The sequence below is a fragment of the Hibiscus syriacus genome, unplaced genomic scaffold (genome assembly GCF_006381635.1).
Source record: "Hibiscus syriacus cultivar Baekdansim isolate YM2019G1 unplaced genomic scaffold, ASM638163v2 tig00113725_pilon, whole genome shotgun sequence".
Lineage (NCBI taxonomy): Eukaryota > Viridiplantae > Streptophyta > Magnoliopsida > Malvales > Malvaceae > Hibiscus > Hibiscus syriacus.
In genome coordinates, this window is record NW_024063471.1 from 11,187,492 (window position 1) to 11,475,849 (window position 288,358).

Below are 288,358 nucleotides of genomic sequence, written 5' to 3' on the forward strand. Positions count from 1 at the left end.
TTTGAAGGGACTTGAACGAATAGGTACATGTTGGTTCAGCCAGCCCTTGTATCTTTCTAAAATGACATGATTTTTAATGAAAAAACAGGACTTTAATGAAAATACATGCTCTTGGCCGAATGGTTATGTGTTAGTTCGGCCCTAAGGATAATTTGAATGCTTTTGGCCGAATAGGAAGCATCCCTTTGTGTTTTGGTGCCAATTTGATGTCACATGGAGTGCACATGCTTGAATGATACACATGGCAGCCTACATGAATGCACATGGGTCTTCTTGTTATGCTTTGATGTGGTTGCAACCATAGGATGATGTCTTGAAGTCCATGGAATGAAGATAGACAACAACTAGGCGTGAATTAGCTTCCAACATATATCTAGATGACATGGCATCCACTGGGCAGCCTAGAGATGAACTGGCTTCAAGGTAGGCTAGATGAGTGTCTTGGTAGCTAACTAGGTGACTTATAGCTTGATGAACTCAAGCTAGTTAGCTTTGGTCTTCTCAGCTCCTCAGCTACTCTCCCAGCTACTTCTAGCTACCTCTAGTCTACTTTTCAGCAATTTGGTCCAAAGCTCTCCTCCAGCTAAGTTCAGCTACATGCTAGCTCCTCCAGCTAAGTTTAAGCTCCTTATGTGATGAAATGAGCTGCCATAATGTTCATGATGTTATGCTTGTCCTTTTAGCTAACCAAGCTACCATAATATGCATCACACTCCAATGTACCTATATGTGCAAGGAAACAAGGTAAGTCCATGATATTGAGCTGTTATGAGCTAAATACCTTGCTGTCATGCATGAATATGGTAATGTGAGCTATTATTGAAGGTCATGAGCTAAATATATCATCTTATAATATGTATTAACTAATGCATAAAGCCTAAGTGCTAAAATGAATGCATAGAAGCTGATAAAATGAATGATAATTATGATGCCTTGATGTATATGTGATAATCATGCTTAAATGAATGCAAGACTAATATAGCATACTTAATATGCTTGAAATAACATTGTGGATATATGTTGTATGCATGAATATCATTTAACATGGTATTCATAATAAATGATAAATGGAAACATGTAATAATAATATCCTAAGAAATGATATGTAATCATAGCATATATTTGAATGATATGAAGGACATGATTAAATAAGCATAGGATGGAAATAATAATATGATAATTTATACTAACATGTGAATGCATGGTTATGATAGAATATAATGTATAAATGATATAAGATAAGATAAGGTAAGGAAGAACTCCCTTAGAAGAAGCTTTGAATAACATCCATGGTGTGTTCAAGTCATGGAGAAAGTTGGAGGTAGTTTGGATCGTATCATCCTCCCCTTCTGATACAGTTCAACCTAGCCTCACTTGGATGGATATTGAAGTCAAGGTTTTACCTTTGATTGTTTCGATCTAGGAAAGCAACAAGTATCCTGCACAAACAAGAAAGCTAAAAAAATGGTTAAATGGAAGTAATAAAATGGAAAGATAAATATGGCAGTGGAAAATATATATAAGTTGGTGATATGTTTAAAGGAAATAATGAAGTATGGTAATGGAAGTAGAATGAAGGTGATGGAGATGAATATGAAAAGTAGTATCTCAAAGAAGACTCAAAGAAGAACCAATGTTAAAGAACAAAGACCCAGACTTTATATTGCTTCTTTAAGGGATGGTAAACAAGGACTTTGACCCACTATCTATAAAGAGATAGGAACCAGAAGTATCAGGGTGACATAGATATGGGTGACTCCACAAGCATAAGCTTGATAAGTCGATTTAGTTCACTTAAGAACTAAAGAGAGAAACTCTCACAAATATTTGATTAAACAAAGTGAATTTTGCCCCTTTTACAAATGAATGGAAAGCTATTTATAGGCCTAAGAGTGCATGGTGTGAATACAAAACACTTAATGAGTGAACCTTCATGGATGAGTGTTCATACTTTAAGTAGATACAAAGCATGGCTTAGGTGAATGAATTTTGATGAATGGATGTTAATCTTTTAATGGAACACATCCTTTGGCCGAATTCATCCCACCTTGTGTGAACTTGTTAATTTGTCTTCTATGGATGAATGTTCATGAATATATCTTGGCTGAAATTCTTCCCCCTTGTGTGAACATGACTATTTGGCTTCTTGCATGAATATGCATGAATGAATGAATGAATTTAAAATCCTTTGAATGAATCCTTGCACCTCCTCACAAATGTTCTAATTCATTTTAATATTATTTTCTCATCCATGCATGTCTTCATTAATTCCTCCCATGCATAAGTCCTTTGAAGGAGATGAATGGTTGCAAATCCCGTAATAATCTCCAGCCTGCACTGTCTTCAGTAATCTGGGCATATCTCAAACTCCCGATATCAGATTGATGTGATTCAAAATGCATTGGAAAGATAAGAGATAGGGGATTAAATGTTAATAGACTTAATCACCGAAATATGTTTGGAACATGTTCAACAATTGATATCAATCTGACTGACGTGAACTGTCCAACCAACTCTTCAATTGCCTTTAGTCTTCTTAGCATCCAATGTACATAGACAAAGTTTTAAACAAATAATTAGATAGGAATTGAGCTATGATAATTATGAATGCATGCTTCTACCTATGTTAATAATGCAAATGAGCTAACTATGAATGCATATGCATTGAATGAGTTATATAAAGATGTGAATTAATAAGTCATGCATGAATATCATATATTATACATATAAATGACAGCATATAATATTCAAGCAAAAATTAAGAATAAGATAAACATATTCACGTGACATGTAATGCATAAATGAGTAAATAAATAATAAAATAAGGTAAGACTCCCTTAGAATCAACAAGCCAGAACGTCCATGAAGTGATCATGTGTTGAAGAAGTCATTTGGGTGCCAAAATGGAGAGGAATAAGTCTTTGGCCGAATAGGAAGCATCCCTTGGTGTTTTGGCGCCTATTTAATGTCACATGGAGTGCACATGCTTGAATGATGCACATGGCAGCCTACTTGAACGCACATAGGTCTTCTTGCAAGGCTTTGGTGAGGTTGCAACCATAGGATAATGTCTTAAGTCCATGGAATGAAGATGGCAGCAACTAGGCGTGACTTGGCTTCCAACATGCATCTAGGTGTCATGGTCTTCAATGGACAACAACTTGTCATGAAAGGTCACATTTGTGGAAGGTAACCTTTCATTATTTGAGCTACTTCCCATGTGTATGAGCTGAATATGAGCTGGTCATAGGTGAATTACATGAAGGTGAGTCTTTGGCCATCTCCTTGTGAAAAGACACCTCTTGGAATGGCAACTCTTCGCGAAAAGGTATGAATCCACAAAAATTGACTTAGAGCATATTTGAAGTACTCTGTGTGGTGGTGATGATGGTGCAACTCTCCAGCTGAAATGAGGTCTCTAGCTAGCTCAAAAGTCCAGCGTAAGTGAGCTATGATCTCGGGGGTCAGCTGATAACTTTTCATCATTTGTTCTTCATGATCTCCTGAGTCATCCTATGTAAGTTTTCCTAGCTCCTTATCCTTAGTTAAGCTAAAATTTAGCTCCCATCATGTGGCTAAATATGCACCTACAAAAGAAAACATAATATAAGCTAAGTATTTAAAGTAAATAACTTATATTATAAAGATGTGGACTATAGGTTTTAATAATAACTCATGCATCATATGATAACGAATGAATATTATTATTATAACTATATACTATATGCTTGAATATCAATCAATGATGCAAACCATATAATGAATGAATACACATGTTATGATAATTCAAGTATATTCTAATTTGTAAATGTATGCTCATAATAATATATGGTGCATAAATAATTAAATATAAGATAAAGTGATGTAAGGTAATTCTACCTTCTCGTTTGATTGTGAATCTAGGAAGGAAGCAAAACAAACTGCAAAGTTTATGGCTCAAAAATAGAATGGGTAAGGGTGGTAAACGTATGGTTTAATAGGTAGGCTGTTTAATAAATGAGAGATGGAAGCGGAAGATGATTGAGATGGTTATGGTTATGGCGATGAAACAAAAGAATGGTTATGAGGATAGTATCTTGAAGAACACTCAAAGAAGAACTAATTCTATAGAGAGCAAAGACCCAATCTTTATATTGTTTCTTCAAGGGGTGGTGATAAGTACTTTGACCCACTAGTTATATGAACTAGGAACCAGAAGTATCAAGATGAAAGAAGAGGGTTGATGCCACAAGTATAAAATACTTGCTAAGTCGATAAAAAGTCACCAGGACTTAAGGAAGAGAATAATCTCACTTTGATTAATATAAAAGGTCTGATTACAAATGAATTGTGATTTCCTATTTATAGGAAATGGAGGGGCATGGCCGAATGGATACATGGTGGTTTGGCCAGCCCTTGTGCCTCTATAAAATGACATAATTAAATGCTAAATGACAAAATGTTTTGGTCCTTTATGGAGGGAAAAAATCCTTGGCCGAATAGTCCTTGTGTCCCCTCAAGTTGGTGCCAAGTTGAATGGGAAATGATGCTTGGTCGAATAGGGAGAGAGCTCTTCATCTTGGCGCCTAAATAAACCACATGCAAGGCACATGGGGTTGTTCACATGCAAAACACATGGCTTGGCCGAATAGGGAGAGAACTCTTCATCTTGGCACCTAAATGATCCTCATGCAAGGCATATGGGGGCTGGTCATATGCAAGGCACATGGGTGTTCTAGGAAACCTTATGGTGCAGCCTTGTGCATGGAATGATGGCTGGTCATGTGCTTTCTCTCTTGGGCGTGCATGTGTCTTCTTCAAGCTAGCCTGAGTTGTGAAGCTAGCTAGCAAACATGGGCTATTTGTGAACAAACTTCCTAGCTAAGTCCTTGTGAGCTCCTCAATATTATGTTCAGCTACATTCAGCTACCTTTGACATCACTTTTGGCAACTCAGCTCCAAATAGTCCAACTAGCTAAGTTTAGCTAGCCTTAAGCTCCTCCAGCTGAACCGAGCTTCCCTTAGTGTTCCATGAGCTGCCTTGTACTTTGTAAGCTGATTATGAGCTGCATATGAAGTCCAAATTATTCACCAAGCTATCTCAACGTTTATTATGCTCCAATGTACCTACATGTGCAAGGAAACAAGGTAAGTCCATGGCATTGAGCTGATATGAGCTAAATACCTTACTGCCATGCATGAATATGGTAATGTAAGCTAATTTTGAATGTCATGAGCTAATTATATCATCTCCTAATATGTGTAAGGTAAGGTATAAAGCTTAAGAGCTAATATGAATGCAAATGAAGTAATGAAATGCATTATAAGTATGCTGCCTTGATGTATAAATAATAATCATGCTTAATATGATTATAAAGCTATCCTAACATGCTTAACATAACAAAATAACAATGTGCAAGATGTATTCATACTAAGTTATTCTTTATCTATTAAAACATTATATAACTTAACATATGAGGGCATTAAGTTATCAATTGAATCAAAAGCTTCTAAACACTTAGTTAAGAGAACTTCCCTGAATTGTTTGGCTCTTGATCTAGTAATGGGACCATGTGGCATGACTTCCGGATCTGGTGTAGGTGTGATTATATCATCCCCCTTCTTTTAAGCGATTTGTCCCCAAATCGTGTCCATCCTCAAAGGGAGATAAGTCGGTGATGTTGAATGAAGCGCTAACGCCACCAAACTCACTTGGCAATTCAAGTTTATAGGCATTGTCGTTGATCTTTTCTACAATCTGAAATAGGCCATCTCCTCGGGGTAGTAGTTTAGACTTCCTTTGGTTTGGGAATCTTTCCTTCCTAAAGTGTACCCAAACCCAATCTCCCACGTCAAAAGTTACGTTCTTCCTTCCTTTGTTTGCTTGCTGTTCATATTGTCTCGTTCTTCTCTCAATATTTTCCTTAACTTGTTGATGGAATCTTTTAACAAATACTGCTTTTTCCTTTCCATCTTTGTTCACTAATTGATCATAAGGTAAAGGAAGTAAGTCCAAAGGAGTTAAAGGATTGAAACCATACACTACCTCAAATGGAGAAAATTTGGTTACCGAATGAATGGTTCGATTGTATGCAAACTCCACGTGTGGTAGGCATTCTTCCCACATCTTGATGTTTTTCTTGATGATGGATCGTAGTAGTGTTGATAAAACTCTATTAACTACTTCAGTTTGACCATCCGTTTGAGGATGACATGTAGTAGAGAATAGTAGTTTTGTGCCGATTTTACTCCACAAAGTCCTCCAAAAGTGACTTAAGAACTTAACGTCTCTATCTGACACAATGGTTCGAGGAAGTCCATGTAATCTTACCACTTCTTGAAAAAATAAGTTAGCAACATGAATAGCATCATCGGTCTTGTGGCATGGAATAAAGTGAGCCATCTTGGAGAATCGATCAACCACCACAAATATTGAATCTTTTCCACTCTTTGTTTTTGGTAAGCCCAAAACAAAGTCCATTGAGATATCTATCCATGGCATGGTCGGTATTGGCAAAGGCATATATAATCCATGAGGCATGACTCTTGATTTTGCCCTTTTACATACTAAACACCTCTCACATACCTTTTCAACATACCTTTTCATCTTTGGCCAAAAGAGGTATTCCTTCAAAATGCTAAGAGTCTTTTCAACTCCAAAGTGTCCCATGAGTCTTCCTTCATGCACTTCTTTGGTTAGTACTTTTCTTATGGAACCTTGTGGAATACATAGTCATCCTTCTTTGAAAAGATATCCATCATGCTGATAATATTTATCATGAGCATCTGTTTCACATAACTTATACCTTTCTCCAAAGTCCAAATCAGTAGCATAATGTTCCTTAATGAACGAAAAACCAAGAAGTTTGGAATCCAAAGTGTTAAGTAAGACATACCTGCGTGAAAGAGCATCTGCCATGACATTATCCTTTCCTCTCTTATAGTGGATGACATAGGGAAAAGACTCGAGAAATTCAACCCATTTGGCATGTCTCTTGTTGAGTTTGTGTTGTCCTTTGATATGCTTTAATGCTTCATGGTCAGTGTGTATCACGAATTCTTTTGGCAATAAGTAGTGCTGCCAAGTCTCCAATGCTCGAATGAGTGCATACATTTCTTTGTCATATGTTGGATAGTTCAAAGTTGCACCATTTAGTTTTTCACTAAAGTAGGCAATGGGCTTTCCCTCTTGACTTAAAACAACACCAATTCCAATTCCGGAGGCATCACATTCAACTTCAAATGTTTTCTCAAAGTTTGGCAAGACTAGTAGTGGAGACTTTGTCAAACAACCCTTGAGTTCGTTGAATGCTTCTTCTTGTTCTTTGCCCCAAGAGAAGTTTGAATTCTTCTTAATAATCCCTGTTAAGGGGAGGCAATAGAACTGAAATTTGGTACGAACCTTCTATAAAAACTGGCTAATCCATGGAAACTCCGGACTTGTCTTACATTGATAGGCTTTGGCCACTCTTGTATTGCCTTAATCTTTTCTGGATCCACTGATAACCCCTGTGAACTTACAATGAAGCCTAAGAAAGTAACTTGATTAGTACAAAAATCACACTTCTTGAGATTAGCATATAAGTGTTCTTCTCTCAAAGTGCTAAGAATGGAACGTAAATGTTCAACATGATCTGCTAGTGACTTGCTGTATACCAAGATATCATCAAAGTAAACAACACAAAACTTACCGATGTAGGGCCGTAGAACATGATTCATGAGTCGCATAAAGGTACTAGGAGCATTAGTCAAACCAAAAGGCATGACTAACCATTCATACAAACCTTGTTTGGTCTTGAATGCAGTTTTCCACTCGTCACCTTCCTTCATTCTTATTTGATGATAGCCACTTTTCAAATTAATTTTGGAGAAGATGTTAGCTCCACTAAGTTCATCGAGCATATCATCCAACCGAGGTATAGGGTGCCTATATTTGATAGTGATTTGATTCACTGCCCTACAATCCACACACATTCTCCAAGCTCCATTTTTCTTTGGTACCAACAAAACGGGTACAACACAAGGACTTAAACTTTCCCAAATGTAGCCTTTGTCGAGGAGTTCTTTGACTTGTCTTTGTAATTCCTTTGTTTCCTCAGGATTGCTCCTATATGCTGGTCTATTGGGAATGGTGGCTCCAGGAATGAAATCAATTTGATGTTCAATTCCTCTAACTGGTGGCAATCCATCGGGAATTTCTTCGGGAAACATATCCTCAAATTCCTGCAAAAGATTAGAAATAGAAGAAGGCAAGCCTTCAAGAGGGTTAGTAAGAAGAAAATTTTCCTTATACATAAGTATAAGTAAAGCCTTCTTAGTTGATAAATATTTCCGGATATCTCCTCTGCTGGCATAAATATTCATCTTTGGAGTATGAATTTCTTTGGCCTTCTTTTCTTTCTCCCAGTCTTCTATGCGTGACTTGAGGGTCACTTGGCATTCATGAACTTGGCTTGGTAATAAGGGTGCCAATATAATTTTCTTTCCTTGATGCTGGAAAGAGTATTTATTAGAAAATCCGTCATGGGTAGCTTTCTTATCATACTGCCAAGGACGTCCTAGTATAAGGTGGCTTGCACTCATGGGCACCACGTCACAAAGAACTTCATTATTGTATCTTCCAATTGAAAAAGGTACAACAACTTGCTTGGTTACCTTGGCTTCTCCCACATCGTTGAGCCACTAAAGTTTGTAAGGATGAGGATGCTTAGAAGTATTGAGACCCAACTTTTCAACCATATGAGTACTTGCGACGTTTGTGCAACTTCCTCCATCAATGATAATCACACAAACTTTGTATCCCACATGACATTTGGTATGGAAGATGTTCTCTCTTTTTTCATCCTCTTGACTTTGAATGCTCAAAGTCCTTTTGACTACAAGAATATTGGATGGAAGAGACATGTTAACAAATAAGGAAAAATTTGAAATGTGTATAGGACCTTACCAGAGTATACTCTCACAAAGCCTCACGGGTCACTCCAAGAAAATTTGATGTCACTCAATCCGCTCGTGTTTGCACTCTAGGACTTTAATGGATTTTACTTGTCCTCTTCTGATCTCACACACGCTCCAGCCTTTTTCCTCTCGATTTTCTTGTCTTAGGTTCTAGAAAACTTTTACTCAAGGCTATATCGAGTAAATTTTACTTGTTTGGCGTCGGTTGCAAAAAGGTTAGTAGGAAGGAAAGCAAAATATAATGAAAGGTGGCTTAGAAATAGAAAGAAAAGAACAAAGGGGGTTACTTACACAAGTCACTTTACAACCTTCTATCACCACAATCAAATTTAAAGGCTTACTTGAATGGCTTGGTGATGAGAATTGTTGATGAGTGCTTCCAACTTTTCTTTCTTTCTTTTTCTTTTTTTCAAGTGCTTTCAATTTCTTCTTTTGAGTGCTTTGATTTTCTTTGCTGGATTTTTTTTCTTTCACTTTTGCACTTCTTTTTGTATTTTTTTCTTCTTTGTTGTTGTTGCACGTTGCTTTCTTCCACCAAAGCTCTGATTACCACTTGATGTAAGGTAATTCTACCTTCTCGTTTGATTGTGGATCTAGGAAGGAAGTAAAACAACCTGCAAAGTTAATGGCTCAAAAATAGAATGGGTAAGGGTGGTAAACATATGGTTTAATAGGTAGGCTATTTAATAAAGGAGAGATGGAAGCGGAAGATGATTGAAATGGTTATGGTTATGGCGATGAAACAAAAGGATGGTTGTGAGGATAGTATCTTGAAGAACGCTCAAAGAAGAACCAATGCTATAGAGAGCAAAGACCCAATCTTTATATTGTTTCTTTAAGGGGTGGTGATAAGTACTTTGACCCACTAGTAATATGAACTAGGAACCAGAAGTATCAAGATGAAAGAAGAGGGTTGACGCCAAAAGTATAAAATACTTGATAATTCGATAAAAAGTCACCAGGACTTAAGGAAGAGAATAATCTCACTTTGATTAATATAAAAGGTCTGATTACAAATGAATTGTGATTTCCTATTTATAGGAAATGGAGGGGCATGGCTGAATGGATACATGGTGGTTCGGCCAGCCCTTGTGCCTCTATAAAATGACGTAATTAAATGCTAAATGACATAATGTTTTGGTCCTTTATGGAGGGAAATAATCCTTGGTCGAATAGTCCTTGTGTCCCCTCAAGTTGGCGCCAAATTGAATGGGAAATGATGCTTGGCCGAATAGGGAGAGAGCTCTTCATCTTGGCACCTAAATAAACCACATGCAAGGCACATGGGGCTGTTCACATACAAAACACATGGCTTGGCCGAATAGGGAGAGAACTCTTCATCTTGGCGCCTAAATGATCCTCATGCAAGGCACATGGGGGCTGGTCATATGCAAGGCACATGGGTATTCTAGGAAACCTTGTGGTGCAGCCTTGTGCATGGAATGATGGCTGGTCATGTGCTTTCTCTCTTGGGCGTGCATGTGTCTTCTTCAAGCTAGCTTGAGTTGTGAAGCTAGCTAGCAAACATGGGCTGTTTGTGAACAAACTTCCTAGCTAAGTCCTTGTGAGCTCCTCAATATTATGTTCAGCTACATTCAACTACCTTTGACATCACTTTTGGCAACTCAGCTCCAAATAGTCCAACTAGCTAAGTTTAGCTAGCCTTAAGCTCCTCCAGCTGAACCGAGCTTCCCTTAGTGTTCCATGAGCTGCCTTGTACTTTGTAAGCTGATTGTGAGCTGCATATGAAGTCCAAATTATTCACCAAGCTATCTCAACGTTTATTATGCTCCAATGTACCTACATGTGCAAGAAAACAAGGTAAGTCCATGGCATTGAGCTGATATGAGCTAAATACCTTGCTGCCATGCATGAATATGGTAATGTAAGCTAAGTTTGAATGTCATGAGCTAATTATATCATCTCCTAATATGTGTAAGGTAAGGTATAAAGCTTAAGAGCTAATATGAATGCAAATGAACTAATGAAATGTATTATAAGTATGCTGCCTTGATGTATAAATAATAATCATGCTTAATATGATTATAAAGCTATCCTAACATGCTTAACATAACAAAATAACAATGTGCAAGATGTATTCATACTAAGTTATTCTTTATCTATTAAAACATTATATAACTTAACATAGGAGGGCGTTAAGTTATCAATTGAATCAAAAGCTTCTAAACACTTAGTTAAGAGAACTTCCCTTTATTGTTTGGCTCTTGATCTAGTAATGGGACCATGTGGCATAACTTCCGGATCTGGTGTAGGTGTGATTATATCATAAAGTATGGAAGAACTCCCTTAGAACCAGCTTTGAATAACATCCATGGTGTTATCAAGTCATGGAGAAAATTGGAGCTAGATAGGATCACATCAGAAGGGGAATTGTTAAAAGCCAAAATCATATTCCCGAGAGTAAACACGAGTGTTGAGTGGAGTGATCTTATCTTTTCTTTTGACTAAAATTTGTGAGGCTTTAAGAGTGTGTTGGTAAGGTTTACTTTGGTTTATTTGTTTACTAACCATGTCTCAAGTTTCAGGAAGAGATCCATGACTATTCGGCCACACCCCTGATACGATCCAAACTAGCTCCAATTTTCTCCATGACTTTATCACACCATGGATGTTATTCAGAGTTGTTTCTAAGGGAGTTCTTCCATACCCTATCTTATATTATATCATTCATACATTCTATTCTATCATAAGCATGCATTCATATGTTAGTATAAATTATCATAATAATTCCATCCTATGCCTAGTTGATCATGTCCTTCATATCATTCAAATATAAGCTATGATTACATATCATTTCTTAGGATATTATTATTACATGTTTCCATTTATCATTTATTATGAATACCATGTTAAATGATATTCATGCATATAACATATATCCACAATGTTATTTCAAGCATTTTAAGTATGCTATATTAGTCTTGCATTCATTTAAGCATGATTATCACATATACATCAAGGCAACATAATTATCATTCATTTTATCAGCTCCTATGCATTCATTTTTAGCACTTAGGCTTTATGCATTAGTTCATACATATTATAAGATGATATATTTAGCTCATGACCTTCAATCATAGCTCACATTACCATATTCATGCATGGCAGCAATGTATTTAGCTCATATCAGCTCAATGCCATGGACTTACCTTGTTTCCTTACAAATGTAGGTACATTGGATCATGGCACACGTTGGGGTAGCTTGGTGGATTATTTGGACATCAAAAGCATCTCAGAAGGAACATGGCAGCTCATGGAACACTAAGGAAAGCTCAATTCAGTTGGAGGATCTCAAGGCTAGCTAAACTCGGCTAGTTGGACTATTTGGAGCTGAGTTGTCAAAAATGATATCAATGGTAGCTGAATGTAGCTGAACATGCTGTTATGGAGCTCACAAGGACTCAGTTAGGAAGCTTGTTCACAAACAGCCCCATGCTTGCTAAGCTAACTCCACATTCAAGCTAGCTAGGAGGAGACACATGCATGCCCAAGATGGAGCACATGACCAGCCATCATCCCATGCACAAGGCTGCACCACAAGGCTCCCTAGATCACCCATGTGTATTCAAGTAGGCTGCCATGTGCATCATTCAAGCATGTGCGCTCATGTGGCATCAAATTGGTGCCAAAACACTAAGGGATGCTTCCTATTCGTCCAAACACTCTTTCCTCTTCATTTTAGCACCAGAATAACTTCCAAATGCATTCAAATCTTCCTTAGGGCCGAACCAGCACATAACCATTCAGCCAAGAGCATGTATCTTCATTTAAATCATGTATTTTCATAAAAAATCATGTATTTTCAAAGGGGTTTCAAACTTGGCCGAACCATCAAGTGTTTATTCGGCCTAAACCCTTTGAAAACTATAAATAGGCCATCATATTTCATTTGTAATCAGACCTTTTTTATTAATATAAGTGAGATTATTCTCTTCCTTAAGTCCTGGTGACTTTTATCGACTTATCAAGTATTTTATACTTGTGACGTCAACCCCCTTTTCACATTGATACTTCTGGTTCCTAGTTCCTATAACTAGTGGGTCAAAGTACTTAATACCACCCCTTGAAAAAGCTATATAAAGTTTGGGTCTTTGCTCTCTATAGCATTGGTTCTTCTTTGAGTCTTCTTTGAGATACTATCCTCACAACCATCCCTTTGTTTCATCAGCCATAACCCATAGCCATATCAATCATCTTTCGCTTCCAACTCTCATTTAAACAGCCCATCTATTCACCCTAACATCTACCACCCTTAACCATCTCTTTTTTGAGCCATTCACTTGTGCAGGTTGTTTTGCTTCCTTCCTGGATCCATAATCAATTGTTAAGGTACAAGTGCCTTACATCAACCCCCATGCCTTGCACATGTGAGATTTGGTGCCAATTTGAGGAGGCGTATCACCATTCGGCCAAGGGAGATGTTCCCTCATCATTGCCGAAACATCAAGTTCCTTTATAAAGGGTTAGCCGAACCAACACCAAGCTTATAGACATATTCTTTCATTTTGAAGCATTATGTATTTTCCTAAAGTCATGTATCTAGCCCAAACACTATGTAACCATTCGGCCAAGCCCTCTCAATTCCTATAAATTGAGAGGCTTGTCTTCATTTGTACTCATCTCATCTCATATATAAAAATTACTCTTGTGAGTTAATTTCTCTTCAAAGTTCTTTGTGAACTTTATCAATTAAACAAGTATAATTCATATACTTGTGGCGTCATTCCTTCTATCCTGATTCCAAAATTCCTAGATTAATATCTAGTGGGTTAAAGACACTATCACCACCCCTCAAGCAAGTTTGTGAAGACCGAGATTGTTCTCTTTAGCATTGTTTCATCTTTGGCGTGCTTGAGATACAAAAACTCCACCAACTCCATTTCATCATCAACATCATCAACTTCATCCATCAAGACCATCAATTACGGAGCCATCTCTATCCCTATTCTTTCATTTCATCATTTATATTATTATTCTATTCATTATTCCAGTATTAATCTTATTACTTTCTTATCTTATTTGCAGCCCAAGCTTATAATTCAAGGACATTAGTAATTGTCAATCCTAGATCGGGACACAATAAGGCTATCTACTCTCTTCTCCCAAAGCATGTAGATCACCTTACATCAAGCGGTAATGAGCATAGTTGGATTGACAACAAAAGTGTCATTAGCGTGCAAAGCAAAAGAAAAAGACTCCTTCAACAAAATTGGAGTGCAAAAAGAAAAGAAAAGACAAAAAAGAAAAATTTAGAAAAGAAGAAAAAAAAGAAAAAGAAAATCAAAAAGAGAAAGCAAGCAAAGGAAAGTGCTCTACCATTGCAAAGTACATCAAAGAGGCCAAACTACCTAAGAGAAGATAACCTTATTGTTTCTTGAGAAAGGTTGCAGTAAGTGTTGTTTCTTGAATTGTAAGTCACCTATTCATTTTCTTTCCTTTCATTTTCCTTGTCTTCAACCATTTCATTCCTTTTAATACCTTTAATTCCTTTCTTCTAGCTTTTCATTTCTTCTATTTCTTTCTACCCTAACCTTAATTGCAGCCGACGCACATAAGGAAATAATTAACTTGTTATAATCTTGAGTAAGTTCCTCAAAGGACTTAGCAAGATAAATTGAGTGGAAAAAGGATATTGAGAGAGTGAGATCAGAAGGGGAATTATTAAAAGCCAAAATATATTCCTGAGAGTAAACACGAGTATTGAGTGGAGTGATCTTATTATTTCTTTGGAGTGTATTTTGAGAGGCTTTGTGAGTGTGCTAGTAAGGTTTATTTTCGTTTTTATTTACTAACAATGTCTCAAGTTTCAGGACAAATTTTTGTAGTAAAAAGAGCCTTGAATATTTAGTCCATGGAGGATAACCAAAGAGAGAACATTTTTCACACTAGATGTCATGTAAACAACAAAGTTTGTTTCATGATTATCGATGGGGGAAGTTGTATCAATGTTGCAAGCACCTTAATGGTGGCTAAACTTTGACTCTAGACCATTAAACATCCTACACCATACAAGCTACAATGGCTAAATGAGGGGAGAGAAGTTAAAGTCACCAAACAAGTCAACATTTCCTTTTCAATTTGGAAATATCAAGACCAAGTCCTTAGTGATGTCATTCCAATGAATGCATGCCATATACTCCTAGGGAGACCTTGGCAATTTGATAAGAAGGCTATCCATGATGGTTTCACAAATTGGTACTATTTCTATCACAATGAAAAGAAATTCATTTTTGACTCATCTTTCACCAAATCAAGTTTCTGAAGATCAAGATGCTTTGAAGAAAAGCATTGAAGTTTTCAAATCTATCAAGGAGGAAGAACCAACGAAGATAAACATATATGCTGGAGGAAAAGACATTAGGAAACATTTGTTATCCTACAAAGCTTTAATTGTTGATGTAAGGCGAAACTACACGCTTTGATGGAAGAGAGTAGATAGCCTTATTGTGTCCCGATCTAGGATTGACAAGTACTGATGTCCTTGAATTTATAAGTTTGGGCTGCAAAATAAAATAAGAAAAATAATGATTAATAATGGAATTTAATAAAGGGGATAATAATATAAGTAATGAAAATAAAGAATGAAATGAAATAAATAAAAAGATAGAGATGGCTGCGGAATTGATGGAAGTGATGGATGATGTTGATGATGAAATGGCAATGGTGGTGATGTTGTATCTCAAACACGCCAAAGAGGAAACTATGCTATGAAGCACAATCCCGGTCTTCACAAACTTGCTTGAGGGGTGGTGATAGTGTCTTCACCCACTAGATAACAATCTAGGAATTTAGGAATCAAAATGGAAGGAATGACGCCACAAGTATAGGAACTACACTTGTTTAATCGATAAAGTTCACAAAGAACTTTGAAGAGAAATAACTCACAAGAGTATATTTTATATAAGAGATGAGATGAGTCAATGATGGCAAGCCACTCTATTTATAGGAAATGAGAGGGCTTGGCCGAATGATTACAAGTTGTTTTCGGCTAGATACATGTCTCTAGGAAAATACATAATGCTTGAGATGAATGAATAAGTCCTTTGGGTTGTGATGGTTCGGCTAACTCTTCATGAAAGGCCTTAATGATTCGGCTAAGGATGGGAAGACATCTCCCTTGGCCGAATATGTATGTTGGTTCATCTTGGCGCCATTTTCTCCCTTTGGCCGAATGGTGGTGTGTCTCTTCATGCTTGGCGCCAAAAAGGCTCTCATGTGTATGGCATGTGATGTGGCCGAATAGGCATGGAGCCTCTAGCTCATGTTTCTTGATGATTTAGCATCCAATAGGCGTGATCTCTTCACCGATGTGTTCCTTGTTGAAAAGGCATTTTCATGGGTAGCATCATTCATGAAAGGTCACAATGTTTGAAAGGTAACCCTTCATGTTTGAGCTACTTCGGGTGTGAATGCTGGTTGTGAGCTGACCTTAGATGACTTGTAACATGATGAAGTTTGGGCAGCTCCTTGTGAAAAGGTACCTCTTGAGATGGCAACTATTCGCGAAAAGGTACGATTTCACAAATTTTGATGTAGGACATATTGAAGTGTCTTAAGTGGTGATGATGATGGTGCAACTCCCCAGCTGAAATGAGTTCATCTTGTAGCTCAAATCTTCAGCTCAATCCAGCTATGAGCTCGCAGCTCAAAACAACTTTTCATCGATGAATCCTTATGATCTCTTAAGCATCCCTATGTGAGTTTCCTTGCTGTTTCATGCTCCATTTAGCTCTAATGCAGCTCCCAAGTCTTGGCCGAATGTGCCTACACGCATAATATAAAGAAATAAACTAAGTAAATGAACTTATACAATGTATTATATAATAATGTGGACTATAGTATATAATAACTTATATCTCATATATTAATGATTAAGTTATTATAATAACCATAGATATTATATGTATGAAAATAATTATGAAATAAACATATATGTATGTAAAGTTAGAAAGTTTCTTCCCTTGTAAGGGTGGAATAGCCATGATAATCATGATGCTGATTGGATCACATCATCCTCCCCTTCTTTTAATCGATTTGTCCTCAAATCGAAAGATCCTTTCCTTGAGTCATTCCATTTGATAAGTACCTTTATAAAAAGATTCATATCTTTTGAAAGAATGCCTTGTAAGTTCTTGATCTGGAAAGAAATAAAACTTTCATTAGTATGAATGTGATCAACAAAATTAAAGTTAAGAAATACTTCCTGAAAGATGTAGATTCAAAGTTCATGTCTATTGAAGACATTTGGCTTTGAATGTTGATGTCCTTTTGTATTCCAAAATTCATGCCCCTTTCCATAGATAGTTGCATTAATTCATGAAAGGTGATGACTCTTGGAATGGTGATGTCCTCATAAGTCATGCCCTTTGGATGAAAATCATTTCCCTTTGGTTTTCAATAGGCATGTTTTTTGATTCTTGATGGGTCACGTCCTTTGGAAGAGTTACCATTCTTTGCTCTTCAATAGTCGCAACTTTTGGTTCTTGAAAGATCACATCGTTTAGTTTACCAAATTGATGGATTGTGTTGCTTGGTCATCCTGCAAATCAAAGGAAACTTTGTTTGGTTAAGGTTAGAAAAATCAGCATCAACTTTGCATCTTGTTAATAGGCATCTTTGTGACAAGCACTTAGAGGTATAAGCACTTGTTTTGGAATGTTTTCTTCCTGGTTTAACTTTGATTTTCCTTTCCTCATGGCCTCAACACTTGTTTCATCTTGATTTGATCAACTTGGACTTGTTTAGGCGTCAAAGGTGTTAGGATGATCTTCTTCCCTCCATGGTTGAATGAATACTGATTAGTAAAACAATCATGAATGGTCCTCCTATCATATTGCCATGGTCTTCCAAGGAGTAAATGACTAGCATGCATAGGAACAACATCGCACATAACCTCGTCCTTGTACTTGCCAATAGAGAAAGGAACCATCACCTGTTTGTTGACATTAAGTTCTCCTCGTTCATTTAACCATTGTAATTTGTAGGGATTTGGATGTTTCAACGTTTGCAATCCCAATTTCTCCACCATGATGGTACTGGCAACATTAGTACAACTTCCACCGTCTATGATCATGAAACACACCTTTTCTTTCACATGGCAGCGGGTATGAAAGATGTTTTCCCTTTGTGCATCGTCTTCTACTATTTGAGCACTTAGACTTCTCTTGACTACTAGGGCTTCACCTTCTACTGGAGCACCAATTTCGGTTTCTTCCTCAACTTCTGTTGGTGTCGGTGCAGCTTCTTCTTCTTCATGGTCAGATTCAATCTCACCATTTCCAAGTAATAACATGGTGTTTCGGTTGGGACATTGTGTGGATATATGTCCCCTCCCAAGACACTTAAAGCAACGTATGTCTCTTGTTCGTTCAGGGATCTCTTTTCCTCAATTCTCTTTATTAATTTGGGAAGCATTTGATGATTCAGCCTTCTCTTTGGTAGGAATAGGGGTAGACTTCCTCAAACTATTGTTTGGACTCCATCTTGAAGATGTAGCCACTGAAGTACGAGAAATAGGTCTTCTCCGAAGTTGCCTTTCTATTTTCATAGCCATTTGCACCATTTCATCAAGTTCGATGTAATGATACAATTCTAGTGTGTTGGCAATCTCAGGATTGAGTCCAGCAAGAAATCTAGCCATGGTTGCTTCGCGATCCTCCTCAATATTGACTCGGATCATTGCCACTTCCATTCCTTATAGTAATCCTCTACACTTTGGCCTTGCTTTAGGTTCTGCAATTTTGAAACATCCCGATGATAATGAGTATGAATGAAACATTTACGCATGATACCTTTCATTTCGAGCCATGTTGAAATTGGTCTCTCTCCATTCCTCCTCCGAGTAATAGTAAGTTGATCCCACCATATCAAAGCATAATCAACAAATTCCATAGCTGCCAATCTTACTTTCTTGAGTTCGGAATAGTTATGGCAACTAAACACATGTTCCACCTTGCTTTCCCATTCAAGATAGGCTTCTGGATCAGTCTTTCCTTGGAATTGAGGAATTTTGATTTTGATGTTGCTCATATTATCATCAACATTGGCACGCCTAGGTCCTTGTATCAATGCTGGTTCTTCTTCATCATAAGGATTTGGGACATCATCTTCTAGAAGAGGTTGTTGCCTCCGAGGAGTATCATTGTTTCTGGTTTGTGGTTGATCTCGTCTTTGGTCTAGTTTCTCATGGAGAGCATCAAATTCTGTTCGAAACATCCTTATCATTTCTCCAATCAGTGCTTGCATTTGCAAGTTGGGTTGACCTGCATTTCCTTTAGGACTTTGAGACATGGTTAGTAAATAAAACAAAAATAAACCTTACCAGCACACTCACAAAGTCTCACAAGTCCACTCCAAAGAAAAGATAAGATCACTCCACTCAACACTCGTATTTACTCTCGGGAATATATATATTTGGCTTTTAACAATTCCCCTTCTGATCTCACTATCTCAATAGCCTTTTTCCACTCAAATTTCTCTTGCTCAAATTTGATGTAGTTTCGCCTTACGCCAAAGAGGAACAAGTGGTATCAGAGCATAGTTTCCTCTTTGGCGTAAGGCGAAACAATAAGTTCACTATGCTCTGATACCACTTGATGTAAGGCGAAACTACACGCTTTGATGGAAGAGAGTAGATAGCCTTATTGTGTCCCGATCTAGGATTGACAAGTACTGATGTCCTTGAATTTATAAGTTTGGGCTGCAAAATAAAATAAGAAAAATAATGATTAATAATGGAATTTAATAAAGGGGATAATAATATAAGTAATGAAAATAAAGAATGAAATGAAATAAATAAAAAGATAGAGATGGCTGCAGAATTGATGGAAGTGATGGATGATGTTGATGATGAAATGGCAATGGTGGTGATGTTGTATCTCAAACACGCCAAAGAGGAAACTATGCTATGAAGCACAATCCCGGTCTTCACAAACTTGCTTGAGGGGTGGTGATAGTGTCTTCAACCCACTAGATAACAATCTAGGAATTTAGGAATCAAATGGAAGGAATGACCACAAGTATAGGAACTACACTTGTAACGATAAAGTTCACAAAGAACTTTGAAGAGAAATAACTCACAAGAGTATATTTTATATAAGAGATGAGATGAGTATAAATGATGGCAAGCCACTCTATTTATAGGAAATGAGAGGGCTTGGCCGAATGATTACAAGTTGTTTCGGCTAGATACATGTCTCTAGGAAAATACATAATGCTTGAGATGAATGAATAAGTCCTTTTGGGCTTGTGATGGTTCGGCTAACTCTTCATGAAAGGCCTTAATGATTCGGCTAAGGATGGGAAGACATCTCCTTGGCCGAATATGTATGTTGGTTCATCTTGGCGCCATTTTCTCCCTTTGGCCGAATGGTGGTGTGTCTCTTCATGCTTGGCGCCAAAAAGGCTCTCATGTGTATGGCTGTGATGTGGCCGAATAGGCATGGAGCCTCTAGCTCATGTTTCTTGATGATTTAAGCATCAATAGGCGTGATCTCTTCACCGATGTGTTCCTTGTTGAAAAGGCATCTTCATGGGTAGCATCATTCATGAAAGGTCACAATGTTTGAGAAAGGTAACCCTTCATGTTTGAGCTACTTCGGGTGTGAATGAGCTGGTTGTGAGCTGACCTTAGATGACTTGTAACATGATGAACGTTTGGGCAGCTCCTTGTGAAAAGGTACCTCTTGAGATGGCAACTATTCGCGAAAAGGTACGATTTCACAAATTTTGATGTAGGACATATTTGAAGTGTCTTAAGTGGTGATGATGATGGTGCAACTCCCCAGCTGAAATGAGTTCATCTTGTAGCTCAAATCTTCAGCTCAATCCAGCTATGAGCTCGCAGCCTCAAAACAACTTTTCATCGATGAATCCTTATGATCTCTTAAGCATCCCTATGTGAGTTTCCTTGCTGTTTCATGCTCCATTTAGCTCTAATGCAGCTCCCAAGTCTTGGCCGAATGTGCCTACACGCATAATATAAAGAAATAAACTAAGTAAATGAACTTATACAATGTATTATATAATAATGTGGACTATAGTATATAATAACTTATATCTCATATTAATGATAAGTTATTAATAACCATAGATATTATGTATGAAAATAATTATGAAATAAACATATATGTATGTAAAGTTAGAAAGTTTCTTCCCTTGTAAGGGTGGAATAGCCATGATAATCATGATGCTGAATTGGATCACATCAATTGTACTTAGGTACAAGGAAAGCTTAATTTTGACAAACATTCCAGAAGGCTTTCCTTCTTCTATTTCATCTTTATTGTAGGAATTTGAAGAGTTATTTCCAGAAGATATCCCTAGTGGATTGCCACCTATTAGAGGGATCGAGCATCAAATTAACTTCTTACAAGGTGCATCCATTCCAAACCGTCCAGAATATAGAAGTAACCCTGAAGAAACTAAGGAGCTTCAGAAACAAGTTGATGAATTGATGGACAAAGGATACATACGAGAGAGTTTGAGTCCATGTGCTATTTCGGTGTTACTTGTGCCCAAAAAGGATGGTTCATGGAGAATGTGTGTAGACTGTCATGCTATCAATCAAATTACCATCAAGTACCGACATCCTATACCAAGACTTGATGATATGTTAGATGAATTGAGTGGAGCCACTATGTTCTCTAAAATTGATTTAAAGAGTGGATATCATTAAATCAGAATGCGAGAAGGATACGAGTGGAAGACCGCATTCAAAACAAAACAAGGATTGTTAGAATGGATGGTGATGCCTTTCGGTTTAACAAATGCTCCAAGTGCCTTCATGAGGTTAATGAATCATGTACTCAGCCCATTCATCGGTAAGTTTTGTGTGGTTTATTTTGATGATATTTTGATTTATAGTCATGACTTGGAATCACATGCGCAACACTTTGAGGTATGTTCTTGAAACCCTTCAAAAGGAAAATCTTTATGCAAATATGAAGAAATGTGTCTTTTTCACTAACAGTTTAACCTTCTTATGCTTTATTGTAAGTTCACTGGGACTTGAAGTTGATCCTGAAAAGATCAAAGTCATTCAAGAATGGCCTAAGCCTACTTCAATAAGTCAAGTCTGAAGTTTTTTCATGGTCTTACAAGTTTTTATAGAAGGTTTGTGCCTAATTTTAGTTCTATTGCTGCCCCCTTAACAGGGATCATTAAAAAGAATTTTATCTTTTCATGGGGCAAAGAACAAGAAGATGCCTTCAATGAAATAAAGGAATGTTTAATCAAGGAACCTTTACTTGCATTACCTAACTTTGATAAGACTTTTGAAGTGGAATGTGATGCTTCTGGAATCGGAATTGGGGCAATTTTGACTCAAGAAGGACGGCCCATTGCGTATTTTAGTGAAAAGTTGAATGGTGCCTTGCTAAACTATCCAACTTATGACAAATAGATGCATTCTCTCATAAGGGCACTTGAAGTTTGGCAGTATTATCTTCTACCAAAGGAATTCTTCATACACACCGACCATGAAGCCTTAAAGCATATAAAAGGCCAACATAAGTTGAACAAGCAACATGCCAAATGGGTGGACTTTTTGGAGTCATTCCCTTACGTCATTCATTACAAGAAAGATAAAGAAAACATTGTAGCCGATGCTCTCTCTCGAAGGTATCTTCTCCTTAATACTCTAGATTCAAAGTTAATTGGGTTTTCATATATTAAAGATTGCTATGCTACTGACCATGACTTTGAAGAAAAGTATAAGGCTTGTGAGAAAGGTGCATATGAAAAGTTTTATAGGCACGAAGGGTATTTATTCAAAGAAGGGCATCTATGCATTCCTCAAGGATCCCTTCGAGAAGTTCTTGTTCGAGAAGCACATGAAGGAGGTCTCATGGGTCATTTTGGAGTAAGAAAACATTGGAGATTCTGAAACAACACCTCTATTGGCCTAAGATGAAGAGAGACGTTGAAAGGGTATGTGAAAGATGTGCCACTTGCAAAAGGGCAAAATCAAAGGTTATGCCCTCATGGACTTTACATGCCTTTACCTATTCCTCAAGCACCATAGGTTGACATATCAATGAACTTTGTGATGGGACTACCAAGGACCAAGAATGGATGAGATTAAATATTTGTTGTAGTAGATTGTTTTTCCAAGATGGCACATTTCATACCATGCCATAAGATAGACGATGCAACACATGTGGCCAACTTGTTCTTCAAAGAAATTATGAGATTATATTGCGTTCTAAGAACCATAGTTTTCGATAGAGATGTCAAATTTCTTACCCATTTCTGGAGGACGTTATGGTGTAAGATTGGAACAATGTTGCTATTCTCCATAACATGTCACCCTTAAACAGATGGGCAAACTGAAGTGGTGAATTGAGTACTATCAACATTGTTGAGATCTATCATAAAAAGAACATCAAATCTTGGGAGGAATGCTTGCCACACATTGAATTTGCATACAATCGGGCAGTCCATTCAACGACCAAGATGTCACTATTTGAGGTAGTATATGGATTTAACCCCTTAACACCTCTAGATCTTCTTCCTTTGCCTCAGGAACACATGGTCAACAAAGATGGCAAGAGAAAGGATGAGTTCGTTAAAAAACTTCATTAGCAAGTTCGAGACATTATAGAAAAATGGACAAGGCAATATGAACAACAAGCAAATAAGGGACCCAAGCCACTAAAATTAGAGGAAGGTGATTGGGTGTGGGTGCATTTTAGAGAAGAATGTTTCCCTTCCCAAAGGAAATCCAAGTTGTTACCAAGAGGAGATGGACCATTCCAAATCATCAAGAAGATCAATGATAATGCATACAAATTGGATCTACCTGGTGAATACAATATAAGTGCAACTTTTAATATTTCAGATCTTTCTCCATTTGAAGACAACGACGATTTGAGGACAAATCGCTCAAAAAAAGGGGAGGATGATGTGATCACAACTACACAAATGGATCATGAAGTTATGCCCAAAGGACCTATCACTCGTGCAAAGGCAAAACAATTCAGGGAAGTACTTTCTCATAAGTGCCTTAATGCTTTCAAATCTTTTAATGAGAAAGAACCAATAGATAATATGTTGTTTAATATATTACATATTGAATATTAAATAACCTATAGTTCACATTCTATATTATACATTATATAAGTTTATATACTTAGTTATTTATTTATGTATGCATGTAGGCATTCGGCCAATACTTGGGAGCTACACTGGAGCTAAATCGAGCAGCAACAGCAAGGAAACTTACATGGGGACGTTTAGGAGAGCATAAGGACTCATTGATGAAAAGTTGTTCGGAGGCCCGTGAGCTCATAGCTGGATTGAGCTGAAGATTTGAGCTACAAGATGACTTCATTTTAGTTGGGGAGCTGCACCATCATCATCACCACTTAGGACACTTCAAATATGTCCTAAGTCAAAATTGTGAAATCGTACCTTTTCACGAATAGTTGCCACCTCAAGAGATACCTTTTCACAAGGAGCTTCCATAACGTTCACCATACTACAAGTCACCTATGGCCAGCTCAGCTCCAGCTCATTCACACTAGAAGTAGCTCAAACATGAAGGGTTACTTTCCCAAACATTGTGACCTTTCATGAATGATGTTGTCCATGAAGATGCCTTTTCATCCAAGAGCACGGTGAAGAAATTGCAAACATTGGAGGCTTAAATCACCAAGAGACATGATATAGAGATCTATGACTATTTGGCCACACCTCATGCCTTGCACATATGAGATTTGGCACCAATTTGAGGAGGCATGTCACCATTCGGCTAAGGGAGATGTTCCCTCATCATTTTTGAAACATCAAGTTCCTTATGAAGGGTTAGCCGAGCCAACACCAAGCCTATAGACATATTCTATCATTTTAAAGCATTATGTATTTTCCTAAAGTCATGTATCTAGCCGAAACACTATATAACCATTCGGCCAAGCCTTCTCATTTTCTATAAATTGAGAGGCTTGCCTTCATTTGTACTCATCTTGATGTAAGGCGAATCTACACACTTTGGTGAGAAGAGTAGATAGCCTTATTGTGTCCCGATCTAGGATTGACAAGTACTGATGTCCTTGAATTAATAAGCTTGGGCTGCAAAATAATAAGACAGAAATATGATTAATAATGGGTTTAAGAAATGAATAATAATATAAGTAATGGAATGAAAGAATAAGAATAGAGATGGCTGCGGAATTGATGGATTGATGGGTGTTGTTGATGATGGAAATGACGAAATGGAGATGGTGGTGATAGTATCCCAAACACGCCAAAGAGGAAACTATGCTATGAAGCACAATCCGGTCACAAACTTGCTTGAGGGGTGGTGATCGTGTCTTCAACCCACTAGATAACAATCTAGGAATTTAGGAATCAAAATGGAAGGAATGACGCCACAAGTATAGGAACTACACTTGTTTAATCGATAAAGTTCACAAAGAACTTTGAAGAGAAATAACTCACAAGAGTATGTTTTATCTAAGAGATGAGATATCAGTTACAAATGAAATGGAAAGCTATTTATAGGCCTAAGAGATGTCTAGGATGCACATACAAGATTAATGATTGAACATTCATGGATGAATGTTCATCCTTAAGTAGATACAATGTACGTCCCCTATGCAAGTTCATGGACTAATAAAATAAATGAATGTTCATCCATTTAAGTGAATATCTTCATAGCCGAATTCATCCTCTCTTGATGTTAACATGTTGGTTCATTTCCTTGCATGAATTTGGAGGAATGTTTCATTGGTTCGGTCCCTTTGGAATGCATGTACCAAGTGTGAACGTGACTCATAGGCTCCCTTCATGCACTTGGATTTGATGAATGAGTTTGAAATAATGCACCATCTCCCTTGAATGTGAACAAGTCCTTTAGCCTCATTGTATGATTGTACACGCCATAAATGGATTCATGAAGGTGGAAATGCATCAGGTGTGAACATGGCTCTTCATTTGGTTGTAAATCCCGTACTTATTTCCAGCCTGCACTGTCTTAATTAATCTGGGCATATCTTGGGCTCCCAATATCAGATTGATACGATTCAAAGTGCGTTAGAAAGATAAAGAGGATAGGGCATTCAATGTTAAGAGACTTCATCAACCAAAGATTCTTGGAACATGTTCAAAAATGACGATCAATTACTGACGTGAACTGTCCATCCAACTCTTCAATTGCCTTTCTATTTAGCATCCAATGTACCTAGACAAGTATGTAAACAAATAATTAGATAGGAATTGAGCTATTATAAATATGAGTGCATTCTTCCACCAATGTTAGAATGCAAATATGTTAGAATGCAAATGAGCTAACTATGAATGCATAGGATTGAATGAGTTATATAAAGATGTGAATTAATGAGTCATGCATGAATATCATATTATACATATAAATGACAGCATAATATTCAAGCAAAAATTAAGAATAAGATAAACATATTCGGACATGTAATGCATAAATGAGTAAATAAATAAATAAGGCAAGACTCCCTTAGAATCATCTTGGAAGAACTTCAAAGTTGTTAGCAGTTTTGTTTGAACTTGGTGGTCGGTAGGATCACATCATCCCCCCCTTCTTTAAGGCGATTTGTCCCCAAATCGATGCTTGGTACATAAGGGAACAACTTTGATGTTCGTTTGAACGGAAATTCTTCTTCTCATCTTGCATCGTTTTTTTGCTCAAAATGCTTCACATGTTCAAGTCTTTGCTTTTGAATCAACAATCTGAAAATAGAAGTAGATAATTTAGAATCAAAGGAAAGGAAAGGATTAAATTCATGAATGAATGAGTTTGGACTCTTAATGTTCTCCATGGTTAGGTCATTGAATCTTCCCTTCTATAAGGTTCATTCGATCTTGAGTATGAGGTGAATGTACTTTGAAGGTTAATGAACATGTTCTTTATAATTTCAAGTGACATATCTTTTGGAATTTCAAAAGAAAATGCTTGAATCATCTGAATGTCCCTTGGAATAACCTGCAAATTCAAAGAATGAATAGAAGAAAAAATTGATTAGTATAAAGAAAAACTTCATTCTCCTTGCATTCGTTCCTTTCATGCTCATATTTTTCAACACTCATCTTCACTCTCATTTTCAACTCCAAATGTCTTGGTTTTTCACAATGTTCTTCTTTGATTGTGCATGTTCAAACTCCATCATATCTTTTAACCACAACCTCACTTGTAATCTTTTCATTTTCTCTTCCACACGTACTTCCCCCTTTGCTCCCAAATTCAATCTTTTCAACTTTCTCATTTTCGACTCCAACGTTCTCACATCAATTTTCTCATTTTCATTTTGATCTCCCTCCACTGTTATTTGTTTCTCGTGAAACTTCTCTTTCAACTTTCTTCATGGCTTTAGTTTTTTCCATTCTCTATACGTGATTTGACGATAACTTGGCATTCATGGACTTGATTTGGGCACATTGGAACCAACAAGATCTTTCTCCCTTGGTGTTTGAATGAATATTTGTTGGAGAACCCATCATAGAATGCTCGTTATCGAACTGCCAAGGACGTCCAAGGAGTAGATGGCTTGAATTCATAGAAACAACATCACACAAGACTTCATCTTCATATCTCCCAATTGAAAATGACACAAGTACTTGCTCTATGACTTCTAACTCTTCATCTTCATTTTAATCTTGCAAAATTGGACTGGGATGTTTGAATGTTAGAACCCAACTTCTCAACCATGTATGTGCTTGCAAGATTTGCACAACTACCACCATCAATGGCTACAAGGCATACTTTATCATTCACATGGAAAACGAGTATGAAATGGATTCCTCCTTTGCTGTCCGTAATCCATTCGAAAGATGGGAGAATTGTTAGTGAAAAATTAATAGCTGAATAAGATGAAAGGACCTTACCAATAATCACTCACAAATCCTCACGATCACTCCAAAAAAATGATGATGTTCCACTCAACGCTCGTGTTTGCACTCGGAAATATAAATTGGCTTTTTCAATTCCCCTTCTGATCTCACTCTTTCAATTAGCCTTTTTCCACTCCAATTTCTCTTGCTAAGTCCTTTAAAGAACTTACTCAAGATTAGAACAAGTTAATTCTTTCCTTGTGTGCGTCGGCTGCAAATAGGTTAGGGTAGAAAGGAATAGAAATGGTAGAAGAAAGGATTCAAAGGTATTAAAAGATAAAAATGGTTGAAGACAGGAAAATGAAGGATAGAAAAGGAAGAGGTGACTTACAATTCAAGAAACAACACTTACTGCAAACCTTTCTCAAGAAACAATAGGTTATCTTCTCTTAGTGTAGATAGGCCTCTTTGTACTTTGCTATGGTAGAGCTTTCCTTGGCCTGCTTTCTTTTTGAACTTTCTTCTTCTTTTCTTTTTCTTTTTTTCTGATTTTTCTCTCTTTTTGCACTCCAATTTGTTGAAGGAGTCAGTCTTTTTCTCTTTTGTTTTTGCTTTGTGCAATGACACTTTTGTTGTCAATCCAACTAGCTCTGATTACGCTTGATGTAAGGCGAATACTACACTTTGGTGAGAAGAGTAGATAGCTATGTGTCCGATCTAGGATTGACAAGTACTGATGTCCTTGAATTAATAAGCTTGGGCTGCAAAATAATAAGACAGAAATATGATTAATAATGGGTTTAAGAATAATAATATAAGTAATGGAATGAAGAATAAGAATAGAGATGGCTGCGGAATTGATGGATTGATGGGTGTGTTGATGATGGAAAAGACGAATGGAGATGGTGGTGATAGTATCCCAAACACGCCAAAGAGGAAACTATGCTATGAAGCACAATCCCGGTCTTCACAAACTTGCTTGAGGGGTGGTGATCGTGTCTTCAACCCACTAGATAACAATCTAGGAATTTAGGAATCAAAATGGAAGGAAGGAACGCCACAAGTATAGGAACTACACTTGTTTAATCGATAAAGTTCACAAAGACTTTGAAGAGAAATAACTCACAAGAGTATGTTTATCTAAGAGATGAGATATCAGTTACAAATGAATGGAAAGCTTATAGGCCTAAGAGATGTCTAGGATGCATACAAGATTTAATGATTGAACATTCATGGATGAATGTTCATCCTTAAGTAGATACAATGTACGTCCCCTATGCAAGTTCATGGACTAATAAAATAAATGAATGTTCATCCATTAAGTGAATACATCTTCATAGCCGAATTCATCCTCTCTTGATGTTAATGTGGTTCATTTCCTTGCATGAATTTGGAGGAATGTTTCATTGTATGTCGGTCCCTTTGGAATGCTGTACCAAGTGTGAACGTGACTCATAGGCTCCCTTCATGCACTTGGATTGTGATGAGTTTGAAAATAATGCACATCTCCCTTGAATGTGAACAAGTCCTTTAGCCTCATTGTATGATTGTACACGCCATAAATGGATCATGAAGGTGGAAATGCATCAGGTGTGAACAGGCTCTTTTGTTGTAAATCCCGTACTTATTTCCAGCCTGCACTGTCTTAATTATCTGGGCATATCTTGGGCTCCCAATATCAGATTGATACGATTCAAAGTGCGTTAGAAAGATAAGAGATAGGGCATTCAATGTTAAGAAGACTTCATCAACCAAAGATTCTTGGAACATGTTCAAAAATGACGATCAATCTTACTGACGTGAACTGTCCATCCAACTCTTCAATTGCCTTAGTCTATTTAGCATCCAATGTACCTAGACAAGTATGTAAACAAATAATTAGATAGGAATTGAGCTATTATAATATGAGTGCATTCTTCCACCAAGAATGCAAATCTGTTAGAATGCAAATGAGCTACTATGATGTATATTGAAAAGTTATATAAGATGTGAATTAATGAGTCATGCATGAATATCTATAATTATACATATAAATTATAGCATATAATATTCAAGCAAAAATTAAGAATAAGATAAACATATTCACGTGACATGTAATGCATAAATGAGTAAATAAAATAATAAAATAAGGCAAGACTCCTTAGAATCATCTTGGAAGAACTTCAAAGTTGTTAGCATGTTTTGTTTGAACTTGGTGGTTAGGATCACATCACATCTCATCATATATAAAAAATTTCTTGTGAGTTTCTCTTCAAAGTTTTTGTGAACTTTATCGATTAAATAAGTATAATTCATACTTGTGGCATCATTCCTTCCATCCTGATTCCAAAATTCCTAGATTAATATCTAGAGGGTTGAACACTCACCACCTCTCAAGCAAGTTTATGAAGACCGGGTTATGCTCTTTAGCATTGTTTCATCTTTGGCGTGCTTGAGATATAATAACACCACCATCTCATTTCATCATCAACTTCATCCATCAAGACCATCAATTCCGCGCCCCTCTATATCCCTATTCTTTCATTTCATCATTTATATTATTATTCTATTCATTATTCCAATATTAATCTTTTCTTTCTTATCTTATTTGCAGCCCAAAGCTAATAATTCAAAGACATCAGTAATTGTCAATCCTAGACGGGACACAATAAGGCTATCTACTCTTCTCCCAAAAGCGTGTAGATCACCTTACATCCTCCTGTTCATTACCCAATTGAAGATAGAATTCTTCTTTATAATCCCGGTTAAGGGTGCGGTAATGGTATTGAAGTAGGTACGAACCGATGACAATTAGCTAAACCATGAAAAGATTAAACTGACTTATCCACGTTGGTCAAGGCCATTCCTGAATTACCTTCACCTTTTCAGGATCAACTTCTACACCCTGGGCACTAACCACTAACAATGAACCAAGAAAGTATGCTTGTTAGTACACAAATACACATTTCGGTAATTACCGACAACCTTTCTTTTCTAAATGGCCAAGAACATTTCTCAAAGCTCCTAATGTTCCTGCAACGACTTACTGTAGATAAGAATGCATTAAAATACACAACGTAGTACTTTCCAATATAAGGTCGCAAAACATGATTCATTAGCCGCATGAACGTACTAGGTGCATTAGTTAAACCAAAAGGCATTACTAACCATTCATACAAACCTAATTTCATTTTGAAGGTTGTCTTCCATTCATCACCTTCTCGCATTCGAATATGATGATACCCACTCTTTAAATCCACCTTGGAGAAGATACTCGCACCATATAATTCATCAAGCATATCATCAAGGTGAGGAATAGGCTATCGATACTTGATAGTAATCTGATTCACAGCTCAACAATCGACACACATTCTCCACGTTCCATCCTTCTTTGGCACCAACAACACTGGTACAACACACAGACTCAAGCTCTCTCGAATGTAACCCTTCTCCATCAACTCAGTGATTTGCTTATGAACTTCTTTCATTTTTTCGAGATTACTTCAATATGTTGGCCTATTTGGAATAGTGGCACTCAGAATAAAGTCAATCTGATGCTGAATGCCCCGAATAGGTGGTAATCCACTCGGTGTCTCATCCGAAAACACGTCTTCAAATTCCTGCAAAGAGATGCAATAGACACAGGTAAATTAATGGGAATTTCACCCAATAAACAACGCTCATTATACATTAAAATAAGTAAAGACTGCTGAGAGGAAAGACATTTCCTGATTTCTTTTCTGCTTGCATACACGTTCATCTTTTTCTTCTCTTTTGCTTCTTCACTATTCATTTTCAAACGAACTTTATCTTCTTGCACTGGACTTAGTGTCAAAGGTGCTAAGGTGATTTTCTTACCTGCATTCATAAAAGAATATTTATTTGTGAAACCATCATCATGCATCACCTTTTTATCAAATTACCACGGACGTCCCAACAACAAATGAGTGGCATCCATTGACACAATCACACAACTCTTCATCCTTGTACTTTCCAATGAAAAATGGCACAAGAACTTGTTTAGTGACCTTTAACTCTCCAGCATCATTCAATCACTGTAGCTTGTAGGATTGGGATGCTTTTTCATTTTCATCCCTAACTTGTCAACCAAATACTTGCAACGTTAGTACAACTACCACTATCAATAATCACAACACATACCTTATCATTTATAAGACATCTTGTATGAAAGATGTTCTCTCACTGCTGCTCATCTTGAATCGGTTGTGCATTCAAACTTCTCTTAACCACAAGTGCTTCACCTGTTTCACAAGTCTATAATTGGTCATCATCTTCATCATCATCCACTAAAGGGGTGTCTTGCTCATCATCTTCAGATTCGGACTCTATATCCCCATTCACACGCATCAACATTGTCTTTCGGTTAGGGCACTGACTTACAACATGCCCTCTACCAAGGCATTTGAAGCATTTGATGTCTCTTGTGTGTTCTGGTTGAATATGTTGCTTTCCACGTCAAACTTCAACAACGGGAGGGTTTGGATTACTCGATTCTGTTCTTTCCTTAATCTTAAGTGGTGCTTGCTTCCTGGCATTGTTAGGAGTGAATAATGGATTAGATAAAATTTTAGATGGAGTATTACCTCAGTAAGAAGATTTTCTACGTTGCTGCCTTTCTATTTGATCGCCATATGCACTATGTCATCAAACTCGACATAATGCTACAACTCAATAACGTTAGCAACTTCAAAATTCAAACTTGCAAGAAAACATGCCATAGTTTCTTCTCTATCTTCCTCGATATTTGCACGCATCATGGCCATTTCCATCTCCTTGAAGTTATCTTCAACACTTTGATTACCCTGTTTCAAGTTTTATAACTTTTGAAATAAATCACGATGATAATGAGATGAAACAAACCATTTTCTCATGACTCGCTTCATTTCTGCCCACGTGTTCACTGGACTCTCACCGGTTCTTCGTCTACTGATCAACAATTGATCCCACCAAATGAGAGCATAATCAACAAACTCCATTGCTGCCAAACGAACCTTCTTTTGTTCTAAGTAATTATAGCACTAAAAAATGTGATCAACTTTACTCTCCCACGCCAAATATGCATCAGGACTTGTTCGCCCCTGAAAAGATTGAATTACAACTTTTATGTTAGCCAAATTATCATCAAATGCATGCCCATGTCGCTGATTCAGCTTTAGAGGCTAATCAATTTCGTTTTCATCATTATCTTCATTATGATGAGATTGTAATCCTCCATCGATTTTATCAATTCTAGATTGTAAAGCCTCAAGTTTAGCCCTTAACATCGTCTGTATCTCACGGGTAATGGCTTGCATTTGCAAGTTTGGTGGTTGGTCACCCGAGTTGCTATCATTAGAACCTGTCATAATAGTAAAAAAACAAGACAACACAAAAAAAAATAATGTATATAAGACCTCACAACACACACACAAAGATTCTCACAATTTTACTCCAAAGAAATCAGAATTGGCACTGAATCACTCAACACTCGTGTTTCACTTGGGAGAAACTTTTTAATGGCTCTTTTCTATTTCCCCTTCTGATCTCCCCTTCCGATCTTTCAGAATCTGTTAAATGTGTCGGCTAAAGGAAACAACAAAGGTTAATGGAAATTGGAAAATAAAAGGAAAGTGATGTAACCTTATTTGGCTTCTGATGCCACTTAATGTAAGGAACTTGTACCTTATCAATTGATTGTGGATCTAAGAAGGAAGCAAAACAACCTGCATTAAGTGAATGCTTCAAAAGAGATGGTTAAGGGTGGTAAACGTAGGTGAATAGGTAGGTTGTTTAATAAATGAGATGGAAGTGGAAGATAATTGATATGGCTATGGGTTTGGTTAATGTAATAATGGGATGGTTGTGAGGATAGTATCTTAAAGAAGACTCAAAGAAGAACCAATGCTATAGAGAGCAAAGACCCAAACTTTATATTGCTTCTTTAAGGGGTGGTATAAAGGACTTTAACCCACAAGTTATAAGAACTAGGAACCAGAAGTATCAAGGAGAAAGGGGTTGACGCCACAAGTATTAAAATACTTGATAAGTCGATAAAAGTCACCAGGACTTAAGAAAGAGAATAATCTCACTTATATTAATAAAAAAGGTCTGTTTACAAATGAATATGCTTTCCTATTTATAGGAAATGGAGAGGCATGGCCGAATGGTTACAAGGGGATTCGGCCAGCTTTGTGCCTTCCTATAGAGACATAATTTAAATTCAAAATAGAGATGATGGTTCAATTTAATGGAGGGTAATAACCCTTGGCCGAATAGCTCTTGTGTCCCTTCATGTTGGCACCAAATTGGATGGGAGATGATGCTTGGCCGAATAGGGAGAGGGCTCTTCATCTTGGCGCCTAAATGATATCACACGCAAGGCACATGGGGGCTGGTCATATGGCACGCACATGGGTGTTCTAGGGAACCTTGTGGTGCAGCCTTGTGCATGGAATGATGGCTGGTCATGTGCTCCAACTTGGGCGTGCATGTATCTCCTTCCAAGCTAACTTTAGTGTGGAGCTAGCTAGCAATCATGGGTTGTTTGTGAACAAGCTTCCAAGTCGAGTCCTTGTGAGCTCCATAACAACATGTTCAGCTACATTCAGCTACCATTGATATCACGTTTGGCAACTCAGCTCCAAATAGTCCAACTAGGTGAGTTTATGTAACAACCCGATTTTTTTACAAAAATAATATTTAATTGAAATTGAAGGTTAATTGTAAAAATTGGCGAAAATTGGGAACTAAATTGAAATATTTAAAATTTGGAGCTTGTGTTAGAGTTAAAGAAAATTCAGGGACTAAGCCTTGAATTTACCCAATAAAATTAGGTGAATTTTGGTTATATATGTATATGCGTGGGTGGTTTTCTGATTCAAACAGAAAACCACCACCCCAAATTTCCTTTCCCCTACGTTCATTTTCGACCCATATCTAGACGTCGTCCGAATTCCGATCGTCGTTTTGAAACCACCGTTGAGTTCATCATCGAGCGAGGAACAAACCCTTCAATTTAATTGAAGCGAAACGCGGGCAAACGTCGGGAATTTCCAGTCAAAGTATCGACATTTTTTTTAGCTCTATCACCGGGAAAATCTTAAATTCACCGCCGATCGTTGCTCCGTTTACGACACCTCCTGCACCATCGTGTTCCTTGTGCTGTTTCGAGTCCACCGATGTCAACCTTGTTTGTCGTCGACGGAGGTACGTGAGGAGGTGGAACAGTCAAAGATTTGGCCGAGTTGAAATTTGAGCTCTCCGTCGTTCAAAAATTTGAACCGATTGTTATAAGTATCTCGAAATCGCTCAAAATAATTTTTAGGAATTTTTCCGGGAATTTTTCGACACCGTAGCCTTGTTCACGCGCCACCGCAGGGAGAGTGAGCTGCTGGAAAACCGGTTTGACCAGTTTTGAACCGGTTTGACCAGTCTGAACCGGTTTGACCGGTTTGACCCGACTGTTGACCCGACCCGACTGTTGACCCGACACGAATGTTGACCCGACCCGACCGTTGACCGTTGACTGGACCGTTGACCGTTGACTTTCTTTGACCAAAACTTAAAATGGCTTTGACCGACGCTTAAACGACCGTAAATCTTTTCCGAGTATACCTATCCTGATAGTTTTCGACGTGCCGAATCCATTTTCGCAGTCTGTTTCACCAAATTCGAACCTGAAGGTCTCCAAATTAATGGTCAAAGTGGTTGACTTTGACCAAGAATTTGAATTTTCGAAAAGTCATACTTTATGTTTTTCGACGTCCTGATTCCGATTCCGCAATTCGTTTAGCCAAATTCAGACTCTAAATCCTCCAAATTGATAGTCAAACCTGAAAAATGCTTATATACTTAAGAATTTTAGCTTTGAACAATTAAGTAAGATTTGGGGCTGATAAATTATTATTATTTGAAGGTACACGAGACTCTCCAGATCGTTCGACAGCTCGACCCAACTCTTCTAGATCAGTTAAACCACGTATGCCAGTATTCACCCGTAAGACCCGTAAATTTTATGATTTTAGAGATTTATTTATTACCCATAAGTAATAGTGTTACTACAAAATAGGTTCGAAAACTATAGCAGAGCGTGGTGAAACCAGCAATCAGTAGATCTACTATTTGGAACTATTATCGAGGTGTGTTCCCTATTTATTACTGAACTGTTTTATTTGTTTTAATATGTGGTACACTGAATTCTTTGGTTATCGTATTGTTGATGCACCGATTTAATGTAATTATTTATGGATTATGACTGTTATCTGATATTTTTTTGAAATGGTATATGATTACCATGTTTATGGATTTATGGAATTTATAACACGGTGCAATTGAATTTTGGAATACGAATTTATAAAGTACAGCTCTGATCAAGCTGGAAAATTTTACGGACCTAATGTGACTCTTAGGTAGGCTCTGCGGCCCTGAGATCATTCTCGGGTAGGCCCTGCGGCCCTAAGATGTGTTCTTAGGTAGGCCCCGGCCCCAAATATATCTTGGGTAGGCTCCCAGGCCCTAAGATGTTCCCTTAGGGTAACGCTTTGTAAAGAGATTTACTGTAGTATAATTTTATGGGACTTAATGGACTATGATTTGTTTAGTGTACCTATTGTAATTTATGGTAATGTTGGGACACACTGAGCCTAGCTCACTTTTCGAAAATGTTTTCCCCCTTTCAGATACTGTTGGTTAGATACCCTGGATTGAGCACTTGGAGGATCAACATATCTCTTGAAGTATATTTGATTGTAATGTTTTTACCTTGCAAGTTGACTTTATTTTGTTAACATGGACCTTATTTTTAAGTATGGGATTTTAATATGATGACACTTTTGCTATTACTATTCGGTTATCGTGATTTGATTTTTAAGATATGTTTTAAATTAATTTATTACTTATTGGTATTATATTTACAAGTTGGGTTTTGATAGTATGATTTATTATAATTTCATGTCATTTATAATGTGATTTTACATTGATTGAATAACGGTTTCAGAAAAATGTCTTAAAGAATCATAATGTGATCCACTAGACTTAGTCAAAACGCATAGGTCGGGCCTAGGGGGTTACATTAATTGGTATCAGAGCTTTTGGTTTTTAAACCTCGGACTGTGTATGAGTCCACATTGAAATTACGATTTTGAAATATTTACAAAACAAGTTACTAAGGCCATGTCACAAAGTTATTAAGATTTTAATTGTGTTTAGAGACTCCAAGTGCTTGTCTAACCATAAGTTTTATCTTCTGTAGTAAACTAGAGATCCACCAAAATGAGTGCTAGACGTGGTCGTCGAACTAGCCGTGGAAGAGGTCGAGTGGCTAGATTTGCAGATCCGATCGATGAGATATGAGTAGATCCCCACCTCCGATAGGTGATCCTGCTCTTTCGACCCCAACGAATCTACCTCCTACCGATGGTATTGGCATGACTACACCGATCATAGGAGCGACCGATATTGAGCCAGAATCTACCGGAGTTGCTTTGGATGAGACTTTTGGTAGACAATTTCTACAGTTGATACAGGGAGTAGTCAGAGCTGCTGGTGTGTATCTGAGGTTCCTATTTCGCAGACTCTAATTGCTAATGGGGTTAGGACTTTTGGAGGACAGCTTGGAGGAATTCCTACTGAAGCAGAAGATTGGCTACAGGATACAGAAAGACGCATGGATCAGTTGGGTTTGGACTCAACTAAGAGATATTTAGGGGCAGTAGCGATGTTAGATGGCAATGCCCACACATGGTGGGAGTCAGTGACCGGTAGTGTTCCTACCGATCGTTTGACATGGGATTTCTTCAAGGAGAACTTTCGGAGCCGATTCTTGGGTGAGCACTACTTAGTCCAGAGACGACAGTAGTTTCAGGACTTGGTTCAGGGTGACATGACTGTTTCAGAGTATGGGATAGAGTTCTTGAAATTGTTAAAGTATGGAATCAGTCTGGTGCCTACCGAGAGAGATCGATGCCGTAAATTTACCCTCAGACTCAGTTACGAGCTACGTAGGCAGGTGGTAGCCCTTCAAGATGAGATTTTTGATGTCCTGGTAAGTAGAGCCAAGGATGCTGAAGAGATGGAGGCGTTAGCTTCTGGTAGAGAGCGTGTTGATCATGAGCGATCTAGGAAATCTTTTGGCCCTACTGAATCATCCGCACAGTCCGGTAAGAGGACTCGTACTTCAGCCCCTCAGAGGAGCAATACACGCTTCAGGCCTACAACATCATCACCTTCAGCTATTAGTAGAGGTGGTTCTTCGGTTTCGGTTCTAGTGCCTCAGTGTGACTTTTGTGGGAAACGGCACAAAGGAGAGTGTTATAGGAAGACCGGAGCATGTTTTCATTGTGGATCTAGTGGACATTTTCGGAGGGATTGTCCTCAGCTAGCTTCGTCTGAGCGGACCGCTACCCAGACTCCTGTGCGTTCTCAGACTAAAATACAGACTCCAAATAGAGATCGTAGCCAAGTAAAGGCTCGTGGTTCAGCGTCCAGGACAGACAGTAGAGCCCGACCTCAGCAAAATAGAGGGCCAACAGTTTCTGTGGCTAGACAACCAGCCTTGGTTTATGCCACTAGACGTCGTGATGACAGAGATGAGCCTGAGGTTATTGCAGGTACATTTACTATTTATTCCATTCCATACTTTGTACTATTGGACAATGGCTCCACCCACTCCTATGTATCGAGCTCAGTATCTCGAAACCTTCATATTCCGATCGAGAACACTGAAAATACTGTTACAGTTACAAGTCCAGTAGGACAAGCGGTATTAGTGAATAAAGTATTTCGGCGTTGTCCTTTGGAGGTGCAGGGAGAAATTTTTCTCGCTGATCTTATGGAGCTTCCTCTAGAGGAGTTTGATCTAATTCTTGGGATGGATTGGTTGAATAAACACAAGGTAAATCTGGATTGCGAGTACAAACGGGCTACCCTGAAGACTTCAGATGGTTGGACTGTTGTGTTAATTGGTGAACGGCGTGGCTATCTCTCCAATATAGTTTCGGCGATGGAAATTGATCGTATGATCCGAAAGGGATATGAGACGTTCATTGCCTGTATTTTGAACACTAAAGGTGCATTGTCCACAATCGAGGAGATTCGTACAGTTAGCGAGTTTCCTGATGTTTTTCCTGAGGAGTTGCCTGGGTTACCTCCTGATAGAGAGGTAGAGTTCGAGATTGAGACTTATCCGGGATCTTCACCTATTTCTATGGCACCTTATCGTATGGCTCCAAAGGAACTTAAGGAGTTGAAAGTCCAATTACAAGAATTATTCGATCGAGGATTTATCCGACATAGTACTTCACCATGGGGACCTCCAGTTCTGTTCGTGAAAAAGAAGGATGGGTCGCTAAGATTATGTATTGACTATCAGAAATTGAACAAGATGACGGTCAAGAATAAATACCCACTACCCAGGATTGATGACTTATTTGATCAATTGCGAGGAGCTACTGTATTCTCTAAGATTGATCTTCGTTCGGGGTATTATCAATTGAAAGTTAAAGGATCTGATGTTGCAAAAACGACCATTCACACTAGATATGGTCATTATGAATTTTTAGTGATGCCTTTTGGTTTGACGAACGCTCCTGCAGCTTTCATGGATTTGATGAATCGGGTGTTCCGACCATATTTGGATCAATTTGTGGTGGTCTTCATTGACGATATTCTGATCTATTCTCGTACTGAGGCAGAGCATGACGAGCATTTGAAGATCGTTCTGCGGACTTTAAGAGAGCATCGTCTATATGTCAAACTAAGCAAGTGTGAGTTTTGGCTTCAAGAAGTGTCGTTTCTGGGGCATATTATTTCTGCGCGAGGTGTTCAGGTCGATCCCAGCAAGATATAGGCTATTATGAATTGGAAATGACCTAAGAACGTATCTGAGATCCGCAGTTTCTTGGGCTTGGCTGGTTATTATCGACGTTTTGTTGAGGGCTTCTCGATCATTGCTTCTCCTTTGACAAAGTTGTTAAGGAAGAATGTGTCGTTTGACTGGGGCGAAGCACAACAAGAGAGCTTTGAGAAATTAAAGGCGGTTTTGACTCAAGCACCGGTGTTGATTCAACCACAGTCCGGGAAGGATTTTACAGTGTATAGTGATGTTTCACATTCAGGACTTGGTTGTGTTTTAATGCAGGAAAGTAAGGTGGTGGCTTATGCAGTCAGCTGCTACCACATGTGTAATTATCCTACTCATGATTTGGAGTTAGCAGCAGTGATTTTTGCCTTGAAGATTTGGAGACACTATCTTTATGGAGAGAAGTGTTACATTTTCACGGATCATAAGAGTTTAAAGTATCTTTTGACCCAGAAGGAGCTTAATTTGAGACAGTGTCGCTGGCTAGAGCTTCTAAAGGATTATGATTGCGTGATTGATTATCACCCTAGTAAAGCTAACATTGTAGCGGATGCTTTGAGTCGAAAGGCGGTATCGGAGTTGAGATCTTTAATGGCCAGGATGAATTTATATGACGATGGCACTTTGTTAGTAGAACTGTAAGTTAAGCCGACCTTGGTTGAAGAGATCAAGGCTAAGCAGCCCCTTGATAGCTTCTTGCTTTCCATCTTTGAGCAAGTAGAGCAGGGGACAAACTCATATTACGCAATTGATCAGGATGAAGTTTTATGCTTTAAAGGTAGATATTGTGTGCGTGATGATGCTGAGTTGAGGCAGACTAGCCTTACTGAGGCTCATAGTAGTCCATATGCTATGCACCCCGGAGGAGATAAGATGTACCGGAATTTGAGAGAGAGGTATCATTGGATTGGGATGAAGAAAGACATATCTGATTTTGTGGCTAGGTGTTTGACTTGTCAACAAGTTAAGGCAGAACATCAACATCCATCAGGTTTGTTACAGCCTATCAAGATTCCTGAATGGAAATGGGAGCGTATTACTATGGATTTTGTTACTGGCTTGCCTATGACTCCTTCGAAAAAAGATTCAGTTTGGGTGATTGTTGACAGACTTACAAAGGTAGCTCACTTCATTCCTGTGCGAGTAAATTATACTTTGGACAAGCTGGCAAGATTGTATATTTCAGAGATTGTCAGATTGCATGGTGTTCCATTGTCTATTATTTCTGATCGAGATCCGAGATTTACTTCGAGATTTTGGAAGGCGTTACATACGACTTTGGGAACAAGATTGGATTATAGTACATCCTTTCATCCACAAACTGATGGTCAATCTGAGAGAGTAATTCAGATTCTGGAGGATATGTTGCGGGGTTGTGTAATCGATTTTCATGGTAATTGGGAGAACTTTTTGCCGTTGGCTGAATTTGCTTACAATAACAGTTATCAGACCAGCATTCGTATGGCACCCTATGAAGCACTCTATGGGCGTAAATGTCGCACTCCAATTTGTTGGACTGAGTTGCATGATAGGATAACGTTGGGACCTGAGTTAGTGCGTGAGACAGAGGACACAGTCAGATTAATCTGTGACCGTCTGAAAGAGGCATTTGATAGGCAGAAATCTTATGCAGATCAAATGAGGAAGGATATACAGTTTGAGGTTGGAGATCAGGTCTTTTTAAAAGTTTCACCCTGGAAGAAAGTATTGAGATTTGGACGTAAGGGTAAACTGAGTCCGCGATTTATTAGGTCGTATCGTATTTTAAAGAAAGTTGGACCTGTTGCTTATCAGCTCGAGTTGCCTTCCCATCTTAGTCGTATTCATGATGTTTTTCATGTGTCTATGTTAAGGCGATACCGTCCAGATCCAAGTCACATCATTCAGGCTGAGGAAGTAGAGCTGAGACCTGATTTGTCATATGAGGAAGAGCCCATTCATATCTTAGAAAGAAATAGAGAGTTCTTCGGAATAGGCGCATTCCAATGGTCAAAGTTCAATGGAGTAATCGAGGCCCCTCAGAAGCTACTTGGGAGACATTGGAGTCAATGGAGGCTCAGTTTCCTCAACTATTCTCATAAGGTAAATTTCGAGGACGAAATTTCTTGTAGAGGGGGAGAATTGTAACAACCCGATTTTTTTTACAAAAATAATATTTAATTGAAATTGAAGGTTAATTGTAAAAATTGGCAAAAATTAGAGACTAAATTGAAAGATTTTAAAATTTGGAGCTTGTGTTAGAGTTAAAGAAAATTCAGGGACTAAGCCCTGAATTAACCCAATAAAATTAGGTGAATTTTGGTTATATATGTTATATGCGTGGGTGGTTTTCTGATTCAAAACAGAAAACCACCACCCCAAATTTCCTTTCCCCTACGTTCATTTCCGACCCAGATCCAGACGTCGTCCGAATTCCGATCGTCGTTTTGAAACCACCGTTGTGTTCATCATCGAGCGAGGAACAAACCCTTCAATTTAATTGAAGCGAAACGCGGCCAAACGTCGAGAATTTCCAGTCAAAGTATCGACATTTTTTTTAGCTCTATCGCCGGGAAAATCTTAAATTCACCACCGATCGTTGCTCCGTTTACGACACCTCCTGCACCATCGTGTTCCTTGTGCTGTTTTGAGTCCACCAGTGTCAACCTTGTTTGCCGTCGACGGAGGCGCGTGAGGAGGTGGAACAGTTAAAGATTCGGCCGAGTTGAAATTCGAGCTCTCCGCCATTCAAAAATTTGAACCGATTGTTGTAAGTATCTCGAAATCGCTCAAAATATTTTTTAGGAATTTTTCCGGGAATTTTCCGACACCGTAGCACTGTTCACACGCCGCACGCGCCGGCGCAGGGAGAGTGAGCTGCTGGAAAACCGGTTTGACCAGTTTTGAACCGGTTTGACCGGTCTGAACCGGTTTGACCGGTCTGAACCGGGTTGACCCGACCCGACTGTTGACCCGACCCGACCGTTGACCGTTGACTGGACCGTTGACCATTGACTTTCTTTGACCAAAACTTAAAATGGCTTTGACCGACCCTTAAACGACCGTAAATCTTTTCCGAGTATACCTATCCTGATAGTTTTCGACGTGCCGAATCCATTTCCGCAGTCCGTTTCACTAAATTCGAACCCGAAGGTCTCCAAATTGATGGTCAAAGTGGTTGACTTTGACTTTGACCAAGAATTTGAATTTTCGAAAAGTTATACTTTATGTTTTTCGACGTCCTGATTCCGATTCTGCAATCTGTTTGGCCAAATTCAGACTCTAAATCCTCCAAAGTGATAGTCAAACCCGGAAAATGCTTATATACTTAAAATTTTAGCTTTGAACAATTAAGTAAGAATTGGGGCTGATAAATTATTATTATTTGAAGGTACACGAGACTCTCCAGATCGTTCGACAGCTCGACCCAGCTCTTCTAGATCAGTTAAACCACGTATGCCAGTATTCACCCGTAAGACCCGTAAATTTTATGATTTTAGAGATTATTTATGTTACCCATAAGTAATATAGTGTTACTACAAAATAGGTTCGAAAACTATAGCAGAGCGTGGTGAAACCAGCAATCAGTAGATCTACTATTTGAAACTATTATCGAGGTGTGTTCCCTATTTATTACTGAACTGTTTTATTTGTTTTAATATGTGGTACACTGAATTCTTTGGTTACCGTATTGTTGATGCACCGATTTAATGTGATTATTTATGGATTATGACTGTTATCTGATATTTGTTTTGAAATGGTATATGATTACCATGTTTATGGATTTATGGAATTTATAACACGGTGCAATTGAATTTTTGGAATACGAATTTATAAAGTACAGCTCTGATCAAGCTGGAAAATTTTACGGACCTAATGTGACTCTTAGGTAGGCTCTGCGACCCTGAGATCATTCTCGGGTAGGCCCTGCGGCCCTAAGATGTGTTCTTAGATAGGCCCCACAGCCCCGAAATCTATCTTGGGTAGGCTCTCAGGCCCTAAGATGTTCCCTTAGGGTAACGCTTTGTAAAGAGATTTACTGCAGTATAATTTTATGGGACTTAATGGACTATGATTTGTTTAGTGTACCTATTGTAATTTTATGGTAATGTTGGGACACACTGAGCCTAGCTCACTTTTCGAAAATGTTTTCCCCCTTTCAGATCCTGTTGGTTAGATACCCTGGATTGAGCACTTGGAGGATCAACATATCTCTTGAAGTATATTTGATTGTAATGTTTTTACCTTGCAAGTTGACTTTATTTTGTTAACATGGACCTTATTTTAAAGTATGGGATTTTAATATGATGACACTTTTGCTATTACTATTCGGTTTATCGTGATTTGATTTTTAAGATATGTTTTAAATTAATTTATTACTTATTGGTATTATATTTACAAGTTGGGTTTTGATAGTATGATTTATTATAATTTCATGTCATTTATAATGTGATTTTACATTGATTGAATAACGGTTTCAGAAAAAATGTCTTAAAGAATCATAATGTGATCCACTAGACTTAGTCAAAACGCATAGGCCGGGCCTAGGGGGTTACAGTTTAGCTAGCCTTAAGCTCCTTCAGCTGAATCGAGCTTTCCTTAGTGTTTCATGAGCTAACATGTACTTTGTGATCTGTTTGTGAGCTGCATATGTCGTCCAAATCATTCACCAAGCTACCTCAACGTGCATCATGATCCAATGTACCTATATGTGCAAGAAAACAAGGTAAGTCGAGATGAGCTAAATACCTTGCTGCCATGTATGAATATGGTAATATGAGCTATGATTGAAGGTCATGAGCTAAATATATCATCTTATAATATGTATGAACTAATGCATAAAGCCTAAGTACTAAAATGAATGCATAGGAGCTGATAAAATGAATGATAATTATGCTGCCTTGATGTTTATGTGATAATATTGCTTAAATGAATGCAAGACTAATATAGCATACTTAACATGCTTGAAATAACATTGTGGATATATGTTGTATGCATGAATATCATTTAACATGGTATTCATAATAAATGATAAATGGAAACATGTAATAATAATATCCTAAGAAATGATATGTAATCATAGCATATATTTGAATGATAAGAATGACATTATCAACTAGGCTTATGTAAGGTGAATCTAAACACTTTGATGAAAAGAGTATATAGCCTTATTGTGTCCCAATCTAGGATTGACAAGTACTGATGTCCTTGAATTTATAAGTTTAGGCTGCAAAATAAGATAAGAAAATAATGATTAATAATGGAATTAATAAAGGGGATAATAATATAAGTAATGAAAATAAAGAATAAGAATGAAATGAAATAAAGAAAGGATAGAGAAGACTGCGGAATTGATGGAAGAGATGGATGATGGTGATGATGAAACGACAATGGTGGTGTTGTTGTATCTCAAACACGCCAAAGAGGAAACTATGCTATGAATCATAATCCCGGTCTTCACAAACTTGCTTGAGGGGTGGTGATAGTGTCTTCAACCCACTAGATATCAATCTAGGAATTTAGGAATCAAGATGGAAGGAATGACGCCACAAGTATAGGAACTATACTTGTTTAATCGATAAAGTTCACAAAGAACTTTGAAGAGAAATAACTCACAAGAGTATGTTTTATATAAGAGATGAGATGATTACAAATGAAATGCACTAGCCTATTTATAGTTTTTGAAAGGGTTTAGGCATAATAGACACATGATGGTTCGGCCAAGGTTGAAACCCCTTTGAAAATACATGATTTTGATGAAAATACATGATTTTAATGAAGATACATGCTCTTGGCCGAATGGTTATGTGTTGGTTCGGCCCTAAGGATGATTTGAATGAATTTGGAAGTTATTTGGGCGCCAAAATAGAGAGGAAGGAGCCTTTGGCCGAATAGAAAGCATCCCTTGGTGTTTTGGCGCCTATTTGATGTTACATGGAGTGCACATGCTTGAATGATGCACATGGCAGCCTACTTGAACGCACATGGGTCTTCTTGCAAGGCTTTGGTGAGGTTGCAACTATAGGATGATGTCTTGAAGTCCATGGGCAGCCTAAAGATGAACTAGCTTCAAGGTAAGCTAGGTGAGTGTCTTAGTAGCTAACTAGGTGAGTTATAGCTTGATGAACTCAAGCTAGTTAGCTTTGGTCTTCTCATCTCCTCAGCTACTCCCAGCTATCTTTAGTCCACTTTTCAACAATTTAGTCCAAAGCTCTCCTTCAACTAGGTTCAGCTACATGCTAGCTCCTCCAGCTAAGTTGAAGCTCTTTAAGTGATGAAATGAGCTTCCATAACGTTCCTGAGCTAGTGTGAGCTGCTATGCTTATCCTTTTAGCTAACCAAGCTATCATAATATGCCTTGCTTTGTGTTTCACCTATAGGAATTAACAAACAAACCAAGTAAGCAATGTGTGAGCTCATTTAAGGTAAAATGCATGATGTCGTGAGGTGTTTGAGTGATATGAGCTATGAATGATCATCTAGAAGCTAAGATAACATGTATATAAGCTAGATAAAAGGCATAGGACGTTCATGAGCTTTAAGAAAACATATATGAGCTAGAAAATAGATGCATGCCTACAAATGAGCTAAAAAAACATGGATTTAAAACTAGCGAGCTAATGTAAACATAACATGAGCTAGAATAAATGACATAAGTTAATGAATGAATGAATAAATGCTTCCATGATATCTAAATGATATGCAAACATAATAAATGAATCTAAAACATATGTAAACATAATATAAAGCTAAGTAAAGATGTGAAAACATATGTTATGCATGAAAATCATATAGTTGCAAGTGAATGATAATATATGATTATTCAAGCATAGTTTAAGATGCAAAAGTATGCTCATAATATATAGTGCATAAATGAGTAAATATAATATAAAGTAAGGTATAACTCCCTTATATTGAGCATGATGAATCTTCAATGATGTGAGTGTGTCATGAAGAAAGTTGGTGCTAGACATGATCACATCATCATCCCCTTCTTTTAGGCGATTTGTCCTCAAATCGTAAGGCGACTTCTCCTTAGTATATTTCCATTCAAATTTTGCTGATTTGACTTCAAAATGTATCCATTCAATAGCAAATTATTCAAGACATTTCCTTTTGAAAAGATCTAAGAAAGGATCCTTGTGAAAGGTCATGAATCTTGAATAAGTACTTTGAACCTCCTTGTCCTGAAAAGAAAGAAGACTTTTATAAGTAAGGGAAATATTAATCATTAGAAAGTTAAAGGTATACTCCCTGTTCACATCTTTTGGATGGCCAAAAGTGATGTCTTTTGAATCACAAGATATGTTGCTTTGAACTATCATGATGTAAGGTTAACCAGGCTTTTTCAATAATGGAGAAGATGACAACCTTGTTATTTCCCGATCTAGGAGAGACACCAAATGCTACACCTTGAATTGAAAAGTAATCTGCACAAAGAAGAATGATTGGTTAAGTAAATGAGTAATTAAGAAAGGAAATGGATAGAATAGTTATCAAAGAAGGGCTGCGAAGTGTTGTAGAATGATCCTTCAAGTGATGATGGATTCGGCCTCCAATGGTGGTGATGGACGAATGCCTATTGAGGATAAAGGATAATTCAAAGATGAAGTTGATGATATAGGCATGATAATGGTGATGTACAGATTGTATCTTATAAAACTAAGAAGGAACCAATGCCATAAAGAAGCAAAGACCTGTTTCTTATAAGTCTTATAAGGGATGGTAGTAAGGACTTTGACCCTTTAGTTATAAGAACTAGGAACCAGAAGTATCAAGGGAAGGGGTTTGACGCCACAAACTATGAAAGTTTGCTTAATCGATATAGTTCTAAAAAGAACTTGAAGAGAGAAATATCTCACAAAGAGTTTTTAATTGATCAAAGGGTTGTGTTACAAATGAAATGCAATAGACTATTTATAGTTTTCAAAGGGTTTAGGCCAAATAGATACTTGATGGTTCGGCCAAGGTTGAAACCCCTTTGAAAATACATGATTTTGATGAAAATACATGATTTAAATGAAGATACATGCTCTTGGCCGAATGGTTATGTGTTGGTTCGGCCCTAAGGTTTATTTGAATGCATTTGGAATTTATTTGGGCGCCAAAATGAAGAGGAAAGAGTCTTTGGCCGAATAGGAAGCATCCCTTGGTGTTTTGGTGCCAATTTGATGTCACATGGAGTGCACATGCTTGAATGATGCACATGGCAGCCTACTTGAACGCACATGGCTCTTCTTGCAAGGCTTTGGTGATGTTACAACCATAGAATGGTGTCTTGAAGTCCATGGAATGAATATGGCAACAACTAGGCGTGACTTGGCTTCCAACATGCATCTAGGTGTCATGGCCTTCAATGGGCAGCAACTTGTCATGAAAGGTCACATTATGTGGAAGGTAACCTTTCATCATTTGAGCTACTTTACAAGTGTTTGAACTGAAGATGAGCTGGCCATAGATGAATTACATGAAGATGAGTCATAGGTCAGCTCCTTGTGAAAAGGCACCTTTTGGAATGACAACTTGATGTAAGGCGGATCTACACACTTTGGTGAGAAGAGTAGATAGCCTTATTGTGTCCCGATCTAGGATTGACAAGTACTGATGTCCTTGAATTAATAAGCTTGGGCTGCAAAATAATAAGAAAGAAATATGATTAATAATGGGTTTAAGAAATGAATAATAATATAAGTAATGGAATGAAAGAATAAGAATAGAGATGGCTGCGGAATTATGGGATTGATGATGGTCTTGATGAAGGATGTTGATGATGTTGATGATGAAATGAAGATGGTGGTGATGTTGTATCTCAAACTCGCCAAAGAGGAAACAATGCTAACGAGCACAATCCCGGTCTTCACAAACTAGTTTGAGGGGTGGTGATAGTGTCTTCAACCCACTAGATAATAATCTAGGAATTTAGGAATCAAGTTGGAAAGAATGACGCCACAAGTATATAAATTATACTTGCTTAATCGATAAAGTTCACAAAGAACTTTGAAGAGAAATTAACTCACAAGAGTATGTTTTATATAAGAGATGAGATATCAGTTACAAATGAAATGGAAAGCTATTTATAGGCCTAAGAGATGTCTAGGATGCACATACAAGATTTAATGATTGAACATTCATGGATGAATGTTCATCCTTAAGTAGATACAATGTACGTCCCCTATGCAAGTTCATGGACTAATAAAATAAATGAATGTTCATCCATTTAAGTGAATACATCTTCATAGCCGAATTCATCCTCTCTTGATGTTAACATGTTGGTTCATTTCCTTGCATGAATTTGGAGGAATGTTTCATTGTATGTTCGGTCCCTTTGGAATGCATGTACCAAGTGTGAACGTGACTCATAGGCTCCCTTCATGCACTTGGATTTGATGAATGAGTTTGAAAATAATGCACCATCTCCCTTGAATGTGAACAAGTCCTTTAGCCTCATTGTATGATTGTACACGCCATAAATGGATTCATGAAGGTGGAAATGCATCAGGTGTGAACATGGCTCTTCATTTGGTTGTAAATCCCGTACTTATTTCCAGCCTGCACTGTCTTAATTAATCTGGGCATATCTTGGGCTCCCAATATCAGATTGATACGATTCAAAGTGCGTTAGAAAGATAAGAGATAGGGCATTCAATGTTAAGAAGACTTCATCAACCAAAGATTCTTGGAACATGTTCAAAAATGACGATCAATCTTACTGACGTGAACTGTCCATCCAACTCTTCAATTGCCTTTAGTCTATTTAGCATCCAATGTACCTAGACAAAGTATGTAAACAAATAATTAGATAGGAATTGAGCTATTATAAATATGAGTGCATTCTTCCACCAATGTTAGAATGCAAATATGTTAGAATGCAAATGAGCTAACTATGAATGCATATGGATTGAATGAGTTATATAAAGATGTGAATTAATGAGTCATGCATGAATATCATATATTATACATATAAATGACAGCATATAATATTCAAGCAAAAATTAAGAATAAGATAAACATATTCACGTGACATGTAATGCATAAATGAGTAAATAAATAATAAAATAAGGCAAGACTCCCTTAGAATCATCTTGGAAGAACTTCAAAGTTGTTAGCATGTTTTGTTTGAACTTGGTGGTCGGTAGGATCACATCATCCCCCCCTTCTTTAAGGCGATTTGTCCCCAAATCGATGCTTGGTACATAAGGGAACAACTTTGATGTTCGTTTGAACGGAAATTCTTTCATTCTCATCTTGCATCGTTTTCTTTGCTCAAAATGCTTCACATGTTCAAGTCTTTGCTTTTGAATCAACAATCTGAAAATAGAAGTAGATAATTTAGAATCAAAGGAAAGGAAAGGATTAAATTCATGAATGAATGAGTTTGGACTCTTAATGTTCTCCATGGTTAGGTTCATTGAATCTTCCCTTCTATAAGGTTCATTCGATCTTGAGTATGAGGTGAATGTACTTTGAAGGTTAATGAACATGTTCTTTATAATTTCAAGTGACACATCTTTTGGAATTTCAAAAGAAATGATGCTTGAATCATCTTGAATGTCCCTTGGAATAACCTGCAAATTCAAAGAATAAATAGAAGAAAAAAATTGATTAGTATAAAGAAAACTTCATTCTCCTTGCATTCGTTCCTTTCATGCTCATATTTTCAACACACTCATCTTCACTCTCATTTTCAACTCCAAATGTCTTGGTTTTCTCACAATGTTCTTCTTTGATTTGTGCATGTTCAACTCCATCATATCTTTTAACCACAACCTCACTTGTAATCTTTTCATTTTCTCTTCCACACGTACTTCCCCCTTTGCTCCCAAATTCAATCTTTTCAACTTTCTCATTTTCGACTCCAACGTTTCTCACATCAATTTTCTCATTTTCATTTTGATCTCCCTCCACTGTTATTTGTTTCTCTCGTGAAACTTCTCTTTCAACTTTCTTCATGGCTTTAGTTTTCTTCCATTCCTCTATACGTGATTTGACGATAACTTGGCATTCATGGACTTGATTTGGGCACATTGGAACCAACAAGATCTTTCTCCCTTGGTGTTTGAATGAATATTTGTTGGAGAACCCATCATAGAATGCTCGTTTATCGAACTGCCAAGGACGTCCAAGGAGTATATGGCTTGAATTCATAGAAACAACATCACACAAGACTTCATCTTCATATCTCCCAATTGAAAATGACACAAGTACTTGCTCTATGACTTCTAACTCTTCATCTTCATTTAATCCTTGCAAAACATATGGACTGGGATGTTTGAATGTTATAAGACCCAACTTCTCAACCATGTATGTGCTTGCAAGATTTGCACAACTACCACCATCAATGGCTACAAGGCATACTTTATCATTCACATGAAAACGAGTATGAAATGGATTCCTCCTTTGCTGTCCGTAATCCATTCGAAAGATGGGAGAATTGTTAGTGAAAAATTAATAGCTGAATAAGATGAAAGGACCTTACCAATAATCACTCACAAATCCTCACGATCACTCCAAAAAAATGATGATGTTCCACTCAACGCTCGTGTTTGCACTCGGAAATATAAATTGGCTTTTTCAATTCCCCTTCTGATCTCACTCTTTCAATTAGCCTTTTTCCACTCCAATTTCTCTTGCTAAGTCCTTTAAAGAACTTACTCAAGATTAGAACAAGTTAATTCTTTCCTTGTGTGCGTCGGCTGCAAATAGGTTAGGGTAGAAAGGAATAGAAATGGAAAGGTAGAAGAAAGGATTCAAAGGTATTAAAAGATAAAAATGGTTGAAGACAAGGAAAATGAAAGGATAGAAAAGGAAGAGGTGACTTACAATTCAAGAAACAACACTTACTGCAACCTTTCTCAAGAAACAATAAGGTTATCTTCTCTTAGTGTAGATAGGCCTCTTTGATGTACTTTGCTATGGTAGAGCACTTTCCTTGGCCTGCTTTATCTTTTTGAACTTCTCTTTTTCTTTTCTTTTCTTTTCTTCTTTTCTGATTTTTCTCTTCTTTTTGCACTCCAATTTGTTGAAGGAGTCTTTTTCTCTTTTGAATTTCTTTTTGCTTTGTACGCCAATGACACTTTTGTTGTCAATCCAACTATGCTCTGATTACCGCTTGATGTAAGGCGAATCTACACACTTTGGTGAGAAGAGTAGATAGCCTTATTGTGTCCCGATCTAGGATTGACAAGTACTGATGTCCTTGAATTAATAAGCTTGGGCTGCAAAATAATAAGACAGAAATATGATTAATAATGGGTTTAAGAAATGAATAATAATATAAGTAATGGAATGAAAGAATAAGAATAGAGATGGCTGCGGAATTGATGGATTGATGGGTGTTGTTGATGATGGAAATGACGAAATGGAGATGGTGGTGATAGTATCCCAAACACGCCAAAGAGGAAACTATGCTATGAAGCACAATCCCGGTCTTCACAAACTTGCTTGAGGGGTGGTGATCGTGTCTTCAACCCACTAGATAACAATCTAGGAATTTAGGAATCAAAATGGAAGGAATGACGCCACAAGTATAGGAACTACACTTGTTTAATCGATAAAGTTCACAAAGAACTTTGAAGAGAAATAACTCACAAGAGTATGTTTTATCTAAGAGATGAGATATCAGTTACAAATGAAATGGAAAGCTATTTATAGGCCTAAGAGATGTCTAGGATGCACATACAAGATTTAATGATTGAACATTCATGGATGAATGTTCATCCTTAAGTAGATACAATGTACGTCCCCTATGCAAGTTCATGGACTAATAAAATAAATGAATGTTCATCCATTTAAGTGAATACATCTTCATAGCCGAATTCATCCTCTCTTGATGTTAACATGTTGGTTCATTTCCTTGCATGAATTTGGAGGAATGTTTCATTGTATGTTCGGTCCCTTTGGAATGCATGTACCAAGTGTGAACGTGACTCATAGGCTCCCTTCATGCACTTGGATTTGATGAATGAGTTTGAAAATAATGCACCATCTCCCTTGAATGTGAACAAGTCCTTTAGCCTCATTGTATGATTGTACACGCCATAAATGGATTCATGAAGGTGGAAATGCATCAGGTGTGAACATGGCTCTTCATTTGGTTGTAAATCCCGTACTTATTTCCAGCCTGCACTGTCTTAATTAATCTGGGCATATCTTGGGCTCCCAATATCAGATTGATACGATTCAAAGTGCGTTAGAAAGATAAGAGATAGGGCATTCAATGTTAAGAAGACTTCATCAACCAAAGATTCTTGGAACATGTTCAAAAATGACGATCAATCTTACTGACGTGAACTGTCCATCCAACTCTTCAATTGCCTTTAGTCTATTTAGCATCCAATGTACCTAGACAAAGTATGTAAACAAATAATTAGATAGGAATTGAGCTATTATAAATATGAGTGCATTCTTCCACCAATGTTAGAATGCAAATATGTTAGAATGCAAATGAGCTAACTATGAATGCATATGGATTGAATGAGTTATATAAAGATGTGAATTAATGAGTCATGCATGAATATCATATATTATACATATAAATGATAGCATATAATATTCAAGCAAAAATTAAGAATAAGATAAACATATTCACGTGACATGTAATGCATAAATGAGTAAATAAATAATAAAATAAGGCAAGACTCCCTTAGAATCATCTTGGAAGAACTTCAAAGTTGTTAGCATGTTTTGTTTGAACTTGGTGGTCGGTAGGATCACATCACATCTCATCTCATATATAAAAATTACTCTTGTGAGTTAATTTCTCTTCAAAGTTTTTTGTGAACTTTATCGATTAAATAAGTATAATTCATATACTTGTGGCATCATTCCTTCCATCCTGATTCCAAAATTCCTAGATTAATATCTAGAGGGTTGAACACTATCACCACCTCTCAAGCAAGTTTATGAAGACCGGGATTATGCTCTTTAGCATTGTTTCATCTTTGGCGTGCTTGAGATATAATAACACCACCATCTCCATTTCATCATCAACTTCATCCATCAAGACCATCAATTCCGCAGCCCTCTATATCCCTATTCTTTCATTTCATCATTTATATTATTATTCTATTCATTATTCCAATATTAATCTTATTTCTTTCTTATCTTATTTGCAGCCCAAGCTAATAATTCAAAGACATCAGTAATTGTCAATCCTAGATCGGGACACAATAAGGCTATCTACTCTCTTCTCCCAAAGCGTGTAGATCACCTTACATCACTCCTGTTCATTACCCCAATTGAAGATAGAATTCTTCTTTATAATCCCGGTTAAGGGTGCGGTAATGGTATTGAAGTTAGGTACGAACCGATGATAAAAATTAGCTAAACCATGAAAAGATCTAAACTGACTTATCCACGTTGGTCAAGGCCATTCCTGAATTACCTTCACCTTTTCAGGATCAACTTCTACACCCTGGGCACTAACCACTAACAATGAAACCAAGAAAGGTATGCTTGTTAGTACAAAATACACATTTCGGTAAATTACCGAACAACCTTTCTTTTCTAAATGGCCAAGAACATTTCTCAAATGCTCCTAATGTTCCTGCAACGACTTACTGTAGATAAGAATGCATTAAAATACACAACGTAGTACTTTCCAATATAAGGTCGCAAAACATGATTCATTAGCCGCATGAACGTACTAGGTGCATTAGTTAAACCAAAAGGCATTACTAACCATTCATACAAACCTAATTTCATTTTGAAGGTTGTCTTCCATTCATCACCTTCTCGCATTCGAATATGATGATACCCACTCTTTAAATCCACCTTGGAGAAGATACTCGCACCATATAATTCATCAAGCATATCATCAAGGTGAGGAATAGGCTATCGATACTTGATAGTAATCTGATTCACAGCTCAACAATCGACACACATTCTCCACGTTCCATCCTTCTTTGGCACCAACAACACTGGTACAACACACAGACTCAAGCTCTCTCGAATGTAACCCTTCTCCATCAACTCAGTGATTTGCTTATGAACTTCTTTCATTTTTTCGAGATTACTTCAATATGTTGGCCTATTTGGAATAGTGGCACTCAGAATAAAGTCAATCTGATGCTGAATGCCCCGAATAGGTGGTAATCCACTCGGTGTCTCATCCGAAAACACGTCTTCAAATTCCTGCAAAAGAGATGCAATAGACACAGGTAAATTAATGGGAATTTCACCCAATAAACAACGCTCATTATACATTAAAATAAGTAAAGACTGCTGAGAGGAAAGACATTTCCTGATTTCTTTTCTGCTTGCATACACGTTCATCTTTTTCTTCTCTTTTGCTTCTTCACTATTCATTTTCAAACGAACTTTATCTTCTTGCACTGGACTTAGTGTCAAAGGTGCTAAGGTGATTTTCTTACCTGCATTCATAAAAGAATATTTATTTGTGAAACCATCATCATGCATCACCTTTTTATCAAATTACCACGGACGTCCCAACAACAAATGAGTGGCATCCATTGACACAACATCACACAACTCTTCATCCTTGTACTTTCCAATGAAAAATGGCACAAGAACTTGTTTAGTGACCTTTAACTCTCCAGCATCATTCAATCACTGTAGCTTGTATGGATTGGGATGCTTTTTCATTTTCATCCCTAACTTGTCAACCAATAATACTTGCAACGTTAGTACAACTACCACTATCAATAATCACAACACATACCTTATCATTTATAAGACATCTTGTATGAAAGATGTTCTCTCACTGCTGCTCATCTTGAATCGGTTGTGCATTCAAACTTCTCTTAACCACAAGTGCTTCACCTGTTTCACAAGTCTATAATTGGTCATCATCTTCATCATCATCCACTAAAGGGGTGTCTTGCTCATCATCTTCAGATTCGGACTCTATATCCCCATTCACACGCATCAACATTGTCTTTCGGTTAGGGCACTGACTTACAACATGCCCTCTACCAAGGCATTTGAAGCATTTGATGTCTCTTGTGTGTTCTGGTTGAATATGTTGCTTTCCACGTCAAACTTCAACAACGGGAGGGTTTGGATTACTCGATTCTGTTCTTTCCTTAATCTTAAGTGGTGCTTGCTTCCTGGCATTGTTAGGAGTGAATAATGGATTAGATAAAATTTTAGATGGAGTATTACCTCAGTAAGAAGATTTTCTACGTTGCTGCCTTTCTATTTTGATCGCCATATGCACTATGTCATCAAACTCGACATAATGCTACAACTCAATAACGTTAGCAACTTCAAAATTCAAACTTGCAAGAAAACATGCCATAGTTTCTTCTCTATCTTCCTCGATATTTGCACGCATCATGGCCATTTCCATCTCCTTGAAGTTATCTTCAACACTTTGATTACCCTGTTTCAAGTTTTATAACTTTTGAAATAAATCACGATGATAATGAGATGAAACAAACCATTTTCTCATGACTCGCTTCATTTCTGCCCACGTGTTCACTGGACTCTCACCGGTTCTTCGTCTACTGATCAACAATTGATCCCACCAAATGAGAGCATAATCAACAAACTCCATTGCTGCCAAACGAACCTTCTTTTGTTCTAAGTAATTATAGCACTAAAAAATGTGATCAACTTTACTCTCCCACGCCAAATATGCATCAGGACTTGTTCGCCCCTGAAAAGATTGAATTACAACTTTTATGTTAGCCAAATTATCATCAAATGCATGCCCATGTCGCTGATTCAGCTTTAGAGGCTAATCAATTTCGTTTTCATCATTAATCTCTTCATTATGATGAGATTGTAATCCTCCATCGATTTTATCAATTCTAGATTGTAAAGCCTCAAGTTTAGCCCTTAACATCGTCTGTATCTCACGGGTAATGGCTTGCATTTGCAAGTTTGGTGGTTGGTCACCCGAGTTGCTATCATTAGAACCTGTCATAATAGTAAAAAAACAAGACAACACAAAAAAAAATAATGTATATAAGACCTCACAACACACACACAAAGATTCTCACAATTTTACTCCAAAGAAATCAGAATTGGCACTGAATCACTCAACACTCGTGTTTCACTTGGGAGAAACTTTTTAATGGCTCTTTTCTATTTCCCCTTCTGATCTCCCCTTCCGATCTTTCAGAATCTGTTAAATGTGTCGGCTAAAGGAAACAACAAAGGTTAATGGAAATTGGAAAATAATGAAAGGAAAGTGATGTAACCTTATTTGGCTTCTGATGCCACTTAATGTAAGGAACTTGTACCTTATCAATTGATTGTGGATCTAAGAAGGAAGCAAAACAACCTGCATTAAGTGAATGCTTCAAAAGAGATGGTTAAGGGTGGTAAACGTATAGGTGAATAGGTAGGTTGTTTAATAAATGAGAGATGGAAGTGGAAGATAATTGATATGGCTATGGGTTTGGTTAATGTAATAATGGGATGGTTGTGAGGATAGTATCTTAAAGAAGACTCAAAGAAGAACCAATGCTATAGAGAGCAAAGACCCAAACTTTATATTGCTTCTTTAAGGGGTGGTATAAAGGACTTTAACCCACAAGTTATAAGAACTAGGAACCAGAAGTATCAAGGAGAAAGGGGTTGACGCCACAAGTATTAAAATACTTGATAAGTCGATAAAAGTCACCAGGACTTAAGAAAGAGAATAATCTCACTTATATTAATAAAAAAGGTCTGTTTACAAATGAAATATGCTTTCCTATTTATAGGAAATGGAGAGGCATGGCCGAATGGTTACAAGGGGATTCGGCCAGCTTTGTGCCTTCCTATAGAGACATAATTTAAATTCAAAATAGAGATGATGGTTCAATTTAATGGAGGGTAATAACCCTTGGCCGAATAGCTCTTGTGTCCCTTCATGTTGGCACCAAATTGGATGGGAGATGATGCTTGGCCGAATAGGGAGAGGGCTCTTCATCTTGGCGCCTAAATGATATCACACGCAAGGCACATGGGGGCTGGTCATATGGCACGCACATGGGTGTTCTAGGGAACCTTGTGGTGCAGCCTTGTGCATGGAATGATGGCTGGTCATGTGCTCCAACTTGGGCGTGCATGTATCTCCTTCCAAGCTAACTTTAGTGTGGAGCTAGCTAGCAATCATGGGTTGTTTGTGAACAAGCTTCCAAGTCGAGTCCTTGTGAGCTCCATAACAACATGTTCAGCTACATTCAGCTACCATTGATATCACGTTTGGCAACTCAGCTCCAAATAGTCCAACTAGGTGAGTTTATGTAACAACCCGATTTTTTTTACAAAAATAATATTTAATTGAAATTGAAGGTTAATTGTAAAAATTGGCGAAAATTGGGAACTAAATTGAAATATTTTAAAATTTGGAGCTTGTGTTAGAGTTAAAGAAAATTCAGGGACTAAGCCTTGAATTTACCCAATAAAATTAGGTGAATTTTGGTTATATATGTTATATGCGTGGGTGGTTTTCTGATTCAAAACAGAAAACCACCACCCCAAATTTCCTTTCCCCTACGTTCATTTTCGACCCATATCTAGACGTCGTCCGAATTCCGATCGTCATTTTGAAACCACCGTTGAGTTCATCATCGAGCGAGGAACAAACCCTTCAATTTAATTGAAGCGAAACGCGGGCAAACGTCGGGAATTTCCAGTCAAAGTATCGACATTTTTTTTAGCTCTATCACCGGGAAAATCTTAAATTCACCGCCGATCGTTGCTCCGTTTACGACACCTCCTGCACCATCGTGTTCCTTGTGCTGTTTCGAGTCCACCGATGTCAACCTTGTTTGTCGTCGACGGAGGTACGTGAGGAGGTGGAACAGTCAAAGATTTGGCCGAGTTGAAATTTGAGCTCTCCGTCGTTCAAAAATTTGAACCGATTGTTATAAGTATCTCGAAATCGCTCAAAATAATTTTTAGGAATTTTTCCGGGAATTTTTCGACACCGTAGCACTGTTCACGCGCCACCGCAGGGAGAGTGAGCTGCTGGAAAACCGGTTTGACCAGTTTTGAACCGGTTTGACCAGTCTGAACCGGTTTGACCGGTTTGACCCGACTGTTGACCCGACCCGACTGTTGACCCGACACGAATGTTGACCCGACCCGACCGTTGACCGTTGACTGGACCGTTGACCGTTGACTTTCTTTGACCAAAACTTAAAATGGCTTTGACCGACGCTTAAACGACCGTAAATCTTTTCCGAGTATACCTATCCTGATAGTTTTCGACGTGCCGAATCCATTTTCGCAGTCTGTTTCACCAAATTCGAACCTGAAGGTCTCCAAATTAATGGTCAAAGTGGTTGACTTTGACCAAGAATTTGAATTTTCGAAAAGTCATACTTTATGTTTTTCGACGTCCTGATTCCGATTCCGCAATTCGTTTAGCCAAATTCAGACTCTAAATCCTCCAAATTGATAGTCAAACCTGAAAAATGCTTATATACTTAAGAATTTTAGCTTTGAACAATTAAGTAAGATTTGGGGCTGATAAATTATTATTATTTGAAGGTACACGAGACTCTCCAGATCGTTCGACAGCTCGACCCAACTCTTCTAGATCAGTTAAACCACGTATGCCAGTATTCACCCGTAAGACCCGTAAATTTTATGATTTTAGAGATTTATTTATGTTACCCATAAGTAATATAGTGTTACTACAAAATAGGTTCGAAAACTATAGCAGAGCGTGGTGAAACCAGCAATCAGTAGATCTACTATTTGGAACTATTATCGAGGTGTGTTCCCTATTTATTACTGAACTGTTTTATTTGTTTTAATATGTGGTACACTGAATTCTTTGGTTATCGTATTGTTGATGCACCGATTTAATGTAATTATTTATGGATTATGACTGTTATCTGATATTTGTTTTGAAATGGTATATGATTACCATGTTTATGGATTTATGGAATTTATAACACGGTGCAATTGAATTTTTGGAATACGAATTTATAAAGTACAGCTCTGATCAAGCTGGAAAATTTTACGGACCTAATGTGACTCTTAGGTAGGCTCTGCGGCCCTGAGATCATTCTCGGGTAGGCCCTGCGGCCCTAAGATGTGTTCTTAGGTAGGCCCCACGGCCCCAAAATCTATCTTGGGTAGGCTCCCAGGCCCTAAGATGTTCCCTTAGGGTAACGCTTTGTAAAGAGATTTACTGCAGTATAATTTTATGGGACTTAATGGACTATGATTTGTTTAGTGTACCTATTGTAATTTATGGTAATGTTGGGACACACTGAGCCTAGCTCACTTTTCGAAAATGTTTTCCCCCTTTCAGATACTGTTGGTTAGATACCCTGGATTGAGCACTTGGAGGATCAACATATCTCTTGAAGTATATTTGATTGTAATGTTTTTACCTTGCAAGTTGACTTTATTTTGTTAACATGGACCTTATTTTTAAGTATGGGATTTTAATATGATGACACTTTTGCTATTACTATTCGGTTTATCGTGATTTGATTTTTAAGATATGTTTTAAATTAATTTATTACTTATTGGTATTATATTTACAAGTTGGGTTTTGATAGTATGATTTATTATAATTTCATGTCATTTATAATGTGATTTTACATTGATTGAATAACGGTTTCAGAAAAATGTCTTAAAGAATCATAATGTGATCCACTAGACTTAGTCAAAACGCATAGGTCGGGCCTAGGGGGTTACATTAATTGGTATCAGAGCTTTTGGTTTTTAAACCTCGGACTGTGTATGAGTCCACATTGAAATTACGATTTTGAAATATTTACAAAACAAGTTACTAAGGCCATGTCACAAAGTTATTAAGATTTTAATTGTGTTTAGAGACTCCAAGTGCTTGTCTAACCATAAGTTTTATCTTCTGTAGTAAACTAGAGATCCACCAAAAATGAGTGCTAGACGTGGTCGTCGAACTAGCCGTGGAAGAGGTCGAGTGGCTAGATTTGCAGATCCGATCGATGAGATACGAGTAGATCCCCCACCTCCGATAGGTGATCCTGCTCTTTCGACCCCAACGAATCTACCTCCTACCGATGGTATTGGCATGACTACACCGATCATAGGAGCGACCGATATTGAGCCAGAATCTACCGGAGTTGCTTTGGATGAGACTTTTGGTAGACAATTTCTACAGTTGATACAGGGAGTAGTCAGAGCTGCTGGTGTTGTATCTGAGGTTCCTATTTCGCAGACTCTAATTGCTAATGGGGTTAGGACTTTTGGAGGACAGCTTGGAGGAATTCCTACTGAAGCAGAAGATTGGCTACAGGATACAGAAAGACGCATGGATCAGTTGGGTTTGGACTCAACTAAGAGATATTTAGGGGCAGTAGCGATGTTAGATGGCAATGCCCACACATGGTGGGAGTCAGTGACCGGTAGTGTTCCTACCGATCGTTTGACATGGGATTTCTTCAAGGAGAACTTTCGGAGCCGATTCTTGGGTGAGCACTACTTAGTCCAGAGACGACAGTAGTTTCAGGACTTGGTTCAGGGTGACATGACTGTTTCAGAGTATGGGATAGAGTTCTTGAAATTGTTAAAGTATGGAATCAGTCTGGTGCCTACCGAGAGAGATCGATGCCGTAAATTTACCCTCAGACTCAGTTACGAGCTACGTAGGCAGGTGGTAGCCCTTCAAGATGAGATTTTTGATGTCCTGGTAAGTAGAGCCAAGGATGCTGAAGAGATGGAGGCGTTAGCTTCTGGTAGAGAGCGTGTTGATCATGAGCGATCTAGGAAATCTTTTGGCCCTACTGAATCATCCGCACAGTCCGGTAAGAGGACTCGTACTTCAGCCCCTCAGAGGAGCAATACACGCTTCAGGCCTACAACATCATCACCTTCAGCTATTAGTAGAGGTGGTTCTTCGGTTTCGGTTCTAGTGCCTCAGTGTGACTTTTGTGGGAAACGGCACAAAGGAGAGTGTTATAGGAAGACCGGAGCATGTTTTCATTGTGGATCTAGTGGACATTTTCGGAGGGATTTTCCTCAGCTAGCTTCGTCTGAGCGGACCGCTACCCAGACTCCTGTGCGTTCTCAGACTAAAATACAGACTCCAAATAGAGATCGTAGCCAAGTAAAGGCTCGTGGTTCAGCGTCCAGGACAGACAGTAGAGCCCGACCTCAGCAAAATAGAGGGCCAACAGTTTCTGTGGCTAGACAACCAGCCTTGGTTTATGCCACTAGACGTCGTGATGACAGAGATGAGCCTGAGGTTATTGCAGGTACATTTACTATTTATTCCATTCCATACTTTGTACTATTGGACAATGGCTCCACCCACTCCTATGTATCGAGCTCAGTATCTCGAAACCTTCATATTCCGATCGAGAACACTGAAAATACTGTTACAGTTACAAGTCCAGTAGGACAAGCGGTATTAGTGAATAAAGTATTTCGGCGTTGTCCTTTGGAGGTGCAGGGAGAAATTTTTCTCGCTGATCTTATGGAGCTTCCTCTAGAGGAGTTTGATCTAATTCTTGGGATGGATTGGTTGAATAAACACAAGGTAAATCTGGATTGCGAGTACAAGCGGGCTACCCTGAAGACTTCAGATGGTTGGACTGTTGTGTTAATTGGTGAACGGCGTGGCTATCTCTCCAATATAGTTTCGGCGATGGAAATTGATCGTATGATCCGAAAGGGATATGAGACGTTCATTGCCTGTATTTTGAACACTAAAGGTGCATTGTCCACAATCGAGGAGATTCGTACAGTTAGCGAGTTTCCTGATGTTTTTCCTGAGGAGTTGCCTGGGTTACCTCCTGATAGAGAGGTAGAGTTCGAGATTGAGACTTATCCGGGATCTTCACCTATTTCTATGGCACCTTATCGTATGGCTCCAAAGGAACTTAAGGAGTTGAAAGTCCAATTGCAAGAATTATTCGATCGAGGATTTATCCGACATAGTACTTCACCATGGGGACCTCCAGTTCTGTTCGTGAAAAAGAAGGATGGGTCGCTAAGATTATGTATTGACTATCAGAAATTGAACAAGATGACGGTCAAGAATAAATACCCACTACCCAGGATTGATGACTTATTTGATCAATTGCGAGGAGCTACTGTATTCTCTAAGATTGATCTTCGTTCGGGGTATTATCAATTGAAAGTTAAAGGATCTGATGTTGCAAAAACGACCATTCACACTAGATATGGTCATTATGAATTTTTAGTGATGCCTTTTGGTTTGACGAACGCTCCTGCAGCTTTCATGGATTTGATGAATCGGGTGTTCCGACCATATTTGGATCAATTTGTGGTGGTCTTCATTGACGATATTCTGATCTATTCTCGTACTGAGGCAGAGCATGACGAGCATTTGAAGATCGTTCTGCGGACTTTAAGAGAGCATCGTCTATATGTCAAACTAAGCAAGTGTGAGTTTTGGCTTCAAGAAGTGTCGTTTCTGGGGCATATTATTTCTGCGCGAGGTGTTCAGGTCGATCCCAGCAAGATATAGGCTATTATGAATTGGAAATGACCTAAGAACGTATCTGAGATCCGCAGTTTCTTGGGCTTGGCTGGTTATTATCGACGTTTTGTTGAGGGCTTCTCGATCATTGCTTCTCCTTTGACAAAGTTGTTAAGGAAGAATGTGTCGTTTGACTGGGGCGAAGCACAACAAGAGAGCTTTGAGAAATTAAAGGCGGTTTTGACTCAAGCACCGGTGTTGATTCAACCACAGTCCGGGAAGGATTTTACAGTGTATAGTGATGCTTCACATTCAGGACTTGGTTGTGTTTTAATGCAGGAAAGTAAGGTGGTGGCTTATGCATCCCGTCAGCTGCTACCACATGAGTGTAATTATCCTACTCATGATTTGGAGTTAGCAGCAGTGATTTTTGCCTTGAAGATTTGGAGACACTATCTTTATGGAGAGAAGTGTTACATTTTCACGGATCATAAGAGTTTAAAGTATCTTTTGACCCAGAAGGAGCTTAATTTGAGACAGTGTCGCTGGCTAGAGCTTCTAAAGGATTATGATTGCGTGATTGATTATCACCCTAGTAAAGCTAACATTGTAGCGGATGCTTTGAGTCGAAAGGCGGTATCGGAGTTGAGATCTTTAATGGCCAGGATGAATTTATATGACGATGGCACTTTGTTAGTAGAACTGTAAGTTAAGCCGACCTTGGTTGAAGAGATCAAGGCTAAGCAGCCCCTTGATAGCTTCTTGCTTTCCATCTTTGAGCAAGTAGAGCAGGGGACAAACTCATATTACGCAATTGATCAGGATGAAGTTTTATGCTTTAAAGGTAGATATTGTGTGCGTGATGATGCTGAGTTGAGGCAGACTAGCCTTACTGAGGCTCATAGTAGTCCATATGCTATGCACCCCGGAGGAGATAAGATGTACCGGAATTTGAGAGAGAGGTATCATTGGATTGGGATGAAGAAAGACATATCTGATTTTGTGGCTAGGTGTTTGACTTGTCAACAAGTTAAGGCAGAACATCAACATCCATCAGGTTTGTTACAGCCTATCAAGATTCCTGAATGGAAATGGGAGCGTATTACTATGGATTTTGTTACTGGCTTGCCTATGACTCCTTCGAAAAAAGATTCAGTTTGGGTGATTGTTGACAGACTTACAAAGGTAGCTCACTTCATTCCTGTGCGAGTAAATTATACTTTGGACAAGCTGGCAAGATTGTATATTTCAGAGATTGTCAGATTGCATGGTGTTCCATTGTCTATTATTTCTGATCGAGATCCGAGATTTACTTCGAGATTTTGGAAGGCGTTACATACGACTTTGGGAACAAGATTGGATTATAGTACATCCTTTCATCCACAAACTGATGGTCAATCTGAGAGAGTAATTCAGATTCTGGAGGATATGTTGCGGGGTTGTGTAATCGATTTTCATGGTAATTGGGAGAACTTTTTGCCGTTGGCTGAATTTGCTTACAATAACAGTTATCAGACCAGCATTCGTATGGCACCCTATGAAGCACTCTATGGGCGTAAATGTCGCACTCCAATTTGTTGGACTGAGTTGCATGATAGGATAACGTTGGGACCTAAGTTAGTGCGTGAGACAGAGGACACAGTCAGATTAATCTGTGACCGTCTGAAAGAGGCATTTGATAGGCAGAAATCTTATGCAGATCAAATGAGGAAGGATATACAGTTTGAGGTTGGAGATCAGGTCTTTTTAAAAGTTTCACCCTGGAAGAAAGTATTGAGATTTGGACGTAAGGGTAAACTGAGTCCGCGATTTATTAGGTCGTATCGTATTTTAAAGAAAGTTGGACCTGTTGCTTATCAGCTCGAGTTGCCTTCCCATCTTAGTCGTATTCATGATGTTTTTCATGTGTCTATGTTAAGGCGATACCGTCCAGATCCAAGTCACATCATTCAGGATGAGGAAGTAGAGCTGAGACCTGATTTGTCATATGAGGAAGAGCCCATTCATATCTTAGAAAGAAATAGAGAGTTCTTCGGAATAGGCGCATTCCAATGGTCAAAGTTCAATGGAGTAATCGAGGCCCCTCAGAAGCTACTTGGGAGACATTGGAGTCAATGGAGGCTCAGTTTCCTCAACTATTCTCATAAGGTAAATTTCGAGGACGAAATTTCTTGTAGAGGGGGAGAATTGTAACAACCCGATTTTTTTTACAAAAATAATATTTAATTGAAATTGAAGGTTAATTGTAAAAATTGGCAAAAATTAGAGACTAAATTGAAAGATTTTAAAATTTGGAGCTTGTGTTAGAGTTAAAGAAAATTCAGGGACTAAGCCCTGAATTAACCCAATAAAATTAGGTGAATTTTGGTTATATATGTTATATGCGTGGGTGGTTTTCTGATTCAAAACAGAAAACCACCACCCCAAATTTCCTTTCCCCTACGTTCATTTCCGACCCAGATCCAGACGTCGTCCGAATTCCGATCGTCGTTTTGAAACCACCGTTGTGTTCATCATCGAGCGAGAAACAAACCCTTCAATTTAATTGAAGCGAAACGCGGCCAAACGTCGAGAATTTCCAGTCAAAGTATCGACATTTTTTTTAGCTCTATCGCCGGGAAAATCTTAAATTCACCACCGATCGTTGCTCCGTTTACGACACCTCCTGCACCATCGTGTTCCTTGTGCTGTTTTGAGTCCACCAGTGTCAACCTTGTTCGCCGTCGACGGAGGCGCGTGAGGAGGTGGAACAGTTAAAGATTCGGCCGAGTTAAAATTCGAGCTCTCCGCCATTCAAAAATTTGAACCGATTGTTGTAAGTATCTCGAAATCGTTCAAAATATTTTTTAGGAATTTTTCCGGGAATTTTCCGACACCGTAGCACTGTTCACGCGCCGCACGCGCCGGCGCAGGGAGAGTGAGCTGCTGGAAAACCGGTTTGACCAGTTTTGAACCGGTTTGACCGGTCTGAACCGGTTTGACCGGTCTGAACCGGGTTGACCCGACCCGACTGTTGACCCGACCCGACCGTTGACCGTTGACTGGACCGTTGACCATTGACTTTCTTTGACCAAAACTTAAAATGGCTTTGACCGACCCTTAAACGACCGTAAATCTTTTCCGAGTATACCTATCCTGATAGTTTTCGACGTGCCGAATCCATTTCCGCAGTCCGTTTCACTAAATTCGAACCCGAAGGTCTCCAAATTGATGGTCAAAGTGGTTGACTTTGACTTTGACCAAGAATTTGAATTTTCGAAAAGTTATACTTTATGTTTTTCGACGTCCTGATTCCGATTCTGCAATCTGTTTGGCCAAATTCAGACTCTAAATCCTCCAAAGTGATAGTCAAACCCGGAAAATGCTTATATACTTAAAATTTTAGCTTTGAACAATTAAGTAAGAATTGGGGCTGATAAATTATTATTATTTGAAGGTACACGAGACTCTCCAGATCGTTCGACAGCTCGACCCAGCTCTTCTAGATCAGTTAAACCACGTATGCCAGTATTCACCCGTAAGACCCGTAAATTTTATGATTTTAGAGATTATTTATGTTACCCATAAGTAATATAGTGTTACTACAAAATAGGTTCGAAAACTATAGCAGAGCGTGGTGAAACCAGCAATCAGTAGATCTACTATTTGAAACTATTATCGAGGTGTGTTCCCTATTTATTACTGAACTGTTTTATTTGTTTTAATATGTGGTACACTGAATTCTTTGGTTACCGTATTGTTGATGCACCGATTTAATGTGATTATTTATGGATTATGACTGTTATCTGATATTTGTTTTGAAATGGTATATGATTACCATGTTTATGGATTTATGGAATTTATAACACGGTGCAATTGAATTTTTGGAATACGAATTTATAAAGTACAGCTCTGATCAAGCTGGAAAATTTTACGGACCTAATGTGACTCTTAGGTAGGCTCTGCGACCCTGAGATCATTCTCGGGTAGGCCCTGCGGCCCTAAGATGTGTTCTTAGGTAGGCCCCACAGCCCCGAAATCTATCTTGGGTAGGCTCTCAGGCCCTAAGATGTTCCCTTAGGGTAACGCTTTGTAAAGAGATTTACTGCAGTATAATTTTATGGGACTTAATGGACTATGATTTGTTTAGTGTACCTATTGTAATTTTATGGTAATGTTGGGACACACTGAGCCTAGCTCACTTTTCGAAAATGTTTTCCCCCTTTCAGATCCTGTTGGTTAGATACCCTGGATTGAGCACTTGGAGGATCAACATATCTCTTGAAGTATATTTGATTGTGATGTTTTTACCTTGCAAGTTGACTTTATTTTGTTAACATGGACCTTATTTTAAAGTATGGGATTTTAATATGATGACACTTTTGCTATTACTATTCGGTTTATCGTGATTTGATTTTTAAGATATGTTTTAAATTAATTTATTACTTATTGGTATTATATTTACAAGTTGGGTTTTGATAGTATGATTTATTATAATTTCATGTCATTTATAATGTGATTTTACATTGATTGAATAACGGTTTCGGAAAAAATGTCTTAAAGAATCATAATGTGATCCACTAGACTTAGTCAAAACGCATAGGCCGGGCCTAGGGGGTTACAGTTTAGCTAGCCTTAAGCTCCTTCAGCTGAATCGAGCTTTCCTTAGTGTTTCATGAGCTAACATGTACTTTGTGATCTGTTTGTGAGCTGCATATGTCGTCCAAATCATTCACCAAGCTACCTCAACGTGCATCATGATCCAATGTACCTATATGTGCAAGAAAACAAGGTAAGTCGAGATGAGCTAAATACCTTGCTGCCATGTATGAATATGGTAATATGAGCTATGATTGAAGGTCATGAGCTAAATATATCATCTTATAATATGTATGAACTAATACATAAAGCCTAAGTACTAAAATGAATGCATAGGAGCTGATAAAATGAATGATAATTATGCTGCCTTGATGTTTATGTGATAATATTGCTTAAATGAATGCAAGACTAATATAGCATACTTAACATGCTTGAAATAACATTGTGGATATATGTTGTATGCATGAATATCATTTAACATGGTATTCATAATAAATGATAAATGGAAACATGTAATAATAATATCCTAAGAAATGATATGTAATCATAGCATATATTTGAATGATAAGAAGGACATTATCAACTAGGCTTATGTAAGGTGAATCTAAACACTTTGATGAAAAGAGTATATAGCCTTATTGTGTCCCAATCTAGGATTGACAAGTACTGATGTCCTTGAATTTATAAGTTTAGGCTGCAAAATAAGATAAGAAAATAATGATTAATAATGGAATTAATAAAGGGGATAATAATATAAGTAATGAAAATAAAGAATAAGAATGAAATGAAATAAAGAAAGGATAGAGAAGACTGCGGAATTGATGGAAGAGATGGATGATGGTGATGATGAAACGACAATGGTGGTGTTGTTGTATCTCAAACACGCCAAAGAGGAAACTATGCTATGAATCATAATCCCGGTCTTCACAAACTTGCTTGAGGGGTGGTGATAGTGTCTTCAACCCACTAGATATCAATCTAGGAATTTAGGAATCAAGATGGAAGGAATGACGCCACAAGTATAGGAACTATACTTGTTTAATCGATAAAGTTCACAAAGAACTTTGAAGAGAAATAACTCACAAGAGTATGTTTTATATAAGAGATGAGATGATTACAAATGAAATGCACTAGCCTATTTATAGTTTTTGAAAGGGTTTAGGCAGAATAGACACATGATGGTTCGGCCAAGGTTGAAACCCCTTTGAAAATACATGATTTTTGATGAAAATACATGATTTTAATGAAGATACATGCTCTTGGCCGAATGGTTATGTGTTGGTTCGGCCCTAAGGATGATTTGAATGAATTTGGAAGTTATTTGGGCGCCAAAATAGAGAGGAAGGAGCCTTTGGCCGAATAGAAAGCATCCCTTGGTGTTTTGGCGCCTATTTGATGTTACATGGAGTGCACATGCTTGAATGATGCACATGGCAGCCTACTTGAACGCACATGGGTCTTCTTGCAAGGCTTTGGTGAGGTTGCAACTATAGGATGATGTCTTGAAGTCCATGGGCAGCCTAAAGATGAACTAGCTTCAAGGTAAGCTAGGTGAGTGTCTTAGTAGCTAACTAGGTGAGTTATAGCTTGATGAACTCAAGCTAGTTAGCTTTGGTCTTCTCATCTCCTCAGCTACTCCCAGCTATCTTTAGTCCACTTTTCAACAATTTAGTCCAAAGCTCTCCTTCAACTAGGTTCAGCTACATGCTAGCTCCTCCAGCTAAGTTGAAGCTCTTTAAGTGATGAAATGAGCTTCCATAACGTTCCTGAGCTAGTGTGAGCTGCTATGCTTATCCTTTTAGCTAACCAAGCTATCATAATATGCCTTGCTTTGTGTTTCACCTATAGGAATTAACAAACAAACCAAGTAAGCAATGTGTGAGCTCATTTAAGGTAAAATGCATGATGTCGTGAGGTGTTTGAGTGATATGAGCTATGAATGATCATCTAGAAGCTAAGATAACATGTATATAAGCTAGATAAAAGGCATAGGACGTTCATGAGCTTTAAGAAAACATATATGAGCTAGAAAATAGATGCATGCCTACAAATGAGCTAAAAAAACATGGATTTAAAACTAGCGAGCTAATGTAAACATAACATGAGCTAGAATAAATGACATAAGTTAATGAATGAATGAATAAATGCTTCCATGATATCTAAATGATATGCAAACATAATAAATGAATCTAAAACATATGTAAACATAATATAAAGCTAAGTAAAGATGTGAAAACATATGTTATGCATGAAAATCATATAGTTGCAAGTGAATGATAATATATGATTATTCAAGCATAGTTTAAGATGCAAAAGTATGCTCATAATAATATATAGTGCATAAATGAGTAAATATAATATAAAGTAAGGTATAACTCCCTTATATTGAGCATGATGAATCTTCAATGATGTGAGTGTGTCATGAAGAAAGTTGGTGCTAGACATGATCACATCATCCTCCCCTTCTTTTAGGCGATTTGTCCTCAAATCGTAAGGCGACTTCTCCTTAGTATATTTCCATTCAAATTTTGCTGATTTGACTTCAAAATGTATCCATTCAATAGCAAATTATTCAAGACATTTCCTTTTGAAAAGATCTAAGAAAGGATCCTTGTGAAAGGTCATGAATCTTGAATAAGTACTTTGAACCTCCTTGTCCTGAAAAGAAAGAAGACTTTTATAAGTAAGGGAAATATTAATCATTAGAAAGTTAAAGGTATACTCCCTGTTCACATCTTTTGGATGGCCAAAAGTGATGTCTTTTGAATCACAAGATATGTTGCTTTGAACTATCATGATGTAAGGTTAACCAGGCTTTTTCAATAATGGAGAAGATGACAACCTTGTTATTTCCCGATCTAGGAGAGACACCAAATGCTACACCTTGAATTGAAAAGTAATCTGCACAAAGAAGAATGATTGGTTAAGTAAATGAGTAATTAAGAAAGGAAATGGATAGAATAGTTATCAAAGAAGGGCTGCGAAGTGTTGTAGAATGATCCTTCAAGTGATGATGGATTCGGCCTCCAATGGTGGTGATGGACGAATGCCTATTGAGGATAAAGGATAATTCAAAGATGAAGTTGATGATATAGGCATGATAATGGTGATGTACAGATTGTATCTTATAAAACTAAGAAGGAACCAATGCCATAAAGAAGCAAAGACCTGTTTCTTATAAGTCTTATAAGGGATGGTAGTAAGGACTTTGACCCTTTAGTTATAAGAACTAGGAACCAGAAGTATCAAGGGAAGGGGTTTGACGCCACAAACTATGAAAGTTTGCTTAATCGATATAGTTCTAAAAAGAACTTGAAGAGAGAAATATCTCACAAAGAGTTTTTAATTGATCAAAGGGTTGTGTTACAAATGAAATGCAATAGACTATTTATAGTTTTCAAAGGGTTTAGGCCAAATAGATACTTGATGGTTCGGCCAAGGTTGAAACCCCTTTGAAAATACATGATTTTTGATGAAAATACATGATTTAAATGAAGATACATGCTCTTGGCCGAATGGTTATGTGTTGGTTCGGCCCTAAGGTTTATTTGAATGCATTTGGAATTTATTTGGGCGCCAAAATGAAGAGGAAAGAGTCTTTGGCCGAATAGGAAGCATCCCTTGGTGTTTTGGTGCCAATTTGATGTCACATGGAGTGCACATGCTTGAATGATGCACATGGCAGCCTACTTGAACGCACATGGCTCTTCTTGCAAGGCTTTGGTGATGTTACAACCATAGAATGGTGTCTTGAAGTCCATGGAATGAATATGGTAACAACTAGGCGTGACTTGGCTTCCAACATGCATCTAGGTGTCATGGCCTTCAATGGGCAGCAACTTGTCATGAAAGGTCACATTATGTGGAAGGTAACCTTTCATCATTTGAGCTACTTTACAAGTGTTTGAACTGAAGATGAGCTGGCCATAGATGAATTACATGAAGATGAGTCATAGGTCAGCTCCTTGTGAAAAGGCACCTTTTGGAATGACAACTTGATGTAAGGCGGATCTACACACTTTAGTGAGAAGAGTAGATAGCCTTATTGTGTCCCGATCTAGGATTGACAAGTACTGATGTCCTTGAATTAATAAGCTTGGGCTGCAAAATAATAAGAAAGAAATATGATTAATAATGGGTTTAAGAAATGAATAATAATATAAGTAATGGAATGAAAGAATAAGAATAGAGATGGCTGCGGAATTATGGGATTGATGATGGTCTTGATGAAGGATGTTGATGATGTTGATGATGAAATGAAGATGGTGGTGATGTTGTATCTCAAACTCGCCAAAGAGGAAACAATGCTAACGAGCACAATCCCGGTCTTCACAAACTAGTTTGAGGGGTGGTGATAGTGTCTTCAACCCACTAGATAATAATCTAGGAATTTAGGAATCAAGTTGGAAAGAATGACGCCACAAGTATATAAATTATACTTGCTTAATCGATAAAGTTCACAAAGAACTTTGAAGAGAAATTAACTCACAAGAGTATGTTTTATATAAGAGATGAGATATCAGTTACAAATGAAATGGAAAGCTATTTATAGGCCTAAGAGATGTCTAGGATGCACATACAAGATTTAATGATTGAACATTCATGGATGAATGTTCATCCTTAAGTAGATACAATGTACGTCCCCTATGCAAGTTCATGGACTAATAAAATAAATGAATGTTCATCCATTTAAGTGAATACATCTTCATAGCTGAATTCATCCTCTCTTGATGTTAACATGTTGGTTCATTTCCTTGCATGAATTTGGAGGAATGTTTCATTGTATGTTCGGTCCCTTTGGAATGCATGTACCAAGTGTGAACGTGACTCATAGGCTCCCTTCATGCACTTGGATTTGATGAATGAGTTTGAAAATAATGCACCATCTCCCTTGAATGTGAACAAGTCCTTTAGCCTCATTGTATGATTGTACACGCCATAAATGGATTCATGAAGGTGGAAATGCATCAGGTGTGAACATGGCTCTTCATTTGGTTGTAAATCCCGTACTTATTTCCAGCCTGCACTGTCTTAATTAATCTGGGCATATCTTGGGCTCCCAATATCAGATTGATACGATTCAAAGTGCGTTAGAAAGATAAGAGATAGGGCATTCAATGTTAAGAAGACTTCATCAACCAAAGATTCTTGGAACATGTTCAAAAATGACGATCAATCTTACTGACGTGAACTGTCCATCCAACTCTTCAATTGCCTTTAGTCTATTTAGCATCCAATGTACCTAGACAAAGTATGTAAACAAATAATTAGATAGGAATTGAGCTATTATAAATATGAGTGCATTCTTCCACCAATGTTAGAATGCAAATATGTTAGAATGCAAATGAGCTAACTATGAATGCATATGGATTGAATGAGTTATATAAAGATGTGAATTAATGAGTCATGCATGAATATCATATATTATACATATAAATGACAGCATATAATATTCAAGCAAAAATTAAGAATAAGATAAACATATTCACGTGACATGTAATGCATAAATGAGTAAATAAATAATAAAATAAGGCAAGACTCCCTTAGAATCATCTTGGAAGAACTTCAAAGTTGTTAGCATGTTTTGTTTGAACTTGGTGGTCGGTAGGATCACATCATCCCCCCTTCTTTAAGGCGATTTGTCCCCAAATCGATGCTTGGTACATAAGGGAACAACTTTGATGTTCGTTTGAACGGAAATTCTTTCATTCTCATCTTGCATCGTTTTCTTTGCTCAAAATGCTTCACATGTTCAAGTCTTTGCTTTTGAATCAACAATCTGAAAATAGAAGTAGATAATTTAGAATCAAAGGAAAGGAAAGGATTAAATTCATGAATGAATGAGTTTGGACTCTTAATGTTCTCCATGGTTAGGTTCATTGAATCTTCCCTTCTATAAGGTTCATTCGATCTTGAGTATGAGGTGAATGTACTTTGAAGGTTAATGAACATGTTCTTTATAATTTCAAGTGACACATCTTTTGGAATTTCAAAAGAAATGATGCTTGAATCATCTTGAATGTCCCTTGGAATAACCTGCAAATTCAAAGAATGAATAGAAGAAAAAAATTGATTAGTATAAAGAAAAACTTCATTCTCCTTGCATTCGTTCCTTTCATGCTCATATTTTTCAACACACTCATCTTCACTCTCATTTTCAACTCCAAATGTCTTGGTTTTCTCACAATGTTCTTCTTTGATTTGTGCATGTTCAACTCCATCATATCTTTTAACCACAACCTCACTTGTAATCTTTTCATTTTCTCTTCCACACGTACTTCCCCCTTTGCTCCCAAATTCAATCTTTTCAACTTTCTCATTTTCGACTCCAACGTTTCTCACATCAATTTTCTCATTTTCATTTTGATCTCCCTCCACTGTTATTTGTTTCTCTCGTGAAACTTCTCTTTCAACTTTCTTCATGGCTTTAGTTTTCTTCCATTCCTCTATACGTGATTTGACGATAACTTGGCATTCATGGACTTGATTTGGGCACATTGGAACCAACAAGATCTTTCTCCCTTGGTGTTTGAATGAATATTTGTTGGAGAACCCATCATAGAATGCTCGTTTATCGAACTACCAAGGACGTCCAAGGAGTAGATGGCTTGAATTCATAGAAACAACATCACACAAGACTTCATCTTCATATCTCCCAATTGAAAATGACACAAGTACTTGCTCTATGACTTCTAACTCTTCATCTTCATTTAATCCTTGCAAAACATATGGACTGGGATGTTTGAATGTTATAAGACCCAACTTCTCAACCATGTATGTGCTTGCAAGATTTGCACAACTACCACCATCAATGGCTACAAGGCATACTTTATCATTCACATGAAAACGAGTATGAAATGGATTCCTCCTTTGCTGTCCGTAATCCATTCGAAAGATGGGAGAATTGTTAGTGAAAAATTAATAGCTGAATAAGATGAAAGGACCTTACCAATAATCACTCACAAATCCTCACGATCACTCCAAAAAAATGATGATGTTCCACTCAACGCTCGTGTTTGCACTCGGAAATATAAATTGGCTTTTTCAATTCCCCTTCTGATCTCACTCTTTCAATTAGCCTTTTTCCACTCCAATTTCTCTTGCTAAGTCCTTTAAAGAACTTACTCAAGATTAGAACAAGTTAATTCTTTCCTTGTGTGCGTCGGCTGCAAATAGGTTAGGGTAGAAAGGAATAGAAATGGAAAGGTAGAAGAAAGGATTCAAAGGTATTTAAAAGAAAGAAATAGTTGAAGACAAGGAAAATGACAGGATAGAAAAGGAAGAGGTGACTTACAATTCAAGAAACAACACTTACTGCAACCTTTCTCAAGAAACAATAAGGTTATCTTCTCTTAGTGTAGATAGGCCTCTTTGATGTACTTTGCAATGGTAGAGCACTTTCCTTGGCTTGCTTTATCTTTTTGAACTTCTTTTTTTTTTCTTTTCTTTTCTTTTCTTCTTTTCTGATTTTTCTCTTCTTTTTGCACTCCAATTTTGTTGAAGGAGTCTTTTTCTCTTTTGAACTTCTTTTTGCTTTGCACGCCAAATGACACTTTTGTTGTCAATCCAACTATGCTCTGATACCACTTGATGTAAGGCGGATCTACACACTTTGGTGAGAAGAGTAGATAGCCTTATTGTGTCCCGATCTAGGATTGACAAGTACTGATGTCCTTGAATTAATAAGCTTGGGCTGCAAAATAATAAGAAAGAAATATGATTAATAATGGGTTTAAGAAATGAATAATAATATAAGTAATGGAATGAAAGAATAAGAATAGAGATGGCTGCGGAATTATGGGATTGATGATGGTCTTGATGAAGGATGTTGATGATGTTGATGATGAAATGAAGATGGTGGTGATGTTGTATCTCAAACTCGCCAAAGAGGAAACAATGCTAACGAGCACAATCCCGGTCTTCACAAACTAGTTTGAGGGGTGGTGATAGTGTCTTCAACCCACTAGATAATAATCTAGGAATTTAGGAATCAAGTTGGAAAGAATGACGCCACAAGTATATAAATTATACTTGCTTAATCGATAAAGTTCACAAAGAACTTTGAAGAGAAATTAACTCACAAGAGTATGTTTTATATAAGAGATGAGATATCAGTTACAAATGAAATGGAAAGCTATTTATAGGCCTAAGAGATGTCTAGGATGCACATACAAGATTTAATGATTGAACATTCATGGATGAATGTTCATCCTTAAGTAGATACAATGTACGTCCCCTATGCAAGTTCATGGACTAATAAAATAAATGAATGTTCATCCATTTAAGTGAATACATCTTCATAGCCGAATTCATCCTCTCTTGATGTTAACATGTTGGTTCATTTCCTTGCATGAATTTGGAGGAATGTTTCATTGTATGTTCGGTCCCTTTGGAATGCATGTACCAAGTGTGAACGTGACTCATAGGCTCCCTTCATGCACTTGGATTTGATGAATGAGTTTGAAAATAATGCACCATCTCCCTTGAATGTGAACAAGTCCTTTAGCCTCATTGTATGATTGTACACGCCATAAATGGATTCATGAAGGTGGAAATGCATCAGGTGTGAACATGGCTCTTCATTTGGTTGTAAATCCCGTACTTATTTCCAGCCTGCACTGTCTTAATTAATCTGGGCATATCTTGGGCTCCCAATATCAGATTGATACGATTCAAAGTGCGTTAGAAAGATAAGAGATAGGGCATTCAATGTTAAGAAGACTTCATCAACCAAAGATTCTTGGAACATGTTCAAAAATGACGATCAATCTTACTGACGTGAACTGTCCATCCAACTCTTCAATTGCCTTTAGTCTATTTAGCATCCAATGTACCTAGACAAAGTATGTAAACAAATAATTAGATAGGAATTGAGCTATTATAAATATGAGTGCATTCTTCCACCAATGTTAGAATGCAAATATGTTAGAATGCAAATGAGCTAACTATGAATGCATATGGATTGAATGAGTTATATAAAGATGTGAATTAATGAGTCATGCATGAATATCATATTTATACATATAAATGACAGCATATAATATTCAAGCAAAAATTAAGAATAAGATAAACATATTCACGTGACATGTAATGCATAAATGAGTAAATAAATAATAAATAAGGCAAGACTCCCTTAGAATCATCTTGGAAGAACTTCAAAGTTGTTAGCATGTTTTGTTTGAACTTGGTGGTCGGTAGGATCACATCACAACTATTCGTGAAAAGGTATGAATCCACAAAATTTGACATAGACCATATTTGAAGTGTTCTGTGTGGTGAAGATGACGGTGCAACTCTCCAGCTGAAATGAGGTCTCTAGCTAGCTCAAAAGTCCAGCTCAAGTGAGCTATGAGCTCAGGGGTCAGCTGGCAACTTTGTCCCAAAATGTTTCTGAGCTGTCTCGGAGTTGTCCTAGTTAAGTTTCCATAGCTCTTGGACTCCAATGCTAGCTTTAAGTCAGCTCCCATCATATGGCCGAACATGCACCTACAAAAGAAAGCATAATATAAGCTAAGTATATAAATTATTATAAAGTAATAAGAATGTGCATATTATAAAGATGTGAACTATAGATTATAATAATAACTCATGCATCATATGATAATAAATGAATATTATTATTATAACTATAGATTATATGCATGAATATCAATCAATGATGCAAACCATAGGACATAATGAATGAATGCACATGTTATGATAATTCAAGCATAGTCTAATATGAAAATGTATGCTCATAATAATATATAGTGCATAAATGAGTAAATATAATATAAAGTAAGGTAGAACTACCTTATATTGAGCTTGATGGAATTTCAATGATGTGAGTATGTCATGCAAAAAGTTGGTGCTAGATAGGATCACATCATCCTCCCCTTCTTTTGGGCGATTTGTCCTCAAATTGAAAGGTGACTTCTCCAAATTGTACGCCCATTCATAGGTCATCTTTATGAAATGATATTTATCAAAAATCATACCCCTTGAATAAGTTCCTTGAATGTCCATGACCTGAAAAGGGAAAGGAATCTCATAATTAAGAGAATGATTAATGATAAATAAGTGAAAGAAATACTCCCTGTCTATGTTTGCTAGATGGTCAAGAGTCATGTCTTTTGAAGAAATATTGTCCTCAATGATCATATCTTTCGGTACCCTAAAAGGCATATTGTTTGATTCTTCAAAAGTCATGTTCATTGAATAAAAATTCACAATTTGAAGGATCACGTCCATTAAGCCTTTATGATTCACGTCTTTTGGCTTTTTCCTTTGAAAGATTGTGTCATTTGAATCATCCTTGCCATTACAATTTAATAAGATTGTACCATAGACACGGATCGAATTGCTGCAAAATGAATCAAAATTAGTAATTGAAAAACTATTGACAAGATGAATGGAATTATCAAACCAGGGTGGATGTTTAATGGGCGTTGGTTGCTTAATGATGTAAAACTCCATTGGTCGTTGAATTCTCTTCCATAGTCGTAATGAACTTGGAGCTTCAATAATCATAACTTTTGGCACTTCAAGTGACACATCGTTTTGAATTTCAAGTAGCATAACTGTTGGAACGTCTAAGGACGTGTCTTGTGGATCACCAACAGTAACACCTATTGGTTCTTCAAAAGACATGTTTCTTGAATCATCAACTCGAAGTGATATGTCTCTTGGATTATCCTGCAAAACAATAGGAAGAATAGATGAAAGAGTAAGGTTAATTAAAATATGTTCTTCATTCTCCTCTTTATCTCCAAATTCATCATTTTCAACTCTCTCATTTTCAACTCCAACGTCTTCTTCATCCACTCTTTGTTTCTCATCATTTTCAACGTTTTGTTTGATTTTAAAATTCATTCCATCATTCGAACTTCCTTCCAAACGTTCTTCTTCAAGTTGCTCCTTCATTGCTTCAATTCTTTTCCTCAAGGTGTTTTGATCTTCATTCACTCAGCTAAGAGATAATGGAGTCAAGATGATTTTTCTTTTATTGCGGTAGAATGAATACCGATTTGTGAATCCATTATACAATGCTCATTTATCAAACTGCCAAGGTCGGCCAAAAAGAAGATGGCTTGAATTTATGGAAGCAACTTCACAAAAGACTTCATCTTCATATCTCCCAATTGATAAGGGCACAAGTACTTGCTCTATGACTTCGAACTCTTCATCTTTATTTAATCCTTGCAAAACATATGGGCTAGGATGTTTGAATGTTGTAAGTCCCAATTTCTTGACCATGTATGTGCTTGCAATGTTTGTACAACTTCCTCCATCAATAGCTACAAGACACACTTTACCATTTACATGACAACGAGTGTGAAATGTGTTTGTTCTTTGTTGTTCATCCTCCAATGTTTTGAAAGATGGAAGATCACAAGACATTGTTAGTATAAAAAAAATTAAAACCTTACCAGTACACTCACAAAAGCCTCACTTGGTCACTCCAAAGAAAATTAAGACTTCACTCCACTCACACTCATGTTTGCACTCGGGGATATATTCTTGGTTTTTTATGATCCCCCTTCTGATCTCACCCTCTTGTTTGCCTTTTACCGCTCAATTCTCTCTTGTGGTCCTTTAAAGAACTAACTCAAGATTGAGCAAGTTTCTTAGTTTGTGCGTCGGCTTAAAACAATATGGTTAGGGTATAGAAATGGTTATGGTAAAGGTAGGATAGAAAAGGTTAAGAAAAGGATAAAGTAATGAAATAAGAAAAGATGAAAGAAAAGGAAATGAAATAGTAAGAAAGTGAAGATAACTTACAACTCAAGTTGCAACACTTACTATCTTCCTTCACAAGAAACAACAAGGATACCTCCTTCTAGTTTGATGTTGGGCAGATGGTAATATGCTTCTCTTTGAGTGTACTTTGCAACTTTGCTTCACTTTTTTCTTTTGCTTTGAATTTTCTTCTTTTCTTTTCTTTCTTTTGCACTCCAAATTTGATGTAGGAGTCTTTTTCTTTTCTTTTCTTTTTATTTTTCTTCTTTTTTTTTCTTTTTTTGTTGCTTTTGTTGTAGCACTTGATTGTCAATCCACCAAAGCTCTGATTACCGCTTGATGTAAGGCTAACCAGGCTTCTTCAATAATGGAGAAGATGACAACCTTGTTATTTCCCGATCTAGGAGAGACACCAAATGCTACACCTTGAATTGAAAAGTAATCTGCACAAAGAAGAATGATTGGTTAAGTAAATGAGTAATTAAGAAAGGAAATGGATAGAATAGTTATCAAAGAAGGGCTGCGAAGTGTTGTAGAATGATCCTTCAAGTGATGATGGATTCGGCCTCCAATGATGGTGATAGACGAATGCCTTGTTGAGGATAAAGGATAATTCAAAGATGAAGAAATGGAAATTTATAAGTTGGTAATAATATAGGCGTGATATGGTGATGGAATATAGTGATGATATAGGCGTGATAATGGTGATGGACTATGGTGATGATATAGGCGTGATAATGGTGATGGACAGATTGTATCTTATAAAACTAAGAAGGAACCAATGCTATAAAGAAGCAAAGACCCGTTTCTTATAAGTCTTATAAGGGATGGTAGTAAGGACTTTGACCCTCTAGTTATAAGAACTAGGAACCATAAGTATCAAGGGAAGGGGTTTGAAGCCACAAACTATGAAAGTTTGCTTAATCGATATAGTTCTAAAAAGAACTTGAAGAGAGAAATATCTCACAAAGAGTTTTTAATTGATCAAAGGGTTGTGTTACAAATGAAATGCAATAGCTTATTTATAGTTTTCAAAGGGTTTAGGCCGAATAGATACTTGATGGTTCGGCCAAGGTTGAAACCCCTTTGAAAATACATGATTTTTGATGAAAATACATGATTTAAATGAAGATACATGCTCTTGGCCGAATGGTTATGTGTTGGTTCGGCCCTAAGGTTTATTTGAATGCATTTGGAATTTATTTGGGCGCCAAAATGAAGAGGAAAGAGTCTTTGGCCGAATAGGAAGCATCCCTTGGTGTTTTGGCACCAATTTGATGTCACATGGAGTGCACATGCTTGAATGATGCACATGGCAGCCTACTTGAATGAACATGGGTCTTCTTGCAAGGTTTTGGTGATGTTACAACCATAGGATGGTGTATTGAAGTCCATGGAATGAATATGGCAGCAACTAACTTGGCTTCCAACATGCATCTAGGTGTCATGACCTTCAATAGGCAGCAACTTGTCATGAAAGGTCACATTATGTGGAAGGTAACCTTCCATCATTTGAGCTACTTTACAAGTGTTGGAGCTGAAGATGAGCTGGCCATAGATGAATTACATGAAGATGAGTCATATGTCAGCTCATTGTGAAAAGGCACCTTTTGGAATGACAACTATTCGCGAAAAGGTACGAATCCACAAAATTTGACACAGATCATATTTTAAGTGTTCTGTGTGGTGAAGATGACGGTGCAACTCTCCAGCTGAAATGAGGTCTCTAGCTAGCTCAAAAGTCCAGCTCAAGTGAGCTATGAGCTCAGGGGTCAGCTGGCAACTTTGTCCCAAAATGTTCTTGAGCTGTCCCAGAGTTGTCCTAGTTAAGTTTCCATAGCTCTTGGACTCCAATGCTAGCTTTAAGTCAGCTCCCATCATATGGACGAACATGCACCTACAAAAGAAAGCATAATATAAGCTAAGTATATAAATTATTATAAAGTAATAAGAATGTGCATATTATAAAGATGTGAACTATAGATTATAATAATAACTCATGCATCATATGATAATGAATGAATATTATTTTTATAACTATAGATTATATACATGAATATCAATCAATGATGCAAACCATAGGACATAATGAATGAATGCACATGTTATGATAATTCAAGCATAGTCTAATATGAAAATGTATGCTCATAATAATATATAGTGCATAAATGAGTAAATATAATATAAAGTAAGGTAGAACTCCCTTATATTGAGCTTGATGGAATTTCAATGATGTGAGTATGTCATGCAAAAAGTTGGTACTAGATAGGATCACATCATATCATGTCCCCAAAAGTCATGTTCCTTGGTCCTCCAATAGGTGTATTCATTGAATCATGAAAGGTTATAACTCTTGGAATGGAAAAGTCCTTAGAATCCTCATAAGTCACGTCCTTTGGATGATAAAATGTCTCCCTTTGCCTCACATCTCTTGGCTCTTTGAAGGTCGCGTCCCTTAGCTCCCAATTTGACAAGTTGTGTTGCTTGGAACATTCAAAAAATCAAAGAAAAAATCTGCAATTACATGGTTAGAATAATCATCCTTGATCTTTCGTTTCATCCATAGGCATTCTCGAATGACCTTGCCATCACCAAGTGATAAGGTAATACCATAGATATGAATCGAATTGCTGCAAAATAAATCAAAACATGTAAAGGAAAAACTATTGACAAGATGAAAGGAAATATCAAACCAGGGTGGATGTTTAATGGGAGTTGGTTGCGGAATTCTTTTATGGATTGGCAATGTACTTGGAATGTCAGTGAACACAACTCTTGGCACTTCAAGTGATGCTTTTTTTGGAACTTCAAATGGCAAAACCTTTGAAATATCAAGTGATGCAAGCACGTTTTCAACTATAAAGGGAGTACTCTTGAACATCCTTTTAATGCATTTACTTTATAATAACCTTATAATATATACTATTATATTACATATCATTCTAAGGATATTAGTTATGAAGTTAAAGAATAACTTAGTATGAATACATCTTACACATTGTTATTTTAATATGTTAAGCATGTTAGGATAACTATATAATTATATTATGCATGATTAACATATACATCAAGGCAGCATACTTATAATGCATTTCATTAGTTCATTTTGCATTCATATTAGCTCTTAGGCTTTATACCTTACCTTACACATATTAGGAGATGATATAATTAGCTCATGACATTCAAACTTAGCTCACATTACCATAATCAAACATGGAAGCAAGGTAATTAGCTCATATTAGCTCAATACCATGGAATTACCTTGTTTCCTTGCACATATAGGTACATTGGATCATAATAAATGTTGAGGTAGCTTGGTGAATGATTTGGACGTCATATGCAGCTCACAAACAACTTACAAAGTAAAAAGCATCTCATGGAACACTAAGGGAAGCTCGATTCAGCTGGAGGAGCTTAAGGCTAGCTAAACTTAGCTAGTTGGACTATTTGGAGCTGAGTTGCCAAAAGTGATGTCAAAGGTAGCTGAATTTAGCTGAACATAATGTTAAGGAGCTCACAAGGATTAAGCTAGGAAGTTTGTTCACAAACAGCCCATGTTTGCTAGCTAGCCCCACAACTCAAGCTAGCTTGGAGGAGACACATGCACACCCAAGAGAGAGAACATGACCAGCCATCATCCCATGCACAAGGCTGCACCACAAGGCTCCCTAGAACACCCATGTGCGTACCATATGACCAGCCCCCATGTGCCGTGCATATGATCTCATTTAGGCGCCAAGATAAAGAGCCATTTAACCATTCGACCAAGTATCATCTCCTCTCCCATTTGGTTCCAATTTGAAGGGATACAAGTGTTATTCGGCAAAAGATCATTTCCCTCCATCAAGGGCCGAACCATCATCTCTTTTAGCATTTAAATTATGTCTTTATAGGGAGATACATGGGCTGACCGAACTATTATGTCTCCATTCGGCTATGCCCCTCCATTTCCTATAAATAGGAAAGCATTCATCATTTGTAATCAGACTTTTTATTTTAATTGAAGTGAGATTTTTCTCTTTCTTAAGTCCTGGTGACTTTTTATCGACTTGTGGCGTCAACCCTATTCTTTCATCTTGATACTTCTGGTTCCTAGTTCATATAACTAGTGGGTCAAAGTACTTATCACCACCCCTTGAAGAAACAATATAAAGATTGGGTCTTTGCTCACTATAGCATTGGTTCTTCTTTGACCGTTCTTCAATATACTATCCTCACAACCATCATTTCGTTTCATCGCCATAACCATTTCAATCATCTTTCGCTTCCATCTCTCATTTATTAAATAGCCTACCTATTAAACCATACGTTTACCACCCTTATCCATTCTGTTTTGAGTCATTCACTTGTGCAGGTTGTTTTGCTTCCTTCCTAGATCCACAATCAAACGAGAAGGTAGAATTACCTTACATCAAGCGATAATCAGAGCTTTGGTGGAAGAAAGCAACGTGCAACAACAATAAAAAAAATACAAAAAGAAGTGCAAGTGAAGTGCAAAGTGAAAGAAATCAAGAACAATCTAGCAAAGAAAATCAAAGCACTCAAAAGAAGAAATTGAAAGCACTCGAAAAGAAGAAAAAGAAAGAAAGAAAAGTTGGAAGCACTCATCAACAATTCTCATCACCAAGCCATTCAAGTAAGCCTTTGATTGTGGTGATAGAAGGTTGTGAAGTGACTTGTGTAAGTAACCCTTTTTTTTCTCTTTTTTCTATTTCTAAGCCACCCTTTCAATTATATTTTGCTTTCCATTCCTACTAACCTTTTTGCAGCCGACGTCAAACAAGTAAAATTTACTTGATATAGTCTTGAGTAAAAGTTTTCTAGAACTTTATACAAGAGAATCGAGAGGAAAAAGGCTGGAGCGTGTGTGAGATTAGAAGAGGACAAGTAAAAGTCATTAAAGTCCTAGAGTGCAAACACGAGCGGATTGTGTGACATCAAGTTTCCTTGGAGTGACTCGTGAGGCTTTGTGAGAGTATATTCTGGTAAGGTCTTTTACACATCTTATTCTTTTCTTATTTCACTAACCATGTCTCAGAGTTCAGGACGATCCCCAGAAAGAGAAAACCCTAACTTGCAGACACAAGCTATTATACACGAAATGGCAAGATTGTTGAAATTAGAATTGGAGCCTTTGCAAGATCGTATGGATCAATTAGAAGTATCTTTAGGCAACCGGAGAGTAAACCACCATAGAATGGAAGAAGACTTAGAAGAGGAATAGGCTGAAGTAACATCAGTAGCAAGGAGAGATGTTCATCGAAATCAAAATGACAACTTCAGCAACATCAAAGTGACTATTCCTCCATTTCAAGGACGAACTGATCCAGAAGCCTATCTTGATTGGGTAATCAAAATTGAACACATTTTTGAATGCCAAAACTATACGGAGTAAAAGAAGGTTAGGCTTACTGCTATAGAATTCGTGGACTATGCCTTAGTTTGGTGGGACCAATTGGTGAGTACAAGAAGACGAAATGGTGAACGCCCCATCACAACATGGGATGAAATGAAGGCCATTATGAGGAAAAGGTTTGTTCCTACTCACTATCACCGAGATCTTTATCATAAATTACAAAATTTGAAACAAGGAAGCAAGAACGTTGAAGATTATTTCAAAGAAATGGAGATTGCCATGATCCGAGCCAATGTGGATGAAGATAGAGAAGCAACAATGGCAAGATTCTTATCTGGCCTAAATCTTGATATTGCTAACCTTGTTGAACTTCAACATTATGTAGAGATTGAAGAAATGGTGTGATGTGAGGCTAACCAGGCTTCTTCAATTATGGAGAAGTTGGCAACCTTGTTGTTTCCCGATCTAGGAGAGACACCAAATGCTACACCTTGGATTGAAAGTAATATGCACAAAAAGAAGAAGAATTGATTAAGTAATATGATAATTATGAAATGAAAAGTAAATAGAAATGGAAAGATTTGAAATGGAAAGAATAGTTATCAAAGATGGGCTGCGGAAGTGTTGAATAAATCTCCTTCAAGTGATGTTGACTTCGGCCTCCAATGGTGGTGATGAAGTATGCCTTGTTGATGAATGAAGGATGATTTAATGGTGATGAAATGGTAATGGAAGGATGATGTTATTGGCGTGATATGGTGATGGAATATGGTGATGATATAGGCGTGATAATGGTGATGGACAGATTGTATCTTATAAAACTAAGAAGGAACCAATGCTATAAAGGAGCAAAGACCCGTTTCTTATAAGTTCTATAAGGGATGGTATTAAAGGACTTTGACCCTCTAGTTATTTAAACTAGGAACCAGAAGTATCAATGAGGGAATGACGCCACAAGCTTTAGAAAAGGCTTGCTTAATCGATATAGTTCTAAAAAGAACTTGAAGAGAGAATAATCTCACAAAAGGAATTTTAATTATCAAAGGGTTCTGTTACAAATGAAATGCAATAGCCTATTTATAGTTTTCAAAGGGTTTAGGCCGAATAGATACTTGATGGTTCGGCCAAGGTTGAAATCCCTTTGAAAATACATGATTTTTGATGAAAATACATGATTTAAATGAAGATACATGCTCTTGGCTGAATGGTTATGTGTTGGTTCGGCCCTAAGGTTGATTTGAATGCATTTGGAAGTTATTTGGGTGCCAAAATGAAGAGGAAAGAGTCTTTGGCCAAATAGGAAGCATCCCTTGGTGTGTTGGCGCCAATTTGATGTCACATGGAATGCACATGCTTGAATGATGCACATGGCAGCCTACTTGAACGCACATGGGTCTTCTTGCAAGGCTTTGGTGATGTTACAACCATAGGATGGTGTCTTGAAGTCCATGGAATGAATATGGCAGCAACTAGGCGTGACTTGGCTTCCAACATGCATCTAGGTGTCATGGCCTTCAATGTGCAGCAACTTGTCATGAAAGGTCACATTATGTGGAAGGTAACCTTTCATCATTTGAGCTACTTTACAAGTGTTTGAGCTGAAGATGAGCTGGCCATAGATGAATTACATGAAGATGAGTCATAGGTCAGCTCCTTGTGAAAAGGCACCTTTTGGAATGACAACTATTCGCGAAAAGGTACGAATCCACAAAAATTTACATAGACCATATTTGAAGTGTTCTGTGTGGTGAAGATGATGGTGCAACTCTCCAGCTGAAATGAGGTCTCTAGCTAGCTCAAAAGTCCAGCTCAAGTGAGCTATGAGCTCGGGGGTCAGCTGGCAACTTTGTCCCAAAATGTTCTTGAGCTGTCCCGGAGTTGTCCTAGTTAAGTTTCCATAGCTCTTGGACTCCAATGCTAGCTTTAAGTCAGCTCCCATCATATGGCCGAACATGCACCTACAAAAGAAAGCATAATATAAGCTAAGTATATGAATTATTATAAAGTAATAAGAATGTGCATATTATAAAGATGTGAACTATAGGTTATAATAATAAGTCATGCATCATACGATAATGAATGAATATTATTATTACAACTATAGATTATATGCATGAATATCAAGCAATGATGCAAACCACAGGACATAATGAATGAATGCACATGTTATGATAATTCAAGCATAGTCTAATATGAAATTGTATGCTTATAATAATATATAGTGCATAAATAAGTAAATATAAGATAAAGTAAGGTAGAACTCCCTTAGAACCAGATTTGAATAACCTCCATGGTGTGATCAAATCAATGAGAAATTTGGAGCTAGACAGGATCACATCATCCTCCCCTTCTTTTGAGCGATTTGTCCTCAAATCAAAAGGTGACTTGTCCTTAGTGTCCTCCCATCCGGTATATGCAACGGGGTTCTTTATGAAATGTTTCTTTTCATAAGTCATGTCCTTTGAATAAGTTCTTTGAATGTACATGACCTGAAAAGAAATATAACTCTCATAAGTAAAAACACGATTAAATACAAATAAAGGAAAATTGTACTTCCTGTTGGTGTTTGATGGTTGGTTAAAAATCATGTCTGTTGAATACATGTTGCTTTGAATGATCACGTCCCTTGGCATCCCAAAAGTCATATCCATTGGATCATGAAAATTCATGATTTTATGCTCTTGAAGGGTCACATCCATTAAGCCTTTATGATTCACGTCTCTTGGCTCTTTCCCTTGAAAAATTGTGTCTTTTGAATCATCCTTGTCATCACAAATTGATAAGATAATGCCACAGACATGAATTGAATTGCTGCAAAATGAATCAAAATAAGTAAATGAAAAACTATTGACAAGATGAATAGACATATCAAACCAGGGTGGATGTTTAATGGGAGTTGGTTGCTGAATTCTTTTCATAATTGGCAATGTACTTGGAATGTCAACGGCTGCTACTCTAGGTATTTCAAGTGACACTTCCTTTGAAATATCAAGAGACATGTTTTGTGGATCACCAAAAGTCACATCTTTTAGTCCTCCAACAGCCATAATTCTTGATTCATCTCCTTGAAAAGATATGTCCCTTGAATGGTCCTGGAAAACAAAAGGAATGATAGGGGAAGAAAGGTTAGATAAAATTTGTTCTTCACTCTCCTCTTTTTCTCCAAATTCATTCTTCTCATTTTCAACTCCAACGTTTTCTACATCCGCTCTCTTTTGTTCAACTTCAAAAAGCTTTTCATCATTTGATTCTTCCTCCAAACATTCTCCTTCAGTTGCATTATCTTTAAGTTGCTTGTTCATTGCTTCAATTCTCATTTTCAAATGAGTTTGATCTTCACTCACTCGGCTAGGAGATAATGGAGTCAAAATGAATTTTCTTTCATTGTGGATGATTAAGTATCGATTTGAGAATCCATCATGGACAGCCCGTTTGTCAAATAGCCATGGTCGTCCAAACAGCAAATGACTCATATTCATAGGCACCACGTCACATAGAATCTCGTCTTTGTACCTTCCAATTGAGAATGGCACAAGTACTTGTTCAGTGACCATCAACTCTTCCTCGTCATTAAACCATTGCAATTCATATGGGATGGAATGTTTAATCGTTGAAAGCCCCAATTTGTTCACCGTGTATGTGCTTGCAATGTTTGTACAACTTCTTCCGTCAATAGCTACAAGACACACTTTACTATCTACATGGCAACGAGTGTGAAATGTGTTTGTTTTTTGTTGTTCGTCCTCTAATGTTTGGAAAGATGGAAGATCACAAGGCATTGTTAGTAGAAAAAAATTAAACCTTACCAGCGCACTCACAAAGCCTCACTTGGTCACTCCAAAGAAAGTTCAGATTCCACTCACACTCGTGTTTGTACTCGGGGATATGTTCTTGGCTTTTTTTTGATCCCCCTTCCGATCTCACCCTCTCGTTTGCCTTTTACCGCTCAATTCTCTCTTGTGGGTCCTTTTAAAGAACTAACTCAAGATTGAGCAAGTTTCTTTAGTTTGTGCGTCGGTTTAGAAATGGTTAAGGTATAGGATATGGTTATGATAAAGTAGGATAGAAAAGGTTAAAAACAATGATAAGGTAATGAAAAGAAAAGATGAAAGAATAAAAAATGAAATAGTAAGAAAGTGAAGATAACTTACAACTCAAGTTGCAACACTTACTATCTTCCTTCACAAGAAACAACAAGGATACCTCCTTCAAGTTTGATGTTGGGCAGATTGTATGGTGCTTCTCTTTGAGTGTACTTTGCAACTTGCTTCACTTTTCTTTTGCTTTTGAATTTCTTCTTTTCTTTTCTTTCTTTTGCACTCCAAATTTGTTGTAGGAGTCTTTTCTTTTCTCTTTTGTTTTCTTCTTTCTTGTTGCTTTTTGTTGTAGCACTTTTAATGTCAATCCACCAAAGCTCTGATACCACTTGATGTGAGGCTAACCAGGCTTCTTCAATTATGGAGAAGTTGGCAACCTTGTTGTTTCCCGATCTAGGAGAGACACCAAATGCTACACCTTGGATTGAAAGTAATATGCACAAAAAGAAGAAGAATTGATTAAGTAATATGATAATTAAGAAATGAAAAGTAAATAGAAATGGAAAGATTTGAAATTGAAAGAATAGTTATCAAAGATGGGCTGCGAAAGTGTTGAATAAATCTCCTTCAAGTGATGTTGACTTCGGCCTCCAATGGTGGTGATGAAGTATGCCTTGTTGATGAATGAAGGATGATTTAATGGTGATGAAATGGTAATGGAAGGATGATGTTATTGGCGTGATATGGTGATGGAATATGGTGATGATATAGGCGTGATAATGGTGATGGACAGATTGTATCTTATAAAACTAAGAAGGAACCAATGCTATAAAGGAGCAAAGACCCGTTTCTTATAAGTTCTATAAGGGATGGTATTAAAGGACTTTGACCCTCTAGTTATTTAAACTAGGAACCAGAAGTATCAATGAGGGAATGACGCCACAAGCTTTAGAAAAGGCTTGCTTAATCGATATAGTTCTAAAAAGAACTTGAAGAGAGAATAATCTCACAAAAGGAATTTTAATTATCAAAGGGTTCTGTTACAAATGAAATGCAATAGCCTATTTATAGTTTTCAAAGGGTTTAGGCCGAATAGATACTTGATGGTTCGGCCAAGGTTGAAATCCCTTTGAAAATACATGATTTTTGATGAAAATACATGATTTAAATGAAGATACATGCTCTTGGCCGAATGGTTATGTGTTGGTTCGGCCCTAAGGTTGATTTGAATGCATTTGGAAGTTATTTGGGCGCCAAAATGAAGAGGAAAGAGTCTTTGGCCGAATAGGAAGCATCCCTTGGTGTGTTGGCGCCAATTTGATGTCACATGGTGATGTAAGGCGAATCTACACACTTTGGTGAGAAGAGTAGATAGCCTTATTGTGTCCCGATCTAGGATTGACAAGTACTGATGTCCTTGAATTAATAAGCTTGGGCTGCAAAATAATAAGACAGAAATATGATTAATAATGGGTTTAAGAAATGAATAATAATATAAGTAATGGAATGAAAGAATAAGAATAGAGATGGCTGCGGAATTGATGGATTGATGGGTGTTGTTGATGATGGAAATGACGAAATGGAGATGGTGGTGATAGTATCCCAAACACGCCAAAGAGGAAACTATGCTATGAAGCACAATCCCGGTCTTCACAAACTTGCTTGAGGGGTGGTGATCGTGTCTTCAACCCACTAGATAACAATCTAGGAATTTAGGAATCAAAATGGAAGGAATGACGCCACAAGTATAGGAACTACACTTGTTTAATCGATAAAGTTCACAAAGAACTTTGAAGAGAAATAACTCACAAGAGTATGTTTTATCTAAGAGATGAGATATCAGTTACAAATGAAATGGAAAGCTATTTATAGGCCTAAGAGATGTCTAGGATGCACATACAAGATTTAATGATTGAACATTCATGGATGAATGTTCATCCTTAAGTAGATACAATGTACGTCCCCTATGCAAGTTCATGGACTAATAAAATAAATGAATGTTCATCCATTTAAGTGAATACATCTTCATAGCCGAATTCATCCTCTCTTGATGTTAACATGTTGGTTCATTTCCTTGCATGAATTTGGAGGAATGTTTCATTGTATGTTCGGTCCCTTTGGAATGCATGTACCAAGTGTGAACGTGACTCATAGGCTCCCTTCATGCACTTGGATTTGATGAATGAGTTTGAAAATAATGCACCATCTCCCTTGAATGTGAACAAGTCCTTTAGCCTCATTGTATGATTGTACACGCCATAAATGGATTCATGAAGGTGGAAATGCATCAGGTGTGAACATGGCTCTTCATTTGGTTGTAAATCCCGTACTTATTTCCAGCCTGCACTGTCTTAATTAATCTGGGCATATCTTGGGCTCCCAATATCAGATTGATACGATTCAAAGTGCGTTAGAAAGATAAGAGATAGGGCATTCAATGTTAAGAAGACTTCATCAACCAAAGATTCTTGGAACATGTTCAAAAATGACGATCAATCTTACTGACGTGAACTGTCCATCCAACTCTTCAATTGCCTTTAGTCTATTTAGCATCCAATGTACCTAGACAAAGTATGTAAACAAATAATTAGATAGGAATTGAGCTATTATAAATATGAGTGCATTCTTCCACCAATGTTAGAATGCAAATATGTTAGAATGCAAATGAGCTAACTATGAATGCATATGGATTGAATGAGTTATATAAAGATGTGAATTAATGAGTCATGCATGAATATCATATATTATACATATAAATGACAGCATATAATATTCAAGCAAAAATTAAGAATAAGATAAACATATTCACGTGACATGTAATGCATAAATGAGTAAATAAATAATAAAATAAGGCAAGACTCCCTTAGAATCATCTTGGAAGAACTTCAAAGTTGTTAGCATGTTTTGTTTGAACTTGGTGGTCGGTAGGATCACATCATCCCCCCCTTCTTTAAGGCGATTTGTCCCCAAATCGATGCTTGGTACATAAGGGAACAACTTTGATGTTCGTTTGAACGGAAATTCTTTCATTCTCATCTTGCATCGTTTTCTTTGCTCAAAATGCTTCACATGTTCAAGTCTTTGCTTTTGAATCAACAATCTGAAAATAGAAGTAGATAATTTAGAATCAAAGGAAAGGAAAGGATTAAATTCATGAATGAATGAGTTTGGACTCTTAATGTTCTCCATGGTTAGGTTCATTGAATCTTCCCTTCTATAAGGTTCATTCGATCTTGAGTATGAGGTGAATGTACTTTGAAGGTTAATGAACATGTTCTTTATAATTTCAAGTGACACATCTTTTGGAATTTCAAAAGAAATGATGCTTGAATCATCTTGAATGTCCCTTGGAATAACCTGCAAATTCAAAGAATGAATAGAAGAAAAAATTGATTAGTATAAAGAAAAACTTCATTCTCCTTGCATTCGTTCCTTTCATGCTCATATTTTTCAACACACTCATCTTCACTCTCATTTTCAACTCCAAATGTCTTGGTTTTCTCACAATGTTCTTCTTTGATTTGTGCATGTTCAACTCCATCATATCTTTTAACCACAACCTCACTTGTAATCTTTTCATTTTCTCTTCCACACGTACTTCCCCCTTTGCTCCCAAATTCAATCTTTTCAACTTTCTCATTTTCGACTCCAACGTTTCTCACATCAATTTTCTCATTTTCATTTTGATCTCCCTCCACTGTTATTTGTTTCTCTCGTGAAACTTCTCTTTCAACTTTCTTCATGGCTTTAGTTTTCTTCCATTCCTCTATACGTGATTTGACGATAACTTGGCATTCATGGACTTGATTTGGGCACATTGGAACCAACAAGATCTTTCTCCCTTGGTGTTTGAATGAATATTTGTTGGAGAACCCATCATAGAATGCTCGTTTATCGAACTGCCAAGGACGTCCAAGGAGTAGATGGCTTGAATTCATAGAAACAACATCACACAAGACTTCATCTTCATATCTCCCAATTGAAAATGACACAAGTACTTGCTCTATGACTTCTAACTCTTCATCTTCATTTAATCCTTGCAAAACATATGGACTGGGATGTTTGAATGTTATAAGACCCAACTTCTCAACCATGTATGTGCTTGCAAGATTTGCACAACTACCACCATCAATGGCTACAAGGCATACTTTATCATTCACATGAAAACGAGTATGAAATGGATTCCTCCTTTGCTGTCCGTAATCCATTCGAAAGATGGGAGAATTGTTAGTGAAAAATTAATAGCTGAATAAGATGAAAGGACCTTACCAATAATCACTCACAAATCCTCACGATCACTCCAAAAAAATGATGATGTTCCACTCAACGCTCGTGTTTGCACTCGGAAATATAAATTGGCTTTTTCAATTCCCCTTCTGATCTCACTCTTTCAATTAGCCTTTTTCCACTCCAATTTCTCTTGCTAAGTCCTTTAAAGAACTTACTCAAGATTAGAACAAGTTAATTCTTTCCTTGTGTGCGTCGGCTGCAAATAGGTTAGGGTAGAAAGGAATAGAAATGGAAAGGTAGAAGAAAGGATTCAAAGGTATTTAAAAGAAAGAAATAGTTGAAGACAAGGAAAATGACAGGATAGAAAAGGAAGAGGTGACTTACAATTCAAGAAACAACACTTACTGCAACCTTTCTCAAGAAACAATAAGGTTATCTTCTCTTAGTGTAGATAGGCCTCTTTGATGTACTTTGCAATGGTAGAGCACTTTCCTTGGCTTGCTTTATCTTTTTGAACTTCTTTTTTTTCTTTTCTTTTCTTTTCTTCTTTTCTGATTTTTCTCTTCTTTTTGCACTCCAATTTTGTTGAAGGAGTCTTTTTCTCTTTTGAACTTCTTTTTGCTTTGCACGCCAAATGACACTTTTGTTGTCAATCCAACTATGCTCTGATACCACTTGATGTAAGGCGGATCTACACACTTTGGTGAGAAGAGTAGATAGCCTTATTGTGTCCCGATCTAGGATTGACAAGTACTGATGTCCTTGAATTAATAAGCTTGGGCTGCAAAATAATAAGAAAGAAATATGATTAATAATGGGTTTAAGAAATGAATAATAATATAAGTAATGGAATGAAAGAATAAGAATAGAGATGGCTGCGGAATTATGGGATTGATGATGGTCTTGATGAAGGATGTTGATGATGTTGATGATGAAATGAAGATGGTGGTGATGTTGTATCTCAAACTCGCCAAAGAGGAAACAATGCTAACGAGCACAATCCCGGTCTTCACAAACTAGTTTGAGGGGTGGTGATAGTGTCTTCAACCCACTAGATAATAATCTAGGAATTTAGGAATCAAGTTGGAAAGAATGACGCCACAAGTATATAAATTATACTTGCTTAATCGATAAAGTTCACAAAGAACTTTGAAGAGAAATTAACTCACAAGAGTATGTTTTATATAAGAGATGAGATATCAGTTACAAATGAAATGGAAAGCTATTTATAGGCCTAAGAGATGTCTAGGATGCACATACAAGATTTAATGATTGAACATTCATGGATGAATGTTCATCCTTAAGTAGATACAATGTACGTCCCCTATGCAAGTTCATGGACTAATAAAATAAATGAATGTTCATCCATTTAAGTGAATACATCTTCATAGCCGAATTCATCCTCTCTTGATGTTAACATGTTGGTTCATTTCCTTGCATGAATTTGGAGGAATGTTTCATTGTATGTTCGGTCCCTTTGGAATGCATGTACCAAGTGTGAACGTGACTCATAGGCTCCCTTCATGCACTTGGATTTGATGAATGAGTTTGAAAATAATGCACCATCTCCCTTGAATGTGAACAAGTCCTTTAGCCTCATTGTATGATTGTACACGCCATAAATGGATTCATGAAGGTGGAAATGCATCAGGTGTGAACATGGCTCTTCATTTGGTTGTAAATCCCGTACTTATTTCCAGCCTGCACTGTCTTAATTAATCTGGGCATATCTTGGGCTCCCAATATCAGATTGATACGATTCAAAGTGCGTTAGAAAGATAAGAGATAGGGCATTCAATGTTAAGAAGACTTCATCAACCAAAGATTCTTGGAACATGTTCAAAAATGACGATCAATCTTACTGACGTGAACTGTCCATCCAACTCTTCAATTGCCTTTAGTCTATTTAGCATCCAATGTACCTAGACAAAGTATGTAAACAAATAATTAGATAGGAATTGAGCTATTATAAATATGAGTGCATTCTTCCACCAATGTTAGAATGCAAATATGTTAGAATGCAAATGAGCTAACTATGAATGCATATGGATTGAATGAGTTATATAAAGATGTGAATTAATGAGTCATGCATGAATATCATATATTATACATATAAATGACAGCATATAATATTCAAGCAAAAATTAAGAATAAGATAAACATATTCACGTGACATGTAATGCATAAATGAGTAAATAAATAATAAAATAAGGCAAGACTCCCTTAGAATCATCTTGGAAGAACTTCAAAGTTGTTAGCATGTTTTGTTTGAACTTGGTGGTCGGTAGGATCACATCACAACTATTCGTGAAAAGGTATGAATCCACAAAATTTGACATAGACCATATTTGAAGTGTTCTGTGTGGTGAAGATGACGGTGCAACTCTCTAGCTGAAATGAGGTCTCTAGCTAGCTCAAAAGTCCAGCTCAAGTGAGCTATGAGCTCAGGGGTCAGCTGGCAACTTTGTCCCAAAATGTTTCTGAGCTGTCTCGGAGTTGTCCTAGTTAAGTTTCCATAGCTCTTGGACTCCAATGCTAGCTTTAAGTCAGCTCCCATCATATGGCCGAACATGCACCTACAAAAGAAAGCATAATATAAGCTAAGTATATAAATTATTATAAAGTAATAAGAATGTGCATATTATAAAGATGTGAACTATAGATTATAATAATAACTCATGCATCATATGATAATAAATGAATATTATTATTATAACTATAGATTATATGCATGAATATCAATCAATGATGCAAACCATAGGACATAATGAATGAATGCACATGTTATGATAATTCAAGCATAGTCTAATATGAAAATGTATGCTCATAATAATATATAGTGCATAAATGAGTAAATATAATATAAAGTAAGGTAGAACTACCTTATATTGAGCTTGATGGAATTTCAATGATGTGAGTATGTCATGCAAAAAGTTGGTGCTAGATAGGATCACATCATCCTCCCCTTCTTTTGGGCGATTTGTCCTCAAATTGAAAGGTGACTTCTCCAAATTGTACGCCCATTCATAGGTCATCTTTATGAAATGATATTTATCAAAAATCATACCCCTTGAATAAGTTCCTTGAATGTCCATGACCTGAAAAGGGAAAGGAATCTCATAATTAAGAGAATGATTAATGATAAATAAGTGAAAGAAATACTCCCTGTCTATGTTTGCTAGATGGTCAAGAGTCATGTCTTTTGAAGAAATATTGTCCTCAATGATCATATCTTTCGGTACCCTAAAAGGCATATTGTTTGATTCTTCAAAAGTCATGTTCATTGAATAAAAATTCACAATTTGAAGGATCACGTCCATTAAGCCTTTATGATTCACGTCTTTTGGCTTTTTCCTTTGAAAGATTGTGTCATTTGAATCATCCTTGCCATTACAATTTAATAAGATTGTACCATAGACACGGATCGAATTGCTGCAAAATGAATCAAAATTAGTAATTGAAAAACTATTGACAAGATGAATGGAATTATCAAACCAGGGTGGATGTTTAATGGGCGTTGGTTGCTTAATGATGTAAAACTCCATTGGTCGTTGAATTCTCTTCCATAGTCGTAATGAACTTGGAGCTTCAATAATCATAACTTTTGGCACTTCAAGTGACACATCGTTTTGAATTTCAAGTAGCATAACTGTTGGAACGTCTAAGGACGTGTCTTGTGGATCACCAACAGTAACACCTATTGGTTCTTCAAAAGACATGTTTCTTGAATCATCAACTCGAAGTGATATGTCTCTTGGATTATCCTGCAAAACAATAGGAAGAATAGATGAAAGAGTAAGGTTAATTAAAATATGTTCTTCATTCTCCTCTTTATCTCCAAATTCATCATTTTCAACTCTCTCATTTTCAACTCCAACGTCTTCTTCATCCACTCTTTGTTTCTCATCATTTTCAACGTTTTGTTTGATTTTAAAATTCATTCCATCATTCGAACTTCCTTCCAAACGTTCTTCTTCAAGTTGCTCCTTCATTGCTTCAATTCTTTTCCTCAAGGTGTTTTGATCTTCATTCACTCAGCTAAGAGATAATGGAGTCAAGATGATTTTTCTTTTATTGCGGTAGAATGAATACCGATTTGTGAATCCATTATACAATGCTCATTTATCAAACTGCCAAGGTCGGCCAAAAAGAAGATGGCTTGAATTTATGGAAGCAACTTCACAAAAGACTTCATCTTCATATCTCCCAATTGATAAGGGCACAAGTACTTGCTCTATGACTTCGAACTCTTCATCTTTATTTAATCCTTGCAAAACATATGGGCTAGGATGTTTGAATGTTGTAAGTCCCAATTTCTTGACCATGTATGTGCTTGCAATGTTTGTACAACTTCCTCCATCAATAGCTACAAGACACACTTTACCATTTACATGACAACGAGTGTGAAATGTGTTTGTTCTTTGTTGTTCATCCTCCAATGTTTTGAAAGATGGAAGATCACAAGACATTGTTAGTATAAAAAAAATTAAAACCTTACCAGTACACTCACAAAAGCCTCACTTGGTCACTCCAAAGAAAATTAAGACTTCACTCCACTCACACTCATGTTTGCACTCGGGGATATATTCTTGGTTTTTTATGATCCCCCTTCTGATCTCACCCTCTTGTTTGCCTTTTACCGCTCAATTCTCTCTTGTGGGTCCTTTAAAGAACTAACTCAAGATTGAGCAAGTTTCTTAGTTTGTGCGTCGGCTTAAAACAATATGGTTAGGGTATAGAAATGGTTATGGTAAAGGTAGGATAGAAAAGGTTAAGAAAAGGATAAAGTAATGAAATAAGAAAAGATGAAAGAAAAGGAAATGAAATAGTAAGAAAGTGAAGATAACTTACAACTCAAGTTGCAACACTTACTATCTTCCTTCACAAGAAACAACAAGGATACCTCCTTCTAGTTTGATGTTGGGCAGATGGTAATATGCTTCTCTTTGAGTGTACTTTGCAACTTTGCTTCACTTTTTTCTTTTGCTTTGAATTTTCTTCTTTTCTTTTCTTTCTTTTGCACTCCAAATTTGATGTAGGAGTCTTTTTCTTTTCTTTTCTTTTTATTTTTCTTCTTTTTTTTTCTTTTTTGTTGCTTTTGTTGTAGCACTTGATTGTCAATCCACCAAAGCTCTGATTACCGCTTGATGTAAGGCTAACCAGGCTTCTTCAATAATGGAGAAGATGACAACCTTGTTATTTCCCGATCTAGGAGAGACACCAAATGCTACACCTTGAATTGAAAAGTAATCTGCACAAAGAAGAATGATTGGTTAAGTAAATGAGTAATTAAGAAAGGAAATGGATAGAATAGTTATCAAAGAAGGGCTGCGAAGTGTTGTAGAATGATCCTTCAAGTGATGATGGATTCGGCCTCCAATGATGGTGATAGACGAATGCCTTGTTGAGGATAAAGGATAATTCAAAGATGAAGAAATGGAAATTTATAAGTTGGTAATAATATAGGCGTGATATGGTGATGGAATATAGTGATGATATAGGCGTGATAATGGTGATGGACTATGGTGATGATATAGGCGTGATAATGGTGATGGACAGATTGTATCTTATAAAACTAAGAAGGAACCAATGCTATAAAGAAGCAAAGACCCGTTTCTTATAAGTCTTATAAGGGATGGTAGTAAGGACTTTGACCCTCTAGTTATAAGAACTAGGAACCATAAGTATCAAGGGAAGGGGTTTGAAGCCACAAACTATGAAAGTTTGCTTAATCGATATAGTTCTAAAAAGAACTTGAAGAGAGAAATATCTCACAAAGAGTTTTTAATTGATCAAAGGGTTGTGTTACAAATGAAATGCAATAGCTTATTTATAGTTTTCAAAGGGTTTAGGCCGAATAGATACTTGATGGTTCGGCCAAGGTTGAAACCCCTTTGAAAATACATGATTTTTGATGAAAATACATGATTTAAATGAAGATACATGCTCTTGGCCGAATGGTTATGTGTTGGTTCGGCCCTGAGGTTTATTTGAATGCATTTGGAATTTATTTGGGCGCCAAAATGAAGAGGAAAGAGTCTTTGGCCGAATAGGAAGCATCCCTTGGTGTTTTGGCACCAATTTGATGTCACATGGAGTGCACATGCTTGAATGATGCACATGGCAGCCTACTTGAATGAACATGGGTCTTCTTGCAAGGTTTTGGTGATGTTACAACCATAGGATGGTGTATTGAAGTCCATGGAATGAATATGGCAGCAACTAACTTGGCTTCCAACATGCATCTAGGTGTCATGACCTTCAATAGGCAGCAACTTGTCATGAAAGGTCACATTATGTGGAAGGTAACCTTCCATCATTTGAGCTACTTTACAAGTGTTGGAGCTGAAGATGAGCTGGCCATAGATGAATTACATGAAGATGAGTCATATGTCAGCTCCTTGTGAAAAGGCACCTTTTGGAATGACAACTATTCGCGAAAAGGTACGAATCCACAAAATTTGACACAGATCATATTTTAAGTGTTCTGTGTGGTGAAGATGACGGTGCAACTCTCCAGCTGAAATGAGGTCTCTAGCTAGCTCAAAAGTCCAGCTCAAGTGAGCTATGAGCTCAGGGGTCAGCTGGCAACTTTGTCCCAAAATGTTCTTGAGCTGTCCCAGAGTTGTCCTAGTTAAGTTTCCATAGCTCTTGGACTCCAATGCTAGCTTTAAGTCAGCTCCCATCATATGGCCGAACATGCACCTACAAAAGAAAGCATAATATAAGCTAAGTATATAAATTATTATAAAGTAATAAGAATGTGCATATTATAAAGATGTGAACTATAGATTATAATAATAACTCATGCATCATATGATAATGAATGAATATTATTTTTATAACTATAGATTATATGCATGAATATCAATCAATGATGCAAACCATAGGACATAATGAATGAATGCACATGTTATGATAATTCAAGCATAGTCTAATATGAAAATGTATGCTCATAATAATATATAGTGCATAAATGAGTAAATATAATATAAAGTAAGGTAGAACTCCCTTATATTGAGCTTGATGGAATTTCAATGATGTGAGTATGTCATGCAAAAAGTTGGTACTAGATAGGATCACATCATATCATGTCCCCAAAAGTCATGTTCCTTGGTCCTCCAATAGGTGTATTCATTGAATCATGAAAGGTTATAACTCTTGGAATGGAAAAGTCCTTAGAATCCTCATAAGTCACGTCCTTTGGATGATAAAATGTCTCCCTTTGCCTCACATCTCTTGGCTCTTTGAAGGTCGCGTCCCTTAGCTCCCAATTTGACAAGTTGTGTTGCTTGGAACATTCAAAAAATCAAAGAAAAAATCTGCAATTACATGGTTAGAATAATCATCCTTGATCTTTCGTTTCATCCATAGGCATTCTCGAATGACCTTGCCATCACCAAGTGATAAGGTAATACCATAGATATGAATCGAATTGCTGCAAAATAAATCAAAACATGTAAAGGAAAAACTATTGACAAGATGAAAGGAAATATCAAACCAGGGTGGATGTTTAATGGGAGTTGGTTGCGGAATTCTTTTATGGATTGGCAATGTACTTGGAATGTCAGTGAACACAACTCTTGGCACTTCAAGTGATGCTTTTTTTGGAACTTCAAATGGCAAAACCTTTGAAATATCAAGTGATGCAAGCACGTTTTCAACTATAAAGGGAGTACTCTTGAACATCCTTTTAATGCATTTACTTTATAATAACCTTATAATATATACTATTATATTACATATCATTCTAAGGATATTAGTTATGAAGTTAAAGAATAACTTAGTATGAATACATCTTACACATTGTTATTTTAATATGTTAAGCATGTTAGGATAACTATATAATTATATTATGCATGATTAACATATACATCAAGGCAGCATACTTATAATGCATTTCATTAGTTCATTTTGCATTCATATTAGCTCTTAGGCTTTATACCTTACCTTACACATATTAGGAGATGATATAATTAGCTCATGACATTCAAACTTAGCTCACATTACCATAATCAAACATGGAAGCAAGGTAATTAGCTCATATTAGCTCAATACCATGGAATTACCTTGTTTCCTTGCACATATAGGTACATTGGATCATAATAAATGTTGAGGTAGCTTGGTGAATGATTTGGACGTCATATGCAGCTCACAAACAACTTACAAAGTAAAAAGCATCTCATGGAACACTAAGGGAAGCTCGATTCAGCTGGAGGAGCTTAAGGCTAGCTAAACTTAGCTAGTTGGACTATTTGGAGCTGAGTTGCCAAAAGTGATGTCAAAGGTAGCTGAATTTAGCTGAACATAATGTTAAGGAGCTCACAAGGATTAAGCTAGGAAGTTTGTTCACAAACAGCCCATGTTTGCTAGCTAGCCCCACAACTCAAGCTAGCTTGGAGGAGACACATGCACACCCAAGAGAGAGAACATGACCAGCCATCATCCCATGCACAAGGCTGCACCACAAGGCTCCCTAGAACACCCATGTGCGTACCATATGACCAGCCCCCATGTGCCGTGCATATGATCTCATTTAGGCGCCAAGATAAAGAGCCATTTAACCATTCGACCAAGTATCATCTCCTCTCCCATTTGGTTCCAATTTGAAGGGATACAAGTGTTATTCGGCAAAGGATCATTTCCCTCCATCAAGGGCCGAACCATCATCTCTTTTAGCATTTAAATTATGTCTTTATAGGGAGATACATGGGCTGACCGAACTATTATGTCTCCATTCGGCTATGCCCCTCCATTTCCTATAAATAGGAAAGCATTCATCATTTGTAATCAGACTTTTTATTTTAATTGAAGTGAGATTTTTCTCTTTCTTAAGTCCTGGTGACTTTTTATCGACTTGTGGCGTCAACCCTATTCTTTCATCTTGATACTTCTGGTTCCTAGTTCATATAACTAGTGGGTCAAAGTACTTATCACCACCCCTTGAAGAAACAATATAAAGATTGGGTCTTTGCTCACTATAGCATTGGTTCTTCTTTGACCGTTCTTCAATATACTATCCTCACAACCATCATTTCGTTTCATCGCCATAACCATTTCAATCATCTTTCGCTTCCATCTCTCATTTATTAAATAGCCTACCTATTAAACCATACGTTTACCACCCTTATCCATTCTGTTTTGAGTCATTCACTTGTGCAGGTTGTTTTGCTTCCTTCCTAGATCCACAATCAAACGAGAAGGTAGAATTACCTTACATCAAGCGATAATCAGAGCTTTGGTGGAAGAAAGCAACGTGCAACAACAATAAAAAAAATACAAAAAGAAGTGCAAGTGAAGTGCAAAGTGAAAGAAATCAAGAACAATCTAGCAAAGAAAATCAAAGCACTCAAAAGAAGAAATTGAAAGCACTCGAAAAGAAGAAAAAGAAAGAAAGAAAAGTTGGAAGCACTCATCAACAATTCTCATCACCAAGCCATTCAAGTAAGCCTTTGATTGTGGTGATAGAAGGTTGTGAAGTGACTTGTGTAAGTAACCCTTTTTTTTTCTCTTTTTTCTATTTCTAAGCCACCCTTTCAATTATATTTTGCTTTCCATTCCTACTAACCTTTTTGCAGCCGACGTCAAACAAGTAAAATTTACTTGATATAGTCTTGAGTAAAAGTTTTCTAGAACTTTATACAAGAGAATCGAGAGGAAAAAGGCTGGAGCGTGTGTGAGATTAGAAGAGGACAAGTAAAAGTCATTAAAGTCCTAGAGTGCAAACACGAGCGGATTGTGTGACATCAAGTTTCCTTGGAGTGACTCGTGAGGCTTTGTGAGAGTATATTCTGGTAAGGTCTTTTACACATCTTATTCTTTTCTTATTTCACTAACCATGTCTCAGAGTTCAGGACGATCCCCAGAAAGAGAAAACCCTAACTTGCAGACACAAGCTATTATACACGAAATGGCAAGATTGTTGAAATTAGAATTGGAGCCTTTGCAAGATCGTATGGATCAATTAGAAGTATCTTTAGGCAACCGGAGAGTAAACCACCATAGAATGGAAGAAGACTTAGAAGAGGAATAGGCTGAAGTAACATCAGTAGCAAGGAGAGATGTTCATCGAAATCAAAATGACAACTTCAGCAACATCAAAGTGACTATTCCTCCATTTCAAGGACGAACTGATCCAGAAGCCTATCTTGATTGGGTAATCAAAATTGAACACATTTTTGAATGCCAAAACTATACGGAGCAAAAGAAGGTTAGGCTTACTGCTATAGAATTCGTGGACTATGCCTTAGTTTGGTGGGACCAATTGGTGAGTACAAGAAGACGAAATGGTGAACGCCCCATCACAACATGGGATGAAATGAAGGCCATTATGAGGAAAAGGTTTGTTCCTACTCACTATCACCGAGATCTTTATCATAAATTACAAAATTTGAAACAAGGAAGCAAGAACGTTGAAGATTATTTCAAAGAAATGGAGATTGCCATGATCCGAGCCAATGTGGATGAAGATAGAGAAGCAACAATGGCAAGATTCTTATCTGGCCTAAATCTTGATATTGCTAACCTTGTTGAACTTCAACATTATGTAGAGATTGAAGAAATGGTGTGATGTGAGGCTAACCAGGCTTCTTCAATTATGGAGAAGTTGGCAACCTTGTTGTTTCCCGATCTAGGAGAGACACCAAATGCTACACCTTGGATTGAAAGTAATATGCACAAAAAGAAGAAGAATTGATTAAGTAATATGATAATTATGAAATGAAAAGTAAATAGAAATGGAAAGATTTGAAATGGAAAGAATAGTTATCAAAGATGGGCTGCGGAAGTGTTGAATAAATCTCCTTCAAGTGATGTTGACTTCGGCCTCCAATGGTGGTGATGAAGTATGCCTTGTTGATGAATGAAGGATGATTTAATGGTGATGAAATGGTAATGGAAGGATGATGTTATTGGCGTGATATGGTGATGGAATATGGTGATGATATAGGCGTGATAATGGTGATGGACAGATTGTATCTTATAAAACTAAGAAGGAACCAATGCTATAAAGGAGCAAAGACCCGTTTCTTATAAGTTCTATAAGGGATGGTATTAAAGGACTTTGACCCTCTAGTTATTTAAACTAGGAACCAGAAGTATCAATGAGGGAATGACGCCACAAGCTTTAGAAAAGGCTTGCTTAATCGATATAGTTCTAAAAAGAACTTGAAGAGAGAATAATCTCACAAAAGGAATTTTAATTATCAAAGGGTTCTGTTACAAATGAAATGCAATAGCCTATTTATAGTTTTCAAAGGGTTTAGGCCGAATAGATACTTGATGGTTCGGCCAAGGTTGAAATCCCTTTGAAAATACATGATTTTTGATGAAAATACATGATTTAAATGAAGATACATGCTCTTGGCCGAATGGTTATGTGTTGGTTCGGCCCTAAGGTTGATTTGAATGCATTTGGAAGTTATTTGGGTGCCAAAATGAAGAGGAAAGAGTCTTTGGCCAAATAGGAAGCATCCCTTGGTGTGTTGGCGCCAATTTGATGTCACATGGAATGCACATGCTTGAATGATGCACATGGCAGCCTACTTGAACGCACATGGGTCTTCTTGCAAGGCTTTGGTGATGTTACAACCATAGGATGGTGTCTTGAAGTCCATGGAATGAATATGGCAGCAACTAGGCGTGACTTGGCTTCCAACATGCATCTAGGTGTCATGGCCTTCAATGTGCAGCAACTTGTCATGAAAGGTCACATTATGTGGAAGGTAACCTTTCATCATTTGAGCTACTTTACAAGTGTTTGAGCTGAAGATGAGCTGGCCATAGATGAATTACATGAAGATGAGTCATAGGTCAGCTCCTTGTGAAAAGGCACCTTTTGGAATGACAACTATTCGCGAAAAGGTACGAATCCACAAAAATTTACATAGACCATATTTGAAGTGTTCTGTGTGGTGAAGATGATGGTGCAACTCTCCAGCTGAAATGAGGTCTCTAGCTAGCTCAAAAGTCCAGCTCAAGTGAGCTATGAGCTCGGGGGTCAGCTGGCAACTTTGTCCCAAAATGTTCTTGAGCTGTCCCGGAGTTGTCCTAGTTAAGTTTCCATAGCTCTTGGACTCCAATGCTAGCTTTAAGTCAGCTCCCATCATATGGCCGAACATGCACCTACAAAAGAAAGCATAATATAAGCTAAGTATATGAATTATTATAAAGTAATAAGAATGTGCATATTATAAAGATGTGAACTATAGGTTATAATAATAAGTCATGCATCATACGATAATGAATGAATATTATTATTACAACTATAGATTATATGCATGAATATCAAGCAATGATGCAAACCACAGGACATAATGAATGAATGCACATGTTATGATAATTCAAGCATAGTCTAATATGAAATTGTATGCTTATAATAATATATAGTGCATAAATAAGTAAATATAAGATAAAGTAAGGTAGAACTCCCTTAGAACCAGATTTGAATAACCTCCATGGTGTGATCAAATCAATGAGAAATTTGGAGCTAGACAGGATCACATCATCCTCCCCTTCTTTTGAGCGATTTGTCCTCAAATCAAAAGGTGACTTGTCCTTAGTGTCCTCCCATCCGGTATATGCAACGGGGTTCTTTATGAAATGTTTCTTTTCATAAGTCATGTCCTTTGAATAAGTTCTTTGAATGTACATGACCTGAAAAGAAATATAACTCTCATAAGTAAAAACACGATTAAATACAAATAAAGGAAAATTGTACTTCCTGTTGGTGTTTGATGGTTGGTTAAAAATCATGTCTGTTGAATACATGTTGCTTTGAATGATCACGTCCCTTGGCATCCCAAAAGTCATGTCCATTGGATCATGAAAATTCATGATTTTATGCTCTTGAAGGGTCACATCCATTAAGCCTTTATGATTCACGTCTCTTGGCTCTTTCCCTTGAAAAATTGTGTCTTTTGAATCATCCTTGTCATCACAAATTGATAAGATAATGCCACAGACATGAATTGAATTGCTGCAAAATGAATCAAAATAAGTAAATGAAAAACTATTGACAAGATGAATAGACATATCAAACCAGGGTGGATGTTTAATGGGAGTTGGTTGCTGAATTCTTTTCATAATTGGCAATGTACTTGGAATGTCAACGGCTGCTACTCTAGGTATTTCAAGTGACACTTCCTTTGAAATATCAAGAGACATGTTTTGTGGATCACCAAAAGTCACATCTTTTAGTCCTCCAACAGCCATAATTCTTGATTCATCTCCTTGAAAAGATATGTCCCTTGAATGGTCCTGGAAAACAAAAGGAATGATAGGGGAAGAAAGGTTAGATAAAATTTGTTCTTCACTCTCCTCTTTTTCTCCAAATTCATTCTTCTCATTTTCAACTCCAACATTTTCTACATCCGCTCTCTTTTGTTCAACTTCAAAAAGCTTTTCATCATTTGATTCTTCCTCCAAACATTCTCCTTCAGTTGCATTATCTTTAAGTTGCTTGTTCATTGCTTCAATTCTCATTTTCAAATGAGTTTGATCTTCACTCACTCGGCTAGGAGATAATGGAGTCAAAATGAATTTTCTTTCATTGTGGATGATTAAGTATCGATTTGAGAATCCATCATGGACAGCCCGTTTGTCAAATAGCCATGGTCGTCCAAACAGCAAATGACTCATATTCATAGGCACCACGTCACATAGAATCTCGTCTTTGTACCTTCCAATTGAGAATGGCACAAGTACTTGTTCAGTGACCATCAACTCTTCCTCGTCATTAAACCATTGCAATTCATATGGGATGGAATGTTTAATCGTTGAAAGCCCCAATTTGTTCACCGTGTATGTGCTTGCAATGTTTGTACAACTTCTTCCGTCAATAGCTACAAGACACACTTTACTATCTACATGGCAACGAGTGTGAAATGTGTTTGTTTTTTGTTGTTCGTCCTCTAATGTTTGGAAAGATGGAAGATCACAAGGCATTGTTAGTAGAAAAAAATTAAACCTTACCAGCGCACTCACAAAGCCTCACTTGGTCACTCCAAAGAAAGTTCAGATTCCACTCACACTCGTGTTTGTACTCGGGGATATGTTCTTGGCTTTTTTTGATCCCCCTTCCGATCTCACCCTCTCGTTTGCCTTTTACCGCTCAATTCTCTCTTGTGGGTCCTTTTAAAGAACTAACTCAAGATTGAGCAAGTTTCTTTAGTTTGTGCGTCGGTTTAGAAATGGTTAAGGTATAGGATATGGTTATGATAAAGTAGGATAGAAAAGGTTAAAAACAATGATAAGGTAATGAAAAGAAAAGATGAAAGAATAAAAATGAAATAGTAAGAAAGTGAAGATAACTTACAACTCAAGTTGCAACACTTACTATCTTCCTTCACAAGAAACAACAAGGATACCTCCTTCAAGTTTGATGTTGGGCAGATTGTATGGTGCTTCTCTTTGAGTGTACTTTGCAACTTGCTTCACTTTTCTTTTGCTTTTGAATTTCTTCTTTTCTTTTCTTTCTTTTGCACTCCAAATTTGTTGTAGGAGTCTTTTCTTTTCTCTTTTGTTTTCTTCTTTCTTGTTGCTTTTTGTTGTAGCACTTTTAATGTCAATCCACCAAAGCTCTGATACCACTTGATGTGAGGCTAACCAGGCTTCTTCAATTATGGAGAAGTTGGCAACCTTATTGTTTCCCGATCTAGGAGAGACACCAAATGCTACACCTTGGATTGAAAGTAATATGCACAAAAAGAAGAAGAATTGATTAAGTAATATGATAATTAAGAAATGAAAAGTAAATAGAAATGGAAAGATTTGAAATGGAAAGAATAGTTATCAAAGATGGGCTGCGAAAGTGTTGAATAAATCTCCTTCAAGTGATGTTGACTTCGGCCTCCAATGGTGGTGATGAAGTATGCCTTGTTGATGAATGAAGGATGATTTAATGGTGATGAAATGGTAATGGAAGGATGATGTTATTGGCGTGATATGGTGATGGAATATGGTGATGATATAGGCGTGATAATGGTGATGGACAGATTGTATCTTATAAAACTAAGAAGGAACCAATGCTATAAAGGAGCAAAGACCCGTTTCTTATAAGTTCTATAAGGGATGGTATTAAAGGACTTTGACCCTCTAGTTATTTAAACTAGGAACCAGAAGTATCAATGAGGGAATGACGCCACAAGCTTTAGAAAAGGCTTGCTTAATCGATATAGTTCTAAAAAGAACTTGAAGAGAGAATAATCTCACAAAAGGAATTTTAATTATCAAAGGGTTCTGTTACAAATGAAATGCAATAGCCTATTTATAGTTTTCAAAGGGTTTAGGCCGAATAGATACTTGATGGTTCGGCCAAGGTTGAAATCCCTTTGAAAATACATGATTTTTGATGAAAATACATGATTTAAATGAAGATACATGCTCTTGGCCGAATGGTTATGTGTTGGTTCGGCCCTAAGGTTGATTTGAATGCATTTGGAAGTTATTTGGGCGCCAAAATGAAGAGGAAAGAGTCTTTGGCCGAATAGGAAGCATCCCTTGGTGTGTTGGCGCCAATTTGATGTCACATGGTGATGTAAGGCGAATCTACACACTTTGGTGAGAAGAGTAGATAGCCTTATTGTGTCCCGATCTAGGATTGACAAGTACTGATGTCCTTGAATTAATAAGCTTGGGCTGCAAAATAATAAGACAGAAATATGATTAATAATGGGTTTAAGAAATGAATAATAATATAAGTAATGGAATGAAAGAATAAGAATAGAGATGGCTGCGGAATTGATGGATTGATGGGTGTTGTTGATGATGGAAATGACGAAATGGAGATGGTGGTGATAGTATCCCAAACACGCCAAAGAGGAAACTATGCTATGAAGCACAATCCCGGTCTTCACAAACTTGCTTGAGGGGTGGTGATCGTGTCTTCAACCCACTAGATAACAATCTAGGAATTTAGGAATCAAAATGGAAGGAATGACGCCACAAGTATAGGAACTACACTTGTTTAATCGATAAAGTTCACAAAGAACTTTGAAGAGAAATAACTCACAAGAGTATGTTTTATCTAAGAGATGAGATATCAGTTACAAATGAAATGGAAAGCTATTTATAGGCCTAAGAGATGTCTAGGATGCACATACAAGATTTAATGATTGAACATTCATGGATGAATGTTCATCCTTAAGTAGATACAATGTACGTCCCCTATGCAAGTTCATGGACTAATAAAATAAATGAATGTTCATCCATTTAAGTGAATACATCTTCATAGCCGAATTCATCCTCTCTTGATGTTAACATGTTGGTTCATTTCCTTGCATGAATTTGGAGGAATGTTTCATTGTATGTTCGGTCCCTTTGGAATGCATGTACCAAGTGTGAACGTGACTCATAGGCTCCCTTCATGCACTTGGATTTGATGAATGAGTTTGAAAATAATGCACCATCTCCCTTGAATGTGAACAAGTCCTTTAGCCTCATTGTATGATTGTACACGCCATAAATGGATTCATGAAGGTGGAAATGCATCAGGTGTGAACATGGCTCTTCATTTGGTTGTAAATCCCGTACTTATTTCCAGCCTGCACTGTCTTAATTAATCTGGGCATATCTTGGGCTCCCAATATCAGATTGATACGATTCAAAGTGCGTTAGAAAGATAAGAGATAGGGAATTCAATGTTAAGAAGACTTCATCAACCAAATATTCTTGGAACATGTTCAAAAATGACGATCAATCTTACTGACGTGAACTGTCCATCCAACTCTTCAATTGCCTTTAGTCTATTTAGCATCCAATGTACCTAGACAAAGTATGTAAACAAATAATTAGATAGGAATTGAGCTATTATAAATATGAGTGCATTCTTCCACCAATGTTAGAATGCAAATATGTTAGAATGCAAATGAGCTAACTATGAATGCATATGGATTGAATGAGTTATATAAAGATGTGAATTAATGAGTCATGCATGAATATCATATATTATACATATAAATGACAGCATATAATATTCAAGCAAAAATTAAGAATAAGATAAACATATTCACGTGACATGTAATGCATAAATGAGTAAATAAATAATAAAATAAGGCAAGACTCCCTTAGAATCATCTTGGAAGAACTTCAAAGTTGTTAGCATGTTTTGTTTGAACTTGGTGGTCGGTAGGATCACATCATCCCCCCCTTCTTTAAGGCGATTTGTCCCCAAATCGATGCTTGGTACATAAGGGAACAACTTTGATGTTCGTTTGAACGGAAATTCTTTCATTCTCATCTTGCATCGTTTTCTTTGCTCAAAATGCTTCACATGTTCAAGTCTTTGCTTTTGAATCAACAATCTGAAAATAGAAGTAGATAATTTAGAATCAAAGGAAAGGAAAGGATTAAATTCATGAATGAATGAGTTTGGACTCTTAATGTTCTCCATGGTTAGGTTCATTGAATCTTCCCTTCTATAAGGTTCATTCGATCTTGAGTATGAGGTGAATGTACTTTGAAGGTTAATGAACATGTTCTTTATAATTTCAAGTGACACATCTTTTGGAATTTCAAAAGAAATGATGCTTGAATCATCTTGAATGTCCCTTGGAATAACCTGCAAATTCAAAGAATGAATAGAAGAAAAAAATTGATTAGTATAAAGAAAAACTTCATTCTCCTTGCATTCGTTCCTTTCATGCTCATATTTTTCAACACACTCATCTTCACTCTCATTTTCAACTCCAAATGTCTTGGTTTTCTCACAATGTTCTTCTTTGATTTGTGCATGTTCAACTCCATCATATCTTTTAACCACAACCTCACTTGTAATCTTTTCATTTTCTCTTCCACACGTACTTCCCCCTTTGCTCCCAAATTCAATCTTTTCAACTTTCTCATTTTCGACTCCAACGTTTCTCACATCAATTTTCTCATTTTCATTTTGATCTCCCTCCACTGTTATTTGTTTCTCTCGTGAAACTTCTCTTTCAACTTTCTTCATGGCTTTAGTTTTCTTCCATTCCTCTATACGTGATTTGACGATAACTTGGCATTCATGGACTTGATTTGGGCACATTGGAACCAACAAGATCTTTCTCCCTTGGTGTTTGAATGAATATTTGTTGGAGAACCCATCATAGAATGCTCGTTTATCGAACTGCCAAGGACGTCCAAGGAGTAGATGGCTTGAATTCATAGAAACAACATCACACAAGACTTCATCTTCATATCTCCCAATTGAAAATGACACAAGTACTTGCTCTATGACTTCTAACTCTTCATCTTCATTTAATCCTTGCAAAACATATGGACTGGGATGTTTGAATGTTATAAGACCCAACTTCTCAACCATGTATGTGCTTGCAAGATTTGCACAACTACCACCATCAATGGCTACAAGGCATACTTTATCATTCACATGAAAACGAGTATGAAATGGATTCCTCCTTTGCTGTCCGTAATCCATTCGAAAGATGGGAGAATTGTTAGTGAAAAATTAATAGCTGAATAAGATGAAAGGACCTTACCAATAATCACTCACAAATCCTCACGATCACTCCAAAAAAATGATGATGTTCCACTCAACGCTCGTGTTTGCACTCGGAAATATAAATTGGCTTTTTCAATTCCCCTTCTGATCTCACTCTTTCAATTAGCCTTTTTCCACTCCAATTTCTCTTGCTAAGTCCTTTAAAGAACTTACTCAAGATTAGAACAAGTTAATTCTTTCCTTGTGTGCGTCGGCTGCAAATAGGTTAGGGTAGAAAGGAATAGAAATGGAAAGGTAGAAGAAAGGATTCAAAGGTATTTAAAAGAAAGAAATGGTTGAAGACAAGGAAAATGACAGGATAGAAAAGGAAGAGGTGACTTACAATTCAAGAAACAACACTTACTGCAACCTTTCTCAAGAAACAATAAGGTTATCTTCTCTTAGTGTAGATAGGCCTCTTTGATGTACTTTGCAATGGTAGAGCACTTTCCTTGGCTTGCTTTATCTTTTTGAACTTCTTTTTTTTTTCTTTTCTTTTCTTTTCTTCTTTTCTGATTTTTCTCTTCTTTTTGCACTCCAATTTTGTTGAAGGAGTCTTTTTCTCTTTTGAACTTCTTTTTGCTTTGCACGCCAAATGACACTTTTGTTGTCAATCCAACTATGCTCTGATTACCGCTTGATGTAAGGCGAATCTACACACTTTGGTGAGAAGAGTAGATAGCCTTATTGTGTCCCGATCTAGGATTGACAAGTACTGATGTCCTTGAATTAATAAGCTTGGGCTGCAAAATAATAAGACAGAAATATGATTAATAATGGGTTTAAGAAATGAATAATAATATAAGTAATGGAATGAAAGAATAAGAATAGAGATGGCTGCGGAATTGATGGATTGATGGGTGTTGTTGATGATGGAAATGACGAAATGGAGATGGTGGTGATAGTATCCCAAACACGCCAAAGAGGAAACTATGCTATGAAGCACAATCCCGGTCTTCACAAACTTGCTTGAGGGGTGGTGATCGTGTCTTCAACCCACTAGATAACAATCTAGGAATTTAGGAATCAAAATGGAAGGAATGACGCCACAAGTATAGGAACTACACTTGTTTAATCGATAAAGTTCACAAAGAACTTTGAAGAGAAATAACTCACAAGAGTATGTTTTATCTAAGAGATGAGATATCAGTTACAAATGAAATGGAAAGCTATTTATAGGCCTAAGAGATGTCTAGGATGCACATACAAGATTTAATGATTGAACATTCATGGATGAATGTTCATCCTTAAGTAGATACAATGTACGTCCCCTATGCAAGTTCATGGACTAATAAAATAAATGAATGTTCATCCATTTAAGTGAATACATCTTCATAGCCGAATTCATCCTCTCTTGATGTTAACATGTTGGTTCATTTCCTTGCATGAATTTGGAGGAATGTTTCATTGTATGTTCGGTCCCTTTGGAATGCATGTACCAAGTGTGAACGTGACTCATAGGCTCCCTTCATGCACTTGGATTTGATGAATGAGTTTGAAAATAATGCACCATCTCCCTTGAATGTGAACAAGTCCTTTAGCCTCATTGTATGATTGTACACGCCATAAATGGATTCATGAAGGTGGAAATGCATCAGGTGTGAACATGGCTCTTCATTTGGTTGTAAATCCCGTACTTATTTCCAGCCTGCACTGTCTTAATTAATCTGGGTATATCTTGGGCTCCCAATATCAGATTGATACGATTCAAAGTGCGTTAGAAAGATAAGAGATAGGGCATTCAATGTTAAGAAGACTTCATCAACCAAAGATTCTTGGAACATGTTCAAAAATGACGATCAATCTTACTGACGTGAACTGTCCATCCAACTCTTCAATTGCCTTTAGTCTATTTAGCATCCAATGTACCTAGACAAAGTATGTAAACAAATAATTAGATAGGAATTGAGCTATTATAAATATGAGTGCATTCTTCCACCAATGTTAGAATGCAAATATGTTAGAATGCAAATGAGCTAACTATGAATGCATATGGATTGAATGAGTTATATAAAGATGTGAATTAATGAGTCATGCATGAATATCATATATTATACATATAAATGACAGCATATAATATTCAAGCAAAAATTAAGAATAAGATAAACATATTCACGTGACATGTAATGCATAAATGAGTAAATAAATAATAAAATAAGGCAAGACTCCCTTAGAATTATCTTGGAAGAACTTCAAAGTTGTTAGCATGTTTTGTTTGAACTTGGTGGTCGGTAGGATCACATCACATGGAGTGCACATGCTTGAATGATGCACATGGCAGCCTACTTGAACGCACATGGGTCTTCTTGCAAGGCTTTGGTGATGTTACAACCATAGGATGGTGTCTTGAAGTCCATGGAATGAATATGGCAGCAACTAGGCGTGACTTGGCTTCCAACATGCATCTAGGTGTCATGGCCTTCAATGTGCAGCAACTTGTCATGAAAGGTCACATTATGTGGAAGGTAACCTTTCATCATTTGAGCTACTTTACAAGTGTTTGAGCTGAAGATGAGCTGGCCATAGATGAATTACATGAAGATGAGTCATAGGTCAGCTCCTTGTGAAAAGGCACCTTTTGGAATGACAACTATTCGCGAAAAGGTACGAATCCACAAAAATTTACATAGACCATATTTGAAGTGTTCTGTGTGGTGAAGATGATGGTGCAACTCTCCAGCTGAAATGAGGTCTCTAGCTAGCTCAAAAGTCCAGCTCAAGTGAGCTATGAGCTCGGGGGTCAGCTGGCAACTTTGTCCCAAAATGTTCTTGAGCTGTCCCGGAGTTGTCCTAGTTAAGTTTCCATAGCTCTTGGACTCCAATGCTAGCTTTAAGTCAGCTCCCATCATATGGCCGAACATGCACCTACAAAAGAAAGCATAATATAAGCTAAGTATATGAATTATTATAAAGTAATAAGAATGTGCATATTATAAAGATGTGAACTATAGGTTATAATAATAACTCATGCATCATACGATAATGAATGAATATTATTATTACAACTATAGATTATATGCATGAATATCAAGCAATGATGCAAACCACATGACATAATGAATTTATGCACATGTTATGATAATTCAAGCATAGTCTAATATGAAATTGTATGCTTATAATAATATATAGTGCATAAATAAGTAAATATAAGATAAAGTAAGGTAGAACTCCCTTAGAACCAGATTTGAATAATCTCCATGGTGTGATCAAATCATGGAGAAATTTGGAGCTAGACAGGATCACATCATGGTGCATGTGGCCATGAAAATTGAAAGACAACTCAAAAGGAAATCCTACACTAGGAGCAGTCCAAACTCGGCCACCAAATGGAAGCAAGAACCTATTACTTTCCGAAAGCAAACTCCAGTCCAAACAAAGGATCGTGCAGAGGTACCTAAAACTACACAAGTGGGCGAATCTAGCAAGGGTAAAGAAAAGCAAACCAGCACTTTTGAGAGATCAAGAGGCATCAAATGTTTCAAGTGTTTTGGAAAAGGACATATTGCTAGTCAATGTCCCAACCGAAATACCATGATGATGCTTGACAATGGAGATATTGTATCAGATTCTGATGAGCCTATTTTTGATGAGGAACCTGAAACAATACAAGAAGAAGAAACGAAAGAAAATACAGATCATGGTGCGATGCTTGTTTCAAAGAGGTGCCTACAATCACAAACATCCCAAGATGATATTTAGAGAAACAATATCTTTCATAGAATATGCCATGTCAAGGATAAGGTTTGCACAATGATCATCGATAGAGGAAGTTGCACAAACGTAGCCAGCACTCTTATGGTTGAAAAACTTGGATTGGCAATGTCAAAACATCCTACTCCATATAAACTCCAATGGCTCAATGAAGGAGGTGAGTTAAATGTTACCAAACAGGTTCTAATTCCTTTCTCAGTTGGTAGGTACAAGGATGAGGTACTTTGTGACATTGTCCCTATGCATGCTAGCCACATCTTACTTGGGAGACCATGGCAGTATGACAAAAGGGCCATTCATGATTGTTTTCACAATCAATACACTTTTAAGCATGATGGACGCAAGGTGACCTTGATGCCTTTAACGCCAAAAGAAGTACAACATGATCAATTGCATATGCGAAAGAGTGTACAAGCATGGCACAAAGACAAAACTCTGACGAAAAATGAAGAGGAACTAAACAAGAAACCAAACTTCTTCATAGAGATACATGATGGTTCAATGCTAGAAAATGAAGGGTCACCTACGAAAAGTGGTGATGTTTGGGACTTAAAGTCACAACTCTTCGCCAATGATTTTAATCTACAAAAGATAAGTACCCCTTCATATGAAACCTTTTCTCTCTTCACTTTTCAGGACAATTCACGTGAAAGGTCACTTCCATAAGGGATATCCCTAGATAAAGATCATTCCCAAAAGGTACCTGTTGGTAAATTATATTCCAAAGAAAGGCCTAAATGGAAATCTTACAAAAGGGTATATAATGGAAGACCACAAACGTTCAAAGGATACTTTCTTTTAGCAAAGAGGCATGAAGCTATGCAAGGACATAATGGACTCGATTTGAGGAAAAATCGCTCTAAAGAAGGGGGATGATGCAAGCACGTTTTCAACTATAAAGGGAGTACTCTTAAACATCCTTTTAATGCATTTACTTTATAATAACCTTATAATATATACTATTATATTACATATCATTCTAAGGATATTAGTTATGAAGTTAAAGAATAACTTAGTATGAATACATCTTACACATTGTTATTTTAATATGTTAAGCATGTTAGGATAGCTATATAATTATATTATGCATGATTATAACATATTCATCAAGGCAGCATACTTATAATGCATTTAATTAGTTCATTTTGCATTCATATTAGCTCTTAGGATTTATACCTTACCTTACACATATTAGGAGATGATATAATTAGCTCATGACATTCAAACTTAGCTCACATTACCATAATCAAACATGGCAGCAAGGTAATTAGCTCATATTAGCTCAATACCATGGAATTACCTTGTTTCCTTACACATGTAGGTACATTGGATCATAATAAACGTTGAGGTAGCTTGGTGAATGATTTGGACGTCATATGCAGCTCACAAACAGCTTACAAAGTAAAAGGCAGCTCATGGAACACTAAGGGAAGCTCGATTCAGCTGGAGGAGCTTAAGGCTAGCTAAACTTAGCTAGTTGGACTATTTGGAGCTGAGTTGCCAAAAGTGATGTCAAAGGTAGCTGAATGTAGCTGATATAATGTTAAGGAGCTCTCACAAGGACTTAGCTAGGAAGCTTGTTCACAAACAACCCATGTTTGCTAGCTAGCTCCACAACTCAAGATAGCTTGGAGGAGACACATGCACGGCCAAGAGAGAGAACATGACCAGCCATCATCCCATGCACAAGGCTGCACCACAAGGCTCCCTAGAACACCCATGTGCGTGCCATGTGACCAGCCCCCATGTGCCGTGCATATGATCTCATTTAGGCGCCAAGATAAAGAGCCATTTAACCATTCGGCCAAGCATCATCTCCTCTCCCATTTGGCACCAATTTGAAGGGATACAAGTGTTATTCGGCCAAGGATCATTTCCCTCCATCAAGGGCCGAACCATCATCTCTTTTAGCATTTAAATTATGTCTTTATAGGGAGATACATGGGCTGACCGAACCATTATGTCTCTATTCGGCTATGCCCCTCCATTTCCTATAAATAGAAAAGCATTCATCATTTGTAATCAGACCTTTTATTTTAATTAAAGTGAGATTTTTCTCTTTCTTAAATCCTGGTGACTTTTTATCGACTTATCAAATATTTTATACTTGTGGCGTAAACCCTCTTCTTTCATCTTGATACTTCTGGTTCCTAGTTCATATAACTAGTAGGTCAAAGTATTTATCACCACCCCTTGAAGAAACAATATAAAGATTGGGTCTTTGCTCTCTATAGCATTGGTTCTTCTTTGAGCGTTCTTCAAGATACTATCCTCACAACCATCCTTTTGTTTCATCTCCATAACCATAACCATTTCAATCATCTTCCGCTTACATCTCTCATTTATTAAATAGCCTACCTATTAAACCATACGCTTACCACCCTTATCCATTCTGTTTTGAGCCATTCACTTGTGTAGGTTGTTTTGCTTCCTTCCTAGATCCACAATCAAACGACAAGGTAGAATTACCTTACATCATCAAGAGACATGTTTTGTGAATCACCAAAAGTCATGCCTATTGGTTCTTCAAAAGTCACATCTTTTGGTTTTCTAAAAGCAATGATTTTTGAATCATCTCCTTGAAAAGATATGTCTCTTGAATTATCCTGCAAAATAAAAGAGAGAATAGGAGAAGAAGTAAGGTTAGATAAAAATTGTTCTTCATTCTCCTCTTTTCCTCCAAATTCATTCTTTTCAACTCCAACGGTTTCTGCATCCACTCTCCGTTCATCATTTTCAACTCTAACATTTTGTTCAACTTCAAAATGCTTTTGTTCAATTGAATTTTTCTCCAAATATTCTTCAGTTGCATTATCTTTAAGTTGTTCTTTCATTGCTTCAATGTTCTTCTTCAAGGTGTTTTGATCTTCATTTACTCGGCTAGGAGATAGTGGAGTCAAGATGATTTTCCTTTTATTATGAAAGAAAGAGTATCAGTTTGTGAAACCATCATGGAAAGCCCGCTTGTCAAATTGCCATGGCCTCCCCAAGAGTAAATGACTCGTATTCATATGTACCACGTCACATAGAATCTCTTCTTTGTAACTTCCAAGTGAGAATGGAACAAGTACTTGTTCAGTGACCTTAAACTCTTCCTCGTCGTTCAACCATTGCAAGTCATATGGGCTAGAATGTTTAATTGTCATAAGCCCCAATTCGTTCACCATGTATTTGCTTTCAATGTTTGTACAACTCCCTCCGTCAATAACTACAAGACACACTTTACCATTTACATGGCAATGATTGTGAAATGTATTTGTTCTTCTCAGCTAGTTAGCTACTCCCAGCTACCTTGGTGTTTTGGCGCCTATTTGATATCACATGGAGTGCACATGCTTGAATGATGCACATGGCAGCCTACTTGAATGCACATGGGTCTTCTTGCAAGGCTTTGGTGAGGTTGTAACCATAGGATGATGTCTTGAAGTCCATGGGCAGCCTAGAGATGAACTAGCTTCAAGGTAAGCTAGGTGAGTGTCTTGGTAGCTAACTAGGTGAGTTATAGCTTGATGAACTCAAGCTAGTTAGCTTTGGTCTTCTCAGCTCCTCAGCTACTCCCAGCTACCTTTAGTCCACTTTTCAACAATTTAGTCCAAAGCTCTCCTCCAACTAGGTTCAGCTACATGCTAGCTCCTCCAGCTAAGTTGAAGCTCCTTAAGTGATGAAATGAGCTGCCATAACGTTCAAGAGCTAGTGTGAGCTGCTATGCTTATCCTTTTAGCTAACCAAGCTACCATAATATGCCTTGCTTTGTGTTTCACCTATATGAATTAACAAACAAACCAAGTAAGCAATGTGTGAGCTCATTTAAGGTAAAATGCATGATTTCGTGAGGTGTTTGAGTGATATGGGCTATGAATGATCATCTAGAAGCTAAGATAACATGTATATAAGCTAGATAAAAGGCATAGGACGTTCATGAGCTTTAAGAAAACATATATGAGCTAGAAAATAGATGCATGCCTACAAATGAGCTAAAGAAACATGGATTTAAAGCTAGTGAGCTAATGTAAACATAACATGAGCTAGAATAAATGACATGAGTTAATGAATGAATGAATACATGCTTCCATGATATCTAAATGATATACAAACATAATAAATGAATCTAAAACATATGTAAACATAATATAAAGCTAAGTAAAGATGTGAAAACATATGTTATGCATGAAAATCATATAGTTGCAAGTGAATGATAACATATGATTATTCAAGCATAGTTTAAGATGCAAAAGTATGCTCATAATAATATATAGTGCATAAATGAGTAAATATAATATAAAGTAAGGTATAACTCCCTTATATTGAGCATGATGAATTTTTAATGATGTGAGTGTGTCATGAAGAAAATTGGTGCTAGACATGATCACATCATAGGCATAGGATGGAATTATTATGATAATTTATACTAACATGTGAATGCATACTTATGATAGAATAGAATGTATGAATGATATAATATAAGAGAGGGTAAGGAAGAACTCCCTTAGAAATAGCTTTGAATAACATCCATTGTGTGATAAAGTCATGGAGAAAATTAGAGCTAGTTTGGATCGTATCATCCTCCCCTTCTTGTAGGCGATTTGTCCTCAAATCGATGAGTTTCTCATTGAAGACTTTCTTGATGTAGGAAGGATTGAATCCTTATGCTTTCCTCCAATAGATGATTCACACGAAATGTTCAACCTCTTGGCTTCAAATCTAGTAACTTCACGTCTTTTATTGGGATGACATAATGTTTGGAAACCATCACATGTCCTTTGAATCAAAAATTGTGTCTTGTACTCCAAAGGTTGTATCCTTTCAAAACATTGTATCTTTTCACTCTTACTCCTTGAATCATCGTGATGGTTGGTGAAGAAATTTGACTTTTGATCTCCTTCAAGCAAGTGGATAAAGTCAACAACTTTAAGCTTTGTGCTCTTCCAGATGATGGCCTTTAAAAAGGTGGACAATGCTTGCTTCACTCCATCGTAGTGGCTGAATTTGATGTACCAATCAAACTCAAAATGACAATTGATATTGTCATCATAGATTGATTGGATAACACCACTTATACTAATCAAATTGCTGCAAAATGAATCAAAGTTATAAAACGAAAAACTAATAACAAAATGAATAGAATTAGCAAACTAGGGTGGATGTTTAATGGGCATTGGTTGCTAAAATCTCTTCAATAGTTGTAATGTACTTGGAGCCTTAATGATCACAACTTGTGGCACTTCAAGTGACACATCTTTTTGTACTTCAAGTGGCATAACTGTTGGGATGTCAAAGGACATGTCTTGTGGATTACCAAAGGTCACACCTATTGGTTCTTCAAAAGACATGTTTCTTGAATTTTCTACTTGAAAAGATATGTCTCTTCTAAAATCCTGCAAGGAAAAAGAAATATTAGAAGAAGATTTGTTAGGTAAAATTTATCCTTCACTCTGGTTCTCTTCTCTACACTCATCCTTTTCAAATTTGCCACTTTCAATTTTCTCCACTACTTGCAAAACATCCTTTTCAACTTCAACAAATTCATTTCAAATTCTTCTTATCTCCTCAAAACATTTTTCTTCAAAGCTTCTTTTTATGGCCTTCATTTTCTCCCATTCTTCTATGCGTGACTTAAGGGTCACTCGGCATTCATGGACTTGACTTGGAAGCATAGGTGCCAATATGATTTTCTTTTCTTGATGTTGGAAAGAATACTTGTTAGAAAATTAGTCATGGGTAGCCTTCTTGTCAAACTGCCAAGGACTTCCTAATATAATATGGCTTGCACTCATGGGCACCACGTCACAAAGGATTTCATCTTTGTATCTTCCAATTGAGAAAGATACAACAACTTGTTTGGTTACCTTGGTGATGTAAGGCTTCTGATGCCACTTGATGTAAGGCACTTGTACCTTTTCAAATGATTGTGGATCTAGGAAGGAAGCAAAACAACCTGCACAAGTAAATGGCTCAAAAGAGATGGTTAAAGGTGGTAAACATATGGGTGAAATAGGTAGGCTATTTTAATAATAAATGATAGAAGCGGAAGACGATTGATATGGCTATGGTTAATGGCGATGAAGTAAAGGGATGGTTGTGAGGATAGTATCTCAAAGAAGAACCAATGCTATAGAGAGCAAAGACTCAAACTTTATATAGCTTCTTCAAGGGCTGGTATTAAGTACTTTGACCCACTAGTTATAGGAACTAGGAACCAGAAGTATCAAGGTGAAAAGGGGGTTGACACCACAAGTATAAAATACTTGATAAGTCGATAAATGTCACCAGGACTTAAGGAAGAGAATAATCTCACTTATATTAATCAAAAGGTCTGATTACAAATGAAATAGGAAAGCCTATTTATAGTTTTTGAAGGGACTTGAACGAATAGGTACATGTTGGTTCAACCAGCCCTTGTATCTTCCTAAAATGACATGATTTTAAATGAAAAAATAGGACTTTAATGAAAATACATGCTCTTGGCCGAATGGTTATGTGTTAGTTCGGCCCTAAGGATAATTTGAATGCTTTTGGCCGAATAGGAAGCATCCCTTTGTGTTTTGGTGCCAATTTGATGTCACATGGAGTGCACATGCTTGAATGATACACATGGCAGCCTACATGAATGCACATGGGTCTTCTTGCTATGCTTTGATGTGGTTGCAATCATAGGATGATGTCTTGAAGTCCATGGAATGAAGATAGGCAACAACTAGGCGTGAATTAGCTTCCAACATATATCTAGATGACATGGCATCCACTGGACAGCCTAGAGATGAACTGGCTTCAAGGTAGGCTAGATGAGTGTCTTGGTAGCTAACTAGGTGAGTTATAGCTTGATGAACTCAAGCTAGTTAGCTTTGGTCTTCTCAGCTCCTCAGCTACTCTCCCAGCTACTTCCAGCTACCTTTAGTCTCATTTAAGGTAAAATGCATGATGGCGTGAGGTGTTTGAGTGATATAAGCTATGAATGATCATCTAGAAGCTAAGATAACATGTATATAAGCTAGATAAAAGCCATAGGACGTTTATGAGCTTTAAGAAAACATATATGAGCTAGAAAATAGATGCATGCATGCAAATGAGCTAAAGAATCATGGATTTAAAGCTAGTGAGCTAATTTAAACATAACATGAGCTAGAATAACATGGCATGAGTTAATGAATGAATGAATACATGCTGCCATGATATCTAAATGAAATGCAAACATAATAAATGAATCTAAAACATATGTAAACATAATATAAAGCTAAGTAAAGATGTGAAAACATATGTTATGCATGAAAATCATATAGTTGCAAGTGAATGATAACATATGATTATTCAAGCATAGTTTAAGATGCAAATGTATGCTCATAATAATATATAGTGCATAAATGAGTAAATATAATATAAAGTAAGGTATAACTCCCTTATATTGAGCATGATGAATCTTCAATGATGTGAGTGTGTCATGAAGAAAAATGGTGCAAAACATGATCACATCATCTCTCCTCCAGCTAAGTTCAGCTACATGCTAGCTCCTCTTGCTATGTTTAAGCTCCTTATGTGATTAAATGAGCTGCCATAATGTTAATGAGCTAGTGTGAGCTGCTATGCTTGTCCTTTTAGCTAACCAATCTACCATAATATGCATCACACTCCAATGTACCTATATGTGCAAGGAAACAAGGTAAGTCCATGATATTGAGCTGTTATGAGCTAAATACCTTGCTGCCATGCATGATTATGGTAATGTGAGCTATTATTGAAGGTCATGAGCTAAATATATCATCTTATAATATGTATGAACTAATGCATAAAGCCTAAGTGCTAAAATGAATGCATAGGAGCTGATAAAATGAATGATAATTATGATGCCTTGAGGTATATGTGATAATCATGCTTAAATGAATGCAAGACTAATATAGCATACTTAACATGCTTGAAATAACATTGTGGATATATGTTGTATGCATGAGTATCATTTAACATAGTATTCATAATAAATGATAAATGGAAACATGTAATAATAATATCCTAAGAAATGATATGTAATCATAGCATATATTTGAATGATATGAAGGACATGATCAAATAAGCATAGGATGGAAATAATAATATGATAATTTATACTAACATGTGAATGCATGGTTATGATAGAATATAATGTATAAATGATATAATATAAGATAGGGTAAGGAAGAACTCCCTTAGAAGAAGCTTTGAATAACATCCATGGTGTGTTCAAGTCATGGAAAAAGTTGGAGCTAGTTTGGATCGTATCACTTGGCTTCTCCCACATCGTTGAGCCACTGAAGTTTGTATGGATGAGGATGTTTGGAAGTATTGAGACCCAACTCTTCCGCCATGTGAGTACTTGCTACGTTTGTACAACTTCCTCCATCAATGATCACCACGCAAATTTTATCTCCCACATGACATTTGTTATGGAAGATGTTCTCTCTTTGTTCATCCTCTTGACTTTGAGTGTTCAAAGTCCTTTTGACTACAAAGATGTTGGATGGAAAAGACATGGTAGCAAATTAGGAAAAACGAAATATGTGTAGGACCTTACAAGAATATACTCTCACAAAGCCTCACGAGTCACTCCAAGGAAACTTGAATGTCACCCAATCCGCTCGTGTTTGCACTCTAGGACTTTAATGGCTTTTACTTGTCCTCTTCTGATCTCACACACGCTCTAGCCTTTTTTCTCTCGATTCTCTTATCCCAAGTTCTAGAGGACTTTACTCAAGACCATATCAAGTAAATTTTTACTTGTTTGGCATCTGCTGCAAAAGGGTTAGTAGGAATGAAAAACAAATATAATGAAAGGGTGGCTTAGAAAATAGAAAGAAGAGAATAAAAGGGTTACTTACATAAGTCACTTCACAACCTTCTATCACCATAATCAATTTTAAAAGGCTTACTTGAATGGATTGGTGATGAGAATTGTTAATGAGTGCTTCAACTTTCTTTCTTTTTCTTTGCTATTCTTCTTTTTTTAGTGCTAGAATTTTCTTCTTTTGGAGTGCTTTAATTTCTTTTCTGATTTTTCTTGATTTCTTTGACTTTGCACTTCACTTGCACTTTTTTTTGAATTTTTCTTTTTGTTGTTGTTGCACGTTACTTTCTTCCACCAAAGCTCTTATACCACTTAATGTAACCTTGTTAAGCTTCTGATGCCACTTGATGTAAGTCACTTGTACCTTATCAATGATTGTGGATCTAGGAAGGAAGCAACACAACCTGCATAAGTGAATGGTTCAAAAGAGATGGTTAAGGGTGGTAAACGTATAGGTGAATAGGTAGGCTGTTTAATAAATGAGAGATGGAAGTGGAAGATAATTGATATGGCTATGGGTTTGGTTAATGAAACAATGGGATGGTTGGTAGAATAGTATCTTAAAGAAGACTCAAAGAAGAACCAATGCTATAGAGAGCAAAGACTCAGACTTTATATTACTTCTTTAAGGGGTGGTATAAAGGACTTTGACCCACTAGTTATATGAACTAGGAACCAGAAGTATCAAGGGGAAAGGGGTTGACGCCATAAGTATTAAAATACTTTATAAGTCGATAAAAGTCACCGGGACTTAAGAAAGAGAATAATCTCACTTATATTAATAAAAAAAGACTACTTACAAATGAAATATGTTTTCCTATTTATAGGAAATGGAGAGGCACGGCCGAATGGTTACAAGGGGATTCATCCAGCCTTGTGCCTTCCTATAGAGACATAATTTAATTACAAAATAGAGATGATGATTCAGTTTAAATAGAGAGTAATAACCCTTGGCTGTTTGATGTAAGGTACTTGTACATTTTCAAATGATTGTGGATCTAGGAAGGAAGCAAAACAACCTGCAAAGTGAATGGCTCAAAGTAGATTGGTTAAGGGTGGTAGACGTATGGGTGAATTGGTAGGCTATTTAAATAATGAGTAATGGAAGCGGAAGATAGTTGATAAGGCTATGGTTATGGTGATGAAATAAAAGGATGGTTGTGAGGATAGTATCTTGAAGAGATCTCAAAGAAGAACCAATGCTATATAGAGCAGAGACCCATTCTTTATATTGTTTCTTCAAGGGATGGTGTTAAGTACTTTGACCCACTAGTTATATGAACTAGGAACCAGAAGTATCAAGATGAAAGGAAGGGGTTGACGCCACAAGTATAAAATACTTGATAAGTCGATAAAAAGTCACCAGGACTTAAGAAGAGAATAATCTCACTTTAATTGAATAAAAGGTCTGCTTACAAATGAAATATTCTTTCCTATTTATAGGAAATGGAAGGATTTGGCCGAATGGTTACAAGAGGTTTCGGCCAGCCCTTGTGCCTCTATAAAATGACATAATTTAATTAAAAATAGAGAGGATGGTTCGGTTTAAATGGAGGAAAATATCCTTTGGCCGAATAGTGCTTGTACCCCTTCAAGTTGGCGCCAAATTGGAGAGTAAGGAGTGCTTGGCCGAATGGTAAGAGGACTCTTCATCTTGGCGCCTAAATAAAGTCACACACCAATCACATGGTGGTCTGGTCACAAGGCGTGCACATGGCCTCTCTAGGATGCTTGTGGTGTAGCCTTGCGCATGGAATGATGGCTGATCATGGGTTCCATCTTAGGCGTGCATGTGTCTCCTTCCAAGCTAGCTTGAGTGTTGAGCTAGCTAGCAAGAATGGGGCTGTTTATGAATGATCTTCCTAGCTGAGTCCCTTTGAGCTCCATAACAGCATGTTCAGCTACATTCAGCTACCTTTGTCATCACTTTTAGCAACTCAGCTTCAAATAGTCCAACTAGCTAAGTTTAGCTAGCCTGAAGCTTATCCAGCTGAACCGAGCTTCCCTTAGCATTCCATGAGCTGCCTTGTACTTTGTGAGCTGTTTGTGAGCTATGCATGACGTCCAAATCATTCACCAAGCTACCTCAACGTGCATCACACTCCATTTTACCTATATGTGCAAGGAAACAAGGTAAGTTCATGATATTGAGCTAAAACGAGCTAAATACCTTGCTGCCATGTTTGTTTATGGTAATGTGAGCTAAGTATGATGGTCATGAGCTAAGTACATCATCTCCTAATATGTGTAAGATAATGTATAAAGCCTAAGAGTTAACATGAATGCAAATAAACTAATGAAATGCATTATAAGTATGCTGCCTTGATGTATATATAATAATCATGCATAATATGATAATAAAACTATCCTAACATTCTTAACATATTAAAATAACAATGTGTAATATGAATTCATACTAAGTTACTCTTTAGCTATTAAAACATTATATAACATAACATTAGAGAGTGTTAAGTTATCAAATGAATCAAAAGCTTCAAGACACTTAGTTAAGAGCACTTCCCTGAATTGTTTGGCCCTTGACCTAGTAATGGGACCGTGTGGCATGACCTCCGGATCTGGTGTAGACGTGACTATATCATCCCCCCTTCTTTTAAGCGATTTGTCCCCAAATCGTGTCAATCCTCAAAGGGAGATAAGTCAGTGATGTTGAATGAAGCACTGACGCCACCAAACTCACTGGGGCAATTCAATTTTATAGGCATTGTCGTTAATCTTTTCTTTAATCTGAAATGGACCATCTCCTCGGGGTAATAGTTTAGACTTCCTTTGGTTTGGGAATCTTTCCTTCCTAAAGTGTACCCAAACCCAATCTCCTACGTCAAAAGTTACCTTCTTCCTTCCTTTGTTTGCTTGTTGTTCATATTGTCTTGTTCTTCTCTCAATATTGTCCTTGACTTGTTGATGGAGTCTTTTAACAAATTCTGCTTTGTTCTTTCCATCTTTGTTCACTACCTGATCATAAGGTAAAGGAAGTAAGTCCAAAGGAGTTAAAGGATTGAAACCATACACTACCTCAAATGGAGAATGTTTAGTTGTCGAGTGAATGGTTCGGTTGTATGCAAATTCCACGTGTGGTAGGCATTCTTCCCATGTCTTAATATTTTTCTTGATGATGGATCGTAGTAGCGTTGATAAAACTCTATTAACTACTTCAGTTTGACCATCCGTTTGAGGATGACATGTAGTAGAGAATAGCAGTTTTGTGCCTATTTTACTCCACAAAGTCCTCCAAAAATGACTTAGGAACTTAACATCTCTATCTGACACAATAGTTCGAGGAAGTCCATGTAACCTTACCACTTCTCGGAAGAATAAGTTGGCAACAAAAATAGCATCATCAGTCTTGTGACATGGTATAAAGTGAGCCATTTTGGAGAAACGATCAACCACCAAAAATATTGAATCCTTTCCACTCTTTGTTTTTGGTAAACCTAAAACAAAGTCCATTGAAATATCTATCCATGGCATGGTTGGTATTGGCAAAGGCATGTATAATCCATGAGGCATGACTCTTGATTTTGCCCTTTTACATACTAAACACCTTTCACATACCTTTTCTACATACCTTTTCATCTTTGGCCAAAAGAGGTGTTCTTTCAGAATGCTAAGAGTCTTTTCAACTCCAAAGTGTCCCATGAGTCCTCCTTCATGTGCTTCTTTGGTTAACACTTCTCTTATGGAACCTTGTGGAATACATAATCGTCCTTCTTTGAAAAGATATCCATCATGTTGATAATACTTATCATGAGCAACTGTTTCACATAACTTATACCTTTCTCCAAAGTCCAAATCAGTAGCATAATGTTCCTTAATGAATGAAAAACCAAGAAGTTTGGAATCCAAAGTGTTAAGTAAGACATACCTGCGTGAAAGAGCATCTGCCACGACATTATCCTTTCCTCTCTTATAGTGGATGACATAGGGAAAAGACTCAAGAAATTCAACCCATTTGGCATGTCTCTTGTTGAGTTTGTGTTGTCCTTTGATATGCTTTAATGCTTCATGGTCAGTGTGTATCACGAATTCCTTTGGCAATAAATAGTGCTGCCAAGTTTCCAATGCTCGAATGAGTGCATACATCTCTTTGTCATATGTTGGATAGTTCAGAGTTGCACCATTTAGTTTTTCACTAAAATAGGCAATGGGTTTTCCTTCTTGACTTAGAACAGCACCAATTCCAATTCCGGAAGCATCACATTCAACTTCAAATGTTTTCTCAAAGTTTGGCAAGACTAGTAATGGGGCCTTTGTCAAACAATCTTTGAGTTCGTTGAAAGATTTGTCTTGTTCATTGCCCCAAGAGAAGTTTGAATTCTTCTTAATAATCCCTGTTAAGGGTGCATCAATGGAACTAAAGTTTGGTACAAACCTTCTGTAAAAGCTGGCTAATCCATGAAAACTTCGAACTTGACTGACATTAATCGGTTTTGGCCATTCTTGTATTGCCTTAATCTTCTCTGGATCCACTGATAATCCCTGTGAACTTACAATAAAGCCTAAGAAAGTAACTTGATTAGTACAAAAATCACACTTCTTGAGATTAGCATATAAATGTTCTTCTCTCAAAGTGCTAAGAATAGATCGTAAGTGTTCAACATGATCTTTCAATGACTTACTGTATATCAAGATATCATCAAAGTAAACAACACAAAACTTACCAATATAAGGCCGAAGGACATGATTCATTAAACGCATAAAGGTACTAGGGGCATTAGTCAAGCCAAAAGGCATGACTAACCATTCATACAAACCTTGTTTGGTTTTGAACGCAGTTTTCCACTCATCACCTTCCTTCATTCTTATCTGGTGGTAGCCACTTTTCAAATCAATTTTGGAGAAGATATTGGCCCCGCTAAGTTCATCAAGCATATCATCTAACCGAGGTATAGGGTGCCTATATTTGATAGTGATTTGATTCACTTCTCTACAATCCACGCACATTCTCCAAGTTCCATCTTTCTTTGGTACCAACAAAATGGGGACAGCACATGGACTTAAGCTTTCTCGAATGTAACCTTTGTTTAGGAGTTCTTTGACTTGTTTTTGCAATTCCTTTGTTTCTTCAGGATTACTCCTATATGCTGGTCTATTAGGAATGGTGGCTCCAGGAATGAAATCAATTTGATGTTCAATTCCTCTAATCGGTGGTAATCCATCGGGAATTTCCTCAGGAAACATATCCTCAAATTCCTGCAAAAGATTAGAAATAGAAGAAGGCAAACCTTTAGGAGGGTTAGTAAGGAGAAAACTTTCCTTATACATAAGTATAAGTAGAGCTTTCTTAGTTGATAAATGTTTCCGAATATCTCCTCTGCTGGCATAGATATTCATCTTTGGAGTATGGATTTCTTTGGCCTTCTTTTCTTTCTCCCATTCTTCTATGCGTGATTTGAGGGTCACTTGACATTCCTGAACTTGGCTTGGTAACAAAGGTGCCAATATGATTTTCTTTCCCTGATGTTGGAATGAGTACTTGTTAGAGAATCCGTCATAGGTGGCTTTCTTATCATATTGCCAAGGACGTCCTAGTATAAGGTGACTTGCACTCATGGGCACCACGTCACAAAGGACTTCATCATTGTATCTTCCAATTGAGAAAGGTACAATCACTTGCTTGGTTACCTTGGCTTCTCCCACATCGTTGAGCCATTGGAGTTTGTAAGGATGAGGATGTTTGGAAGTCTTGAGACCCAACTTTTCCACCATGTGAGTACTTGCTACATTGGTACAACTTCCTCCATCAATGATCACCACACAAATTTTATCTCCCACGTGACATTTGGTATGGAATATGTTTTCTCTTTGTTCATCATCTTGACTTTGAATGTTCAAAGTCCTTTTGACTACAAAAATGTTGGATGGAAAAGACATGTTAGCAAATAAGGACAAATTGAAATGTGTGTAGGACCTTACCAGAGTATACTCTCACAAAGCCTCACGAGTCACTCCAAGAAAACTTGATGTCACTCAATCCGCTCGTGTTTGCACTCTAGGACTTTTAATGGCTTTTACTTGTCCTCTTCTGATCTCACACACGCTCCGGCCTTTTTCCTCTCGATTCTCTTGTCTCAAGTTCTAATGAACTTTTACTCAAGACTATATCAAGTAATTTCACTTGTTTGGCGTCGGCTGCAAATGGTTAGTAGGAATGGAAAGCAAATATAATTGAAAAGGTGGCTTAGAAATTAGAAAGAAGAGAATGAAAAGGGTTACTTACACAAGTCACTTCACAACCTTCTATCACCACAATCAATTTTAAAGGCTTACTTGAAAATGCTTGGTGATGAGAATTGTTGATGAGTGCTTCCAACTTTTCTTTCTTTTCTTTGCTTTTTCTTCTTTTTGAGTGCTTTGACTTTTGAGTCCTTCAATTTTCTTTGCTGATTTTTTTTTTGACTTTGCACTTCACTTTTGCACTTCTTTTTGTATTTTTCTTTTTGTTGTTGTTGCACGTTGCTTCTTCCACCAAAGCTCCGATTACCGCTTGATGTAAGGTACTTGTACCTTTTCAAATGATTGTGGATCTAGGAAGGAAGCAAAACAACCTGCAAAGTGAATGGCTCAAAGTAGATTGGTTAAGGGTGGTAGACGTATGGGTGAATTGGTAGGCTATTTAAATAATGAGTAATGGAAGCGGAAGATAGTTGATAAGGCTATGGTTATGGTGATGAAATAAAAGGATGGTTGTGAGGATAGTATCTTGAAGAGATCTCAAAGAAGAACCAATGCTATATAGAGCAGAGACCCATTCTTTATATTGTTTCTTCAAGGGATGGTGTTAAGTACTTTGACCCACTAGTTATATGAACTAGGAACCAGAAGTATCAAGATGAAAGGAAGGGGTTGACGCCACAAGTATAAAATACTTGATAAGTCGATAAAAAGTCACCATGACTTAAGAAGAGAATAATCTCACTTTAATTGAATAAAAGGTCTACTTACAAATGAAATATTCTTTCCTATTTATAGGAAATGGAAGGATTTGGCCGAATGGTTACAAGAGGTTTCGGCCAGCCCTTGTGCCTCTATAAAATGACATAATTTAATTAAAAATAGAGAGGATGGTTCGGTTTAAATGGAGGAAAATATCCTTTGGCCGAATAGTGCTTGTACCCCTTCAAGTTGGCGCCAAATTGGAGAGTAAGGAGTGCTTGGCCGAATGGTAAGAGGACTCTTCATCTTGGCGCCTAAATGAAGTCACACGCCAATCACATGGTGGTCTGGTCACAAGGCGTGCACATGGCCTCTCTAGGATGCTTGTGGTGTAGCCTTGCGCATGGAATGATGGTTGATCATGGGTTCCATCTTAGGCGTGCATGTGTCTCCTTCCAAGCTAGCTTGAGTGTTGAGCTAGCTAGCAAGAATGGGGCTGTTTATGAATGATCTTCCTAGCTGAGTCCCTTTGAGCTCCATAACAGCATGTTCAGCTACATTCAGCTACCTTTGTCATCACTTTTAGCAACTCAGCTTCAAATAGTCCAACTAGCTAAGTTTAGCTAGCCTGAAGCTTATCCAGCTGAACCGAGCTTCCCTTAGCATTCCATGAGCTGCCTTGTACTTTGTGAGCTGTTTGTGAGCTATGCATGACGTCCAAATCATTCACCAAGCTACCTCAACGTGCATCACACTCCATTTTACCTATATGTGCAAGGAAACAAGGTAAGTTCATGATATTGAGCTAAAACGAGCTAAATACCTTGCTGCCATGTTTGTTTATGGTAATGTGAGCTAAGTATGATGGTCATGAGCTAAGTACATCATCTCCTAATATGTGTAAGATAATGTATAAAGCCTAAGAGTTAACATGAATGCAAATAAACTAATGAAATGCATTATAAGTATGCTGCCTTGATGTATATATAATAATCATGCATAATATGATAATAAAACTATCCTAACATTCTTAACATATTAAAATAACAATGTGTAATATGAATTCATACTAAGTTACTCTTTAGCTATTAAAACATTATATAACATAACATTAGAGAGTGTTAAGTTATCAAATGAATCAAAAGCTTCAAGACACTTAGTTAAGAGCACTTCCCTGAATTGTTTGGCCCTTGACCTAGTAATGGGACCGTGTGGCATGACCTTCGGATCTGGTGTAGACGTGACTATATCACTGTTTGTGAACAAGCTTTGATGTGATCCAATTCAGCATCATGTTTATCATGGCTATTCCACCCTTACAAGGGAAGAAACTTTCTAACTTTACACATATATATGTTTATTTCAAGTATTTTAATATAGTTATTTTCATTTACATATACTATAGCTATTATGATGATAACTTAACCATTAATATGTGAGATATAAGTTATCATAATATACTATAGTCACATTCTTATAATATATTCATTATATAAGTTTATATACTTAGTTTATTTTCTTATGTTATGCATGTAGGCACATTTGACCAACACTTGGGAGCTGCATTGGAGCTAAATGGAGCATGTAACAGCAAGGAAACTTACATGGGATCAATTAGGAGAGCCCAAGGAACAATTGGTGAAAAGTTATCCGGAGGCCGTGAGCTCATAGTTAGATTGACCTGAAGATTTGAGCTACAAGATGACCTCATTTCAGCGGGGGAATTGCACCATCATCATCACCACTTAGGACGCTTCAAATATGTCCTAAGTCAAAATTTGTGAATTCGTACCTTTTCGCAAATAGTTACCACCTCAAGAGGTACCTTTTCACAAGGAGCTGCCCAAACAATCACCATGTTACAAGTCATCTAAGGCCAGCTCACCACCAGCTCATTCACACCCAAAGTTGCTCAAACATGAAGGGTTACCTTTCCAAACATTGTGACCTTTCATGAATGATGCTGCACATGAAGATACCTTTTCAATAAGGAACACGTGGATGAAGAGATCACACCTATTGGAAGCTTAAATCACCAAGAGATATGAGCTGAAGGATCCATGTCTATTTGGCCACATCACATGCCATGCACATGAGAGACTTTGGCGCCAAACATGAAGAGATACACCACCATTTGGCTAAGGGAAAAAATGGCGCCAAGATGAACAAGCATGCCCATTCGGCCAAGGGAGATGCTTCCCATCCTTAGCCGAATCATTAAGGCTTTTCATGAAGGTTTAGCCGAACCATCACAAGCACAAAGGACTTATTCATTCATCTCAACCATTATGTATTTTCCTAGAGACATGTATCTAGCCGAAACAACTTGTAACCATTCGGCCAAGCCCTCTCATTTCCTATAAATAGAGTGGCTTGCCTTTATTTGTACCTATCTCATCTCATATATTAAAATTACTCTTGTGAGTTAATTTCTCTTCAAAGTTCTTTGTGAACTTTATCGATTAAACAAGTATAGTTCCTATACTTGTGGCATCATTCCTTCCATCTTGATTTCTAAATTCCTAGATTGATATCTAGTGGGTTGAAGACACTATCACCACCCCTCAAGCAAGTTTGTGAAGACCGGGATTGTGCTTCATAGCATAGTTTCCTCTTTGGCGTGTTTGAGATACAATATCACCACCATTACCTTTCATCATCAACATCATCCATCTCTTCCATCAATTCCGCAACCATCTCTATCATTTCTTTATTTCATTTCATTCTTATTATTTATTTTCATTACTTATATTATTATTCATTTCTTAAACCCATCATTAATCATATTTCTTTCTTATTATTTTGCAGCCCAAGCTTATTAATTCAAGGACATCAGTACTTGTCAATCCTAGATCGGGACACAATAAGGTTATCTACTCTTTTTACCAAAGCGTGTAGATTCGCCTTACATCAAGCGGTAATCAGAGCATAGTTGGATTGACAAAAAAAGTGTCATTGGCGTGCAAAACAGAAGAAAAACAGAAGAAAAAACTCCTACATCAAAATTGGAGTGCAAACAAAAAAGAAAAAGACAAAATAAAAGAAAAAAATCAGAAAAGAAGAAAAGAAGAAAAGAAAAGAAAAAGAGAAAGCAAGCCAAGGAAAGTGCTCTACCATTGCAAAGTACATCAAAGAGGCCATCTACACTAAGAGAAGATAACCTTATTGTTTCTTGAGAAAGGTTGCAGTAAGTGTTGTTTCTTGAATTGTAAGTCACCTCTTTCTTTTCCATAATTTCATTTTCCTTGTCTTCAACCATTTCTTTCGTTTAAATACCTTAAAACCTTTCTTCTACCTTTCCATTTCTTCTATTCTTTTCAACCTTAACCTATTTACAACCGACGCACTCAAGGAAAGAGTTAACTTGCTTTAATCCTGAGTAAGTTCTTCAAAGGACTTAGCAAGAGAAATTGAGTGGAAAAAGGCTATTGAGAGAGTGAGATCAGAAGGGGAATTGTTAAAAGCCAAATATATATATTCCCGAGAGTAAACATGAGTGTTGAGTGGAGTGATCTTATCTTTTCTTTGGAGTGAACTTGTGAGACTTTGTGAGTGTGCTGGTAAGGTTTATTTTTGTTTTATTTACTAACCATGTCTCAAAGTCCTAAAGGAAATACAGGTCAACCCAATTTGCAAATGCAAGCACTGATTGGAGAAATGATGAGAATGTTTCGAACAAAATTTGATGCTCTTCATGAGAAACTAGACCAAGATAAGATCAACCACAAACCAGAAACAATGATACTCCTCAGAGGCAACAACCTCTTCCAGAAGATGATGTTCCAAATCCTTATGATGAAGAAGAACCAACATTGATACAAGGACCTAGGCGTGCCAATATTGATGATAATATGAGCAACATCAAAATCAAAATTCCTCAATTTCAAGGGAAGACTGATCCAGAAGCCTATCTTGAATGGGAAAGCAAGGTGGAACATGTGTTTAGTTGCCATAACTATTCCGAACTCAAGAAAGTAAGATTGACAGCTATGGAGTTTGTTGATTATACTTTGATATGGTGGGATCAACTTACTATTACCCGGAGGAGGAATGGAGAGAGACCAATCTTAACATGGCTCGAAATGAAAGGTATCATGCGTAAACGTCTTATTCCTACTCATTATCATCGGGATATGTTTCAGAAATTGCAGAACCTGAAGCAAGGCCAACGGAGTGTAGAGGATTATTATATGGAAATGGAAGTGGCAATGATCCGAGTTAATAATGAGGAGGATCGTGAAGCAACCATGGCTCGATTTCTTGCTGGACTTAATCCCAAGATTGCCAACACACTAAAGTTGTACCATTACATAGAACTTGATGAAATGGTGCAAATGGCTATGAAAATAGAAAGGCAACTATGGAGAAGACCTATCTATCGTACTTCAATGCCTACATCTTCAAGATGGAGTCCAAACAACAATTTGAGGAAGTCTACCCTTATTCCTACCAAAGAGAAGGCTGAATCATCAAATGCTTCCCAAATTGGTAAGGAGAATCAAGGAAAAGAGATCCCTGAACGATCAAGAGACATCCATTGCTTTAAATGTCTTGGGAGGGGACATATATCCACACAATGCCCCAACAGAAACAACATGTTATTACTTGGAAATGGTGAGATCGAATCTGACCATGAAGAAGAAGAAGCGCCACCACCACCAACAGAAGTTGAGGAAGAAACAGAAATTAGTGCTCCGGTGGAAGGTGAAGCCTTAGTAGTTAAAAGAAGTCTGAATGCTCAAGTAGTAGAAGATGACGCACAACGGGAAAACATCTTTCATACTCGATACCATGTGAATGAAAAGGTATGTTTCATGATTATAGACGGTGGGAGTTGTACTAATGTTGCCAGTACCATCATGGTGGAGAAATTGGGATTGCAAACGTTGAAACATCCAAATCCCTACAAACTACAATGGCTCAATGAACGAGGTGAACTTAATGTCAACAAATAGGTGGTGGTTCCTTTTTAAATTGGTAAGTACAAGGACGAGGTTATGTGCGATGTTGTTCTTATGCATGCTAGCCATTTACTCCTTGGAAGACCATGGCAATATGATAGGAGGACCATTCATGATTGTTTTACCAATCAATATTCATTCAACCATGGAGGGAAGAAGATCATCCTAACACGCTTGATGCCTAAACAAGTCCAAGTTGATCAAATCAAGATGAAACAAAGTGTTGAGGCCATGAGGAAAGGAAAATCAAAGTTAAGCCAAGAAGAAAACATTCCAAAAACAAGTGCTTATACATCTAAGTGCTTGTTACAAAGATGTTTACTGACGAGGTGCAAGATCAATGAAGATTTTTCTAACTTTGACAATGCAGGAATTTCCTTTGATTTACAGGATGATCCAAGTGACACAATCCATCAATTTGGGAAACTAAAGGACGTAACCTTTCAAGAGCCAAAAGGTGCGATTTTTGAAAAGCAAAGAGTGGTAATTCTTCATCCAAAGGACGTGATCCTTCAAGAATCAAGAGTTATGCCTACTAAAAATCAAAGGGAAGGGATTTTTCAACCAAGGGGCGTGACTTATGAGAACATCACTATTCCAAGAGTCATCATCTTTCATGAATCAATGCATTTATCTATGGAAAGGGGCATGATTTTTGGAATACAAAAGGGCACCAACATTCAAAGCCAAATGTCTTCAATATACATGAACTTTGAACCTACATCTTTCAGGAAGTATTTCTTAACCTTAATTTTGTATGATCACAAACATACTAATGAAAGTTTTCTTTCTTTTCAGATCAAGAACTTACAAGGCATTCTTTCAAAAGATATGATTTTTTTTATAAAGGTACTTATTGAATGGAATGACTCAAAGAAAATAAGATCTTTCGATTTGAGGACAAATCGATTAAAAGAAGGGGAGGATGATGTGATACAATTCAACATCATGTTTATCATGGCTATTCCACCCTTACAAGGGAAGAAACTTTCTAACTTTACACATATATATGTTTATTTCAAGTATTTTAATATAGTTATTTTCATTTACATATACTATATCTATAGCTATTATGATGATAACTTAACCATTAATATATGAGATATAAGTTATCATAATATACTATAGTCACATTCTTATAATATATTCATTATATAAGTTTATATACTTAGTTTATTTTCTTATGTTATGCATGTAGGCACAGTCGACCAACACTTGGGAGCTGCATTGGAGGTAAATGGAGCATGTAACAACAAGGAAACATACATGGGATCGATTAGGAGAGCCCAAGGAACAATTAGTGAAAAGTTGTCCGGAGGCCGTGAGCTCATAGTTGGATTGAGCTGAAGATTTGAGCTACAAGATGACCTCATTTCAGCTGGGGAATTGCACCATCATCATCACCACTTAGGACGCTTCAAATATGTCCTAAGTCAAAATTTGTGAATTCGTACCTTTTCGCGAATAGTTGCCACCTCAAGAGGTACCTTTTCACAAGGAGCTGCCCAAACAATCACCATGTTACAAGTCATCTAAGGCCAGCTCACCACCAACTCATTCACACCCAAAGTAGCTCAAACATGAAGGGTTACCTTTCCAAACATTGTGACCTTTCATGAATGATGTTGCACATGAAGATGCCTTTTCAATAAGGAACACGTGGATAAAGAGATCACACCTATTGGAAGCTTAAATCACCAAGAGATATGAGCTGAAGGATCCATGCCTATTCGGCCACATCACATGCCATGCACATGAGAGACTTTGGCGCCAAACATGAAGAGATACACCACCATTCGGCCAAGGGAAGAAAATGGCGCCAAGATGAACAAGCATGCCCATTCGACCAAGGGAGATGTCTTCCCATCCTTAGCCAAATCATTAAGGCTTTTCATGAAGGATTAGCCGAACCATCACAAGCCCAAAGGACTTATTCATTCATCTCAAGCATTTTGTATTTTCCTAGAGACATGTATCTAGCCGAAACAACTTGTAACCATTCGGCCAAGCCCTCTCATTTCCTATAAATAGAGTGGCTTGTCTTCATTTGTACCTATCTCATCTCATATATTAAAATTACTCTTGTGAGTTAATTTCTCTTCAAAGTTCTTTATGAACTTTATCGATTAAACAAGTATAGTTCATATACTTGTGGCGTCATTCCTTCCATCTTGATTCCTAAATTCCTAGATTGATATCTAGTGGGTTGAAGACACTATCACCACCCCTCAAGCAAGTTTATGAAGACCGGGATTGTGCTTCATAGCATAGTTTCCTCTTTGGCGTGTTTGAGATATAATATCACCACCATTACCTTTCATCATCAACATCATCCATCTCTTCCATCAATTCCGCAACCATCTCTATCATTTCTTTATTTCATTTCATTTCATTCTTATTATTTATTTTCATTACTTATATTATTATTCATTTCTTAAACCCATCATTAATCATATTTCTTTCTTATTATTTTGCAGCCCAAGCTTATTAATTCAAGGACATCAATACTTGTCAATCCTAGATCGGGACACAATAAGGCTATCTACTCTTTTCACCAAAGCGTGTAGATTCGCCTTACATCAAGCTTCCTAGCTGAGTCTTTGTGAGCTCCATAACAACATGTTCAGTTACATTCAGCTACCATTGATATCACTTTTGGCAACTCAGCTCCAAATAGTCCAACTAGCTGAGTTTAGCTAGCCTTGAGCTCCTCCAGCTGAATTGAGCTTTCCTTAGTGTTCCATGAGCTTCCATGTTCCTTGTGAGATGCTTTTGATGTCCAAATAATCTACCAAGCTACCCCAACGTGTGCCATGATCCAATGTACCTACATGTACAAGCAAACAAGGTAAGTCCATGGCATTGAGCTGATATGAGCTAAATACCTTGCTGCCATGCATGAATATGGTAATGTGAGTTATTATTGAAGGTCATGAGCTAAATATATCATCTTATAATATGTATGAACTAATGCATAAAGCCTAAGTGCTAAAATGAATGCATAGGAGCTGATAAAATGAATGATAATTATGCTTCCTTGATGTATATGTGATAACCATGCTTAAATGAATGCAATACTAATATAGCATACCTAACATGCTTGAAATAACATTGTGGATATATGCTGTATGCATGAATATCATTTAACATGGTATTCATAATAAATTATAAATGGAAACATGTAATAATAATATCCTAAGAAATGATATGTAATCATAGCATATATTTGAATGATATGAAGGACATGATCAACTAGGCATCGGATGAAATTATTATGATAATTTATACTAACATGTGAATGCATGCTTAAGATAGAATAGAATGTATGAATGCTATAATATAAGAGAGGGTAATGAAGAACTCCCTTATAAACAACTTTGAATAACATCCATGGTGTGATAAAGTCATGGAGAAAATTGGAGCTAGTTTGGATCGTATCAGAAAGGCTAAAATTTAAAGAAAAAAAGAAAGAAAGAAGAGATGAAAAAGAAATCAGTAAAACTTACTACATAGAAATGCTTACAACGAGACTGTCACCAAAACAATCAAAGATGTTAGATTTTGGGTTGAATCAAAGCATTTTAATGTTGAAGAACACAAGATCATTGCACTTTTCTTCATTTTTTCATTTCTCAAAATCAGAACTTTTCTTGTCTTTTCTTTTCTTTTTAATTTTTGGAATTTTTTTTCTTTCAAGATGAATTTCTTACTTGGCTCAAACCTTTGCTCTGATTACCACATGATAAGAGGCAGTGATGTGATCACGCCCACATCAGATCCTGAAGTCATGCCACAGGGTCCCATTACTAGATCGAGGGCCAAACAATTCAGGGAAGTACTCCTAACTAAGTGTCTTGAAACTTTTGATTCATTTAATAACTTGACACCCTCCGACGTTAAGTTATATAACGTATTAACAGTTAATAACTTAGTATGAGTGTTTCATGCATATAGTTATACTAGCATTGCATATTTAAATATTAAGCACGCATAAATTCGTGGGGTTCATAACAGCATGTTCATCATTTGTTTTGCATAACAGCATATTTATCATTTGTTTTGTTAAATTTACGTGCCCTCACATTCACATAACAGCATGTTCATCATTTGTTATGCATTCAAGCATGTTTCAATAACAGCATCATTTTCATTTAATTATAATTACCACTCATGTTCACTCATTTTAGTTTTAAGATTTAATTATTTTTAGTTATTATATCATGCATGTTAGCTCATAATAACATATACATGCACAGCAGCAAGATATTTGATTCATTCCAGTGGACAGTTCACGTCACTTATATTAATCACCAGTTTTGAACATGTTACAAGCATAATTGGGAGATGAAGTCTTCTTAGAATTTAATTCTCTATCTCTTATGTTTCCAACACATTTTGAATCGTGTCAAACCGATACTGGAAGCTTGAGATATTCACAGATTACCGAAGACAGTACAGGCTGGAAATAAATACGGGATTTACAACTAAATTAATCATTCCAGCTCATTTTGAAGTGATCCTGTCTAGCTCCAATTTTCTCCATGACTTGATCACACCCATGGATGTCATTCAAAGCTGGTTCTAAGGGAGTTCTACCTTACTTTATCTTATATTTACTCATTTATTCATTATCTATTATTATGAGCATACATTTACAGATTAGACTATACTTGAATTATCATAACATGTGCATTCATTCATTATATGGTTTGCATCATTGATTGATATTCAAGTATATAATCTATAGTTGTAATAATATTCATTCATTATCATATGATGCATGAGTTATTATTATAACCTATAGGTCACATCTTTATATTATAAGTTATTTACTTCAAATACTTAGCTTATATTATGCTTTCTTTTGTAGGTGCATATTTGACCACATGATGGGAGTTAAATTTGAGCTTAACTAAGGATATGGAGCTAGGAAAACTTACATAGGATGACTCGGGAGATCATGAAGAACAAATGGTGCAAAGTATTCAGCTGACCCCCGAGCTCATAGCTCACTTGAGCTGGATTTTTGAGCTAGCTAAAGGCCTCATTTCAACTGGAGAATTATGCCATCATCTTCACCACATAGAGCACTAAAAATATGGTCTAGGTTGAATTTTGTGAATTCGTACCTTTTCACGAAGAGTTGCCATTCCAAGAGGTGACTTTTCACAAGGAGCTGGCCAAAGACTCATCTTTATGTAATTCACCTATGACCAGCTCATCTTCAGCTCATACACATGGGAAGTATCTCAAATGATGAAAGGTCACCTTCTCTACACATGTGACCTTTCATGACAAGTTGCTGCCCATTGAAGACCATGACACCTAGATGCATGTTGGAAGCTAAGTCACGCCTAGTTGCTGCCTATCTTCATTCCATTGACTTCAAGACATCATCCTATGGTTGCAACCTCACCAAATCCCTACAAGAAGACCCATGTGCGTTCAAGTAGGCTGCCATGTGCATTATTCAAGCATGTGCACTCCATGTGACATCAAATTGGCGCCAAAACACCAAGGGATGGTTCCTATTCGGCCAAAGACTCTTTCCTCTTCATTTTGGTGCCCAAATAACTTCCAAATGCATTCAAAATATCCTTAGGGCCGACCCAACACATAACCATTCGGCCAAGAGCATTTATCTTCATTAAGATTATGTATTTTCATTGAAAATCATGTGTTTTCAAAGGGGGTTTCAACCTTGGCCGAACCATCATGTGTCTATTCAGTCTAAATCCTTTGAAAACTATAAATAGGCTATTGTATTTACATTGTAAGATAACCCCTTTGATAAATTAAACTCTTTGTGAGATTATTCTCTCTTCAAGTTCTTTTTAGAACTATATCGATTAAGCAAGCTTAATTTTTAAGTTTGTGGCGTCATCCCTTCCATTGATACTTCTGGTTCCTAGTTCCTATAACTAGTGGGTCAAAGTCCTTTCATACCATCCCTTATAAGACTTATAAGAAACGGGTCTTTGCTCCTTTATAGCATTGGTTCCTTCTTAGTTTTATAAGATACTATCTATAACATCATCATCTTCCATATCACGCCAATAACATCATCCTTCCATTACCATTTCATTACCATTAAATCATCCTTCACTCATCAACAAGGCATACTTCATCACCACCATTGGAGGCCGAAGTCAACATCACTTGAAGGAGATTTATTCAACACTTCCGCAACCCATCTTTTATAACATTTCTATCCATTTTCTTTCTTATCATTTCCTTTCTTCTTCCATATTCCATTTTAATCATTTCTTTCTTTTAATTTTGTGCAGATTACTTATTGGTTTAAGTGTAGTATTTGGTGTCTCTCCTAGATCGGGAAACAAACAAGGTTACCAACTTCTCCATTATTGAAGAAGCTGGTTAGCCTTACATCACATTTCCTTTTATTTATCTTGTTTTTTATTTATCTTGTTTTCTTTGCACATGAAGGCATGTTGGAGCATTATAAAGAAGCACACCAATCGGTAGAGTATGGGACATGAAGATATCAATCTGTTCAAGTATTTTGGAGGCTGATGCACATGCTGGATAGTTTTGAGCACTTGGAAAACACACAGCTCACAAAAGTATGGAAATAAAGTTATGGGAACATGATACACGTATGAAACAGCCTGGATAAGCATTATAAAGGCATAAACAAGTCCTTGGATCATGAAACACGTTGGAAGACACAAGACATCTTTTCCAGATTCCATAATACACACCCATGCTGCACATTCCAGCTTTGTCTTCTTTTAATAAGCCCATACTTGATGACTAGATATGATACATGCATCACAAGGCTCACATCAAAGGAAGAAATAATAACTCTTCCAAATGATCCACTTGTCCAAGCATTGGAAAAGAAGATCAGAATAGAAGCAGACTTACGACGACTTTTTGAATGGGATCCTGATCTTATTTAGTCAAGATATCTTCTGGAGATACAACCTTCTGTCTCTTATCTTTCCAACGGTTCTTGAATCGCATCAATCCGATATCGGGAACTCAAGATATGGCTATTTTACTGAAGATGGTGCATGCAGAAAATCCTATACGGGATTAATACGGGATTTTGTAAATATTACGAATTTTCAATATTTTTATTGATTATTTGTAATATAACTTAATATAGGATGATGCATTATCTTTTAGGATTAGATTTATTTATTTTATTAGGAATTAATATTGGGTTAAAAATATTATCTTTAGTTATTATTATTTTATTAGGAATTAGAGTTAATATATGTTTAGTTTATTATTATTTTATTCATTAGTTATTTAGGACCTTTAGAACTCAGCCCCTATATAAAGGAGGCTTCATTAAACTTTGTAATTAAGATTTCTTTGATTAATAATACAACGAGAGTTCGTTTTTGCAAGTGCTGATTGCATTGTGCCTTCGAAGCTTCTTCTCCTGGAGTTCTTTCAAGTTCTTGTGAGGGAGATTAATCTTCACACTCCAATTTGCCGTTTCATCGTGACTAGGAGGGTTGGTTAGAGCCATTTATCGTGTTTGCCTTTTCATTGCGACTAGGAGGGCTCGATAGGACACTTATCCATCTATTTTTCCACAAATCCATCCTCACCATCAATCATCTTTACCGTTCACCTTCATAAGGGAGATCTTTTGATTTCTTTATTATCTTATTTCATCCTTCATTTATTTATCTTTTGTTTATTTTATTCTAATTGTGTTGTCTTGATTCCAGCACATAAAAAAAACCTTAAACAATCCTAGCGACTGTCGCCACCTTCCCATATTCATCACCTTTGTTCTTCATCGAGTCTAGAGCTTTCTAGGTTTGATTCTTCAACAAGAGAAACGTTCATCAATCCGCCACCGCTTCCCTATCAATTGGTATCAGATTTGGGTCGATTCTTGGAGAGAAACAAGTAATCTTGCTTGTTCTTGCACACAAAACCGTCAAGGTACCCCAACGGAGCTAGTTCACAAACGATTCAGCGTTTCAGGTTCTTTTTATTTAATTTTAATTTAGATTTAAATCCTTCTTGTTAGTTTACTATTTTTTTTTCACAAAAAAAAGCCAAAAAAATAAAAAAAAGCCAAAAAAGCCAAAATTTCAAAAAATTGAAAACGAAGGTATTTAGGGCTTATTTTATCCATAAATTATAGTCATTCTAAGAGTAATCCCCAGTCCAAATTTCACCCCAATCGGAGTTCATTGGAGCCTTCAAATACATCATTCAAGTTTCATCGGCAGATTCAATTTAGAATCTTGTCGAATTTCTTGAAAATTTTACAGGAGGAATTTCGTGGTGAAAATTTCCAGATTGAAACTTCATATATTGGAGATCATTCACACAAAATATCAGAATTTTTGGAGATCAAGAACAACTTCGAAAAAAGTGATCAAGAAAAACAGATTGTTTGAGGACTCACCGTTCAACAGAGTCTACTGGATACTACTGAAGGTATTTGGTTCTGAAATTTTACAGGTGATTTCTTGACGCATCGAAAGACATTCAAGAAAATTTTCAGAATTTTTGGACAGCGGTAACCCCTCAAAAACGTTTTTCAAGTTGATCCAGCGTTTTCTAGGTTTTCTGGTTTGGTCCCTTTTTCTTTGACTCTTAGTGCTTTAGGTTCTTTTGTTTTTCCTTGTTATTGTTCTTTTGCATTATCTAACACATTATCTTCTTTGTGTTAGTAGGACTAAAGAGTTTGCATACTTCTTCCTTCTTTGCATTCTCGTTCTCTTGGAGTCTAACCTTTGTTTGGCCTCTTAGAGCTTTTAAGTTTTTCTTATAATCTTTGCTAGTAATCAAACTCCGATACGAACTGTAGAAGACTACTTGGTAAAGTGAGTTTTAAAGAGTACAAGATCGGCTTACTTGCCTCTCGTTGTGTTACTTTCTTGGAGTGACTTGTGAGGTTTCTTGCTTTGTTGAATTTTCTTTCTTTTATTTTTATTTTACTTTAAAATTTTCTTTTGAGTGTTATGATTTCAGAATGGGCGACACTAACAACAAGAAACTTACGGCTATCTTAGCCACACTTGCCCGACTCACGACTCAAGTTGAAAGATTTGATGAAATCGTGAGAGAACGACAAGAACCACAACTGGATCTACCAAACCATAATCCAAGACCAAACAATGCTGAACTTTTGGTACCTGAGGAAGAACAACCACGTTTCCAAGCACCCAAACTCTTTACAAAACCAAAGTTCACGATCCCGTCTTTCAAAGGAGACAACGATCCAGACAGGTACATCGAATGGGAAGGAAAAGTTGATCTCATGTTCGTATACCATGACTGCCCCCAAGCTAAACAAGTTCACCTCATCACCATACAATTTGAAGGATATGCTCGAACTTGGTGGATGCAAACAAGGAAAAAGATCCAGAACTTCCAAATTCCAACAATCACTTCTTGGACCGACCTCAAACAAACCATGAGGAACCGATTCCTACCGACACATTATATACGAGAAGTTAAACAATGACTACACCGACTTCGACAAGGTAGAAGTTCAGTTGAAGATTACTACAAGGAGATGCAGTCCTTACTCAATAGGACTAACATAACCGAAAAAGAAGAGGTCACCGTGTCAAGATTCATCGTCGGTTTAAACTCAAACATCATTGATCTTCTTGATCTACAAGGGTACGGAAACCTTGAAGATGCACTAAAGAAAGCAATGACAATCGAAGCACAAATCCAAAGGAGATCTCGATTCAGTGAACATTACCTAGGTACTTCATCCTCTTACCAAGGTAATCCTTCAAATCCTTCCTCCTCTTCTACTCCATCTTCTCTAAAAAAGCCAAGAGATGACAAACCTGACAAGGAGAAAGAACGACCAGCAAATAATGACACACTTCCAGTCCCTAAAGATCAAATGATAATTTGTGAGGAGGTAGGGAAAGCAAAAAAAGAAAAAGTTGAGAAAGAGGCAAAAGCAAAAGAGGTCACTAGTTATAAAAGCCAAAAGAATAATGACCCATGGGAGGTGAGTGAACCTAAATGTGAGAAGAAAAGAGTGACTCAAAATCTATGTGTGAGCACAAAAGAATTAAGAGAGAACCTTCTTTACAAACAACCTTGCATCCTTGTTCGCTTTAGGGAATCAATTGTTTCGATTTCTAACATTAACAAGGATTTGCCTAGTGTGTTTTCATCTCTTTTACAGGATTTTCGAGAAGTGTTAGGTGATCTACCTAACGAATTACCACTGAAAAGAGGAAAACAACGCCAAATCAATCTAATTCAAGGTTTCATCATACCTCGTCAAACATACAATCTCGAAGAAACCAAAGAGTTGGATTTGTTACAAAAAGGCTACATCCAGGAAAGCCTTAGTCGTGACGCCATCATAATGACGAAACATGATTTGAACAACTCTACAGGCTTTATAGTTCGTGCACAGGAAATCCATGTAAATGATGAAATAGTAAAAGCAACACGAGACTGGCCCACACCATCTTCCATAGCCAAGAGTTGTCGAATAATATTAGGTGACCCTCCTGACGGGTTACCACCTGAAAGCCCTAATCACTATGTCATATCAATGAAGAGTCACAATTTATGGGAGTCCAAAGACTGAGGTAAACAAAACATAGTAGACGATGCACTACCACGAAGGTATACTCTTACCTATCAAACACATATTAATATTCCGAGAATTGAACATATCAAAGATCTATATCATAATAACTCGGATATTTCTGATATTTCTACCCATACTTTTAAAAGTGCTTCTAATGAGTTTTATCGTGTATATGAGTTTCCTTGCCAACTAAACAGGTTCTACAGTCCAAAAATCTCCTCCAGAGAATTTTTAATTCATGAACCACACTTAAGAGACTTAAGGGATTACTTTAACAAACCAGTTGATATGGTTTTTAATCACTCATTCTCGCCACACACGAATAAAACCATGGAGAAATTATCTGAAGCAATCATACAGAAAACCAACAGTGGTCGGCACCATGTTGAATTTCAACCTAAACATCAGATTACAAGACTTGTATGCAAAAGAGGGTTTCAAGACTAGAAGAATTCCGTTCCTACAAAAAAGAAACCTCGACTAAAATGCATAAAGACACATCACATTGATCCTGGTAAATGTTTCACAAGTTTTTCTTCCAACAAATATAATTCTCTTTCTCTTGGATTTTCATATTCGAGGACGAATCCTTTTAAGGAGTGGGGGAATGATACATGCACCAGAGTCCATAATACATGCTTCTTTGGACTAATGTTTCTACTCGAACCTATTAGAATAACAAAGTCTCGAAGATTCAAAGCATATATATTCGGTAAGTATAATGTGAATGAATCATTAAATGATTCTAATGTTGCTCTCTTTAATGTTTCAGATTCGAGGTCGAATCTTTTTGAAGAAAGGGAGGATGATACATGCATCACAAGGCTCACATCAAAGGAAGAAGTAATAACTCTTCCAAATGATCCACTTGTCCAAGCATTGGAAAAGAAGATCAGAATAGAAGCATACTTACGACGACTTTTTGAATGGGATCCTGATCTTATTTAGTCAAGATGTCTTCTGAAGACACAACCTTCTGTCTCTTATCTTTCCAACGGTTCTTGAATCACATCAATCCGATATCGGGAACTCAAGATATGGCTATTTTACTGAAGACAGTGCATGCAGAAAATCCTATACGGGATTAATACGGGATTTTGTAAATATTACGAATTTTTAATATTTTTATTGATTATTTGTAATATAATTTAATATAGGATGATGCATTATCTTTTAGGATTAGATTTATTATTTTATTAGGAATTAATATTGGGTTAAAAAATATTATCTTTAGTTATTATTATTTTTATTAGGAATTAGAGTTAATATATGTTTAGTTTATTATTATTTTATTCATTAGTTATTTAGGACCTTTAGAACTCATCCCCTATATAAAGGAGGCTTCATTAAACTTTGTAATTAAGATTTCTTTGATTAATAATACAACGAGAGTTCGTTTTTGCAAGTGCTGATTGCCTTGTGCCTTCGAAGCTTCTTCTCCTGGAGTTCTTTCAAGTTCTTGTGAGGGAGATTAATCTTCACACTCCAATTTGCCTTTTCATCGCGACTAGGAGGGTTGGTTAGAGCCATTTATCGTGTTTGCCTTTTCATTGCGACTAGGAGGGCTCGATAGGACACTTATCCATCTATTTTTCCACAAATCCATCCGCACCATTAATCATCTTTACCGTTCACCTTCATAAGGGAGATCTTTTGATTTCTTTATTATCTTATTTCATCCTTCATTTGTTTATCTTTTGTTTATTTTATTCTAATTGTGTTGTCTTGATTCCAGCACATAAAAGAAACCCTAAACAATCCTAGCGACTATCGCCACCTTCCCATATTCATCACCTTTGTTCTTCATCGAGTCTAGAGCTTTCTAGGTTTGATTGTTCAACAAGAGCAACATTCATCAATCCGCAACCGCTTCCCTATCAAGATATCCACTCACAAATGTTGGATGAAGACCATTCACGTCATAAATGCTGGACATATTCAGCATTTATTTTACACAAGACTACAATAGTCTTTAAACAAGCCATGTGCGCACAATCCAGTAAATAACGTGAAGCTCCATTGGAATCAGCTTGAAGATACGTGGCCATGAAGAGTTGTCTCCATTTTACACCGAATCATCACCTGAATTCATGGAAGATTATGAACTGGAATTTGTCATTTTGTGAGACGTAATAGCTGGCCAAAAACACTATGTGTTATTCGGCTAAGTGTTTCAAACATATTAAATAAGCCATGTAATTTGATTTTGAAAGCAGAATTTTATGAATTAAAACTATTGTGAAATTTCTCTCAAATTGGTTCTTCTTAAAACTATCTTCTTGACATTTCAAGTATGATCTTGTTGTGTCAATCCTTTGATACTTTGGGTTCTTAGATTGCTATCTAACGGGTCCAAGTCCTTGAACATTGAACATATAAGGTTCGGGTTTATACTTGTTAGTATAGGTTCTTCCTTGTTCTTTGTTATTATCCAATTTCCAGCATCCTAAATTCCATTACCACATCTATCATTCATCTTTCCTTAATCAATTTCGTTCATAGCCATATCCATATAATACCACCATCTTCATTACTATCAAGTAATTTTGCTGTAGAGGAATTGCTTACCTCATTCTAGATCCGATACAATCGAAGAGGTCCTCAATCGACGAGCTGACTTGTATCATATGGTATCAGAGCAAAGGTGAACCAAGTAAGAAATTCATCCTGAAAAATAAAATAAAATATTTTTGAAAATTAAAAAAAAGGAAAAGAAAATTTATGGTCTTGAGATGAAGAGAAATGCTATGATATTGTATTCTTCAATGTTGAAATGCTTTGAGCTTTGATTCAATCCAAAACGTAGCATCTTTGATTGTATTGGTGACAAATTCGTTATAAGTATTTCTTTGTAGTAAGTTTACTAATTACTTTCATATTTCTTTTTTTGTTTCCCTTTGAATTTTTAGCCTCCCTTTCATTATTTTTCCAATTTCCATTAACCTTTGTTGTTTCCTTTAGCCGACACACTTGACAGATTTTTGAAAGATCGAATTTAGTTCATAAAAGAACTGACTACGAGGGAACGAGTGGAAAAGGCACATTGACTGTGTGAGATCAGAAGGGGAGACAGAAAAGAGCCATTAAAAGTTTTTCCCGAGTGAAACACGAGTGTTGAGTGATTGAGTGTCAATTCTGATTTCTTTGGAGTGAAATTGTGAGAATATTTGTGTGTATATTATAAGGTCCTATATACATTAATTATTTTCTTTGTGTGTTGTTTCATTTTATTTGAATTAATATGGCAGGTTCTAGTGATAACCATCCGGATGACCAACCACCAAATTTGCAAATGCAAGCCATTGCATATGAGATACAAAAGATGATAAGGGCTGAACTTGAGACTCTATATTCTAGAATGGATAAGATTGAAGGAGAATCCCAAACGCATCATAATGAAGAGATTAATGATGAAAACGAAATTGACCAACCTCCAAGACCAAATCAGAGACATGGATGTACACTTGATGATAATTTGGCTAACATAAAAGTTACGATTCCATCTTTTCAGGGACGAATAGATCCCGATGCATATTTGGCGCGGGAGAGTAAAGTTGAGCATGTTTTTTAGTGTTATATTTACTCGGAACAAAAGAAGGTTCGTTTGGCAGCAATAGAGTTTGTTGATTACGCTCTCATTTGGTGGGATCAATTGCTGATCAGTAGACGAAGAATCGGTGAGGGTCCAGTGAACACGTGGATAGAAATGAAGTGAATCATGAGGAAACGGTTTGTTTCATTTCATTATCAACGTGATTTATTTCAGAAGTTATAAAACTTGAAACAGGGTAATCGAAGGGTTGAAGATTATTTCAAGGAAATGGAAATGGCCATGATGCGTGCAAACATGGAGGAAGATAAAGAAGCAACTATGGCACGTTTTCTTGCAGGGTTGAATTTTGAAATTGTTAACGTTGTTGAGTTACAGCATTATGTCGAGTTGGATGACATGGTGCATATGGCCATCAAAATTGAAAGACAACAGCGTAGAAAGTCTTCTTACCGATGTAATACTCCTTCTAAAATTTCCTTTAATCCATCTGTTACTCCTAATAATGCTAGGAAGCAACCACCATTTAAGATTAAGGAAAGAGCAGAAACGAGTAGTCCAAAACCTCCCATTGTTGAAAATGGACTTGGAAAGCAACAGATACAAACAGAACGCAGAAGAGACATCCAATGTTTCAAATGTCTTGGTAGAGGGCATGTTGCAAGCCATTGTCCTAACCAAAGGACAATGATGACGCGTGTGAATGGGGAAATAGAGTCCGAATCTGACAATGATGAGCAAGACACCCCCTTGGTGGACGATGATGAAGATGACGACCAAGTACAGACTTATGCAACTGGTGAAGCACTTGTGGTTAAAAGAAGCTTGAATGCACAACCAATTCAAGATGAGCAGCAGCGCGAGAACATCTTTCACACAAGATGTCTTGTGAATGATAAGGTATGTGTTGTGATTATTGATAGTGGTAGTTGTACTAACGTTGCAAGTACTGTTATGGTTGACAAACTAGGATTGAAAATGACAAAGCATCCCAATCCATACAAGCTACAGTGGTTGAATGATGTTGGAGAGTTAAGGGTCACTAAACAAGTCCTTGTACCATTTTCCATTGGAAAATACAAGGATGAAGTGATATGTGACGTTGTGTCGATGGATGCCACCCATTTGTTGTTAGGACGTCCGTGGCAATTTGACAAAAAGGTGATGCATGATGGTTTCACAAATAGATATTCTTTTATGAATGCAGGAAAGTAAATCACCTTAGCACCTTTGACACCCAGTCAAGTGCAAGAAGACCAAGTCCGTTTGAAAAAGAACAGTGAAGAAGCAAAAGGGAAGAAGAAGATAAACGTGTATGCAAGTAGAAAAGAGATCAGGAAATGTCTTTCCTCTCAACAATCTTTATTCATTTTAATGTATAAAGAGCATTGTTTGTTGGTTGAAATTCCCCCTGATTTGCCTATGTCTATTGCATCTCTTTTGCAAGATTTTGAAGATGTGTTTCCTGAAGAAATTCCAGATGGATTAACACCAATTAGAGGAATTGAACATCAAATTGATTTCATCCCTGGAGCTACCATTCCAAATAGACCAGCCTACCGGAGTAATCCCGAGGAAACAAAGGAGTTACAAAAACAAGTCAAAGAGCTGTTGGACAAAGGATACATTCGAGAAAGTTTAAGTCCTTGTGCTGTACCAGTTTTGTTGGTACCAAAAAAAGATGGAACTTGGAGAATGTGTGTGGATTGTAGAGCTGTAAACCATATCACTATCAAATATAGGCATCCTATACCTCGATTGGATGATATGCTTAATGAACTTAGTGGAGCCAACATCTTTTCCAAAATTGATTTGAAAAGCGGCTACCATCAGATTAGAATGAAGGAAGGAGATGAGTGGACACTGCATTTAAGACAAAACAAGGTTTGTATGAATGGTTAGACATGCCTTTTGGCTTAACTAACGCTCCTAGTACCTTTATGCGCCTAATGAATCATGTCCTTCGGCCTTACATCGGTAAGTTTTGTGTTGTTTACTTTGATGATATCCTAATTTACAGTAAGTCCTTGATACAATTCAACCTAGCCTCACTTGGATGGATGGTGAAGTCAAGGTTGTACCTTTGATTGTTTCAATCTAGGAAAGCAACAAGGATCCTGCACAAACAAGAAAGCTCAAAAAAATAGTTAAATGGAAGTAATGAAATGGAAAGATAAATATGGAAGCGGAAAATATATATAAGTTGGTGATATGTTTAAAGGAAATGATGAAGTACGGTAATGGAAGTAGAATGAAGGTGATGGAGATGAATATGAAAAGTAGTATCTCAAAGAAGACTCAAAGAAGAACCAATGTTAAAGAACAAAGACCCAGACTTTATATTGCTTCTTTCAGGGATGGTAAACAAGGACTTTGACCCACTATCTATAAAGAGATAGGAACCAGAAGTATCAGGGTGACATAGATAGGGGTGACGCCACAAGCATAAGCTTGATAAGTCGATAAAGTTCACTTAAGAACTAAAGAGAGAAACTCTCACAAATATTTGATTAAACAAAGTGAATTCCTTTCTACAGATGAAATGGAAAGCTATTTATAGGCCTAAGAGATGTCTAGGATGCACCTAAAAGATTTAATGATTGAACATTCATGGATGAATGTTCATCCTTAAGTAGATACAATGTACATGCAAGTTCATGGACTAATAAAATAAATGAATATTCATCCATTTAAGTGAATACATCTTCATAGCCGAATTCATCCTCTCTTGATGTGAACATGTTTGTTCATTTCCTTGCATGAATTTTTAGGAATGTTTCATTGTATGTTCGGCCCCCTTTGGAATGCATGCAACAAGTGTGAATGTGACTCATAGGTTCCCTTCATGCACTTGGATTTGATGAATGAGTTTGAAAATAATGCATCCATCTCCCTTGAATATGAACAATTCCTTTATCCTCCTTGTATGATTTTACACGCCATAAATGGATTCATGAAGGTGGAAATGCATCAGGTGTGAACATGGCTCTTCATTTGGTGTAAATCCCGTACTTATTTCCAGCCTGCACTGTCTTTAATTAATCTGGGTATATCTTGAGCTTTCAATATCGTATTGATATGATTTAAAGTGAGTTGGAAAGATAAGAGATAGGGGATTAAATGTTAAGAAGACTTCATCACCCAAAGATGCTCGGAACATATTCAAAAATTACGATCAATATGACTGACGTGAATTGTTCATCCAACTCTTCAATTGCCTTTAGTCTTTTTAGCATCCAATGTACTTAGACAAAGTATGTAAACAAATAATTAGATAGGAATTGAGCTATTATAATTATGAATTCATTTTGCCACCTGTATTATGAATGCAAATGAGCTAACTATGAATGCATATGCATTGAATGAGTTATATAAAGATGTGAATTAATAAGTCATGCATGAATATCAAATATTATACATATAAATGACAGCATATAATATTCAAGAAAAAATTAAGAATAAGATAAACATATTCACGTGACATGTAATGCATAAATGAGTAAATAAATAATAAAATAAGGTAAGACTCCCTTAGAATCAACAAGGCAGAACGTCCATGAAGTGATCATGTGTTGAAGAAGTTTGGTCCTTGGCATGATCGCATCATCCCCCCTTCTTTAGAGCGATTTGTCCTCAAATCGAAGGCTTTTGTCATTGATTGATCCATTGGTGTAAGAAAGGATGAATGAAGATCATTACGCCTATTAGGGTATGCATGAATTTCTTTGAATCCTTCAAGTAGGTAAGGCATGCCAACTTTAGTCTTTGTACCCTTCCACATTATGAATCTTGAATAGTTGGATAATGTTCGTTTCTTTTCCTTGAATTGATGATCACAAGCAATAACACTTCCATGTAAATGATTCAATGTGCTGAAAAATAGAAATAAGTTAGAACATGAAACATCATTAACAATGTGAATGAACGTACAAGATTCATTAAAGTTCATGAACGAAATTTGGTTCGTTGAAACTTCCCTTTTATAAGGTTGTTTGAACTTTGAATGTAGAATGAATGTACTTCGAATGTCAAAGAGCACATGCTTTGGAATACCAAATGTTACAACCTTTGGAACTTCAATGGACAAATGTGATTCATCAATTTGCAATGGTATGGCCTTTGGAATAACCTGCAAATCAAATGAAAGAATTGGAAGAAAATATTGATTAGTATAAAGTAAAACTTCCTTCTCCTCACATTCTTTTCTCTCATGCTCATGTTTGTTTTGAATTCTCTCTTCAATCTCACTCCCATGTTTTACAACACGCTCATCTTCACTCTCAATGCTCTTACTCTCATTTTCAATTACTCCAATGGATTTCTCACGCAAAATCAACTCTTATTTTCAACTCCAAATGTCTTGGTTTTCTCATGATGTTCTTCTTTGATATGTGCATGTTCAACTCTCTCCACTCTTATTTGTTTTTCATGTAAAACTTCTCTTTCAACTTTTTTCATGGCTTTAGTTTCCTCCCATTCCTCTATACGCTACTTAAGGGTCTCTTGGAATTCATGGACTTGATTTGGGCACATTGGAACCAACGTGATCTTTCTACCTTGGTGTTTGAATGAATACTTATTGGAGAACCCATTATACAATGCTTGTTTATCAAACTGCCAAGGTCGACCGAAAAGAAGATGGCTTGAATTAATGGAGGCAACATCACAAAAGACTTCATCTTCATATATCCCAATTGAAAAGGGCACAAGTACTTGCTCTATGACTTCAAACTCTTCATCTTCATTTAATCCTTGCAAAATGTATGGGCTGGGATGTTTGAATGTTGTAAGTCCCAACTTCTTGACCATGTATGTGCTTGCAATGTTTGTACAACTTCCACTATCAATGGCTACAAGACATACTTTGCCATCTTTACCGTTTACATGACAACGAGTATGAAATGCATTCTCTCTTTGTTGAATGTTCTCCATTTCTTGGGAAGAGGAAAGATCAAATAACATTGTTAGTAAAATTTGAAATGTGAAAATTAGGACATACAAAATTTCACACAACAAAACCTCACGGTCACTCCAATAAAACATTGTGATGTCACTCCACTCAAGCACTCGCGTTTCACTCGGGAATATGTCTTTGGCTTTTGTAATTCCCCTTCTGATCTCACACACTCGATTAGCCTTTTTCCACTCATTCCTCTCTTGTAAAGTTCTTAAAAGAACTAACTCGAGACCTTTCAAGTGCTATGGACGTCGGCTAAAAAATTTGTTAGTGTAGAGGAAAAAATAGAAAGGTAGAAAGATTAAATAATGAAGGGTTGTCTTGAAAAAGGACAAAAAAGAAAGAAAGGTTCACTTACTATGCAAAGATACTCACCACCTTCCTAGAAGAAACAATCAAAGGTCTTGAAGACTTCTTTAGGATCAGTTAGAATGATGATGTTGCTTGTCACCTTTGGCACCTCTTTGCATTTTGCTTTCTTTGTTTCCTTTCTTTAGTTTTTCTTCACTTAGAATCCCTTGTTGATGTTGGGATTAACTTGCTGATTTTTTTTTTGCACTTCTCTTTTTGATTTTCTTTTTATTGAATGGTAGGATGTTGCTTTTGCTTGTTCTTGTTGCAATCCTCCTTAGCTCTGATTACCATATGATACAGTTCAACCTAGCCTCACTTGGATGGATGGTGAAGTCAAGGTTGTACCTTTGATTGTTTCGATCTAGGAACGCAAAAAGGATCCTGCACAAACAAGAAAGCTCAAAAAAATAGTTAAATGGAAGTAATGAAATGGAAAGATAAATATGGCAGCGAAAAATATATATAAGTTGGTGATATGTTTAAAGGAAATGATGAAGTATGGTAATGGAAATAGAATGAAGGTGATGGAGATGAATATGAAAAGTAGTATCTCAAAGAAGACTCAAAGAAGAACCAATGTTAAAGAACAAAGACCCAGACTTTATATTGCTTCTTTAAGGGATGGTAAACAAGGACTTTGACCCACTATCTATAAAGAGATAGGAACCAGAAGTATCAGGGTGACATAGATAGGGGTGACGCCACAAGCATAAGCTTGATAAGTTGATAAAGTTCACTTAAGAACTAAAGAGAGAAACTCTCACAAATATTTGATTAAACAAAGTGAATTCCTTTCTACAAATGAAATGGAAAGCTATTTATAGGCCTAAGAGATGTCTAGGATGCACCTACAAGATTTAATGATTGAAAATTCATGGATGGATGTTCATCCTTAAGTAGATACAATGTACGTCCCCTATGCAAGTTCATGGACTAATAAAATAAATGAATATTCATCCATTTAAGTGAATACATCTTCATAGCCGAATTCATCCTCTCTTGATGTGAACATGTTTGTTCATTTCCTTGCATGAATTTTCAGGAATGTTTCATTGTATGTTCGGCCCCCTTTGGAATGCATGCACCAAGTGTGAACGTGACTCATAGGCTCCCTTCATGCACTTGGATTTGGTGAATGAGTTTGAAAATAATGCATCCATTTCCCTTGAATATGAACAAGTCCTTTAGCCTCCTTGTATGATTGTACACGCCATAAATGGATTCATGAAGGTGGAAATGCATCAGGTGTGAACATGGCTCTTCATTTGGTGTAAATCGCGTACTTATTTCCAGCCTGCACTGTCTTAATTAATCTGGGTATATATTGAGCTCCTAATATCGGATTGATATGATTCAAAGTGCGTTGGAAAGCTAAGAGATAGGGTATTAAATGTTAAGATACTTCATCACCCAAAGATGCTCGGAACATGTTAAAAAATTACGATCAATCTAACTGACGTGAACTGTCCATCCAACTCTTCAATTGCCTTTAGTCTACTTAGCATCCAATGTACCTAGAAAAAGTATGTAAACAAATAATTAGATATAAATTGAGCTATTATAATTATGAATTCATTTTGCCACCTGTGTTATGAATGCAAATGAGCTAACTATGAATGCATATGCATTGAATGAGTTATATAAAGATGTGAATTAATAAGTCATGCATGAATATCATATATTATACATATAAATGACAGCATATAATATTCAAGCAAAAATTAAGAATAAGATAAACATATTCACGTGACATGTAATGCATAAATGAGTAAATAAATAATAAAATAAGGTAAGACTCCCTTAGAATCAACAAGGCAGAATGTCCATGAAGTGATCATGTGTTGAAGAAGTTTGGTCCTTGGCATGATCGCATCAGTCCTTGAGCGAACATGTTGAACATTTAAGGATTATTCTAAGCACTTTAAGAGGAGAGCATTTATATGCTAATCTCAAAAAGTGTGCTTTTTGTACTGACCAAGTTACCTTCTTAGGTTTCATTGTTAGTTCACAGGGACTAGCAGTTGATCCAGAAAAGATTAAGGCAATTCAAGAATGGCCAGAACCAGTCAACATAAGTCAAGTTCGTAGCTTTCATGGGTTAGCCAATTTTTACAGAAGGTTTGTACCAAACTTTAGTACAATTGTCGCCCCCTTAATCGGGATTATTAAGAAGAATTCAAACTCCTGTTGGGGCAAAGAACAAGATGAAGCATTTAAGGAACTCAAGGATTATTTGACAAAGGCTCCCCTATTAGCCTTGCCAAACTTTGAGAAGACATTTGAATTTGAATGTGACGCCTCCGGGATTGGGATTGGTGCTGTTTTGAGTCAAGTAAAACCAATCGCTTACTTTAGCGAAAAGCTAAATGGTGCAACCTTGAATTATCCAGTATATGACAAAGAGATGTATGCACTCATTCGAACATTAGAGACTTGGCAGCACTACTTATTGCCAAGGGAGTTCGTAATACACACTGATCATGAAGAGTTAAAACACATCAAGGGACAACACAACCTCAACAAGAGACATGCCAAATGGGTCGAATTCCTTGAATCATTCCCCTATGTCATCTGCTATAAGAGAGGAAAGGATAATATTGTAGCAGATGCTCTTTCACGCAGGTATTGCTACATAACACTTTGGATTCCAAACTCCTTGGTTTTTCATTTATTAAAGAACATTATGCTACTGATTTAGACTTTGGAGAGAGATATAAGTTATGTGAAACAGGTGCTCATGAAAAATATTATCAGCATGATGGTTATCTTTTCAAGGAAGGTAGGCTTTGTATTCCACAAGGATCCATGCGAGAAGTGTTAACCAAAGAAGCACATGAAGGGGGACTTATGGGACACTTTGGCGTTGAAAAGACACATAGCATCTTGAAAGAACACCTCTTTTGGCCAAAGATGAAAAGGTATGTTGAAAAGGTATGTGAAAGGTGCCTAGTATGTAAAAGGGCAAAATCAAAAGTCAAGCCTCATGGGTTATACCAACCATTGCCAATACCAACCATACCATGGGTAGATGTGATACGATCCAAACTAGCTCCAACTTTCTCCATGACTTGAACACACCATGGATGTTCTTCAAAGCTGTTTCTAAGGGAGTTATTCATTACCCTATCTTATATTATATCATTTATACATTCTATTCTATCATAAGCATTCATTCACATGTTAGTATAAATTATCATATTATTATTTCCATCCTATATTTAGTTAATCATGTCTTTCATTTCATTCAAATATATGTTATGATTACATATCATTTCTTAGGATATTATTATTACATGTTTCCATTTATCATTTATGAATACCATGTTATATGATATTCATGCATACAACATATTCACATCTTTATAATTGATGCACAATGTTATTTCAAGTATGTTAAGTATGTTATATTAGTCTTGCATTCATTTAAGCATGATTCAATTCATTCGTGAAATGGCAGAATGTTTAATCATTCATTTGTTAGCTCACGTGCATTCATTTTAGCTCCTAGGTCTTATACATTAGCTTACATATGTTATATCATTATGTACTTAGCTCATGACATGCATTCATAGCTCATATCACTCAAACACCTCACGGCAACATGTATTTTACCTTAAATGAGCTCACACATTACTTATTTTATTTGTTTGGTGATTCCTATATGTGAAACACAAAACAAGGCATATTATGGTAGCTTGGCTAGCTAAAAGGACAAGCACAACAGCTCACACTAGCTCATGAACATTATGGCAGCTCATTTCATCACATAAGGACCTTAAACTTAGCTGGAGGAGCTAGCATGTAGCTGAACTTAGCTGGAGGAGAGCTTTGGACCAAATTACTGAAAAGTGGACTAAAGGTAGCTGGAAGTAGCTGGGAGAGTAGCTGAGGAGTTGAGAAGACCAAAGCTAACTAGCTTGAGTTCATCAAGCTATAACTCACCTAGTTAGCTACCAAGATACTCACCTAGCTTACCTTGAAGCTAGTTCATCTCTAGGCTGCCCAATGGATGCCATGTCACCTAGATGCATGTTGGAAGCTAATTCACGCCTAGTTGTTACCTATCTTCATTCCATGGACTTCAAGACATCATCCTATTGTTGCAACCTCATCAAAGCATAGCAAGAAGACCCATGTGCATTCATGTAGGCTGCCATGTGCATCATTCAAGCATGTGCACTCCATGTGACATCAAATTGGCGCCAAAACACCAAGGGATGCTTCCTATTCGGCCAAAGACTCTTTCCTCTTCATTTTGGCGCCCAAATAACTTCCAAATGCATTCAAATCATCCTTAGGGCCAAACCAACACATAACCATTCGGCCAAGAGCATGTATTTTCATTAAAGTCTTGTTTTTTCATTAAAAATCATGTCATTTTAGGAAGGTACTAGGGCTGGCCGAACCAACATGTACCTATTCGGCCAAGTCCCTTCAAAAACTATAAATAGGCCATTATATTTCATTTGTAATCAGACCATTTTTTATTAATCAAAGTGAGATTATTCTTTTTCTTAAGTCCTTGTGACTTTTTATCGACTTATCAAGTATTTTAGACTTGTGGCGTCAACCCTCTTCTTTCATCTTGATACTTCTGGTTCCTAGTTCCTATAACTAGTGGGTCAAAGTTGATGCGATCATGCCAATGACCAAACTTCTTCAACACATGATCACTTCATGGACCTTCTACCTTGTTGATTCTAAGGGAGTCTTACCTTATTTGTTTATTTATTTACTCATTTATGCATTACATGTCATGCAAATATGTTTATCTTATTCTTAATTTTGTTTGAATATTATATTCTGTCATTTATATGTATAATATATGATATTCATGCATGACTTATTAATTCACATCTTTATATAACTCATTCAATGCATATGCATTCATAGTTAGCTCATTTGCATTATTAACATAGGTGGAAGTATGCATTTATAATTATCATAGCTCAATTCCTATCTAATTATTTGTTTGCAAACTTTGTCTAGGTACATTGGATGCAAAGAAGACTAAAGGCAATTGAAGAGTTGGTTGGACAGATTCACGTCACTCATAGAGATCGCCATTTTTGAACATGTTCCAAGCATCTTAGGGTGATTAAGTCTGCTTAACATTTAATCCCCTACCTATTAGCTTTCCAACGCACTTTGAATCACATCAATCTGATATCATTAGCTTGATATACTACTTCTCATATTCATTTCCAACACCTTCATTCTACTTCCATTACCAAACTTCATCATTTCCTTGAAACATATCACCAACTTATATATATTTTCCGTTGCCATATTTATCTTTCCATTTTATTACTTCCATTTAACCATTTTTTTAGCTTTCTTGTTTGTGCATGATACTTGTTGCTTTCCTAGATCGAAACAATCAAATGTACAACCTTGACTTCACCATCCATCCAAGTGAGGCTAGGTTGAACTGTATCATATGGTATCAGAGCTAAAGTGGATTGCAACAAGAACAAGAAAAAGCAACATCCTACCATTCAATAAAAAGAAAATCAAAAAGAGAAGTGCCAAAAAAAAATCAGCAAGTTAATCCCAACATCAACAAGGGATTCCAAGTGAAGAAAAACTAAAGAAAGGAAACAAAGAAATCAAAATACAAAGAGGTGACAAGCAACATCATTATTTCAACCGATCCTAAGGAAGTCTTCAAGACCTTTAATTGTTTCTTCTAGGAAAGTGGTGAGTATCTTTGCATAGTAAGTGAACCTTTCTTTCTTTTTCTTCCTTTTATAAGAGCACCTTCATTATTTAATCTTTTTACCTTTCTATTTTTTCCTCTACACTAACAAATTTTTCAACCGACGTCCATAGCACTTGAAAGGTCTCGAGTTAGTTCTTTTAAGAACTTTACAAGAGAGGAACGAGTGGAAAAAGGCTAATCGAGTGTGTGAGATCAGAAGGGGAATTACAAAAGCCAAAGACATATTCCTGAGTGAAACACGAGTGCTTGAGTGGAGTGACATCACAATATTTTTTTGGAGTGATCGTGAGGTTTTGTTGTGTGAAATTTGGTAAGGTCCTAATTTTCACATTTCAAATTTTTACTAAAAATGTTATTTGATCTTTCCTCTTCCCAAGCAATGGAGAACATTCAACAAAGAGAAAATGCATTGCATACTCGTTGCCATGTAAACGGTAAAGGTGGCAAAGTATGTCTTGTAGCCATTGATAGTGAAAGTTGTACAAACATTGCAAACACATACATGGTCAAGAAGTTGGGACTTACAACATTCAAACATCCCAGCCCATACGTTTTGCAAAGATTAAATGAAGATGAAGAGTTCGAAGTCATAGAGTAAGTACTTGTGCCCTTTTCAATTGGGAGATATGAAGATGAAGTCTTTTATGATGTTGCCTCCATTAATTCAAGCTATCTTCTTTTCGGTCGACCTTGGCAGGTTGATAAACGAGCATTGTATGATGGGTTCTCCAATAAGTAATCATTCAAACACTAAGGGAGAAAGATCACATTGGTTCCAATGTGCCCAAATCAAGTCCATGAATGCCAAGAGACCCTTAAGTCACGTATAGAGGAATGGGAAGAAACTAAAGCCATGAAGAAAGTTGAAAGAGAACTTTTACATGAAAAACAAATAAGAGTGGAGAGAGTTGAACATGCACAAATAAAAGAAGAACATCGTGAGAAAACCAAGACATTTGGAGTTGAAAATGAGAGTGTGATTTTGCGTGAGAAATCCATTGGGGTAATTGAAAATGAGAGTAAGAGCATTGAGAGTGAAGATGAGTTTGTTGTAAAACATGAGAGTGAGATTGAAGAGAGAATTCAAAATAAACATGAGCATGAGAGAAAAGAATGTGAGGAGAAGGAAGTTTTACTTTATACTAATCAATCTTTTCTTCCTATTCTTTCATTTGATTTGCAGGTTATTCCAAAGGCCATACCATTGCAAATTGATGAATCACATTTGTCCATTGAAGTTCCAAAGGTTGTAACATTTGGTATTCCAAAGCATGTGCTCTTTGACATTCGAAGTACATTCACTTCATATTCAAGATCCAATGAACCTTATGAAAGGGAAGTTTCAACGAACCAAATTCCATTCATGAACCTTAATGAATCTTGTACGTTCATTCACATTGTTAATGATGATTCATGTTCTAACTTATTTCTTTTTTGCAGCACATTGAATCATTTACGTGCAAGTGTCCTTGATTGTGATCATCAATTCAAGGAAAAAAAATGAGCATTATCCAACTATTCAAGATTCATAATGTGGAAGGGTACAAAGACTAAAGTTGGCGTGACTTACCTACTTGAAGGATTCAAAGAAATTCATGCATACCCTAATAGGCATAATGATCTTCATTCATCCTTTCTTACACCAATGGATCAATCAATGGCAGAAGCCTTCGATTTGAGGACAAATCGCTCTAAAGAAGGGGGGATGATGCGATCATGCCAATGACCAAACTTCTTCAACACATGATCACTTCGTGGACCTTCTACCTTGTTGATTCTAAGGGAGTCTTACCTTATTTTATTATTTATTTACTCATTTATGCATTACATGTCATGCAAATATGTTTATCTAATTCTTAATTTTGTTTGAATATTATATTCTGTCATTTATATGTATAATATATGATATTCATGCATGACTTATTAATTCACATCTTTATATAACTCATTCAATGCATATGCATTAATAGTTAGCTCATTTGCATTATTAACATAGGTGGAAGCATGCATTCATAATTATCATAGCTCAATTCCTATCTAATTATTTGTTTGCAAACTTTGTCTAGGTACATTGGATGCTAAGAAGACTAAAGGCAATTGAAGAGTTGGTTGGACAGATTCACGTCACTCATTGAGATCGCCATTTTTGAACATGTTCCAAGCATCTTTGGGTGATTAAGTCTTCTTAACATTTAATCCCCTACCTATTATATTTCCAACGCACTTTGAATCACATCAATCTGATATCATTAGCTTGAGATATGCCCAGATTACTGAAGACAGTGCAGGCTGGAAATTAATACGGGATTTGCAACCATTCATCTCCTTCAAAGGACTTATGCATGGGAGGAATTAATGAAGACATGCATGGACGAGAAAAGAATATTAAAATTAATCAGAAAATTTGTGAGGAGGTTCAAGGATTCATTCAAAGGCTTTTAAATTCATCCATTCATGCATATTCATGCAAGAAGCCAAATAGTCATGTTCACACAAGGGGGAAGAATTTCATCCAAGATACATTCATGAACATTCATCCATAGAAGACAAATCAACAAGTTCACACAAGGTGGGATGAATTCGGCCAAAGGATGTATTCCATTAAAAGATGAACATCCATTCATCAAAATTCATTCACCTAAGCCATGCTTTGTATCTACTTAAAGTATGAACACTCATCCTTGAAGGTTCACTCATTAAATGTTTTGTATTCACACAATGCACTCTTAGGCCTATAAATAGATTTCCATTCATTTGTAAAAGGAACCAATTCACTTTGTTTAATCAAATATTTGTGAGTTTCTCTCTTTAGTTCTTAAGTGAACTTTATCGACTTATCAAGCTTATGTTTGTGGCGTCAACCTTTTCTTTTCACCTTGATACTTCTGGTTCCTATCTCTTTATAGATAGTGGGTCAAAGTACTTAATACCACCCCTTGAAGAAGCAATATAAAGTCTGGGTCTTTGCTCTCTATAGCATTGGTTCTTCTTTGAGATACTACTTTTCATATCATCTCCAACACCTTCATTCTACTTCCATTACCAAACTTCATCATTTCCTTGAAACATATCACCAACTTATATATATTTTCCGCTGCTATATTATCTTTCCATTTCATTACTTCCATTTAACCATTTTTTTAGCTTTCTTGTTTGTGCAGGATACTTGTTGCTTTCCTAGACTGAAACAATCAAAGGTACAACCTTAACTTCACCATCCATCCAAGTGAGGCTAGGTTGAAATGTATCAAAAGTACTTATCACCACCCCTTGAAGAAACAATATAAAGATTGGGTCTTTGCTCTCTATAGCATTGGTTCTTCTTTGAGCGTTCTTCAAGATACTATCCTCACAACCATCCTTTTGTTTCATCACCATAACCATAACCATTTCAATCATCTTCTGCTTCCATCTCTCATTTATTAAATAGCCTACCTATTAAACCATACGTTTACCACCCTTCTCTATTCTGTTTTGAGCCATTCACTTGTGCAGGTTGTTTTGCTTCCTTCCTAGATCCACAATCAAACGAGAAGGTAGAATTACTTTACATCAAGTGGTATAAGAGCTTTGGTGGAAGAAAGTAACGTGCAACAACAACAACAACAATAATACAAAAAGAAGTGCAAGTGAAGTGGAAAGTCAAAGAAAAAGAAAATCAGAAAAGAAATTGAAACACTCCAAAAAAAAGAAAGAAATCCAGCACTCAAAAGAAGAAAAAGCAAAGAAAAGAAAGAAGTTGAAGCACTCATAAACAATTATCATCACTAAGCAATTCAAGTAAGCTGTTTAAATTGATTGTGGTGATAGAAGGTTGTGAAGTGACTTGTGTAAGTAACTCTTTTGTTCTCTTCTTTCTATTTCTAAGCCACCCTTTCAATTATATTTTGCTTTCCTTCCTACTAACCCTTTTGCAACCGACGCCAAACAAGTAAAATTTATTTGATACAGTCTTGAGTAAAGTTCTCTAGAACTTGAGACAAGAGAATCGAGAGGAAAAAGGCTGGAGAGTGTGTGAGATCAAAAGAGGACAAGTAAAAGCCATTAAAGTCCTAGAGTGAAAACACGAGCGGATTGAGTGACATTCAAGTTTCCTTGGAGTGACTCGTGAGGCTTTGTGAGAGTACATTCTGGTAAGGTCCTACACACATTTCATTTTTTTTTCTTATTTTCTAACATGTCTCTTCCATCCAACATCTTTGTAGTCAAAAGGACTTTGAACATTCAAAGTCAAAATGATGAACAGAGAGAGAACATCTTCTATACCAAATGTCACGTGGGAGATAACGTTTGTGTGGTGATCATTGATGGAGGAAGTTGTACAAACGTAGCAAGTACTCACATGGTGGAAAAGTTGGGTTTCAAGACTTCCAAGCATCCTCATCCTTACAAACTTCAGTGGCTCAATGATGTGGGGGAAGCCAAGGTAACCAAACAAGTTATTGTTCCTTTTTCAATTGGAAGATACAATGATGAAGTCCTTTGTGACGTGGTGCCCATGAGTGCAAGCCACATTATATTAGGAAGTCCTTGGCAATTTGACAAGAAGGCTACCCATGATGGATTTTCTAACAAGTACTCTTTCCAACATCAAGGAAAGAAAATAATATTGGCACCTATGCTTCCAAATCAAGTACATGAATGTCAGGTTACCCTAAAATCACGTATAGAGGAATGGGAGAAAGCTAAAACCATGAAGAAAGTGGAAAGAGAATTTTTGCATGAGAAAAGAGTGGAGAGAGTTGAAAATGAACAAAATGAAATGATTGAATATGGGAGCAAAGAGGAAAAGGAAAATGAGGATGAAGAACATATTTTATCTAATTCTACTCCTATTCTTTCTTTTGATGTGCAGGACAATCCAATATACATGTCATTTCAAGTTGAAGATTCAAGAAACATGTCTTTTGAAGAATCCATAAACGTGACTTTTGGTGATCCACAAGACATGTCCTTTGACATTTCAAATGATGTACCTCTTAAAATTCGAAAGAATATGCCAATTGAAGTACCAAGAGTTGATATCATTCATGCTCCAAGTACATTACAACTATTGAAGAGATTTCAGCAACCAATGGAGTTTTCCATCATCAAGCAACCAATGCCCATTAAACATCCACCCTGGTTTGCTATTTCCATTCACCTTGTTAATATTTTTCATTTACTAACTTTGATTTATTTTGCAGCAACTTGTTTCATCCTTATGGTGAAATACTACCAACCTTAAAGGTAATCATTCGGAGAGGCACAAAGGTGAAAGGACATGATCTTTTAAATCAGCACCAAGGAGTTATTATCTTCACCAAACGATATGTATCTCCCGTTCAAAGGACATGTGATGATTCCCAAACATTGTGTCCTCCCATCAAAGGATGTGAAGTTACCAGATTTGAAGCCAATAGGTTAAACATATCGTTTGAATCATCTATTGGAGGAAAACATAAGGATTCAATCCTTCCTACATCAAGAAGGTCTTCAATGAGAAACTACTTCGATTTGAGGAAAAATCGCATAAAAGAAGGGGAAGATGATACGATCCAAACAAGCTCCAACTTTCTCCATGACTTGAACACACCATGGATGTTCTTCAAAGATGTTTCTAAGGGAGTTCTTCATTACCCTATCTTATATTATATCATTTATACATTCTATTCTATCATAAGCATTCATTCACATGTTAGTATAAATTATCATATTATTATTTCCATCCTATATTTAGTTAATCATGTCTTTCATATCATTCAAATATATGTTATGATTACATATCATTTCTTAGGATATTATTATTACATGTTTCCATTTATCATTTATGAATACCATGTTATATGATATTCATGCATACAACATATTCACATCTTTATAATTGATGCACAATGTTATTTCAAGTATGTTAAGTATGTTATATTAGTCTTGCATTCATTTAAGCATGATTCAATTCATTCGTGAAATGGCAGAATGTTTAATCATTTTGTTAGCTCACGTGCATTCATTTTAGCTCCTAGGTCTTATACATTAGCTTACATATGTTATATCATTATGTACTTAACTCATGACATGCATTCATAGCTCATATCACTCAAACACCTCACGACAGCATGCATTTTACCTTAAATGAGCTCACACATTGCTTATTTTATTTGTTTAGTGATTCCTATAGGTGAAACACAAAACAAGGCATATTATGGTAGCTTGGCTAGCTAAAAGGACAAGCACAACAGCTCACACTAGCTCATGAACATTATGGCAGCTCATTTCATCACATAAGGAGCTTAAACTTAGCTGGAGGAGCTAGCATGTAGCTAAACTTAGCTGGAGGAGAGCTTTGGACCAAATTACTGAAAAATGGACTAGAGGTAGCTGGAAGTAGCTGGGAGAGTAGTTGAGGAGTTGAGAAGACCAAAGCTAACTAGCTTGAGTTCATCAAGCTATAACTCACCTAGTTAGCTACCAAGACACTCACCTAGCTTACCTTGAAGCTAGTTCATCTAGGCTTCCCAATGGATGCCATGTCACCTAGATGCATGTTGGAAGCTAATTCACGCCTAGTTGTTGCCTATCTTCATTCCATGGACTTCAAGACATCATCCTATGGTTGCAACCTCATCAAAGCATAGCAAGAAGACCCATATGCATTCATGTAGGCTGCCATGTGCATCATTCAAGCATGTGCACTCCATGTGACATCAAATTGGCGCCAAAACACCAAGGGATGCTTCCTATTCGGCCAAAGACTCTTTCCTCTTCATTTTGGCGCCCAACTAACTTCCAAATGCATTCAAATCATCCTTAGGGCCGAACCAACACATAACCATTCGGCCAAGAGCATGTATTTTCATTAAAGTCTTGTTTTTTCATTAAAAATCATGTCATTTTAGGAAGGTACAAGGGTTGGCCGAACCAACATGTACCTATTCGGCCAAGTCCCTTCAAAAACTATAAATAGGCCATTATATTTCATTTGTAATCAGACCATTTTTTATTAATCAAAGTGAGATTATTCTCTTTCTTAAGTCCTGGTGACTTTTTATCGACTTATCAAGTATTTTATACTTGTGGCATCAACCCTCTTTTTTCATCTTGATACTTCTGGTTCCTAGTTCCTATAACTAGTGGGTCAAAGTACTTATCACCACCCCTTGAAGAAATAATATAAAGATTGGGTCTTTGCTCTCTATAGCATTGGTTCTTCTTTGAGCGTTCTTCAAGATACTATCCTCACAACCATCCTTTTGTTTCATCACCATAACCATAACCATTTCAATCCTCTTCCGCTTCCATCTCTCATTTATTAAATAGCCTACCTATTAAACCATACATTTACCACTCTTATCCATTCTGTTTTGAGCCATTCACTTGTGCAGATTGTTTTGCTTCCTTCCTAGATCCACAATCAAACGAGAAGGTAGAACTACCTTACATCAAGATGTCTCTATGGATTTTGTTTTAGGTTTACCTCGAACCAAAAATGGAAAGGATGCGATATATGTGGTGGTTGACCGATTTTCCAAGATGGCTCATTTTATACCCTGTAACAAAACCGGTGATTCTATTCACGTTGAAAACTTATTCTTCAAAGAAGTGGTAAGGTTACATGGACTTCCTCGAACCATTGTCTCGGATAGAGATGTCAAATTTTTGAGCCACTTTTGGAGGACTTTGTGGGGTAAGATTGGCACGAAGCTACTATTTTCTACTACTTGTCATCCTCAAACGAATGGGTAAACAGAAGTCGTCAATAGAGTCTTGTCAACATTACTCAGATCGATAATCAGGAAGAACATCAAGACTTGGGCGGAATGTCTACCACACGTGGAGTTTGCATATAATCGAACCAAACATTCGGCGACAAAATTTTCTCCATTTGAGGTAGTGTATGGTTTCAATCCCTTAACTCCTTTGGACTTACTTCCTTTTATCTTGTGATCAAATAGTGAACAAAGATGGAAAGGAAAAGGCAGAATTTGTTAAGAAACTCCATCAACAAGTCAAGGACAATATTGAAAGAAGAACTAGACAATGTGAGCAGCAAGCAAACAAAGGAAGGAAAAGGTAACTTTTGAAGTAGGAGATTGGGTTTGGGTACACTTCAGGAAGGAGAGGTTTCCAAATCAAAGAAGATCCAAATTATTACCTCGAGGAGATGGCCCATTCCAGATTATGGAAAAGATCAATGACAATGCTTATAAACTAGAGTTGCCCGGTGAGTTTGGTGGTGTTAGTGCTTCGTTCAACATTGCAGACTTAACGCCCTTTAAGGATGGAGACGATTTAGGAACAAATCGCTTTAAAGAAGGGGGGATGATGTGATCACGCCCACATAAGATCTCGAAGTCATGCCACAGGGTCCCATTACTAGATCGAGGGCCAAACAATTCAGGGAAGTACTCCTAACTAAGTTTCTTGAAACTTTTGATTCATTTAATAACTTTACACCCTCCGACGTTAAGTTATATAATGTATTAACAGTTAATAACTTAGTATGAGTGTTTCATGCATATAGTTATACTAGCATTGCATATTTTAATATTAAGCATGATGGGGTTCATAACAGCATGTTCATAATTTGTTTTGCATAACATCATATTTATCATTTGTTTTGTTAAATTTACGTGCACTCACATTCACATAACAACATGTTCATCATTTGTTATGCATTCAAGCATGTTTCAATAACAGCATCATTTTCATTTAATTATAATTACCACTCATGTGCACTCATTTTAGTTTTAAGATTTAATTATTTTTAGTTATTATATCATTCATGATAGCTCATAATAACATATATATGCACAATAACAAGGTATTTGATTCATTCCAGTGGACAGTTCACGTCACTTATATTTATCACCAGTTTTGAACATGTTACAAGCATAATTGGGAGATTAAGTCTCTTAGAATTTAATCCTCTATCTCTTATCTTTCTAACGCATTTTTAATCGTGTCAAACCAATACTGGAAGCTTGAGATATTCACAGATTACCAAAGATAGTACAGGCTGGAAATAAATACGGGATTTCCAACTAAATTAATCATTCCAGCTCATTTCCTTGTATTTATCTTGTTTTCTTTGCACATGAAGTGATACATGCATCACAAGGTTCACATCAAAGGAAGAATTAATAACTCTTCCAAATGATCCACTCGTCCAAGCTTTGGAAAAGAAGATCAGAACAGCAGCGCACTTGAGACGACTTTTTGAATGGGATCCTGATATTATTTGGTCGACATGTCTTCTGGAGATACGACCGTCTGTCTCTTATCTTTCTAACGGTTCTTGAATCGCATCAATCCGATATCGGGAACTCAAGATATGGTCATTTTACTGAAGACGGTGCATGCAGGAAATCCTATACGGGATTAATACGTTATTTTGTAAATATTACGAATTTTCAATATTTATATTGATTATTTGTAATATAATTTAATATAGGATGATTAATTATCTTTTAGGATCAGATTTATTATTTTATTAGGAATTAAGGTTGGGTTAAAACAATATTTTTAGTTATTATTATTTTATTAGGAATTAGGGTTAAAACATGTTTAGTTTATTAATATTTTATTCTTTAGTTATTTAGGACCTTTAGAATTCAGCCCCTATATAAAGGAGGCTTCATTCAACTTTGTAAATCAGATTTCTTTGATTAATAATACAACGAGAGTTCGTTTTTGCAAGTGCTGATTGCCTTGTGCCTTCGAAGCTTCTTCTCCTTGAGTTCTTTCAAGTTCTTGTGAGGGAGATTAATCTTCACACTCCAATTTGCCTTTTCATCACGACTAGGAGGGTTGGTTAGAGCCATTTATCGTGTTTGCCTTTTCATTGCGACTAGGAGGGCTCGATAGGACACTTATCCATCTATTATCCACAAATCCATTCGCACCATCAATCGTCTTACCGTTCACCTTCATAAGGGAGATATTTTGATTCCTTTATTATCTTATTTCATCTTCCGTTTATTTATCTTTTGTTTATTTTATTCTAATCTTATTGCCTTGATTCCAGCACATAAAAGAAACTCTAAGAACCCTACTTGCTACCGCCACCTTCCCCTATTCGTTCCCTTTGTTCTTAATCGAGTCTAGAGCTTTCTAGGTTTGATTCTTCAACAAGAGCAACATTCATCAATCCGCCACCGCTTCCCTATCAATTGGTATCAGATTTGGGCCGATTCTTGGAGAGAAACAAGCAATCTTGCTTGTTCTTGCACACAAAACCGTCAAGGTACCCCAACGGAGCTAGTTCACAAACGATTCAGCGTTTCAGGTTCTTTTTATTTAATTTTAATTTATATTTAAATCCTTCTTGTTAGTTTGCTATTTTTTTTCAAAAAAACAAAAAAACAAAAAACAAAAAAGGCAAAAAAAAAAGGCAAAAAAACAAAAAAAGAGCCAAAAAAGCCAAAATTTCAAAAAAAATTGCAAACGAAGGTATTTAGGGCTGATTTTATCCATATATCATATTCATTCTAAGATTAAACCCAAGTCCAAATTTCACCCCAATTGGAGTTCATTGGAGCCTTCAAATACATCATTCAAGTTTCATCGGCAGATTCGGTTTAGAATCTTGTCGAATTTCTTGAAAATTTTACAGGAGGAATTTCGTGGTGAAAATTTCCATATTGAAAATTAATATATTTAAGATCATTCAAACAAAAAATCAGAATTTTTGGAGATCAAAAACACCTTCGAACAAAGCGATCAAGAAAAACAGATTGTTTGAGGACTCACCGTTCAACAGAGTCTACTGGATACTACTGAAGGTATTTGGTTCTGAAATTTTACAGGTGGTTTCTTGACGCATCAAAAGACATTCAAGAATTTTTCCAGAATTTTTTGACACCGGTAAACCCCTCAAAAACGTTTCTCAAATTGATCCAGCGTTTTCCAGGTTTCTGGGTTGGTTCTTTTTTTTCTTTGACTCTTAGTGCTTTAAGTTCTTTTGTTTTTCCTTGTTATTGTTCTTTTACATTATCTAACACATTATCTTCATTGTGTTAGTAGGACTAAAGAGTTTGCATACTTCTTCCTTCTTTGCATTCTCGTTCGCTTGGAGTCTAACCTTTGTTTGACCTCTTAGAGCTTTTAGGTTTTTCTTATCGCCTTTGCTAGTAATCAAACTCCGATACGAACTGTGAAAGACTACTTGGTAAAGTGAGTTTTAAAGAGTACAAGATCGGCTTACTTGCCTCTCGTTGTGTTACTTTCTTGGAGTGACTTGTGAGGTTTCTTGCTTTGTTGAATTTATTTTATTTTTATTTTACTTTAAAATTTTCTTTTGAGTGTTATGATTTCAGAATGGGCGACACTAACAACAAGACAATTACGGCTATCTTAGCCACACTTGCCCGACTCACGACTCAAGTTGAAAGATTTGATGAAATCGTGAGAGAACGACAAGAACCACAACTGAATCTACCAAACCATAATCCAAGACCAAACAATGCTGAACTTTTGGTACCCGAGAAAGAACAACCACGTTTCCAACCCGTTAGATAGCAATCTAAGAACCTGAAGTATCACAAGATTGACACAACAAGATCAGACTTGAAATGTCAAGAAAATAGTTCCAAGAAGAACCAATATTGAGAGAAAACTCACAATAATTTTGATTAAACAAAGTCTACTTACAAATGAAATAGGAAAGCCTATTTATAGATTTTTGAAGGGGTATGGCTGAATGGGTACATGGTGGTTGGGCCAGCCCTTGTGTACCTCTAAAATGACATGATTTAATAAATAATTAACATGAATAATTAAGAGTTGATTCAGTTGAAATGTAGGAACATGTCTCATGGCTGAATAGCCGGCCTTGTGCTCTTCTTAGTGTTCCACTAGCTGCCATGTTCTTTGTAAACCGTTTATGTCTCCCAAATGCTCCACTAAGTTGTTTGTGTCTTCCAAATGCTCCACCAAGCTATATATATCTTCCAAATGCTCCACTAAGTTGTTCCAACGTGTATCATGCTCCAATATACCTACATGTGCAAGGAAAATAAGGTAAATCAAAGGAAATGAGCTAGAATGAATCAAATACCTTGTTGTCGTGCATGTATATGCTTAATATGAATGCAAGACTATTCTAACATGCTTAACATATTTAAATAACAATGTACTGAATGATAAGTATGATGTCATTATATAAATGTGATGAATCATACTTATTGTGAATGCATATAATTACTTAATATAACTAAGGTGGCGTTACACATCAGTGTGTAACATATTAAAATGCTTCGTTTCTAAGGCATAAACATTATGAAATGATTCAGAAATTTGTAAACACTTAAGAGAAAGAACTTCCCTGAAATGCTTTGCCTTAGAAAGTGTGATAGGTCCTATTGGTAAGACCTCCAGATCAGCTTCCTTTGTTGGCATAGATGTGCTCACATCAGTATCAATCTGATACTGGGAGCTCGAGATATGCCCAAATGACCGAAGACAGTGCAGACTAAAGATTTATACGGGATTTGCAACCGAATGAAGACATACACAACTCACAAACAGCTGAAAAAAGTTGGGACAGTTTAGTGGAGCAATTGGAAGACATTACAGCTTGGTGGAGCATTTGGAAGATATATACAGCTTAGTGGAGCATTGGAAGACATATACAGCTTGATGGAGCATTTGGGAGACATAAACAGCTCACAAACAGCTCACACAGAACATGTGATGTGATCCTGTCTAGCTCCAACTTTATCCATGATTTGATCACACCATGAAGGTTATTCAAATCTAGTTCTAAGGGAGTTCTTTCTTACTTTATCTTATATTTACTTATTTATGCACTATATATTATTATAAACATACATTTACAGATTAGATTATACCTGAGTTATCATAACTTGTGCATTCATTCATTATATGGTTTGCATCATTGATTGATATTCAAGCATATAATATATAGTTATAATAATAATATTCATTCATTATCATATGATGCATGAGTTATTATTATAATCTATAGTCCACATCTTTATATTATAAGTTATTTACTTTAAATACTTAACTTATATTATGCTTTCTTTTGTAGGTGCATATTCGTCCACATGATGGGAGCTAAATTTGAGCTTAACTAAGGATAAGGATCTAGGAAAAATTACATAGGATGACTCGTGAGATCATGAAGAACAAATGGTGAAAAGTTGTCAGCTAACCCCCGAGCTCATAGCTGACTTAAGCTGGACTTTTGAGCTAGCTAGAGACCTCAATTCAGCTGGAGAGTTGCACCATCATCTTCACCACACAGAGCACTACAAATATGGTCTAGGTTGAATTTTTTGGATTCGTACCTTTTTGCGAAGAGTTACCATTCCAAGAAGTGCTTTTTCACAAGGAGTTGCCCTAAGACTTATACACATGTCCTTCATCTATGACCAGCTCAACTTCAGCTCAAACACTTGGAAAGTAGTTTAAATGATGAAAGGTTACATTCCACAAATGTGACCTTTCATAATTAGTTGCTGCCCAATTGATGATATGTCATTTAGACACATGTTTGATGCCAAGTCACGCCTAACTTGCTGCTCATCATCACGCCATGGAGGAGTCCACACCTTAAGCATTCTACACCACTCATGTGAGTGCCTCATGACCAGCCCACACATGTGCCATACGTGTGGATGAAATGGGCACCAAAGTGAAGAGATTTCTCCCTATTCGGCTAAAGGAAGACATTGCTTCAAAGTTGGCGCCAAGATGAACCATAAGAAGACCATTTGGCCAAGGACATTTCCTTTCATCCAAGCATCATGCATTTTCAATTTAAATTATGTACTTTACTGAAAAGGCATGCATCTATTCGGCCAAGCCTATACAAATCTATAAATAGGCTTTGGCATTCATTTGTAAAACTCAACCCTTTGATAAATTAAACCTCTTGTGAGATTACTCTCTCTTCAAGTTCTTTTTATAACTATATCGATTAAGCAAGCATTTCTAAAGTTTGTGGCGTCAATCCCTTCATTGATACTTCTGGTTCCTAGTTCATATAACTAGTGGGTCAAAGTCCTTACTACCATCCCTTATAAAACTTATAAGAAATGGGTCTTTGCTCTTTTATAGCATTGGTTCCTTCTTAGTTTTATAAGATACTATCTGTTCATCACCATCTTCTATCATCACTTTCACGCCAACTCTACCATCATCCCTTTACCATATTCACCACCATTAAAGCAACTTTCCTTCATCAATTAAGGCATACGTCCAGTAATAACATTGGTGGTCGAATTCTCTTACAATTGAAGGATAATTCAACATCACTTCTGTAACCCATCTTTGATAACTTTTCTTTCCATTTCAATTTACTTTCTTAATTATCCATTTCCTTAGCTAATTCTTCTTATTTTGTGTAGATTACTTTCAATTCAACTTGTAGCATTTGGTGTCTCTCATAGATCGAGAATCAACATGGCAGCTAGTGGAACACTAAGGAGAGCACAAGGCCAGCTAATCACAACCAGTTCTTGCTTGTTAACTAGATACCCATTCAAGCATGTTTGGAGGAAAACTCATGCACATCCAAGATGTTGCATATGACCAGTAAACCAACAACCATTTATTCATGTTAATTATGTATTAAATTATGTCTTTTAGGAAGGCACAAGGGGCTTGCCGAACCATACCCTTTCAAAACTCTATAAATTGGTTTTCATATTTCATTTGTAAGAAGACTTTGATTTAATACAAATTGAGATTATTCTCTTTGTATAAGTCCTTGTGACTCGACTTATCAAGTAATTCATTACTTGTGGTGTTAACCCCTTTCACTTTGAACTTGTGGTTCCTATCTCTATATAGATAGTGAGTCCAAGTCCTTGTTACCACCCCTTAGAAAGGATTTGTAAGGCTGGGTCTTTGCTCTTTATAGCACTAGTTCTTCCTTGGTCATTTCTAAGATACTATCATATTCAACATTCCATTGTTTCATCAACAATACCATAACCAGAATATCATCTTCCACTACCATCTCTTATTTCCTAAATAACCTACCATTTCACCTTTACATCTACCACCTAAACCATCTATTTAAGCTATTCACTTATGCAAGTTGTTTTACTTCCTTCGTAGATCCACAATCAATCGATAAGGTAGAATCCGCCTTGTATCATATGGTAATCAGAGCTTTGGTGGAAGAAGAAAGTGCAACAACAACAAAAACAAAAAAATACAAAAAGAAGTGCAAGTGAAAGAAATCAGAAAATAGAAAAAAAAATTGAAAAGCACCCAACAACAAGTCTCATCACAAGCCATTCAAGTAAGCCTTTTTAATTGATTGTGGTGATAGAAGGTTGTGAACTGAATTTGTGTAAGTAACCCTCTTATTTTTTTTCTTTCTATTTCTAAGCCACCTTTTCATTATTATTTGCTTTCCATTCCTACTAACTCTTTTACAGTCGACGCACAACAAGTAAACTTTACTAGATACGGTTTTGAGTAAAGTCATTTAGAACTTGGGATAAAGAGAACGAGTGGAAAAGGCATAAAGGGTGTGTAAGATCATAAGGGAAATTTCAAAAGCCAAAAGCATATTCCCAAGTGAAACACGAGTGTTGAGCGACATTTTTCTTTTCTTTGGAGTGTATTGGTGAGGTTTTTGTGGGTGAGGTCTATTTTTCATTTTTTACTATTACTAATGTCTTGTACTTCTAGAAACAATTCTCATATTTCAGGAGGTGACGGCAAAAATTATGGTCATGCACCAAACATGCAAATGCAAGCCATGACACGAGAGATAAGGAGTTTGTTTCAAAAGCATCTCGGCCCAATCTCAAAGAAATTGGAGCAAATTATAGAACGACATTCTTGTTCACAAACACGTCCAACGAAGATCAAAACACAACTAAAAAGGAGAGACGACACACAATCCTTTTCAGTTTTACACCCAATTGTAGTAGAAGATCTTACAAGGAAGACCCTAATTTTCTAACAAGAAGCAATGTCAAAAGTTCAACGTGAAGTGAGCCAATGAATTTTGCCTCTTTTAATCCAGAAAGTCTATGATGTAAGGCGGATTCTACCTTATCTATTGATTGTGTAATGTGATCCAATTCAGCGTCAAAAATGGACTTGCATCTCCAACCTTTCTCAATAATCTAAGAGGGATTTTCATTAACTTAATCTTTCTTTATACCATAGTTATGATAATAGCTTACATACATTATATTTATAGTTATGATGGTGATATTATGAATGTATGAAGTTATTATTATGAACCACATATTCACATGATTAAAACTTATATTACTTAGCTTATAAATACTTTATTTTGTAGGTACATGTTCGGCCACATGATGGGAGCTGACTTAAAGCTATCATGGGAATCAATGAGCTAGGAAAACTTACATAAGATGACTCGGGAGATCATGAAGAATAAATGGTGAAAAGTTGTCAGCTGACCCCCAAGCTCATAGCTCACTTGAGCTAGATTTTTGAGCTAGCTAAAGGCCTCATTTTAGATGGAGAGTTGCGCCATCATCTTCACCACACAAAGCACTATAAATATGGTCTAGGTCGAATTTTGTGGATTCGTACCTTTTCGCGAAGAGTTGCCAATCCGAGAAGTTCCCTTTCACAAAGAGCTGTCCTAAGACTCATCTTCATGTATTTCATCTATGGCCAGCTCATCTTCAGCTCATACACATGGGAAGGAGCTCAAATGATGAATGGTTGACTTCCACAAATATGACCTTTCATAATTAGTTATTGCCCTATTGATGCCATGTCTCCAAGACGCAAGATGGAAGCCAAATCACACCTAGTTGCTGCTCAACTTCACGGCAAGGAGAAGCCACACCATAAGCACACTATGATGCCCATGTGAGTGTCTTATGACCAGCCCACACATGTGCTATGCATCTGGATGAAATGGGTGCTAAAATGAAGAGGGTTCTCTCTATTTGGCCAAAGCATCACCTTGCTGCAAGGTGGCGCCAAGATGAAGAGACAAGGGAACCATTCAGCCAAAGACATCTCCCCTCATCCAAGCATCATCTATTTTCATTTTAAGATATGTATTTCCATTAAAAAGACATGTATCTAGCCGAATAGACACCTATTTATTCGGCCAAACCTATGCAAGCCTATAAATAGGCTTTGGCATTTCATTTGTACTCAACCCTTTGATAAATTAAAACTCTTGTGAGATTATTATCTCTTCAAGTTTTTTTTAGAACTATATCGATTAAGAAAGCTTTTCTAAAGTTTGTGGCATCAATCCTTCATTGATACTTCTGGTTCCTAGTTCATATAACTAGTGGGTCAAAGTCCTTACTACCATCCCTTATAAGACTTATAAGAAATGGGTATTTGTTCTTTATAACATTGTTCCTTCTTAGTTTTATAAGATATTATTTCCATCACCATCTTTTCCATCACCATAGTACATGGCCTTCACGCCAACTCCATTACCATTCCATTGCCATTTTCATCTTTTCACTATTAAATTATCCTTCAATCATCATCAAGGCATACTTCATCATCACCATTGAAGGCCGAAGTTAACATCACTTGAAGGAGATTTATCCAACACTTCCGCAGCCATCTTCGATAACATTCTTTCACTTTCAATCCTTTCCATTTCTATCCATTTCCTTTCTTATCATTTGTTTTCTTCTTCCATATTCCATTTTAATCATTTTTTCTTTTAATTTTGTGCATATTACTTATTGATTCATGTGTGGCATTTGGTGTCTCTCCTAGATCGAGAAACAACAAGGTTACCAACTTCTCCATTATTGAAGAAGCCTGGTTAGCCTTACATCAAGCTGTAATCAGAGCTTTGGTGGATTGACAATGAAGTGTTGCAACAAAAGCAACAAAAAAGAGAAAAAGAAAGAAGAAAAACAAAAAGAAAAGAAGAAGACTCCTACATCAAATTTGGAGTGCAAAAGAAAGAAAATAAAAAGAAGAAAATTCAAAGAAAAAGAAAAAGTGAAGAAAGTTGCAAAGTACACTAAAAAAGAAGCAAAATACAATCTGCCCCAAACAACAAACTAGAAGGAGGTATCCTTGTTGTTTCTTATAAAGGAAGATAGTAAGTGTTGCAACTTGAGTTGTAAGTTATCTTCATTTTCTTACTATTTCATTTTCTTATTCTTTCATCTATTCTTATTCCATTACCTTATCATTTTTTTAACCTTTTTTTCTATCCTACCCTATATCATAACCATTTCTATCCCTAACCATTTCTAAACCGATTTACAAACTAAAGAAACTTGCTCAATCTTGAGTTAGTTCATTAAAAAGGACCCACAAGAGAGAATTGATTGGTAAAAGGCAAACGAGAGGGTGAGATCAGAAGGGGGATAAAAAAAAACCAAGACTTTATCCCCGAGTGCAAACACGAGTGTGAGTATAGTGCAACTGAACTTTCTTTAGAGTGTCAAGTGAGGTTTTGTGAGTGTGCTGGTAAGATTTTAATTTGTTTTATTACACTAACCATGTCTCAAAGCCCTAGAGAAAATACAGGAGCACCAAACTTACAAATGCATGCACTCATTGGCGAAATGATGAGAATGTTTTGTGAAGAGTTTGATGCTCTTCATGAAAAGATAGATCAACGTCAGGATGTACCACCAGCCCGTAATAATGAAGCCCCTAGAAGATAACAACAACCACCACCTCCAGAAGAAGATGTTTAAGAAAATATAGATGATGGAGAACAAGCAGCATACCAAGGCCCTAGACGTGCCATTATTGATGATAATTTGAGCAATATCAAGATCAAAATTCCTCAATTCCAAGGAAAGACTGATCTGAAGCTTATCTCGAATGGGAAAGTAAAGTGGAACACGTTTTTAGTTGCCACAACTATTCTGAGATGAAGAAAATAAGATTGGAAGCCATGGAATTCATAGATTATGCCTTAATATGGTGGGATCAACTTACCCTTAACCGAAGAAGGAATGGAGAAAGACCAGTCTCAACTTGGCATGAAATGAAAAGAATTATGCGAAAATGATTTATTCCTGTTCACTATCATCGGGACTTGTTTCAAAAGTTACAGAATCTTAAACAAGGCCAAAGGAGTGTGGAGGACTACCATAAAGAAATGGAAGTAGAAATGATCCGAGTCAACATTGAGGAGGATCGTAAAGCAACTATGGTGAGATTCCTTGTTGGACTTAATCCCGAAATTGCCAATACCTTGGAGTTGTATCATTACATCAAAATGGATGAGATGGTGCAAATGGCAATGAAAATTGAAAGGCAACTAAAGAGAAGACATACATCTCGCAATATTGCACCAACGTCATCCAAATGGAGTCTAAACAACATCAAGAAGCCAACTCTTCCTCCTGTCAAAGAACAAGCCGAATCTTCAAAGACTCAGCAAGTAAGTAAAGACCCCAACCGAGGAAAGCAAACTACTAAATGTTCAGGAGACATTAGATGTTTTAAATGTCTTGGGAGGGGCCACGTATCTACACAATGCCCTAACCGAAACACCATACTTTTACTTGGAAATGGTGAAATAGAATCTGAATTTGAGGAAGAACAAGAGGGACCTATTGAAGTTAATGAAGAGATCACTCTTTCCGATCCCGTTGATCAAGGAGAAGCTTTGGTAATTAAAAGAAGTTTGAATGTTCAAGTCACGGAAGACAATGCACAGCGAGAGAACATTTTCCATACCCGATGCCATGTAAATGAAAATGTATGTTTTGTTATTATAGATGGTGGAAGTTGTACTAATGTGGCTAGTACAATAATGGTGGAAAATCTTGGTTTGAAAACAATGAAGCACCCGCATCCATATAAGTTGCAGTGGCTTAATGAACGAGGAGAACTCAACGTTAGCAAACAGGTGATAGTTCCATTTTCCATTGGCAAATAAAAAGATGAGGTTATGTGTGATGTTGTCCCTATGTATGCTAGCCATCTACTTCTTGGAATGCCATCGCAATATGACAAAAGGACTATTCATGATTGTTTTACCAATCAATACTCATTCAGCCATAAAGGAAAGAAGATTATTCTTACTCCTTTAACGCCTAAACAAGTCCAGAATGATCAAACCAAAACGAAGCAAAGTGTTGAGGCTATAAGAAAAGGAAAAGAAACAACCATGGAGGAAACTAATCCGAGAACAAGTGCTTATTCTTCAAAGTGCTTGATTCAAGAATGTCTATTGACAGAATGCAAGGTTAAAGATGATTATTCTAACTTTGAACATGCAGATTTTTTCTTTGACTTGCATGATGTACCAAGAGATTCCATTTGCCAAAAGGAAGGTTTAGGAAATGTGACCTTTGGAAATCCAAAAGACGTATCCATTGAGTAGCAAAAGGACACAATTTTTCATTCAAAGAACATGTCTTTGAAAGAACCAATGGATGTGACCCATGAGGATTCAATGATTATGCCTATTGGAGTATTAAGAGACATCATTTTTGGGAAATCAAGGGACCTAAACGTTCAAAGAAAAATTACATGGACATATCTCACTCAAGAGCCTATTGAAGGGATCCCAATTTCTGACGAAACAACAACTATGGAATGGAGGAACATTGAAAAGAAACCACCCTTCGATTTGAGGACAAATCACTTTAAAGAAGGGGGGATGATGTGATCCAATTCAGCGTAAAAAATGGACTTGCATCTCCAACCTTTCTCAATAATCTAAGGGGGATTTTCTTTAACTTAATATTTCTTTATACCATAGTTATGATAATAGCTTACATACATTATATTTATAATTATGATGATGATATTATGAATGTATGAAGTTATTATTATGAACCACATATTTATATGATTATATCTTATATTACTTAGCTTATAAATACTTTATTTTGTAGGTACATGTTCGGCCACATGATTGGAGCTGACTTAAAGCTAGCATGGGAATCAATGAGCTAGGAAAACTTACATAAGATGACTCGGGAGATCATGAAGAACAAATGGTGAAAAGTTATCAGCTGACCCCCGAGATCATAGCTCACTTGAGCTGGATTTTTTAGCTACCTAAAGGCCTCATTTCAGCTGGAGAGTTACGCCATCATCTTCACCACACAAAGCATTACAAATATGGTCTAGGTTAAATTTTGTGGATTCGTACCTTTTCGTGAAGAGTTGCCAATCCGATAAGTGCCATTTCACAAGGAGCTTTCCTAAGACTCATCTTCATGTATTTCATCTATGGTTATCTTCAGCTCATACACATGGGAAGAAGCTCAAATGATGAATGGTTGCCTTCCACAAATATGACCTTTCATAATTAGTTGCTGCCCCATTGATGCCATTTCTCCGAGACGCAAGATGGAAGCCAAATCACACCTAGTTGCTGCTCAACTTCACGGCAAGGAGAAGCCACACCATAAGCACCCTATGCCGCCCATGTGAGTGTATTATGACCAAGCCCACACACGTGCTATGCATGTGGATGAAATGGGTGCCAAAATGAAAAGGGTTCTCTCTATTTGGCCAAAGCATCACCTTGCTTCAAGTTGGCGCCAAGATGAAGAGACAAGTGAACCATTCGGCCAAAGACATCTCCCCTCATCTAAGCATCATCTATTTTCGTTTTAAGACATGTATTTCAATTAAAAAGACATGTATCTATCCGAATGGACACCTATTTATTCGGCCAAACCTATGCAAGCCTATAAATAGGCTTTGGCATTTCATTTGTACTCAACCCTTTGATAAATCAAAACTCTTGTGAGATTATTCTCTCTTCAAGTTCTTTTTAGAACTATATCGATTAAGTAAGCTTTTTAAAGTTTGTGGCGTCAATCCCTTCATTGCTACTTCTGGTTCCTAGTTCATATAACTAGTGGGTCAAAGTCCTTGCTACCATCCCTTATAAGACTTATAAGAAATAGGTCTTTGTTCTTTATAACATTGGTTCCTTCTTAGTTTTATAAGATACTATTTCCATCACCATCTTTTCCATCACCATAGTCCATCACCTTCACGCCAACTTCATTACTATTACATTGCCATCTTCATCTTTTCACTATTAAATTATCCTTCAATCATCATCAAGGCATACTTCATCATCACCATTGGAGGCCGAAGTTAACATCACTTGAAGGAGATTTATTCAACACTTCCTCAACCATCTTTGATAACATTCTTTCACTTTCAATCCTTTTCATTTCTATCCATTTCCTTTCTCATCATTTATTCTCTTCTTCCATATTCCACTTTGATACAGTTCAACCTAGCCTCACTTGGATGGATGGTGAAGTCAAGGTTGTACATTTGATTGTTTCGATCTAGGAAAGCAACAAAGATCCTGCACAAACAAGAAAGCTCAAAAAATGGTTAAATGGGAGTAATGAAATGGAAAGATAAATATGGCAGCGAAATATATATAAGTTGGTGATATGTTTAAATGAAATGATGAAGTATGGTAATGGAAGTAGATTGAAGGTGATGGAGATGAATATGAAAAGTAGTATCTCAAAGAAGACTCAAAGAAGAACCAATGTTAAAGAACAAAGACCCAAACTTTATATTGCTTCTTTAAAGGATGATAAACAAGGACTTTGACCCACTATCTATAAAGAGATAGGAACCAGAAGTATCAGGGTGACATAGATAGGGGTGACGCCACAAGCATAAGATTGATAAGTTGATAAAGTTCACTTAAGGACTAAATAGAGAAACTCTCACAAATATTTGATTAAACAAAGTGAATTGGTTCTTACAAATGAAATGGAAAGTTATTTATAGGCCTAAGAGATGTCTAGGATGCACATACAAGATTTAATGATTGAACATTCATGGATGAATGTTCATCCTTAGGTAGATACAATGTACGTCCCCTATGCAAGTTTATGGACTAATAAAATAAATGAATGTTCATCCATTTAAGTGAATACATCTTTATAGCCGAATTTATCCTCTCTTGATGTGAACATGTTGGTTCATTTCCTTGCATGAATTTGGAGCAATGTTTCATTGTATGTTCGGCCCCCTTTGGAATGCATGCACCAAGTGTGAACGTGACTCATAGGCTCCCTTCATATACTTGGATTTGGTGAATGAGTTTGAAAATAATGCATCCATCTCCCTTGAATGTGAACAAGTCCTTTAGCCTCATTGTATGAATGTACACACCATAAATGGATTCATGAAGGTTCTAGCATGCGCTGTCTTAATTAATCTGGGAATATCTTGAGCTCCCAATAGCGGATTGATATAATTCAAAGTGCGTTGGAAAGATAAGAGATAGGGGATTAAATGTGAAGAGACTTAATCTCCCAAAGATGCTTGGAACATTTTCAAAAATGACGATCAATCTAACTGACGTGAACTGTCCATCCAACTCTTCAATTACCTTTAGTCTACTTAGCATCTAATTTACCTAGAAAAAGTATGTAAACAAATAATTAGATAGGAATTGAGCTATTATAATTATGAATGTATTATGCCACCTATGTTATGAATGCAAATGAGCTAACTATGAATGCATATGCATTGAAAGAGTTATATAAAAATGTGAATTAATAAGTCATGCATGAATATCATATATTATACATATAAATGATAGCATATATTATTCAAACAAAAATTAAGAATAAGATAAATATATTCGCATGACATGTAATGCATAAATTAGTAAATAAATAATATAATAAGGTAAGATTCCCTTAGAATCAACAAGGCTGAACGTCCATGAAGTGATCATGTGTTAAAGAAGTTTGGTCATTGGCATGATCGCATCATCCACTTTCTTTAGAGCGATTTGTCCTCAAATCGAAGGCTTTTGTCATTGATTGATCCATTGGTGTAAGAAATGATGAATGAAGATCGTTATGCCTATTAGGGTATGCATGAATTTCTTTGAATCCTTCAAGTAGATTAGTCACGCCAACTTTAGTCTTTGTACCCTTCCACATTATGAATCTTGAATAGTTGGATACTTCTCGTTCTTTTCTTGAATTGCTGATCACAAGCTTTGAAGGTACAAGATTTATTAAGGTTCATGAATAGAATTTGGTTCATTGAAACTTCCTTTCATAAGGTTCATTCGATCTGGAATATGAGGTGAATGTACTTTGAAGGTTAATGAACATGTTTTTTATAATTTCAAGTGGCAGATCTTTTGGAATTTCAAAAGAAATGATGCTTGAATCATCTTGAATGTCACTTGGAATAACCTGCAAATTCAAAGAACAAATAGAAGAAAAAAATTGATCAGTATAAAGCAAAACTTCATTCTCCTCATATTCTTTTCTCTCATGCTCATGTGTTTCAACACACTCATCTTCACTATCAATGCCCTTACTCTCATTTTCAATTACTCCAATGGCTTTCTCATGCAAAATCATACTCTCATTTTCAACTCCAAATGTCATGGTTTTCTCACAATGTTCTTCTTTGATTTGTGCATGTTCAACTCCACCATATCTTTTAACCACAACCTTACTTGGAATCTTTTCATTTTCTCTTCCACACGTACTCCCCCCTTTGCTCCCAAATTCAATCTTTTCAACTTTCTCATTTTTGACTCCAACGTTTCTCACATCAATTTTCTCATTTTCATTCTTATCTCCCTCCACTGTTATTTTTTTCTCACGTGAAAATTCTCTTTCAACTTTCATCATGGCTTTAGTTTTATTCCATTCTTCTATACATGATTTAATGATAACTTCGCATTCATGGACTTGATTTGGGCACATTGGAACTAACACGATATTTCTCCCTTGGTGTTTGAATGAATATTTTTTGGAGAACCCATCATACAATGCTCGTTTATTAAACTGCCACGGACGTCCGAGGAGAAGATGGCTTGAATTCATGGAAACAACCTAACACAAGACCTCATCTTCATATCTCCCAATTGAAAATGATACAAGTACTTGCTCTATGACTTCTAACTTTTCATCTTTATTTTGTCCTTGCAAAACATACGGACTGGGATGTTTGAATGTTATAAGCCCCAATTTCTCGACCATGTATGTGCTTGCAAGATTTTCACAACTTCCACCATCAATGACTATAAGTCATACTTTATCATTCACATGAAAACGAGTATGAAATGGATTCCTCCTTTGCTGTCCGTATTCCATTCGAAAGAAGGGAGAATTGTTAGTGAAAAATTAATAGTTGAATAAGATGAAAGGACCTTACCAATAATCACTCACAAATCCTCACGATCACTCTAAAAAAATGATAATGCTCCACTCAACGCTCATGTTTGCACTCGGGAATATAAATTGGCTTTTGCAATTCCTCTTCTGATCTCACACACTCAATTAGCCTTTTTCCACTAGTTCCTCTCATGTAAAGTTCTTAAAAGAACTAACTCAAGACCTTTCAAGTGCTATGGACGTCGGCTGAAAAATTTGTTAGAAAAAAATAGAAAGGTAGAAAGATTAAATAATGAAGGGTGGTCTTATAAAAGGAAGAAAAAGAAAGAAAGGTTCACTTACTATGCAAATATACTCACCACCTTCCTAGAAGAAACAATCAAAGGTTTTGAAGACTTCTTTAGGATCAGTTGGAATGATGATGTTGCTTGTCACCTTTGGCACCTCTTTGCATTTTGCTTTCTTTGTTTCCTTTCTTTAGTTTTTCTTCACTTGGAATCCCTTGTTGATGTTGGGATTAACTTTCTGATTTTTTTCTTGCACTTCTTTTTTTGATTTTATTTTTATTGAATGGTAGGATGTTGCTTTTACTTGTTCTAGTTGCAATCCACCTTAGCTCTGATTACCATATGATACAGTTCAACCTAGCCTCACTTGGGTTGATGGTGAGTCAAGGTTGTACCTTTGATTGTTTCGATCTAGGAAAGCAACAAGGATCCTGCACAAACAAGAAAGCTTAAAAAATGATTAAATGGGAGTAATGAAATGGAAAGATAAATATGGCAGTGAAATATATATAAGTTGGTGATATGTTTAAAGGAAATGATGAAGTATGGTAATGGAAGTAGAATGAAGGTGATGGAGATGAATATGAAAAGTAGTATCTCGAAGAAGACTCAAAGAAGAACCAATGTTAACGAACAAAGACGCATACTTTATATTTCTTCTTTAAGGGATGATAAACAAGGACTTTGACCCACTATCTATAAAGAGATAGGAACCAGAAGTATCAGGGTGACATAGATAGGGTTGACGCCACAAGCATAAGCTTGTTAAGTCGATAAAGTTCACTTAAGAAGTAAAGAGAGAAACTATCACAAATATTTGATTAAACAAAGTGAATTGGTTCTTACAAATGAAATGGAAAGCTATTTATAGGCCTAAGAGATGTCTAGGATGCACATACAAGATTTAATGATTGAACATTCATGGATGAATGTTCATCCTTAAGTAGATACAATGCACGTCCCCAATGCAAGTTCATAAACTAATAAAATAAATGAATGCTCATCCATTTAAGTGAATACATCTTTATAGCCAAATTCATCCTCTCTTGATGTGAACATGTTGGTTAATTTCCTTGCATGAATTTGGTGGAATGTTTCATTGTATGTTCGGCCCCCTTTGGAATGCATGCACCAAGTGTGAACGTGACTCATAGGCTCCCTTCATGTACTTAGATTTGGTGAATGAGTTTGAAAATAATGCATCCATCTCCCTTGAATGTGAACAAGTCCTTTAGCCTCATTGTATGATTGTACACGCCATAAATGGATTCATGAAGGTGGAAATGCATCAGGTGTGAACAGGGCTCTTTATTTGGTGTAAATCCCGTACTTATTTCCAACCTGCACTATCTTAATTAATCTGGGAATATCATGAGCTCCCAATATCGGATTGATATGATTCAAAGTTCGTTGGAAAGATAAGAGATAGGGGATTAAATGTGAAGAGACTTAATCCCCCAAAGATGCTTGGAACATGTTCAAAAATGACGATCAATCTGACTGACGTGAACTGTCCATCCAACTCTTCAATTGCCTTTAGTCTACTTAGCATCCAATATACCTAGACAAAGTATGTAAACAAATAATTAGATAGGAATTGAGCTATTATAATTATGAATGCATTATGACACCTATGTTATGAATGCAAATGAGCTAACTATGAATGCATATGCATTAAATGAGTTATATAAAGATGTGAATTAATAAGTCATGCATGAATATCATATATTATACATATAAATGACAGCATATAATATTCAAGCAAAAATTAAGAATAAGATAAACATATTCACGTGACATATAATGCATAAATGAGTAAATAATTAATAAAATATGGTAAGACTCCTTTATAATCAACAAGGCAGAATGTTCATGAAGTGATCATGTGTTGAAGAAGTTTGGTCCTTGGCATGATCGCATCATCCCCCCTTCTTTAGAGCGATTTGTCCTCAAATCGAAGGCTTTTGTCATTGATTGATCCATTGGTGTAAGAAATGATGAATGAAGATCATTATGCCTATTAGGGTATGCATGAATTTCTTTGAATCCTTCAAGTAGGTAAGTCACGCTAACTTTAGTCTTTTTACCCTTCCACATTATGAATCTTGAATAGTTGGATAATGCTCGTTTCTTTTCCTTGAATTGCTGATCACAAGCAAGAACACTTCCATGTAAATGATTCAATGTGCTGCAAAAAAGAAACAAGTTAGAACATGAAACATCATTAACAATGTGAATAAACGTACAAGATTCATTAAGGTTCATAAATGGAATTTGGTTCGTTGAAACTTCCCTTTCATAAGGTTCATTCGATCTTGAGTATGAGGTAAATGTACTTTGAAGGTTAACGAACATGTTCTTTATAATTTCAAGTGACACATCTTTTGGAATTTCAAAAGAAATGATGCTTGAATCATCTTGAATGTCCCTTGGAATAACCTGCAAATTCAAAAAACAAATAGAAGAAAAAAATTGGTCAGTATTGATATAAGGCGAATCTACACGCTTTGATGGAAGAGAGTAGATTGCCTTATTGTGTCCCTATCTAGGATTGACAAGTACTGATGTCCTTGAATTTATAAGTTTAGGCTGGAAAATAAAATAAGAAAATATGATTAATAATGGACTTAAATAAAGGAATAATAATATAAGTAATGAAATGAAATAAAGATAGGATAGAGATGGCTGCGGAATTGATGGTATTGATGGATGTTGTTGATGGTGGCAATGATGAAATGGAGATGGTGTTGATTTGTATCTCAAACTTGCCAAAGATGAAATAATGCTAACGAGCACAATCCCGATCTTCACAAACATGTTTGAGGGGTGGTGATATTGTCTTCAACCCACTAGATATAAATCTAGGAATTTTGGAATTAGGATAGAATGAATGACGCCACAAGTATATGAATTATACTTGCTTAATCGATAAAGTTCACAAAGAACTTTGAAGAGAAATAACTCACAAGAGTATATTTTATATTAGAGATGAGATGCGTACAAATGAAGGCAAGTCACTCTATTTATAGGAAATGAGAGGGCTTGGCCGAATGGTTACATGATGTTTCGGCTAGATACATGACTTTAGGAAGATACATAATGTTTTAAAATGAAAGATCAAGTCATTTGGGCTTGTGATGGTTCGACTAACCCTTCATAAAGGGACTTGATGATTCGGCTAAGGATGGGAAGACATCTCCCTTGGCCGAATGGTGATGCTGGTTTATCTTGGCGCCATTTCTCTTCTCTTTAGCCGAATGGGTTTGTATCTCCTCAAGTTGGTGCCAAATGTTCTCATGTGCATGGCATGTGATGTGGCCGAATAGGCATGGAGCTCTATCTCATGTCTCTTGGTGATTTAAGCCTCCAATGCTAGCAAACTCTTCACCAACGTGCTCCTAGATGAAAAGGCATCTTCATGGGCAGCATCATTCATGAAAGGTCACAATGTTTGATAATGGTGTCCCTTCATGTTTGAGCTATTTATGGTGTGAATGAGCTGGTGGTGAGCTGGCCTTAGATGACTTGTAACATGATGAACGTTTGGGCAGCTCCTTGTGAAAAGGTACCTCTCGAGGTGGCAACTATTCGCGAAAAGGTATGTTTTCAAAAATTTTGACTTAGGACATATTTGAAGTGTCCTAAGTGGTGATGATGATGGTGCAACTCCCCAGCTGAAATGAGTTCATCTTGTAGCTCAAATCTTCAGCTCAATCCAGCTATGAGCTCACGGCCTCAAAACAACTTTTCATCAATGATTCCTTATAATCTCCTAAGTATCCCTATGTGAGTTTCCTTGTTGTTTCATGCTCCATTTAGCTCCAATGTAGCTCCCAAGTGTTGGCCGAATGTGCCTACATGCTTAACATAAAGAAATAAACTAAGTAAATGAACTTATGCAATGTAGTATATAATAATGTGGACTATAGTTGATTATGATAACTTATATCTCACATATTAATGGTTAAGTTATCATCATAATAGCTATAGATATAGTATATATAAATGAAAATAATTATATTAAAATATTTGAAATAAGCATATATATATGTAAAGTTAGAAAGTCTCTTCCCTTGTAAGGGTGGAATATCCATGATGCTGAAATGGATCACATCAAGTATAAAGCAAAACTTCATTCTTCTCATATTCTTTTCTCTCACGCTCATGTTTTTTAACACACTTATCTTCACTCTCAATACCCTTACTCTCATTTTCAATTACTCCAATGGTTTTCTCATGCAAAATCATACTCTCATTTTCAACTCCAAATGTCATGGTTTTCTCAAAATGTTATTCTTTGATTTGTTCATGTTCAACTCCACCATATCTTTTAACCACAACCTCACTTGGAATCTTTTCATTTTCTGTTCCACACGAACATCCCCCTTTGCTCCCAAATTCAATCTTTTCAACTTTCTCATTTTTGACTCCAACTTTTCTCACATCAATTTTCTCATTTTCATTCTTATCTCCCTCCACTGTTATTTTTTTCTCACGTGAAACTTCTCTTTCAACTTTCTTCATGGCTTTAGTTTTATTCCATTCTTCTATACGTTATCTAATGATAACTTGGCATTCATGGACTTGATTTGGGTACATTGGAACCAACACGATCTTTCTCCCTTGGTGTTTGAATGAATATTTTTTGGACAGCCCATCATACAATGCTCGTTTATCAAACTGCCACGGACGTCCGAGGAGAAGATGGCTTGAATTCATGGAAAAAACATAACACAAGACCTCATCTTCATATCTCCCAATTGAAATTGACACAAGTACTTGCTCTATGACTTCTAACTTTTCATCTTCATTTTGTCCTTGCAAAACATACGGACTGGGATGTTTGAACGTTATAAGCTCCAATTTATCGACCATGTATGTGCTTGCAAGATTTGCACAACTTCCACCATCAATGACTATAAGGCATACTTTATCATTCACATGAAAACGAATATGAAATGGATTCCTCCTTTGCTATCCGTATTCCATTCGAAAGAAGGGAGAATTGTTAGTGAAAAATTAATAGTTGAATAAGATGAAAGGACCTTACCAATAATCACTCACAAATCCTCACGATCACTCCAAAAAAATGATGATGCTCTACTCAACGCTCGTGTTTGCACTCGGGAATATAAATTGGCTTTTGCAATTCCTCTTCTGATCTCACACACTCAATTAGCCTTTTTTCCACTAGTTCCTCTCTTGTAAAGTTCTTAAAAGAACTAACTCAAGACCTTTCAAGTGCTATGGACGTCGGCTGAAAAATTTGTTAGTATAGAGGAAAAAATAGAAAGGTAGAAAGATTAAATAATGAAGGGTGGTCTTATAAAAGGAAGAAAAAGAAAGAAAGAATCACTTACTATGCAAAGATACTCACCACCTTCCTAGAAGAAATAATCAAAGGTCTTGAAGACTTCTTTAGGATCAGTTAGAATGATGATGTTGCTTGTCACCTTTGGCACCTCTTTGCATTTTGCTTTCTTTGTTTCCTTTCTTTAGTTTTTCTTCACTTGGAATCCCTTGTTGATGTTGGGATTAACTTTCTGATTTTTTTCTTGCACTTCTCTTTTTGATTTTCTTTTTATTGAATGGTAGGATGTTGCTTTTGCTTGTTCTAGTTGCAATCCACCTTAGCTCTGATTACCATATGATACAGTTCAACCTAGCCTCACTTGGGTTGATGGTGAAGTCAAGGTTGCACCTTTGATTGTTTCGATCTAGGAAAGCATCAAGGATCCTGCACAAACAAGAAAGCTTAAAAAATGATTAAATGAGAGTAATGAAATGGAAAAATAAATATGGCAGTGAAATATATATAAGTTGGTGATATGTTTAAAGGAAATGATGAAGTATGGTAATGGAAGTAGAATGAAGGTGATGGAGATGAATATGAAAAGTAGTATCTCGAAGAAGACTCAAAGAAGAACCAATGTTAAAGAACAAAGACCCAGACTTTATATTTCTTCTTTAAGGGATGATAAACAAGGACTTTGACCCACTATCTATAAAGAGATAGGAACCAAAAGTATCAGGGTGACATAGATAGGGTTGACGCCACAAGCATAAGCTTGTTAAGTCGATAAAGTTCACTTAAGAAGTAAAGAGAGAAACTATCACAAATATTTGATTAAACAAAGTGAATTGGTTCTTACAAATGAAATGGAAAACTATTTATAGGCCTAAGAGATGTCTAGGATGCACATACAAAATTTAATGATAGAACATTCATGGATGAATGTTCATCCTTAAGTAGATACAATGCACGTCCCCAATGCAAGTTCATAGACTAATAAAATAAATGAATGTTCATCCATTTAAGTGAATACATCTTTATAGCCGAATTCATCCTCTCTTGATGTGAACATGTTGGTTCATTTGCTTGCATGAATTCGGAGGAATGTTTCATTGTATGTTCGACCCCCTTTCGAATGCATGCACCAAGTGTGAACGTGGCTCATAAGCTCCCTTCATGTACTTTGATTTGGTGAATGAGTTTGAAAATAATGCATCCATCTCCCTTGAATGTGAACAAGTCCTTTAGCCTCATTGTATGATTGTACACGCCATAAATGGATTCATGAAGGTGGAAATGCATCAGGTGTGAACAGGGCTCTTTATTTGGTGTAAATCCCGTACTTATTTCCAACCTGCACTGTCTTAATTAATCTGGGAATATCTTGAGCTCCCAATATCGGATTGACATGATTCAAAGTTCGTTGGAAAGATAAGAGATAGGGGATTAAATGTGAAGAGACTTAATCCCCCAAAGATGCTTGGAACATGTTCAAAAATGACGATCAATCTGACTGATGTGAACTGTCCATCCAACTCTTCAATTGCCTTTAGTCTACTTAGCATCCAATGTACCTAGAAAAAGTATGTAAACAAATAATTAGATAAGAATTGAGCTATTATAATTATGAATCCATAAATGAGTAAATAATTAATAAAATAAGGAAAGACTCCCTTATAATCAACAAGGCAGAACGTTCATGAAGTGATTATGTGTTGAAGAAGTTTGGTCCTTGGCATGATTGCATCATCCCCCCTTCTTTAGAGCGATTTGTCCTCAAATCTAAGGTTTTTGTCATTGATTGATCCATTGGTGTAATAAATGATGAATGAAGATCATTATGCCTATTAGGGTATGCATGAATTTCTTTGAATCCTTCAAGTAGGTAAGTCACGCCAACTTTAGTCTTTTTACCCTTCCATATTATGAATCTTGAATAGTTGGATAATGTTCGTTTCTTTTCCTTAAATTGCTGATCACAAGCAAGAACACTTCCATGTAAATGATTCATTGTGCTGCAAAAAAGAAATAAGTTAGAACATGAAACATCATTAACAATGTGAATGAACGTACAAGATTCATTAAGGTTCATGAATGGAATTTGGTTCGTTGAAACTTCCCTTTCATAAGGTTCATTCGATCTTGAGTATGAGGTGAATGTACTTTCAAGGTTAATGAACATGTTCTTTATAATTTCAAGTGACACATCTTTTGGAATTTCAAAAGAAATGATGCTTGAATCATCTTGAATGTCCCTTGGAATAACCTACAAATTCAAAGAACAAATAGAAGAAAAAAATTGATCAGTATAAAGCAAAACTTCATTCTTCTCATATTCTTTTCTCTCACGCTCATGTTTTCAAAAAACTTATCTTCACTCTCAATACCCTTACTCTCAATTTCAATTACTCCAATGGTTTTCTCATGCAAAATCATAATCTCATTTTCAACTCCAAATGTCATGGTTTTCTCAAAATGTTATTCTTTGATTTGTTCATGTTCAACTCCACCATATCTTTTAACCACAACGTCACTTGGAATCTTTTCATTTTCTCTTCCACACGTACTTCCTCCTTTGCTCCCAAATTCAATTTTTTCAACTTTCTCATTTTTGACTCCAACGTTTCTCACATCAATTTTCTCATTTTCATTCTTATCTCCCTCCACTGTGATGTAAGGCTAACCAGGCTTCTTCAATAATGGAGAAGTTGGCAACCTTGTTGTTTCCCGATCTAGGAGAGACACCAAATGCTACACCTTGGATTGAAAGTAATCTGCACAAAAGAAGAAGAATTGATTAAGTAATATGATAATTAAGAAATGAAAAGTAAATGGAAATGGAAAGAATTGAAATGGATAGAATAGTTATCAAAGAAGGGCTGCGGAAGTGTTGTAGAATGATCCTTCAAGTGATGATGGATTCGACCTCCAATGGTTGTGATGGACGAATGCCTTGTTGAGGATGAAGGATAATTCAAAGATGAAGAAATGGAAATTTATAAGTTGGTGATAATATAGGCGTGATATGGTGATGGAATATGGTGATGATATAGGCGTAATAATGGTGATGGACTTATGGTGATGATATAGGCGGGATAATGGTGATGGACATATTGTATCTTATAAAACTAAGAAGGAACCAATGCTATAAAGGAGCAAAGACCCGTTTCTTATAAGTTTTATAAGGGATGGTATGAAAGGACTTTGACCCACTAGTTATTTAAACTAGGAACCAGAAGTATCAAGGTGAAGGAATGACGCCACAAGCTTTAGAAAGGCTTGCTTAATCGATATAGTTCTAAAAAGAACTTGAAGAGAGAATAATCTCACAAAGGATTTTTAATATCAAAGGGTTCTCTTTACAATGGAAATACAATAGCCTATTTATAGTTTTCAAAGGGTTTAGACCGAATAGACACATAATGGTTCAGCCAAGGTTGAAAACCCCCTTTGAAAACACATGATTTTTAATGAAAATACATAATTTTAATGAAGATAAATGCTCTTGGCCGAATGGTTATGTGTTGGTTCGGCCCTAAGGATGTTTTGAATGCATTTGGAAGTTATTTGGGCGCCAAAATGAAGAGGAAAGAGTCTTTGGCCGAATAGGAAGCATCCCTTGGTGTTTTGGCGCCAATTTGATGTCACATGGAGTGCACATACTTGAATGATGCACATGGCAGCCTACTTGAACGCACATGGGTCTTCTTGCAAGGATTTGGTGATGTTACAACCATAGGATGGTGTCTTGAAGTCCATGGAATGAATATGGCAGCAACTAGGCGTGACTTGGCTTCCAACATGCATCTAGGTGTCATGGCCTTAAATGGGCAGCAACTTGTCATGAAAGGTCACATTATGTGGAAGGTAACCTTTCATCATTTGAGCTACTTTACAAGTGTTTGAGCTGAAGATGAGCTGGCCATAGATGAATTACATGAAGATGAGTCATAGGTCAGCTCCTTGTGAAAAGGCACCTTTTGGAATGATAATTATTCACGAAAAGGTACGAATCCACAAAAATTGACATAGACCATATTTGAAGTGTTCTGTGTGGTGAAGATGATGGTGCAACTCTCCAGCTGAAAAGAAGTCTCTAGCTAGCTCAAAAGTCTAGCTCAAGTGAGCTATGAGCTCGGAGGTCAGCTGGCAACTTTTCATCATTTGTTCTTCATGATCTCCGTAGTCATCTTATGGAAGTTTTCCTAGCTCATTGACTCCCATGCTAGCTTTAAAGGAGCTCCCAACATGTACCTACAAAAGAAATCTTTTATAAGCTAAGTAATATGAATTATTATAAAGTAATAAGAATGTGCATATTATAAAGATGTGAACTATAGGTTATAATAATAACTCATGCATCATACGATAATGAATGAATATTATTATTACAACTATAGATTATATGCATGAATATCAATCAATGATGCAAACCATATGACATAATGAATGAATGCACATGTTATGATAATTCAAGTATAGTCTAATATGAAATTGTATGCTTATAATAATATAGAGTGCATAAATAAGTAAATATAAGATAAAGTAAAGTAGAACTCCCTTAGAACTAGATTTGAATAACCTCCATGGTGTGATCAAATCATGGAGAAATTTGGAGCTAGACAGGATCACATCATCCTCCCCTTCTTTTGAGCGATTTGTCCTCAAATCGAAAGGTGACTTCTCCTTAGTGTCCTCCCATCCGATATATGCAATAGGGATCTTTATGAAATGATTCTTTTCATAAGTCATATCCTTTGAATAAGTGCTTTGAACGTACATGACCTGAAAAGAAAGATAACTCTTATAAGTAAAAACATGATTAAATACAAATAAAGGAAAATTGTATTTCATGTTGGTGTTTGATGGTTGGTTAAAAATCATGTATGTTGAAGACATGTTGCTTTGAATGATCATGTTCCTTGGCATCCCAAAAGTCATGTCCATTGGATCATGAAAATTCACGATTTTATGCTCTTGAAGGGTCGCGTCCATTAAGCCTTTATGATTCACGTCTCTTGGCTCTTTCCCTTGACAAATTGTGTCTTTTGAATCATACTTGTCATCACAAATTGATAAGATAATGCCACAGACATGAATTGAATTGTTGCAAAATGAATCAAAATAAGTAAATGAAAAACTATTGACAAGATGAATGGACATATCAAACCAGGGCGGATGTTTAATGGGAGTTGGTTGCTGAATTCTTTTCATAATTGGCAATACAATTGGAATTTCAACGAACACAACTTTTGGCACTTCAAGTGACGCTTCCCTTGGAACTTCAAACGACGTTATCTTTGAAACATCAAGAGATATGTTTCGTTGACCACCAAAAGTAACAACTATTTGTTCTTCAAAAGTCACATCTTTTAGTCCTCCAAAAGCCATGATTCTTGAATCATCACCTTGAAAAGATACATCTCTGAAATTTCCCTGCAAAACAGAAAGAAGGATAGGAGAAGAAAGGTTAGATAAAATTTGTTCTTCACTCTCCTCTTTTTCTCCAAATTTATCTTTCTCATTTTCAACTCCAATGTTTTCTTCATCTACTCTTTGTTTCTCATTAATTTCAACGTTTGTGAATGATTCCATTCTTTTCTTCAAATGGTGATGTTCTTCATTCACTTGACTAGGAGAAAGTGGCGTCAAAGTGAATTTCTTGCCATTTTGGGTTATAGAAAATCTGTTTGTAAACCTATCATGGATTGCTCGTCTATCGAATTGCCACGGTCTTCCCAAAAGTATATGTCCAGCATCCATTGGTACAACATCACAAAGAAATTCATCTTGATATTTGCCGATTGAAAATGGGATGGCAACTTGCTTTGTGACTTCTAACTCTTCATCTTCATTTAATCCTTGCAAAACATATGGACTGGGATGTTTGAATGTTGTAAGTCCCAACTTTGTGACCATGTATGTGCTTACAAGATTTGCACAACTTCCTCTGTCAATAGCTACAAGACACACTTTACCATCTACATGGCAACGAGTGTGAAATGCATTCATTCTTTGCTGTTCATACTTCATTGAAAAGTTAAAAAATTGTCAGTGCAATAAAGAATGAAAGTGTGTAAAAGGACCTTACCAAGAACACTCTCACAAAACCTCACAGTAACACTCCAAAGAAATTAAAATGTCACTCCACTCACACTCGTGTTTGCACTCATGGATATATTCTTGGCTTTTTCTGATCCCCCTTCTGATTTCACCCTCTCATTTACCTTTTACCGCTCAATTCTCTCTTATGGGTCCTTTTTAAGAACTAACTCAAGATTAAGCAAGTTTCTTTAGTTTGTGTGTCGGTTTAGAATGGTTAAGAATAGAAAATGGTTATGATAAGGGTAGTATAGAAAAAGGTTTAGAAAAAGATATGGTAATGAAATAAGAAAAGATGAAAGAATAAAGAAATGAAATGATAAAAAAATGAAGATAACTTACAACTCAAGTTGCAACACTTACTATCTTCCTTCACAAGAAACAACAAGGATACCTCCTTCAAGTTTGATGTTGGGCAGATTGTAATATGCTTCTATTTGAGTGTACTTTGCAACTTTGCTTCACTTTTTCTTTTGCTTTGAATTTTCTTCTTTTCTTTTCTTTCTTTTGCACTCCAAATTTGTTGTAGGAGTCTTTTCTTTTCTTTTCTTTTTCTTTTATTCTTTCTCGTTGCTTTTTGTTGTAGCACTTTGAATGTCATTCCACCAAAGCTCTAATTACCGCTTGATGTAAGGCTAACCAGTCTTCTTCAATAATGGAGAAGTTGGCAACCTTGTTGTTTCCCGATCTAGGAGAGACACCAAATGCTACACCTTGGATTGAAAGTAATCTGCACAAAAGAAGAAGAATTGATTAAGTAATATGATAATTAAGAAATGAAAAGTAAATGGAAATGGAAAGAATTGAAATGGATAGAATAGTTATCAAAGAAGGGCTGCGGAAGTGTTGTAGAATGATCCTTCAAGTGATGATGGATTCGACCTCCAATGGTGGTGATGGACGAATGCCTTGTTGAGGATGAAGGATAATTCAAAGATGAAGAAATGGAAATTTATAAGTTGGTGATAATATAGGCGTGATATGGTGATGGAATATGGTGATGATATAGGCGGGATAATGGTGATGGACAGATTGTATCTTATAAAACTAAGAAGGAACCAATGCTATAAAGGAGCAAAGACCCGTTTCTTATAAGTTTTATAAGGGATGGTATGAAAGGACTTTGACCCACTAGTTATTTAAACTAGGAACCAGAAGTATCAAGGTGAAGGAATGACGCCACAAGCTTTAGAAAGGCTTGCTTAATCGATATAGTTCTAAAAAGAACTTGAAGAGAGAATAATCTCACAAAGGATTTTTAATATCAAAGGGTTCTCTTTACAATGGAAATAAAATAGCCTATTTATAGTTTTCAAAGGGTTTAGACCGAATAGACACATGATGGTTCGGCCAAGGTTGAAACCCCTTTGAAAACACATGATTTTTAATGAAAATACATAATTTTAATGAAGATAAATGCTCTTGGCCGAATGGTTATGTGTTGGTTCGGCCCTAAGGATGTTTTGAATGCAATTGGAAGTTATTTGGGCGCCAAAATGAAGAGGAAAGAGTCTTTGGCCGAATAGGAGCATCCCTTGGTGTTTTGGCGCTAATTTGATGTCACATGGAGTGCACATGATTGAATGATGCACATGGCAGCCTGCTTGAACGCACATGGGTCTTCTTGCAAGGCTTTGGTGATGTTACAACCATAGGATGGTGTCTTGAAGTCCATGGAATGAATATGGTAGTAACTAGGCGTGACTTGACTTCCAACATGCATCTAGGTGTCATGGCCTTAAATGGGCAGCAACTTGTCATGAAAGGTCACATTATGTGGAAGGTAACCTTTCATCATTTGAGCTACTTTACAAGTGTTTGAGCTGAAGATGAGCTGGCCATAGATGAATTACATGAAGATGAGTCATAGGTCAGCTCCTTGTGAAAAGGCACCTTTTGGAATGACAACTATTCGTGAAAAGGTACGAATCCACAAAAATTGACATAGACCATATTTGAAGTGTTCTGTGTGGTGAAGATGATGGTGCAACTCTCCAGCTGAAAAGAAGTCTCTAGCTAGCTCAAAAGTCCAGCTCAAGTGAGCTATGAGCTCGGAGGTCAGCTGTCAACTTTTCATCATTTGTTCTTCATGATCTCCCAAGTCATCTTATGGAAGTTTTCCTAGCTCATTGACTCCCATGTTAGCTTTAAATCAGCTCCCAACATGTACTTACAAAAGAAAGCTTTTATAAGCTAAGTAATATGAATTATTATAAAGTAATAAGAATGTGCATATTATAAAGATGTGAACTATAGGTTATAATAATAACTCATGCATCATACGATAATGAATGAATATTATTATTACAACTATAGATTATATGCATGAATATCAATCAATGATGCAAACCATATGACATAATGAATGAATGCACATGTTATGATAATTCAAGCATAGTCTAATATGAAATTGTATTCTTATAATAATATATATAGTGCATAAATAAGTAAATATAAGATAAAGTAAGGTAGAACTCCCTTAGAACCAGATTTGAATAACCTCCATGGTGTGATCAAATCATGGAGAAATTTGGAGCTAGACAGGATCACATCACACTGTTATTTTTTTCTCACGTGAAACTTCTCTTTCAATTTTCTTCATGGCTTTAGTTTTATTCCATTTCTTCGATACGTTATTTAATGATAACTTGGCATTCGTGGACTTGATTTGGGTACATTGGAACCAACACGATCTTTCTCCCTTTGTGTTTGAATGAATATTTTTTGGAGAACCCATCATACAATGCTTGTTTATCAAACTGCCACGGACGTCCGAGGAGAAGATGGCTTGAATTCATGGAAACAACATAACACAAGACCTCATCTTCATGTCTTCCAATTGAAAATGACACAAGTACTTGTTCTATGACTTCTAACTTTTCATCTTTATTTTGTCATTGCAAAACATACGGACTGGGATGTTTGAATGTTATAAGCCCCAATTTCTCGACCATGTATGTGCTTGCAAGATTTGCACAACTTCCACCATCAATGACTATAAGGAATACTTTATCATTCACATGAAAACGAGTATGAAATGGATTCCTCCTTTGCTGGCCGTATTCCATTCGAAAGAAGGGAGAATTGTTAGTGAAAAATTAATAGTTGAATAAGATGAAAGGACCTTACCAATAATCACTCACAAATCCTCACGATCATTCCAAACAAATGATGATGCTCCACTCAATGCTCGTGTTTGCACTCGGGAATATAAATTGGCTTTTGCAATTCCTCTTCTGATCTCACACACTCAATTAGCCTTTTTCCACTAGTTCCTCTCTTGTAAAGTTTTTAAAAGAACTAACTCAAGACCTTTCAAGTGCTATGGACGTCGGCTGAAAAATTTGTTAGTGTAGAGGAAAAAATAGAAAGATAGAAAGATTAAATAATGAAGGGTGGTCTTATAAAAGGAAGAAAAAGAAAGAAATGTTCACTTACTATGCAAAGATACTCACCATCTTCCTAGAAGAAACAATCAAAGGTCTTAAAGACTTCTTTAGGATCAGTTGGAATGATGATGTTGCTTGTCACCTTTGGCACCTCTTTGTATTTTGCTTTCTTTGTTTCCTTTCTTTAGTTTTTCTTCACTTGGAATCCCTTGTTGATGTTGGGATTAACTTGTTGATTTTTTTCTTGCACTTCTCTTTTTGATTTTCTTTTTATTGAATGGTAGGATGTTGCTTTTGCTTGTTCTTGTTGCAATCCACCTTAGCTATGATTAACATATGATACAGTTCAACCTAGCCTCACTTGGGTGGATGGAAGTCAAGGATGTACCTTTAATGTTTTTGATCTAGGAAAGCAACAAGGATCCTACACAAACAAGAAAGCTCAAAAAATGGTTAAATGGGAGTAATGAAATGGAAAGATAAATATGTCAGCGAAATATATATAAGTTGGTGATATGTTTAATGGAAATGATGAAGTATGGTAATGGAAGTAGAATGAAGGTGATGGAGATGAATATGAAAAGTAGTATCTCGAAGAAGACTCAAAGAAGAACCAATGTTAAAGAACAAAGACCCAGACTTTATATTTCTTCTTTAAGGGATGATAAAAAAGGACTTTGACCCACTATCTATAAAGAGATATGAACCAGAAGTATCAGGGTGATATAGATAGGGGTGACGCCACAAGCATAAGCTTGATAAGTCGATAAAGGTCACTTAAGAACTAAAGAGAGAAACTCTCACAAATATTTGATTAAACAAAGTGAATTGGTTCTTACAAATGAAATGGAAAACTATTTATAGGCCTAAGAGATGTCTAGGATGCACATACAAGATTTAATGATTGAACATTCATGGATGAATGTTCATCCTTAAGTAGATACAATGCACGTCCCCAATGCAAGTTCATAGACTAATAAAATAAATGAATGTTCATCCATTTAAGTGAATACATCTTTATAGCCGAATTCATCCTCTCTTAATGTGAACATCTTGGTTCATTTCCTTGCATGAATTTGGAGGAATGTTTCATTGTATGTTCGGCCCCCTTTAGAATGCATGCACCAAGTGTTAACGTGACTCATAGGCTCCCTTCATGTACTTGGATTTGGTGAATGAGTTTGAAAATAAAGCATCCATCTCCCTTGAATGTGAACAAGTCCTTTAGCCTCATTGTATGATTGTACACGCCATAAATGGATTCATGAAGGTGGAAATGCATCAGGTGTGAACAGGGCTCTTTATTTGGTGTAAATCCCGTATTTATTTCTAGCCTGCACTGTCTTAATTAATCTAGGATTAAATGTGAAGACACTTAATCCCCCAAAGATGCTTGGAACATGTTCAAAAAAGACGATCAATGATGCGATCATGCCAAGGACCAAACTTCTTCAACACATGATCACTTCATGGACTTTCTTCCTTGTTGATTCTAAGGGAGTCTTACCTTATTTTATTATTTATTTACTCATTTATGCATTACATGTCACGTGAATATGTTTATCTTATTCTTAATTTTTTCTTGAATATTATATGTTGTCATTTATTCATAGTTAGCTAATTTGCATTCATAACACAGGTGGCAAAATGAATTCATAATTATAATAGCTCAATTCCTATCTAATTATTTGTTTACATACTTTGTCTAGGTACATTGGATGCTAAGTAGACTAAAGGCAATTGAAGAGTTGGATGGACAGTTCACGTCAGTCAGATTGATCGTAATTTTTGAACATGTTCGAGCATCTTTGGGTGATGAAGTCTTCTTAACATTTAATCCCCTATCTCCTAGCTTTCCAACGCACTTTGAATCATATCAATCCGATATTGGGAGCTCAAGATATACCCAGATTAATTAAGACAGTGCAGGCTGGAAATAAGTACGGGATTTACACCAAATGAAGAGCCATGTTCACAGCTGATGCATTTCCACCTTCATGAATCCATTTATGGCGTGTAAAATGATACAAGGAGGCTAAATGACTTGTTCATATTCAAGGGATATGGATGCATTATTTTCAAACTCATTCACCAAATCCAAGTGCATGAAGGGATCCTATGAATCACGTTCACACTTGGTGCATGCATTCCAAAGGGGGCCGAACATACAATGAAACATTCCTGAAAATACATGCAAGGAAATGAACAAATTTGTTCACATCAAGAGAGGATGAATTCGGCTATGAAGATGTATTCACTTAAATGGATGAATATTCATTTATTTTATTAGTCCATGAACTTGCATAGGGGACGTACATTGTATCTACTTAAGGATGAACATTCATCCATGAATGTTCAATCATTAAATCTTGTAGGTGCATCCTAGACATCTCTTAGGCCTATAAATAGCTTTCCATTTTATTTGTAGAAAGGAATTCACTTTGTTTAATCAAATATTTGTGAGAGTTTCTCTCTTTAGTTCTTAAGTGAACTTTATCGACTTATTAAACTTATGCTTGTGGCGTCACCCCTATCTATGTCACCCTGATACTTCTGGTTCCTATCTCTTTATAGATAGTGGGTCAAAGTCCTTGTTTACCATCCATTAAAGAAGCAATATAAAGTCTGGGTCTTTGTTCTTTAACATTGGTTCTTCTTTGAGTCTTCTTTAAGATACTACTTTTCATATTCATCTTCATCACCTTCATTCTACTTCCATTACCATACTTTATCATTTCCTTTAAAGATATCACCAACTTATATATATTTTTCGCTGCCATATTTATCTTTCCATTTAACTATTTTTTTGAGCATTTTTGTTTGTGTAGGATCCTTGTTGCTTTCCTAAATCGAAACAATCAAAGGTACAACCTTGACTTCACCATCCATCCAAGTGAGGCTAGGTTGAACTGTATCATATGGTATCAGAGCTAAGGTGGATTGCAACAAGAACAAGCAAAAACAACTTCCTACCATTCAATAAAAAGAAAATCAAAAAGAGAAGTGCAAAAACAAATCAGCAAGTTAATCCCAACATCAGCAAGGGATTTTAAGTGAAGAAAAACTAAAGAAAGGAAACAAAGAAAGCAAAATGCAAAGAGGTGCCAAAGGTGACAAGCAACATCATCATTCCAACCGATCCTAAAGAAGTCTTCAAGACCTATGATTGTTTCTTCTAGGAAGGTAATGAGTATCTTTGCATAATAAGTAAACCTTTCTTTCTTTTTATTCCTTTTTTAAGACCACCCTTCATTATTTAATCTTTTTACCTTTCTATTTTTTCCTCTACACTAACAAAATTTTTAGCCGACGTCCATAACACTTGAAAGGTCTCGAGTTAGTTCTTTTAAGAACTTTACAAGAGAGGAACAAGTGGAAAAGGCTAATCGAGTGTGTGAGATCAGAAGGGGAATTAAAAAAGCCAAAGACATATTCCCGAGTGAAACACGAGTGCTTGAGTGGAGTCACATCACAATGTTTTTTTGGAGTGACCGTGAGGTTTTGTTGTGTGAAATTTGGTAAGGTCCTAATCTTCACATTTCAAATTTTTACTAACAATGTTATTTGATCTTTCCTCTTCCCAAGCAATGGAGAACATTCAACAAAGAGAGAATGCATTTCATACTCGTTTCCATGTAAATGGTAAAGATGGCAAAGTATGTATTGTAGCCATTGATAGTGGAAGTTGTACAAACATTGCAAGCACATACATGGTCAAGAAGTTGGGACTTACAACATTCAAACATCCCAGCCCATACATTTTGCAAGGATTAAATGAAGATGAAGAGTTTGAAGTCATAGAGCAAGTACTTGTGCCCTTTTCAATTGGGAGATATGAAGATGAAGTCTTTTGTGATGTTTCCTCCATTAATTCAAGCCATCTTCTTTTCGGTCAACCTTGGCAGTTTGATAAACAAGTATTGTATAATGGGTTCTCCAATAAGTATTCATTCAAACACCAAGGGAGAAAGATCACGTTGGTTCCAATGTGCCCAAATCAAGTCCATGAATCCCAAGAGACCCTTAAGTCGCGTATAGAGGAATGGTAGGAAACTAAAGCAATGAAGAAAGTTGAAAGAGAAGTTTTACATGAAAAACAAATAAGAGTGGAGAGAGTTGAACATGCACAAATCAAAGAAGAACATCGTGAGAAAACCAAGACATTTTGAGTTGAAAATAAGAGTGTGATTTTGCGTGAAAAATCCATTGGAGTAATTGAAAATGAGAGTAAGAGCATTGAGAGTGAAGATGAGTGTGTTGTAAAACATGGGAGTGAGATTGAAGAGAGAATTCAAAACAAACATAAGCATGAGAGAAAAGAATTTGAGGAGAAGGAAGTTTTACTTTATACTAATCAATCTTTTCTTCCAATTCTTTCATTTGATTTGCAGGTTATTCCAAAGGCCATACCATTGCAAATTGATGAATCATATTTGTCCATTGAAGTTCCAAAGGTTGTAACATTTGGTATTCCAAAGCATGTGCTCTTTGACATTCGAAGTACATTCATTCTACATTCAAAGTTCAAACAACCTTATGAAAGGGAAGTTTCAACAAACCAAATTTAATTCATGAACTTTAATGAATCTTGTACGTTCATTCACATTGTTAATGATGTTTCATGTTCTAACTTATTTCTATTTTGCAGCACATTGAATCATTTACATGGAAGTGTTCTGGCTTGTGATCATCAATTCAAGGAAAAGAAAGGAACATTATCCAACTATTCAAGATTCATAATGTGGAAGGGTACAAAGAATAAAGTTGGCATGCCTTACCTACTTAAAGGATTCAAAGAAATTCATGCACACCCTAATAGGCGTAATGATCTTAATTCATCCTTTCTTACACTAATGGATCAATCAATGACAAAAGCCTTCGATTTGAGGATAAATCTCTCTAAATAAGGGGGGATGATGCGATCATGCCAAGGACCAAACTTCTTCAACACATGATCACTTCATGGACGTTCTGCCTTGTTGATTCTAAGGGAGTCTTACCTTATTTTATTATTTATTTACTCATTTATGCATTACATGTCATGTGAATATGTTTATCTTATTCTTAATTTTTTCTTGAATATTATATGCTGTCATTTATATGTATAATATATGATATTCATTCATGACTTATTAATTCACATCTTTATATAACTCATTCAATGCATATGCATTCATAGTTAGCTCATTTGCATTCATAACACAGGTGGAAAAATGAATTCATAATTATAATAGCTCAATTTCTATCTAATTATTTGTTTACATACTTTGTCTAGGTACATTGGATGCTAAGTAGACTAAAGGCAATTGAAGAGTTGGATGGACAGTTCACATCAATCAGATTGATCATAATATTTGAACATGTTCTGAGCCTCTTTGGGTGATGAAGTCTCTTAACATTTAATCCCCTGTCTCTTATCTTTCCAACGCACTTTGAATCATATCAATCCGATATTGGGAGCTCAAGATATACCCAGATTAATTAAGACAGTGCAGGCTGGAAATAAGTACGGGATTTACACCAAATGAAGAGCCATGTTCACACCTGATGCATTTTCACCTTCATGAATCCATTTATGGCGTGTACAATCATACAAGGAGGCTAAAGGACTTGTTCATATTCAAGGGATATGGATGCATTATTTTCAAACTCATTCACCAAATCCAAGTGCATGAAGGGAGCTTATGAGTCACGTCCACACTTGGTGCATGCATTCCAAAGGGGGCCGAACATACAATGAAACATTCCTGAAAATTCATGCAAGGAAATGAAAAAACATGTTCACATCAAGAGAGGATGAATTCGTCTATGAAGATGTATTCACTTAAATGGATGAATATTCATTTATTTTATTAGTCCATGAACTTGCATAGGGGACATACATTGTATCTACTTAAGGATGAACATTCATCCATGAATGTTCAATCATTAAATCTTGTAGGTGCATCCTAGACATCTCTTAGGCCTATAAATAGCTTTCCATTTCATTTGTAGAAAGGAATTCACTTTGTTTAATCAAATATTTGTGAGAGTTTCTCTCTTTAGTTCTTAAGTGAACTTTATCGACTTATCAAGCTTATCCTTGTGGCGTCACCCCTATCTATGTCACCCTAATACTTCTGGTTCCTATCTCTTTATAGATAGTGGGTCAAAGTCCTTGTTTACAATCCCTTAAAGAAGCAATATAAAGTCTGGGTCTTTGTTCTTTAACATTGGTTCTTCTTTGAGTCTTCTTTAAGATACTACTTTTCATATTCATCTTCATCACCTTCATTCTACTTCCATTACCATACTTCATCATTTCCTTTAAACATATCACCAACTTATATATATTTTCCGCTGCAATATTTATCTTTCCATTTAAATATTTTTTTGAGCATTCTTGTTTGTGCAGGATCCTTATTGCTTTCCTAGATCGAAACAATCAAAGGTACAACCTTGACTTCACCATCCATCCAAGTGAGGCTAGGTTGAACTGTATCAATCAATCTGACTGATGTGAACTGTCCATCCAACTCTTCAATTGCCTTTAGTCTACTTAGTATCCAACGTACCTAGACAAAGTATGTAAAAAAATAATTAGATAGGAATTGAGCTATTATAATTATGAATGCATTTTGAATCACATCAATCCGATATCGGGAGCATGCGATATGCCCAGATTACTGAAGTCAGTACAGGCTGGAAATTAAAACGGGATTTGCAATCATTCATCTCCTTCAAAGGACTTATGCATGGGAGGAATTAATGAAGACATACATGGACAATAAAAGAATATTAAAATGAATCAGAATATTGGTGAGGATGTGCAAGGATTCTTTTAAAGGCCTTTAAATTCATCCATTCATGCATATTCATGAAAGAAGCCAAATAGTCATGTTCACACAAGGGGGAAGAATTTCAGCCAAGATACATTCATGAATATTCATCCATAGAAGACAAATCAACAAGTTCACACAAGGTGGGATGAATTCGGCCAAAGGATGTATTCCATTAAATGATGAACATCCATTCATCAAAATTCATTCACCTAAGCCATGCTTTGTATCTACATAAAGTATGAACATTCATCCATGAATGTTCACTCATTAAAGCTTGTATGTGTATCCTAGGAATACTTAGGCCTATAAATAGTTTAGCTTTCATTTTGTAAAAAATACACTTTGTTTAATCAAATATTTGTGAGAGTTTCTCTCTTTAGTTCTTAAGTGAACTTTATCGACTTATCAAGCTTATGCTTGTGGCGTCACCCCTATCTATGTCACCCTGATACTTCTGGTTCCTATCTCTTTATAGATAGTGGGTCAAAGTCCTTGTTTACCATCCCTTAAAGAAGCAATATAAAGTCTGGGTCTTTGATCTTTAACATTGGTTCTTCTTTGAGTCTTCTTTGAGATACTACTTTTCATATTCATCTCCATCACCTTCATTCTACTTCCATTACCATACTTCATCATTTCCTTTAAACATATCACCAACTTATATATATTTTCCGCTGCCATATTTATCTTTCCATTTCATTACTTCCATTTAACTATTTTTTTGAGCTTTCTTGTTTATGCAGGATACTTGTTACTTTCCTAGACCGAAACAATCAAAGGTACAACCTTGACTTCACCATCCATCCAAGTGAGGCTAGGTTAAACTGTATCACTCCCTTAGAATCAACAAGGCAGAACGTCCATGAAGTGATCATGTGTTGAAAAAGTTTGGTCCTTGGCATGATCAAATCACATTTTAATCATTTCTTTCTTTTAATTTTGTGCAGGTTACTTATTGATTCAAGTGTGGCATTTGGAGTCTCTCCTAGATCGGGAAACAACAAGGTTACCAACTTCTCCATTATTGAAGAAGCTTGGTTAGCCTTACATCATTGTGGATCTAGGAAGGAAGCAAAATAACTTGCATATGTGAATAGCTCAAATAGATGGTTAGGTGGTAGATGTAAAGGAGAAATGGTAGCTTATTTGAGAAATAAGAGTTGGTAGCAGAAGATGTATGTTATGGTTGTGGTATGGTTGATGAAACGATGTAATGTTGAAAGTGGATAGTATCTTAGAAATAACCAAGGAAGAACCAGTGCTATAGAGAGCAAAGACCCAACCTTACAAATCAGTTCTAAGGGGTGGTAATAAGGACATTGACCCACTATCTATATAGAGATAGGATCCACAAGTATTAAATGGAAAAGGGGTTGATGTCACAAGTAATGAATTACTTGTTAAGTCGATTAAAGTCACAAGGACTTAAACAAAGAGAATTATCTCACTTAATTCATCATAATAAGCTGTTTACAAATGAAATAGGAAAACCTATTTATAGAGCTTTGAAGGGGTATGGCCGAATGGGTACATAGTTGTTTGGCCATCCCTTGTGTCTTCCTTAAAAAACATTATTTAAAACATAATTAACATGAATAAATAAGTGATGATTCAGTTGAAATGTAGGAACATGTTAAGGTGGCCGAATAGCACTTGTATCCTTTCAAATTGGTACCAAGTGGATTCACACACATTGAACATGGTTTGCTGGTTATATGTAATATCTTAGCACCTAAAAGAAACCTTAATAACCCTACTTGTTGCCGCCACCTTCCCTTATTCATTCCCCATTATTCTTTATCAAGTCTAGAGCTTTCTAGGTTTAATTCTTCAACAAGAGCAACATTTATTAACCTGCCATCGCTTCCCTATCAGACGCGGTTCTCTAGGATGCTTATGGTGCAACCTTATACATAGGATGAAGACCACGCATGGGCAGCAGCCTTGGGCGTGACTTGAGCTTCCTTCAAGTTAGCATGTGTTTAGCTAGTTTTTTATTTGAATGCTGGTGGTGAATGAACTCCTTAGTCGTGACCTTCCAAGCTTCATAGCAACGTATTCAGCTACATTTGATGTCACTTTGAGTAACCGATCTTCAAATAGTCCAACTAGTTGGGATTAGCTGGCCTTGAGCTCCTCAAGCTGAGTTGAGCTTTCCTTAGTGTTCCACGAGCTGTCATGATATTTGTGAGCTATTTGTGAGCTGCATATGACGTCCAAATACTCTTCCAAGGTGACCCAACGTGTGCCATGCTCCAATGTACCAACATGTGCAAAGAAAATAAGGTAATTCAGTGGAATTTAGCTTGTATGAGCTAATTACCTTGCTGTCGTGTTTGATCATTGTCTTGTGAGCTATGAATGTGATGTAAGGTACTTGTACCTTTTCAAATGATTGTGGATCTAGGAAGGAAGCAAAACAACCTGCAAAGTGAATGACTCAAAGTAGAATGGTTAAGGGTGGTAGACGTATGGGTGAATTGGTAGGCTATTTAAATAATGAGTAATGGAAGCGGAAGATAGTTGATAAGGCTATGGTTATGGTGATGAAATAAAAGGATGGTTGTGAGGATAGTATCTTGAAGAAATCTCAAAGAAGAACCAATGCTATATAGAGCAGAGACCCAATCTTTATATTGTTTCTTCAAGGGATGGTTTTAAGTACTTTGACCCACTAGTTATATGAACTAGGAACCAGAAGTATCAAGATGAAAGGAAGGGGTTGACGCCACAAGTATAAAATATACTTGATAAGTCGATAAAAAGTCACCAAGACTTAAGAAGAGAATAATCTCACTTTAATTGAATAAAAGGTGTGCTTACAAATGAAATAGGAAAGCCTATTTATAGTTTTTGAAGGGATTTGGCCGAATAGATACATGTTGGTTCGGCCAGCCCTTGTGCCTTCCTAAAATGACATGATTTTTGTGTGTGAAAATACATGACTTAATGCAAATACATGCTCTTGGCCGAATGGTTATGTGTTGGTTCGGCCCTAAGGATATTTTGAAAGCATTTGGAAGTTATTTGGGCGCCAAAATGAAGAGGAAAGAGTCTTTGGCCGAACAGCAAGCATCCCTTGGTGTTTTGGCGCCAATTTGATGTCACATGGTGTGCACATGCTTGAATGATGCACATGGCAGCCTACTTGAACGCACATAGGTCTTCTTGTTATGCTTTGATGAGGTTGCAACCATAGGATGATGTCTTGAAGTCCATGGAATAAAGATAGGCAACAATTAGGCGTGAATTAGCTTCCAACATGCATATAGGTGACATGGCATCCATTGGGCAGCCTAGAGATGAACTAGCTTCAAGGTAAGCTAGGTGAGTGTCTTGGTAGCTAACTAGGTGAGTTATAGCTTGATGAACTCAAGCTAGTTAGCTTTGGTCTTCTCAACTCCTCAGCTACTCTCCCAGCTACTTCCAGCTACCTCTAGTCCACTTTTCAGTAATTTGGTCCAAAGCTCTCCTCCAGCTAAGTTCAGCTACATGCTAGCTCCTCCAGCTAAGTTTAAGCTCCTTATGTGATGAAATGAGCTGCCATAATGTTCATGAGCTAGTGTGAGCTGTTGTGCTTGTCCTTTTAGCTAGCCAAGCTACCATAATATGCCTTGTTTTGTGTTTCACCTATAGGAATCACCAAACAAATAAAATAAGCAATGTGTGAGCTCATTTAAGGTAAAATGCATGCTGCCGTGAGGTGTTTGAGTGATATGAGCTATGAATGCATGTCATGAGCTAAGTACATAATGATATAACATATGTAAGCTAATGTATAAGGCCTAGGAGCTAGAATGAATGCACGTGAGCTAACAAATGAATGATTAAGCATTCTGCCATTTCACGAATGAATTGAATCATGCTTAAATGAATGCAAGACTAATATAACATACTTAACATACTTGAAATAACATTGTGCATCAATTATGCATGAATATCATATAATATGGTATTCATAAATGATAAATGGAAACATGTAATAATAATATCCTAAGAAATGATATGTAATCATAACATATATTTGAATAATATGAAAAACATGATCAAATAAGCATAGGATAATAATATGATAATTTATACTAACATGTGAATGCATGCTTATGATAGAATAGAATGTATAAATGATATAGTATAAGATAGGGTAATGAAGAACTCCCTTAGAAACAGCTTTGAAGAACATCCATGGTGTGTTCAAGTCATGGAGAAAGTTGGAGCTTGTTTGGATCGTATCAGAATGCTTGACATAAGCTACGTATATTATCATATAATATATGTGAGCTAATGTATAAAGTCTAAGAGCTAAAATGAATGCATATGAGCTAATCAAATGAATGATAAGTATGCTGCCATTTCTTAAATGTAATGAATCATGCTTATTATGAATACAAGACTATTTTAACATTCTTAACATATTTAAATAACAATGTGCATCTATTGTAAAGATGTGTTCATGCTAAGTTATTCTTTAGCTATTAAAACATTATTTAACTTAACATTTGAGGGTGTCAAGTTGTCAAATGAATCGAAAGCTTCAAGACACTTAGTTAAGAGTACTTCCCTGAATTATTTGGCCCATGATCTTGTAATAGGACCTTGTGGCATGACTTCTGGATCCAAATTGGGTGTGATCATATCACTTTCATGTTTGAGCTAGTTCTAAGGTGAATGTGCTAGAGGAGAGCCAGTCATAGGTGAGTTGTAACATGGTGATTGTTATGGCAGCTCCTTGTGAAAATTCACCTCCAGGAAAGGCACCTCTTCGCGGAAAGGTACGATTTTTGAAAATTTAACTTGACCCATATTTGAAATATTCTGAGTGGTTATGTTGATGGTGCAGCTCCCTGACTGAAATAAAGTCATCTTCTAGCTCAAATCTTCAGCTCAATCCAGCTATGAGCTCACTTGTCTCCAGACACGTTTTCACCAATTGTTCCTTATGCCATCCTCAGTGTTCCTAAATGAGTCTCCTAACTTTAACCTTCATCATTTAGCTCAAATCAGCTTTTTTAGGTGTGGCCGAATGTACCCAGGAAACAAAATATAAGTTAAGTAATTCAATTAATAAACATATAATATAAAAATGTGTACTATAGGTTATAATAATAACTGATGTAAGGTAATTCTACCTTATCGATTGATTGTGGATCTAGGAAGGAAGCACAACAACCTGCATAAGTGAATGGCTCAAAGAGATGGTTTGGTGGTAGATGTAAAGGTGAATAGGTAGGTTGTTTATGATAAGAGAGATGGTAGCAGAAGGATTTATGGCTATGGTTATGTTGATGAAACAATTGAATGGTTGTAAGGGTAGTATCTTAAAGAAGACTCAAAGAAGAACCAATGTTATAGAGATAGGAACCATAAGTATCAAGGGGAAGGGGTTGACGCCACAAGTATTAAAATACTTGATAAGTAAATAAAAGTCACAAGGACTTAAGCAAAGAGAATAATTTCACTTTAATTAATCAAAAAGGTATGCTTACAAAAGAAATAGGCAAGCCTATTAATAGTTTTTGGAGGGGCATGGTCGAATAGATGCATGGTGGTTCGGCCAGCCCTTGTATCTCCCTATAAAGATATAATTTAAATGCTAAAAGAGATGATGGCTCGGTCCTAAATGAAGGTAATAACCCTTGGCTGAATAGCACTTGTATCCCTTCAAGTTGGTACCAAATGGGAGAGGAAATGATGCTTGGAGAAATGGTTAAATGGATCTTCATCTTGGCTCCTAAATGAGACCACATGCAAGGCACATGGTGGCTAGTCATATGACACGCACATGGGTGTTCTAGGGAGCCTTGTGGTGTAGCCTTGTGCATAAGATGAAGGCTGGTCATGTTAATCATCTTGGGCGTGCATGTGTCTTCCTCCAAGCTTACTTGAGAGTGTAGCTAGCTAGCAAGCAAGGGTTTGGTTATGGATGAGCTTCCTAGCTGAGACCTTGCAAGCTTCATAACAACACAATCAGCTACATTCAGCTACACTTGATGTCACTTTTAGCAACTTGGCTTCAAATAGTCCAACTAGCTAAGATTAGCTAGTCTTGAGCTCCTCCAGCTGAGTTGAGCTTTCCTTAGTGTTCCACGAGTTGCCATGTACTTTGTGATCTATTTGTGAGCTGCATATGATGTCCAAATAATCCACCAAGCTACCCAACGTGTGTCATACTCCAATGTACCTACATGTGCAAGGAAACAAGTAATTCCATGGCATTGAGTTGATATGAGCTAAATACTTTGATGCCATGCATGATTATGGTAATGTGAGCTATGATTTGAATGTCATGAGCTAAATATATTATCATATAATATGTGTGAGCTAATGTATAAAGCCTAAGAGCTAAAATGAATGCATATGAGCTAATGAAATGAATGATAAGTATGCTGCCATTATATAAATGTGATGAATCATGCTTAATATGATTGCAAGATTATTCTAACATGCTTAAAATATATAAATTACAATGTTCATGATGTGATCATGTCTGGCACCAACTTTCTTCATGATACACTCACATCATTGAAGATTCATCAAGCTAAATCTATAGGAGTTTTACCTTACTTTATATTATATTTACTCATTTATGCACTATATATTACTATGAGCATACATTGGTATTAAGGAGCAAAGACTTGTTTCTTATAAGTCGTTATAAGGTATGGTATTAAGGACTTTGACCCTCTATCTATAGGAGATAGGAACCAGAAGTATCAAGCTGAAGGAATGACGCCACAAGCTTTAGAAAGGCTTGCTTAATCGATATAGTTCTAAAAAGAACTTGAAGAGAGAATAATCTCACAAAGGATTTTTTTAATTATCAAAGGGTTATCTTACAAATGAAATATCCAAGCCTATTTATAGGCTAGCATAGGTTTGGCCGAATAAATAGGTGTCCATTCGGCTAAATACATGACTATTAAATAGAAATACATGATGTTTTAATGAATGAAGATGTCCTTGGCTGAATGGTCTCCTTGCTCTTCATCTTGGCACCAATTTTGAATCAAAAGGATGCTTAGGTCGAATAGAGAGAACCCTCTTCATTTTGGCACCCATTTCATCCACACGCATGGCACATGTGTGGGCTGGTCATGAGGCACTCACATGGGTGGCTTGGGGTCTTATGGTGTGTCTCCTACTTGGCGTGAAGTTGAGCAGTAACTTAGGTGTGACTTTGCATCCAACTTGCTTCTAGATGACATGGCGTCAATGGGGCAGCAACTATTTATGAAAGGTCATATTTGTGGAAGGAAACCTTTCATCATTTGAGCTACTTCCAATGTGTTTGAGCTGAAGATGAGCTCGCCATAGATGCAATACATGACAATGAGTCTTAGGATAGCTCCTTGTGAAAGGGCACTTCTCGGATTGGCAACTCTTCGCAAAAATGTACGAATTCACAAAATTCAACCTAGACCATATTTGTAGTGCTCTGTGTGGTGAAGATGATGGTGCAACTCTCCATCTGAAAAGAAGTCTCTAGCTAGCTCAAAAGTCCAGCTCAAGTGAGCTATGAGCTCGGAGGTTAGCTGACAACTTTTCATCATTTGCTCTTCATGATCTCTTGAGTCATCTTATGGAAGTTTTCCTAGCTCATTGATTCCCATGCTAGCTTTAAATCAGCTCCCAACATGTGGCCGAACATGTACCTACAAAAAAAGGTTTTATAAGCTAAGTAATATAAAATATAAATATATAAATATGTGGTTCATAACAATAACTTCATACATTCATAATATCATCATAACTATAAATATATAATGTATATAAGCTATTGTCATAACTATGGTATGAATAAAGATTAAGTTGAAGAAAATCCCCCTTTGATTATTGTGAAAGGTTGGAGATGCAAGTCCATTTTTGATGCTGAATCGGATCACATCAGCATATCAACGACAACAAAGGAAGCTGATCCGGAGGTCCTACCAACAGGACCTATGATACATGCACCACATACCCTAAAGCTAAGGATGATGAATTTACTATACCACTTGGCCCTATCACACGAGGCCGGACCAAACTTCTTAAAGACAAGCTTCAAATCGCAGTTCAAGCATTCATCCGGAAGGGTCTAATAGCAGCAAATTTAAAACAACTTTTGAAGGGGATCCAGTTGTTATCCGGTCGACATGTCTTCTGGAGATACAACCGTCTGTCTCTTATCTTTCCAACGGTTCTTGAATCGAATCAATCCGATATCGGGAACTCAAAATATGGTCATTTTACTGAAGACGGTGCAGGCAGGAAATCCCATACGGGATTAATACGTTATTTTGTAAATATTACGAATTTTCAATATTTATATTGATTATTTGTAATATAATTTAATATAGGATGATTAATTATCTTTTAGGATCAGATTTATTATTTTATTAGGAATTAAGGTTGGGTTAAAACAATATTTTTAGTTATTATTATTTTTATTAGGAATTAGAGTTAAAACATGTTTAGTTTATTAATATTTTATTCTTTAGTTATTTAGAACCTTTAGAATTCAGCCCCTATATAAAGGAGGCTTCATTCAACTTTGTAAATCAGATTTCTTTGATCAATAATACAACAAGAGTTTGTTTTTGCAAGTGCTGATTGCCTTGTGCCTTCGAAGCTTCTTCTCCTGGAGTTCTTTCAAGTTCTTGTGAGGGAGATTAATCTTCACACTCCAATTTGCCTTTTCATCGCGACTAGGAGGGTTGGTTAGAGCCATTTATCGTGTTTGCCTTTTCATTGCGACTAGGAGGGCTCGATAGGACACTTATCATATATTTTTCCACAAATCCATCCACACCATCAATCATCTTTACCGTTCACCTTCATAAGGGAGATCTTTTGATTTCTTTATTATCTTATTTCATCTTTCCTTTATTTATCTTTTGTTTATTTTATTCTAATCGTATTGTCTTGATTCCAGCACATAAAAAAAACCCTAAACAATCTTAGCGACTACCACCACCTTCCCATATTCATCACCTGTGTTCTTCATCGAGTCTAGAGCTTTCTAGGTTTGATTCTTCAACAAGAGCAACGTTCATCAATCCGCCACCGCTTCCCTATCAATTGGTATCAGATTTGGGCCGATTCTTGGAAAGAAACAAGCAATCTTGCTTGTTCTTGCACACAAAATCGTCAAGGTACCCCAACGGAGCTAGTTCACAAAAGATTCAGCGTTTCATGTTCTTTTTATTTAATTTTAATTTAGATTTAAATCCTTCTTGTTAGTTTGCTATTTTTTTTTTCAAAAAACAAAAAAAAAACAAAAAAGGCAAAAAAAAAAGGCAAAAAAACAAAAAAACAAAAAAAGAGCCAAAATATCCAAAATTTCAAAAAAATTGCAAACAAAGGTATTTAGGGCTGATTTTATCCATATATCATATTCATTCTAAGATTAAACCCCAGTCCAAATTTCACTCCAATTGGAGTTCATTGGAGCCTTCAAATACATCATTCAAGTTTCATCGGCAGATTCGGTTTAGAATCTTGTCGAATTTCTTGAAAATTTTACAGGAGGAATTTCGTGGTGAAAATTTCCATATTGAAAATTAATATATTGAAGATCATTCAAACAAAAAATCAGAATTTTTGGAGATCAAAAACACCTTCGAACAAAGCGATCAAGAAAAACAGATTGTTTGAGGACTCACCGTTCAACAGAGTCTACTGGATACTACTGAAGGTATTTGGTTCTGAAATTTTACAGGTGGTTTCTTGACGCATCAAAAGACATTCAAGAATTTTTCAAGAATTTTTTGACACCGGTAACCCCCTCAAAAACGTTGCTCAAATTGATCCAGCGTTTTCCAGGTTTCTGGGTTGGTTCTTTTTTTTTTCTTTGACTCTTAGTGCTTTAAGTTCTTTTGTTTTTCCTTGTTATTGTTCTTTTACATTATCTAACACATTATCTTCATTGTGTTAGTAGGACTAAAGAGTTTGCATACTTCTTCCTTCTTTGCATTCTCGTTCGCTTGGAGTCTAACCTTTGTTTGGCCTCTTAGAGCTTTTAGGTTTTTCTTATCGCCTTTGCTAGTAATCAAACTCCGATACGAACTGTGAAAGACTACTTGGTAAAGTGAGTTTTAAAGAGTACAAGATCGGATTACTTGCCTCTCGTTGTGTTACTTTCTTGGAGTGACTTGTGAGGTTTCTTGCTTTGTTGAATTTATTTTATTTTATTCTACTTTAAAATCTTCTTTTGAGTGTTATAATTGCAGGATGGGCGACAATAACAATGAGACACTTACGGCTATCTTAGCCGCACTTGAACGACTCACAACTCAATTTGATCAACTTAACAATGCCTTGAGAGAACGGCAAGAACTACAACTGGATCAACCAAACCAGAATCCAAGGCCAAACAATGCTGAACTTATGGCCCCCAGGCGAGCACAACCACGTTTTCAAACACCCGAACTCTTTGCAAAACCAAAGTTCACGATCCCCTCTTTTAAAGGAGACTACGACCCAGACAAGTACATCGATTGGGAAGGAAAAGTTGATCTCTTGTTCGCATACCATGACTGCCCCCAAGCTGAACAAGTTCCCCTCATCACCTTGGAATTCGAAGGATATGCTCACACTTGGTGGATGCAAACAAGGAAAAAGATCGATAACTACCAAATTCAACCAATCACGTCTTGGACCGAACTCAAACATGCCATGAGGAACCGATTTCTACCGACACATTATACACGAGAAGTTAAACAACGACTACACCGACTTCGACAAGGTAGAAGTTCAGTTGAAGATTACTACAAGGAGATGCAGTCCTTACTCAATAGGGCTAACATAACTGAAGAAGAAGAGGACACCATGTCAAGATTCGTCGTTGGCTTAAACTCAAACATCACTGATCTTCTTGATCTCCATGGGTACGAAAACCTCGAAGATACACTAAAGAAAGCAATGAAAATCGAAGCACAAATACAAAGGAGATTCCGATTCAGAGAACATTACCAAGGTACTTCATTCTCTTACCAAGGTAATACTTCAAATCCTTCCTCATCTTCTACTCCATCTTCTCAAAAAAAGTCGAGAGATGACAAACTCGACAAAGAAAAACAACGACCAGCGAAGAATGAGACACTTCCAGCCCCTAAAGACGATACCCGAGCAAGAGACATCAAGTGTTTTAAATGCTTAGGAAGAGGCCATATCAGCCGCAATTGTCCAAACACGAGGACCTTAACCATACTAGGTGATGGATCTTACAATTCTGACTCTGATGACGACCTTGCCGACATTCCAGCACATGCCGAAGCCAAAGAAGACAGCGATGACTATGGAAGCGATGAGTAAAATGGCACAATCTTGGTGATCCGTCATACATTGAACATCCAAGCATCCGATGAGTCTGACATGCAACGTTCCAACATCTTCCACACACGCTGCCTAATCAAGGAACAACCATTCTCCATCATCATTGATAATGGTAGTTGTGTCAACGTCATTAGCTCCAATGTTGTTGAATCACTCAAACTTCCTTGCCAACGACATCCGAAACCTTATTGCTTACAATGGCTTAATGAGAGTGCCGAGATGAAGGTGGTTAAACAATGCCTCGTTAATATCAAGATGGGAAAGTATTGTGACGACGTATGGTGTGATGTAATTCCGATGCAAGCATCCCACATTCTCTTAGGACGACCTTGGCAATACGATAATGACGTCACATATTATGGTCGAAAGAACATTTACACAATTCCAATAAAAGGTAAACCGTTCCGACTTAACCCCCCCCGCAAAGAGATTCTCATAGATCAACAACGAATTCTCAAGGAAACAGGGAATTTGAAACAAAAGGCAAAAGAGGTCGCAATCGATAAAAGCCAAACAAATGACCCACGGGTGGTGAGTGAACCTCAATGTGAAAATAAAAGAGTGTCTCAAAACATTTATGCGAGTGCAAAGACATGAGAGATACCCTTTTTCAAAATAGGCCGTGCATTCTAGTCCGTTTCAAGGACTCCATTTTATCAACTATCACTAACATCACAGATTTGCCTAGTGTGTTTTCTTCTCTATTACAGGAGTTTCAAGATGTCTTAAGCAACCCACCGGATGGTTTACCACCTACAAGAGGAATTGAACATCAAATCGAATTTATCCCTGGATCAACCATACCAAACCGCCCCGCTTACCGATGCAACCATGAGGAAACGAAGGAATTGGAACGACAAATAGATTCATTATTACAAAAAGGACACATCCGTGAGAGTCTTAGTCCTTGTGCAGTTCCCATCATTCTAGTTCCAAAGAAAGATGGCACATTCCGAATGTGTGTAGATTGTCGACCTATCAATCGGATAACAATCAAGTATAGGCATCCTATTCCACGCCTAGATGATATGTTGGATGAACTACATGGTGCAAGTATCTTCACCAAAATTGACTTGAAGAGTGGTTACCATCAAATTCGAATGAAAGAAGGTGACGAATGGAAACAGCATTCAAGACAAAGTTCGGCTTGTATGAATGGCTTGTTATGCCTTTTGGACTCACAAACGCTCCAAGCACCTTCATGAGATTAAGAATCACGTTCTTAAGGAATTTATAGGTAAATTTGTTGTCGTTTACTTTGATGACATTCTTATATACTCATCTTCTTTTGATTCTCATGTCATTCACGTTCGAATGGTTCTCGAAGTTCTTCGACGAGTACATTTATATGCTAACATGGACAAGTGTGTGTTTTGCAGTGATAAGCTTATGTTTTTAGGCTTTATAGTTAGTGTACAGGGTATTCATGTAGATAAAGAGAAGGTCAAGGCAATTCAAGAATGGCCCACGCCTACTTCCATCACCGAGGTAAGATCTTTTCATGGTTTGGCAAGTTTCTACCGTCGCTTTGTCAAAGATTTCTCAACCATTGCTGCACCATTAACCGAGATCATCAAAAAGTCAGTTGAATTCAAATGGGGACCACTACAACAAAAAGCTTTTGAACTTCTTAAAGATAAGTTATGTTCTACCCCTATTCTTCGTCTTCCCAATTTTTCTAACATCTTTGAGCTAGAATGTGACGCTTCAGGCATAGGCATTGGTGCCGTCCTCATGCAAGAAAGACAACCTATCGCTTACTTTAGTGAGAAGTTAAAAGGTGCACAATTGAACTACTCTACCTACGACAAGGAACTTCTTGCACTCGTCCGAGCACTCGAAGTGTGGCAACACTATCTTCTCCCTAAAGAGTTTGTCATTCACACAGACCATGAATCACTCAAATGGTTAAATGGACAAGGTAAGTTAAACAAACGACATGCTCGATGGGTTGAGTTCATTGAATCTTTTCCTTACATCATCAAATACAAACAAGGGAAAGATAACATCGTAGCTGATGCATTATCCCGACGATACACACTTATCACTCGAATGCATGCTACTGTTCTGGGTTTTGCACATATCAAAGAACTTTATCCTAACGATCCAGATTTTTCTGAGATTTATAAACAATGTGTAAAAGGTGCTTTTAACAAGTTTTATCTTGTAGATGGCTTTCTTTTTCGCATGAACAGGTTGTGTATACCACAAAGCTCTTTGCGAGAATTCTTGGTTCACGAGTCACATGCAGGAGGACTTATGGGACACTTCGGTATTCACAAAACACTTGATATGGTCATGGAACACTTCTTTTGGCCGCACATGCGTAAAACAGTGGAAAAGATTTGTGCATCATGCATCACGTGCAAACAAGCAAAGTCAAAGGTAAATCCTAATGGTTGTATACGCCTTTACCAATTTCTTCTTCTCCTTGGATCGATTTATCGATGGATTTTATACTTGGCTTACCCCGCACTAAGAAAGGACGAGATAGTATTTTGTGGTTGTGGACAGATTCTCAAAGATGGCACACTTCATTCCTTGCCATAAAACGGACGATGCCACACATATTGCTAATTTATTCTTTCGAGAAATAGTCCGCCTTCATGGCATTCTCGCACCATTGTGTCCGATCGTGACACTAAGTTCATAAGCCACTTTTGGAAGGTATTATGGGGTAAGATTGGTACAAAACTTCTCTATTCCACTTCTTGTCATCCTCAAACTGATGGACAAACCGAAGTAATAAATCAGATTCTAGGATCTTTGCTAAGAACTGTGGTAGGTAAGAATACCCGTAATTGGGAAGAATGTTTACCTTTTGTTGAGTTTGCTTATAATCGATCCATTCACTCCACAACAGGTTATTCTCCATTCAAAATAGTTTATGGTTTTAACCCACTAACTACTTTGGATCTTATTCCCTTACCTTTAGATCAGGTTGCCAGTTTAGATGGTGAAAAGAAGGCTGCCCTTGTCAAAGACATTCACGCCAAAGCCAAACTCAAGATGGAGAAAACCTACGAGGCAATCGCAAACCGAGTTAACAAGGGCCGACGACATGTCACCTTTGAACCAGGAGATTGGGTATGGGTTCACATGAGAAAAGAAAGATTCCCGACACAAAGGAAATCCAAGCTAAACCCACGAGGCGATGGCCCTTTCCAAGTTCTTGAACGAATCAATGACAACGCCTACCGCATTGATCTTCCCGGTGAGTATAACGTGAGTGCATCCTTTAATGTTTCTGACTTATCTCCTTTTGATATTTCAGATTCGAGGACGAATCCTTTTAAGGAAGGGGGAGATGATACATGCACCACATACCCTAAAGCTAAGGATGATGAATTTACTATACCACTTGGCCCTATCACACGAGGCCGGACCAAACTTAAAGACAAGCTTCAAATCGCAGTTCAAGCATTCATCCGGAAGGGTCTAATAGCAGCAGATTTAAAACAACTTTTTGAAGGGGATCCAGTTGTTATCCGGTCGACATGTCTTCTGGAGATACAACCGTCTGTCTCTTATCTTTCCAACGGTTCTTAAATCGAATCAATCCGATATCGGGAACTCAAAATATGGTCATTTTACTGAAGACGGTGCAGGCAGGAAATCCCATACGGGATTAATACGTTATTTTGTAAATATTACGAATTTTCAATATTTATATTGATTATTTGTAATATAATTTAATATAGGATGATTAATTATCTTTTAGGATCAGATTTATTATTTTATTAGGAATTAAGGTTGGGTTAAAACAATATTTTTAGTTATTATTATTTTATTAGAATTAGAGTTAAAACATGTTTAGTTTATTAATATTTTATTCTTTAGTTATTTAGAACCTTTAGAATTCAGCCCCTATAAAGGAGGCTTCATTCAACTTTGTAAATCAGATTTCTTTGATCAATAATACAACAAGAGTTTGTTTTTGCAAGTGCTGATTGCCTTGTGCCTTCGAAGCTTCTTCTCCTGGAGTTCTTTCAAGTTCTTGTGAGGGAGATTAATCTTCACACTCCAATTTGCCTTTTCATCGCGACTAGGAGGGTTGGTTAGAGCCATTTATCGTGTTTGCCTTTTCATTGCGACTAGGAGGGCTCGATAGGACACTTATCATATATTTTTCCACAAATCCATCCGCACCATCAATCATCTTTACCGTTCACCTTCATAAGGGAGATCTTTTGATTTCTTTATTATCTTATTTCATCTTTCCTTTATTTATCTTTTGTTTATTTTATTCTAATCGTATTGTCTTGATTCCAGCACATAAAAAAAACCCTAAACAATCTTAGCGACTACCACCACCTTCCCATATTCATCACCTGTGTTCTTCATCGAGTCTAGAGCTTTCTAGGTTTGATTCTTCAACAAGAGCAACGTTCATCAATCCGCCACCGCTTCCCTATCAACCTATCACACGTTCTGATGTAATCACGCCCACTTTGGATCCAGAAGTCATGCCACAAGGTCCCATTACTAGATTGAAGGCTAAACAATTCAGGGATGTACTCCTAACAAAGTGGCTTGAAGCTTTTTGATTCATTTGACAACTTGACACCTTCCAATGTTAAGTTATATAATGTTTTGATAGCTAAAGAATAACTTAGCATAAACACATTTTTACAATAGATGCACATTGTTATTTAAATATGTTAAGCATGTTAGAATAGTTTGCATTTATAATAAGCATGATTCATTACATTTACATAATGACATCATACTTATCATTCATTTGATTAGCTAATATGCATTCATTTTAGCTCTTTGGCCTTATACCTTAGCTCACACATAATATATGATGATATATTTTGATGTGATCCAATTCATCATCATGTTTATCATTGCTATTCCACCCTTACAAGGGACGAAACTTTCTAACTTTACACATATATATGTTTATTTCAAGTATTTTAATATAGTTATTTTCATTTACATATACTATATCTATAGCTATTATGATGATAACTTAACCATTAATATGTGAGAGATAAGTTATCATAATATACTATAGTCACATTCTTATAATATATTCATTATATAAGTTTATATACTTAGTTTATTTTCTTATGTTATTAGTTTATTTTCTTATGTTATGCATGTAGGCACATTCGGCCAACACTTGGGAGCTGCATTGGAGCTAAATGGAGCATGTAACAATAAGGAAACTTACATGGGATCGATTAGGAGAGCCCAAGGAACAATTGGTGAAAAGTTGTCCGGAGGCCGTGAGCTCATAGCTGGATTGAGCTGAAGATTTGAGCTACAAGATGACCTCATTTCAGCTGGGGAATTGCACCATCATCATCACCACTTAGGACGCTTCAAATATGTCCTAAGTCAAAATTTGTGAATTCGTACCTTTTCGCGAATAGTTGCCACCTCAAGAGGTACCTTTTCACAAGGAGCTGCCCAAACGATCACCATGTTACAAGTCATCTAAGGCCAGCTCACCACCAGCTCATTCACACCCAAAGTAGCTCAAACATGAAGGGTTGCCTTTCTAAACATTGTGACCTTTCATGAATGATGCTGCACATGAAGATGCCTTTTCAATAAGGAACACGTGGATGAAGAGATCACACCTATTGGAAGCTTAAATCACCAAGAGATATGAGCTGAAGGATCCATGCCTATTCGACCACATCACATGACATGCACATGAGAGACTTTGGCACCAAACATGAAGAGACACACCACCATTCGTCCAAGGGAAGAAAATGACGCCAAGATGAACAAGCATGCCTATTCGGCCAAGGGAGATGTCTTCCCATCCTTAGCCGAATCATTAAGGCTTTTCATGAAGGATTAGTCGAACCATCACAAGCCCAAAGAACTTATTCATTCATCTCAAGCATTATGTATTTTCCTAGAGACATGTATCTAGCTGAAACAACTTGTAACCATTCGGCCAAGCCCTCTCATTTCCTATAAATAGAGTGGCTTGCCTTTATTTGTACCTATCTCATCTCATATATTAAAATTACTCTTGTGAGTTAATTTCTCTTCAAAGTTCTTTGTGAACTTTATCGATTTAACAAGTATAGTTCCTATACTTGTGGCGTCATTCCTTCCATCTTTATTCCTAAATTCCTAGATTGATATCTAGTGGGTTGAAGACACTATCACCACCCCTCAAGCAAGTTTGTGAAGACCAGGATTGTACTTCATATCATAGTTTCCTCTTTGGCATGTTTGAGATACAATATCACCACCATTACCTTTCATCATCAACATCATCCATCTCTTCTATCAATTCCGTAGCCATCTCTATCCTTTCTTTATTTCATTTCATTCTTATTATTTATTTTCATTACTTATATTATTATTCATTTATTAAACCCATCTTTAATCATATTTATTTCTTATTATTTTACAGCCCAAGCTTATTAATTCAAGCACATCAGTACTTGTCAATCCTAGATCGGGACACAATAAGGCTATCTACTCTTTTCACCAAAGCGTGTAGATTCACCTTACATCATATTTAGCTCATGACATGTAATCATAGCTCACAATACCATAATCATGCACGATAGCAAGGATTTAGCTCATACAAGCTCAATGCCATTGAATTACCTTGTTTTTCTTGCACATGTAGGTACATTGGAGCATGAAACAAGTTTGGGTAGCTTGGTGGAGTATTTGTTCACAAATAACATGGCAGATCGTGGAACACTAAGGAAATCTCAACTTAGTTGGAGGAACTAGCATGTAGCTGAACTTAGCTGAAGGAGAGCTTTAGACCAAAGTGCTAAAAAGTGAACTAAAGGTAGCTAGAAGTAGCTGGGAGAGTAGCGGAGGAGTTGAGGGACCAAAGTTAACTAGCTTGAGTTCATCAAGTTATAGCTCACCTAGTTAGCTACCAAGACACTCACCTAGCTTACCTTGAAGGTAGTTCATCTCTAGGATGCCAATGGACTTCAAGACATCATCCTATAGTTTCAACCTTGCCAAAGCAATGCAAGAAGACCCATGTGGATTCAAGTAGGATATCATGTGCATCATTCAAGCATGTGCACTCCATGTGACATCAAATAGGCGCCAAATCACCAAAGGAATTTCCTATTCGGCCAAAAGCTCATTCCTCTTCATTTTGGCACCAAGTAACTTCCAAATACATTAAAAACTCCCTTAAGGACGAACCAACACCTTACCATTCGGCCAAGAGCATGTATTTTCAACACCTTAAGGATGATTTGAATGCATTTGGAAGTTATTTGGGCGCCAAAATGAAGAGGAAAGAGTCTTTGGCCGAATAAGAAGCATCCCTTGGTGTTTTGGCGCCAATTTGATGTCACATGGAGTGCACATGCTTGAATGATGCACATGGCAGCCTACTTGAACGCACATGGGTCTTCTTGCAAGGCTTTGGTGATGTTACAACCATAGGATGGTGTCTTGAAGTCCATGGAATGAATATGCTAGCAACTAGGCGTGACTTGGCTTCCAACATGCATCTAGGTGTCATGGCCTTCAATGGGCAGCAACTTGTCATGAAAGGTCACATTTTGTGGAAGGTAACCTTTCATCATTTGAGATACTTTACAAGTAATTTATCTAAAGATGAGCTGGCCATAGATGAATTACATGAAGATGAGTCATAGGACAGCTCCTTGTGAAAAGTCATCTCTTGGAATGGCAACTCTTCGCGAAAAGGTACGAATCCACAAAAATTGACCTAGACCATATTTGAAGTACTTTGTGTAGTGGTGATGATGGTGTAACTCTCCATCTGAAATGAAACCTCTAGCTAGCTCAAAAGTCCAGCTCAAGTCAGCTATGAGCTCGGGGGTCAGCTGACAACTTTTCACCATTTGTTCTTCATGATCTCTCGAGTCATCCTATGTAAGTTTTCCTAGCTCCTTATCCTTAGTTAAGCTCAAATTTAGCTCCCATCATCTGGCCGAACATGCACCTACAAAAGAAAGCATAATATAAGCTAAAGTATATGAATTATTATAAAGTAATAAGAATGTGCATATTATAAAGATGTGAACTATAGGTTATAATAATAACTCATGCATCATATGATAATGAATGAATATTATTATTACAACTATAGATTATATGCGTGAATATCAATCAATGATGCAAACCATAGGACATAATGAATGAATACACATGGTATGATAATTCAAGCATAGTCTAATATGAAAATGTATGCTCATAATAATATATAATGCATAAATGAGTAAATATAATATAAAGTAAGGTAGAACTCCCTTATATTGAGCTTGATGGAATTTCAATGATGTGAGTATGTCATGCAAAAAGTTGGTGCTAGATAGGATCACATCATCCTCCCCTTCTTTTGAGCGATTTGTCCTCAAATCGAAAGGTGACTTTTCCAAATTGTACGCCCATTCATAGGTCATCTTTATGAGATGATATTTGTCAAAAATCACACCCCTTGAATAAGTTTCTTGAATGTACATGACCTGAAAAGGGAAAGGAATCTCATAAGTAAGAGAATGATTAATGATAAATAAGTGAAAGAAATACTCCCTTTCTATGTTTTCTAGATGGTCAAGAGTCATGTCTTTTGAAGAAATATTGTCTTCAATGATCATATCTCTCGGTACCCCAAAAGGCATATTGTTTGATTCTTCAAAAGTCATGTTCATTGAATAAAAATTCACAATTTGAAGGATCGCATCCATTAAGCCTTTATGATTCACGTCTTTTGGCTCTTTCCTTTGAAAGATTGTGTCATTTGAATCATCCTTGCCATTACAATTTGATAAAATTGTATCATAGACACAGATCGAATTGCTGCAAAATTAGTAATTGAAAAACTATTGACAAGATGAATGGAATTATCAAACCAGGGTGGATGTTTAATGGGCGTTGGTTGCTTAATGATGTAAAACTCCATTAGTCGTTGAATTCTCTTCCATAGATGTAATGAACTTGGAGCTTCAATGATCATAACTTTTGGCACTTCAAGTGACACATCATTTTGAATTTCAAGTAGCATAACTGTTGGAACGTCTAAGGACATGTCTTGTGGATCACCAACGGTCACACCTATTGGTTCTTCAAAAGACATGTTTTTTGAATCATCAACTCAAAGTGATATGTCTCTTGGATTATCCAGCAAAACAATAGGAAGAATAGATGAAAGAGTAAGGTTAATTAAAATATGTTCATCATTCTCCTCTTTATCTCCAAATTCATCATTTTCAACTCTCTCATTTTCAACTCCAACGTCTTCTTCATCCACTCTTTGTTTCTCATCATTTTCAACATTTTATTTGATTTTAAAATTCATTCCATCATTCGAACTTCCTTCCAAACGTTCTTCTTCAAGTTGCTCCTTCATTGCTTCAATTCTTTTCCTCAAGGTGTTTTGATCTTCATTCACTCTGCGAAGAGATAATGGAGTCAAGATGATTTTTCTTTTATTGCGGTAGAATGAATACAGATTTGTGAATCCATCATACAATGCTCGTTTATCAAACTGCCAAGGTCGGCCAAAAAGAAGATGGCTTGAATTTATGGAAGCAACATCACAAAAGACTTCATCTTCATATCTCCCAATTGAGAAGGGAACAAGTACTTGCTCTATGACTTCGAACTCTTCATCTTCATTTAATCCTTGCAAAACATATGGGCTAGGATGTTTGAATGTTGTAAGACCCAATTTGTTCACCATGTATGTGCTTGCGATGTTTGTACAACTTCCTCAATCAATAGCTACAAGACACACTTTACCATTTACATGGCAACGAGTGTGAAATGTGTTTGTTCTTTGTTGTTCATCCTCCAATGTTTGGAAAGATGGAAGATCACAAGACATTGTTAGTATAAAAATAAAAAAAATTAAAACCTTACCAGCACACTCACAAAAGCCTCACTTGGTCACTCCAAAGATATTTAAGACTTCACTCCACTCGCACTCGTGTTTGCACTCGGGGATATGTTCTTGGCTTTTTCTGATCTTACCCTCTCGTTTGCCTTTTACCGTTCAATTCTCTCTTGTGGGTCATTTAAAGAACTAACTCAAGATTGAGCAAGTTTCTTAGTTTGTGCGTCGACTTAAAACAATATGATTAGGGTATAGAAATGGTTATGGTAAAGGTAAGACAGAAAAGGTTAAGAAAAGGATAAAGTAATGAAATAAGAAAAGATTAAAGAAAAGGAAATGAAATAGTAAAAAAGTGAAGATAACTTACAACTCAAGTTGCAACACTTACTATCTTCCTTCACAAAAAATAACAAGGATACCTCCTTCTAGTTTGATGTTGGGCAGATGGTAATATGCTTCTCTTTGAGTGTACTTTGCAACTTTGCTTCACTTTTTCTTTTGCTTTGAATTTTCTTCTTTTCTTTTCTTTCTTTTGCACTCCAAATTTGATGTAGGAGTCTTTTTCTTTTCTTTTTATTTTTCTTCTTTCTTTTACTCTTTTTGTTGCTTTTGTTACAGCACTTGATTGTCAATCCACCAAAGCTCTGATTACCGCTTGATGTAAGGCTAACCAGGCTTCTTCAATAATGGAGAAGTTGGCAACCTTGTTGTTTCCCGATCTAGGAGAGACACCAAATGATACACCTTGAATTGAAAAGTAATCTGCACAAAAGAAGAATAATTGGTTAAGTAAATGAATAATTAAGAAAGGAAATGGAAAGAATTGAAATGGATAGAATAGTTATCAAAGAAAGGCTGCGGAAGTGTTGTAGAATGATCCTTCAAGTGATGATGGATTCGGCCTCCAATGGTGGTAAATGGACGAATGCCTTGTTGATGATGAAGGATGATTATATGGGTGTGAAGGGATATGGATAATGGTGATGGAAATATTAATGGAATGTTGATGGAGTTGGTGTGAAAGTGATGATGGAAGGTGGTAATGAATAGATAGTATCTTATAAGACTAAGAAGGAACCAATGCTATAAAGGAGCAAAGACCCATTTCTTATAAGTCGTTATAATGGATGGTATTAAGCACTTTGACCCTCTATCTATAGGAGATAGGAACCAGAAGTATCAAGGTGAAGGAATGACGCCACAAGCTTTAGAAAGGCTTGCTTAATCGATATAGTTCTAAAATGAACTTGAAGAGAGAATAATCTCACAAAGGATTTTTTTTTTAATTATCAAAGGGTTGATGTTTACATTGGAAATACAATAGCCTATTTATAGTTTTCAAAGGGTTTAGGCTGAAAAGATACTTGATGGTTCGGCCAAGGTTGAAACCCCTTTGAAAATACATGATTTTTGATGAAAATACATGATTTAAATGAAGATACATGCTCTTGGCCGAATGGTTATGTGTTGGTTCGGCCCTAAGGATGATTTGAATGCATTTGGAAGTTATTTGGGCGCCAAAATGAAGAGGAAAGTGTCTTTGGCCGAATAGGAAGCATCCCTTGGTGTTTTGGCGCCAATTTGATGTCACATGGAGTGCACATGCTTGAATGATGCACATGGCAGCCTACTTGAACGGACATGGGTCTTCTTGCAAGGCTTTGGTGATGTTACAACCATAGGATGGTGTCTTGAAGTCCATGGAATGAATATGGCAGCAACTAGGCGTGACTTGGCTTCCAACATGCATCTAGGTGTCATGGCCTTCAATGGCCAGTAACTTGTCATGAAAGGTCACATTATGTGGAAGGTAACCTTTCATCATTTGAGATACTTTACAAGTGATTTAGCTAAATATGAGCTGGCCATAGATGAATTACATGAAGATGAGTCATAGGACAGCTCCTTGTGAAAAGGCATCTCTTGGAATGGCAACTCTTCGCGAAAAAGTACGAATCCTCAAAAATTGACCTAGACCATATTTGAAGTACTTTGTGTGGTGGTGATGATGGTGTAACTCTCCATCTGAAATGAAACCTCTAGATAGCTCAAAAGTCCAGCTCAAGTCAGCTCTGAGCTCGGGGGTCAGGTCAGCTGACAACTTTTCACCATTTGTTCTTCATGATCTCCCGAGTCATCCTATGTAAGTTTTTCTAGCTCCTTATCCTTAGTTAAGCTCAAATTTAGCTCCCATCACTGGCCGAACATGCACCTACAAAAGAAAGCATAATATAAGCTAAAGTATATGAATTATTATAAAGTAATAAGAATGTGCATATTATAAAGATGTGAACTATAGGTTATAATAATAACTCATGCATCATATGATAATGAATGAATATTATTATTACAACTATAGATTATATGCGTGAATATCAATCAATGATGCAAACCATAGGACATAATGAATGAATACACATGGTATGATAATTCAAGCATAGTCTAATATGAAAATGTATGCTCATAATAATATATAATGCATAAATGAGTAAATATAATATAAAGTAAGGTAGAACTCCCTTATATTGAGCTTGATGGAATTTCAATAATGTGAGTATGTCATGCAAAAAGTTGGTGCTAGATAGGATCACATCATCCTCCCCTTCTTTTGAGCGATTTGTCCTCAAATCGAAAGGTGACTTTTCCAAATTGTACGCCCATTCATAGGTCATCTTTATGAGATGATATTTGTCAAAAATCACACCCCTTGAATAAGTTTCTTGAATGTACATGACCTGAAAAGGGAAAAGAATCTCATAAGTAAGAGAATGATTAATGATAAATAAGTGAAAGAAATACTCCCTTTCTATGTTTTCTAGATGGTCAAGAGTCATGTCTTTTGAAGAAATATTGTCTTCAATGATCATATCTCTCGGTACCCCAAAAGGCATATTGTTTGATTCTTCAAAAGTCATGTTCATTGAATAAAAATTCACAATTTGAAGGATCGCATCCATTAAGCCTTTATGATTCACGTCTTTTGGCTCTTTCCTTTGAAAGATTGTGTCATTTGAATCATCCTTGCCATTACAATTTGATAAAATTGTATCATAGACACGGATCGAATTGCTGCAAAATTAGTAATTGAAAAACTATTGACAAGATGAATGGAATTATCAAACCAGGGTGGATGTTTAATGGGCGTTGGTTGCTTAATGATGTAAAACTCCATTAGTCGTTGAATTCTCTTCCATAGATGTAATGAACTTGGAGCTTCAATGATCATAACTTTTGGCACTTCAAGTGACACATCGTTTTGAATTTCAAGTAGCATAATTGTTGGAACGTCTAAGGACATGTCTTGTGGATCACCAACGGTCACACCTATTGGTTCTTCAAAAGACATGTTTTTTGAATCATCAACTCGAAGTGATATGTCTCTTGGATTATCCAGCAAAACAATAGGAAGAATAGATGAAAGAGTAAGGTTAATTAAAATATGTTCATCATTCTCCTCTTTATCTCCAAATTCATCATTTTCAACTCTCTCATTTTCAACTCCAACGTCTTCTTCATCCACTCTTTGTTTCTCATCATTTTCAACATTTTATTTGATTTTAAAATTCATTCCATCATTCGAACTTCCTTCCAAACGTTCTTCTTCAAGTTGCTCCTTCATTGCTTCAATTCTTTTCCTCAAGGTGTTTTGATCTTCATTCACTCTGCTAAGAGATAATGGAGTCAAGATGATTTTTCTTTTATTGCGGTAGAATGAATACAGATTTGTGAATCCATCATACAATGCTCGTTTATCAAACTGCCAAGGTCGGCCAAAAAGAAGATGGCTTGAATTTATGGAAGCAACATCACAAAAGACTTCATCTTCATATCTCCCAATTGAGAAGGGAACAAGTACTTGCTCTATGACTTCGAACTCTTCATCTTCATTTAATCCTTGCAAAACATATGGGCTAGGATGTTTGAATGTTGTAAGACCCAATTTGTTCACCATGTATGTGCTTGCGATGTTTGTACAACTTCCTCAATCAATAGCTACAAGACACACTTTACCATTTACATGGCAACGAGTGTGAAATGTGTTTGTTCTTTGTTGTTCATCCTCCAATGTTTGGAAAGATGGAAGATCACAAGACATTGTTAGTATAAAAATAAAAAAATTAAAACCTTACCAGCACACTCACAAAAGCCTCACTTGGTCACTCCAAAGATATTTAAGACTTCACTCCACTCGCACTCGTGTTTGCACTCGGGGATATGTTCTTGGCTTTTTCTGATCTTACCCTCTCGTTTGCCTTTTACCGTTCAATTCTCTCTTGTGGGTCATTTAAAGAACTAACTCAAGATTGAGCAAGTTTCTTAGTTTGTGCGTCGACTTAAAACAATATGATTAGGGTATAGAAATGGTTATGGTAAAGGTAAGACAGAAAAGGTTAAGAAAAGGATAAAGTAATGAAATAAGAAAAGATGAAAGAAAAGGAAATGAAATAGTAAAAAAGTGAAGATAACTTACAACTCAAGTTGCAACACTTACTATCTTCCTTCACAAAAAATAACAAGGATACCTCCTTCTAGTTTGATGTTGGGCAGATGGTAATATGCTTCTCTTTGAGTGTACTTTGCAACTTTGCTTCACTTTTTCTTTTTCTTTGAATTTTCTTCTTTTCTTTTCTTTCTTTTGCACTCCAAATTTGATGTAGGAGTCTTTTTCTTTTCTTTTTATTTTTCTTCTTTCTTTTTCTCTTTTTGTTGCTTTTGTTACAGCACTTGATTGTCAATCCACCAAAGCTCTGATTACCGCTTGATGTAAGGCTAACCAGGCTTCTTCAATAATGGAGAAGTTGGCAACCTTGTTGTTTCCCGATCTAGGAGAGACACCAAATGATACACCTTGAATTGAAAAGTAATCTGCACAAAAGAAGAATAATTGGTTAAGTAAATGAATAATTAAGAAAGGAAATGGAAAGAATTGAAATGGATAGAATAGTTATCAAAGAAAGGTTGCGGAAGTGTTGTAGAATGATCCTTCAAGTGATGATGGATTCGGCCTCCAATGGTGGTAAATGGACGAATGCCTTGTTGATGATGAAGGATGATTATATGGGTGTGAAGGGATATGGATAATGGTGATGGAAATATTAATGGAATGTTGATGGAGTTGGTGTGAAAGTGATGATGGAAGGTGGTAATGAATAGATAGTATCTTATAAGACTAAGAAGGAACCAATGCTATAAAGGAGCAAAGACCCATTTCTTATAAGTCGTTATAAGGGATGGTATTAAGCACTTTGACCCTCTATCTATAGGAGATAGGAACCAGAAGTATCAAGGTGAAGGAATGATGCCACAAGCTTTAGAAAGGCTTGCTTAATCGATATAGTTCTAAAATGAACTTGAAGAGAGAATAATCTCACAAAGGATTTTTTTTAATTATCAAAGGGTTGATGTTTACATTGGAAATACAATAGCCTATTTATAGTTTTCAAAGGGTTTAGGCTGAAAAGATACTTGATGGTTCGGCCAAGGTTGAAACCCCTTTGAAAATACATGATTTTTGATGAAAATACATGATTTAAATGAAGATACATGCTCTTGGCCGAATGGTTATGTGTTGGTTCGGCCCTAAGGATGATTTGAATGCATTTGGAAGTTATTTGGGCGCCAAAATGAAGAGGAAAGTGTCTTTGGCCGAATAGGAAGCATCCCTTGGTGTTTTGGCGCCAATTTGATGTCACATGGAGTGCACATGCTTGAATGATGCACATGGCAGCCTACTTGAACGCACATGGGTCTTCTTGCAAGGCTTTGGTGATGTTACAACCATAGGATGGTGTCTTGAAGTCCATGGAATGAATATGGCAGCAACTAGGCGTGACTTGGCTTCCAACATGCATCTAGGTGTCATGGCCTTCAACGGGCAGTAACTTGTCATGAAAGGTCACATTATGTGGAAGGTAACCTTTCATCATTTGAGATACTTTACAAGTGATTTAGCTAAAGATGAGCTGGCCATAGATGAATTACATGAAGATGAGTCATAGGACAGCTCCTTGTGAAAAGGCATCTCTTGGAATGGCAACTCTTCGCGAAAAAGTACGAATCCACAAAAATTGACCTAGACCATATTTGAAGTACTTTGTGTGGTGGTGATGATGGTGTAACTCTCCATCTGAAATGAAACCTCTAGCTAGCTCAAAAGTCCAGCTCAAGTCAGCTCTGAGCTCGGGGGTCAGGTCAGCTGACAACTTTTCACCATTTGTTCTTCATGATCTCCCGAGTCATCCTATGTAAGTTTTTCTAGCTCCTTATCCTTAGTTAAGCTCAAATTTAGCTCCCATCACTGGCCGAACATGCACCTACAAAAGAAAGCATAATATAAGCTAAAGTATATGAATTATTATAAAGTAATAAGAATGTGCATATTATAAAGATGTGAACTATAGGTTATAATAATAACTCATGCATCATATGATAATGAATGAATATTATTATTACAATTATAGATTATATGCGTGAATATCAATCAATGATGCAAACCATAGGACATAATGAATGAATACACATGTTATGATAATTCAAGCATAGTCTAATATGAAAATGTATGCTCATAATAATATATAATGCATAAATGAGTAAATATAATATAAAGTAAGGTAGAACTCCCTTATATTGAGCTTGATGGAATTTCAATGATGTGAGTATGTCATGCAAAAAGTTGGTGCTAGATAAGATCACATCAACAATTCTTTTAACCTGCAATGTTGAGTAATAGAGTGAGCCTCGGAAAGCTCAGTAATACATAACTACCAGATGATGCTACATGACATGCAGATAAATGAGAAGCCATAATTTCCTTATTGAATCAAACGTATACCAATTGCGGAATAATCTGGGGTTCCATTAGTAGTTCATCGAGTAGAAGCCATGAATCTCAGTTCATAAGAATCTTTTCATACTATCACGTTTTCATGAGGTTGAATAGGATGCCTAGTGTGTTCCATCAGTACGATAAAACCATAATAGGTACACTAATCAAATGATAGTTCAGTAAAATCCCATAAACCATACTGTAGTGGAGCTTTCTAAATTCGTATTTTAAAACCATCTTACAAAGAGTTAACCTAAGAGAACATCTTAGGGCCTGAGAGCTTACCCAAGATAGATTTCGGGGCCATGGGGCCTACCTAAGAAAACATCTTAGGGTCGTAAGGCCTACCCGAGAATAATCTCAGGGCCGCAGAGCATACCTAAGAGTCACATTAGATCCATAAAAATTTTCCAGCTTGATCAGAGTTGTAGTTTACAAATTTGTATCTCCAAGATAAAGTTTATACAATGATACAAATCCATAAGCCATCACCGTTAAGTCGGTGCATCCATAAAATAGTAACCATAGATTTCAGTGTACCACATGTTAAAACAATAAAACAATTTTTCAAAATATAAGGAACACACTAGAGAATCCAAATATTTTTCAGATGCATTTTGTAGTTATCAATATGGATAACATGAACTTGTTCAATTTGATCAGATTCCAGGAATAAGATCTTATTGAAGAGAATCGATTTCTAACCGATCTAATCAGATATTTCATATTGATACTTTAGAATTCCACTAAGTTTCCATGTGCATCAGGAAAACATTCAGGAACCTTTATACATAATAATTCTAAATTCAGATTTATTGCGAGTGATTCCATTACCCAAACAATCAGCGGTATTCATGAATATACTTTGAATTCATAGGATTTCAGCCCAATTGAACCAAATGAGGTATTCAAAATCTTTTCCTTATGCGTTACTTGCGTTTTCAAACATGACCGAAGTGATTTTAGATAAAAATATAGAATCAAAGATTCAAATCATTTACAATCTATGACTATCGATCATATTATCAAACAACTCGAATTACATAACTCCCAAATTGATGCATGTCAGCAAGTCAATTCATTATCCTTTTAATGTATTCACTCTTTAATACCATAATGCAAATCCATAGATCATCCCCATAATCATCACTGAATAGATCTCCCAACTTTCTTTATTTCATTTCCAGGTTTCAACGATATCAGAAAATACGGACGTACTTGATTCATGGTTCATAACCCATAAAGATAATTCATCATGTAAGTTCAACAGTGTTTCCATACTCATCCAAATCACTTATTTAATCCTCATTCATTGAGGTTATTTAGTTCATTTAACAATCATGTTTATTCTTGTTACTTCAGAGTTTTCCAGAGTAATTCAGACGTTTCTGAATTCCAAATACATATTGTATTTCCATTCAGTTCAATTTAGTCATATACTACAGTTATTCTAGTATTCGTGGTTAATTTATCTTACAAGTATCCATTACTTACTATCGAATATACTCTAGCGTTGAGTACTTCCAAAATTATCATCAATTCAAACTTGAGGAAACGAACAAGCATTCAAGTGGTTTCTATGCCATTCAAGTATTGATACAACACTAGCATTGGTTGATCGGCTTAAGTTGTGTTCCATAATCTTTAAGAGCAGTAAAACATCCATGTTTATTTGACTTTCTTAAATAATCCAAAAATTTACTTAGTCTAGGACATAAGCGTATTTTGGTAATTTTGGTGCTCAATGTTCTTCCATTAATTTCAAAGCTTGATGATATCCATTCATTCCTGGCTTGGTGATATTCTTTAATCATTTCCATTACAGGGGTATTTTGGTTATGTCATAGATCTAGAATATTTCAATCATTTCCTTCTGTCCGGTCTTATTATTTAATTCAAACTTATCATTTATATCAGTCCCTTCGAATTATTCTGACAAAATATCGCCTTCGATAAATTATTATTCTTCATGTACTTACTCAAATCGGAGATTTCCAGGTTAAATGCCTTCTCAGATGTTACTAACGGATTATCAGGAATTTTCCATACAAAAATAGGATCTCAACAATCAAATCAATAATTTATCGCTTTAAAAATAAATTCTCATGTTACTTCCTCATTCAGAGTCAACTTGGACTATTTTTACCTCTCAAGGGCATTTTCATAATTTGTTAATCAGATAATTTCAGTATTAACTCTTAACAAAAATAATTATACTTTAGAGATCCAATGGTTAATTGTTTTCCCAAACATTCTTTGATCTCGAAAAGATTCCTTAACAGACTTCTAGTATCTTGTACAAACACTTTTAGGGTTAAAAATAAGTTATCCAAATTTTCTAAGCAAAACTAGCATTTCTTTTGCACATCTTTAATTTTATCGGATCAATATATCTTTTCAGAGTTATTAACCATCTTCCAGGAACAATTATTATCATATTACAATGTAAGGGTATTTTCGTAATTTTACCCTACCGGAGTATTCTCATAATTTCCCATCCAAGTACCTTTAACATTTAACCTTTGATTATATGCTACAAATCCATGATAATACCTTTATCACTAGTCACAAAACTCATAATTTAATTCTAACAATCCATCCATTTCTTATATCAGTCATCTGAGCCATATTCATTAACCGAATTTTAACTGTATCTGAATCGTGTGTAGAACTTCATTAATTACACATATGAGACCAAACATTTTCATTCATGCATTTACCAATACCAACATGTTCCATAAAGCATGAAAAGGTAGTAATGTATTACCTCAATTTTCGTACCATATTGATCGACCATATAAATTTCATTCGAATGCCCTCGATCTTGAAATCATCTTCCAATATTTCCTCGGGTCCATAACTATAGAAATTACATAAAAAAGGGAGCTTAATTTTGAAAAACAAATCAAATCAGTGAAAAACAGCTTACCGGGTTCGAATTTGGCGAAACAGACTTTAGATTCAGATTCAGGACGTCGAAAACATAAGATATGACTTTTCGAAAATCTTGAATTTTCAGTCAAAATCAAAATCAATGGGTTTGACTGGCATTTTCAAGGCCTTCTGTAACACCCACCGTATAATTATACCTATACAGATTACGGATGTCACCCGTATTTTCTAAAACCATTTTACGATTCGAAAATGATTTAAAATTTATTTTCTTAAAATAGTAAATGATATTATAAAATTATCATATCATAAAAATTATGTTTCGTTATAACCAATTTAATTCAAAATATTTTTAATTAAGAATAGTGAATAGTACCCGAATAGTGAACAGTGAACAGTGGGGGAATCGATTCACTGTAACAGGGGAATCGGTACCCCTTTCGAAAATTTCATATATAAATCTCATAAAAATTAACCTTTCATCACTATAAAAATTTCCAAAATTAATTCAACAAATATATTGATCATTTTCAAATTAAATGCCACTATCTAAAATCAAATTTCACAATATGATGTCTTACTGATATTGAAATATACCTCTCGATGCTTGATGTCGTTCTGAACTCTTTATTCTTATTCTTTTCTTTTTACCTACGCGTGAAAATCATCACACGCTAAGTATAAACTTAGTGAGGCAATTTAAAATATTTAACAGTGCAATACAATTCATGCATGATTTTCAATGTCAAACAATTTCCATAAAATCATTTTACTAACATATCCATTATTTTACCATGATCAAAATAATATAAAATCTCTTACCATTTATCCCATAAGCTCGTAAGCTTATTTTACCAAAATACTTACCATTTAAATTCCATAAGCTCGTAAGCTTATTTTTCCAATATACTTGCCATTATTCCGTAAGCTCATAAGCTTATTTGCATGGTTACCATTATTAACCAATAAAACATAATTCATAGTCAATAAACTGTAGACAATAGCCCAATATAACACCCTGAGGACCCTGGGTATACGAGTAAAATACCTGCACCGTAGTGCTAAACCTGCACTAAGCTTACGCCATAGTGCTAATCCGGATAGTACACATAAGGTCGTGCCCACCACCTACACTAAGCTTACGCTATAGTGCTAATCCGGATATAAACCTGAACTTAGTGTCCTTACACACTATAGTGCTAATATAAACCTGCAGCTGCTATACTCTATGGCATGCCAACTATACCCTGTCCCTCAATGACTTACTTGGGCATATAGTCTATTTTATTCAATTCATCCATGGCAAAGTATATTATCAATATTTATCATTGGGCAGTTCATACCCGAAAACATTCATGGTAAAATATCACATTTTTCATAATCAATGCATTTTGATTTCATACTCAGACATATCAATGTCAATTTATAAAAATGATATAAAATCATGCCGATATAAACAATGTCGACTTATCACAAGTCTTCCTTATGATGTATAAAACATCCATGTATAATTTCAGGAATGTATTGCACTCACCTTGATACTTTATGTCTTTCAAAATATATAAGCCTCACTATTGTCCACCATAAGCCCTTTTATATTTGATTTGCTTCGATTACAAATCAAACACAATCTGTATAAATCACAAATTCATAATAATCCATATGTTAGTATTTTACTAACATAAATACATTCCACCATATCTCCATACTGTATTTGAAATTCATCATCTATCAAAATATTTAACTCTTAATAATTCCTTATAACATTGGAACCAACTTTTCCCATTTACTCAAAATGGTCTTCACCATTTTACCACTTAAATTCTTAATACCAATAATTCCAACATTGAAATTATTTCCTTTCAAATGCTTTTACAAAAGCATAAATACATTTAAGTACCCCAACTATGCAATTGTTGCACTTAAATCACCAATCATTTCAATCTTCCCAAAATAATCAATTTCACATCTAACACTCTTTTCAATTCTCAAACAACAATTTCCAGCATAGTACATCAATTATACAACACTTACACAACAACCCATAAATTTCCAGAATTCAGACAACTCGTACTACCCTTAAATAATCATTATTCTGTATTGATATAGACACTGAAATTCAATTCCGTTTCTTCCGTTAAAAACTAGACTCAAATATGAATATATCCATATAAATAAATCCTTCTAATTCATTCTGTACAATTTATGGTGAATTTTCAAAGTTCACCAACAGAATCTGTTTTGTACAGAATTCTGCTGTCCGACTTTTCTGACCTTTCCTCAGTTAAACATTCATATATATTTGTATACAACTTGAAATTGATCCCCGTTTATTTTAAACAAAACTATATCCATATATGAACACAATATATAAAATTAACCTCCAAATTATTTTTATATATTTTCTGGTGAATTTTCGAACGCACTGTAATTCCCAAAATCTAAACTGTTTTTCTTTAATCTCATCCTTATGTTCTTCATCAATTCATACAACCTCAAAATCATCAATAATCATCATCAATTTCAAAAACCATTGTATAAACCCAAATTTCTAGATTTGGGGATGTTTGAATCAAGCAAGATAATCATGCAATATTGGTACCAAATGATAGCGTTTTTCGCAAATAACCATTTTCTATTTTCATCATACTCATAATCCTAAAGAAATGGCTTGAAAAATGAGTTGAAGATTTCTCACCCTTTAAAGAAGCCCACGTCTGGTTTGAAGAAGAAGAAAGCAAATTTAGATGAAATTTAGGAAACATTTCATCTTAATTAACATAATATCTCACTTTAAATGAATATAAAGATCATTTAATTGGGATAAGACCAAATCACCCTTAATAAATCTCCAAAATCACCATAAAACCAAGCCATATGATATTACAAAGTCAAATATAATTTAATTTGACTTTGACCTACGAAAATGCCCTGAAATTTTCAAAACTTGTGTTTTAGTCACTAAATTCCACAGTTTCGCTTTAATCTAAAAAATTGCACAATTCCCAAATTTCTCTGATCCAAAATATTACAGTAATATTTCCAACCATTTTATAACATCCTTTAATTTTTGTAAAATTCTGATTCGATCAGAATTTACCGATTCCATACCAGCTTTAACTCTTTCTTTACTAAATTCCAAATCCAACAATATGATTTCCATAAAACTCCAATCTCAAGAGTAAACCATATATTTATGGAATAAAAATCTTTTTAGGAAATTTATCACTTAATTCCCTAAACTTTTCCCAAGTTTTATACTTTGACCATCAAACTTTCAAAATTTTCATTTTGGTCATTGTCTAAATTTTTGGGGTATTACACCTTCGGGTCCGAATTTTAAAAAAACGGACTACGGAATCAGATTTGAAACGTCGAAAAATGTCAAGATAGGTATACTCGGTTAAAGTCAAAGGTCGTTTAATTCCCGGTCAACGCCGGGGGTAAATATTTACCAAACTAACAGCCAAATTTTACACAAATAGAACCCAAATAGAAATTAATTACAAAATCATCACCCAAACAATGCCCACTCTCGGGGGTGGCACGTACGGCGCGTGAACAGTGATACGGTGTCGGAAAATTCCTGAAAAAATTCCTAAAAATTATTTTTAGCGATTTTGAGGAACTTACAAAGCTCCTTTCAAAATTTTGAATGGTAGAGAGCTTGATTCTGAAACGTCAAAAACTTTGACGGTCTCAACCCTCCACGCGCCGGCGACGACGGAGAAACGGAGAACACCGGTGGACTCAAAACGATGCAAGGAACACGATGGTGCGACAGGTGTCGTAAACGGATGACCGGATCGTCATGAATCGATGAAAAACCAATTGAAATCGAGTTATTTCTGACGATTCTTCCGACTGAAATTAACGACAAATGGTGACGATTCACGACGAAAGGTTTGAGGGGTTTTGTTCCTCGGTCGACAACGAACACGATGGTTGATGTAATCCGATTCACCGTCAAAAATGGACTTGCATCTCCAACCTTTCACAATAATCAAAGGGGGATTTTATTAAACTTAATCTTTCCTTATACCATATTTATGACAATAGCTTACATACATTTTATTTATAGTTATGATGATGATATTATGAATGTATGAAGTTATTGTTATGAACCACACATTTATATATTTATATTTTATATTACTTAGCTTATAAAAGTTTTCTTTTGTAGGTACATGTTCGGCCACATGTTGGGAGCTGATTTAAAGCTAGCATGGGAGTCAATGAGCTAGGAAAACTTCCATAAGATAACTCGGGAGATCATGAAGAACAAATGATGAAAAGTTGTCAGCTGACCTCCGAGCTCATAGCTCACTTGAGCTGGACTTTTGAGATAGCTAGAGACTTCTTTTCAGCTGGAGAGTTGCACCATCATCTTCACCACATAGAGCACTACAAATATGGTCTAGGTCGAATTTTGTGAATTCGTACCTTTTCGCGAAGAGTTTCCAATCCGAGAAGTGCCCTTTCACAAGGAGCTGTCCTAAGACTCATTGACATGTATTGCATCTATGGCCAGCTCATCTTTAGGTCAAACACATGGGAAGTAGCTCAAATGATGAAAGGTTTCCTTCCACAAATGTGACCTTTCATAAATAGTTGCTGCCCCATTGATGCCATGTCACCTAGATGCAAGTTTGATGCCAAGTCATGCCTAAGTTGCTGCTCAAATTCACGCCAAGAAGAAGCCACACCATAAGCCCCTATGCCACCCATGTGAGTGCCTCATGAACAGCCCACACATGTGCCATGCATGTGGATGAAATGGGCACCAAAATGAAGAGGCTTCTAACCATTCGGCCAAATCATCATCTTGTTTCAAATTGGCGCCAAGATGAAGAGACAAGGGAACCATTCGGCCAAAGACATCTCCCCTCATCCAAGCATCATTTATTTTCGTTTTAAGACATGTACTTTGCCGAAAAGGAATATATCTATTCGGCCAAGCCTTTACAAATCTATAAATAGGCTTTGACATTCATTTGAAAAGGGAACCCTTTGATAATTAAAAAAATCCTTTGTGAGATTATTCTCTCTTCAAGTTCTTTTTAGAACTATATCGATTAAGCAAGCCTTTCTAAAGCTTGTGGCGTCATTCCTTCACCTTGATACTTCTGGTTCCTAGTTTTATAACTAGCGGGTCAAAGTCCTTCCTACCATTCCTTATAAGACTTATAAGAAACGGGTCTTTGCTTCTTTATAGCATTGGTTCCTTCTTAGTTTTATAAGATAAAATCTGTTCATCACCATCTTCCATCACCATTATCACGCCTATATAATCACCATAGTCCATCACCATTATCACGCCTATATCATCACCATATTCCATCACCATATCACGCCTATATTATCACCAACTTCTAAATTTCTATTTCTTCATCTTTGAATTATCCTTCATTCTCAACGAGGCATTCGTCCATCACCATCATTGGAGGCCGAATCCATCATCACTTGAAGGATCATTCTATAACACTTCCGCAACCCTTCTTTGATAACTATTCTATCCATTTCAATTCTTTCTATTTCCTTTCTTAATTACTCATTTACTTAACCAATCAATCTTCTATTGTACAGATTACTTTCAATTCAAGGTGTAGCATTTGGTGTCTCTCCTAGATCGGGAAATAACAAGGTTGCCATCTTCTCCATTATTGAAGAAGCCTGGTTAGCCTTACATCAAGCGGTAATCAGAGCTTTGGTGGATTGACATTCAAAGTGCTACAAAAAAAAAGCAACGAGAAAGAAGAAAAGAAAAAGAAAAGACTCCTACAACAAAATTGGAGTACAAAAGAAAGAAAAGAAAAGAAGAAAAGAAAAAGAAAAGAAAAAGTGAAGAAAGTTGCAAATACACTCAAAGAGAAGCATATTACAATCTGCCCCAACAACAAACTTGACGGTGGTATCCTTGTTGTTTCTTGTGAAGGAAGATAGTAAGTGTTGCAACTTGAGTTGTAAGTTATCTTCATTCTTTTATCATTTCATTTCTTTATTCATTCATCTTTTCTTATTTCATTACCATAACTTTTTCTAAACCTTTTTCTATACTACCCTTATCATAACCATTTTCTATTCCTAACCATTCTAAACCGACGCACAAACTAAAGAAACTTGCTTAATCTTGACTTAGTTCTTAAAAAAGATCCACAAGAGAGAATTGAGCGGTAAAAGGCAAACGAGAGGGTGAGATCAGAAGGGGGATCAAGAAAAAGCCAAGGAACATATCCCCGAGTGTAAACACGAGAGTGAGTAGAGTGCAATCTGAATTTTCTTGGAGAGATCAAGTGAGGTTTTTGTGAGTGTGCTGGTAAGGTTTTCAATTAATTTTATTTGCACTAACCATGTCTTAAAGCCCCAGAGAAAATACAGGAACACCAAACTTACAAATGCAGGCACTCATTGGCAAAATGATGAGAATGTTTCGTGAAGAGTTCGATGCTCTTCATGAAAAGATAGATCAGCACCAGGATCTACCACCAGGCCGTAATAATAGAGTTCCTAGAAGACAACAACCACCACCCCCTCCAGAAGAAGAAGTTCAAGAAAATTTTGATGAGGGAGAACAAGTAGCATTCCAAGTCCCTAGACGTGCCATTGTTGATAATAATCTGAGTAATATCAAGATCAAAATTCCTCAATTTCAAGGAAAAACTGATCCTGAAGCTTATCTCGAATGGGAAAGCAAAGTGGAACATGTTTTTAGTTGCCATAACTATTCCGAAATGAAGAAAGTGAGATTGGAAGCATGGAGTTCATAGACTATGCTTTAATATGGTGGGATCAACTTACTTTGAACCGAAGGAGGAATGGAGAACGACCGGTCTCAACTTGGCTTGAAATGAAAGGTATTATGCGGAAACGATTCATTCCTGTTCACTATCATCGTGACTTGTTTCAAAAGTTACAGAATCTGAAACAAGGCCATAGGAGTGTGGATGACTATTATAAAGAGATGGAAGTTGCAATGATCCGAGTCAACATTGAGGAGGATCGTGAAGCAACTATGGCGAGATTCCTTGACGGACTTAATCCCGAAATTGCCAATACGTTGGAATTGTATCATTACATTCAAATGGATGAGATGGTGCAAATGGCAATGAAAATTGAAAGGCAACTAAAGAGGAGACATACAACTCGCAATATTGCACCTACATCATCCAAATGGAGACCAAACAACATCAAAAAGCCAACTCCTCCTCTTGTCAAAGAACAAGCCGAATCTTCAAAGAATCAGCAAGCAAACAAAGACTTCAACCGAGGAAAGCAAACTACTGAATATTCAAGAGACATTAGATGCTTTAAATGTCTTGGGAGGGGCCACGTATCTACACAATGCCCTAACTGGAACACTATGCTTTTACTTGGAAATGGCGAAATAGAATCTGAATCAGAGGAAGAACAAGAGGCACCTATTGAAGCCAATGAAGAAATCACTCTTGCAGATCCCGTTGAACAAGGAGATGCTTTGGTAATTAGAAGAAGTTTGAATCTTCAAGTTGCGGAAGACAATGCACAGTGAGAAAACATATTCCATACCCGATGCCATGTGAATGAGAAGGTATGCTTTGTTATTATAGATGGTGGAAGTTATACTAATGTGGCCAGTACAATAATGGTGGAAAAACTTGGTTTGAAAACAATGAAGCACCTGAATCCATATAAGTTGCAGTGGCTCAATGAATGAGGAGAACTCAACGTTAGCAAACAGGTGATAATTCCTTTTTCCATTGGCAAATACAAAGATGAGGTTATGTGTGATGTTGTCCCTATGCACGCTAGCCATCTACTTCTTGAGAGGCCATGGCAATACGAAAAAAGGACTATTCATGATTGTTTTACCAATCAATACTCATTCAGCCATAAAGGGAATAAGATTATCCTTACTCCTTTAACGCCTAAACAAGTCCAGAATGATCAAGCCAAAATGAAGCAAAGTGTTGAGGCTATAAGGAAAGGAAAGGCAACAACCATGAAAGAAATTGTTCCAAGAACAAGTGCTTATTCCTCAAAGTGCTTGATTCGAGAATGCCTATTGACAAAATGCAAGGTTAAAGATGATTATTCTAACTTTGAAAATGTAGATTGTTTCTTTGACTTGTAGGTTGTATCAAGAGACACCATTTGCCAAAAGGAATGTTTAGGAGAAGTGACCTTTGGGAATACAAAAGATATGTCCATTGAGCAGCAAAAGAACACCATTTTTCATTCAAAGGGCGTGCCTTTAGAAGAACCAATGGACGTGACTTATGAGGATTCCATGATCATGCCTATTGGAGCATTAAGAGACACCACTTTTGGGATATCAAGGGACCTAAACATTCAAAGCAAAATTACATGGGCATATCTCATTCAAGAGCCTAAAGAAGGAATCCCAATTTCTGACGAAACAACAACTATGGAATGGAGGAACGTTGAAAAGAAACCATCATTCGATTTGAGGACAAATCCCTTTAAAGAAGGGGGGATGATGTGATCCGATTCAGCGTCAAAAATGGACTTGCATCTCCAACCTTTCACAATAATCAAAGGGGGGTTTTGTTCAACTTAATCTTTCTTTATACCATAGTTATGACAATAGCTTACATACATTATATTTATAGTTATGATGATGATATTATGAATGTATGAAGTTATTGTTATGAACCACATATTTATATATTTATATTTTATATTACTTAGCTTATAAAAGTTTTCTTTTGTAGGTACATGTTCGCCCACATGTTGGGAGCTGATTTAAAGCTAGCATGGGAGTCAATGAGCTAGGAAAACTTCCATAATATGACTCGGGAGATCATGAAGAACAAATGATGAAAAGTTGTCAGCTGACCTCCGAGCTCATAGCTCACTTGAGCTGGACTTTTGAGCTAGCTAGAGACTTCTTTTCAGCTGGAGAGTTACACCATCATCTTCACCACATAGAGCACTACAAATATTGTCTAGGTCGTATTTTGTGAATTCGTACCTTTTCGCGAATAGTTTCCAATCCGAGAAGTGTCCTTTCACAAGGAGCTGTCCTAAGACTCATTGACATGTATTGCATCTATGGCCAGCTCATCTTCAGCTCAAACACATGGGAAGTAGCTCAAATGATGAAAGGTTGCCTTCCACAAATGTGACCTTTCATAAATAGTTGCTGCCCCATTGATGCCATGTCACCTAGATGCAAGTTTGATGCCAAGTCATGCCTAAGTTGCTGCTCAAATTCACGCCAAGAAGAAGCCACACCATAAGCTCCTATGCCACCCATGTGAGTGCCTCATGAACAGCCCACACATGTGGCATGCATGTGGATGAAATGGGCGCCAAAATGAAGAGGCTTCCAACCATTCGACTAAAGCATCATCTTGTTTCAAATTGTTGCCAAGATGAAGAGACAAGGGAACCATTCGGTCAAAGATATCTCCCCTCATCCAAGCATCATTTATTTTCATTTTAAGACATGTACTTTGCCGAAAAGGCATATATCTATTCGGCCAAGCCTTTACAAATCTATAAATAGGCTTTGTCATTCTTTTGAAAAGGGAACCCTTTGATAATTAAAAAAAATCCTTTGTGAGATTATTCTCTCTTCAAGTTATTTTTAGAACTATATCGATTAAGCAAGCCTTTCTAAAGCTTGTGGCATCATTCATTCACCTTGATACTTCTAGGTCATAGTTTTTATAACTAGCGGGTCAAAGTCCTTCCTACCATCCCTTATAAGACTTATAAGAAATGGGTCTTTGCTTCTTTATAGCATTGGTTCCTTCTTAGTTTTATAAGATACAATCTGTTCATCACTATCTTCCATCACCATTATCACGCCTATATCATCACCATAGTCCATCACCATTATCACGCCTATATCATCACCATAGTCCATCACCATTATCACGCCTATATCATCACCATATTCCATCACCATATCACGCCTATTTTATCACCAACTTCTAAATTTCCATTTCTTCATCTTTGAATTATCCTTCATCCTCAACGAGGCATTCGTCCATCACCATCATTGGAGGCCGAATCCATCATCACTTGAAGGATCATTCTACAACACTTCCGCAGCCCTTCTTTGATAACTATTCTATCCATTTCAATTCTTTCCATTTCCTTTCTTAATTACTCATTTACTTAACCAATCAATCTTTTTTTGTGCAGATTACTTTCAATTCAAGGTGTAGCATTTGGTGTCTCTCCTAGATCGGGAAATAACAAGGTTTCCATCTTCTCTATTATTAAAGAAGCCTGGTTAGCCTTACATCAATGGTGGTTTTGAACGAGTAGATAGGATATCGAAGTAGGGTGAACGGGGGAGGGAAATGGGGAAATCTGGAAACTGAGCACGGGTAGGGGGAGTTATATTTCATCATATATAAAAAATGGTTAAATCATGGGTTTAGTCACTGAACTTCCAGCACTTCTTATGATGTGATCCTGTTTAGCACCAACTTTCTGCATGACATACTCACATCATTGAAGAACCATCAAACTCAATATAAGGGAGTTCTACCATACTTTATATTATATTTACTTATTTATACACCATATATATTATTATGAGCATACATTTGCATATTAGACTATACTTGAATTATCATAGTATGTGCATTCATTCATTATATCCTATGGTTTGCATCATTGATTGATATTCATGTATATAATCTATAGTTATAATATTAATATTCATTCATTATCATATGATGCATGAATTATTATTATAACCTATAGCTCATATCTTTATAATATGCACATCATTATATTATATGCATTATATAGTTTATATACTTAGTTTATTTCTTTATGTTATGCATGTAGGCATATTCAGCCAACACTTGGGAGCTACATTTGAGCTTAACAAATGATAAGGAGCTAGGAAAACTTTCATAGGATGACTCGGGAGATCATGAAGAACAAATGATGAAAAGTTGTCAGCTGACCCCCGAGCTCATAGCTCACTTCAGCTGGACTTTTGAGCTAGCTAGAGACCTCATTTCAGCTGGAGAGTTTCACCATCATCACCACCACACATAGTACTTCAAATATGGTTTATGTCAATTTTTGTGGATTCGTACCTTTTCGCGAAGAGTTGACATTCCAAGAGGTGCCTTTTCACAAGGAGCTGGCCAAAGACTCATCTTCATTTAATTCACCTATGACCAGCTCATCTTCAGCTCATACACATGGGAAGTAGCTCAAATGATGAAAGGTTACCTTCCACACATGTGACCTTTCATGACAATTTGCTGCCCATTGAAGTCCATGACACCTAGATGCATGTTGGAAGCCAAGTCACGCCTAGTTGCTGCCATCTTCATTCCATGGACTTCAAGACATTATCCTATGGTTGCAACCTCACCAAAGCCTTGCAATAAGTCCCATGTGCGTTCAAGTAGGCTGCCATGTGCATCATTCGAGCATGTGCACTCCATGTGACATCAAATAGGTGCCAAAACACCAAGGGATGCTTCCTATTCGGCCAAAGACTTATTCCTCTCCATTTTGGCACCCAAATGACTTCCAAAAGCATTCAAAACATCCTTAGGCCGAACCAACACCTTACTATTCGGCCAAGAGCGTGTATCTTCATTAAAATCATGTATTTTCATTTAAAAGTCATGTATTTTCAAAGGGGTTTCATGCATAGCCGAACCATCATGTACCTATTCGGCCTAAACCCTTTGAAAAACTATACATAGGCTAGTGCATTTCATTTGTAATGACCTCATCTCTTATATAAAACATACTTTTGTGAGTTATTTCTCTTCAAAGTTCTTTGTGAACTTTATCGATTAAACAAGTATAGTTCCTATACTTCAGGCGTCATTCTTTCCATCTTGATTCCAAAATTCCTAGATTGATATCTAGTGGGTTGAAGACACTATCACCACCCCTCAAGCAAGTTTGTGAAGACCGGGATTGTGCTTCATAGCATAGTTTCCTCTTTGGCGTGTTTGAGATACAACATCACCACCATTGCCATTTCATCATCAACATCATCCATCTCTTCCATCAATTCCGCAGCCATCTCTATCCTTTATTTATCTCATTTCATTCTTATTATTTATTTTCATTACTTATATTATTATCCCCTTTATTAAATTCTATTATTAATCATTATTTTGTTATCTTATTTTGCAGCCCAAACTTATAAATTCAAGGACATCAGTACTTGTTAATCCTAGATCGGGACACAATAAGGCTATCTACTCTCTTCCATCAAAGAGTGTAGATTCGCCTTACATCAAGCGGTAATCAAAGCATAGTTGGATTGACAACAAAAGTGTCATTGGCGTGCAAAGCAAAAAGAAATTCAAAAGAGAAAAAGACTCCTTCAACAAATTGGAGTGCAAAAAGAAGAGAAAAATCAGAAAAGAAGAAAAGAAGAAAAGAAAAGAAAAAGAGAAGTTCAAAAAGAGAAAGCAAGCCAAGGAAAGTGCTCTACCATTGCAAAATACATCAAAGAGGCCATCTACACTACGAGAAGATAACCTTATTGTTTCTTGAGAAAGGTTGCAGTAAGTGTTGTTTCTTGGATTGTAAGTCACCTCTTTCTTTTCTATACCTTCATTTTCCTTGTCTTCAACCATTTTATATTTTAATACCTTTAAATCCTTTCTTCTATCTTTCCATTTCTTCTATTCTTTCTACCCTAACCTATCTGCAGCCGACGCACACAAGGAAGGAATTAACTTGTTCTAATCTTGAGTAAGTTCTTCAAAGGACTTAGCAAGAGAAATTGGAGTGGAAAAAGGCTAATTGAGAGAGTGAGATCAGAAGGGGAATTGTTAAAAGCTAAGATATATTCCCGAGAGTAAACACGAGTGTTGAGTGGAGTGATCTTATCATTTCTTTGGAGTGAACTTGTGAGACTTTGTGAGTGTGCTGGTAAGGTTTTAATTTTATTTAAATTTTTTTACTAACAAATGTCTTGTGATTTTTCATCTTTCCAAACCTTGGAGGACGAACAGCAAAGAACAAATACATTTCACACTCGTTGCCATGTAAATGGTAAAGTGTGTCTTGTAGCTATTGACGGAGGGAGTTGTACAAATATTGCAAGCACATACATGGTGAACAAATTGGGGCTTACAACAATTAAACATTCCAGCCCATATGACTTGCAATGGTTGGACGACGAGGAAGAGTTAAGGGTCACTGAACAAGTACTTGTTCCATTCTCACTTGGAAGTTACAAAGACGAGATTCTATGTGACGTGGTGCCTATGAATACGAGTCATTTACTCTTAGGGAGGCCATGGCAATTTGACAAGCGGGTTGTCCATGATGGATTCACAAATCAGTATTCATTCATCCACAATGAACAAAAAGTCATATGGACTCCATTATCTCCTAGCCGAGTGAATGAAGATCAAAATACCTTGAGAAAAAACATTGAAGCAATGAAAGAGCAAATTAAAGACAAGCAACTTGAAGAAGACGTTGGAGTTCAAAATGAGAGGAGTGAAATTAGATCCAAAGAGGAGAGTAAAGAACAAATTTTATCTAACATTACTTTTTCTCCTATTCTTCCTTTTATTTTGCAGGACAATTCAAGAGACATATCTTTTCAAGGAGATGATTCAAGAATCATGTCTTTTGGAGGACTAAAAGATGTGACTTTTGAAGAACATATAGTTATTACTTTTGATCCACAAAACATGTCTCTTGATGTTTCAAAGATGATGCCATTTGAAGTTCCAAAAGAAACATCATTTGAAGTGCCAAGAGTTGTGTTCGTTGACATTCCAAGTGCATTGCCAATCGCGAAAAGAATTCAGCAACCAACTCCTATTAAACATCCATCTTGGTTTGATGTTTCCATTCATCTTGTTAATAATTTCTTATATTTCAACTTTGATTTACCTTGTAGGAATTTGAGTTATGTACATGGTATTATCTTACCAAACGTTAATGACAAGATCATTTGTCGTTATAAGCTTGATTGGTGCATTGAACTCAAGCATTTCAAGAAGTTTCAAAGGTTAAGACTCTCCACAAACCATCATGATGATTCAAAGAGTTGAGATGAAGATATACATATTCTTTTTAACGAATATGATGTGTCGGATCAAGGAGATATTCCAAATGATTCAATTTGTCAAATGGAGGAACCAAAAGGCGTGATCCTTAGAAGCTTAAGAGAATTATCTTCTCAAGTACTAGAAGATATGACTTTTCATTTAAAGGACGTGATCTTTGGGAAACCAAAGAATATGTCTTTTAGAGTGCGGAAAGAAGTGATCATTCAAAACAACATGTCTTGTGATTCAAATGACATAACTTTTGGCTATTCAAAACATGAGAACAGGGAGTACAATTTTCACTTGTTCATAATTAACAATTCTCTTACTTATGAAAGTTTCTTATCTTTTCAGGTCATGGACATTCAAGGAACCTATTCAAGGGATATGACTCTTGATAAGAATCCTTTCATAAAGATGATCTATGGAAGCAAACCAGCAATGATTGAATGGGCGTACAATTTGGAGAAGTCATCTTTCGATTTGAGGACAAATCGCCCAAAATAAGGGGAGGATGATGTGATCCTGTTTAGCACCAACTTTCTGCATGACATACTCACATCATTGAAGAACCATCAAACTCAATATAAGGGAGTTCTACCATACTTTATATTATATTTACATATTTATGCACTATATATATTATTATGAGCATACATTTGCATATTAGACTATACTTGAATTATCATAGTATGTGCATTCATTCATTATATCCTATGGTTTACATCATTGATTGATATTCATGTATATAATCTATAGTTATAATATTAATATTCATTCATTATCATATGATGCATGAATTATTATTATAACCTATAGCTCATATCTTTATAATATGCACATCATTATATTATATGCATTATATAGTTTATATACTTAGTTTTTTTCTTTATGTTATGCATGTAGGCATATTCGGCCAACACTTGGGATCTACATTTGAGCTTAACTGATAAGGAGCTAGGAAAACTTTCATAGGATGACTCGGGAGATCATGAAGAACAAATGATGAAAAGTTGTCAGCTGACCCCCGAGCTCATAGCTCACTTGAGCTGGACTTTTGAGCTAGCTAGAGACCTTATTTCAGCTGGAGAGTTGCACCATCATCACCACCACACATAGTACTTCAAATATGGTTTATGTAAATTTTTGTGGATTCGTACCTTTTCGCGAAGAGTTGACATTCCAAGAGGTGCCTTTTCACAAGGAGCTGGCCAAAGACTCATCTTCATTTAATTCACCTATGACCAGCTCATCTTCAGCTCATACACATGGGAAGTAGCTCAAATGATGAAAGGTTACCTTCCACACATGTGACCTTTCATGACAAGTTGCTGCCCATTGAAGTCCATGACACCTAGATGCATGTTGGAAGCCAAGTCACGCCTAGTTGCTGCCATCTTCATTCCATGGACTTCAAGACATTATCCTATGGTTGCAACCTCACCAAAGCCTTGCAAGAAGTCCCATGTGCATTCAAGTAGGCTGCCATGTGCATCATTCAAGCATGTGCACTCCATGTGACATTAAATAGGCGCCAAAACACCAAGGGATGCTTCCTATTCGGCCAAAGACTTATTCCTCTCCATTTTGGCGCCCAAATGACTTCCAAAAGCATTCAAAACAACCTTAGGCTGAACCAACACCTTACTATTCGGCCAAGAGCATGAATCTTCATTAAAATCATGTATTTTCATTTAAAAGTCATGTATTTTCAAAGGGGTTTCATGCATAGCCGAACCATGATCTACCTATTCGGCCTAAACCCTTTGAAAAACTATAAATAGGCTAATGCATTTCATTTGTAATGATCTCATCTCTTATATAAAACATACTCTTGTGCGTTATTTCTCTTCAAAGTTCTTTGTGAACTTTATTGATTAAACAAGTATAGTTCCTATACTTCTGGCGTCATTCTTTCCATCTTGATTCCAAAATTCCTATATTGATATCTAGTGGGTTGAAGACACTATCACCACCCCTCAAGCAAGTTTGTGAAGACCGGGATTGTGCTTCATAGCATAGTTTCCTCTTTGGCATGTTTAAGATACAACATTACCACCATTGCCATTTCATCATCAACATCATCCATCTCTTCCATCAATTCCACAGCCATCTCTATTATTTATTTATCTCATTTCATTCTTATTATTTATTTTCATTACTTATATTATTATCCCCTTTATTAAATTCTATTATTAATCATTATTTTCTTATCTTATTTTGCAGCCCAAACTTATAAATTCAAGGACATCAGTACTTGTCAATCCTAGATCGGGACACAATAAGGTTATCTACTCTCTTCCATCAAAGCGTTTAGATTCGCCTTACATCATCTTAAAATGGTCTGTCAACTTTACAATTTTACAATTTAATCCATAATTTCTTCCAAAAATACCAATTAAATTTACGACTTTATAATTTCTAAAATTTAGCCCTTAAATTGGGGTGTTACAATTAATGCCTCTCATGCATAAATCCTCTGAAGGAGATGAATGGTTGCAAATCCCGTACTTATTTCCAGCCTGCACTGTCTTCAGTAATCTGAGCATATCTCGAGCTCCCAATATCGGATTGATATGATTCAAACTGCGTTGGAAAGCTAAGAGATATGGGATTAAATGTTAAGAGACTTCATCACTCAAAGATGATTGGAACATGTTCAAAAGTGGAGATCAATATGAGTGACGTGAACTGTCCAATGGATTGCCTTGAATGTACCTTGCACCAAATACAAAATGTATATAAGTTACAATGCTCAAGTTCATGAATAAATAATAAGTAGAAATATAATGTAACACATGATTCCATGGATAATATAATAATGCAATTTGATGTAAGGCACTTGTACCTTTTCAAATGATTGTGGATCTAGGAAGGAAGCAAAATAACCTGCACAAGTGAATGTGATGTGATCCAATTCAGCATCATGATTATCATGGCTATTCCTCCCTTGCAAGGGAAGAAACTTTCTAACTTTACATACATATATGTTTATTTCATAATTATTTTCATACATATAATATCTATGGTTATTATAATAACTTAGTCATTAATATTTGAGATATAAGTTATTATATACTATAGTCCACATTATTATATAATACATTGTATAAGTTCATTTACTTAGTTTATTTCTTTATATTATGCATATGGGCACATTCGGCCAATACTTGGGAGCTACATTGGAGCTAAATGGAGCATGAAACAGCAAGGAAACTCACATAGGGATGCTTAAGAGATCATAAGGATTCATTGATGAAAAGTTGTTTTGAGGCCGTGAGCTCATAGCTGGATTGAGCTGAATATTTGAGCTACAAGATGAACTCATTTCAGCTGGGGAGTTGCACCATCATCATCACCACTTAGGACACTTCAAATATGTCCTACGTCAAAATTTGTGAAATCGTACCTTTTCACGAATAGTTGCCACCTCAAGAGGTACCTTTTCACAAGGAGCTGCCCAAACGTTCATCATGTTACAAGTCATCTAAGGCCAGCTCACCACCAGCTCATTCACACCCGAAGTAGCTCAAACATGAAGGGTTACCTTTCTCAAATATTGTGACCTTTCATGAATGATGTTGCCCATGAAGATGTTTTTTTCAACAAGGAACACATCGGTGAAGAGATCACGCCTATTGGATGCTTAAATCATCAAGAAACATGAGCTAGAGGCTCCATGCCTATTCGGCCACATCACATGCCATACACATGAGAGCTTTTGGCGCCAAGCATGAAGAGACACACCACCATTCGGCCAAAGGGAGAAAATGGCGCCAAGATGAACCAACATACATATTCGGCCAAGGGAGATGTCTTCCCATCCTTAGCCGAATCATTAAGGCCTTTCATGAAGAGTTAGCCGAACCATCACAAGCCCAAAGGACTTATTCATTCATCTTAAGCATTATGTATTTTCCTAGAGACATGTATCTAGCCGAAACAACTTGTAATCATTCGGCCAAGCCCTCTCATTTCCTATAAATAGAGTGGCTTGCCATCATTTGTAGGCATCTCATCTCTTATATAAAAATACTCTTGTGAGTTAATTTCTCTTCAAAGTTCTTTGTGAACTTTATCGATTAAGCAAGTATAATTTATATACTTGTGGCGTCATTCTTTCCAACTTGATTCCTAAATTCCTAGATTATTATCTAGTGGGTTGAAGACACTATCACCACCCCTCAAACTAGTTTGTGAAGACCGGGATTGTGCTCGTTAGCATTGTTTCCTCTTTGGCGAGTTTGAGATACAACATCACCACCATCTTCATTTCATCATCAACATCATCAACATCCTTCATCAAGACCATCATCAATCCCATAATTCCGCAGCCATCTCTATTCTTATTCTTTCATTCCATTACTTATATTATTATTCATTTCTTAAACCCATTATTAATCATATTTCTTTCTTATTATTTTGCAGCCCAAGCTTATTAATTCAAGGACATCAGTACTTGTCAATCCTAGATCGGGACACAATAAGGCTATCTACTCTTCTCACCAAAGTGTGTAGATTCGCCTTACATCAAGCAGTAATCAGAGCATAGTTGGATTGACAACAAAAGTGTCATTGGCGTACAAAGCAAAAAGAAATTCAAAAGAGAAAAAGACTCCTTCAACAAATTGGAGTGCAAAAAGAAGAGAAAAATCAGAAAAGAAGAAAAGAAAAGAAAAGAAAAAGAGAAGTTCAAAAAGATAAAGCAGGCCAAGGAAAGTGCTCTACCATAGCAAAGTACATCAAAGAGGCCTATCTACACTAAGAGAAGATAACCTTATTGTTTCTTGAGAAAGGTTGCAGTAAGTGTTGTTTCTTGAATTGTAAGTCACCTCTTCCTTTTCTATCCTTTCATTTTCCTTGTCTTCAACCATTTTTTATCTTTTAATACCTTTGAATCCTTTCTTCTACTTTTTCCATTTCTACTCTTTTCTACCCTAACCTATTTTGCAGCCGACGCACACAAGGAAGGAATTAACTTGTTATAATCTTGAGTAAGTTCTTCAAAGGACTTAGCAAGAGAAATTTGAGTGGAAAAAGGCTATTGAGAGAGTGAGATCAGAAGGGGAATTTTTAAAAGCCAAATATATATATTCCCGAGAGTAAATACGAGTGTTGAGTGGAGTGATCTTATCTTTTCTTTGGAGTGAACTTGTGAGACTTTGTGAGTGTGCTGGTAAGGTTTATTTTGTTTTATTTACTAACCATGTCTCAAAGTCCTAAAGGAAATGCAGGTCAACCCAACTTGCAAATGCAAGCACTGATTGGAGAAATGATAAGGATGTTTCAAACAGAATTTGATGCTCTCCATGAGAAAGTAGACCAAAGACGAGATCAACCACAAACCAGAAACAATGATACTCCTCGGAGGCAACAACCTCTTCCAGAAGATGATGTCCCAAATCCTTATGATGAAGAAGAACCAGCATTGATACAAGGACCTAGGCGTGCCAATGTTGATGATAATATGAGCAACATCAAAATCAAAATTCCTCAATTCCAAGGAAAGACTGATCCAGAAGCCTATCTAGAATAGGAAAGCAAGGTGGAACATGTGTTTAGTTGCCATAACTATTCCGAACTCAAGAAAGTAAGATTGGCAGCTATGGAATTTGTTGATTATGCTTTGATATGGTGGGATCAACTTACTATTACTCGGAGGAGGAATGGAGAGAGACCAATTTCAACATGGCTCGAAATGAAAGGTATCATGCGTAAACGTTTCATTCCTACTCATTATCATCGGGATATGTTTCAGAAATTGCAGAACCTGAAGCAAGGCCAAAGGAGTGTAGAGGATTACTATAAGGAAATGGAAGTGGCAATGATCCGAGTCAATATTGAGGAGGATCGCGAAGCAACCATGGCTAGATTTCTTGCTGGACTCAATCTTGAGATTGCCAACACACTAGAATTGTATCATTACATCGAACTTGATGAAATGGTGCAAATGGCTATGAAAATAGAAAGGCAACTTCGGAGAAGACCTATCTCTCGTACTTCAGTGCCTACATCTTCAAGATGGAGTCCAAACAATAGTTTGAGGAAGTCTACCCCTATTCCTACCAAAGAGAAGGCTGAATCATCAAATGCTTCCCAAATTAATAAAGAGAATCGAGGAAAAGAGATCCCTGAACGAACAAGAGACATACGTTGCTTTAAGTGTCTTGGGAGGGGACATATATCCACACAATGTCCCAACCGAAACACCATGTTATTACTTGGAAATGGTGAGATTGAATCTGACCATGAAGAAGAAGAAGCTGTACCGACACCAACAGAAGTTGAGGAAGAAACCGAAATTGGTGCTCCGGTAGAAGGTGAAGCCCTAGTGGTCAAGAGAAGTCTAAGTGCTCAAATAGTAGAAGACGATGCACAAAGGGAAAACATCTTTCATACCCGCTGCCATGTGAATGAAAAGGTGTGTTTCATGATCATAGACGGTGGAAGTTGTACTAATATTGCCAGTACCATCATGGTGGAGAAATTGGGATTGCAAACTTTGAAACATCCAAATCCCTACAAATTACAATGGTTAAATGAACGAGGAGAACTTAATGTCAACAAACAGGTGATGGTTCCTTTCTCCATTGGCAAGTACAAGGACGAGGTTATGTGCGATGTTGTTCCTATGCATGCTAGTCATTTACTCCTTGGAAGACCATGGCAATATGATAGGAGGACCATTCATGATTGTTTTACTAATCAGTATTCATTCAACCATGGAGGGAAGAAGATCATCCTAACACCTTTGACGCTTAAACAAGTCCAAGTTGATCAAATCAAGATGAAACAAAGTGTTGAGGCCATGAGGAAAGGAAAATCGAAGTTAAACCAGGAAGAAAACATTCCAAAAACAAGTGCTTATACCTCTAAGTGCTTGTCACAAAGATGCCTATTAACAAGATGCAAAGTTGATGCTGATTTTTCTAACCTTAACCAAACAAAAGTTTCCTTTGATTTGCAGGATGAACCAAGCAACACAATCCATCAATTTGGTAAACTAAACAATGTGATCTTTCAAGAACCAAAAGGTGCGACTATTGAAGAGCAAAGAATGGTAACTCTTCATCCAAAGGACGTGACCCATCAAGAATCAAAAGACATGCCTATTGAAATCCAAAGGGAAATGATTTTTCATTCAAAGGGCGTGACTTATGAGGACATCACCATTCCAAGAGTCATCACTTTTCATGAATTAATGCAACTATCTATGGAAAGGGGCATGAATTTTGGAATACAAAAGGACATCAACATTCAAAGCCAAATGTCTTCGATAGACATGAACTTTGAACCTACATCTTTCAGGAAGTATTTCTTAACTTTAATTTTGTTTGATCACATTCATACTAATGAAAGTTTTATTTCTTTCCAGATCAAGAACTTACAAGGCATTCTTTCAAAAGATATGAATCTTTTTATAAAGGTACTTATCAAATGGAATGACTCAAGGAAAGGAAGATCTTTCGATTTGAGGACAAATCGATTAAAAGAAGGGGAGGATGATGTGATCCAATTCAGCATCATGATTATCATGGCTATTCCTCCCTTGCAAGGGAAGAAACTTTCTAACTTTACATACATATATGTTTATTTCATAATTATTTTCATACATATAATATCTATGGTTATTATAATAACTTAGTCATTAATATTTGAGATATAAGTTATTATATACTATAGTCCACATTATTATATAATACATTGTATAAGTTCATTTACTTAGTTTATTTCTTTATATTATGCATATGGGCACATTCGGCCAATACTTGGGAGCTACATTGGAGCTAAATGGAGCATGAAACAGCAAGGAAACTCACATAGGGATGCTTAAGAGATCATAAGGATTCATTGATGAAAAGTTGTTTTGAGGCCGTGAGCTCATAGCTGGATTGAGCTGAAGATTTGAGCTACAAGATGAACTCATTTCAGCTGGGGAGTTGCACCATCATCATCACCACTTAGGACACTTCAAATATGTCCTACGTCAAAATTTGTGAAATCGTACCTTTTCACGAATAGTTGCCACCTCAAGAGGTACCTTTTCACAAGGAGCTGCCCAAACGTTCATCATGTTACAAGTCATCTAAGGCCAGCTCACCACCAGCTCATTCACACCCGAAGTAGCTCAAACATGAAGGGTTACCTTTCTCAAATATTGTGACCTTTCATGAATGATGTTGCCCATGAAGATGTTTTTTTCAACAAGGAACACATCGGTGAAGAGATCACGCCTATTGGATGCTTAAATCATCAAGAAACATGAGCTAGAGGCTCCATGCCTATTCGGCCACATCACATGCCATACACATGAGAGCTTTTGGCGCCAAGCATGAAGAGACACACCACCATTCGGCCAAAGGGAGAAAATGGCGCCAAGATGAACCAACATACATATTCGGCCAAGGGAGATGTCTTCCCATCCTTAGCCGAATCATTAAGGCCTTTCATGAAGAGTTAGCCGAACCATCACAAGCCCAAAGGACTTATTCATTCATCTTAAGCATTATGTATTTTCCTAGAGACATGTATCTAGCCGAAACAACTTGTAATCATTCGGCCAAGCCCTCTCATTTCCTATAAATAGAGTGGCTTGCCATCATTTGTAGGCATCTCATCTCTTATATAAAAACATACTCTTGTGAGTTAATTTCTCTTCAAAGTTCTTTGTGAACTTTATCGATTAAGCAAGTATAATTTATATACTTGTGGCGTCATTCTTTCCAACTTGATTCCTAAATTCCTAGATTATTATCTAGTGGGTTGAAGACACTATCACCACCCCTCAAACTAGTTTGTGAAGACCGGGATTGTGCTCGTTAGCATTGTTTCCTCTTTGGCGAGTTTGAGATACAACATCACCACCATCTTCATTTCATCATCAACATCATCAACATCCTTCATCAAGACCATCATCAATCCCATAATTCCGCAGCCATCTCTATTCTTATTCTTTCATTCCATTACTTATATTATTATTCATTTCTTAAACCCATTATTAATCATATTTCTTTCTTATTATTTTGCAGCCCAAGCTTATTAATTCAAGGACATCAGTACTTGTCAATCCTAGATCGGGACACAATAAGGCTATCTACTCTTCTCACCAAAGTGTGTAGATTCGCCTTACATCAGAATGGCTCAAAAGAGATGGTTAAAGGTGGTACACGTATGGGTGAAATACATAGGCTATTTAAATAATAAATGATGGAAGTGGAAGACGATTGATATGGCTGTGGTTATGGCGATGAAACAAAGGGATGGTTGTGAGGATAGTATCTCAAAGAAGAACCAATGCTATAGAGAGCAAAGACCCAGACTTTATATAGCTTCTTCAAGGGGTGGTATTAAGTACTTTGGCCCACTAGTTATAGGAACTAGGAACCATAAGTATTAAGGTGAAAAGGGGGTTGACGCCACAAGTATAAAATACTTGATAAGTCGATAAAAGTCACCAGGACTTAAGAAAGACAATAATCTCACTTATATTAATCAAAAAGGTCTGCTTACAAATGAAATATAATGGAATATTTATAGTTTTTGAAGGGACTTGGACGAATGGGTACATGTTGGTTCAACCAGCCCTTGTACCTTCCTAAAATGACATGATTTTTAATGAAAAAACAAGACTTTAATGAAAATACATGCTCTTGGCCGAATGGTTATGTGTTGGTTCATCCCTAAGGATGATTTGAATGCATTTGGAAGTTATTTGGGTGCCAAATGAAGAGGAAAGAGTCTTTGGCCGAATACGAAGCATCCCTTGGAGTTTTGGTGCCAATTTGATGTCACCTGGAGTGAACATGCTTGAATGATGAACATGGCAGCCTACATGAATGCACATGGGTCTTGTTGCTATGCTTTGATGAGGTTGCAACCATAGGGTGATGTCTTGAAGTCCATGGAATGAAGATAGGCAATAACTAGGCGTGAATTAGCTTCCAACGTGTATCTAGATGACATGGCATCCATTGGGCATCCTAGAGATGAACTAGCTTCAAGGTAAGCTAGATGAGTGTCTTGGTAGCTAACTAGGTGAGTTATAGCTTGATGAACTCAAACTAGTTAGCTTTAGTCTTCTCAGCTCCTCAGCTACTCTCCTTGCTACTTCCAGCTACCTCTAGTCCACTTTTCAGCAATTTGGTCCAAAACTATCCTCCAGCTAAGTTCAGCTACATGCTAGCTCTTCTAACTAAGATGAAGCTCCTTATGTGATGAAATGAGCTACCATAATGTCCATGAGCTAGTGTGAGTTGTTCTGCTTGTCTTTTTAGCTAACCAAGCTACCATAATATGCCTTGCTTTGTGTTTCACCTATAAGAATCGCCAAACAAATAAAATAAGCAATGTATGAGCTTATTTAAGGTAAAATGCATGTTGTCGTGAGGTGTTTGAGTGATATAAGCTATGAATGCATGTCATGAGCTAAGTACATAATGATATAACATATGTAAGCTAATGTGTAAGACCTAGGAGCTAAAATGAATGCATATGAGCTAACAAATGAATGATTAAGCATGCTTCCATTTCATGAATGTAATGAATCATGCTTAAATGGATGTAAGATTAATCTAACATACTTATAACATTGTGTATCAATCACAAAGATCTGGGTATATGTTGTATGCATGAATATCATATAACATGGTATTCGTAAATGATAAATGGAAACATGTAATAATAATATCCTAAGAAATGACATGTAATCATAGCATATATTTGAATGATATGAAAGACATGATCAACTAAGCATAGGATGGAAATAATAATTTGATAATTTATACTAACATGTGAATGCATACTTATGATAGAATAAAATATATAAATGATATAATATAATATAGGGTAAGAAAGAACTCCCTTAGAATTAGCAATGAAAAATATCCATGGTGTGATTAAGTCATGGAGTAAATTGGAGCTAGTTTGGATCGTATCATCCTCCCCTTCTTTTAGGCGATTTTTCCTCAAATCAAAGTAGTTTCTCATTGAAGACCTTCTTGATATTGGAAGGATTGAATCCTTATGTTTTCCTCCAATAGATGCTTCACACGAAATGTTGAAACTCTTGGCTTCAATTCTTGTAACTTCACGTCCTTTGATGGGAGGACACAATGTTTGGGAACCATCACATGTCCTTTGATTCAAAAATTGTATCTTGTACTCCAAAGGTTGTATCTTTTCAAAACATTGTATCTATTCACTCTTACTCCTTGAATCATCATGATGGTTGGTGAAGAAATTTGACTTTTGATCTCCTTCAAGAAAGTGGATAAAGTCAACAACTTTAAGCTTTGTGCTCTTCCACATGATGGCCTTTAAAAAGGTGGATAATGCTTGCTTCACACCATCGTAGTGGTTGAATTTGATGCACCAATTAAACTCAAAATGACAATTGATCTTGCCATCATAGCTTGATTGGATAATACCACTTATACGAATCACATTGCTGCAAAATGAATCAAAGTTATCAAATGAAAAACTAATAACAAAATGATTAGAATTAGCAAACCAGGGTGGATGTTTGATAGGCGTTGGTTGGTTAATGATGGAAATCTCCATTGGTTGTTGAATTTCGTTAAATATGTGTAATATACTTGGATTATCAATTATCCCATTCTTTGGCACTTCAAGTGATATATCCTTTGGAACGTCAAGGGACATAACTGTTGGAATGTCAAAGGACATGTCTTGTGGATTACCAAAGGTCACACCTATTGGTTCTTCAAAAGACATGTTTCTTGAATTTTCTACTCGAAAAGATATGTCTCTTTGAATATCCTGCAAGGAAAAAGAAATAGTATAAGAAGATTTGTTAGGTAAAATTTATCCTCCACTTTGCTTTTCTTCTCTGCACTTATCCTTTTCAGATTTTTCAACCCCAAAAGTATCATTTCCAATTGTTCTTGTCTCCTCAAAATGTTCTTCTTCAAAGTTTCTTTTCATTGCCTTTGTTTTCTCCCATTCTTCTATGCGTGACTTAAGGGTCACTTTTCATTCATGGAATTGGCTTGGAAGCATCGGTGCTAATATGATTTTCCTCCCTTGGTGTTAGAATGAATACTTATTGGAAAATCCATCGTGAGTAGCCTTCTTGTCAAATTGCCAAGGACATCCTAATATAATGTGACTTGTACTCATGGGCACCACGTCACAAAGGACTTCATCATTGTATCTCCCAGTTGAGAAAGGTACAATAACTTGTTTGGTTACCTTGGCTTCACCCACATCGTTGAGCCATTGTATGGATGAGGATGCTTGGAAGTCTTGAGATCAAACTTTTCCACCATGTGAGTACTTGCTACGTTTGTACAACTTCCTCCATCAATAATCACCACGCAAACTTTATCTCCCACGTGACATTTGGTATGGAAGATGTTCTCTCTCTGTTCATCCTCTTGACTTTGAATGTTCAAAGTCCTTTTGACTACAAAGATGTTGGATGGAAGAGACAAATTAGAAAATAAAGAAAAAAATGAAATATGTGTAAGACCTTACTAGAATATACTCTCACAAAGCCTCACGAGTCACTCCAAGGAAAACTTGAATGTCACTCAATCCGCTCGTGTTTGCACTCTAAGACTTAATGGCTTTTACTTGTCCTCTTCTGATCTCACACACGCTCCAGCCTTTTTCCTCTCGATTCTCTTTTCCCAAGTTCTAGAGAACTTTACTCAAACCGTAGCAAGTAAATTTCTACTTGTTTGGCGTCGGCTGCAAAAGGGTTAGTAGGAATGGAAAAACAAATATAATGAAAGGGTGGCTTAGAAATAGAAAGAAGATAACAAAAAGGTTTCTTACACAAGTCACTTCACAACCTTCTATCACCACAATTAATTTAAACGGCTTACTTGAATTGCTTGGTGACGATAATTGTTAATGAGTGCTTCAACTTCTTTTCTTTGCTTTTTTCTTCTTTTGAGTGCTGGATTTTTCTTTCTTTTGAGTGCTTCACTTTCTTTTCTGATTTTTCTTTTTTTTCTTTGACTTTGCACTTCACTTTGCACTTCTTTTTGTATTTTTCTTTTTGTTGTTGTTGCATGTTGCTTTCTTCCACCAATAGCTCTGATTACCGCTTGATGTAAGGCACTTGTACCTTTTTAAATGATTGTGGATCTAGGAAGGAAGCAAAACAACCTGCACAAGTGAATGACTCAAAAGAGATGGTTAACGGTGGTAAACTTATGGGTGAAATAGGTAGGCTATTTAAATAATAAATGATGAAAGCGGAAGATGATTGATATGGCTATGGTTATGGTGATGAAACAAATGGATGGTTATGAGGATAGTATCTCAAAGAAGAACCAATGCTATAGAGAACAAAGACCCAGAGTTTATATAGCTTCTTCAAGAGGTGGTATTAAGTACTTTGTCCCACTAGTTATAGGAACTAGGAACCAGAAGTATCAAGGTGAAAAGGGGGTTGATGCCACAAGTATAAAATACTTGATAAGTCGATAAAATTCACCAAGACTTAAGAGAATAATCTCACTTATATTAATAAAAAAGGTCTGCTTACAAATGAAATATAATGGCCTATTTATAGTTTTTGAAGGGACTTGGCCGAAAAGGTACATGTTGGTTATAGGAAATTGAGAGGCATGGCTGAATGGTTACAAGGGGATTCGGCCAGCCTTGTGCCTTCCTATAAAGACATAATTAATTACAAAATAGAGATGATGGTTCAGTTTAAATGGAGGGTGATAACCCTTGGTCGAATAGCTCTAGTGTCCCTTCATGTTGGCGCCAAATTGGATGGGAGATGATGCTTGGCCGAATAGGGAGAGGGCTCTTCATCTTGACGCCTAAATGATACCACATGCAAGGCACATGGGGGCTGGTCATATGGCATGAACATGGGTGATCTAGGGAGCCTTGTGTTGCAGCCTTGTGTATGGAATGATGGCTGGTCATGTGCTCCATCTTGGGCGTGCATGTGTACCAAGCTAGCTTGAGTGTGGAGCTAGTTAGCAAGCATGGCATGTTTGTGAACAAGCTTCCTAGCCGAATCCTTATGAGATCCATAACAACATGTTCAGCTACATTCAGCTACCTTTGACATCACTTTTGGAAACTCAGCTCCAAATAGTCCAACTAGCTGAGTTTAGCTAGCCTTAAGCTCCTCCAACTGAATCGAGCTTTCCTTAGTGTTCCATGAGTTGCCTTGTACTTTTTGAGCTGTTTGTGAGCTGCATATGACGTCCAAATCATCCACCAAGCTACCTCATCGTGCATCACACTCCAATGTACCTATATGTGCAAGGAAACATGGTAAGTTCATGATATTGGGCTGTTATGAGCTAAATATCTTGCTGCCATGTAAGAATATGGTAATGTGAGCTATGATTAAAGGTCATAAGCTAAATATATCATCTCATAATATGTGTAAGATAATGCATGAAGCTTAAGAGCTAATATGAATGTATATGAACTAATAAAATGAATTATAATGATACTGCCTTGATGTATATAAGGTAATCATGTTTAATATGATTATAAGACTATCCTAACATGCTTAAATATCAATGTGCATGTTGTGTTCATACTAAGCCATTCTTTAACTATTAAAACATTTTATAACATAACATAAGAGGGTGTTAAGTTATCAAATGAATCAAGAGCTTCAAGACACTTAGTTAGGAGGACTTCCCTGAATTGTTTGGCCCTTGATAGAGTAATGGGACCTTGTGGCATGACTTCTGGATCTCGGGTAGGTGTGACCATATCACAGTAAAACATTGGAGATTTTGAAACAACAACTCTATTGGCCTAAAATGAAGAGAGACGTTGAAAGGGTATGTGAAAGATGTGTCACTTGCAAAAAGGCAAAATCAAAAGTTATGCCTCATGGACTTTACATGCCTTTACCTATTCCTCAAGCACCATGGGTTGATATATCAATGGACTTTGTGATGGGACTACCAAGGAAAAAGAATGGACGAGACTCAATATTTGTGGTAGTAGATCATTTTTCCAAGATGGCACATTTCATACCATGCCACAAGACATACGATGCAACACATGTGGCCAACTTGTTCTTTAGAGAAATTGTGAGATTACATGGCGTTCCAAGAACCATAGTCTCCGATAGAGATGTCAAATTTCTTAGCCATTTCTGGAGGACATTATGGAGTAAGATTGGAACAAAGATGTTATTCTCCACAATATGCCACCCTCAAACGGATGGGTAAATCGAAGTGGTGAATCGAGTTTTATCAATATTGTTGAGATCTATCATAAAAAAGAACATCAAAGCTTGGGAGGAATGCTTACCATACATTGAGTTTGCATACAATCGGGTAGTCCATTCAATGACCAAGATTTCACCATTTGAGGTAGTGTATGGATTTAACCCCTTAACACCTCTAGATCTTCTTCCTTTTCCTCAAGAACACGTGATCAACAAAGATAGCAAGAACAAAGCTGAGTTTGTTAAGAAACTTCATCAACAAGTTTGAGACAATATAGAAAAACAAACAAGGCAATATGAACAGCAAGCAAATAAGGGATGCAAGCAACTAAAATTAGAGGAAGGTGATTGCGTGTGGGTGCATTTCAGGAAAAAAAACATTTTCCTTCCCAAAAGAAATCCAAGTTGTTACCAAGAGGAGATGGACCGTTCCAAATCATCAAAAAGATCAATGATAATGCCTACAAATGGGATTTACCTGGTGAATACAATGTAAGTGCAACTTTTAATATTTCAGATCTCTCTCTATTTGAAGAAAATGACTATTTGAGGACAAATCGCTCAAAAGAAGGGGAGGATGATGTGAACACAACAACATAAATGGATCCTGAAGTCATGCCTCAAAGACCTATCACTCGGGCAAAGGCTAAACAATTCAGGGAAGTACTTTCTCATAAGTGCCTTAATGTTTTTAAATTTTTAATGAGAAAGAACCCTTAGATAATAGGTTGTTTAATATGTTACATATTGAATATTGAATGACCTATGTTTACATTCTTATATTATACATTATATAAGTTCATTTACTTATTTTATTTCTTTATGTTATGCATGTAGGCATATTCGACCAATACTTGGGAGCTACATTAGAGCTAAATGGAACATGCAACAGCAAGGATACTTACATGGGAACGATTAAGAGAGCGTAAGGATCAAATTGGTGAGAAGTTGTCTAGATGCCGTAGCTGGATTGAGCTGAAGATTTGAGCTACAAGATAATCTCATTTCAGCTGGGGAGTTGCACCATCATCATCACCACTTAGGACACTTCAAATATGTCCTAAGTTAAAATTTGTGAAATCGTACCTTTTTACGAATAGTTGCCAACTCAAGAGGTATCTTTTCACAAGGAGCTGCCATAATGTTCACCATGCTACAAGTCACCTATGGCCAGCTCACCTTTAGCTCATTCACACCATAAGTAGCTCAAACTTGAAGGGACGCCTTTCTCAAACATTATGACCTTTCATGAATGATGCTTCCCATGAAGATGCCTTTACATCCAAGAGTATGCTAAAGAAGACATTGTAATCATTGGAGGTTTAAATCACCAAGGAACATGATATAAAGCTCCATGCCTATTCGGCCACACACATGAGAGCTTTTGGCACCAACATGAGAAGAAACAACACCATTCAACCAAGGGAGATATTCCCTCATCATTGCCGAATCATCAAACCCCTTCATGAAGGGTTAACCGAACCATCACAAGCCCAAAGGACTCCTTCATGCATTTTAAGCATTATGTACTTTCATCAAAAGATATGAATCAACCAAATAGCTATGTAACCATTCGACCAAGCCCTCTCATTTCCTATAAACAGAGTGGCTTGCCTTCTTTTGTACTCATCTCATCTCATATATAAAAATTACTCTTGTGAGTTATTTCTCTTCAAAGTTCTTTGTGAACTTTATCGATTAAACAAGTATAGTTCATATATTTGTGTCGTCATACCTTCCATCATGATTCCAAAATTCCTAGATTGATATCTAGTGGGTTGAAGACACTATCACCACCCCTCAAGCAAGTTTATGAAGACCGGGATTGTGCTTCATAGCATAGTTTCCTCTTTGGCGTGTTTGAGATACAATATCACCACCATTGCCATTTCATCATCATCCATCATCAACATCCTTCATCAAGACCATCATCAATTCCATAATTCCGCAACCATCTCTATCCTTTCTTTATTTCTATTCATTTCTTATCTTTATTATTTCACTTATTCTTCTGTTATTAATCATATTCATTTTCTTATCTTTTTTGCAACCAAGCTTATAATTCAAGGGCATCAGTACTTGTCAATCCTAGATCGAGACACAATAAGGCTATCTACTCTCTTCCACCAAAGCGTGTAGATCACCTTACATCAATCGGTAATCAGAGCATAGTTAGATTGACAATAAAAGTGTCATTGGCGTGCAAAACAAAAGAAAAACAGAAGAAAAGACTCCTACATCAAAATTGGAGTGCAAAAAGAAAAGAAAAAGACAAAAAGAAGAAAAAATCAGAAAAGAAGAAAAGAAAGGAAAATCAAAAGAGAAAGTAAGCCAAGGAAAAGTGCTCTACCATTACAAGAACATCAAAGAGGCCATCTACACTAAGAGAAAATAACCTTATTATTTCTTGAGAATTGTTACAGTAAGTTTTGTTTCTTGAATTGTAAGTCACCTCTTCCTTTTCTATCATTTCATTGTCTTCAACCATTTCCTTCTTTTAATACCTTTGAATCCTTTCTTCTACCTTTCCATTTCTTCTATTATTTCTTCCCTAACCTATTTGCAGCCGACGCACACAAGAACAAAATTAACTTGTTCTAATCTTGAGTAAGTTCCTCAAAGGACATAGCAAGAGAAATTTGAGTGGAAAAAGGCTATTGAGAGAGTGAGATCAGAAGGGGAATTGTTAAAAGCCATAATTATATTCTCGAGAGTAAACACGAGTATTGAGTAGAGTGATCTTAACATTTTCTTTGGAGTGAACTTGAAAGGTTTTATGAGTGTGCTGGTAAGGTTTAATTTCATTTTATTTACTAACAATGTCTCAAGCTTCAGGACAAATTTTTGTAGTGAAAAGAGCCTTGAATATTCAGTCCATGGATGATAACCAAAGAGAGAACATTTTTCACACTAGATGTCATGTAAACAACAAAGTGTGTTTCATGATTATCGATGGGGGAAGTTGCACCAATGTTGCAAGCACTTTAATGGTGGCTAAACTTGGACTCAAGACCATTAAAAGTCCTACACCATACAAGCTACAATGGCTAAATGATGGAGGAGAAGTTAAAGTCACCAAACAAGTTAACATTTCCTTTTCAATTGGGAAATACCAAGACCAAGTCCTTTGTGATGTCATTCCAATAAATACGTGCCATATACTCCTAAGGAGGCCTTGGCAATTTGATAAGAAGGCTATCGATGATGGTTTCACCAACCGGTACACTCTTTCTATAACCATGAAAAGAAATTCATTTTGACTCCTCTTTCACCAAATCAAGTTTTTGAAGATCAAGACATTTTGAAGAAAAGCATTGAAGTTTTCAAATCTATCAATGAGGAAAAGCCAATGAAGATGAACATATATATAGGAGGAAAAGATAATAGGAAACATTTGTTATCTTATCCTACAAAGCTCTAATTGTACTTAGGTACAAGGAAAGATTAATTTTGACTAACATTCCAGAAGGCTTGCCTTCCTCTATTTCATCTTTATTGTAGGAATTGGAAGAGTTATTTCCAGAAGATATCCCTAGTGGATTGCAACCTATTAGAGGGATCGAGCATCAAATTGATTTTACACCAGTGCATCCATTCCAAACAGACCAGGATATAGAAGTAACCCCGAAGAAACCAGGCAACTTCAAAAACAAGTTGAAGAATTGATGGACAAGGGATACATACGAGAGAGTTTAAGTCCATGTGCTGTTCCGGTGTTACTTATGCCCAAAAAGGATGGTTCATGGAGAATGTGTGTAGACTGTTGTGGTATCAATCAATTACCATCAAGTACCGACATCCTATACCAAGACTTGATGACATGTTAGATGAATTAAGTGGAGCCACTATGATTTCTAAAATTGACTTAAAGAGTGGATATCATCAAATTAGAATGAGAGAAGGAGATGAATAGAAGACCGCATTCAAAACAAACCAAGGATTGTATGAGTGGTTGGTAATGCCTTTTGGTTTAGCCAATGCTCCAAGCACCTTCATGAGGTTAATAAATCATGTACTCCAGCCATTCATCGGTAAGTTTTGTGCTGTTTATTTTGATGATATTCTGGTTTATAGTCATAACTTGGAATCCCATGTGCAACACTTGAGGTACGTTCTTGAAACACTTCAAAAGGAAAAGCTTTATGCAAATATGAAGAAATGTTTCTTTTGCACTAATAGTTTAACATTCTTAGGCTTTATTGTAAGTTCACAGGGACTTGAAGTTGATCCTGAAAAGATCAAAGCCATTCAAGAGTGGTCTACACATACTTCAATTAGTCAAGTCTGAAGTTTTCATAGTCTTGCAAGTTTTTACATAAGGTTTGTGCCTAATTTTAGTTCTATTGCCGCCCCCTTAACAGGGATCATTAAAAAGAATTCTATCTTTTCATGGGGCAAAGAATAAGAAGATGCCTTCAACGAAATGAAGGAATGTTTAACCATGGAACCTTTACTTGCACTACCTAACTTTAATAAAACTTTTGAGGTGGAGTGTGATGCTTCTGGAATCGGAATTGGGGATGTTTTGACTCAAGAAGGACAGACAACCCATTGCATATTTTAGTGAAAAGTTGAATGGTACCTTGCTAAACTATCCAACTTATGACAAAGAGTTGTATTCTCTCATATGGTCACTTGAAGTTTGGCAGCATTATCTTATACCAAAGGAATTCGTCATACACTCCGACCATGAAGCCTTGAAGGATATTAAAGGTCAACACAAGTTAAACAAGAGACATGCCAAATGGGTGGAGTTTTTGGAGTCATTTCCTTACGTTATTCATTACAAGAAAGGTAAAGAAAACATTGTAGCCGATGCTCTCTCCAAAAGGTATATACTCCTTAATGCTCTTGATTTAAAGTTAAATGGGTTTTCATATATTAAGGATTGTTATGCTACTGGCCATGACTTTGAAGAGAAGTATAAGACTTGTGAGAAAGGTACATATGAAAAGTTTTATAGGCACGAGGGGTATCTATTCAAAGAAGGGCGTTTATGTATTCCTCAAGGGTCTCTTCGAGAAGTGCTTGTTCGAGAAGCACATGAAGGAGGTCTCATGGGTCATTTTTGATGTGATCCTGTCTAGCAGTAACTTTCTTCATGATATACTCACATCATTGAAGATCCATCAAGTTCAATCTAAGGGAGTTCTTCCTTACTTTATCTTAAATTTACTCATTTATACACTATGTATTATTATGAGCATACATTTGCATATTAGACTCTACTTGAATTATCAAAACATGAGCATTCATTCATTATGTCATATGGTTTGCATCATTGATTGATATTCAAGCATATATAATCTATAGTTATAATAATAATATTCATTATCATATGATGCATGAGTTATTATTATAACCTATAGTCCACATCTTTATATTATAAGTTATTTACTTTAAATACTTAGCTTATATTATTCTTTCTTTTGTAGGTGCATATTATGCCACATGATGGGAGCTAAATTTGAGCTTAACTAAGGATAAGGAGCTAGGAAAAATTACATAGGATGACTCGAGAGATCATGAAGAACAAATGGTGAAAAGTTATCAGCTGACCCCCGAGCTCATAGCTAACTTGAGATGGACTTTTGAGCTAGCTAGAGATTTCATTTCAGCTAGAGAGTTGCACCATCATCACCATCACATAGAGTACTTCAAATATAGTCTATGTCAATTTTTGTGGATTCGTACCTTTTTTGCGAATAGTTTCCATTCCAAGAGGTGCCTTTTCACAAGGAGTTGTTCTATGACTCATCTTCATGTAATTCATCTATGGCCAGCTCATCTTCAGCTCAAACACATGGAAAGTAGCTCAAATGATGAAAGGTTACCTTCCACAAATGTGACCTTTCATGACAAGTTGCTGCCTATTGAAGACCATGACACCTAGAGGCACGTTAGGAGCTAAGTCACGCCTAGTTGCTACCTATCTTTATTCCATGGACTTTTAGACATCATCCTACGGTTGCAACCTCACCGAAGCCTTGCAAGAAGACCCATGTGCATTCAAGTAGGCTGTCATGTGCATCATTCAAGCATGTGCACTCCATGTGACATCAAATTGGCGCCAAAACACCAAGGGATGCTTCCTATTCGGCCAAAGACTCTTTTGATACAAGCACGTTTTCAACTATAAAGGGAGTACTCTTGAACATATTTTTAATGCATTTACTTTATAATAGCCTTCTATCACCACAATCAATTTAAAGGCTTACTTGAATGGCTTGGTGATGAGAATTGTTGATATGTACTTTCAACTTTTCTTTCTTTTATTTTATTTTATTTTATTTTATTTTATTTTTCTTCTTTTTGAGTGCTTTAAATTTCTTCTTTTGAGTGCTTCGATTTCTTTGCTAGATTTTGATTTCTTCACTTGCACTTCACTTGTATTCCTTTTTGTATTTTTGTTTTTGTTGTTGTTGCACGTTTGCTTCTTCCACCAAAGCTCTAATTACCACTTGATGTAAGGTACTTCTACCTCTTCAATTGATTGTGGATCTAGGAAGGAAGCAAAACAATCTACATAAGTGAATGGCTCAAATAGATGGTTTGGGTGGTAGATGTAAAGGTTAAATGGTAGGCTATTTAATAAATGAAAGATGGTAGCGGAATGATGCTATGGCTATGGTTTGGTTAATTGAAACAATGGAATGGTTGTGAGGGTAGTATCTTAAAGAAGACTCAAAGAAGAACCAATGCTATAGAAAGCAAAGACCCAGACTTTGTATTGCTTCTTTAAGGGGTTGTAGTAAGGACTTGGACCCACTATCTATATGGAGATAAAAACCACAAGTATCAAAGGGAAAGGTTGACGCCATAAGTATTAAAATACTTGATAAATTGATAAATGTCACAAGGACTTAAGCAAAGAGAATAATCTCACTTTAATTAATCAAAAAGGGCTGCTTACAAATGAAATATGATGGCCTATTTATAGGATTTGGAGGGGCATGGTTGAATAGATACATGGTGGTTCGGCCAGCCCTTGTGTCCATTTAAAGTCATAATTTAAATATAAAAAGAAATGATGGTTTGGTTTAAACTAAGGGTCCCTTGGCCAAATATCTCTTGTATCCCTTCAAGTTGGCACCAAAAAGGAGAAGAGATGATGCTTGGCCGAATGGTTAGATGGCTCTTCATCTTGGCGCTTAAATAAGACCACATACAAAGAACATGGGGGCTAGTCATATGGAACACACATGGGTATTCTAGGGAGCCTTTTGGTGCAGGCTTCTTGTGCATAGGATGAAGGCTTGTGCATAGGATAAAGGCTGGTCAGGTGCATCTTCTTGGGCGTGCATATGTCTTCCTTCAAGCTTGCTTGAGTGTGTAGCTAGCTAGTAAGCAAGGGGCTGGTTGTGAATGAGCTTCTTAGCCGAGACCTTGTAAGCTTCATATTAACACATTCAGCTACACTTAGATGTCACTTTTAGCAACTTGGCTTCAAATGGTCCAACTACCTGAGATTAGCTAGCCTTGAGCTCCTCCAGCTGAGTTCAGCTTTCCTTAGTGTTCCACGAGCTGCCATGTACTTTGTGAGCTGTTTGTGAGCTGCATATGATGTCCAAATAATCCACCAAGCTACCCCAACGTGTGTCATGTTGATACGATCCAAACTAGATCCAATTTTCTACATGAGTTAATCACACCATGGATGTTTTTCATTGATGTTTCTAAGGGAGTTCTTCCTTACCCTATCTTATATTATATCATTCACACATTCAATTCTATCATAAGCATGCATTCACATGTTAGTATAAATTATCCACCTTTTTAAAGGCCATCATGTGGAAGAGCACAAAGCTTAAAGTTGTTGACTTTATCCACTTTCTTGAAGGAGATCAAAAGTCAAATTTCTTCACCAACCATCATGATGATTCAAGGAGTAAGAGTGAATAGATACAATGTTTTGAAAAGATACAACCTTTGGAGTACAAGATACAATTTTTGAATCAAAGGACATGTGATGGTTCCCAAACATTGTGTCCTCCCATCAAAGGACGTGAAGTTACAAGAATTGAAGCCAAGAGTTTCAACATTTCGTGTGAAGCATCTATTGGAGGAAAACATAAGGATTCAATCCTTCCAATATCAAGAAGGTCTTCAATGAGAAACTACTTTGATTTGAGGAAAAATCGCCTAAAAGAAGGGGAGGATGATACGATCCAAACTAGCTCCAATTTACTCCATGACTTAATCACACCATGGATATTTTTCATTGCTAATTCTAAGGGAGTTCTTTCTTACCCTATATTATATTATATCATTTATATATTTTATTCTATCATAAGTATGCATTCACATGTTAGTATAAATTATCAAATTATTATTTCCATCCTATGCTTAGTTGATCATGTCTTTCATATCATTCAAATATATGCTATGATTACATGTCATTTCTTAGGATATTATTATTACATGTTTCCATTTATCATTTACGAATACCATGTTATATGATATTCATGCATACAACATATACCCAGATCTTTGTGATTGATACACAATGTTATAAGTATGTTAGATTAATCTTACATCCATTTAAGCATGATTCATTACATTCATGAAATGGAAGCATGCTTAATCATTCATTTGTTAGCTCATATGCATTCATTTTAGCTCCTAGGTCTTACACATTAGCTTACATATGTTATATCATTATGTACTTAGCTCATGACATGCATTCATAGCTTATATCACTCAAACACCTCACGACAACATGCATTTTACCTTAAATAAGCTCATACATTGCTTATTTTATTTGTTTGGCGATTCTTATAGGTGAAACACAAAGCAAGGCATATTATGGTAGCTTGGTTAGCTAAAAAGACAAGCAGAACAACTCACACTAGCTCATGGACATTATGGTAGCTCATTTCATCACATAAGGAGCTTTATCTTAGTTAGAAGAGCTAGCATGTAGCTGAACTTAGCTGGAGGATAGTTTTGGACCAAATTGCTGAAAAGTGGACTAGAGGTAGCTGGAAGTAGCAAGGAGAGTAGCTGAGGAGCTGAGAAGACTAAAGCTAACTAGTTTGAGTTCATCAAGCTATAACTCACCTAGTTAGCTACCAAGACACTCATCTAGCTTACCTTGAAGCTAGTTCATCTCTAGGATGCCCAATGGATGCCATGTCATCTAGATACACGTTGGAAGCTAATTCACGCCTAGTTATTGCCTATCTTCATTCCATGGACTTCAAGACATCACCCTATGGTTGCAACCTCATCAAAGCATAGCAACAAGACCCATGTGCATTCATGTAGGCTGCCATGTTCATCATTCAAGCATGTTCACTCCAGGTGACATCAAATTGGCACCAAAACTCCAAGGGATGCTTCGTATTCGGCCAAAGACTCTTTCCTCTTCATTTGGCACCCAAATAACTTCCAAATGCATTCAAATCATCCTTAGGGATGAACCAACACATAACCATTCGGCCAAGAGCATGTATTTTCATTAAAGTCTTTTTTTTTCATTAAAAATCATGTCATTTTAGGAAGGTACAAGGGCTGGTTGAACCAACATGTACCCATTCGTCCAAGTCCCTTCAAAAACTATAAATATTCCATTATATTTCATTTGTAAGCAGACCTTTTTGATTAATATAAGTGAGATTATTGTCTTTCTTAAGTCCTGGTGACTTTTATCGACTTATCAAGTATTTTATACTTGTGGCGTCAACCCCCTTTTCACCTTAATACTTATGGTTCCTAGTTCCTATAACTAGTGGGCCAAAGTACTTAATACCACCCCTTGAAGAAGCTATATAAAGTCTGGGTCTTTGCTCTCTATAGCATTGGTTCTTCTTTGAGATACTATCCTCACAACCATCCCTTTGTTTCATCGCCATAACCACAGCCATATCAATCGTCTTCCACTTCCATCATTTATTATTTAAATAGCCTATGTATTTCACCCATACGTGTACCACCTTTAACCATCTCTTTTGAGCCATTCTGATGTAAGGCGAATCTACACACTTTGGTGAGAAGAGTAGATAGCCTTATTGTGTCCCGATCTAGGATTGACAAGTACTGATGTCCTTGAATTAATAAGCTTGGGCTGCAAATAATAAGAAAGAAATATGATTAATAATGGGTTTAAGAAATGAATAATAATATAAGTAATGGAATGAAAGAATAAGAATAGAGATGGCTGCGGAATTATGGGATTGATGATGGTCTTGATGAAGGATGTTGATGATGTTGATGATGAAATGAAGATGGTGGTGATGTTGTATCTCAAACTCGCCAAAGAGGAAACAATGCTAACGAGCACAATCCCGGTCTTCACAAACTAGTTTGAGGGGTGGTGATAGTGTCTTCAACCCACTAGATAATAATCTAGGAATTTAGGAATCAAGTTGGAAAGAATGACGCCACAAGTATATAAATTATACTTGCTTAATCGATAAAGTTCACAAAGAACTTTGAAGAGAAATTAACTCACAAGAGTATGTTTTTATATAAGAGATGAGATGCCTACAAATGATGGCAAGCCACTCTATTTATAGGAAATGAGAGGGCTTGGCCGAATGATTACAAGTTGTTTCGGCTAGATACATGTCTCTAGGAAAATACATAATGCTTAAGATGAATGAATAAGTCCTTTGGGCTTGTGATGGTTCGGCTAACTCTTCATGAAAGGCCTTAATGATTCGGCTAAGGATGGGAAGACATCTCCCTTGGCCGAATATGTATGTTGGTTCATCTTGGCGCCATTTTCTCCCTTTGGCCGAATGGTGGTGTGTCTCTTCATGCTTGGCGCCAAAGCTCTCATGTGTATGGCATGTGATGTGGCCGAATAGGCATGGAGCCTCTAGCTCATGTTTCTTGATGATTTAAGCATCCAATAGGCGTGATCTCTTCACCGATGTGTTCCTTGTTGAAAAAACATCTTCATGGGCAACATCATTCATGAAAGGTCACAATATTTGAGAAAGGTAACCCTTCATGTTTGAGCTACTTCGGGTGTGAATGAGCTGGTGGTGAGCTGGCCTTAGATGACTTGTAACATGATGAACGTTTGGGCAGCTCCTTGTGAAAAGGTACCTCTTGAGGTGGCAACTATTCGTGAAAAGGTACGATTTCACAAATTTTGACGTAGGACATATTTGAAGTGTCCTAAGTGGTGATGATGATGGTGCAACTCCCCAGCTGAAATGAGTTCATCTTGTAGCTCAAATCTTCAGCTCAATCCAGCTATGAGCTCACGGCCTCAAAACAACTTTTCATCAATGAATCCTTATGATCTCTTAAGCATCCCTATGTGAGTTTCCTTGCTGTTTCATGCTCCATTTAGCTCCAATGTAGCTCCCAAGTATTGGCCGAATGTGCCCATATGCATAATATAAAGAAATAAACTAAGTAAATGAACTTATACAATGTATTATATAATAATGTGGACTATAGTATATAATAACTTATATCTCAAATATTAATGACTAAGTTATTATAATAACCATAGATATTATATGTATGAAAATAATTATGAAATAAACATATATGTATGTAAAGTTAGAAAGTTTCTTCCCTTGCAAGGGAGGAATAGCCATGATAATCATGATGCTGAATTGGATCACATCATCCTCCCCTTCTTTTAATCGATTTGTCCTCAAATCGAAAGATCTTCCTTTCCTTGAGTCATTCCATTTGATAAGTACCTTTATAAAAAGATTCATATCTTTTGAAAGAATGCCTTGTAAGTTCTTGATCTGGAAAGAAATAAAACTTTCATTAGTATGAATGTGATCAAACAAAATTAAAGTTAAGAAATACTTCCTGAAAGATGTAGGTTCAAAGTTCATGTCTATCGAAGACATTTGGCTTTGAATGTTTATGTCCTTTTGTATTCCAAAATTCATGCCCCTTTCCATAGATAGTTGCATTAATTCATGAAAAGTGATGACTCTTGGAATGGTGATGTCCTCATAAGTCACGCCCTTTGAATGAAAAATCATTTCCCTTTGGATTTCAATAGGCATGTCTTTTGATTCTTGATGGGTCACGTCCTTTGGATGAAGAGTTACCATTCTTTGCTCTTCAATAGTCGCACCTTTTGGTTCTTGAAAGATCACATTGTTTAGTTTACCAAATTGATGGATTGTGTTGCTTGGTTCATCCTGCAAATCAAAGGAAACTTTTGTTTGGTTAAGGTTAGAAAAATCAGCATCAACTTTGCATCTTGTTAATAGGCATCTTTGTGACAAGCACTTAGAGGTATAAGCACTTGTTTTTGGAATGTTTTCTTCCTGGTTTAACTTCGATTTTCCTTTCCTCATGGCCTCAACACTTTGTTTCATCTTGATTTGATCAACTTGGACTTGTTTAAGCGTCAAAGGTGTTAGGATGATCTTCTTCCCTCCATGGTTGAATGAATACTGATTAGTAAAACAATCATGAATGGTCCTCCTATCATATTGCCATGGTCTTCCAAGGAGTAAATGACTAGCATGCATAGGAACAACATCGCACATAACCTCGTCCTTGTACTTGCCAATGGAGAAAGGAACCATCACCTGTTTGTTGACATTAAGTTCTCCTCGTTCATTTAACCATTGTAATTTGTAGGGATTTGGATGTTTCAAAGTTTGCAATCCCAATTTCTCCACCATGATGGTACTGGCAATATTAGTACAACTTCCACTGTCTATGATCATGAAACACACCTTTTCATTCACATGGCAGCGGGTATGAAAGATGTTTTCCCTTTGTGCATCGTCTTCTACTATTTGAGCACTTAGACTTCTCTTGACCACTAGGGCTTCACCTTCTACCGGAGCACCAATTTCGGTTTCTTCCTCAACTTCTGTTGGTGTCGGTGCAGCTTCTTCTTCTTCATGGTCAGATTCAATCTCACCATTTCCAAGTAATAACATGGTGTTTCGGTTGGGACATTGTGTGGATATATGTCCCCTCCCAAGACACTTAAAGCAACGTATGTCTCTTGTTCGTTCAGGGATCTCTTTTCCTCGATTCTCTTTATTAATTTGGGAAGCATTTGATGATTCAGCCTTCTCTTTGGTAGGAATAGGGGTAGACTTCCTCAAACTATTGTTTGGACTCCATCTTGAAGATGTAGGCACTGAAGTACGAGAGATAGGTCTTCTCCGAAGTTGCCTTTCTATTTTCATAGCCATTTGCACCATTTCATCAAGTTCGATGTAATGATACAATTCTAGTGTGTTGGCAATCTCAGGATTGAGTCCAGCAAGAAATCTAGCCATGGTTGCTTCGCGATCCTCCTCAATATTGACTCGGATCATTGCCACTTCCATTTCCTTATAGTAATCCTCTACACTCCTTTGGCCTTGCTTCAGGTTCTGCAATTTCTGAAACATATCCCGATGATAATGAGTAGGAATGAAACGTTTACGCATGATACCTTTCATTTCGAGCCATGTTGAAATTGGTCTCTCTCCATTCCTCCTCCGAGTAATAGTAAGTTGATCCCACCATATCAAAGCATAATCAACAAATTCCATAGCTTCCAATCTTACTTTCTTGAGTTCGGAATAGTTATGGCAACTAAACACATGTTCCACCTTGCTTTCCCATTCTAGATAGGCTTCTGGATCAGTCTTTCCTTGGAATTGAGGAATTTTGATTTGATGTTGCTCATATTATCATCAACATTGGCACGCCTAGGTCCTTGTATCAATGCTGGTTCTTCTTCATCATAAGGATTTGGGACATCATCTTCTGGAAGAGGTTGTTGCCTCCGAGGAGTATCATTGTTTCTGGTTTGTGGTTGATCTCGTCTTTGGTCTAGTTTCTCATGGAGAGCATCAAATTCTGTTCGAAACATCCTTATCATTTCTCCAATCAGTGCTTGCATTTGCAAGTTGGGTTGACCTGCATTTCCTTTAGGACTTTGAGACATGGTTAGTAAATAAAACAAAAATAAACCTTACCAGCACACTCACAAAGTCTCACAAGTTCACTCCAAAGAAAAGATAAGATCACTCCACTCAACACTCGTATTTACTCTCGGGAATATATATATTTGGCTTTTAAAAATTCCCCTTCTGATCTCACTCTCTCAATAGCCTTTTTCCACTCAAATTTCTCTTGCTAAGTCCTTTGAAGAACTTACTCAAGATTATAACAAGTTAATTCCTTCCTTGTGTGCGTCGGCTGCAAAATAGGTTAGGGTAGAAAAGAGTAGAAATGGAAAAAGTAGAAGAAAGGATTCAAAGGTATTAAAAGATAAAAAATGGTTGAAGACAAGGAAAATGAAAGGATAGAAAAGGAAGAGGTGACTTACAATTCAAGAAACAACACTTACTGCAACCTTTCTCAAGAAACAATAAGGTTATCTTCTCTTAGTGTAGATAGGCCTCTTTGATGTACTTTGCAATGGTAGAGCACTTTCCTTGGCTTGCTTTATATTTTTGAACTTCTCTTTTTATTTTCTTTTCTTTTCTTCTTTTCTGATTTTTCTCTTCTTTTTGTACTCCAATTTGTTGAAGGAGTCTTTTCTCTTTTGAATTTCTTTTTGCTTTGTACGCCAATGACACTTTTGTTGTCAATCCAACTATGCTCTGATTACCGCTTGATGTAAGGCGAATCTACACACTTTGGTGAGAAGAGTAGATAGCCTTATTGTGTCCCGATCTAGGATTGACAAGTACTGATGTCCTTGAATTAATAAGCTTGGGCTGCAAAATAATAAGAAAGAAATATGATTAATAATGGGTTTAAGAAATGAATAATAATATAAGTAATGGAATGAAAGAATAAGAATAGAGATGGCTGCGGAATTATGGGATTGATGATGGTCTTGATGAAGGATGTTGATGATGTTGATGATGAAATGAAGATGGTGGTGATGTTGTATCTCAAACTCGCCAAAGAGGAAACAATGCTAACGAGCACAATCCCGGTCTTCACAAACTAGTTTGAGGGGTGGTGATAGTGTCTTCAACCCACTAGATAATAATCTAGGAATTTAGGAATCAAGTTGGAAAGAATGACGCCACAAGTATATAAATTATACTTGCTTAATCGATAAAGTTCACAAAGAACTTTGAAGAGAAATTAACTCACAAGAGTATGTTTTTATATAAGAGATGAGATGCCTACAAATGATGGCAAGCCACTCTATTTATAGGAAATGAGAGGGCTTGGCCGAATGATTACAAGTTGTTTCGGCTAGATACATGTCTCTAGGAAAATACATAATGCTTAAGATGAATGAATAAGTCCTTTGGGCTTGTGATGGTTCGGCTAACTCTTCATGAAAGGCCTTAATGATTCGGCTAAGGATGGGAAGACATCTCCCTTGGCCGAATATGTATGTTGGTTCATCTTGGCGCCATTTTCTCCCTTTGGCCGAATGGTGGTGTGTCTCTTCATGCTTGGCGCCAAAAGCTCTCATGTGTATGGCATGTGATGTGGCCGAATAGGCATGGAGCCTCTAGCTCATGTTTCTTGATGATTTAAGCATCCAATAGGCGTGATCTCTTCACCGATGTGTTCCTTGTTGAAAAAAAACATATTCATGGGCAACATCATTCATGAAAGGTCACAATATTTGAGAAAGGTAACCCTTCATGTTTGAGCTACTTCGGGTGTGAATGAGCTGGTGGTGAGCTGGCCTTAGATGACTTGTAACATGATGAACGTTTGGGCAGCTCCTTGTAAAAAGGTACCTCTTGAGGTGGCAACTATTCGTGAAAAGGTACGATTTCACAAATTTTGACGTAGGACATATTTGAAGTGTCCTAAGTGGTGATGATGATGGTGCAACTCCCCAGCTGAAATGAGTTCATCTTGTAGCTCAAATCTTCAGCTCAATCCAGCTATGAGCTCACGGCCTCAAAACAACTTTTCATCAATGAATCCTTATGATCTCTTAAGCATCCCTATGTGAGTTTCCTTGCTGTTTCATGCTCCATTTAGCTCCAATGTAGCTCCCAAGTATTGGCCGAATGTGCCCATATGCATAATATAAAGAAATAAACTAAGTAAATGAACTTATACAATGTATTATATAATAATGTGGACTATAGTATATAATAACTTATATCTCAAATATTAATGACTAAGTTATTATAATAACCATAGATATTATATGTATGAAAATAATTATGAAATAAACATATATGTATGTAAAGTTAGAAAGTTTCTTCCCTTGCAAGGGAGGAATAGCCATGATAATCATGATGCTGAATTGGATCACATCAGCTAAACTCAGCTAGTTAGACTATTTGGAGCTGAGTTGTCAAAAATGATATCAATGGTAGCTGAATGTAGCTGAACATGCTGTTATGGAGCTTACAAGGACTCGGCTAAAAAGCTTGTTCACAAACAACCCCATGCTTGCTAAGCTAGCTCCACATTCAAGCTAGCTAGGAGGAGACACATGCACGCCCAAGATGGAGCACATGACCAGCCATCATCCCATGCACAAGGCTGCACCACAAGGCTCCCTAGATCACCCATGTGCATTCAAGTAGGCTGCCATGTACATCATTCAAGCATGTGCACTCCATGTGACATCAAATTGGCGCCAAAACACCAAGGGATGCTTCCTATTCGGCCAAAGACTCTTTCCTCTTCTTTTTGGCACCCAAATAACTTCCAAAAGAATTCAAATCATCCTTAGGACCGAACCAACACATAACCATTCGGCCAAGAGCATGTATTTTCATTAAAGTCTTGTTTTTTCATTAAAAATCATGCCATTTTAGGAAGGTACAAGGGTTGGCCGAACCAACATGTACCTATTCGGCCAAGTCCCTTCAAAAACTATAAATAGGCTTTCCTATTTCATTTGTAATCAGGCCTTTTTTATTATTATAAGTGAGATTATTCTCTTCCTTAAGTCCTGGTGACTTTTATCATCTTATCAAGTATTTTATACTTGTGGCGTCAACCCCTTTCTTTTCTCCTTGATACTTCTAGTTCCTAGTTCATATAACTAGTGGGTCAAAGTACTTAATACCACCCCTTGAAGAAGCAATATAAAGTCTGGGTCTTTGCTCTCTTTTGCATTGGTTCTTCTTTGAGTATTCTCTAAGATACTATCCTCACAACCATCCCTTTGTTTCATCAGCCATAACCATAGCCATATCAACCATCTTCCACTTCCATCTCTCATTTTAAACAGCCCACCTATTCAACATATGTCTACCACCCTTAACCCTATCTTTTTGAGTCATTCACTCGTGCATGTTGTTTTACTTCCTTCCTAGATCCACAATCAATTGTTAAGGTACAAATGATGTAAGGTACTTGTACCTTTTCAAATGATTGTGGATCTAGGAAGGAAGCAAAACAACCTGCAAAGTGAATGGCTCAAAATAGAATGGTTAAGGGTGGTAGACGTATGGGTGAATTGGTAGGCTATTTAAATAATGAGTAATGGAAGCGGAAGATAGTTGATAAGGCTATGGTTATGGTGATGAAATAAAAGGATGGTTGTGAGGATAGTATCTTGAAGAGATCTCAAAGAAGAACCAATGCTATATAGAGTAGAGACCCAATCTTTATATTGTTTCTTCAAGGGGTGGTGTTAAGTACTTTGACCCACTAGTTATATGAACTAGGAACCAGAAGTATCAAGATGAAAGAAAAGGGGTTGACGCCACAAGTATAAAATACTTGATAAGTCGATAAAAAGTCACCAGGACTTAAGAAGAGAATAATCTCACTTTAATTGAATAAAAGGTGTGCTTACAAATGAAATATTCTTTCCTATTTATAGGAAATGGAAGGATTTGGCCGAATGGTTACAAGAGGTTTCGGCCAGCCCTTGTGCCTCTATAAAATGACATAATTTAATTAAAAATAGAGAGGATGGTTCGGTTTAAATGGAGGAAAATATCCTTTGGCCGAATAGTGCTTGTACCCCTTCAAGTTGGCGCCAAATTGGAGAGTAAGGAGTGCTTGGCCGAATGGTAAGAGGACTCTTCATCTTGGCGCCTAAATGAAGTCACACGCCAATCACATGGTGGTCTGGTCACAAGGCGTGCACATGGCCTCTCTAGGATGCTTGTGGTGTAGCCTTGCGCATGGAATGATGGCTGATCATGGGTTCCATCTTAGGCGTGCATGTGTCTCCTTCCAAGCTAGCTTGAGTGTTGAGCTAGCTAGCAAGAATGAGGCTGTTTATGAATGATCTTCCTAGCCGAGTCCCTTTGAGCTCCATAACAGCATGTTCAGCTACATTCAGCTACCTTTGTCATCACTTTTAGCAACTCAGCTTCAAATAGTCCAACTAGCTAAGTTTAGCTAGCCTGAAGCTTATCCAGCTGAACCGAGCTTCCCTTAGCATTCCATGAGCTGCCTTGTACTTTGTGAGTTGTTTGTGAGCTATGCATGACGTCCAAATCATTCACCAAGCTACCTCAACGTGCATCACACTCCATTGTACCTATATGTGCAAGGAAACAAGGTAAGTTCATGATATTGAGCTAAAACGAGCTAAATACCTTGCTGCCATGTTTGTTTATGGTAATGTGAGCTAAGTATGATGGTCATGAGCTAAGTACATCATCTCCTAATATGTGTAAGATAATGTATAAAGCCTAAGAGTTAACATGAATGCAAATAAACTAATGAAATGCATTATAAGTATGCTGCCTTGATGTATATATAATAATCATGCATAATATGATAAAACTATTCTAACATTCTTAACATATTAAAATAACAATGTGTAATATGAATTCATACTAAGTTACTCTTTAGCTATTAAAACATTATATAACATAACATTAGAGAGTGTTAAGTTATCAAATGAATCAAAAGCTTCAAGACACTTGTTAAGAGCACTTCCCTGAATTGTTTGGCCCTTGACCTAGTAATGGGACCGTGTGGCATGACCTCCGGATCTGGTGTAGACGTGACTATATCATCCCCCCCTTCTTTTAAGCGATTTGTCCCCAAATCGTGTCCATCCTCAAAGGGAGATAAGTCAGTGATGTTGAATAAAGCACTGACGCCACCAAACTCACTGGGCAATTCAATTTTATAGGCATTGTCGTTGATCTTTTCTTTAATCTGAAATGGACCATCTCCTCGGGGTAATAGTTTAGACTTCCTTTGGTTTGGGAATCTTTCCTTCCTAAAGTGTACCCAAACCCAATCTCCTACGTCAAAAGTTACCTTCTTCCTTCCTTTGTTTGCTTGTTGTTCATATTGTCTTGTTCTTCTCTCAATATTGTCCTTGACTTGTTGATGGAGTCTTTTAACAAATTCTGCTTTGTTCTTTCCATCTTTGTTCACTACCTGATCATAAGGTAAAGGAAGTAAGTCCAAAGGAGTTAAAGGATTGAAACCATACACTACCTCAAATGGAGAATGTTTAGTTGCCGAGTGAATGGTTCGGTTGTATGCAAATTCCACGTGTGGTAGGCATTCTTCCCATGTCTTAATATTTTTCTTGATGATGGATCGTAGTAGCGTTGATAAAACTCTATTAACTACTTCAGTTTGACCATCCATTTGAGGATGACATGTAGTAGAGAATAGCAGTTTTGTGCCTATTTTACTCCACAAAGTCCTCCAAAAATGACTTAGGAACTTAACATCTCTATCTGACACAATAGTTCGAGGAAGTCCATGTAACCTTACCACTTCTCGGAAGAATAAGTTTGATGTAAGGCGGATCTACACACTTTGGTGAGAAGAGTAGATAGCCTTATTGTGTCCCGATCTAGGATTGACAAGTACTGATGTCCTTGAATTAATAAGCTTGGGCTGCAAAATAATAAGAAAGAAATATGATTAATAATGGGTTTAAGAAATGAATAATAATATAAGTAATGGAATGAAAGAATAAGAATAGAGATGGCTGCGGAATTATGGGATTGATGATGGTCTTGATGAAGGATGTTGATGATGTTGATGATGAAATGAAGATGGTGGTGATGTTGTATCTCAAACTCGCCAAAGAGGAAACAATGCTAACGAGCACAATCCCGGTCTTCACAAACTAGTTTGAGGGGTGGTGATAGTGTCTTCAACCCACTAGATAATAATCTAGGAATTTAGGAATCAAGTTGGAAAGAATGACGCCACAAGTATATAAATTATACTTGCTTAATCGATAAAGTTCACAAAGAACTTTGAAGAGAAATTAACTCACAAGAGTATGTTTTATATAAGAGATGAGATATCAGTTACAAATGAAATGGAAAGCTATTTATAGGCCTAAGAGATGTCTAGGATGCACATACAAGATTTAATGATTGAACATTCATGGATGAATGTTCATCCTTAAGTAGATACAATGTACGTCCCCTATGCAAGTTCATGGACTAATAAAATAAATGAATGTTCATCCATTTAAGTGAATACATCTTCATAGCCGAATTCATCCTCTCTTGATGTTAACATGTTGGTTCATTTCCTTGCATGAATTTGGAGGAATGTTTCATTGTATGTTCGGTCCCTTTGGAATGCATGTACCAAGTGTGAACGTGACTCATAGGCTCCCTTCATGCACTTGGATTTGATGAATGAGTTTGAAAATAATGCACCATCTCCCTTGAATGTGAACAAGTCCTTTAGCCTCATTGTATGATTG